The following is a 288,358-nucleotide window of genomic DNA, read 5'->3' on the forward strand; positions in this document are numbered from 1 at the left end:
AACATTTATTTGTTTAAGAAAAACGTTAATTCATATTTTTACACCACCTGTATTATTAGCATAAATGTAAAGACTATTTCAGATTTCTGTTGTTGAACTCTGAAAAAATCTTAAGTTGTACTTTTGGTACCAAATTCTCTTCTGTAAACTGCCCTTTAAATGCATGGGAATGTTAAATCAATTAAAATAAAAATTAGGTACACTATAGGTGAGTCGATATATTGATAACATAGTACATTTATCACCGTTCTAAAGATATTAAGGCTAAAAAGCATTTTTCTAGCATTTCCGACAGTACTTTAGTCCATATCTGCCCCTGGGGATATTTGTAGTTTGCGTTTAAGGATGCCCACAGGTCTAATAAAAACTTGCCCTTGGAGAGATAGTTTTAGTGTAAGGTAGCGGCATCTCACTGCATGAAGTGACCACCTGTTGAACACCTATTGACCACTTTATAAAACATTTTATTTATCGTGTTTATTGTTTATCGAATTGATAACATATCATTTTGATGTATCGAATTGATAACATATCATTTTGATGTTATGGCATGACATCATCTTCTAAAATAACTGGGCACTTTTGAGAACACAAAAAAACAGCTGGCCTTCTTAAAATATCATAGTTCAGACATGTGGTTTGGCTGTAATTAGAAAAGAAGCAAATGTCTTGTTTAATCCTTGAGTCTTTGTGTATTGTGTTAAAATTTGAATTGCAAGCCATTATACAACCATAAGCATTGCTCTTTTTTTCTTGCTTGGTTTCACAAATGTTGCACCAAATCTGGTAACAAATTTCAATAACAAGAGATCAGATTTGACAGACATGGGAAGGGAGATAACTCTTGACTCAGTCACAAAAGCTCTGTAAAAATCAAAGCAGACATTCCTTTGGCAGTGTATTCACAAATCCAATCAATATTATTACAAATAAGATAAATGTTTGTTAAAATAATATTAAATTCAATTTTCAAAAATAATTAATATTTTTAAAGTTAAACCATAATTTTAGAAATAAACATTAATAATCCAAGTAATGAAAAAGAGCCATGGTTTTCGACTGTATGAATTATTGCATGATTCCAAGCAGAATTTGGTGACTTGTCTTCGAAGAATGATTTATGCTGATGAAGACCTCAGCATGGAATCCTATAACAAACATTATGTATTTCAGAGAGCGCCTTTAGCTGATGCAACGCGGCTGTGATAATCATGATCCTCATTTCAAATGGTGTGTTTACATTTTGATTATCTTACCTTTGAGGATTTATATTCTCAATCAATGCAACAGGTGTTCATAAGGAGACCATATCTTGCTAGTTTGATAGTTCATTCCAGATTGTAAAAATTCCATATCCTAATACATCACAAAAATATGCTAAAGCATTTCAGTATTATTCTCAAACCATGTAAATAAATGGTTGTAGAATGATACTTCCTGAAAACAACTATAAAGAAAGGCAAATTAAAACTGAGAAATTACAGAAATTCAAGAGTCTTTCTTTCAAGAAAGACCTTTTCCTAAATGTTACATTATGCAATCAACTATAAAGAAAGGCAAATTAAAACTGAGAAATTACAGAAATTCAAGAGTCTTTCTTTCAAGAAAGACCTTTTCCTAAATGTTACATTATGCAATATAGTCCTTCGTTTTCTTCCTGGTATAAAAAGATGTGGTTGTCTGTGTTTATTTTTCTGTCCCCTCTCCCTGTTTTTATTTCTAAAGTTTTTGTTGATTCCTATCGAGTGTGCTCCCTACTCCCCTGAGTTGGTTCGTCACATGCATCACTGTTGTATGTCCACTGTAGCATCCTCCGATACCTGCCGTCACCATCCACGGATACCGTCACTGTTGCACCAACAGAGTTATTTGCATGATTTCTTGAACACCTGGTGTCATCAATGATTTACAATGATGCATTCATAGAATTTTCATCACTATTTTGTATGATGCACCTTCAAATTTAATTCACTCACTCACCCAATGGAATCTGTTTTGGCAGAATATCGAGACTGAATATTTTGGCTTTGAATTTTCAGCTTATACTAAGTTATAGTTCATACATATTGTGCAAAGATATATATTTGATGAATAAGTAATCATAGCTGCTGAGTTTGAAGGGAATCTATCTGGATATGATAAAATTTTGGCCACTTTTCTGTAGTGCGAAATGAGCTTAAACTTGAGTTGACATTTTTTATCACCATCAAAAATATTGCATAATAGAATTTAGAACTTGTCATCCATGAAAGTATCTTGCCTTTACTATCAGGAAAATTGCTGTTTCTAAATATTTCAATTTTGTTTTGTCTTTTCAGCAGTAATTAAATCGTTCCTCGGGATGGCTGTCAAAAACGGACAGTGTTGATTGTGGCTGGGAGTTTCACACAAATTTCACAGCCAGTCGATGCCAAACTCATCTCATCAACGCCATCAAACATTGCAAGATTTATGTCTGATCTCATCTGCTGATTGGCTGAACAAGATTCAAGCATATTTGCATATTAAAAAATGAATATTCATGAAGCTTCATCACATACTTGTATATAAACAATGATCCATTTACAATGTTTGAATATTCATCAGTCATTGTGATGTCATAGTCAGTCTTTTCCCAATGAATGTATAGATATATATATGAAACAAAAAGAATCACTGTGCGGAATTATGAATATTCATATGGTTGTTTGAACTTAAATGTTCATAACATCCAAGCCAAAGACATACAACATAATTCCACTGAACGAACGGTTGGTCACATACAGAATTAGTCATATGTAGATATTTGCATATTATCCAAACATTAACAAAAGGGTATGTTACCAATGCTATACTCTTATACTCATATTGAATTGATGGCAAGAATATTCAAAGACAATTCTATGCGTGTATGGCATTTTTTATTCAATTTCATATATATATATAGCCATAGAATTTTATATTAGCTTATGTATATTAGCTTTGTATCTATTTTTTGGTCATTTGTGGCTGAGGTTTTTATATAATATGTAGAAATTAGTTCAGTATGCACAAGTATTTGCAATGTAATCTGGTTCATCAATATGTAGCCTTTATTGGAGTGTGCTTTGAAATAATTATTAAAACACATTAAAATTGTTATGAGGCTAGATCTGTTAATTTCCGACAATAAACAAATAAACATCGCCTATTCTAATATAAATATAGTCAGTAACTAAAGTATATATATTACAGTATTTAGTTTGGTATATTACACATCCATCTTTTCAGAGCTAATCAGATTTAAATATTTTAAAATGCTCCACTTTTCCAGAGAAAAGATTTAAATCAAAGTGTCATGTTACTGAAACTTTTAACCTGACAGATTACTTAATGTTTATTACTTACCAGGATTTGTTTATACTATTTGTTAAAAGGGTTAAAGACAGAGATGGATGGGTGAAACAGATAATTATCTTCATCTTGTCTGAACTGACAAAGATGGCATTGAGGGACCTCAAGTTTCTCCATAAACATGAATAACTATGGCAAGTTTAAAAAACAAACAAAAAAACATAATAAAAAAAATCAAACTTGTGTGGTCATAATAGTTGTTTGATCATTTTAACCAAAATGGGGGTTTTAAAAAAAAAGCTAGCTTTAATTAAATAGAAAGTGATGCTGTCATTTATTATTGAAGGTAAGTGATGAAGGAGCAGGGATAAAAAACATTGGGGGCCTGGTGCAAGGAAAGGGATGTTAGAGTGCAGATTATCAGCAGGGGTACCAAAAACATGACTACAAGGTAAGTGGGGACGGGGGGTAAGAATGCTGGGTTCAGGTTGTCAGTTAAGGGCAAGAATGACTGTACACGAAGCAGGTTTATTTAGGCTGGTGGCATAATTTCATATAAATTATGTTTTATGTTTAGGTGGACTTTTGGTTGTTTTTTGGTCACTTTCTACTTTGGCATTTTTCACATTCAATTGGTGTCTCATGAAATTAATACCCGTCCTGGGAGGGTTCCCCCAAACTGTCATTTTTTCTGTGGGGGTGAAATGTCTCCATCAATTATTACTTATAAATAACAGATCGGTAATAGCAGTTGATGAACTGTCAACATACAGTAGGTCATGGTGACCTTAAGGATCTGCAAGGTTGCAAAATAACATCTCAAGTTGGAACAATGTGAAAATATATACATTTGCTTGATACTATTATGAAAGTGTGTGCATTCACTTGATATTATGGTGAAAATGTATGCATTTGCTTGATACTGTTACAAATGTATGCATTCGCTTGAAACTGTTAAGAAAATATATGCATTTTCTAGATACTGATATTGAAATGTATGCATTAACTTGATACTATTTGAAAATGCATGCATTTGCTTTATACTATCTTGAAAATGTATGAATTTGCTTGATACTGTTATGAAAATGTATGCATTTGCTCAATACTTTATGAAAACGTATGCATTTGCTTGATACTATCTTCAAAATGTATGCATTTGCTCGATACTATTTTGAAAATGTATGCATTTGCTTGATATGTACATTCCATCCTGATTGTATAAAATCCCCATGACAATGAATATGTTCTCAATTCTTGATGACAAACTGAAGCACAGAAGAAAGTATACACTCATGTTTAATGGTGGTGAAAACAAAACCAACAAATGTTTATTTACTAGTGATGTATTTTATACGGGTATCACAGTGTCTTTGTGAGTTTAAGTTTGCAGTGTCACTCAACAGTTTTCAACTACGTAATGATTTGATAATGTTAATATTTTCTTTGGCAAATCCACTTTTAAAGTGTACACTTTCTTTTGCTGAGCAGTTTGTTTCAACTACTAATATAAACTATACAAAATTACCGTCATATGATGCTTACGAGAATGATGCATGGAGTTTTCCTCAGGCCTTATATTGTTTTTTTATTTGGCTTCCTAGACTGACTGACCAAAAGGAACTGAAAAAAAAGAAGAATATAAATGTATCGATTTTTTCACCTCTGTTCTTGAAAAATAGTGAAAAATGTATTTTAATACATATTTTCTAACACAGCCAAAATAAATGATCTTTCGTGATGTTTCCATATTAAAATATGATTGGTTTTAATTTGCAGCAGTAGCAGTACTAGTTAGGAATTTTCCCAACCACTGACATTGAATTTTAGGCTAAACAGTCTTTTAAACCAAATAATAAATTATACAGCCAGCAAATATTACTTTAGTCTATTTCACTGTGCAAGTGACCTGCTTTAACCCTATAAAGGTATGCATAAGCGCAAACAAAACATTTGTTTGCCTGTACGAAAGGTCCAGTGCATTCTTTGAATGATTTTTGTACAGTTAATAACCTTTTTTGTGATATTTAAGCGGTATTTTTAATATTGAACACCTGAGCATGTGTTGCTTGTATAAAATATTTACAGTTGCAGACTAGTCAAACTGGTTTTACACAAGTGATCTCCCTAACTTGTTTTTGTATGAATACTTGAAACTATAAAATGACTATATATTAGTTTTTTTTGTAAATAGTCAGGAATTAACTCCACTATAATCTTAGCATGACTTATTAATATTCTTAAACTGAATTGGCTTTGACAAAAATTCGATCTTCATTTGAATCTTGCACCACCTCCATCAAACCATCACCCTGACCCCTATCCCCAACATTCCCCCCCTCTCACCCCATCCCCCATTTTTTAAGATAGCATGGGGTCTGTTTACTCAAAGAACACTGTTATTATGTTCATCCTATCGGGTACCCTTTTTACAACTGTTTTTCTCTGGTACCAAGATCTGGTTTCTCCTAGCTTGTGACTTATATAACCAAATACAGGCTTACCATAGTCTTGGCGCTTACATCGCATTATGGAATTAAGCTGTAGTGGATTAACGTTAGTTGTGCACATCCTATGGATGTAACCAGAGACCATCAGAGATGCCAACCCCAAAGTGTTGCAAAAAGTAGTTTCGAGGATCAAAATTAATAGTTTGATCATAAAATTAGTAGTCAACTAAATACTTAAAATCTTGATGGATTCTGAGAAAGATAATATGACACTAATCAAGAGTGAAGCTTTAATTTCACATACCTCCAACACCAGATTTCCAAATTATCAGCATTACATTTCTTCTTGTCTCTTTTTGGCAAAAACGTATTTAATCGACGAAAATTTATGTTTTTGTCTGTAGATCAGAATTGTAATGAATTTTCTAGTGCAATAGTACTGGTGTAGTTTGAGGCTAAAATTTGTGGTGACTACGATAAAATCGTAGAGGTTGGCATCTCTGGACAAGTAGGGATCAGTATTTGTATAATTAAAGAAACTTTTGTTTTGGCTACAAAACATGTATACTTGGAGTCATCTTGTTCTTTATTTGCATTACAGTCTTTGTATTGCTTACACACCCAGCTGTAGTGCTTGAGTGTTTGTCAATAGTGCTTCTACAGAATGTAGTCAGTGTTTTGTCATGTCATAAGAAAACAGTAACTGTGATTATAAATGACTTTCTCTTTTTGACAAAGACTGAGAATCTTTGTTTGGTTGGAACTGAAAACTTAAAGACAAAATATGAATACATTTCTAGTTTTCCACAGAGACCATCTACAGATGAATGTATTATTTTTGTAAGCAGAAATTTCAAGAGCAAAATCTGAAAGACTTGATCTTTTTGTCCTTGAGAACTTTCACAACATAGATAGATAGATAAATATATAGATAGATATCATAATAAAAAAGGTTGAATGGTTGTAATGAAATAAGAATGCATCTGAAGAAACCAGATCCAATTTTAGAGGTTAATTAGTTAGTCGAGGTTTAATTATAACATATTTGTTTCACATCATTGCATAAAAATACCAAAAAGTAAACATAGAAATGTCTGTTCAGTTATTAATTATTGTGTTTGCTAAATGATATTGTGATTCTTTTAGAAAATATTTGATTTTTGTAGTAATTGTTTTCATAAACTTAATTCATTTCCAGATTGCATTTAGACTTACCATCATGATGTACATATATCCTCACAACTATTCTTGTATAAAAGCATTCCATTCATTCCTTCATGGTCAAAATATGAAAATACTTAGTGTAAAATATATGCGGGGATGGAAACACTATTAAAAATACCACTTCTATGCACTTGTACAGAGTTTGAACACATAGCATGGGTCGAGAGAGTTATCCCCCTTGCTGTGTCATATATATTCATTTTACTCCGATTTCTACATCTACTAGTTATATAACCATAGAACCTTTTTTAACTATCTTTTTCATAGACAGACATATTGTTTAGTCAAATAGTTTTATTGAGGTTTATCGTAGAGGTTAGTGAGTTTCTTACTTGTGATATGGAGTTGATCAAAATGGGTACGAAGAAGAGGCTGGGGTGTGTGGAGATGTGACGAAACGTTGCATCCACTACAGAAATCTGCAAAGCCATTTAGATTAGTCATGTGTCTGCCAGGATCTGTTTCCACAAATTCGTTTTACTAAGACAGTTGAAACTTCCCCACTTCCACAAGTTCAGATCTAAATAATGAAATTTTTACATTTAATTACAATAACCTGATAATTGTAAATATATTAATATTTTATAAATATACTTTACATTCGTGAACCTTGAGGTATGACACTAGCACTGAAATTGTTTTGTGGAAACTAGTTTCAATTGTATGCTGTTTTCTTGAATATAGTGTGCACTTATTTCCAAAAATCCCCTAGATTTTTTTTTTTGGGGGGGGGAGTCATTATCCTCTAGTGCAGACTATATATCAAGGAAATACGATACTTCAAATTCATCATTTGTAAAAATTTGAATTGTACAGATTCTATATATATTTCTTTTAATTTAAGGTCTTTAAACAGCCCGAAATGAATAGGATTGTGTACAGAAACACTACACATAGAGATAGAGACTTTATAAAATTTGTGTTCGAGGATCTTTGACTGTTGTATGTATTGTATGCTGCGGTAGTGGTCACTGCCAGGCTGGGGAGTGGTCACTACCTGTCAGGGGAGTGGTCACTACTGGTCAGGGGAGTGGTCACTACTGGTCAGGGGAGTGGTCACTACCAGGCTGGCAAGTGGTCACTACCGGTCTGGGGAGTGGTCACTACCGGTGAGGGGAGTGGTCACTACCAAGCAGACGAGTGGTCACTACCAGGCTGGGGAGTGGTCACGACCGGTCAGGGGAGTGGTCACTACCGGTCAGGGGAGTGTTCACTACCGGTCAGCGGAGTGGTAACCACCGGTTAGGGGGAGTGGTCACTACTGGGCAGAGGTTTGGCTTTGCCGGTTACTGTAGTCGCTGGACTTGAACTCAGGTAGGTAAATCTTGTCGGAGTTACCGAATCATACTAGTTTTATTTTTGTATTGTTTCCGTAACAAGTTTGACAAGCATCTCCTATATCATCTGTGATGTTAATCAAGACTTTTTACATGGAATTAAAATACTTTTATAAAGTTTAGAAACGAGTTTGTCCTTTTTGGGAATCGTTTGATCAGCATTATAGAAGTTGCTTCTGTGGATAATTATGGTTGGCTGGTTGTTTGGTGTGTTGTTTAATGACGCACTCAACAATATTCCAGCTTTATGGAGACGGTCTGTAAATAATGGAGTCTGGTCCAGACAATCCAGTGATCAACAGCATGAGCATCGATCTACGCAATTGGGATACAATGACATGCATCAACCACCCGATCCTGTCAGTCACCTATTACGACAAGCATGGGTTACTGAAGATCAGGTCTAACCCGGATCTTCACTGATGCTACACAATAAAGCTACACCAGGGAATCAAGGGACAGTTGACATGGTTGTGTCCAGTCTGAAATTGGATTGTCTGGTCCCAGGGCCTAGATTTTCGAAGATCTCTTAGTGCTAAGATGGTCGTAAGTGCCATACATTAACATTAACTTACGACTATCTTTGCGCTAAGATAGCCTCGAAAATCTAGGCCCAGACTTTTATTATTTACAGAATGCTGCCATATAGCTGGAATATTGCTGAGTGAGGTGTAACACTAAACTCACTCACTCATCGTTCAGTATCATGACAGAAAGTTGATGAGTGTGACATACCATTTGTATGTGTGTGACACACAGAAAACAAACAAGGTGGTCACTTTTTTATAACCATACACATGTTATAGTGTTAGAGATCAAACTCCCGAGATCTAGCATCTATGAAAATCAAATGCAATAGTTTTGATGTCGCAGATCGAGCTATAGAAATTAAGCATCTCTGAAAATCAATACAACGGTATCTTCTGTGATACGTTTGTAACCTACAAGACAGTACAGGCTGTCATATTTAAATGTTTGAGTTTAACAAGAGGAATGTGTAAAGGTTACAGTTAGATTTAGTATACTCTTTAAAAAAGTAGAGGAACTTCATTTTTAATTGACAATTGAAAGAACTGGGAGATATATCAGAGTCAATCAAAGTTGATGTGATAATAATGAATATTTTGAGAATGCATCACCTCTTGCACTTCCTTATGACCATAGTTGTTTGTACAGTAGTCGCTCTTGAAAGATGATTGGTGAAATCATGAAATTTGCATCTGTATGATTTCCATTTTCAAACAGAACAAAAAAACTGTTAGAAACAAACACTAACAACTGTGTGATGCAAGATGACTGTCAAAATTAATTCGTGAAAACCGTCAAAATCAAGAATGACGCCCCATGCACATGTGTGGGGCTACTGTGTTGTGCATGTGCATCCCATGCGTTGTGTTTAGGGGTGGTGACAAGGAGAAATGGTGGTGGTATCCAAATTGAAAGTTCAGGTTCCCCTTTAAGGTCAGTCGAAGGAGGAACAAGGAGCACTTGTTTTGAAGAGTTAACACTTATACTCTCCCTATATGTAACAGGATGTTGAGTCAGATATGATCCAGATTTCAATGCTCAAGAGGTTAGCCAATGCACAATCAACATCTCGCAGAGGGATGTTAACCCATTTCCTCAACATCGGCTCCGAACACAATACACTTGACACAATAAAGCAAAACACTGAACCAGGCTTAATGCCCCTGATGCACATTCTTGGTAGTTTGAAATAACAACTTGCTGTAACAATGGATGTAACCTGCTCTAGTTGTGTAAGTGGCAATAGCAGGCTTTAGAGGATGAGGAGTGAGTGAGTTTAGTTTTACCGCGACTCAGCAATATTCCAGCTATATGGTGGTGGTCTGTAAATAATCGAGTCTGCACCAGACAATCCAGTGATCAACAGCATGAGCATCGATCTGCAAAATTGGGGAACCGATGACATGTGTGAAACAGGTCAGCGAAGCCTGACCACCCGATCCCGATGGAGAGCCTCCTTTACGACAAGCATGGGTTACTGAAGATCAATATTCTAACCCGGATCTTCAATGGGTAATTTTTTAGAGGATGAATTGTCCTGAACAATATATATACAATCACTGAGCTGGATGATAATATTTGTATTAATATATTCCGTGAAAGGGACGCTTCGACATATACTGTGAGAAACAAATAGTGTTCCTTTATCATTTTCCAGTGTTCATCACCAGCTTTGAAAGGTGCTGTGGTGATGAAAACTGAAAAATTATAAAGGAACACTTGAATTTAATCCTGATCCTTTATTTGTTTCTTTCCCAGTATAGATTATAATATCATCAAGCAAATGTCAGTGTCATCACTCTGCTTTAAAGACATTAAAATCTATGTAGAAACGTCAGCCTTTCACAGAATAAAGAAGTTGTATATCCATATAAAAAATAACATCATGCTTCATTACCTCAACTTCTAAAATGCCCATCAAAGACATCACTGAGCAGTTAAGGAGACCTCATATTTCTGTGAATTTTAATTTCTATAACTTTGTGTGGATTTCATATCGGACCAACTTTGCACACATGATGTTTCCTTTGTTGTGAGAGAAGTAATTCATTCATTCTGGTTGTAATTTGTTTAGTTTTGAAAAATACAAATGGCCTTGTGTATTCATGGCAGTAATCTTGACTTAAAGAAAATGTTAAAAATATCACGAAACAATAGTATGGTTGTTTATCTTGACACTGCAACCCTCAAACTTGAATCATGTATTAAAATATAAATTACTGAAATTGCACTGCTCAGGCATGTACATGAATATATATTATCTCATTAATTCTTTGTACACCTTGTTATGTTGTAGGCAAATATTACCACACACAGATCTAAGAGTGACTTCAAGTACCATGTGACATGCAAGGCATGGGCAGCATACATGTGATTTCCAAATGCCATTACTTACATGTGCTGTATGCTGCATTCTCTTTAAGTAACCACATACCCTTACGCTTGATAACTATTATTATGCTAACATTTGTATGGCACCAATATCCAACTCAGCTGCTCAAAGGCTTTGATTTTCCCTTGATCAATGGATGTCAAACTCCAAGCTGAGTGGAGGAGGGTGGAGTTGACATTGTATTAACAGTCTCAACAACTCCCTGGGGTGAATAAAACTGACAGCTCTATGACTGCTTTTAGAAGTAACAATCTTGTTTGAGTGAGGTTGCATTAAGGTTGCAAAACCGAAATATATCAACATTCCTGTATATGAAAATGCACTAGCTTAGCATTGAGGCTGATATGGCTACACAATTCTCAATAAGAAATATTGGATAAGTGTGTGAAGTTGTGCTCTTGGAAAAGTGAGCAATGGAGTTTAGTTTTACACTGCTTTTAGCAATATTCCAGCAATATCATGGCAAGAGACACCAGAGGGGGAATTGAACCCAGGCCTTCGGCATAACGAGAGAACGCTTTAACCACTAGGGCTACCCCACCACCCTCAACCGTCTTAATGGGATCAGTGAGTCAGGCTTGCTTGCCCGATGCGTCATGATGTGAAATCACTGGATTGCCTGACCAGACTTAATCATTTTAGGGACTTCCATCCTATCACTGGAATAACACTGAGTGCGTGCATCAAACAACAAAGCGGTGAGGTGAAAGGAGTCTCAGCGTCGACTTATGAATATTTCCCTCATATGGCTGACATGCTTGTGTAATGTGTATGTGGTTGCTTGGCACTAGCTCAGACTGGAAGCTGGTTTTATGAGTGCTAGCCCACTGAGATACCAGTAATGCCGCAGTGAAGCATGAATACCCCACTCAGACACATTATACTGACTCCTGAACTACCGACCAGTCCCTGTTGTAAACCAGCGGTAATGCTGAAGCGCCAGGCAGGGACCAAACAAAGTCACCATATCTTAACGTCTTTGAGTATATGGCGCGGTCCGGGGATCAAACCTGCAACCTTCCAGCTATCCGGACAGGCGGCTCTAACCCACTACACCATGGCATGGGTCACAAACAACAAAACATAACCATAGCGGTATAAGTACTAAATAAATAAAAAACAACTTTATTCATTAAAATAAATTGGGTGGCTCAACAATGTCATGCTGAACTGCAAAATGCAAGCAAGAAAGTGGAAGACATCTTGACGAATTTCATAGCGTTCTTATCAATATTGATGTGGAAGCTCGGACTGGACTAATGAACCTTTATACTGAAGTACAGGAAATTTCAAGGTCAGTGGGCCCAGCACAGTAAATGTCAGGAGAATTTCTAAAACCTAGCCATAACTCCCGCTTCTTGATATATTTTCTAAACCCCTTCCTCGTACTCTCAACAACTCCATAATGCATATATGGAGGCTATCCTTTCAAAGTGATAAACTCACAATTAACACTAAGGAGTTTCAATGTTTGTGTCAAAGAGTGGATTTCTTATTATGCACCTATCCTAAGGGAAAGTCTTTAGTTGAGCATAGGTGCTGGTCCTTGTTGAGGGATTTGGTTCATATGGCCAGTAGGAACTGAAGCTTTTGATTCTCAATTGAAGCTGGCTTAAACAGGAGTGCAAGCTTGTAGGCAGGAGGAGTCCCATGCAGTAAATCCCTACCTATGGGCGCCCCTCACCAAGGAGAATCAGTTTCTGTAAATTGACCAAAGTCAGCATCATTGGATCCAGAAGCCATAGTGGAGGTGAAAAGGTATTGGGTCCATACTATCTATCCTCAATAATTTGAGATTCTAGTTCCTCTCTTCTCCTGATTCTGATATCGGTCTCCAACCACAGTCATTCTCTTCCTTCCTAGTCTAGGTTCAGGACAAGCTTTGTATAAGAGTTCTCCACAACTTTTGGACGTTTTAAAAATCCTAATTACACCTTGAAGGAGCTGGTAAGTCCACAAGTCCACCCCAGCATTTAAGCAAACTCTGCACTCATAATTTCACTGGCTTTCTCATAATCCTCACAGAATCCTAGTAGGAGTGTTTCCCAGACGTGTGCAGGAGATGCTGGATCGCCTTGCACCTGCCTGGATGAGCAGATGGACAGCAGATGCTTTTGGACAACAGACAAGCATTGGTGAAGGGCAGTGTGAGCTTGTACTTATCCCTTGAAAGCATTGACATCTAATTAAAGCCTATCAAACTGCTGGATTATAGCAACGTTTTCTGCTTTTGAAATATCAGCTGCCACAAATGTAAAATGCAGTAATTAACATGTGAACCCTGCTGAGCAGAATCTTATCAGCCTTGCCCATGGAAAGAGAATTACAGGAAGCCCTGACTACCTCCCAAAAGGATTCCTTTACAGCTTAGCCAAATAGCTAGAGTGGGAAAACATCAAATGGATAGGAGTTGTCTTAGCTCCCACTCTCAATGCCAGACTTTATGATCTCTTTGGACCTTTAAAACACTTGAACTTGTGAAATGGGTGGTTTAAAATAACTGGCCTGTCCTTAACCCTAGTTAGTCCCAAGACCTCTCAAAGGTTAATTACTGGGGTTTTAATTCCCATACCTCAACAGGTGGATTCACTGCTCACTCTACTGGGGTGACCAGAAAAATTAATACAATCTGGTTCTTTGAACCTGAGGACGCTTTATTTATTTATTTATGGATTTGCTTCTTTCTATGTATGTAATTTACAATTCCTTCAATATATTTTAATATAACATTATGAAAGAAAGACACACAACATGTTAACTAATAGATGAGATGAGCATTCAAATGAATTCATGTAAAAGTGACAAAAATATCTCTTTGAGATTGACCCCAGCCCTTTGGCTACATGATTCTATGGTATCCTAACTGGACTCATTCTGAAACTGGAAATCCTATAAACCTGATGTTTTGGGTATTTCACGTATGGAGGTAATTTAGGGCTAGAACACTATGAAGGCCTGAAGCTGCCCTGGCATTGATGAAACAAAATTACTTATTACAGCAATATTCCCTTATTTAAAATAATTTTGTTATACTGGCATGCAACCAGCATATGTCCCCTTTTATCGAATCTTTTAGGTGGAACTCATTGCATTTATTGGGGTTTTTTACTAAGTATTGTTTGGGTATAACTTTGGTATTGAAATTGAGATATTTGAATGAAACTAGTTTGAATTTAATTTGGGGACTGTTGAAATGTGCTTAAATCCCTGATGTCGTTTTATCCTGAAATAAACCATAAACCTACACCTCCATGGCTTTGGGTGACAACCTAGGTAACTCAACTCTTTCCTATTCTGGTCCCATACCACTACCTATGTCTTCCCCTTTAAATTAGAGCAGAGTGGATTTAGCCAGTCCTTCTCATGGTCTCCAGGTCTTATGTCTCCAAGGCAATGGCTGACCTGAGAGGAAGTGGGCTTAGAGCAGTGTTGAGCATTGCCACTCTCCCACTGCTTTTCATAAACCGGTGTGTATTTGATAAAAACATCTCAACAGTCCTGGGTGTGTATCTGAGCAAAACATTCAATAGTCCTGGTGAGCCTGGCCAAGGGCTTAAGCACCTGGAAGGAGGACCAACTCACATCTATAGTCTGATCTTATTGGTTCTTGTGCAGCCACCATGCATTTTTGAGCCAATAATTTTACTTAAACATGCTTTTGTGGATATCTCATTTACAGATCCCAACTGAAATGCCCAGTTAGGTCATGTGGGTTATTTCAATATATGCTATTTTGCCATTGTGTAACCTTTTAGGGATACAAAGCAACAGCCTAAAAAGTATATTTTTTAATTTATTTTGAACTTTTAATTTGTGACTCATAGTGATTGCCAGTCTGATTTGCTTATGGTTTTGTTGTCCAACGCTTTGACTCTTAAAGTAATATTCCAAAGCTATGGTGATGGGTGTGGTCTTGTAAATAATCTGAGTTCCTGAACCAGATAACCCATGGAAAAAAACCCATTTCATTTCTGTATTTCCACATGTAGCCTGACTCATGTTGCAGGAACTTGTGAATCCTTGATAGAATTAATTTGAGGATATTAACTTTTTATTTTGAGGAGGAGGAATGCCTCACATGATTCCTTGTACTAGTTTAAGCCACATAAATGACCTTGTATTCTAAATCACACTCCAAATTTAATAAAAAGAAGCTTGTTATCCATAAAAGCTTTGTCTCTATATTTGTACCTCCTAAACTTCAAGCTAAAATACCCAAAGCTATTAACTTGTAACCTTTTTGAAGGAATAATCTTGCTGGAAACAGTGTCCTTTCTTCAACCCAGTCAACAACAAATGAACACCAATCACAGTTCCAATGAGGCTTGAACCTAAAGCAAGAAACAGGTGACATTACCACTGGATCATTTGACAAGGATTAAAAGACTCAACAAACACACAACAAACCTTGCTGTAAACAAGTTAAATGGAGGAAGGGTTTGGTTTAGTTGCCTGTTTAACGTGCCTCAGTGACCCAGCCTGAATATTCCATCCCACAAGTGGCAGTCACTGTAAAATAACTTAAGTCAATTGATAGGACTAACAGCAATGAGCACCTAATCTTACACAATTGGATATGATGACATAAAAATAAACCCCAGCTCAGGGAGCCTGACCTCCCTGATTCCCAAAGTGAAGGCTGCTGATGACAAGCATGATATGCTTAAGTAGACTTAACTCTAAACCTGTGGATCTCTACTTGGTCTTAAATGAGAAGGCACCAAGACCTTGAATAGGAACTGTAACTTGGGGAAATTTAATCTCAGTATTCAAAATAAGCCTGTATATTTGTATTTATGTGTGAATATGTAAAAAGAAACAACAATTAAACCCATTTAAGAGCTGGATACTCTAAGTACATAAAACATATAAAAATCTCTAAACCCACTACCACTAAACATCTTAGGAGCAAATTTACTCCATGCATTATTTTCAACTCCCAGGATAATGATATTTCTTTCTAATTTATCTGTATCTCATTTGACTCACATTGAAATACTCATATGTATGGAACAGCAACTGAAAATGCATAACAGAGGCACATTTTACTGAAGCATTAGAATTTAATTTTAGCAATATATTGCCACCTGTAAATTATGTCCCCATAACCCATACACTCAAGACAGCACAGGACTGCTGGAACTCTGGTTTAAACTAAGGAATTGATGATTGGTTCATTTACAAACCCACTCAACTCACTGAAAATTAAATCTCTATTTAAAGGCCATTTATTAAATCTTCCTGGTTTGTTTATGCATGCACAAAAAATAGTATGAAAAACATGTAGTTCTTTCGGTTTTTTTGGTAAACTCTCAACACTCACTCAAGCTATGGATGACTGACATGTATGGAACATGAATCTCATGGATTTCAAAATATATCCTGAATCATGAATTTGGAATATTTCTGTAGTATGAATTGAAATGTAACAGGACAAAACCAACCTTGTGAAAATATTTGTTATTGCAAAACAAGTAAGTTATGGAGAAACATGATTACTTACTGGCTCAAGCTATCACATTTATTCCCAAAGAAACCTACTTATACCACCTTAATCAATCTCACCACTCAACACAAACAGAACTAAAACTTGAACCACTCAGAAACACTCATCTCTCTACAAGCAGAAGTTTAAAAAAATCACTACCTACTAGCCATAAATTATCTGCAATGACGGGCCAAAAGAAGAAAAAACAACAAATATGGAATATGATAAAAACACTATCACTACCTTAATGAACGAGAACCCTGAAGTACATAATTTGAGGAGTGTGTGGAGAGCTGGGTTCTTATGGCTTTTAACAATATTCCAGTAATATCACAACTGACACCAGAAAATTGGGCTTCACATGATTTAAAATAAATGGGAGAATCAACTGGTCTCGGCATGCCAACACTTGAACCACTTCATTAATTCTGACCCAAATTTCCCACATGTAAATTACATGTAAATGGCCTAAAAGCCCCACAGACATTTCATCCTAGGAAAACTGACCAAAATTAAATAACTCTAATAATATATAAACTCAGGTTTCAAATATGTTTGTAAAACCACACTTAAAGTACTAAAATTATTAAATGACTCAGGCTGATGGACTTCACATAATATCTAAAACGCAAAAAGGCAAAAATTGATTATTTGATTCTGTAATACTTTACTAACTCTAAACGAACTTAGTACAAACTTGATTAGTTGCTTTGTTTATAAGCTGTTACACTCTGCATGTAGACATGGCCAGTCCCTAAGCTCTAAAATTTAGCGGGAGTGGAGTGAGTGATGGTTCTTTGATTTTATTTTAGCAATATTCCAGCAAATATCAATGCAAGTGGGGACACCCAGAATGGGCTTCAATATTAATAGCCCCATGTGGGAATTGAAACCTGGTCTTCTATGACTTGTTTAAACGCTTTAACTAATTATATTACCCCAATCAGCCTCCTCTGGACTAGGGAAAACAGGCAGGCTCTATTTGCTCTAGGGAAATTTAAAAATGGGTATTCTGTTCTAAAACTACTCACTCAAATGTTTCCTACTAATTTCATGGAATGGTCCCTTAGGGTCCCTAATGAAGTAAATTAATCACCAAACGACTTATATTTGTATGCATCTATTAATTTTAGTTTTACAGGATTCCACAGAAGTCTAACACAGGGAGCACTTCATTCTTCTAAAACACTTGGTCATCTTGAGGTCTTGAATGAGCACTCAATTATGTAATTCTGTGAAATGTACAATCAACTCAACTCAAGTTTATTCTGAAGGCCTTTAGGGCCCCAGCCTGATAAAATTTTCCATAAATAAACCTGTAATTTATAAGATAGTGGCATCATAATCAGATTCATATGCATAAAGAACCTAAATTTGACAATGCCCCTTAATGTAGGAAGAAACAATCTGTTTAGTGTTTGAAAATTGGCACAAAGATAATGTGTTCAGAAAAGCATTGCTTGACTTATGTAATTTAAGGCTTAAAAGATTTATAGCAAACTCATGGATAAGTTTTATCCCAAACAGGAAGCAAATCTCCATTTCTTAAGCAAAAAATTCATCATTTACAAATATTTACAGCCTTTGGTGCCTCTGAACCTAACTGTACAGGAAATTATAATGTAAAATTTGATGTTAGTCCTTTCTGGAGAGACTTGACAGAATTTGGCATGTGAGCCAAACTTGGAGCCAAACAAAAATTTTGATCTGTCCCTTTATTCAGTATGAGGAAATTGAAACAACGAACACTTAAACAAAGTGATGATAATGGCTTGGTAACAGGAGGATACCTAGGGACAATATTTAATATTTATCTGATGACATCTACCAGACCTTGTGATTAAAACTCCCAAAATGTAATTACCTAGATTACTACTCATTCTTGGGTACAACCTAATTATGTAAACTTAGTGGGTAACAATTTGTTTCAAATGTGTTTTGATATTTACACTGCACATGCTTGCAAAGTATAGTGTTTGGACAAGAAAACATTACAACATGGATAGAAAACATTTGAATATAGCTCTTGTTGTGGTTATAAGTTATTTGATGGCAATTAATGTCCTAATCTAAATCTTGAACAAGCATGTGATGATCTTAGTGCTGGGTAGCCCTGTCTCAAGGCTTGTAATTTGATCAGAAAATGCATTGAATTTACTAGCACTCTATCCAAGGGGCAAGTCCAGGGACGCTTTAACAGTTAGAGGGATTAAATGTGTTCTTTTTTATTCATATATTTCTAGTAAATCTACTCATTTTAAACTATTATTTAATTTCCTTGGAGACTTCTGGTGTCATAAGGGGGCAGTTTTGTGTGCTTATATTCTACTTCAGAACCCTATGTAAGACCTAGTATAAGAACACTGAAAGTGAAGAATGATCTGAAAGTGCCATGAGCTGACCCAGAACTTCACCTGCTTTTAGTTACAATCATTTTAATTAAAGTACATGGGGATAAGTTGAGTGACTCCACCTGATAAATTGTCCCATTTAGTAATGTATGAGTGTCATTCCACTATTTTACCATTGATAGCCATGGGGCCCCAGGCTGGTCCTCATGACTCAAGGTAGGAGACATGCTACAACTCCTAACTTGAGAGTCTGAGCATGGTGCAGCCATTTCATGAACTCAATTTCACTGCCTACAATGCACATGCACTTATTCCTTTACATCTTGTTCAACTTCACAAACCAAATGGGCTCGTTCTACCATGTGGATCTGCCTACTCTCTGTGAAATTGACATCTCTGCAACCTCAAACCAACTTTATCCTGTTTTAAGCAGTGGCACCTTTTCTTGGTATATGGGAGGTAACTCAGGTTTCTATCCCAAGTATAACATCCTGGAAGTGGTGCACTAAGACCTGCATTGTGAGTGAGCATCACTGCTACCCCCTGCCAAGCCTAACTGGGTAATGATGGATTTCATTGCTTAAGTATATATGGAAGCATTATCACTATCTTTACTGCTATAATCTCACTGGATCTTGCATTACATTTAATTGAACTTATGGCTGTTTCAATTTAAACCTGTACCTCTGCCATTATTCCAGAATTTGTTCCAGAGTCCCTAGCCCTGGTAATTTGCCTTGTAGTGGGAGCAGTTTCCTACATGAATTAATAAAACTCAAAGGACTGACTGACTGAGTTCTTGGTTCTTTGAATACCAGCTTTGAAGTAATATTCCAGCAACACTACGGGGATAAATCTAGAAATTGGTTTCATGACATTGTACCCATGTGGGGAATCTGAACCTGGGTTCTTGATGGATGAAAGCAAAACTTTTAATTATTGCTTTAAACCACTTAGGGCTTACCCCACCTCCTACTGTGATAAGCAAGGTTTCAAAAGTGCATCCCAAAAAGTCAACAAATAATAAACTATTTTTCAGGATGATAATAGATCAGTGTTTAAACCCCCTAAAATGCCAAGCCAGATGTTTCAACTGGTAACTTTTTGAACTTACTCTAGTCTTGATTACAAACTCTGGTTCTCGTCCGGGTTTTCTTAACAAATGAAAAAAGCTTCAGGTTCTGAACACTTTCTTTACTGTTTGTAGAATGAAATGAACAACATAGCACCTACTTAGGCAATGCACCCTCGTTTTAGGTAACTGGAAGTACGCGGTATAGTAATGGTTATTGTAAAATGAATCAACTAAATTGTGAAATAGTTTAATATTAAATTTCACCGTATAAATAATTTTGCAGCCTAATTCCCAAACTTGACTTTATTATTATGAGAAACCCTGTCTGATATTATGAAATATTTCTACTCTGTTAGGGGTACCATGACCTTACTCAGACTCCACCGGACAGGCTTACTTTGGAAATCTGGATCCCATCTCGAGGATGGAAAATAGGACCCGCTCCTCGGATAGCCGGGCATGGAATCTTAAACGCTTCTGCAATAGGATAGCTAACTCTTTTCAAAGTAGGACCAAAGCAATCCATCAATTCTAATGTTAAACATAAACTAGGGCCGCATCCATGAAATGTTTTATTTGGACTTTTGGCTTGGCTTATCCTCTTAATTCTCCGAACTTAGCGGCAATTTATTTTAAAGTTATTAATTAATTTCTTCTGTGGCAGGATTTATTAATTGATAAAGGCTCTGTTGACAGCCAAAAGATATTTGCCTGTACAAGGAAAAGAAGGGTTGATTTCTTGGTATTAACCTAATAATCTCTGCCCTGATTGCCATGGAAAACAGCAAGTTAAAATTCAACAAACCAAATCTATCAAACCATGGCATTTATAGGGTGGGAGATATATTACACTGAATTACAGGTAGCCACTCTGTCGTGGACTCTGAGGTCTCTGTAATAAGTAATAAAGTAAATGGTTGCCTAAATAAACTGGCTGATGGATACAATATAATTTACAACAATTTCTAAATACTTTTGACATTTCATGTAAGAGGAGCCTAACCAAAAAACGGAACTGAAATTCAGACTAATGATAAATGGCTTTTGAAATGTTTTTTTCCCTGAGAAACTTGAGCCATAACTTGGCAGAAATGAAGAAAACAAATTGCATATTTCAGACTTCACAGCTTTTATTTATGGATAAAGGATGAATACTATTAGATGGAAATCCAATATTCCTAAATAAACAATAAAAAGAAAAGATCAATTTGAGTATCCTGAAGATCATACCTAGATTAGAACCTTTATCATTTGGATCATTGATAGCAACTTTAATAACTTGAGGCTGAAAAAATATTCTGCTAATTTTGGCTAATTTGAATTTTAGGCAAAGGTTTTAAACCAACCTATAAAATGTTATGGTGAATTTGTGCTAAGATTTGACTAAACGCTGGATCACTTTTAGCAAGCCATTCCGAGGAATTGCTGCTGATTCCCAAGTGGGCAATTTGTTGGTTTTGTTTGAACACCCGCACTCAGCAATATTCCAGCTATGGGCGCATGGGGTCTGTAAATAATTTAACCTTGGACCAGAGCAATCCAGTGACTCAATATATGATAATTCAAATGACGTGTGGTCAAACTTAAGCCAGTGGAGTCTGACCCCACCTGGATCCCATTTAGCTTCACCCTCTCAATGGCTAAGCATGGGTTATTGAAGACTCAATTTAAACCTGATCTCTTCGGGTCAATCCTGGCTTGGATGAAGAAGGTACGGATTTAGTGATATATTTTAGATGGTGCACATTTTCTTCATGAAATGACTCAGCATGGCAAATGCTCAATGTGAATTCCTTCCGAAGTGAAACTTTTATTATTCTGACTTTACTAGGGTCCTGTTCCACCAAGCGAATTGAGTTCCGTAACTCCGCGAGGAAAGCTATGGATTTGTTTTGTGAAATGGGATCCATATCCAGTAGGAATAACATCGACGGTGTGTTCCATGTTTCAAGTATGGATATGATTTCAAACAAACAATATCATTGGTTCCAAAGGAGTAATTAATCTTGACCTGGCTAAATGGAACTACGCTTAAGAATTTGTCAAATTAAAATCTGTAAACAAGTATGCAACAAGTGAGATATGGAATGTTGACGGAGGCTAAGCTTTTGTTAGCCATCATTTCAACCATGGTAATGATTCTTAAACAACCTATAACTTTAATTAATTTTTCCTTTCTTAGCTTCCTGCTGTAACAAAACTTCTGTATGACTTAAACTTTCATTGAAATATTCATTCATATAATTGAATTCTGTATAATGTCATAATTCTTGGATGAAAATGTCTATGAAACCTTGTTAAAGGATTTCATGGATATTTCAACAGCTGAAAATCCAGTAGCTCTTTAGTCCCAGAAACCCAGTACACCCAGGAGTTATATTTCAAAACAAAAGAATGTCGGCGACTCTTAAGAGGGGTATTTGAGAGTGATCCAATCACTAAATACTTTGGTGGACGCATGCATGGATTCCAAGTGCGATCTCAACTACTTGGTGTAAATTGAGTGTGAAGTTTTCGTAGGGAGGCCAATGAAAGAACTATGAGGAATTAAGCGAAATAAAGGCATGATTCCATCCCTAAAGGGCGATCCCCTATATGGATAAATCTGCCATGGAAGAAAGGAGAGTAATTTACCTGATCCATGGATCTAAACCTAATAATTTAGGATGATGAGTTTTGGATAGCCCCATAGAATCCAGACATATATTAAAATTACATAGAAGATAAATGCATCAATTCCATTGATGGACGCTTGTTTTCTGGGTAGGATTTGTCGCGATGGTAATACCTTAAATAAGCTCCCTGAGAAGAAATTATATCTAAAATTTACTTTGACAACTCGTTTGAATCGCATTTTCGGCAAATCAAGGAAAGAACATGTTGAAATTTGCTTGGTTTTCCTTCGATAATGCTTGAAAACCGAAGTTCTGGTGAATGCTGAGTCAGCGAATCCATTGTAAACTATGGGTCAGCCAATGGGATTAGTAAATTAAAGACAATTTGACGCTTTTGGTAGAGCTTCCATAGGCCATCTTGAAACCATAGATGGCGAATCCCAAAATATCTTTCCTGAATCCAGCTCTTCTACTCAGATGGTGATACAATCTTTGCAATGATAAGGATTTTATTCAGAAATTTGGATAAAAATATGTCCTGAAAGCAATAAACTCCTGTTGAACTTGAATGAAAGATGATCAAAACAAAACACCATCACTTAATATGGCAGCCGGAAGGCATCCTTTCCATATGATAGACTTAGGTAAATAAAATATTATTCTCAAAACATTGATTGGTCTCATGGTTTCTTTAACCCGAATTTTAATCCTTAAAATTCATTATATTATTATGATTATAAATCTACTTGTCTTTTCTAGGAAGTTATTTCATTAATCTAAAACCTTAATAGGACCTTTTCTAAACTTATTCCAATTTAAAACCCCATTTGTGGACTCCATTTTGCAATCCGTCATCTTATTTAAAGATCTTATGGGGACCTTTTCGTAAATGGTCATTCACTTCAAACACCCACTGGACCTTTTCGCTGGTTCCATTGCTCCATATCGTTCCAGACCTTTTTGAAAACCATCGTTCACGAAACACCTTAATTTAGGATCTTTCGGTGAACTGGTTATTCGATTAAAACTCTACCGGGCGAGCTTTCGGCAAAACCAGCCTATTCGTTTCAAATGGCGAATTCTAAACCTTTTCGCAAAATTACTTCCAGCTGGAACACTTGACCTTGTTTTATTACCATATCCTGATCATTCCATCATATGGCATAGTATCCTTTCTTGCACCGTTTCACGGATATCCATCCAACGGATCTTTCTTTTCGCCCACCATCCTCGGATCCTTTCGAACCGCTTTTGCGTCTGTTTCGTTCTTTGCGGTTCTGTCGAAACCCCATTCATCCATTTATCCCAGTCCCACGGTTCATTTCGGTTTCGCAACGTCAGTTCGCCGCCAGTTCCGCGGACCTTTCAACCTTATCAATTGCGTACGACGTGGACTTTTCGCGAAACCATTCATTTCATTTCGGGAACTTTCGCAAACCGCCGGTATTCAAAATATTTCGTATTCTTTCGCCTTCAATCTGTTAAAATATCCGGATCTTTTCGTCCATTCAATTAAAACATGCTACAGACCCTTTTTCCCAAACCTATCATTTTTTTTATTTAAATGATCTTATGAGATCCTGCAAACCGCATCGAAAACACCACGAGGAATCCTTTTGAAGAAAACCGCTCATCGCGCACGACTCAGCGATTCTCAAACCATGCTTCGCGCTCATCTTGTCGTCCCACCGTCCAGAAGGTTGTTCGCATGCGTCTCATCTTACAAATTTAGGTAGGTTGATTTCTTTTGGTTAGTGGTTTTGAATAAATTGGCTGTTTTTGATTGTTCGGCTTTATGGTTTGTCGCGATTCATCCTGTTGTTTCAGCTTGTTTGCCGACTTTCACCATGAATCGATCCCGGCGTTCCACCGCGCCGCGTATCGATTTTTATTCCGCGTCTGCACCAGCCCGTACCATGAATCCCATACGGTCAGCTGGAATCGGAACTATAATGGTTTTGAGGCCTTAAGTTTATCCACCCATTTGTTCTATCTCTCATCCCAGCGTGACTTCGCGAAACCGTCCATAAAATGAATGGGCGTGAATCCTTCGTGCGGTTACTTTGTAGTCGAAGGGGTTCATCAGCCCTTTGATATTCCAGGAAGGCGAAGCCTCTTTTTCCTTAAATCAATTTCACCGGGAAGTGTTCCGGTTCTGCGAAACGGTATGTGGAAAATGATGAAATCATGGTATCCGCCAGTTTGGTTTCGGATACGCTGAATTGTCCTTATAATGAGTGAACCTGCGATCCCAATATACGGATAATAATGGTGCGTTCCACGTCTTCCAGTTCTGGTTCCCCTGTGCCGATAACGCAGTTTTCGAACCTTGAAAGGGCGCTGATTTCCGGTCCCGGAGCGTTATACTGGATCCGCCATATCCGTTCAGCCAGCGTTCGCGAGATGCTGGTACCGTGAAGGAAGCCAGTTCGTCGAAATTCAGTCGGCGTTGCCATGTCGCGGTTATCCCGTGAGCGAAAGAGATTTGAGTGCAATTTTGATGATCTTTCAGGGATAGTAATAACGTGGATATCCCCAGTTAGTGGTAATGCCTGGAGGCGAGAACTGGCGGCGGCGGATTTGAGTTGTTGGTTGAGTTGCTTATGGTGAGGTGCCAGCGCATTCTGGCGACCTGCTGAATAGCTGGCATTGATCATTTGAAGTTGGGATGAAGAGTGCGTACCAGCGAGCGATCTCCTGTTCCAGCGTTCGTTCTCAGCATTACAGGCCGTTGATCGTTGTTCCCTACCGATATAGATCGATGTTCGGCGCCCCAGCGATCGGAACGTTCCTGTTCCAGCCATCAATTTCATTACAGACTTCACCGTGATATTGACGGCGTAACGGTCTGGCGCAACACAAACTAACCAGCGTTAACCGGCGTGAGTTGACGATGCAGCGTTTCTCGTAAAATATTGCGGGCGCGCTCAATCCCCATAAAGCACGGCAGCCCCAACTCAGCTCGAACTTAATCAGGTTTCTTTAAATCCGACGTGGAAGAACTTTGCATCACTTAACCGGTAATCCAGTTCCACCGTCGGTAGTCCAGAGCATATCTGCCTGAGTTACCATCATCCAATGATGCGTTCTTCGTCGGCTTTTGCGGTTCTGCATAAAGCTGAGCTTCACTTTGACTGGCTTTACTTTGCACCGTAACCCTGATCTGTTGAATGCACTTCGATTTGTACCGATATTCGAGCATCTTTATCCCGGTTCCGCCTGCTTTTGTCCCCTTCCTCCCAACGGCGCATGTCCCCGAACCCCTCGAAGTTCCCGCTGATGGTGGGCCAGTACCACTGCTGAAACTTCCCTGTCCTCCCGCTATGGCAACCCAGGCGCGAAATATTCGCCCATTTGCGCCATTCCGGCGGAGGAGTGGTGACTATGAGTCGCATGTTGCGCACAATAATTTAACGACTCGGTTCAACAAACATGGTTGGCACCGTTACACCGGCGCGTTGAGTTAGCTGGCGATGCGTTGATGATCTGCTGGTTCAAGCGAATTCCTTGAATGGAACACCGAACGCTGTTAAATTAAAAACATCTTTGCCTGGCATTCCAGCGATGTTGCCAACAACCGACGATGGCAGCGTTCCGCACCACGACCGAGTGATGGTTCCAGCCATGTCGTCCATCCATTCAACTCGGCTGGTTGCATGCCAATAGCATGTTCCTGGCGTATCGATCCCACTTTTGCGATCATGTTGATACTATCATCTCGCATCCACCGAGCGTACGACATGGCGGGATCACATCTAAACCCAAAATGAGCATAGTTTCCACTCCATTGGATGAAACCCAGAAAACCTTCACATCCCATCCCCTGTCCTATGGAGTCCAGCCCAACATCTGCATGCCTGAAGTTGAGTCTTGAAACATTTTTAAAGCTTGATGTTGTCCTGACAATGAAGTGCTGAGGACCAAAATTAGGAGGCTGAGATCAGAGATGTTTCATTGATCTGTGAATGCACATGAATCAAAACAACACTGTTTGTTTGATGAACTACAAAAAGGAATATTACAGAGGGTTTTTTTCCTAAAAGTGTGAAAAGGCTTCACACCAAGTGTTCTGAAACATACATTAAGCATTTTCTTAATAATAATTTTGTTTCAGCTTGTTTCATTCTCAAACCTTTGAAAACGCTATGTGGCAAGCAGGGATTTATGCATGGAGTCTTGTATTTGAGGTCTCAGTGGACTCCCAGCATAAGCTCTAGGGGCCTTGGACAAACAAAATGGGGTCCCAGACTTTAAATATTATTACACTATATTGTATTGTGTAATTATGACTTCAATTAAGCATTGTTATAGTAACTCAAAATCTGCAAATAATACCATAAACTCCAGCAAATAACAAAACCTTAGTGATAACTTTTATTGTCACTTGATTTGGAATCTTTTACAAAACGTGATTTGGACTTTTTCCTGAGTCCTGGGGACTTAATTTCAATAAAATATTTGTAGAGGGTCCATTGTCAAGTTTTATGCATATAGGACGAGGAATTGCATGTGGGTAAATCCCTGGGGAGAATCCTAATACTGGGGCCATTGTAATTGTGCTTGTGAGTAGGATAATATATAAATAAACAACAAGTCTAGGGATAACTTTTAATAAACGATGATTTAGAGTCATGCCCTAGCATATGGGTCGAAAGCACTCCAGGAGCTGGTTAAAGTTTACATCTTATTCTAAGAGAACCATGGCTTTGGTGAAAAAGCAAAATGCTTTAAGAATCAATGTTATCAATATTAGACAATGGAAAGGAATGATAAGAATTACTGATGTAATGTTAAAAAGACATAAACAATGTAATAGTAAAAGGTCAAATTATAGGAAAGACTTGTGAGGATGGGGTGATGTAAAAATGATGTTACCTGATTTAGTGATTGGAATTCATTTTGTAAGAAATCTCTAAGAAAAGTATTATCACTGGATGTTTAGCTTTTCTAGAATAAACAGATTTCAAGTGATAATCCATATATGTTCAAAGCTGAAATTGGAACATACCAAACCAAATTGGATATTTAGCCTTTTACAAAGTTTTCATAGGAGCATGTGTCTAATGCTTGGCAGGATTTCACAAAATTTAAATGCAAACTGGATTCGCTTGATATTCCCTATGGATAAGACTCTCCTGTAAACAGCATCATCGATAATGCCACTAAAATGCACCTGAGGAACATTTTGCATTATGTTCTACTCAAAGCAGAATTGATGATCAGTAACAAAACATTTACATCAGCAATATAAAAATCCAAGTTTCTACCCATATTTTCACCTTGCATGCAAAGCTATTATCCGCTTCTGCACCTCTGCCTAGTAAAAACTTTCATCTTGGCATGTAGACCTATAAATGTCGGAGTCACAGGGGCACACAACCTGAATACTTAACCTTAACGTAACATGGTCAATGTGAATTCTAGACAAGGAGGCAACTGCCCATAGCTAAATATACTTGCAAGACCATGGACTTCTCTTTGAACAACTGTACTTATGAAATCACAGGAACTTGTTTTGTATTTATCTTTGGGCGTTATTCTTATAAAACTACACCAAGCGCCTGTGTACATAAATGAGAATCGAGTGATGACCTGAGGTGGCTTCGTGATGCATGCAATTTGTTTTACAACCCCAAAGAATTCTATGTTGTTTGATAATGGCATTTTTATAATATTCCTATGGCGGCAACCCATTGAAGGGAAGGGTAAATGAACATTAACAGGGCCAGCTCCTAGGCTTCTGTGGCATGGCCTAACGTGCAGCTGCAACTCAAGGATCTGATGATATTTTGTAGGTAACTTAGCTGAACTCGTTGATCGAACCCATGTTTAAGCACATACAAGTTAGCTGCCTGGAACCCATGGATCCTACAAAATAAGTGGCTTATTGTGGGTTTAAAAAATTTGGCGCCATGAAAATGTTGGACAGTAACGTATTTTCTTTTGAAATGTTTGTGGCCTGATTCTTAAAATCATCTTCCTGATAATGCCCGCAGTTGGATTCCATCCCTGCCTGGAATTTTGTGCAGGTTCCAAACCCTATGCCAAGCAAACATCAAGATGGCGGTTCTGGTGCATCAGCACTCCTAGGGCTGTAAATAAATATGAATTCCTGTGTTAGTAATGTGATTGGCTACTGTAAAATCATTCGTTTACGTGCTCTTATCTTATTTGTAATTGTTTCACACTCAGCTTCTGGTACTAAATATGATGTGCTGTAAAGACTTGTTATCATTGATTTTTACATGGAGCGGTGTTCCTAAAAGAAAATGGCGGCGCACGAAGGACAGCCAGTGTTTTTAGATATCAAAGTAAATGATTTGACTCTTCTGATAATGGAACATTACACTCTGTATAGAAACTACCATTGCACTTTCATGGTTTCAAATATTTAAAGATTAGTTAGGTTGTGATGGAAGTTGAATATTCTTTCCAAACTGTCTAGGTTTTGAAGTAAGTATAAATGTGGGCACTCATCCTGGTCTTGAGCCGTGGCTCTTGAGTTCAGAATCTATGTAAAATGACATAGGAGGCGGGGACACCTGCTGGATTGCATACAGCCCTGATAACCCAAACAGTAGCCAGTGGCTGGAACAGCTGTTGTAAATGGAATTTTTCTGATTGGCACACTCATAAAGTGAGGCATTTCAGAAAACTCTGCATTATTGAACCTATGTAATTAGGCCTATTTAAATATTGGAAAAGTAGGCTGCTTGAAAAGCATTGGTTTCTGGTGTTCTATTTAATCTTAATCCCAGGTTTTAAATATTTGTCACGGCAGATACCCAAAACCAAATTTTAACACATTGACAGCAGTTCCTAATGACAGATCAGTTCAACATGGATTTAGTTTCCATTCATAGAAAAGAGTGTCAATGGAATTCACTATGGAAACAGATAAATCTTTAAGTAAACAAGCTTCACTAAATAAGCCAAGAATCCCATCTTGTTTTGAATCGCCTTTTGAAGCTTGTGGATTACTTAAATTTGTTTCCATTAGAGTTTTACCACTCTGAACTCTGTATAAATTCAAAAGATCTACAGTGAACTCTATACTATTGGACTAATTTGTTATGTCCAGCCTAAATCCAGTGGTTTAGCCTGTAAGAGATATCCAATCTGGGGCTGTGCAGCTTATGGCTTTGTTTTAGGATGGGCAATAATGATACTGGTTTTTGGTAAGGTTGAGTATGGAAAAAGACCTAAATGGAATTGTAAAATGAACTGCAGTTTCAGCAGGATGGAATGAAACGGCTGAACCTACTTTAAAATGGAACTTTTTCAATGTCCCAGATTGGGGTAAACAAATCTCACCTCCAGCTGTCTCTCTCTCTTTCAGCCAGTAAACTTGGGCGTAATTCCAGTTATTTGCCCTTTGCAATAGATGAATTCTAAATTAAAACTCGTTGTTGTTTGATTTCAGTGTTAATTTCTGAATCTTTTCTACAGCTGCATAAAATATTAATTGTAATTCCATGCAATCCCATGACCTTGTTTGTGGCCTGAGCCCAGTTACTGCTCTGTGCACAGAGCTTCTTATTTTTGGATATTCCTAAGTAAATGACAGTGGAGATCCTAAAAAATAATATCTCTAGAGGAAAGCATATCATGCTGTTGCTTTGGTTGATTAATGCTTGAAGCTTTAAGGTGAAATTTGTAATCAAAGTGCTCATTCACAACAAAATATATTTTATTAGCTAGAAGTATCTGGATGCTTTTGGTGACTGATAGAAACTGTGGACAGCCTTAAAAACTAGTGTCTGGCATTGGATTTTGTAGTAAGAAAAATCTTATTCCATGTTTAAAATAGATGGTAGAACATTCTTTTTATGAGGATAAAATGTCAACCTTAACCTGTGCCCTGACATGGCTGTGATGACATTTGCTTTGCATTCTAGTTTTGAAAAGTGGAATTCAAAGATTAATTAAACCCATGAAATTATGATTGGTTGAGCCAAATGGCTCTTTCAAGTGAATCATTGTAGAATAGGATGAAACACGCTGAACTATATGTTTGAAAATTTGTAATGATGCCTATGGATCATCTTAGCAAGTTATTCACATACACCTTGGAAAAATCTTCAGGATATCTGAAACTGATCCATGCCTGGAGCTAAAACCAAACCCATCAGGATGGAAGGCTGGGATTACCAGTGACTGGGGAAATACCCTCCCTCCTCCTGGGAGGGAGTCAGACTCATGTGCTCTATATGCAGCTAAAGATGGCCCAATCAGACTGTCTCATATATGGAGGAAATTGAGCTGCAGATCCAGTGACTGTGTGGCATGATGTTGGAGAATGCTCTACATGCAGGGTACACCCAGCAAAATGCACACTCAGTGCATTTTATTTACTTACATGCCCCATTTCTGTAAAATTTTTCAATAACATCCATGGCTGAAATATAAGGAAACTCTCAAGACATTTGACCAACTCATAGATAGCCAGCCATAAAACCTGAATTGGATATTTAGTCCAATGAGCTGGTTTTATGTGGAAAATTGTTGGAATGGAAGGTCCCATTATTTCTAACTTGTGGTCTTGAAGTTTCAACTGGGTTTAAGAACTATTTTGGTGTGTGTAATTTCTCCACATGGATTTGAGCTGACCAGTGAATTTGGTGAACTTGAATGCCATCCTTTGAACATTACGAAGGACTTGTGGATCTCACAAGATGAATCCCCAGCATGGATGATATAGGTTATATTCTTAATAAATGTCCATTTATAGATAATACAGTAAATATGGACTAAACCTGTGGTCCAGGGAACTCCCCCACCTGGAGCCCATTGGCTGTTTCACAGCTATTGGAAACATGGATACGAAGTTCAGATGGGCAATTCATCAGTCATGGATCGATACAAATAAGCATGCATGAAAAAGATGGAAGTAACAAAACACACTGGCATCCCTACCTAGGTAATTGTTTGAGCATTTTAAACCCATCTTATCTCAGTGTTATGCAAACTATTCTTTGTCTTTTCACTCTGTAGAGTGGAAACGAATCTTTAAAGTTCTAGGTCTTGTCCCTGGCCTTGTTCACACCCCTGCAAGCCATTGGGATCTGGTGGTGGAAGGCTCTGGATATGGGCTGGACATGTCATCTGATCCCATTGAATGGAGGATGGATGCCTGGATATCAATCACTGGATTACTTGGTCAAGGCTCCTGACTACTTAATAGGACTCTATCATAATGGCTGCTTGGAAATCTGTCGAAATTTTAAACAACAAACCAAATAACACTGAAACCAAACTTGAAGTCACCTCTCGGTTGCCTCTGAAGTGTGACAAGTGTCGGTATACAAATGATGTCAAGATCTTATATTTAGACTAGCTTGAACAGTTAATGAGGCTAATCTGACACTCTATTTAGAACTCTAGCATTTTGTTAATATAATTCCTCCCCTAATTTCTCAGTTTATATGGCTTAAGTATTTTGTTGAAACCTGATAAATAGCTATATAATAGCTTTTACTTACTTTGAAATAATATTTCGAAGCCAAATAATAATCTATGTCTGTATAGGATCCATAAAGATCTATCATTGGTCATGAAATGTAGTTACTAACTATATGTGAGCATGAACTTACTGCTGCCTTTTGTACTACTTTGATATGGAATAGCCTTCTAGCATGAATCATTTGAACAAGGATTTATGTCTTATAGGAACATGGGAGAATGGGATGTGTTCAATCTATAGCTTGAACAAATATATAAAGATGTATAAGAACAGTACACATGGTGGAGATTTCCCTTTCTTAACAGGGAATACTGTCTCATAGATTTGATGATTTGGAGCCAGCCTTGGCTATGGAGGTGGGTTTTAATGATGCCTCCCTACGTGGCCCTGGGGCTGGGCCAGTGTGAAGGGCCACAATGCTGGGCCTATGACCTGGAGCTTGACTTAGATGGCCACTGGGAAGCCTGAACACCCAGGCTAGAAGATTTTTTGCTTGAATTTGCTTGAGGGCGAAGTTGGGTTGGTGAGGGTCTTGCTTTATTCACCCTAGCTTCAATTCTGGTATAGAAATTCAGCTCCCCTAGCCTTAGTACAGTGATGACTTTGAACGCTGAGAGTATTTTGACAGCGGTCCTAGTTACATGGAAAGCTCTCTTTAGAAGTGCTACTAATTTAGTCATACTCAACTTAGCTTAATCTCAAGTGATAATGAAACCACATGAACACAGTCTTAACCTTGCTAAAACCAGGACAAAAACAGGCTTGCACTGCCCTGCCCAGAACATTATGCATGTGGTAATGCTCTTGAACTTGTTTAATATATTTAGGATTCTAAATGACTCATTTATAGCAAAATCTATTCCCTGGCCCTGGAAGATCATTTCCAGGTTTTGTATTCCCAACTCTTGACATGAACAGTAACAGACATCCAAGAACTGTCTCACTCCATTTAATTCCCAAGACAGTTCCCCATTGTTCTCTTCAAGCTGAAGTTTGCTATTTGACAGCAAAAAATACTGTAAGGTAAAAATATGAGGTGTAGGTGTGATTATGAGGCTGTGTGAGGTGGATTTAATGAGGGCTGTAATTGGAGCTCTATAGTTCCCAAACGCTTAAACCGGAGCCCCCAAGTTGACAACCTGTCTTTTGTTTCTTTTTGTTTTATTTTGTGATGTCTCAATTTAAAGTTATTTGGTTTATAATATGAATGGTCATTTTTGCAGGTGTGCTTCCAAAGGATCTTGTGGTCCCTTTGAGACAGGTAAGCATTGGCTTCTGTAGTTATGGAAATGTATAGATAGCTTGATAGGCCAAAGGCATTGACACAGATTTGATCTGGGCATGACATTTACGAGCAGAGTTTTGGGAGCCAGCTCTTGACAGCCAGGTATAATTTAATTCTGTTTTATATATATGCAGATTTTATTTTAAATACTTAAAGCCCTAAATATAAGGGCAAGTATGATCTCTGATAATAGCAACCAAAAATGAGGTGAATTAAGTAAAGTGATTCTTTCTTTCTTCTGGTTTCTTTAAGCATCTTATTGATCTTGTTTCAATGGACCTTATCTTGCCCAGTGGAGGGGAAAGCCTAGGTGGTTGGGGTTGCCTTCGGGCCATCACCAAAAACCCGGGGTGATTCCCCACATGGGCATTTGGGTTTAGCCTATTCGAGTGGTCCCCCATTTGGATATTTTTGCTGGAATATTTAAGTTAAAAAGCAGCTGAAACTCAAACCTGCGCCTTCTGGACCCATTTTGATAAAATATTATAATCACTTGCTCTGCTTTAGACCCCAGCATCTTGTGAACTTTGATTTATGGTGAAAGCCACCAGCAACTTTATCCCCTGAGTTCAGCTTTGTAAAATGCATTAAAGTACCCAGCCACTCCTGGAAGCTCCGAGTATTTCGGTGCCAACCTCTGATGTGGCACTGCTGTAGCTGCGGTAAGTATGGATCTACCCTCCTCTACAGTTTAAGTGACCCCACTGCAGCTGTCAGCAGTGCGCTTGGGTCAAACCTCCCACCCCCATGAGCCAAGCAATTAATCTGTGGGATTGAGGTCCCCCACTGCAGGAAGACAGTGGCAGTGGCACCCATTGCTACTTCCATTATTTTGGGGCAGGGAAATCAAAAGACATTAGGCTAGAAACTGAAAGAAATTACTTTGAAAATGTTCCTAGGCGAAGATTAGTGGCAGGTGTATTGCTGGGAAAAGGCGTTATTTTCTACGATCCTGGCACTTCACTGTGCAGAGTTGCGTCTCCTTGGACATGCCAGAACCTAAGTTCATGGATTAAGTGCTTGTTCCAGCTATATTATGTTACTAGGTTTGTTTCAAGCAGTGCATACTATACTCGGTGGATTTTACCAAAGTTGTAAACATGTAACACTGCGTATCACTTCAAACTGTTCTCCCCACATAAGTCAACTCCTCTGTCTCAAAGAAGCTTTTATACCTGTGAAGGATTCCGATCTCAGCAACCCATAATGGCTTGTCGAAGGAGGCTTACTCTTAGGGGATTGGGTAGCCAGTTTTGTTGACACGCCCCAGCATATCCCAATTTGAGGCAGGATCGAGATGCTCTGGCGTTGTTTGATCACTGGTTTGTTCTGGTCCAGACCTGGCCATTCTATGACATACCATATAGTGAGGGAATTTCATTGCCGAAAGTGCAATGTTTGAAGAAACAATTAAAACCACATCTAAATGGGCTTTTAATTCATCAAAGTCACTTTAGATATATTCCTGTAATAGTAATTGAAATTACGCGGTGATGATCTCATGCAAATACCCTTGTCTGGAAGTGGAATTTGAATGTTTCAGGCAGATGTAGTTTCCCGTTGATGGCAGGATACCTAATGTAGGCTTTTAAAAACTGGAATCCTATCCCACCGCCAAGTTAAGAAACTTGAATATGAAAACTCCCTACTTAAAATATCAACAGAGATGTTGGATGGAACATTAAGTAGTCCTCTTCTCTTGTCCCTTTTTCCTGTTAAACTTTTACCATCCTGTTTGTTCATTCCTGCGTTTCGTCCCCGTTCATCCTATTCTCGGTTCACTAGTCCGAAGTTTTCCCAGCCCTGCCTGATGTCCGGTTGCCCCTGTTTCGCATTCGTTCATGCATCTTGCGACGGTTTTCTCGTCAAAACCCTGCCTGATCTGACAACCCCGCCTTATCCTGCCTTGTTCCGTTTTGAACCAGTGAGCCTGTTTTCGGTCTTTCAGCGTCCCACATACCACGGTCCGAAACATCCGGCGTTCACGAACCATAACATGTCCTTCCCTGCTGCGTCCTGTCTGGTTCGCCCCATGTTCTGTCCGGTCTTTCAGTCCCCGCCAGAGTTCTTTCGTCCCAAACGAACTGGCATCTGTCCTGCCCTGTCCCATCCACGAACTGACTATTTCTTCCTGCCGTCCGCCATCGAGTACTGCCGCGCTTCGTTCCCGGCGCCTTCATGGTTCTGCGGGAATTCCAGGGATTTATTAGCTTCTTTTTCTCGGTTAAATCCTGTTGACGATACTGTCCCAGTTCATCCCACGTCTCGTCCGCTGGCACCGCAGTTCTTTTTCCCGCTGCATTTAGTACTTCGTCCTGTCGATCCCATGCTCTTTCTTTTGTCCATGGAATCGCATTCGTCGTCTTCCCACATCCCGCAGCGATCCATGCCCATCCCATGGAAGTTTCCAGCACGTCGAAGCTTCCTTTTCTCAGCGCCAGTCCCGATCCATATTCAACCCACCATCCTGCCTGTCCATAGAACGCGACTGCTCGGAGTCTTCAACCGTCTTGACGGTCGTTCCAAACTCAGTCCCACGCCCGGTTCCAGAATTCGATCATTGGTTCCCGTTAACCTCCATTGAGTTCGGTACCACGGTTCCGTCTCGTCCATGCCTTCTTTGTCCTCCAGTCCGCGAGTTCATTTGTTCTTCGTCCTGTCGATCCATCCGCCATCCCGTCCGGAATCGTGACCGCCACCGCGAACTTTCACGTTCGGTCCATTCAAACAGCGATGCCGGTTCCGCCCCAAATCGTCCATGGTCCCATGTTACTTTATCTTGATTATTGGCGGCGCAATAACGCCCCGTTCCCGTTAATTAATGAGCGCATACCGCGAGTACGGTCTGACCGGTCGTCGCTGATCACGAACCTGGTTATGTCCCCTTCAAAGCAAAGCCTGGCGGTTTTACTTTTATCTTATCACTCTATTGCTATTTTGTCACTCCCTTATGTGCTCCCTCTTGAATTCTATTCGGCAGCCAACATGAATCACCCCTGAGCCCATTCCACCGTCGTCCCACGCTTTCCTGATCGATCCATCGTCGTCCGTCCCGGATCATCCTGTTTGCACGTCCCGGCGCCCCGATCAGCCCGTCCAGTGCTTCCCCTTATTTCAGCCCAGCCGTTCCCGGCACCGGATTTGAAGCCCACCGTCCACGCGTCCCCATCCGTCCTGTCTCCCACGTTCCTGATTCCGTCCACCATCCTTATGTGCCCCCTTGATTTATCTTGGCAGCCATCCCTAGCATGCCCCTTGATTTGACGCACAGCCATCCCTATGGCGGCCCTCTGATTTTATCTCCATAGCCATCCTAAGTATGCCCCTTGATTTTACTCTACAGTCATCCCCTTTACATGCTCCCCTGATTTATCTACTGGTCATCCCTTTACTATGCCCCTGGATTTTGATCTATTGGCTTCATCCCTACATGCCTCTGATTTACCTACTGTCATCCTTAAGGTTCCCTGGGATTATTCTTAACTGTCATCCCTACATGCCCTGATTATTATCTAGTTAATAATCCTACATGCCCCTGATTTATCTACCGTCATCCCCAATATGCCCCTGATTTATCTACTGTCAACCTTATGTGCCCCTGATTTTATCTTTGCTGCCAGTCATCCCTTTACATGCCTCCCCTGATTTATCTTACAGTCATCCCACATGCCCCTGATTTATCTACAGTCATCCCTACATGCTCCCTGATTTATCTACAGTCATCCTGCACATGCCCCTTAAGTGATTTCAATCTACTGTCATCCCTACATGCCCCTTAGATTTATCTTAGTGCTAGTCATCCCCTACATGCCCCTTGATTTATCTACAGTCATCCCCAAGCATGACCCCTGATTTATCTACTGTCATCCCATGCCCCTGATTTGATGTTTACTGTCATCCCTAACATGCCCTCTGATTTATCTAATTTCGCTCAACCTTTATGTGCTCCTGATGACGTGCATATCTACTGTCATCCCTACATGTCCCCTTGGATTTATTCTATCTGTCAACCTTATGTGCCCTTGATTGTCTAACCGTCGTCCCTACATGCCCTGATTTACTCCACTGTCAACCTTATGTGCTCCTTGATTTATCTATATACAGTCATCCCTATGCCCCTGATTTCTATCTACAGTCATCCCTACATGCCCCTGATTTGTCCTACTGTCATCCTACATGCCCCCTGATTTATCTACTGTCATCCCTACATGCCCCTGGATTTATCTACAGTGCATGTCCTATGGCCCCTGATTATCTACCTACTGTCATTCCTAGATGCCCCCTGATTTATCTACTGTCATCCCTACATTCTTGCTGATCTTATCTATTAGTCATCCCTATGTGCCCCTGAGGATCTTATCTTACTCATGTCTAGTCCTTATTGCCCCTGATTTATCTACTGGAAGTCATCCTACACATGCCCCCAGATTTACCTACTGTCAACCCCTATGTGCCTTTGTTTATTCTATCAGTCATCCTATGTGCCCTCTCTGATCTATCTATACTTTCATCCTATGCTGCCCCAATCTACTGTCAAATTTCTGTAATGGATCTATCATCCCTACGAACTGTCAGCCCTATTTATCTTGTCTCTATTATGCCCCCTCTATCTGTCTACTGTTTCATTCAATGCCTCTCTGATCTATCTCTAACTGCCTCCTTCCTCAGCCCACTGGTACCAGCAGTGAGGCTCTCGGGATGCTTAATCTTGGCTCGCCAGACTCTCACTTCCAGCCAGACAATCAGAGGTATATAGTTAGCAACGCTGCCTTCATGGCTCACCTCATTCATAGCAATAACAACAAAGCAAAAATATATTTTGGTCAAGTGTTTTGAACTATTTTGCATGAAACCATCCACGTGTAAACATTTATCAATATGATCAACACATTTATTTCCTTTTATATAGCATTTTATATTTTCATCACAAAATGCAAGAGAACAATTCGTCCAAAACAAAGACACTTTGTCACTGCATCATGGGAAAAATACTATGAAAGGACTAGTTCTGTCCCAATAAAATTAAAGTACTTTGATGCTTCGACTCAAACACTTTTGTAATAAAATTTGCAGTTTTATTTTTTACATATAACTCAAAAAAGCATGCTTCCATCTTGAGTAAAAATAATAGGATGATTTTTGATGCTTCTCATTGCTTTGTGTGCATATTGGTTTATATTCAAATGTTTTTAAAACATTTCAAATAATTAGAAGAATTCTGAATCGTGAACATTCACAGGAATGGGTTGTCTTTGTCCATGTCCAGCCTGTTGAGACTCTGTCTGTCATCTGTTCCATTGTTTCCTGTTTTCTGTTTTGTGTATGTTCAGTTTGTCCGTGTTAAAGACATGAATGTTAACTGCTTAGTTGTGTTAATTTGCAGTTTAGTTTACAGGCATGAGTTTCTAATTTGTTGCATCATGAAGGTAGATATTTGTGATTGTTCAATTTGTTGATTTAGCTTTTAGTTTTCTGGCATGTATTTTGCTTGTCTCAAATAACTGGACTGAGTAATTTTGAAATTAAAGGTTAGGTTACCTTAAAGTGATTTTCATTTTAATCTCACAAGCATAGTCTGAAAATATCCCTGGTATTGTTTTCTCAAACATTTGATAATGATATCATTCTTTTTCTATTTCACTTTTTCCTTCTCTCTTTTTTGTGGTTTAAATTGTGTTTTGATTAATTTTTATTGACACTTAGAAAGTCAGTGTCGTGTTTTTAACTTTCCTGGTCATTTTGCATATTGTTTGAGAGGACTTTCGATTTTTTTTGAGTGACTGGCTGCGCCAAAGGGTCAAGGTATTCGTCACAATCAATAACCAGTGTCTCCAGGGAATGAGGGCAGCCACTCCCAGATCATCAGCTTGGGGCAGGGACATAAAACAATAGTAACCAGTGTATGTAATTTGTTGTGTGCATTGAAATTAATCTGCAGCATCTCTGAAGTTGTTCTCTTGGATAATTGTGATTTGATAATCCTGCATTTTGGGGTGCCTTTCCAAATAATCATAACAACATTTTGAAACTTTGTAAATTTGCCAGTGAACCAATTTTTCATAAAGGATAATTTTTGATGGGACACATTTTTAACCAATGGACTAGAAGACAAATATGTATGCTGTTTTAAAAGGAGATTGCAGGCACACTGGTATAAATTGTAGTCCTGTTTTTGGTTGTGTGTTTTTAAATGCAACAAAAGACAATAGGACAAAGATGCATAAGCAAAATGTAAGACAGAGTTGCTTAAGGAAAAGTCACTGAAACACACTGTTAATGTACACTCTTTGAAGTACAAGATAAGGCAAACACTTTAAAAGTCTTATATTCGAATTTTATCCCCATCAATTATTGACGAAATATGATGTTCAGCCTAAGTGAAATATGTTTGTTCTTCAACAGCAGGGAGCTGGGGTCAGATGACTGGTATTGTTGCACTTGCTGCAGCAGCAGCATTTCAACAGAAGATACCGGCACTACCGGCTACCATACCACCGCCCATAAACCCGGAATCAAGGTTGTCACACCAACCATTGTCACACCCTCAGGGTCAAAGCGCAAGGGAAACTCCAAGGTGAGCAGAGTTTTCAATTCCAGTATTTTGTTGGTATATGTGTAGATATTGCTGGTTATCGCACATGTTATGCAGAATGATAATTGAAGTGCAGTAATTGGTCAATAATTGATTGTAATCATAAATCCAACAACAAAATTCATGTAGGCAATAACAAAACAGACACAGATTTATACCACGATTCGAACCGTATCCTACCAAAGGGACTTCTTGTAACCTTGGGGGCGGTGGGGTAGCCTTGTGGTTTAAAGCATTTGCTAGTCACTCCGAAAAACCCGGTTCGATTCCCACATGGTAAGGGTACATTGTGTTAGCGGCCATTTCTGCTGTCCCCGCCGATATTGCTGGAATATAGCTAAAGCTGCTGCGAAACTAAACTCACTCACTCATTCTTGTTACCCTGCCTGGCCTGCGGCATTATACCCTTTACACAGGATCGGCGACGTTTCTGCCTTCTTTTGCATTCTAAAATATGTAGAACACTCAATGAAGGCAAAATGACTTATTAGGGTCGTGACAGAGAAGGCACACAGACATCGCCATGGTCGGGCACAGAAGCGCCATGGTGGCGGCAACTATATTGAACATATTCAATAAACGCGCGAGCGGTCACTGAGGAGTTTGGTTGTACAAAGGACATTTGAACATGTCAGAAAGAGGGCAGAAGTGTTGCTCAAAGGATGCACAGGACACTTTCGAAGATCGCCCACGAAAATGCCAGAAACATGCATTTTGGTCAGCAGAATGATGCGCCGAGCAGTCAGTTACACAGAAACATGTTTTTCTTGAAGTTTTGATCCTGCTCAGTTTTAGAATGCACAAAGTAAGGCAGAACAGTTGCAGATCAGTGTAAAGGGACCTTATAGGGGAGGTAAGACCATGACTCGTTGATCCATTTAAGTATCCGCTGGCTTACATACAACCTGAAATAGCCTTTGTTGAACTAGTAGAAGTGGAAACACATAACACACACAGATCTACAATTTTATGGCAGCATCACCCTAATAACCAATTCTCCTGGTCAGTGGACATTGTTGTACAATGGTATTTTACTTTGGTTCAGGAACAACATTATCACCAGGAACACAGACCATCCAGCGTGTCTGTTCCAGGATCTGCCATCTTGAAGACAGCAGGGAACCACCAATATAGGCAGGCAAACAGATCATCATCTGTCCACAAGGGCGGATCAATGTCGGCAGCCAGCCACGATATTGTCACTCCCTGGTCAGCACAACACAAGGGATGACTGTTGCCACTGTAAAAGTAGGCGGCCTTTATAGTGTGCGTATATTCCAAACATGAGATGATAGTCATAGAAGAATAGAGATGGGTTTATCACAATGATATTTTCGTTTTGTATACCGTCACAAGTCCGTGGAGAGGCAAAGAATTATATTTGAGGAAAGACAAAAACAATGTATTTTTTTTTCCATGATTTTTAAAGTTATGTCGTTAGATCCTGAAATGGTGAAAAACATCCTTATCCGCCATGCTTTTGCTGGAACAATACTGGCTTCAGAATGATATATTTAAATCAATGCTGATTTTTAGTACAATGTTTCAACTACTTGGCCCATTGAGATCAGATGATACGGTCCCTTTGATAGATTGGTGCATGTCATTAATTTTGCCCCCTGCCGCAACGCGAAACGGGGGACTATGTATTCATGCGTGCGTACATCCTTATTCTTGTTAACGCGATATCTCATGAACTGTTGTACCCAATGTCTTCAAATTTGGTGACAGCCTACATTGGCAGACTACCCAGACACCAGTTGATTTTGGTGACCTTGACCTTATTTCCAAGGCCACCATGACACTTTGACCACTTTTGAAACTCTTGTTAACCTCGATATCTCATAAAACATTGCACCCAATGTCTTCCAATTATGTCGACAGCCAACATTGGGTGATTATGCAGACACCAGTCTTTTCAGACATCTTGTATTTGACCCAAAAATATAATGTAGTAAATCTGTTATAAATATTCCATTCTTAAACGGGAGGGACATTGCCATATTCCTTATATTAACGTTTAGATGTCAATCATGGGATTGTATGGTCCACACTTTATTATGTACTGGTCACCATCATATAGCTTTGGAATATTGCTGAGCACAGCATTTAACAACAAACAAAACATCCCTTTTCATTACGTCTTCAGTAGTTCAGCTTTTAACTCTCAGGTCTTATTTCATGAAATATAACTATGAAATATATATAGGCGAAACATTGTCATACAATTAAATGGATTCCACCCTCACAGACAAAGTGGAGGCCTGCCACAAGGGGCAACAATGCAGTGAAGCTGGTGACGACCCAGGCTGGCCTCCACCAAACCCACTGCCATCTTCACCAGCAACCAGTCAGGCCAGACCCCCCTCCACAATCCTTGGAATCAGCAGTGTCCAGCCTACTGTGTCATTTCTAAAGGTCATTTCCACAACTCTATTCAGGCTAATGGTTTCGGGTTCTAGAAAACTATTAACAAATGCCCATGCCCCAATCCTGACTTGAGGTACAACGCTATTTGCAGTATATCAGCATTGACACCATTCTTAAATTTGAGTATCCATGAAAATAGGGGTAGATTGTGTCTTCAGCTTACCATAGCTGGTAAGAGACACCCTAGCGGGATTGGTGGTCAACCCTGACTTGGTTGACATATATATGTTATTGTATCCCAATTATGTAGTTCAATGCTCAGCGATGTTGATCGCTGGATTTTTGGTCCAGACTTGATTATTTACAGACCACTGCCATACAGATGATTATTGCTGAGTGCAGCATTAAAAAACAAACAATACCCAAATCAAGTCATCCTCTTTCTTTAATGGAACTATGACTGTTATGACCTGTTATAGATTTTATGACAATTTTATGTCAAACTTAAATTTCCAGTACTGATAGTTGTTGAGTATGATCCAAATCTGTTAGAGTGCTCTCTATATGAAACTGCTTGTTTCCAGTCTTCCACCAAGAATGTGACCACAATAATCAAGACCATCCTTCCTCCATGATCTCATGGCCAAAGCTTCGAGGGCCGGCGTCCACGACAACTTCATGCAGGCACCCAAAACAATCGTCACATCGCTTGCAGTTTGGGGGCAGGAATACCTCAACACACCTACCAAAATAATCACATCAGTACCCAAACTAAGGCTGCCAGGGAAATCACTCAGTTCATCGTTGTCAGCCCCAAGGCTCTCAAGCTTCATCTACAGCACAGACCATCATTGGTGAGGCTTAGGAACAGTCAGCTTGGAAACTATGAACACACAATGACATTTAAAAGTAGTCAAATGTAACAGGTTATATTTTGTTTATACTTTTTCCATAAAGTAGAGATTTTTGTACTTTTGTTTGGTTGACTCCCATCTGGGAAAAATCATGATACTTTTAAACATGTGCCTAATATAATTAATTCCAAGGAATTTCAAATGGCAACCTTTTTTAGCTTCCTGCTGTAGACTAGAGGCTATGAATTGTAATCTGAGCATTTCCAGAAGAAATCCTTAGTTGGCTGGTGCTTTTAGCATGTGTTTTACAATAGAAATTGTGTTTTTGAATAATAAATGTGTTAATTGGTGGTAATGGTTGACACGCCATCGGATCATGCTGTTGAACACTGGATTGTCTGGTCCAGACTTTATTATTTACAGACTGCCGCCACATAGCTGGAATATTGCAGGGGTGTGGCATTAAACAACAAAGAAATGATTTATTGTAAACATTTTTTCTTGAAGGTAATAAGCCCATCATCAGCCACTGCTCTTCCCTCATCAACTGGGAACATCGCCAGCCACTAAGCCTGTTGTCACCATCCTGTCAGCAGGTATGTTGTTTTAGACAGTATAGAGACTGCATGCATAGTCCAGTGACTGGCATTCACAAAGGGATGATGAAATGAGAACTATCTGCTGACCATGTCTCGATTGTCACCATTACCCAGGAGTTACTGATTTGAAAACCCATGAAGATCCGGGTTAGAATTGATCTTCAGTAACCCATGCTTGTCGCAAGAGGCGTCAAGCGGGATCGGGTGGTCAGGCTCGCTGACTGGGTTGACACATGTCATTGTATCCCAATTGCGTAGATCGATGCTCATGCTGTTGATCCCTGGATTGTCTGGTCCAGACTGGATTATTTACAAACCGCTGCCATATAGCTGGAATATTGCTGAGTGCCGCGTAAAACTTACCTCAGTCACTCACTACTGATTTGAGTATGTATACAGAGGGCATTATCAAGATGGAGTATTGTTTACTGAGGTGTAGACAGTCCTTCACTATTTTACTTTTGTCTTGAAATTAGTTGTGGGGTTACCTAGTGGTCGAGTGTTTGTACATCATGCCAAAGAACTTTGTTGAATTCCCAACAGGTACAATATATGGAGCTTTTTTCCGATGTTCCTGGCCATGATATTGCTGGAATATTGCTAAAGGATGAGTCACTTCTTTATTTAAACCTCACTCCTTTGTCTCCCTACAGTATTCATTAAAAGATATAAATGTTCGTGTTTCTTCCAGCCCAAGCTGGCGTGACAGGGTCCACTACGGCTGTCCCTGCCCACATCTCCACCACAACCACTTCTGCCACCTCCATCCTCTCCAGCCCCATGGTCAAAGCATCTACAGGAGGCGGCACCTCAACCATCTCACTCCATCGCCCAGCAAACCCTGAGAGCGCTCCTACAACACTGGCCTGCCACCAGGCAGATCGCCAGCCACTTCGCCACACATACCACACTGGGCAAGCAGCCCATGCAGATCACCATCACCCCAGTGGGCCCCAAGGTCACACCCATCGCTGTCCCCTGATCACCACTGTTCCTGTTCCAGTTGCTACACCTGTAGTTACAGCAGATACTCAGGCTGGGGTGACTGTGGAAGACCTGAGGGTTGTGGGGGCCTCCTCCTGGAGACTGTGGAAGACCCGAGGGATGTGGAACCCCACCACCTAATGGAGACTGTGGAAGACCTGAAGGCTGTGGAACACCACCTCCCGGTGATTGTGGAAGACCTGAAGGATGTGGAACACCGCCTCCTGGTGACTGTGGAAGGCCAGAAGGATGTGGAACACCACCTCCCGGTGATTGTGGAAGACCTGAAGGATGTGGAACACCACCTCCTGGTGACTGTGGAAGGCCTGAGGGTTGTGGAACACCACCTCCTGGTGATTGTGGAAGACCTGAAGGATGTGGAACTCCACCTCCCGGTGATTGTGGAAGACCTGAAGGATGTGGAACTCCACCTCCCGGTGATTGTGGAAGACCTGAAGGATGTGGAACACCACCTCCCGGTGATTGTGGAAGACCTGAAGGATGTGGAACACCACCTCCCGGTGATTGTGGAAGACCTGAAGGATGTGGAACGCCACCTCCTGGTGATTGTGGAAGACCTGAAGGATGTGGAACACCACCTCCAGGTGATTGTGGAAGACCTGAAGGATGTGGAACGCCACCTCCCTACAGGTGATTAGGAAGACCTGAAGGATGTGGGAACGCCACCTCCTACAGGTGATTGTGGAAGACCTGAAGGATGTGGAACGCCACCTCCTACAGGTGATTGTGGCAGACCTGAAGGATGTGGAACGCCACCTCCAGCAGGTGATTGTGGAAGACCTGAAGGATGTGGAACACCACCTCCAGCAGGTGATTGTGGCAGACCTGAAGGATGTGGACGCCACCTCCAACAGGTGATTGTGGCAGACCAGAAGGATGTGGAACGCCACCTCCAGAAGGAAGTGATCATGTTCAAGGTGATAGTGGGCCCAGTGAAGGTCAAGGTGATAGTGGGACATCGGAAGGGGTCACAGCCCCAGGTGAAGGTCATGGTGATAATGGTGACTCTAAACCTAGTGTTGACGAAATCCAGGTGAACAGTCAGTTCAGCAGGAAGGTTCTCCCACACCAGCAGTTGAATCAACTAGTCAGCCGATGGTGAACGCTGCTCTGTTAAATAGTGCTATAAGTAGTGCAGGTGTCGGTAGCGTGGAAGCCTGTTGTGAACCCATGGACACAACCCAGCTGCAGCGGCTACTGAAGACAGTAGCATCTCCAGTGAAACCTCGAAAGCCAGGCCTCCCTCGCCCAGGCTCAGTCAGAAAGTGCTATGGACACATCTTCAACATTTACAGGTTCAGCAGCAGGTGCCGTGGTTCAGTGTTGATGTGTCAGGTAAGTACAATGGGTCAGTTGAAATGATCTGTTTTGGTGTTTCCGTTAGGCAAAAAAAACCATGTCTGTTTCTGGTAAAACTGTAATCCGACCCTATCTTAACCCACCTGACCCTAAATCATGACTGGAGTGCATTTCAACACATCATTTTCATCCAAATTGAGTATGATATTTTATGTTTTTCAGTGTACATAGGGCTAAAATAGATTGCATTGAATTGGCATAATGGGCTCTCACTGACAAAACCTGCAAATAAATAACATGAATAATGATTGCTATAGAAATCTTTCAATGTTTCACAACAAGGCATTGTCACTACACGATATAGTATCTTTGAAGACTGACCCACCTACCCTACTTTTAAAAAGCATGTAATAGGAAACGTATATATATATTTTTTGGGCCTTAAGTGTCTTGGTTTAAGACCAACAAAAAACCACAGTGCGATATCATGAGTGTTGATTGTTGTTTAACCAACCACACACACACACACACACACACACACACACACACACACACACACACACCAATATACCGGCGTGTGAGTTACCCCCCTTTATTCTTCACTGATGCATTTGTAAAGTTTTGTACATGGTTGGGCCTAACTGATTTTATGCTTAACACATTATTCATTGTGATGTATGACTATACAGATCCCCTCGCAACGTTAGCGACAGCAGCGATGTCATCGGCGCCTGTAGCAGCAGCAGTAGTGAAACAGGAGCCAGGGACGCCGGCAAATGGCGTCAAGACGGAACCAGAGATTAAACAGGTCAGTTGAGTGCATCAAGTTATTCCACATTCATTTGATGGTTCATTGATGGATCGCTTTTGGTTTGAGATCTGTGATGGCCTTTAATATTACCTTGTACGTACAGTTCCATTTTCTCTTTCCTCCATATCAAACTGACATGCTGTGATGTGATAGTACTGATCAAACCGGTGTAACAACACTCTATTTATTCCACTTAATTTAGTGCGGTGGGTTCAAGCGTTCACTTGTCACACCATAGGGGCAGTGGGTTAGCCTAGTGTTTAAAGTGTTCACTTGTCACACCAAAGGAGCGGTAGTGTAGCCTGTGGTTAAAGCGTTCACTCGCCACGCTGAAGACCCAGGTTCATTTCCACTCAGGGTACAATATTTGAAGCCCATTTCTGTGCCCGCCCTCTGGAAAATAGCTAAAAGCGTTGTAAAACCATACTCACTCGGTCACACCAAAGACCCAGGTTTGATTCCCCACATAGGTACAATGCATGAATTGCCATATTAGGTGTCCCCCTGTTTGCACGTAGAACAGCAAATGAGTATGCACTGTTTCTTGCAGGGAATAATGAGCGTTTGTGTTTCAGGAAAAGACAACTCCGTTGGCGTGATGCAAACCAGTGGTATGATGTCGAATCATCAAGGGCACGTATTGTATCTCACTACCACCTTCCTTCTGAAGGAACCCAGGGCAATGGAGATGTAAGTTCTGACAATGTTTCTAGGAGGTTTTCTCAGCAGATTCTACATTTAGTTAAAATGGGGATCCAGTGGGCAGAATGGCTGCCAAGTGTGAAGGTTTCTTTCATAATTGAAAAGGAGTAGAGCTCAGCTTATTTGTGTCAGTAATATTGTCGTGTCTATCTTCATTCTTACTGCCCACTTGTGGGTTTCACTGAAGTCGTAAAAGCCTAAGAAGTGCATTATCCATGGTTAAGGCGCCAAACAACTTGAAACACTTTTACAAGTGTTCAAAGAATTGTAAAACTCTTGATTGTGCATTATTGACCATCTGTTTGTGTAGTCCAGATACAGCCATGTTATTGATATGATCCATAATAGTAAATATGGTGTATTTTAGACAAGATTCTGATCATGATTCTACATGTTCAAAGGCAAGGAAATGGTAGCGCCAATTTTTTAGAAAACTCTCCCTCTCTTTCAGGATATTGACGTTGTTAACGTCCCCGACCACAGCGTGTTAAAACGACAAGAACTCCAGCCTGGAACAGCTTACAAGTTCCGTGTGGCAGGCATCAACGCCTGTGGCCGAGGTCCGTTCAGTGAAGTCTCAGCCTTCAAAACATGTCTGCCAGGTTTCCCAGGGGCACCCTCGGCAATAAAGATCAGTAAGGTAGGAGTTACTCCCCTTTCACCGGGTAGCCATCTTTGGGGTGGAGACGGATCTCCACTTAAATGAAAGTAAATTGACCACTCTCCGATAATGTTTTGCTACTAGAATCATTAGAAGTGGTGTGACCACTAAATCAGATACTGTTACTTATGAAATCGTTTCAAAAGACTGGAGTGAGGACACTTAAATGTATATATGAAGTGGCTCAATTTTCTCTGGATATATTGTATATTACTGTACACTGTGATGTCTGGTCGTCTCACTCAGACAAAAATAATGACATGGGCTCTATTTGCCAGTGTATCAAACTTTGTCAAGTTACAGGAAACTATAAAAAAAGTGTAAGAAATACTTTGAATGACAATGTGTGTTAATTAATTGCCATCAAGATCAAACCTTCCCAGCGTCGTGATGTAGCTAACAGTTACTTCCCTTTGTCGGCCTCACTTTTGACTAACCACGTATCTTTAAATGCTTATGTTTATATACTGGACAAATATAGTTAGGTCTCTTTATTCATTGCCACTCTGATAAAATATCAATCATAAAAATACCAATATCCCTAACTTATTTTGTCCAGTATATGTGGTTCCATAGGGCGTTAAAATTGTTGATTGGGTCTTGAAAAGGTCCTAAGGAGGCCTTAAATTTGATGACTAGTTATCTGTATGAACCCTGTACATGTTTGTGCTAATATTATTTTCAGAGTGCGGAGGGAGCACATTTATCATGGGAACCACCTCAAAACACTGCCGGAAAAATCACTGAGTATTCTGTCTATTTGGCCGTCCGAAATGCAGCGGCAGCAGAACAAAAGCCCGGAGCCCCAGCTCAGCTTGCGTTTGTGCGAGTCTACTGTGGCCCTAACCCCTCATGTGTCGTCACCACGGCCAGTCTGGCATCAGCTCACATAGACTTCACCACCAAACCAGCCATCATCTTCCGTATCGCAGCTAGGAACGAAAAGGGTTATGGCCCAGCTACGCAAGTCAGGTGGCTGCAAGGTGAGTGGATGATGATGATGATGATGATGATGATGATGTTAAAAATACAAAGGAATATATCTATGTGCTAGCCTCATTGTTGTAGATAATGTGATGATGTGATTGTAGTGATGGTGATGATTATGATGATGATGATGATGAAATATGTGAAAAGGCTTCCAGCAAATGCTAACAGACAGACGGCTTAAAGGCATTATGTTGTTTTGTGTTACTTATGGATCTATCTAAAATTGATTTTACTTTTTACAGATGCCTCCCAAACAGCAATGGCAGGTGGGAAAATAGCCGTGAAGAGAGTCAGCTCGGATGGGTAAGCCAAACACTTTGTAGTTGCAGTGTTACAGGACAGTCCAGTACTGGGTGTAAATTGTGAAAAATACCTATTCTGATATGTCTCAAATAGATTCAGCAGTTCTTTGGAAATTTGTTCAACAAAACATATCTTAACTGGTAGAATATTATCAGTCCAGTTTATGTTTTCAAGGCCATGTCACCCATATTACATGTATGTTATACACTTATGTTACATAACACATGATTCATGGTAATGCATTTCATTACATTTCCATTCTGTTTGAATTCTAACTGAATTCTTTTGAATATTTTATGCATGTCCTTTGACAGATGGAATCTGTTCTGAAGTCTTTGAGCATCAATGACAGTTACCGTTTATCGTAGGCTTGGTTTGTTGATGTGATATCGGCATACAGTGAGTGAGTTTAGTTTCACGCCGCACTCAGCAATATTCCAGCTATATGGCGGCGGTCTGTAAATAATCAAGTCTGGACCAGACAATCCAGTGATCAATAGCATGAGCATCATTCTGCGTAATTGGGAACTGATGACATGTCAACCAAGTCAGCGAGCCTGACCACCCTATCCTGTTAGTCGCCTCATACGACAAGCATGGGTTACTGAAGGCACATTCTAACCCGGACCTTCACGGGTCGCATCGGCATACAGAGGACGTACAGGTTGTACAGTGAGACCTCGGATACCCGGACCCCAGATATCTGGAAACCTCGCCTTCCGGTCAATTTTTAGAAAAAAAACATTCTCTTACGTTATAAAAGTGACTGTCTATAACGGATATTCGGTTTCCGTTTCCGGACGGTACATTTTACAAACAAACCGGCTAAATCAACACAAAATTGACTCACCTATCCGCACGAAGCTTTGATCTACCGCTAACCGTGTGAAGGGAAGTGCGAGAGTCCCACGTGTTTTGACACGAGACGTGGTGTCATATATATATTTTGTGTCTAATATAGCTTCTCTAAATATCATATTTATTGTAGCAACAAACTGGCTTGCTTATTTTACCCCATTCAACAATCACTTTAACTGATTACCGCCTCGTTTTCCATTGACTGCTAGTTGACAGTATCATCGGTAAAAATGTGTGAATTTAAATGGCCTCCGTATTTTACCCCATTCCATGTGCGTACCACATTCATGAGGGTCCGTAAACCTTAGGGTTGATTATATGTATTTTACATAAAAACTGTAAATAAAATTCTTTGGGTTAAATAATAGTATTCTGTATTATATTTTACTGACGACGCGCCAGAATTCATCCCGCTATATTATTGTGCATGTTTGAACTTTTTCGCCGGGTAACGCGTGCACAGCTGATTGCTATTTCCGGCTTTGTGTAATGCGAGAGACAAATACGACGCGGTAATCTTAATCCCTGCAAATAATACAATGCCCAGCAAAACAACTTATAACTTAAAAGGTAAATAATCTTGTCTAGTGATGTTTAATTGCAAATTTGACGTCTCTACTGACAAAGTTGTCTTCTGTTGTTTGTTCACGCGAAGTGATACGATGTTGTTTATTCAGTCAAAGCAATAAAAGTGCAGTGTGTCGATATTCAAGCCAGTTATGTTGTGATGCTGTTTTTGAATGTCTATACATGTATAATAAACGCTTGATGATCATAAATATTTTGGATTTTCCTTGAGGTGTATGAAAACCAAAAATCCAGATAACCGGATATTCAATTATCCGGACGATTTACGTAAAAACGAATGTGTCCGGATCTCCGAGGTCTCACTGTAATTATATTATAATCATTGTTATTGTATTTGCAGCAAACCCACCATCACAATCACTGGTGCAGCTATTAAGAAAATCAAAACTGAAGAGGAAGGACAGAGCTAAGGGGAATTCTCATGGCCCACTAGTGGTCAGTACTGATGCACATCTTCTACTCTCAACAAATACTAACTCAAGATATGCTGCCAAATGGGAGTCAAAGACTTCGGAAATAATGAATCTACAGGGAACCTGTCAGGAAAGTGAGCCGTCATTCAAGCCCAGCTGAGAGCTATTGTTCAAGGAAAACTAAGGAATGGACTTAAACTTGAAAAAATGGTCACATCAGTTGAGACGGTACTGTTCGGTTGAAATTCGACTAAAGTGCATTATAAATGCATGTTGGGTGTATGTGTATTTGTTAAATGTTTTCAGAAAACATTGTACATGTGAATACCAGCTGATGATGTCGGACGACGGCACCGTCACCGCCCCTAGTGACACTGTCTCTGTAGTACACCTCCCAAGGTAGCGACACGTGAACTTGTGCATCATTTTTTTTCATTTTCATATTCATTTGTAAATGATTCCACTGTCATCTTTGTTACGACTTTCATCTGTTACATACTGTTTACACACACAACACAGTGGGTATTGTAAATATCAGAGCGAAATGTACATCAGTTGAGAAACCTTTCATCCTCATCGCGATACAGACAACACCACGCCTCATCTTGAGTTGCCAGTCAGCCTGGTCTTTTGTTTACAATATTCACTAGTTGGTATGTTCACTTCTAGATAGTGCAAGCCTTGCAGCAACTAGACTTGCTTCTGCTAAGCTTTTGTTAAAGATAGTCTTTGTTAGTTCCCATTCATGTATATTGGGTCTCATTGTACATGTATTTGAAATGTTTATTACAGCTTTTTCAGAGTATTCATTTGCTTCATGGTGGAGTAAACGCCACGGAGAAACGATCTGGATTGAATGGCAGCCTTGGGGAAAAGAGTTGGGAGGATAAACTTGATAACATGAAACTTTCTAGTTGTATTTTCCATAAAATCTTTGAGCTTTGACAAGGCCATCAAGGATGACCAGCTATGTCAACTGTTCAAAGTTATGCTGATTTCTATGCTGTCTCATTTAAGATTTTTCGTCTGTCTTCATTGTTCAAGAATATCATCAGTATTTCTCACTGATGATGATTGCTTGAAAAAGTTTTACAGTATGATGATTGTCAAGATGACATATCAATATACTTTTATTAAAATATCTTGGGATTATATTTTTGAAGAGCATGGGTTTTCATAATGAAGTTATATGACAGATTAAGATTCTTCTGTTTCTTGATTTGTGCTTGTGTACTGCTGAGAATTAGGATAGTGCAGAGTTTTTCCAAAACTGGAACTAAGGAACATTCAAAAAAGAGGAATGGTGTGAAATTGTAGGAGTTTTATCTGAAATGTGGAAAGGGAATATGTTATACAGTTTAACCACTGCATGCTGAAAAAAATATGTCATATTCTTGGTTCTTTGGCAAATGTCTATTGGCAAACATTTTCAACTAGATCCTTTTGCCAGAGAATCAATTTTAAGAATATTTTTTTAAGTTCAAGAGGGATTAGTTTCATTTTGTAAATATATGATTGTAAATGAGTGCCAGAAAACTTTTAAATATTGTACAAATCTTTCATGGAACAGGATTTTTGTTGACATGGAAATGGTTTGGTTACTCATCAAAATAAACCGTGTTCAAAATTTCTCTACTTAAGTTCATCAAATTTTTAATTGAGTTTTAATCACTTCGAGTAAGTTGTATCAATATTGTAAGTATGTAAAAGAAAAAGTGAAATTTTAACACATCAATAATGCTGCATTGTTGATAATGAAATAAACCCAACTTATAGTTAGAATGCATTTCTGTAGTCTTCAACTTCTTGTATTTCTAAAGTGTTCAAATATTTGGCAGCTCAAACAACCAGTTCAAGTTTTATATTGAGTGTAAATACAACTTGGTTGTTGATGTACATGACTTCATAAGCGTGTAAAGGATTTCTGTAAATTTGCTTCTTCTGCAGTTGAAGACAGTTGACAACTTGGTACCGTAAGCAATTGTTAAGGGTTTGGAAGCTCAGTAACCCATCTTCTTGGCTTCCTCTCTCCAGTTTTCCAAAGTTCGTAGAAATGTTTCCACATGTAGTACACATTTTTCTTAGTTATGATCAAATGTTATTTATGTTTTCAAGAAAACATTAAGATATCGTGAAAGAAGTGCTACAATTAAATCCCTATGTTGAAATGGAAAAATGGTTGACATTTCATGCTTTTCTTGTTCAACCTTTAAATTGATATACAATTGCATGGTAAGTATTTGCTGATTAATTCTCCAAGAAAAGGGTAATATATTTAGAATAATGTTCAGTTTGACTTATGCAACAGGAAACATTGTGTCAGTGATTTTGCAGCTAGCATTATGGAAATGTGGATATGAGAGATGTTATAATTAGGAAACCATCCTGATATGAGCTCTCACGACTGTCATATTAAAGCCCATTTCTGATGTCCCTTGCGTGATATTGCTGAAATATTGCTAAAAGAGGCATTAGGGTAGCCTATTGGTTAAAACATTAAACTTTGTCACGCTGAAGACCTGAGTTCGATTCCCCACATGGGTACAATGCGTGAAGCCCATTCCTGGCACCCACCGCCTTAATATTGCTAAAAGTGATGTAAAACTAAACTTGCTCATGTTCAGAAAAAGTAAAAAGACCTTGAGGCTACATCGATATTATGAAGGAATATTAAACAAATTACAAACGTCATTGAGAAAATACAAAATTTGCATTTTGGTAAGTGTTGAATGATTTGTGTATTTTCTCAAGTCTTCTGACAATCCAAATTTGAGAACTTCTAAAAAGGTCATTGGCAGTTTCATGTTGAGTGGTACCGCATTGTCTGGAACTGAGGCATTAAGTTGTGTTCGGGTGAACGTATATATCAAATATGTACAGCACTTACTTACATATACGCAGTTCAGTTACTAATATGTCACTACATGTGCTGGCTAAGTTTCCACACTTTCAATTGCACCTGCAAAGCATTAGATAGTATGCCATATTTTAACAGTTGTGTTTTATTGGTGCTTAAGCTGTTTGTGGTCTCAAAATGTGTTAACTTTATCAGACCATAAAAAGAATGATTTCATTTCCTGTTAAGTCCGTGTCATCTTTTTGTCAGTTTTTCATACAATTATAGGGCATGTAACTCTGAACATATTTCCGTTGCATGACTGTATATTTCCTTTAACATGCTAACTGTGCATTACAAAGATAAAAACTGAACCTATTTTGCTCAAACTAAAACAATGAGTAACATGAGACCCTTTGTTTTGTTGCCTTATGGAGAGAATAACAGTAAACATTAGGATACGGTTAACATAGGAAACTACCGTTCTCGTAGAGGCTATCATAAGATTATTTGTACATTTGTCATCATGTGCCATTTTGTGGCATGACCATACTAGACTTTGAACATGCGACATGCAACACCATTTGTTAAACTATTGCAATGTTTATTGTTTTATATTGATACATTTTAGATTTGAAGTATACGATGCCCATCTCATTTAAGTGTACCTAAATAAATCTACTTTTAATCAGATGACTTGTTGTGATAAATTGTCAAAGAGCTGTTCCTTGTTTTGAGTTGTGCCACAGAGCTGTATGGAGAGCCAAGGACATTTGATAAATGTTTAATCATATACAAGCAGTTTCTGAATGAACACTGAAAATGAAAAAATGCAAGCAACATGGATCGGAAAATGTCAGCTTAAGGGTCTTGCAGACCATCTTTCAACTCTGACTTTACTTCTCTGAAAACAACATCAACAAAAAACACAGGAACCAAATTTCATTCAGCTGTGGCCATGTTGAAAATTGGATTCAAACCTCTGGGTCAGATTGGTACCAAACTGATGTCAGTTGAAGTAGTGCTGCATTCAGTGATTGGAGGTTGTTCATCTCATGGAAAGATTACTAACATACACTGATTTGAAGTTTTATTTACAAGACAAATAACATCTGAGCACTGACAATGCAAAATAGTTGGTTAGTTTTAGCTATGCTTTGGTAATAGTCCAGCTAAATGACAGCAGCCCATAAATAATCGAAGTCTGGACCAGACAATCCAGGGATCAACATCATGAGCATCATTCTACACAATATAGGATGTAACTATCATGTGAGCTAAACATGGAATCTTTACACAATCACTTCCATTCAACTTGAGATTATTAAAATTCTTTTAGCAAGCTTTGTATATTGGCAAAACTGGTAAATGCATTTTCTGTAAAAACAAATCTACAACCCATAAATGATTCAGCTATTACACTGTATATAAACAAACATGATACTAATTTTGATTCGTGTAAAAATATGACCCTGCATTTAAGACACAGGTGATAACATACAAGATGACACTGAACATTTGAAAAGAAAAGAGCTGAGTTTCAGTTACATGCAAACTATGGTAGTTGCACACATTATAGAAATGCCACATCCAAATTTGAAAACATTTCATTGAGGAACATCAACTGTACTGACATCACTTCCCTTTCATTCTACGAAAATAGAGATGTCAAAATCATAAAAAAAAATGTTTCTACTTGAAATGTAACAGCAATGAAGATGCTGGTGATGTCCAACATCACTGATTCATCGTCTATTCTGGAGACCAAGATAAAGTATCAAAGATAAAATTATATCCACCAGACTCCTGTATCATGAAATACAACCAGTTAAGCACAACCATAAGGTTTCCAAATTATAAAGACTGGTTGCTATGTTTTATGCAGTGAGTGAGTTTTGTTTAACGTCACACTCAGCAATATTCCAGGGGCTGTCTGTAAATAATCGAGTCTGGACCAGACAATCCAGTGATCAACAGCATGAGCATCGATCTCCGCAATTGGGAACCGATGACGTGTCAACCAAGTCAGCGAGCCTGACCACCCAATCCCATTAGTCGCCTCTTACGGTTTTATGCAGACATGGATTTTATGTTAGTAGCGCTGGTTTAAGAAAAACAAATCAATGAAACAGAAACAAAATTCATCAGTATCCAACATCATGAAAAATAACCTTTATAGCACCATCACATAAATATGATAAAAATCACCACAGACTCAAATCTCCAATTTACAAATGATTTCATTTACACACTTGTATTATTCTTAAAGACATCTGAAAAGGGTTCCAGATGTGATTTTGATAGTCGGAATTAAAACATTCTGCATATTTTTGTCTTTTCACAAAACATTTTTAAAAAAAGAAAGAGAAAAGACAAAGAAGAATATCAAATTGAATAATGACATTCAAGGCAAGTTTTACTTAAAAGGAGCAAAACTTGTATTCTTCTGAAACAATCAAATATTCATTACATCTGTCAAAGATAAACTTGAATGGCTCTGGACACTGCATGTATAATATTTAAAAACTAAATCTAAATAATTAGATATGTATATGAAACCACACAAAATCATTTGTCTGTACACTTGGTCACAATGTTGAATGAATAAAGTCTACAGATGGAGGATGGCTGTAATAAATTGTCCTCCAATAAAATCTTTTGGCAAAAAATCCTTACATTCATCATTCCCTTCATAAACATTTAGGCATCAGTGATTCATCGTCTATTCTAGAGCCCGAGATAAAGCACAAAATATCAATATCGGTGTCCAGGACCATGAAATACAACATTTAAACACAACTCATCAACTATTATATTTCTGTACACCTTTTCCCAACGTTGAATAAATAAAGCCTTAAAGCTGGAGGGTGGTTCTGAAAGATTGTCTTCCAATGAAAAGTTTGGGCGAAGAATTATATTCATCATTCCCTGTATAACTATTTTAAGCATTTACTGCTTAAACTATTCATTTTTTTTAAACCTTGCAAGAGCTCGCTGTTTCCTAAAACTAATAACAGAATATATTGTAGATATTTCAAAGTCAGTCTCCAGTATTTTACAAACAACTGACATCATAAAATATGACAAAATATAAAAATGCAAATCACAACATTAATAAGATCCTTTGAATGATTCATGAAAGACAAACAGTTACAGAAGACCAACTAAGCTTGTATTAATCTTCATCAGAAACATTTGCTATTCGATTCTTTTTGCGTAAAACAGCTCTAGCAAAGAGACTATTTTTCTTTGTGATTTGTTCAAGATGGCGGACTGTCTTGGAGAAGCTGTTCGGAGATTCCACACTAAGCGCTGGGTTAGGACTGGCGGGGACAGGTTTCCGAGCCCGAAGATAGTATCTTGGAGCTTCAAAACTAGATTCCTTGGAAAACAAATGGCACAGGAACAATGCAATTATGAACTGACAAAGACAAAAATGGATCACTGAAATTAGATATCAATATTTTTAAAGTTCTGCTGTGTCTTTAATGAAGCACTTGGAAATATTCCAGCTAAACCTATATATTAATGATTCTGGAAGAAACAATTGGCATCATGATCATTGATCTGCATCTGGGATACATTTACATCCATCAACCAAGTCAGTGAGCCTAACAACCATTGTTTTGTCTGGACTTTTAAGTACAAATACAAGTAATACACTTCAAGGTTCTTACAGAAAATAGGGGCAGTGGGGTAGCCTTGTGGTTTAAGTGTTTGCCTGTCACACCGATGGCCCTGGTTCGATTCCCCACATGGGTACAATGTGTGACTCCCATTTCTAGTGTCCCCCACCGTGATATTGCTGGAATATTGCTAAAAATCCCAGAATCCTCCAGGGCATATATACATTCAGTAACAAAACGAGACAGTCTGTGAAGTCATGAAAACAACCTTCAAAGACCCCCTACCCCATACAGTTGAGTCGAAAGTAAGGTTTTATGCCACTTTTAGCAATATTCCAGCAATATCACGGCGGGAGACAGAAATGGGCTTCCATTATTGTACCCATGTGAGAATCGAACCAGAGCCATCGTGTGACGAGCTGGCTCTGTAATATTATGCTACCCAAAGACCTCATACACACCATGCCTAACAAAATGTTGTGACCGCACGATAACACCCTCTGTCTATACATGCCCAGTGTGTATGATCTGATCATTACCTTTGCTGGGGTTGGACGACGGGCATGCCTTTGCTGGTGAAACTAGGAAAAAAAGAATTAAATAACATATTAAAAGTTTATAATGGTAACCATAGAAACGTGATGCTCTTTCATCAGAGTGAGTTGGCTGGACGTTTCCACTTGAGGTGTAATGGGGTTTGACATCAAGTTAATGATTACAGTACTTGCAAAGCGATGTGCATATATGTCTCTGTGTGTCCTCTTGGATTAAGTCAGTTTTATATGTTTAGTTCACTGAACATCAGCTGCAGTTTCACATGAACATACACTCAGACACACTATTGACTGCAAGAAGACCAATTTTTTTATTCCCCAATGCCGGACAGGGAAATTAACCTTTAACATCCTTCGGTATGCCAGTTGGTTTGGTTTGTTGTTTAATGCTGCACTCAGCAATATTCCAGCTACAGTCAAATCCCGATGAGTCGAATCGCTGGGGACCAAGTAATAAATTCGACTTATCGATGTATTCGAGACACAGGTATGTCTATGAGGGTAGAAAAAAGATGATCCAGTCCTAATTCCTCCACCTAAGCATTTGTTTATCTAATGATTTCCCTATCACTAATAGGGGCACCTTATGAGTTCCAGTTTGATTAGCACAGACAGTGATTTCCGTAAAATTACTAATCTGCCTTTTGAACTCACCCGTCAATGGCGGAAAGGTGTGAGCTGCGCGGGTTTGTTAATTTGATCAGTTTGCTACACCAATCAACTTTTCATTGACTGACTTCGGCTTATATATACAAGATTGCTGTTGTTTGAATCTCATGGGACCAAATTTCCTTCTCGAGTCATCGTGTGTATTTATGAGACGAATTCATGTAACCGGTATTCAAATGATGACAACTATAACAGGGAATGGTCGGGACCGACAGGTACTTCGAGTTATGCATAATATTCGAGACACCGGCATTCGACTCATCGGGATTTGACTGTATATGGTGGCGGTCTGTAAATAATTAAATCTGGACCAGGCAATCCAGTGATCAACAGCATGAGCATCGAACTACGCAAGTGGGATACGATAACATGTGTCAACCAAGTCCACGTGCCTGATCACCCACCCTGTTAGTTGTTAGTGACAACCCAGTGATCAACAGCATAAGCATCGTTCTTCGCAATTCGGATACAATGACGTGTCAAATAGTCAGCAAGGCTGACCACGCAATCCCGTTAGTGACCTCTTACAAGAAGCATGGGTTGCTGGAGACAAATTCTAACCCAGATCTTCACAAGTCTAATGAGAAGGGACCAAGCATCTTAAACAGATTAGAATAGAACTATGCAATTGGGATTCGATGACGTGTGTCAACGAAGTCAGCGAGCCTGACCACCGGATCCCATTAGTCACCTCTTACGACTAGCATGGGTTGCTGAAGATCTATTCTAACCCGGACACTTGATACAAGAAATCTTTACTAACAGCAAGAACTTGTTATGATACACTATTCCATCATAACTGGTGATCAAATTTTATCAAGAATTCCAATTAAACAAGTGCTTCCAAAATTTGGTAAATGCCAAAAATAACACATCAATTTATACGCCAAGACTTATAAACACTGTTACCATGGTTACCTGGATAGAATCCTGTTTTGACCCAGGTGGCCACTCGGTCCGGCAGTTGTTTGATAGGGGTGGACTGGCGGAGATCTCGCAGCTCACTGTCCAGAGTGGACATCTGGGTGTTGGCCAGACTGTCGGTCATCACGGAGAAATAGCTGTGTGACGACTCGGAGTGGCTGCTGGACTGCAGGATGAAGGTGTGGTCGGAATCTTCCCCCTCGCTGCCGGTTGACCCGCTGGACACTGCAGAGTCGGAGGAGTCCAACGTCGTGGCTGGATGAACATAACCAAACAATATAATCTTTGAATAGCATTTAGATCTGATATACATTAAGGGGGGAAATTTACGGATGTCAGCTTCTGTGATATGAGGGTCACAATGCTTAAGAATATGTTTACTCCATCAGGTAAATTATTTTGTTGTTGCTGCACTCAGCAATATTTTTACAAACCTGGAGAGGTTATGAATTCTTTGAAGAAAAGTCCTCCTTGGGGTACATATAAGCATTAAAATGTCCATTTTAAAAGCCTACGACAGTTGTAACAATATTTCAATAAAATATTTTACCAAACAAAAAACTCGTTATGTGTGGTGAGACCACCCCTACAGGGCCCCGTAGAGGGCCCCCTACAGCCAAGAGCAGGTAACTCTGGCTGTGTACCTCGTACCTCACTTTTCATGCTGAGCGTGTCAGACAGAATGAGGGGAGGTGGTGACCAGTACCCAAGGAGGACTTTTCTTCAAAGAATTCATAACCTCTCCAGGTTTGTAAAATTCTTTTTCAGAAGAAGTCCTCCTGCCAGTACATATAAGCATAAGACAGACTCCCAACGATGTTGAGTCGGGGAGCGGTATTCTGTCTGCCTAACATACCCCTCTAGTTCAGTCGAAGGCACAGCAGAAGCAGCGACAGAGAGAGAAAGTACACTCACCTAGTCACCTGACCGCTGATGTCAATCAGGCGCGTAACAAGGCGGGGAAAAGGAGCCTAGCCGATAGGCTATTGGTGGAATTTATAAAGGCGGACGCAAAGTCCCACCCCAGACCATCAAAATGGGAGGAAAGAATGGGGCGAGTCCAATATATATCCCTCAGCAACCCAAACCAGCGGCGTGGTGCAGGGATGAACACAGTGACTGTAGCGGTGATAATCGCTACATGCGGTAAAACCACCACCAATGTGATACCACCACCGATAAAAATTGAGGAATTTATTAACACCTACACCATGAGAGAAAGCAAACGTGATTTCTAAGGCTCATTCGGGCTAGAGAATCACGACACTGCCCACTGGTGAGAACTGTCTGGCCAAACCGAAGCATGCTCCGTGAGTGTTTGTCCAGCTGATAGTGGCGGATGAACGCATTCCGATTCGGCTCCAGATAGCTGCTGAGCAGATCTCCTCAATGGGCAGTGTGCCATGTATGCTTTTGATGTCGCCACTGCCCTAATCGAATGAGCCTTTAAACCCTGAGGGATGGTTAATCCTTTGTAAGAGTAACTCGAACAAATGGCAGAGACAAAGCCACCTAGATATGGTCTGCTTGTTCGGCGGAAGACCAGCCTTGCCACCGCCATAACAACAGAACAGCTGCTTATCTTTCCTGAGAGCAGCCATTCGTTTGATATAAGCCTTGAGAGTCTTACGGACATCTAAGACGTGAGCACGCACGAAGAGAGGTACGGACGATGGAGGCTGAGTGAAAGCTGGCAGTTCGATAGGCGCCGTTATATGAAAGCGCCTGCGACCTTAGGGACGGTAGGAGTCTGGCAACCGAATACTGACTCTGTCTTTGTGAAAGACAGTCAGAGCAGGATCCGCTGACATCGCATGGATATCACCTACCGCCTGCCAGGCGTTATCGCCACAAGAAAGGCAGCCTTCCAACTTAACAGCTGGAGTGGAAGAGGCGACAGATCGTGAAAGAGAGGACCGACATCCAATCAAGAACGATTGACAAGTCCCATCGGGGACTAATCCGCCCGGACAGTCGGACGGATTCTGTCCACGCCTGCTAAAAAGCTGTACGAGAGGGTGCTGCCCCAAAGAGAGCACCGTCGGCAGGGATATGGAAGGCAGAGATTGCCGTGGAGTAGCCCCGGATAGTAGATGGCGGCTAAACCGGCTTCTAACCCGAGACTGCAAGAACTCCAGTACTTCAATTACAGTTGAAGAAAAGGGATCAAGAATCCCTCTGCCGACACACCAGCGGCAAGATAACAGGCCCATCTATCCTCATACTGAGCGTTTTGTCGAATCCCTCCGAAGCCAGAATTGTGTCTGCAACTGGTGCAGGAATTCTTCAGCGTAGAGGCGATTCGGACAGAGGCCAGGCCACCCACTGAATCCTGGGATTCGGTGCGGCGCCCGTTCTGGGATAGTAAGTCCGGTCGAAAGGGTAATAGTACAGGAGGCTGAGCCAGAAACCTGAGTAGTACCGGAAACCAGCTTTGAGCCCGACCAAAAGGGGTGCAAGGAGCACAAGAAGTCGAGCTGGTTGGGTGGCAAGCTGCAAGAGGACTTTGGGAATCAGGGTAGTGGCGGGAACGCCTCACAGAACCCTGTCCGTCCAATCGAGCTGGAAAGCGTCTTGGGCGATGGCTCTCGGATCCGGTATCCAAGAGCAAAACACCGAATCTGGTTCGTCCCCCAGATGCAAACAGATCCACCTGGAGCGACCGAACAACTGGGAGATAGCCCCGAATATCCCCGATGGAGCATCCACTTTCGTGTGGGGCCAGGATACGACGAGAGAGTGCATCTGCTCGAGCGTTGTCCATGAGGGAGATAAACAGGCATTACCCGTATGTCGAACTGGTTGGCACCAGAGCAGAAACTGCCATGCCTCCTGCAGAAGAGACGGGGAAACCGTACCGCCCTGCTTCAGGATGTAGGTCATTGCCGTCTGGTTGTCCATCTCGAGACGGACCACACGGCCTTGAACCTGCTCCCGAAGTCGTTTAAACACCATCCTGACAGCTCTCAATTCTAGCACATTGATGTGCAGTTGCGCCTCGCTCTGTGACCACAGGCCTGAGACCGACAGGGCGCCCAGCACGCCCCCCCACCTTGTGAGGGAAGCGTCCGTCTGAATTGAGAGATCTGGCGATGGGATGTCCAAAGGGAGCCCCTTGGATAAATTCCCTGCCAGTGTCCACCAATGAGGAATTAGCCACCCTGGAGTGTGGAGAATCAACTCGTAACCCTGGGTGTGGACCCACATTCGAGCTAGAGCCTGCTGAATGGGCCGCATCCTCAACCGCGCTCGCCAAAAGATGTCCACCGTTGCCGCCATGTTGCCTAGCAACTGGAGCCAAGTCCGAGCTGAGGCCCTGGGGAACTCGAGAAATTGTAACACAACTCTCTGGACTTTGGTGACGCGGTCCGGAGACAGGGAGACTATCCCTCGCGCTGTCTCGAATCTCGCTCCCAAGAACACCAGATCCTGGGTGGGAACCAGTTCTGATTTCTTGAGGTTGATAATCCAGCCCAACTTGGTGAGAATACTCATCACAGCAAGTGTCGCCTTCGACTCAAGTGAGTGGCAAGCGCACGAAGGAGCCAATCGTCTAGGTACGGGTGACAGCACCTGCCCTGTGACCTGGCTACCTGAGCTGGAATTAGCATGAGTTTGGTGAACACCCTTGGCGCTGTGGAAATGCCGAAGGGGAGTACCCGAAACTGATAGCACCTCCAAGGAAAGGAAAAGGTATTTCCGAACTCGGGTGCATAGGGACATGGAAGTATCGCGTGTTTTTGAGGTCGATTGGCGTGAGCCAATCTCCCTTCTCCACAGACGAAATCACCTAACCAGTGTTTCCATCTTGAAGGGACGGTACCTCTAACATGTCGTTCAGACCTTTGAGGTTTAGAATAGGTCTGAACCCTCCGTCCTTTTTGGTGACAAGGAAATAAGTTGAGTAAAAACCCAACATTTCTTGTCCCACAGGAACCACCTCTATGGCTGCCTTGTCCAGCAACGACTGGACCTCGGCACGGTGCACTTCCGCCTTCTCCAGGGCAGCCGGCACTGGAGTGCAACGGATCCCGGAGAAGGGGGGTGGGTCTCGCTTCCAGTGTGGCATGTGGCCTTCCCTGAGTGTGGACAGGACCCAGGGATTGGACGTGACTTTTTCCCATTCCGACAGGAAGAGGGTGCGTAAACACAATCGTCAACCACTGGGGGATTGTAAAGGCAAGCCTCCCCCATGAGGTACCGACGGTCAAGTTCTGGCAAATCGAACCTGGACCTGGTACCACAGAGGAGGGGGTTGATTACCTCAGACAAGACTGAGGGTAATATACGCAGCCTTGTGTCCCCCACCTTGGTGGGAGCAAAAGCCTCCCCTGGGAGGCGAAACTCCTGAGGGTCGGGTGCGCCAGTACTGACCACTACCTGGGGCAGGACAGAAGCAATACAGCTCCGATACCTGCCTCAGGGACGCGCGCGAGCGAAACCAAAGGCGCGTCCCAACTCCTCCCGACCCTCATCCTCCTCCATAGCCTCCTCGAATCGATCCTCAATGAGTGAGGTCTCTGTATTTTCAGAGAGAGCTCTGAGGGATCATCGAGGGTCTACAGAGAGGGACAAAGGCTCGAGCAGAGCGGGTTGCCCGGCACACCTGACCCAAGACTTCGATACTGAGTCAGCGGTGCCGCGGACGAGGAAGAGCCCGTGCTGGGATTCCTCAATGGTAGACAAAATGATCCAGACACCGAATGGCCCGGCCAAGCGGTAAGCCGTGTGGGACCAACTCTTGAAGTAAGCGGCAACTACAGGGACTGAGCCTGCCAAACTACTAACTACTGGACCAGACCCGAGCCAAGGCTCGGAACGGTAGTAGTTACTACTAGCGGAGGGTGGCCAGCAACCGAGACTTAAACTTCGGAGCCGACGCACCCCGACAGAAACCCCACACCAGAGCCTAAGCTGAGGTTGGGAGCACTGCCCGCCATAGACCCGGCACACACACCCGTTCCTGGCCGACGCCAATCTCCTGACGGAGGCCAGCCATCGCGTCAGCCACGCAGAGTGTGGACCGAATCCATCTGCTTCTGCAATATATCAGAAAGTAAATCAATTGTTAGCTGGTTAGAAACAGGGACAGGAGGAGGAAGGTGCCTGTGATGTTGAGGGATAGCAGGTGAAAGAGCCGAGGCCCCGCGACCCTTCTCGCCGTTTAGGAGCATCCCCAAAGAGAGGAAGCGAAGCCTTCTTTTCTTTGCTTTTTATCTTTGTCTTTGGCTGACTCCTGACCCCAAATGTCCCGCCTGAAGTAGGGACGTGTAGAACATGTAATCAGCTGCGTCTGGACTTGATGAAGCGGGGAGAAAGCCTGACACATAGAACAACCTTGTTATTCATGGTGGGCTTCCTCCGCTAAACAACGAAGCAAACCAGGTGGCGATCCTGAGGCGACAAACTGCCGCTACAGGTGACACACCCTTGGGCTGCAAAAACAGAACCACGCTATGACAATAGCAAGGACTGTACGATATACATAATATAATATGCACACAACAAAACAGAACAAAATACAACGCCCGGGCGATATTTTAACTGTTACAGCAAAGCTATTAAATACTAGCGCAAAGCCATAATAGCGAAGCGTAATTGCGCACATAGGTGACAAAGAGCAACATGTGTGAGCGACACGTAAACGCGTCACGAAAACACTCAAGCAAAACTTACCTAAAGCCTGGAAAAAAGAGGAATTTAGGCAAGTATAATCTACAAAATGAAATATCAGCCCCTTTACGACCCGACTACAAGGCTTTTTCTAAAGCCAGGAGAAGGAAAGCAAACGGGACCCAGCGGTCCGCCATCTTGCCTGCCGCGTGGCTGGAGACAGCGAATACACGCGGTAAAGTTACAACAAATCATGAATGAAAAAGTCATACAAAGATTCCAGCTAGCCCGAGCTTAAAAAAGGAACCATACATACAGGATTTGACTCTATCTCACTCATCGCTCTCTTATTCGTAGCTTCTTGGACCATGCAATCGACCTACACGGCCGACGACAGCATGAAAAGTGAGGTACGAGGTACACAGCCAGAGTTACCTGCTCTTGGCTGTAGGGGGCCCTCTACGGGGCCCTGTAGGGGTGGTCTCACCACACATAACGAGTTTTTTGTTTGGTAAAATATTTTATTGAAATATTGTTACAACTGTCGTAGGCTTTTAAAATGGACATTTTAATGCTTATATGTACCCCAAGGAGGACTTCTTCTGAAAAAGAATCCAGCTATATGGCAGCGGTTTGTAAATGATGAAGTTTGGACTAAACAATCCAGTGATCAACATCATGAGCACCGATCTATGCAATAGGGATACGATGACATGTGTCAACCAAGTTAGCGAGCCTGTCAGCTGAGTGAGTGAGTTTAGTTTTACACTGCACTCAGCAATATTCCAGCTATATGGCGGCGCCCTGTAAATAATCGAGGCTGGACCAAACAATCCAGTGATCAACAGCATGAGCATTGATCTGCGCAATTGGGATGCAAGCACATGTAGTCAACCAAGTCGGTGAGCCTGACCACCCGATTCTGTTACATTCGTCACCACTCGCCTCTCTCCGTAACCTCCAAGAAGATTCGTCCCCCTATCGATGCTTGTTATGTGCGAAAATACGACTAACCAATCAGAAGGCATGTAAATGACTGCGGTGCTTTGGTAAAAATAATCCCAAGTACTTACATCGTTTATGGGCATTACCGGTACATATATGAGGTAACAACAAAAGTGATAAGATAACAAAGGCGGGCACTTAAGGGAAGCTGACATCCACTTTGTCCCCACACAAAAAATGTTAGTATATGAGTCATGTACTGAACAAAATGACATGTTAACCTTGTTTTATATTCACATTTAAATTCAATTTCATGTTTAATTTTTCATGAATATCAATTAGTCTCTCGAGTCCATCAGTATCGCTGATGCAATGATCAATCGATTTAACTTCCTTAAGTGGCACTTAGAAGCTGGTATGATCAAGTGGAACACTTTTTATAGATAGACAACTTCTTTGTTGCAGTAGTTGCAACGTTTCGGTGTAGATCATTTGCTTGATAATGGTGTTAGAATCTTCACCGAAACGTCGCAGCTACTGCAACAAAGAAGTTGTCTATCCATAAAAAGTGTTCCACTTGATCAATCGATTGACTGATTATTTCGATCAATCGCTCCAGCACTAGCTGTAACTATGGTAATCTCCTGACAAAGAAGTAACAGCTACTCACAGTCAGCTTCGACTCCCTCTTTACCCTGGGTTACCATAAGTTTAGTGTTGCTGCTTGATCCTGGCAATCAAAACAACCATTTAGGAGAGAAACATACGTGGTTCAGGATTTGGGGATTCTATTGGGTATTTGATACCTGCAAATTCCATTTAAAACCAACAGCATTACAGGGGCGGATCCAAGATTTTTGGAGAATGGGGGCGCATATAAATCATGAAGTCCAAAGGTTAAGTGGAAATGCTCCTCAAGTAAAAAGAATTCAGGGGTGGGTGTGGGGGTGTATCCTACCACAGCTAAGGGACACAACTCTAAACAGCAACTTACAACACTTTCGACTAGAGCCCTTTATCTGTACAACGATGTATAAGCAGTGTATGAAATAAGCCAAAACCCCAGCCAGACATCAGGGCTGGTAACTTCAAAATGTTACCAGTCCAAAATGGATTTAACCAGACCAGAAACCAAGATATGACTCAGATGTATAAAACATCTAAATTTTTACCAGACCATCGGGCTGGCTAGCTCTAAATGTGGACCGTCCATCTGAAATCCAAACCATCTCGGGCGGTCGGACAGGCCTTGTTTCATACACTGGTATAAGACCATAATCTTACTGTTAAATTATTTTCCTATTATTTCAAGCAGTAACGGTTTACCTGATATTGTTCCCATGAGAGAGTGTCGGAGTTCAGAGTTCTGTCTTCGGATCTCTATCAGAAGCTGGTTGTTGATGGTGTTCAGGTCCTTGAAGTTGTAGACGGAGAAACAGAGTATGATGAACCCAATAAGGCCTGACAACCGCCGAACTAGACGCTGGCTACCATAGATCATCTCCTGGAACAGGAAACACTATGTGCAGCTTACTAGCATATCAGATTCTATCCCAAATCACTAAGGGTAACCATTGAGGGGGAAACAACTACAGTGGAAGCTGTCTAATGAGTGAGTGAGTGTGTTTGATTTTACACCGCTTTTAGCAATATTCCAGCCATATCACGCCGGGGGACACCAGAAATGGGCTTCACACATTTTACCTATGTGGGGAATCGAACCCGGGCCTTCAGAGAGACGAGCGAACGCTTTACCCACTAGGCTACCCCACCGCCCCTGGAAGCTGTCTAAACCGGCACTCGTCGGGACTGAAGAAATAATCTGATTTAGACAGTGTGCTGGATTGTAGAGCTGACACGGTTACCTGCAACTAGAACTGAACTAGTTTTGTCACTCTCATATCCATTGCTGTATCACGTGGTTCTCGCAGTTACTGCACACATTGATTCAACCCACTAGTTAATGTACAAGTATACCCATACTGAATTAAGATTAATTATCTTTGTCGGCAACCATGTAGTTTCAACGCAAGATTAATTGGTGACAATACACATCCGGCCAACTCCTCGCCACGTCCCGGATTAGACAGCACTGATTACTGTATAAACACATATTTGGGTGTCGCATTTCATGCCAACATCCAGAATTGACAGCTGCCGGATTGCAGGGCTTTTAAATGATGATAACTGTACTAGCCTGAGACAGGACAGAGATTTCATGCCGGTGTTGATAACTTGCCGGAATGGACAGCTGCCGGTTTTGACAGCTTCCACTGTATTGCAATAGCGATAGTCTGTTGCAACTAACTATTGCAATACTATTGCACTATTTTTTTTCACCTTGCATTGTCTCATTTGAAGTCATTTCCCAAATGAATAGATAGTTTATAGAAAAAACAAGAAGACAAAGTCATCAATATCCCCCGCAATGGCAAAATACTCTTCATGATTATGTCTACGAGTTATGATTATGTCAAATATTTAGGTGTGTATATAGAAATATTTAGGTGTGTATATAGAAAAGTGGAAGGAGAGTATTGAAAGGATTTTAAAGTTCTGCTCCAGAGAGCAGCACTATCACCAATTTCAGTCAAACTTGTTGCCATGGAAATGCCAAAAATATTTTATTCAGAATTCCAAAACTACCAAAAGGCACCAGTACACCACCAGATCTATCTATGTGCCAAGTTTGGTGAAGAAATATTGAACGGTTTTAGAGTTCTGCTCCGGAAAAGAGCACTACCACCAATTTCAGTCTAAGTCGAACTTGTTGCCACGGAAACGCCAAAAATATTTTATTCAGAATTCCAAAACTACCAAAAGGCACCAGTACACCACCAGATCTATCTATGTGCCAAGTTTGGTGAAGAAATATTGAACGGTTTTAGAGTTCTGCTCCGGAAAAGAGCACTACCACCAATTTCAGTCTAAGTCGAACTTGTTGCCACGGAAACGCCAAAAATATTTTATTCAGAATTCCAAAACTACCAAAAGGCACCAGTACACCACCAGATCCATGTATGTGCAAAGTTTGGTGAAGAAATATTGAACGGTTTTAGAGTTCTGCTCCGGAAAAGACAAATATGCACGGACGGACGGACTGACGGACGGTCGGACGGACGCACGGACGGAGTCCATTTTAATACCCCCCGCAAAACGCGTTGTGGGGGATAAAAAACTAGCTGAAGTAGTTTCAGGCTCTTCTAATAACTGATAAGAAAATTCAAACCCAGATCAAGTTTGTTTAAGATTAAGAGGTAACAGGGGCAGATAACTCTAATATATCAAAGTGAATAAATCTGGTACTTTCTGCATTTTGCGCTGCGCATGTATAAAAGGAAGTCAACTACTAAACTATCGATAGCCACACATACTATCCATGCATTGATAGTTTTTCATTTCTACCACCGATTAATTGCTTTCGGAGACTCAACAATTGCAATCCATCAATAGTCGGATGAATCGTTACAGCCCTACACAATCACACTGCCCACCATCCACTCTTCAATGAAAAGGAATGGAGATGCTATTGAAACAGGAGTTCTGCTGAACTCAGCAAGCTTTCAACCCTGTAAAATATTCCATTTAATGTAACAGAATAATGAAACAATACTTGACATGCTGGACTTAATATGAGCTCTATTCTAAACAAACATGTCACATGTCAGGGATCAAAATTGTGCTTAATCAGATTTACAAACTGTTTACAAGGGTGGAAACTCAACTATAAAAGTTAACTCCCTGCTTCAGGAACATGTTAGCACATACCTCCTCATTCTCAAAGTCTTGAAACGGTACATATCTAAAAATGCCAGGCCTCACGGACACAATCATCTGTTCCACAACCATATTCCCGGCCATCAGCCCAAACAACCAGAACCTCGCACTGCTTTCGCCCTGGCCGTTGACGCCAACAGATACGACACAAGAATCGACAGGGTATAGAACACAATTGAATAAAAGCCTGAAAATTCTCCAAGAACCATGTGCTGTAGCTTAGCAACACGATCAAAACGCCAGTGATGAGTACACGCTTGTTCCTGTGTTGTCTCTTTGAAGTCTTTGAACATCTCGTGAATGTCATCAGACGATGCGTAATGATGTTACTCAAATTTGAAGCCTTGTTCATGATCGTTTCTTGATTTTTTATGCTTTCTTCCTGTTGTTTTAGTACTTCATTCTGTAGCTTGTAGGAATCTTCTAGTTTTGAGGCTACCTGAGATGAACTGTCAGAAAGTCGACCAATTGTGTTCTCAGTTTCCTCATGCCATATTTGCGCCTGAAGAAAGTAGCACATATTTTGAGTGTGTGTGAAAAAGGTTGTAAATGAGCCTCTGTCCACATCCAGCATATTTTTTGCACATTCATGAAACGGTTGATCAACGTCACACTCGTACACGTCTCGACCTTGAAATTCCAGGAAACAGTTGAGGTAGGCCAAGGACAGCCGACCCTGGACTTCGTCCGTGAGATGCTTGCAGCCATTTTGCATCGTTACCATGGCATCTTTCCAGCAAGTGCCATATCTTGGCATTTCGGACCTGTGGACCATGAGTTCATATTCTTTGCGACCTTCGTCATACCTTGATTTGTCTACATGAAACTGACTGCTGGTCAAGCCATAGTCTATCAAGACAAGAAACAAACACGTAAACAAAACAGTTGTATCCATCTTCCTGTCTTGGAATTCACTTCATGGGAATGTGTTTCTGTCAATCTGATGATGAAAAAGAAAAGAAGGTAAACAGAATCCAAAATATATTACATAACAATAGGACATAAATATCTCATGGAAGAGTAGAATGATTTTGTGTCATAATGTTCTGAGATTTGTGTGTGTGCATTTTAGGAAATAGCAATCCTGACTGGTCAGTTGACTGACTGACTGAGTTTGATTTTACGCCGCTTTTAGCAATATTCCAGCAACATCACGGCGGGGGACACCTGAAATGGGCTTCACGCATTGTGCCCATGTGGGGATTCGAACCCAGGTCTTCGGCGTGACCAGCCAACGCTTTAACCACTAGGCTACCCCACTGCCCCGGTCAGTTGAAGCCATATGAGGACAACATTATTATGCCAACAAAATTACATCACAAATTGAGCAACGACAAAGTGCACCAGAACTAGTGGTGGTCCGATTAATTGAAATAATCGAAGATTGGTCGCAATGACTAAACGACCAAGCAATCGATCATGTTTTCTCATGATCAAACACAAACAATTTTGGAACACTTGCTAGCTTTAACAATATTTTTCACAAGGTTGGTTTTATCTGTTACATTTCATAAGCACTGCAAGCTAGTTCTAAGTCATGGTTGAATTTATCCTAAAGACTCCAGGACATTTATGTTCCTAACATGCTAGTCATCCCTTAAAGATGTAAAATTTGCAAAACACTCAAAAGAACTGCATCTTTTGTCTTTATTTTTGGTATGTTAAGAAACATAACCAGGATAATTTGATAAATGACGCTGACCAATTATTGTTGATGATTTATCGGTTGTAATGAACCAGTCATCAATTATGAGATTTTAACCAATTCCCAACACTAACCAGAACCTATTCAACATTCCGGCCAAAATTAGGTTTTTTTACCCTTCACTCTTTTGTATATTTGTAACGGGATCAGGTGGTCAGGCTTGCCGACTTGGTTGACACATGTTAATTATTTCCCAATTGCGCAGATTGATGCTCATGCTGTTGATCACTGGATTGTCTGGTTAAGACTTGACTATTTACAGACCGCCACCACATAGCAGGAATATTGCTGAGTGCGGCGTAATACTAAACTCACTCACTCACTTTTGTATATTTGTACCACATGTATTGATATATGACCTCACAATCGCGACATGGAGAATCACAATGCTCCATGCTTTTAGTGCAACCAATCTATTTGTTCTAGAAGGGAGATACTATTAATATCTCAACTGGTTATGTATAGGTGACAGTGAAGACAAATTCTTTTAAAAATCTAAAAAATGTTTATGGTGAGATGACACTCAAAGTACAGGATTTGTGCTCGGATGTAATAGTGGTTTGATATTTGCAAGAATTACTTGTATTGTTGCACAGAATATTGTGGTGTACTGAATGTTTAATGAATTATTGCACACCTATTTGGCCCCAGTGCTTATTGTTGCTGAAACATACTAACGAATACTTAATGTTACCATAGACATAAGAAATGAAAGACTTTTAATAAGATTTATTCTTTAAAGTAACATAGTTAACTATTCTCTGAAAAATGTGTAAGAAAGATATTTTGATTTTATCCAAAGCACACCAAATATTTGTGGTCTGTTGATATTTTCAGTATATGAATACACAGCCTTATGGATAAAATGTCACTTGTGAATACAAATATTATACTTGATAGAAAGCTGCCTTTTTTCAAACTGTGTGTCATTTCTTGAATGACCTCTGGGTCCATTTAACAGTAGATTGCTAACCTTTACAAAACCTATATTGTCACAAATATCTAACTTACACTGGGGTAACTCGGGTACAAGCATTTTAAGTATGACTTGTGTATCCACAGGTCGACCACCAAATATGTTGTTGAAGGTCAATAACAACAAAACTCCAGGTTTTATTTCTTTCTGACTATGCAAGCATTCTTTCCAACTCTGATATGTTTGAGTAAAGATTATGTTTAAGCCAGCTTCAGTGTATGCATGATCAGATAGTTTCTAATTAGTTTTTGCATGGGTTTTAATAAAACAATTCCCCATCTGACATTTTACATGTAACTCTTGAAACCTCAGGTTATGGTGGGGGTAGGGTGGGACGTCTGGCGTCCATGTAGTAAAAATGGACTCGATACAAGATCTGGTGAAGATTATCAATAAGTCACGGAAAGAGTTCCTTCCGTTCCCCCACTTCTTTCTTCCGCAGATTAACAGAGGTAACACAACATGGTTCGACCTTATATATTGTAATTAATAATAATTTGGGCTTTTAGTTATTTTAGTGAGTTCTCTAGTAGTGGTTGTGTTAGGTTTGTCAATAATTTTAGTATATGTTAATTTATAAATAGTATTTGGGATGGGGGAACGGGAGGAACTCTTACCGTCTCATGTTTTACAAAATTACATAGGTGTCCATATCAATGATGATATAGGCCAACTTACTTGAATGTGTATGGATTTTCAGCCACTTAGAAACATTCATTGTTTTCTTTTTAATCACATGAACAACTTAAAACTGTTCACATTTAATGAAGAACTTATGGAAAAGATTTAGACTGATATGTCATTTCATATGCTTTAATCACAAATTAAGAGGCCTCCTGAAATTGCATAACAGCTAATAATAGACAAGGATATTTTTTATTGCATCTAAATCTTACAAGACGGATAAAGCATTGTGTTCATTTTGGGCAAACACATGAATAACTCTCCAGTACCCTAAGGATTGCTTCTGCTAGAAATCAGTCAAGTGTCAAAATTTGGCTCACTCAGTCATGAAAATACATATTTAAAAAAAGATCATCCAGGCCAAGTCCATATTACTTGAGACAGACGAGTGCATACCCCAGTTTCTGTAAGAATTCTGACTAATGTCGACGAAGTACCAGTAAGCAGTTCAGTTTTATGGGCACAATCACTATGAGCCCAACTGAGTGCTCATTGTTATTCCGTGCTTTCTTTTGCTCAGAGGCCACCTGCCGATACGTGGATGATCTCTGTTTTGTTTCTCTGTCACACTCTCTCCCACTTGTTTTGGAAAGACCGCTTACGACTGAAGACAAGTACTAACTACCAATCATATTAAAGTTATATCGTTTCTGCGGTAATTTTAAAAGTACGACATGTATTATTGTCCAATCACATTTCAGCAAACAATATGTGCCGCAATGCGGAAGTTTATGTTTGCATGTGACAGTGAGAATTATCGATGACACCCCTCTCTCTACGTTGGCAATTACGAACGTACTAAACAGTTTTAAACAGTACGTGAATTAGGATACGGCAATGTCAGGTGGAGGTTCGCTTCAGTTCGCCCCTTTCAGCAGCTCCCTTGATGCCGGGTTTTGGCAAAGATTGTCAGAGAACAAGCTGAATGTGTATGGTTTGGATGAAGCACCGAAAACTATTCATGGATTTTACTTCAATGGTAAGTGATAAAGTCTATGATGACAAGACGCACTTGGTCGGAAAGAAAGAGAATTGGAACCTGATTATCCTATATTTTACTTCTTTATCATCATGATCATTGTTAATAAAATGAAGATTTACAAATTCAATCACTAAGAATTTGTGCCTACTCATGTTTGTATATAAAGACACAAATAAATTCCACTCACTGTCAATGTGATAAATAAATCCAGAAGTTGTTATCCATAAGATTTGTTTTGTATCACTCACTGTCATCAACAGGGTCAGTAAATGATTGAAGTGCATGTAAAATGTCGAGGGCTGTTGGTGTGTGTTTCTTCTTACACTGAACAACATACACAGGGCATATGTTACTGTTTCATCACTGGTGTCATACTAGTATCAGGGATGGCAATTTTCCGCTGATTTTTTTTTCAAATTGTTCAATTGTGAATCGTCTAAATCCATTGAGAAACCCTCAACTCGATGACACAATATTACGTTTTCAGCTGAAAATAGATTTTCCTGTTGCCATCCCTGTAGTAGAGTGTAAAGGCAGAACCACAGCAAATATAAACATGGTCAACAAAAATAAAAAAATACAGCAGTACCAAAATATATGAATACATAATACATGTACATTAGAGAAATTGGCCAAACGGGTGGAAATAACCCATTGCCCGACACCCGAGTCCAGTGTTTTTTTCTGTCGGGCAAGCAAATTTGTATATCAAACTGAACTGGTGTCCAGTTGACTTTGCAATATTAATTATGTTGGTGTTTTTTAAATCAACAAGAAAACGGCCGGTATAGTGGACAAATTATCAGGGCAAGTGATTTTACATGTGCCACTGTACCGGAGTACACTAGCAGCTTTAAAGTTATTTCCACCCCTGCCAAATCTAACATAAGTTATAGCTGGGCTTAACACTTTCTCAGTAAAATATGGATTCTTGTACATTTTGGGGTTGAGTCCCATCCAGAATTTGAACCCACACTTTCAGAGTGAGGCATCTAATCACCAGCACACGAAGTTAATGTTGTAACCATGGCAACAAAATATATTACATGAGTTGATTTATGTTTCAGGGGATCCAGCAGGAATAGCTCCTCGACTGTCTGTGGACTTTACAGCTTTTGACAGGTATACAAGATGTGTTGTGTCCCCATTGTTATCATACTCAAGTATATATTGTTAGTTTTGTATTGACAAGAGCTACAAATATAAAAGCAATCTAGTAAAGTTTACGGGTAATCATGATAATATATTGATGGCTGACCTACACATCAGACAAAGCTGTATATTTTATGAATGCTTCATTATCTTCCCAAATTGATTTTAGAGAAAAAGGAAGGTCCTATTTTTTAAGGTCTCTCAGTATGTTTATTATTGATTATCTGTGAAGCTATGAGAGTTTGGGATACAGGGGGAAGAATAAAGGTCTTCGGCACACCTTGCTTGTCTTAAGGGATTTCTAAGATGAGGAGCCAGGATATTACTTTTTTTCTAGTGAATGGAAGACGCCACCTCGATGTCTTCCCAGCAAGGGCTCTATCCAGAACACAAATACACTGGAAAAATTCAAGGAATGCGACAAGAAAAGAGTTACTTGAAACTGCAGGGAAGCAGGTATGTTTCATTATAGGGCTCTTTAGTTACACAGGTTTTACATCTGCAAAATAGTCACTTTAGTTTTGATGAATTATTAACATTATTCTTACAAGCAAAACATGTACAAAATTCACACAGGCTTGTGAACCAAATATTATCTGATTACGATTCCTATCAGTGAATCAATGTTGATTTGTTTCAGATCTGGGATGACATAATTAGTGGCAGAGCCGTAGATGATCCTTCACTCCTGTCCAGATTCCTTCTTCTCACTCATGCTGTAAGTGATGATGTTCATGTTGTCGCTGGTGTTGTTGTTGATGATGACTCAGTGGTTATCTCCAGTGAGTGAGTGGGTGAGTTTGGTTTTATGCCGCTTTTAGCAATATTCTAGCAATATCACAGCGGGGACACCAGAAATGGGCATCACTCATTGTACCCATGTGGGGAATCGAACCTGGGTCTTCAGCGTGACAAGTGGACACCTAAACCATTAGGCTACCCCACCTGGTGTTGAAGATGAAGACTCATTATCTCCAGAGAGTGTATCAGTCCCTTATTCTACCTCACCCTGAATCCACTAAGCAGTGAATGGGTACCTGGTAGGATTAGATGCTTATGTGAAAGCAAAACCTTTCAGTACTTAACAGGCAATTATCCTCAGGCAGAGTTGTTTACTTCCACCAGAGCAGGGAATATAAAATATCTGTTAACAGAGGAGTATTATGTTCTTTGAGCATAATTCTGCCAGGAACCTAGTGCTATAAGTTTGCAATCATGTATATATTGTTAACTGCAGCAGGTTGTGCCAGGAAAGATGTTTTTATACCCCATGTCCACTGATCACTCACTACTGTATAAACTATATTTTCAGGATCTGAAGAAATACAACTACTACTACTGGTTTGCATTCCCATGTCTGACAGCACCAGAAAACACAGTCTCCTCCGCACCCAAGGCTCTGGATGGCAGGTTCTCACCAGAACAGGTACTGGCTATGCTCCCAGTGGGGATTCTTGGTTAGAATTGGTCTGTAAAATAATGTTATTATTATTATAGGATATTTATATAGCGCACATATCCACGCTTTAGTTCATGCTCAAGGTGCTGGTATTTTTTCCCTCGATCATTGGATGTGAATCTCAACGGCACATCTTATTATCAATCTCAGGTCCCTAGGGAGTATACAACTCTTGCAGCCACTAGGCGCACCGAGTTATTACAGCTTTCCCATCCTTATGAGGTACCCATTCACAGCTGGGTGGACTGGGACACATAGTCACAGTACTTTGTCAAAGTTTACTGCACGTTGCTGTACCCACAACTAGGTGTTTGCACAAATTCATGTGGCCACCATCTGGTCATTTACCAACAAATTCGTGGGTTCTTTTAAGTGCACAGGGTTGTGTACTGTACACTAAGGGTTGTGACAACACTGAAAGAGTCTGCACACAAAGTTGACTTCAGGGTTTTTACACCCGGCCACAGGTGGGCTCGATACCGGCACCACATGCTCGCTGGATCAGTAGCCTGGCACCTTAGCCAGCTCACCCACCATGCCCCTAAGACTAACTGGTTTGGGTGGTCAGGGCCCCTATTCTCGAAACGTTCGTAGACCTAAGAATTCTTAATGTTGATCGTAGCGTATGTGTTAAGAATGGGCTTAAGAAGTTCGTAGGGCTACGAACGTTTCGAGAATAGCTAGCCTGGTTCTTAGTTAAGTTTTGTTTGTTTGTTGTTTAACACCGCAATCAGTAATATTGCAGCTATATGGTGGTGGTCTGTAAATACATGTAATCAATTCTGGACCAGACAATCCAGTGATCAACAGCATGAGCATCGATCTACGCAGTTGGGATGCGATGACATGCATTACCTGAGTCAGCAAGTCTGACCACTAAGGCTGTATTGATTCACTCACATATTCGGTGAATCGAACCGTAGCCCTTCATGAATTCAATTCGTTATTTATGGTCACCAGAACCGAATATTAATGAATACTTACGATTTTTTTAAGGGAGCATGTTTTACTTGAACCCTCATGTCCTTTTTCAAAGTGAGATATTGAGTTATGGAATATGTACTAGCCTTGCAGTAGCGCAAGTCATGTTAGTTTGCCAAGGCCGCACATGGTACTGTCATCTATAACTATTACATACCAAATTTGAGTGTCATGAAATCACTGGTTATTGCTGTGACAAATTAACACTGTCAACATGGGCGTACCATATTGTACATCAATCACTTAACTACAATATTGTATTTGTGAATAATTATTCGTATTCGTTACCCAATATTCATTATATGTATCATATTCGCCAGATGGTGTGTTCGTTGCAGCCCTACTGACCACCCAATCAATTTAGTCGCCCCTTACAAAAAGCATGGGTTACTGAGGATCACTTTTAACCTAGATCTTCATAGGTTTGCATCCACGTCAGGGAGTGGTCTAATAACATAGAAATCTAACAGTATGTTATTTAGAACTGGTGAGATATTGTATGTGCACATGCATATGTTTTAAACATTTGTTAACTGTTACAAGTTGAACCAGTTATATACAGGGTGTATCAGGTGTATTTTTCCTTTACAGGTGAAGTCTTTTCTGACCTCGTACGATGCCTTCCAGGCAGGTAGAGACTGTTTTCAGGGGTTCTTCACCGTCAGGGAGTCAGGGGATGCTGTGCTGGTTCAGGAATTGAAAACACTCAGTGTCACAGACATAGGAAAGGTAAAGAATGGTAAAATATAATGAACTTCATGTACAAAGGTTGACTGATAATATTATAAGTAAAACATGGGTTCACCTCTTAGCCAAACAACAATCTGCAAGTACTTAATCATTGCATGTTTGCCCTATGTTGAAAGGTCAAAGGTTAACGGTCAATGACCCCCTGCTTCTATTACACAGCAAAACTATGCACGGTTTTTGTTGATATCCCTCTATGACGTCATGTAATGTCCACAATGAAATATTAAGCTTTATTAAATGCCTTTGTATGTTAGGCTTTAGGCTTAGAACTTTGTAAACAGCCTTTTCATCTTGCATATTCTTGCTAAAACCAGTTGACGTTCATGTACTTTTAAGAACCAGTATATAGTATACTTTTAAGAACCAGTATATAGAGTACTTTAAAGAACCAGTATATAGAGTACTTTAAAGAACCAGTATATAGAGTACTTTTAAGAACCAGTATATAGAGTACTTTAAAGAACCAGTATATAGAGTACTTTAAAGAACCAGTATATAGAGTATAAGTACTTTAAAGAACCAGTATATAGAGTACTTTTAAGAACCAGTATATAGTGTACTTTAAAGAACCAGTATATAGAGTACTTTAAAGAACCAGTATATAGAGTACTTTAAAGAACCAGTATATAGAGTACTTTAAAGAACCAGTTTATAGAGTACTTTTAAGAACCAGTATATAGTGTACTTTTAAGAACCAGTATATAGAGTACTTTTAAGAACCAGTATATAGTGTACTTTTAAGAACCAGTATATAGTATACTTTTAAGAACCAGTATATAGAGTACTTTTAAGAACCAGTTTATAGAGTACTTTAAAGAACCAGTATATAGAGTACTTTAAAGAACCAGTATATAGAGTACTTTTAAGAACCAGTTTATAGAGTACTTTAAAGAACCAGTATATAGTATACTTTAAAGAACCAGTATATAGAGTACTTTTAAGAACCAGTATATAGTATACTTTTAAGAACCAGTATATAGAGTACTTTTAAGAACCAGTTTATAGAGTACTTTAAAGAACCAGTATATAGAGTACTTTAAAGAACCAGTATATAGAGTACTTTAAAGAACCAGTATATAGAGTACTTTAAAGAACCAGTTTATAGAGTACTTTAAAGAACCAGTATATAGTGTACTTTAAAGAACCAGTATATAGAGTACTTTTAAGAACCAGTATATAGTGTACTTTTAAGAACCAGTATATAGTGTACTTTAAAGAACCAGTATATAGTGTACTTTTAAGAACCAGTATATAGAGTACTTTAAAGAACCAGTATATAGTATACTTTTAAGAACCAGTATATAGAGTACTTTAAAGAACCAGTATATAGTATACTTTAAAGAACCAGTATATAGAGTACTTTAAAGAACCAGTATATAGTATACTTTTAAGAACCAGTATATAGAGTACTTTAAAGAACCAGTATATAGAGTACTTTAAAGAACCAGTATATAGAGTACTTTAAAGAACCAGTATATAGAGTACTTTAAAGAACCAGTATATAGAGTACTTTAAAGAACCAGTATATAGAGTACTTTAAAGAACCAGTATATAGAGTACTTTAAAGAACCAGTATATAGAGTACTTTTAAGAACCAGTATATAGAGTACTTTTAATAACCAGTATATAGAGTACTTTAAAGAACCAGTATATAGTATACTTTTAAGAACCAGTATATAGAGTACTTTAAAGAACCAGTATATAGAGTACTTTTAAGAACCAGTTTATAGAGTACTTTAAAGAACCAGTATATAGAGTACTTTAAAGAACCAGTATATAGAGTACTTTAAAGAACCAGTATATAGTGTACTTTTAAGAACCAGTATATAGAGTACTTTAAAGAACCAGTATATAGTGTACTTTAAAGAACCAGTATATAGAGTACTTTAAAGAACCAGTATATAGTGTACTTTTAAGAACCAGTTTATATAGTGTACTTTTAAGAACCAGTATATAGAGTACTTTAAAGAACCAGTATATAGAGTACTTTAAAGAACCAGTATATAGTGTACTTTTAAGAACCAGTATATAGAGTACTTTTAAGAACCAGTTTATAGAGTACTTTAAAGAACCAGTATATAGAGTACTTTAAAGAACCAGTATATAGAGTACTTTAAAGAACCAGTATATAGTGTACTTTTAAGAACCAGTATATAGAGTACTTTAAAGAACCAGTATATAGTGTACTTTTAAGAACCAGTATATAGTATACTTTTAAGAACCAGTATATAGTATACTTTTAAGAACCAGTATATAGAGTACTTTTAAGAACCAGTATATAGAGTACTTTAAAGAACCAGTTTATAGAGTACTTTAAAGAACCAGTATATAGTATACTTTAAAGAACCAGTATATAGAGTACTTTAAAGAACCAGTATATAGAGTACTTTAAAGAACCAGTATATAGAGTACTTTAAAGAACCAGTTTATAGAGTACTTTAAAGAACCAGTATATAGTGTATGATGATTAACATTATACAGTTTTTGTCATATTTACTTGCTTGATCAAACTACAACCTGTACACTTTATCGTTTTGATTTTTTTTCTGTTAACTTTTTTTTCTTGTCTTATGAGTGTTTTGAGGCCTATGAATCTGTGAACAACTGATGGTGCCTCTAAGAGAATTGAAAAGTTTCAGTTAAGCATGAGAATTAGAAAGCTAAAGTTCAAGAAAAGAATTAAGTTTGTATATTCATCCTCTGCAAGTACATACTGCTGTTTGTCCAGGGCAAGGTGATGTTTGGCTTCTGTGACCCCTGTACCCTGGATAAACATCCTGGCTGGCCGCTCCGCAACTTCCTCACTGTCATAGCTCATAGATGGTGAGTAGTAATATGGAATTTATTGATGACCCCCCAGAACAAAACGAGTGATAGACACACACATGCATGCACGTAACTTCTTTCTTTTGAAGTTAGGGCACATTACCAGTGTATGAAATAAGGCCCGTCCGACAGACCGAAACTGGCTAGATTTCTGATGGACGGTCTAAATTTACAGCTAGCCAGCCCGATGGTCTGGTCAAAAGTTTAGATGTTCCATACATCTGAGCAAATTCACCATATCTTGGTGTCTGGTCTGGTTAAATCCATTTTGGGCTGGTAACATTTTGAAGTTACCAGCCCAGTTGTCTGGGTGGATTTTGGGCTTATTCCATACACTGACAGGATAGGAAAAGCAAGATTTATGGATGTCAACTTCCTTGTGAATAACACGACGTTTCGGAGTCTATGCTTGCTCCTTCCATCAGATCCACTCCAAAACCTCGTGTTGTTCACAATAAAGAACTTGACATCCATAAATGTTGCTTTTCTTATGCATTCCACTTGTTAATGCCCTTCAAAGATTTGGCACATAACACATTGTTCCTCAAGAGATTGCAATTCAAGAAGCACCAAGTTTATGGCGCATATGTGTATGATTGCATCAATGAAAAAAAAAGTCAATTTAATCTCATTTGCTGAACCAAAAGTCAAATATTTCAAAGTATGCACCATTGTTTTAAGTGATATGATAATGTCTACACAAATGTCTCTTGGTTGTGTTCATTCAGGGGAGATAAGTTGGGTGAGATCGAGGTGTTGTGTCTCCGGGACCGGACTCGTGATGGCGTGCGTGACATCAGCCACAGCCTCGTCTTCAACATTACCCTCACTTCACTGTCTGCTCAGACAGGTCAGTAGATCCAAATCTCAAGCAAGGAATTTTTATAACCATGGACTTTTATGGGAACATTTTGCAATTTGAATTTGTGTTTCGCCAAGTGTCAAGGGATACCTTTGCTTCCAGAGTGTCCGAAGTGCGTGGGTTGGGAGAAGAATGAGCGACAAAAACTGGGCCCCCGGATGGTGAACCTGTCGTCTAGCATGGACCCAACTAGGTAAGCACATATTGTATTGTTAACATATGTATTGTATTGTTAACATATTATATACTACATTTATTGTTAACATGTTATATATATACTACATGTATTGTATTGTTCACATATATACTACCTGTATTGTATTGTTAACATATACTACATGTATTGTTAACATATATACATGTATTATATTGTTAACATATTATATGCTACATGTATTGTTTACCTATTACAGGGCACTCTGTCTAATTCGGACCAGCTTGGCACCGACTAAAAAGTCTGAATTATACAGAAGTCCGAAGTACACAGATTTTAATGGAGTTATCTCCCTTTGATGAACATACGATTGTGCATGAAACACATTTGCTTCAAACTGTGATCTGTAGTCTTCCTTTTTCTTCAAAATGTCAGATACAGTTTGTTAGCTTATCTGGTATTTAACGGCCAAGTCTTTCTGTAAAATCTTTGGAATAGCTTCAGAATCATTGATTAGATTTATCTTGGTTACAAGTGACAATTCAGTACACAGGCGTTTTCGTGGTCGCTCGGACATTTTGACCTGATTGATATCACACTGTGTCTGATGGCATCTTAAATACATAGTGACATTGACACTGAGTTGACATGATCAGCTCAATTATAGTTTACAATTGGTGTTAATCGCGTTCACCGGTAGACCAAGCGGTCTTGGTCAAGCCCACTTCCTGCTAAGTAAATAAGACAAAATACACAAACCAATCAACGGATTGTTCATTCAAGGTTTATTGGCCAAGCGGACTTCCTGCTCAGTCCGAATTATATACCAATGTTTTTACATGTAACAACATTATCGGGCCGACACTTTGGTCCGAAATCCAAAATAATGAGAGTCCGAGATACAGAACTTTTTTTATTATGACAACAAAGAAGGATTACGTCAGGACCGTGAGTTTAGTCCTGTTTATACAGCAATCCGAGAAAGACAGAGTCCGAGTTTGACAGAGTGCACTGTATATGCATTGCTACATGTATTGTTAACATGTTATATACTACATGTATTGTATTGTTAACATATCATATACTACCTGTATTGTATTGTTAACATATACTACCGACAATAAGTATGGGAACACCCAAATATCAAAGTATAACAAAGTAAATTTAAAGTGGCAGGGTCGGTTTATTACAAGGGTAAATAAAACATTATTTGTTCTTAAAATGTAATGGATTTATGGGCAGATATCATTGACTGCAATGCCAGTACAAGCAGCGGAAGAGGATAGGGGTCAAAACTGAAAGTCACAGTATCAATATTGGGTGTGTCCTCCACGTTGATTGATGCATTCTGTACATCTGCGCCTCATGGACCTGACAAGGGTGCGGAGGGTAGCTTGGGGAATCAACTGCCATTCCATCTGGAGCCACTGTACAAGAACCTGAAGAGTCGGTGCCATGCCATGATTGTCTCTAACACGTCGTCCAAGAATGTCCGATAGATGTTCAATTGGAGCCAGATCCGGTGAATCAGCTGGCCACTGCATCACATTCACATTATTTTGTTGCAAGAAGTCTCTAACGACTCGAGTTTCGATGTGGTCTGGCATTGTCATCTTGCAGCTGTGCTCCGGCACCAATGGTGTTCAAAGCTGGAAGAACCAGAGGACGCAGAATCTCATCCGGTACCTCAATCCAGTCAAATTGCCCTGTACATGGTACAGAGGAGTACGCGGTGATGTAAGCTGAAGCCTCCCAAACCATCACAGAGCCACCACCAAATCTGTTCCTCTCCCTCACAGTAGCATCATCATGGTAACGCTCTCCACGCCTCCTGAAAACCCTAATCCTTCCATCGTTGTGCTCAAGACAGAATCGTGACTTCGTCAGTGAAGAGTACCCCGGACCACTGTTGCTGATTCCATCTCAAATGTGCTCTGGCCCAGGCCAGTCTTGCAGCACTATGATGTGGGTGGGGATGAGAAGACAACGTGACCGTACATTAGCAGCTCTGAGACGGTTCCTGATGGTTGAGATGCTGATGTTTGAGTTGGTTGCATGTCTGAGCTGCAGCCATAGAGCACTGGCAGTTGTGAAGCGGTTCCTAAGGGCGTGGAGTACAACATATCGATCGTCTGCCCTTGTTGTTTTTCGTGGCCTTCCTGATCAAGCTCTGTCTTGTACTCGGCCGGTGGTTTGGAACCTTTCCTCAGCCTATGAATGACGGAAGGGGACACCTGAAGACGACGACCAACGCCTCTTAAGGATTCACCATCCTCTAGCCATGCAATGGCCCTGCTCTTGTTGTGGTCGTTTAATGGTCTGCGCTGAGGCATGTTGGGGTAATTGTGAGGCTTTAACACTGTCTGCAGCTTCTTTTAAGGAAAAGTTGCCACAACATGCCTGGGAAGTCTGTCTTTCACGTGCACTAGGTTGTTGTGTTTGGGCGTTTGAATCAGACACAGTGCATGTGTGTTTTGACACCTTCGTCTTTTGCAGTTTTGGACACTTTTTTAATTTCATCAAAACTTCACGGATATTGAAGCAATTGTTTCATCTGTTGTTTTAACATGTCTTTTAAAGTGTCCACTAAGCACATGTCACAGATACATTTCACTTTTATGAATTAATGAAGCCACCACTGTCAGGTTTGTGCATGGCTATCAAATTTGAGGGTATTCCCATACTTTTTGTTTGTAGTATATTATATACTACATATGTTGTTAACATATATACTACATGTATTGTTGAATGATGATGATGATGATGATGATGATGATGATGATTAAGTAGTGCCTAGGATTGAGACAAATATATGTGTATATGTGTGTTAAGATTAGCAGAGTCAGCAGTGGACTTGAACTTGAAGCTGATGAGATGGCGTCTGCTTCCCGACCTTGACCTTGAGAAAATCTCCTCCACTAAAGTCCTGCTGCTTGGCTCTGGAACTCTGGGGTGTAATGTTGCCCCGGGGCCTCATGGTCAGTACACCACAAACTAATATATGTGTTGTTTTGTTTTTAATTCTTATTTTGAATTCCATGAATGGTGGGTAATTTTTGTGAACATCAAAATAGTCATAGAGATTTATAGAAAATAGATTTCATAGAGAAGCATTATGTGTTCTTGCTTAAACAATGCCATCTTGGTCATGGCTAATTCTTTTTAATTATTTTCTGGTCACTTGAAAGCGAAGCGGAAAGTGAAAGTCCATGTTTCTTGCAGGGTTGGGGCATCAGGAAGATAACATTTGTCGACAACTCCCGAATATCCTACTCCAACCCAGTACGACAGTCACTGTTCACTTTTGAAGACTGCTTGAACGGAGGCAGACCCAAGGCAGAAGCTGCTGCAGAATCTCTCCGGAAGATATTCCCGGGAGCTGTGAGCAGCTTTATATATATTCAAAACAATTGTTAAATGTATTAATAACAATGATGTATTAGCAGACTGTACTGCATCATGTGTTTTTGAGTCAGTGTTTTTGAATTTTAACTTTGCGGAGGAATTCATCACCTCAGGCAAATGGGCCAAACTTGACTTTAATAAAACAGTGGTGAAAATGGCCCAGTTTTCAGTGAAATAGCTCTACAAAACAAAATTAGTTGAATATATTGACAAGGATTCAGAATGTTTTAGTTCCATTCTGCAGGGGTTCAAAAATCCCATCGCCTGATGCCCGGGACAAGTCAGTTTTCATTTCGGGCAATCAAATAATGGTATCTTACTTGTCACTGGGCTACTAGATAATTTCCACTTGTGGTTTCAAACTGCAAATAAACTTGGATTTAATTTCATATCTGCTCAAAATGTTGCATTTATTGCATACCATACTGGAAAAATGGAGATATTTTTAGTAGTCTTGATTTAGTTATTTGCATTTTAATTGTATGTATGTATGTATGTATGTATGTATGTATGTATGTATGTATGTATAATAGTTTTCAAAAAGATGAGGTTACTCCTTTGCAACCCCTGCAATTCTAAATCACATAATGTTTGTCTCCCAAATAATCTCCTCATCACTCTGTTTCAGGACACCAAAGGCTTAACGTTGTCCATCCCTATGCCCGGGCACTCAGTACCAGGTCAGTACTTCAGGGCATTGATTGTTTAAGACTGCCCCGAGATTTTGTGGATAGAGAATCTGCCTGCAGAGCAGAAATTTCAATTCCCTGGCTGCATGATAATAAAAGGTGCTAAAAGAATATGCTTTATAAAATCCGAGCCTGTCTGCATAGCATTAAGGGGTTTAAATAAGGATTGGTAGGCTTGGAGTCAGAATCCATGTGAAACTAAGACATTGTGTCTCATGGGCTGGTCTATAAAACCAGGATATGTTCTGATTAGTACAAGCAGGTAGACACGCATGCAAACATATCGCCATGTATTTTTCCTTATCCTGACTCATGCTCTTTTGCTTGTCCCCTTCCTCTTGCGAACATAGTGGAACACTTGTATCTCCTTAATTGAAGCTCCCTTCAATGTAAAATCACTAATTGGTACTCACCCACGAGTTACCTCCCCTGCCGTAAGGGCGGGAACAGGTGTCGCCACCCTCTGGCCTCATGCTTCACTCTCTCCTTCTTCGCCCAGTGAGCAGGATGTGAGAGCGTCTGTGTCTCCTTACACACTATATCCTTTGGTTTTTCTTAGTTAGTTACCTTTTATAGTTTACTATAAAGGTATAGCTAGTATCCTTCAGTTATTTGCGTTAATAATTAATCGTGATTTCTACTGTTTATTCAATGAGTTAAGTGATTGTTCAGCTAGTTTTACATTGATGAAAAACTGTACCTATTTGTAGATTACGTTTTTCCGCCAAGCGGATCCGCATGTGGTATGCCCTAGTTGTACTACGCCTTTGTGCGTTTGACTCACGCTGCAGTTACTGCATAAATTTAACCAATTCTGCCTTTGATAAATACCATCTTTGCGCCTTGAGACGTGTTGCAGATAGGTCACGCAAACTAGGTGTAGACATGGCCGATACGTCGGATTGCCCATCCAGTCAACTGCTGTCGAGTGATCCCTCCCGTCTGGTGTTCTGCTTGAGACCCCATCGGAAGAGGGACGTGGGATGCAGTCCGTCACCTCTAAGAAGCGACCGCCTCTCCAGACATCCAGTCATCGCAGACAAAGTCCAAGAGGGCCTCAACGCGTCTTCAACAGCAGAACCCGACTCCCCAGGGCAGCGTCTTCCTCCAAAGGGAAATCTGAGAAGTCATCGAGAGAGCTTTCTCAGGCGAGATCGCTCCAGCAGCAGAATTGGGCCTCTACCGATGACCAGCCGATCATCATACCGACATACGCCACAAGAAGCGACCAGTGACAGCGACAGTGACGCCAGCAGAGATCAACAAGCAGCCTGATGCCTCTACACTGATGTCAGGCGAGATGGCTGAGGGCCCCACCGCTAACACAGCAGAAAGGGCACCATCTACTACGCCGCAGATCATCCCAAACGATCTTATGAAACAGATCATGATTATGATGGAAGGCCACTATAGACTGGAGAAGCAGCCATCCCAGGATCGAGCCTTAGCGAAGGCTCCAACGTGACAGCACCCCAGGGCACCATCTGTCAACGTGCAGCAGCGATGACAATGCAGCGCTCGAAGGAAGTCACAGACCACCTCGGCCGAGAAGGACTCCAGATGTACAGCAGCCGAAGGCCTTCCTTCGGCGGGGAAGAATCATCACCTTCTTTCGGTCATACTCAGATATGGAATCTGATCACCAGACCACCACGCAAGCCTTCTCGCTAAGGTCATATCATCGCTCCCCAGGACCGACGATAAGCTTGGCTTCGCTAAGGCGTTTCAAGGACACCTGAACCCAGATCGTCTTCATCTAAAAGATCAGCAAGGGACTACACAAGAGCTTCGCTGGCTATCAGGGGTCCCTCATAGATCGCCAAGAAGGTCAACCTATCGATATAGATCACCAAAGGCGATCACCTCGCGATCACCACGTCGATCACCTCACAGGTCTGCACATAAGCCTACAACTAGATCTCCACAAGCTCAAACGATATAGAGATAGAGCCACACAGCCCTACATCAGAAGAGCAACAACCTCTTATCTATGATGATGGAATGGAAGATGATGGAGGAATTATTTTCTCAGATGCAGAGATAAGATATTGGATGGTCAATAATCTAGATCTCTCATCACCTTCCAAGAGTGGCAATAAGGCATGACTTATCTGATGAAAGAAGATGACGCCAGATGCTATTACACTACCCCTAATCGAATCCGTTGCGGCGGTACCTCAGAACCTAGATACAGCATTTAACAAAGCCACAAAGGTTCAGACGCCACATCTGTTAAATTTCAGCCGCCAAGAAGTTCTCCACGCATAATATGGAACCTTCTTTCTTCAAAGCGCCAAGACATCGATGAGAACTATAAGCTGATCTCCGATGCCAAGAACAAGTACTACAAGATTGATGATCGGAAATTGGTTCAGATAGAAACCATGACGAAGCGTGATGTTCTTCGGTCTAAATAGATCTAGAACAATAAATGAGACACTTATCTCAGATTTCGAACACCACGACCTCTGAAGATGACAGAATGATTTACTTCCGGCCCTACTGATGCAAAAGAAGGACCAGCAGTTTTAACAGATCATCTGATCGCCTGTCTCAGCAGCACTGACCTTAGCTCGTCAGCCAAGGCCTCCTAGCTTCCTGCAACTGGGGTGAGAACTTTACAGCTCCACTATATACAGCCCCTGGTCTTCCCCATCCATATTTGACGGAGGAATAGACACAGTCTCCAAAGAAGTCACCAAGGATTCTAGAGAAGTCCTGATGATTAAATCGATGGACATCGCTAGCCAGTGTCATTCGACAGATTCTTCACAAAGATACTCAGGGAGATCTAAATTCACGGGCCTACAAAGAGCTAGAGACAGGAAGATTGCCAGTTCCAGGGAAGAGATTCTTTAAATTCAGCCCATATGGCAAACTATAGAGGAGGGTCAGCTGAGACGAGGCAGGACACCCAGAGGTTCCCGCAACTATAAACGCTGAAAGACAGGTTCGAACGACTGGAGTCTTCCACCCCAGCCCGCCTCCAGTACAACCGCCACAAGTGGGTGGACGCCTTCAACTACACTGGGAAAACTGGGGAATACTTCAAGACACCTATGTCTCCAACATTCTTCAACGCTGGTTTCAGATCCCACTACAGGCCAAGCCTTCCACTAACAGTCAACCCTCACAAGTTCGAGGTAGAGCACAACAACTACTAAAGTTAAGAGGCGGTTACATTACTCCCTAACCAAGCAGGCCATAGAAGTAATAGAGCAAGGAAACATCGAACCAGGTTTCTACTCCCCAGTTTTCCTAGTACCCAAGAAGAACTCCAAGGAGAAATACAGACTCATTTTACAACATGAGCTTCTTCAACAAGACTTACTTAAACAAACCACCCAGGTTCACTATGCTACATCTACCGCAGCTACGGCAGATGATTAAGCCCCATGGACTACATGGGCAGTATAGATCTACAAGATGCTTATCTGCACATCCCAATACATATCCCGAATCCAGGAAATACCTTCTCGGTTTACGCTTAGACGGGTTACATTACCAGTGGAAAGTAATTCTTACCTGAATAGCATCAGCCCCATGGTTATTCATTCGAGGATAACGAACCCGATTGTTATCTATCTACATCGCTCAAGGGCTACGCAGTGCGCTCTTTCCTCGACGACGGGATACAAGTAGATCAAGATCCACAGCATCTCAAACTACAGTTAAACTACATCATAAAGCTACTAACACAGCTGGGATGGTTAGTAAACTTACACAAGTCGGACCTAGTACCATCGCCAAGATCTGCAATTCCTAGAATCCGATTTATCACCAATCTTCAACCGTGATAAGTCGCATTCAGAAGACCGTTGGCTCAAGATCCAACAGATCATTCCACCAGCTCTACTGTCACCGCTACCACTTCTACAATGGCAGAGCTTACTAGGTCTTCTAACATCAGCCCAAGACTTGACAGTCATAGGCAGATTACAGTTACTGATGCCCCGTTACAGGTCTTCGCCAATACACATCTCGACGACCTACAACCATTCAGTCTACCGATACATCTCAGACCTCATCTATTATGGTGGACAAAGAAATCGAATGTCCAAGCGTAAGGGATTTGTTTAGCAGAGCAGGAATTCAAGACCCATCTATATGTAGGATGCGTGTTCCGCTCCAAGGTTGGGGAGCTCATCTCCAACCGACGGCATCAGGGTTATGGACTCAGCTAGAAAGCAAACTCCACATAAAACGCATTAGAGATGAAAGCTGTAATCAACGCCATAAGACATTGAGCAACATTCTACAGAATGCGCACCTGATGATACATACCGACAACTCCGACAGTGGCGTTTTATGTGAACAGACAAGGCTCAATCGAGATGGCGAACCTTTTGAATTTAACCTTTCAACTGTTCTAATTAATCCAAGATCTAAATCTACATGTCAAAGCATGCCACATTCCGGAGCCAGGAATATACTAGCAGACAGCGACTCTTCGGCCACATCTACCGTGCGGCGACAGAATGGATGCTCAATACAGAGATATTTGCACAGATAATCAAGCAAATAGGAGCCGCCTAGTAGATCTATTCGCCACAAGGTTCAACAATCAACTACCGACATTCGTGTCACCAGTGCCAGACCCACAAGCATGGGCAACAGACGATTTAAGCATTTCATGGGAAGGCCTCACGCGTCACGCTGCTTCCGCCCCAACAATAATACCTCTAGTATTACAGAAAATCAACCAAACGCAGAGCCTACAACTCACTTTGGTCGCCCTATTGGCTTCGGCCAGAACGCGGTTTCCACCTTAATACAAGATATCGGTCAACCGGCACTAGAACTACCTGCTGCATAAACCTGTTAATTACATCCTCACACCAAACAGGTGCACAGAAACCCAGAAGTATTCAAACTTCACGCGGATGGACTGTATTAAAATGTGTTTAAACAAGAGAGGATATTCTACCAGGGCGCAAAAGCCGTCACGCTTTGCCTTACGAGCATACTCAACTGGCAATGTACGATTGACAAGTGGCAAAGTTTGAAAAATTATGCAACAAACAAGGGTTTTACAGCGAGATGCCACTTTGAGATCCTCAAGTGGCAGACTATTTGTGTTACTTACGGCAAAACAAACATTTAAAAGGCTTCGACATTGTCAACATATCTTGCCGCTTGGTTCTGCGGGATTTCTATGAGAACGGGTGTTAAATTAACAAGAACACCAGAGTTACTGGCCTTACTAACGTGCTTCCCGATTGGAGGACCAAAAGCGGAAATTCCACGCCCAGCTTGGGATCTGAATGTAGTTTTACTGACACCTCACAAGTGAGGATTACGAACCATTGGAATCGAACAACGCTTTGAATTTCTCTCACAGAAAACAGTCTTCCTGTTATCAAGAAGCCACGGCAGCCAGAATATCTGAAATTCATGCTCTAGATTATGAGAGGATACAGTTTGATGAAAATCAAAAGACACAGCATCTGGGATTAAGATGGGATTTCATCGCTAAAAATCAACTACCAGGTCAACCAGACAGGTTATTTCACATCCCTTAAGGCGCTTATCCTCAATTCTTGGATCTCAAGATACATTGGACTTATCTCTATGCCCAGTACGAGCTCTCATAATCTATTTACGCCGTTTCCAAAACAAGGCTAAGATCGCTTCAGAAGATTGTTCATCCCCATATCGCCATACAAAATCAGACAGAAGTCTCTCGCACTCACCATATCAATATGGATAAGAACTGTCATTTTACGCCTCTTATAAGGCAGCAGGACTGGACCCTCCAACAGCATCAAATCCTCATGAAATCAGGGCATTGGCATCCACGCTCCTCTTCATGGTAACTCGTTCATTGAATACAATTATGGAAGGATGCTTTTGGAAATCTAATATGGTGTTTGCTAATCACTATCTCAGAGATATCACCACCGAGGGACGCCTCTGGCATTCATCATTTAGGTCCTTTGGTCCTCGCTTCAGCAAATTGATGAGTCCCTCGTGAGGCTTAATATTCATTCCCCACGAGATTATTAGATATATGATACATATATTCACTAGATTATAACTCCATGGAGTTCTAGGGCTATGTACATATTTAGCTTAGGTTATTCAACCTTAAGCTCATACTGAGTTATATTCAGTGTACAGCCACGCTAGAGTAGCAGTTTATATATATATATTGATATATCAGTATATTAGTAAGGTAATACCCCACTTATAGCAGTATATATATCTATGGCTTATTATAAGGAAATATCCTAAGTCTCAATGCCTTATGAAGTTCCCTGCAGGGGTTATTACAATATCACTTACTTAAATCACTAATTAATCCAAAGTATTCTGTTTACCCACCACCTCTCCGTGGATTCTACAACAAAGAGCATGAGTCAGGATAAGGAAAATATGTAATTTTCTGAGTAAAATTGATATTTTATACTTATCCTGACTCATGGAATAGCTCCTCCATCCTCCCAACATAACACTTTGGATTTCCTGTAAATTCAAGTGTTGGGCAAGAAAAATCAGGAGAGAGTGAAGCATGAGGCCAGAGGGTGGCGACACCTGTTCCCGCGCTTACGGCAGGGGAGGTAACTCGTGGGTGAGTACCAATTAGTGATTTTACATTGAAGGGAGCTTCAATTAAGGAGATACAAGTGTTCCACTATGTTCGCAAGAGGAAGGGGACAAGCAAAAGAGCATGAGTCAGGATAAGTATAAAATATCAATTTTACTCAGAAAATTACATTTTTGTCTACAGCTAGACATTAAACCCTGTTTTAACCCAACCTCACTCACTCATGATCAGGAGGATATATGGGCCTAGTCTGTGGCACCACAATTTACTGTGCAGAGTTATGCCCCCTTGGCATACCAGGAAACTATGCCATATTTCAAATCCTGCGTCACCTGATTATGTTTCTTGGTTGTCAGCTTCACAAAGTGGTGGACATCTTTTTGAAAGAATACCATAGGTTTGATATTGGCAAATTATTCATTATCACGTCTCCTGTTTGTGACAGAGAGTTCTGTAGAGACTGTACGACAGGACGTCGAGACGTTAGAGAAGTTGGTAGAGAGCCATGATGTGCTGTTCCTGTTGATGGACACCAGAGAGAGTCGCTGGCTGCCCACTGTCCTTGGAGGGGTCAAGCAGAAGGTAGGGATCACTGACCACACAGGACAGGGGTGTGAGAACCTTGAGACTTCGTGTAAGAGGAACAATGACCAGGGACTCTACATCCAATATTCTACTGACAGTGTCACATTGGTAAAGGGAGTGCAACTTTTCAGGATCACCCAACTGGTTAACATTTGGACATTTTCTCTAAATCTGTTATCATGGGAAATGTCAGGCCTGGTATTCAATAGATGAGGATCCATGTGTATTTCCTGGCTGAAGAATGTTACAACATCTCAGTGGTTAAGTGGGTAGAGAGTCTGGCGGAGAGTGGAATATAAGTGTTTTGATCCCCTTCTGTTTCATACCAAAAGATGTTTAAGCTTCTTGGTACAAACTCACGGATATAGCATGCTGCAGTTTAAATGGATACCCCACTATGATCCCACCAGTCTATGCATTATGCCCTTCATGCTAGACAATGGAACCATCATTCTCCTGCCAGATGTTCTATCCATGAAACTACAGCGCTCTAGCCACAGTTTAAAATGGATTCCCACTCAGGATTCCAAGTCATATTGAGCTGACCAGTCTGTGAATTATGCCTTTCACGTCAAGTACAAGGCAAGTTAACAACAAGTACATCTTTTGGCTAGGCAATGGAACCATCATTCTCCAGGCAGATGCTCTATTCATGAGTGAGTGAGTGAGTTCAGTGTTATGGAGCTTTTAGCAATATTCCAGCAATATCATGGCGGGAGACACCAGAAATAGGTTTCACACATTGTACCCGTATGGGGAATCGAACATGGGCCTTCGGCATGATGAGCGAACACTTTAAATACTAGGCTATCCCACCGCCCCTCTGTCCATGAAACCACAGATAGGTCTGGCTTGAGGAGGACTTGGAAGCTGCTGAAGAAAGGTTCCTGACAAGTTGTACACAAAGACTCAGCACTATGATTTCTCTGTGTTCTTTCTCTATGGTTGCAGTAGTTGTGTTAAATATTTAAGGACATGTCCATAACACTAAGATGAACAAGGTTTTCATGTTTCATATTTAACTGGTTGTTTCATGTTTCAGATTGTCATGAATGCAGCTCTAGGCTTTGATACATTCCTCGTCATTCGTCATGGTTACAAGACGGCTGAAAGTGCAATACCTCCTGGACCCATTTCCATGACAACCACCATTCCTGGATGTCAGCTAGGGTGCTACTTCTGCAATGATGTTGTAGCTCCAGGCAATGTGAGGAAATATGTCTTTGACTCTAGGTCTTCAGCAAAAAGTGTTTTGTTGCTATGGCAATGAGAGTTCCTTGTTCCATGCAAGAGAATAGTTCCGTCATTTGTTTGTATGGAAGGACTGAAATGGGGATTGGCTGGATACAGTGACTGCTGAGTGGTATTTAAATGAGAAAACTAGATCAATTGTCATCTAACATTTATCTGCTTAGATTTATGTTCATATTATCGACCATTAGTTTGCTGTGGGTAAATTACTCAAAAGTGGTAATATTGGTAGATTATGGTATAATAATCATAAACCAAGTTATAAATTTGGAAATTATGAATCGTGTTAGAATAATCGTTTAAAAATAAATGAACAAAATATACTGTCAAAGAACACTTGATTTCATCGTGCTATAGTAATCAGTCATGGCATGACGGGTGGCTAGTGTAAAATGAAAGATTCCGGTGTTCTTATGTTCTTTTGAGTGGTATGTCATCAATCTTTTTGACAACATACTATGCACGTCAAATATTGAATGGAAGTGATTTCTCTATGTGGATGAGATTGTGACATGGATGCTCATGTGTTTTCTTGTATTCTGGATGTAGTCCACAAGGGACCGGACGCTTGACCAACAATGTACCGTCACCAGGCCTGGCATCTCCATGATAGCCGGTGCTCTGGCCGTGGAGCTCCTGGTGTCTGTCCTGCAACATCCTAAAGGGTAGGTAACTCTGACAGTCTCTCATTCAAAGGGGAGATAACTCTGTCACCCAAAGGGTAGGTAGCTGGGAGAGTCTACCATCTCAATGTTCAAGATGTTGTAAAATTGGTTGGATTTCAAAATTAAACTGGGGGGCGTGCACACCCCACCCCCACCCCCATTGTGACCTGAAAATAACCATTGAAACTCTTGTGAAATTGAAGTGTGATAAAAAAAAAAAACAAGTATTTAGCCATAATCATAAGAATTTCTATGTATCTGATAGATATTTTGTGTATCTAATACATATTTTGAAATCAAGTTATCTGTTTGCTTGTTGCCAGACCCGAGGCCCCAGCGGACACCACCTCCAATGATGACATGTACCGAGAGTCTGACTGTTCTCTAGGACTTGTCCCTCACCAGGTAGGGCAGTTTGAGTTTTAGCAGATGCATACCAGTAACACATATTCCAGTGAGAGAATGACTGACAGGTCATTAACAGCATGTCAATGTTTTGTCAATTTAATACAAAAGTTTAGTTTTCATGGTCTCTTTCACTATTAATTCCCTGAATAAGACCAGTGATGTGCAACTTCAGTTTCTTCCAAAATGAAGAACCCCATGAACATACAGGTTAGAATGTGTCTCCTGGGCCTAGATTTTCGAAGTTCTCTTAGTGCTAAGATAGTCGTAAGTTAATGTTAATGTATGGCACTTACGACTATATTAGCGCTAAGAGAGCGTCGAAAATCTAGGCCCAGCAACCCATTCTTCATGGAAGAGAAACTTGTGAGATCAGTTGGTCAATCTTGATGAAATGGTTGACACTTGTGATTATGACCCTATTGCCAAGATCGATACTCATCATCAGGGTATGAAACTCCCAAAACTTTCAGCCAGACCACAGGGCTGGTTAGATGTAAAACCTGCCAGTCCTGACCAAAACTTACCTGCCCACAAACTATCTTTATATACATGTCAAAATTTTAACCCGACCATCGGGCAGGTGTATTTGAGAATCTGGCAGTCCGTGTTGAAAATAACCCATCCCAGGCGGTCAGGCAGGCAGGTATTTCGAACGCTGTCATGATGTCAATCAGTAACCTGTCTGGTCAAAACTTGATTATTTACTGACCATCACAAAGCTGCATTATTGCTCAGTACAATGTTTAACAACACACAGTCTGTTAACAAGCTGTGAATATATGTATACCTCTGCATCATCAAAATGTCCAGAACGGGGAAGAGTTTACTTGCAAAATTGGTCTGTTTTATAACTATCTTGCTACTGTCTTTATAATCATAAACATATACCAGCAGTTTTACCGAACCAGAAAGATGGTTACTTTGAGGACTACATCATATGACCCCTCTTGTCAGTGTTGTTTAACTGTTTGCTTTTCAATTCATGGACAGTGCATCATTTCATGGATGGGCCTGTGGAGAATGGCACGAGTTGTGTAAGAAGCCACAATTTGTAAAGCTGCATCCTTTTGGCACAATCATGTACAATCATGGCTTCAAACCCAATTGGCCTCACTTATGTCTCTGATTGTTAGCACCGTGAGCGCCATTAAAACCCAGCTCCTTCATTCATGGAGTGTCTAGTAAGAGCCTGGCAAGGTATCATCCTGATGTTGAGGTACTTGAAATATCAAGCCAACACTCACTCTTTCAATGTTTGTTATAGATACGTGGGTTCCTGTCTAGATACCATCATGTTCTTCCCGCTAGTCGGGTCTTCGACAAGTGCACTGCCTGCTCAACCATGGTGAGACTCTTCATGTTCTCATCTCATCCAACCTAACCTTTCTGTTTGCCTATAAGCCACAGTGGAACAGAACTCCCAGCTCATGAGGATTTGATAGTTACAGTACATGACCTGATGATGTGGTTTAAATCATTGCTCACAGGTGTGGAAATAACCCATTGCCCGACGTCCGAGTCCAGTGTTTTTTTCCGTCGGGCAAGCAAATTTGTATATCACGCTGTACCGGTGTCCAGTTGACTTTCCAATGTTAATAATGTTGTTTATTTTAAAAATCAGCAAGAACATGGACGGTATAGTGGAAAACTTATCAGGGCAAGTGATTTTACATGTGCCACTGTACCGGAGTACACTAGCAATTTTAAAGTTATTTCCACCCATGGCTCATATAACCAGTCACTGGTTTGCCTTGAGATTCAGTTGTTCTTAGTCACATGAAGTGCTAGAAAAATGGCAGCGTGGCTCTGTGTGTAGATACATGAAGGTTGTGTGTGCTGCTGCAGGTGCTGGAGTCCTACAAGAAGGAAGGCTTCCAGTTTCTGCTGCGTGCGTTCAATGAACCCAACTACCTGGAGGACCTGACCGGACTCACACAGATGCAGCAGGAGACTCTGGATGCTGAGGTCGGTGTCTGTGTGAGAGGGTGGGATCTGTGGTAGAGGATATATGTAGGAGAGGGAGTAAGGTTGAGATCAATATACATATAGGGGACTGGGTTACTAGTGTGGTAGTTGATATTTGTAGAAAAAGGTTGGTGTTAAAGCCAAGGTCAGTACCTAAAGTAGCACAAGAGATATGTATCTGTAAGAGGTCAAGGTCAATAGCTGTAAGAGGTCAAGGTCAGAACCTGCAAGAGGGCAAGGTCAGTACCCGGAGTATGGGACCAGGATCAGTCACTGTTGTCATGGTCCATATCTGTACAAGGTAGAGGTCAGTGTGTACGTCTGTGACAGGTCATGCTTGTTACTGTAGAAGCTTTTGTCTCTGTTTACAATAAATTAAGTGAGATATGCAACAATTATTCAGATTTTGGGTAGATGTCAGGTTTCAGAGGGGAAAGCTACCATGAAAAAGATACTGAAGACATTTAAATGTCAACACCATGCCAAAAGTTTGTTCTTTTCTGAGCAGGTCTGGGATCTGAGCGATGACGACTCTGAAAGTATGGAGATGTCTTGATGTCAAGTCACACCACTCCAGCACCCTGTGATAACCATACACCCTGACGGCATGGCGTGGTTGTCATAGAAACAAGGCCATCATTCCATGCCACATCTACACCACAGTGATGCCAATGAATTTGTTCGATACCACACAGACTCCACACCACGAACATGGTGCATTACTGTACAGTGATTACTTGTAGGTGAAACCAGCAACATTCACTGAGGACAGTGTTAAGTCCAGTGGCTAGAGTTGTCTGAAGACCAAGGGTCAAGGCCTGTTTTCATTTTTACAGTGTGAATTATTTTATTGCTAATCCATGAGGATCCAGGTTAGAATTTTTGTCAGCAACCCATGCTTGTTGTAAGAGGCGATTAACAGGATCGGGTAGTCAGACATGCAGACTCGCTTTGAGTGAGTGCGAAATGCGAAGATCGTTGTTGATTTAACAATGTATGGTATGGATTTACAACTTCTTTAATGTTTACAACATGACGTTTCTGGGCTACTTTCTTGCCCCTTCATCAGGTGAATGACAGAATATGATTACGAACAAACTATATGGTATGTACAGGAGGCCATTGAGATAGTATTACAGATTGAGATGTACAGAGATCAAGGAGATTATGTGGGCAAGAAGTAGCCATGAAGCGTTGTGTTGTAAACATTAAAGAAGTTGTAGATCCATACCATACGTTGTTATGTTATCTTCCAGCTTCTGAATACCCATCAAGCTTCTGATGGTTGTTCATGATGATATCGATCATTGGTTTGTCTGGTCCATACTCGGATTATTTACAGACTGAAGCCATGTAGCCGAAATGTTGTTGAGTGTGTTCAACAACAAACAAAAAACATATTTTATTACTCTGGTAGCACTCACAATCTTTGAAAAACAAGTCCGAACTACTGCAACAACATCACTATAGATTATTCTTGAATAATTATCACTGCATGTGATTGTTCAGTGGAACCGTATCAGACATTTCTGGACCCGGTGGACGATGGTGCTTGTAACATAGAACTTTGTGCTTAAACCCATTCTGTGTATGCTCAGTTGTAGACAGGGTACCCGGGAGACATTGAGAATTTCAGGACTACTTGTCGATTAATGCAATATGTACTTATTGTTAGCATGGCCAGGTCTATATATTGGAGATGTAATACTCCGAGACTGGTGCTGAATTTTAATCTGGAGAGATGTTGAGTATCATCCTTATGTCTCAATAAATTCCTGGGAACCATTCGTATATCATCGGTACCCGGAAGACATTGAGAATTTCAGAAGAACTACATGTTGATTAATGCATCAAGAGAGATGTTGAGAATCTCCATTGTGATAAATTCCCTGGGACCATTCCTTAACATAGTTCCTTGTGAGTGAAATATGAATTATGGACAAACAATCATGACTCAAATTAGACACCACATTGAATTTTATTGGAAGAGGGTATCTTATGTGTAAGAGTTTTTAAATGTGGACGTATGCAAGTTGAGTTCTTATACTACATAGTGTTATATATTTTAAGTTAAAATGTTCGAGAGATTATTGAAGTCGACATCAATGGCATAAATTAAAATCTCTAAAGTCCTAGATAAAAACGAATCAAAGCTGAATTGGACATTAATCCAACATGACTTGACTATTTCCTGTGTGTTTATATGTCTGTGAATCATGTACATTTGTTTATCTGTCTAGTGAATTATGCTAATGTGTTTATCTGTTCAGCAGTGAATACATGTCTTAACAATTCAAGGAACGAGACTGTTTTGTTTTATTACACCCTTGTCTTTGCTGGAATGGACCAAATCGTTGATCAAATGGGTCGAATGCCGACCCAGATTGTGGTAGGGTGATGGTTATATCCCTGGCTGTGCCACATCGAAAGACATTAAAAGATGGTATGTGTTGTTTCGCTGCTTAATACATGTCATTCCAGGGTTATGGTCAGCTCCGAGTGGTTTAAGCGTCTGCTTGTCACGCTGAAGACCCGGATTTAATTCCCCACATGTGGGAAGCCCATTTCTGGTGTCCCCCATCGTGATATTGCTGGCATAGTGCTAAAAGCGGCGTCAAACCATACTCACTCAGCTCAGTATAATTTTATTGTGTCGGATTTGGGTATCCAGTTAAATGTCATACATACATGTGACTATGACTATATGAACCTTGCATGTGAAATACTCTTGAAGGCAAAACCTCACCTATTCTGCATGGCATCTACAGAAAACTGTAATCCAAGAGTGAGTGAAGTTTAAATAGCAAGATTCCATCAATATCATGTGGGGGGCACCGAATTATCACAATGGGGGACACCCGGAATGGGCTCCACATATTGTAGCCATGTGAGAAGTCAAACCCATACCTTCAGCATGGCAAGTGATTGCTTTAATCACTATGACACCCCAATGACAGCCACCAACCCAAACCAGGGCGGTGGGGTGGCCTAGTGATTAAAGCATTCACTCGTTACGCTGAAGACCCAGGTTCGATTCCCCACATGGGTACAATGTGTGAAGCCCATTTCTGGTGTCCCCCGCCGTGATATTGCTGGAAGATTGCTATAAGCGGCGTAAAACCATACTCACTCACTCACTCCCAACCCAAATTCTAATCGGAGAAAACAAGCAAACATGAAATTATAATCACAAGACATGCACAAAGTCTTTCAATAAATTTTATTGAATGCTGTTTTATTTTGAATGAGGATGGGCACCGAAGTTGAAATGGACAGGTAAGAAGACAACTAAGGTCACATGTTAGCTTGTACACAGAAACATCAGCTTCATGATCAGGCAATGACTGGCAACTCTCATTCTAGTATTTAGAATAAGGTGATATACTTACATTACACACGAGGTTAAATGATGGAATTGATCAACGGCTGACTGAGATGCTTCTAGACAAGGAGTTCACTCCCCTTTTCATGAGAAACAAGAAGTTATCCCCCATTTCTAAGGAAATAAGGAGTTATCTCCCTTTCCCATAGAAAATGGGGAGTTATCTCCCCTTTCTTGAGGTACAAAGGACTATCTCCACCTGAGAGCTGACAGGTATTATCATCTGCACAGGTCTAAATAGGTGAAACATCCAAAGCTTGAGCTTGTACACTATTAAGATGAGCCCTGAACACTGGAAATACTGTAATCATGTTGTATGTATTCCATACACTCATATGCGATATTAGTTATGGCTATGTTGGTAAAGTCAGAAAACAATGTCATTCATCCATAACCAGGGCTGGTACACTGGAACAGGGTGCCATTAACATGAATTACGTAACAACATAATTGGCAACATCTTCTCCAAAATAGGGGCCACACAAATAAAACATACTAGTGTGTCACAGAAAACAGATGAGGTCTGTACTGAAGCAAATACATGTATAGAGACTATGTTATAACAGTAAAAATGAATTAAAGTAACATCATTATGCATATTTCTGTAACGAGACATGAGTAACATAATCAGGGACCCATTCCACAAAGTGATCTTAATGCTAAGTTCACCATATCTTCTATAAACTTTAACATATTGGGGTGCTAAGGTCACCTAGTAGATCAGGGTCCCACAAAGTGATCTTAATGCTAAGTTCACCATATCTTCTATATACTTTAACATATTGGGGTGCTAAGGTCACCTAGTAGATCAGGGTCCCACAAAGTGATCTTAATGCTAAGTTCACCATATCTTCTATATTACTTTAACATAATGGGGTGCTAAGATCACCTAGTAGGTCAGGGACCCATTCCACAAAATGATCTTAGCGCAAAGGTCACCATAACTCCTATTTACTTTAAGACATCGTGGTGCTAAGATCACCTAGTAGACCAACAATGTGGTCTTAATACTAAGTTCACCATAACTCCTATATACCGGTACTTTAACATATTGGGGTGCTAAGACCACCTAGTAGATCAGGGACCCATTCCACAAAGTGATCTTAGCGCTAAGGTCACCATAACTCCTATATACTTTAATATATCGTGGTGCTAAGATCAACGAGTAGATCAGGGTCCCACAAAGCTAAGGTGATTTTTGTAACTCTAATACCTCAACACAGGCGTACGATCATCATAGTGCTAAGATCACTTTAGGAAACATGGACCAGGGCTTTAGGGACTAATCCTAAGAGGCTGATTCAGCAGTTTCAATACTAGTAAGTTCTACAAAGCATTAAACCAAAATGAGTACTTTGATTTGCCGATTTCTGTAAATGACACAATTAGCACCCGTCCCCTGTTACCACAATACTGTAATAGGATAAACTTGTGATTGAGATGGTATGATTGGGTTAAATTCCTGCGTGGAAACAATAATTACAATAATAATAATTATGGTAAATAATATTTTACAAAGTCAATCAAAACTGTACATTTTGAAATGTAACACAATAGCAACAACATAAGCAAAAACAAGTAAATGATTATTGTCAAAAGAAAATGTGAATAGTTTCTGATTACATACATATCATGGTAATAAGTAAGATCAGTTGCAAGGAAAGCATGATGTTAATGTCTGCTGGTAACTGATATGTCGCAATGACTATTATGCCATATCATACAGTATTCTAACAACAAATAAAATTAAACTGATATTTTTTAAATATGACAGTACAACCCCAATTTCATTAAAATCTCATCTAAATAAACAATTTGATTATCGGATGGTTTGCAACTATTCCGTGGCAGTTTATATTCTACTACCCTTTCAATGGCATCCTCGGAATCATATGATATGATTGTACTACAGTATTCATGGTAACACACAAAATTCTTGTATAAATCTTTAACCAGGTACCGCTGACAGCTCTTTCTCTCAATGAGATCAATGTCACATATTACAGTCAAACAACATATATCAAACTTTGATGTGTCGAAGTAAACAGTAGGTCCATGCGTATTCATTTGTAATTCACCATTATTGTAATACATAAAGCCTCGGATACCTCAAGTATTTACATAGATCCCCTCAATTTGACACATTTTTAGTTTGATTGACATTTTTTACTTCCCAAAAATACATGGAATTTTGGGATAGAGATACGGTACGTTCTTAAGTTTTATCAAATGTTATATTGATAGATGAATGTGAATATTACAAACATACCAATCTGATAATTTGGACGCATTACACAAGCATAGTTTTACATGCATTTCAAAAGCTTATTCTCATACACACAAAACAAAATATGTTACAAAGAATAAGAATGTTATGGAATGGAGATCTTAATGAGTTTAAAATGTTGTAATAAATGTTTGTTAAAAGCAACACAAAATAGCTCCTTGAAAAATAAATTAATAAAATTATGAATTATTTATGTAAAGATTCAAAAGAGCTCAGATTCAAAATAAAACATAAATAAATATGATTTTAAGTAGGAAAGTTAAATTACAGAAGTAATACAGCTCATAGTGGTATTCTAAGAGCAGGAGAAAGGATTACCTCCCTTTGATTCTACAATGGTTACAAATTGAGAATTTGTTGCTTGACTAACAGTAATTTTTTTCTCTCTTGACTATAGGATACATGTTAAAAATACATCTTCAGATTAAGAATGCACATTTACATTTTTACAATATTTAAATTATCACTTCATAATTGTCCATATATACTATCAACTATATATAACAAGAAATATATATAACAATATTTAGAAATTACATTCCGTTTTCACAGTTCAAAAAGTATTAAATGACAATTTTTAACGTAAAATGTGCTTATACATAACAGATAGAAGGAAATATGAAGAAAAACAATCTCATCGTCATCCACAACATGCAACTTGAATCTGATTGGAACAATTTACATCTTGTCAAAACACTCTATTTCCTATTCATCGTTATATATACAGAAAAACAACATTAACATATCACTATGTATATAACAGATATTCAAAATGTTTTACACACGCATAAATACATAAAAATACTGTAAAAAACTTTTGGTTTTCTGAGTAACTACCTCAAAATTGAGGGTTTGTAAGTAGGAAGGTGGGAGTCACACATGTATAATATTCACACAGATTTAAAACTGCCCATTTTACATGACAAATATGGACATGACTATTCACCACATATCGATATGGACATTAAGTCTGTCAGCATACTTGTGAGATAAATCCTGTTTATGTTTTTAAACCTGCCAATCAGATGAGCTGATAAATGAGTATGTCTTGAGATCTCATAACTAATTACTTGCCATCTTTTAATCTTTGTTTTCTTTCGCCATTAGAATTTTTTTAATGTGACCCAGAGCTTTAAACTGAATGGAAAACTTGTTGCATTCATATTCTTCAGTAACAATATCCTGGCTTTCGATGTTAAATGTACCTTTCTGTGTGAGTTTGTCGAATTGAGGGAGTCTTCATATTTCACAATCAGGGCCACTCCAGGAACAAGCTTGCATTGCTCTCGGCATCAGCGTATGGTGAATTGTTCTGTATGACGTGACCTCTACCACTGTATTGATAATGAACATGATGTGGATCCAACTGATAGCATTGTATCAACTTGTATCTGTACATCGGTATGGTAATGTGCTGCTGGGAGCATCCTCCTCCTCTTGTGCACCCTGGGCGCTAAATATGCTGAATATGGTAGTGAATAGTGTTATACTGTGCTTTGAGTCCAGTGTTGTCCATGAATCCAGTTATCTCAGACTGAACCAATTATGCCATCATGTACTTGTGGTGAGACTTTTGTTGGACTTGCATCGTGGAATCCATTAATGAGGACTTTGTAGGGGTACGTTTCCATGACGACCAAAGGAAGCTGGTCATAAACTCCGAATTGGGGACATTTTTATACCTGTGACCTTGACCTTGACATGGATTTCACCTTGACTGCAGCACAACATGGCGGAAGGACATACCCACAGTAGAGGTTTGGTTGCACTGTAAAGTAGACACTGTCCATTGGCTGAACAGAGACTACTGACCCGATCTTTTCCTTTAATGCTGCCTCACTTAACAAGATCTTGATTTTTATGACAAATTCTTCCTTGGAAAGTGTTCATGGCACAAGATCAAGCATTGTCAGTGACATATTGTGTGTGCATTAAGCTAGTCAATAATGAAGTTGTGGGTTTTCTTGACCGAATGACTGCAATGTGAAAATGTGTAACATCGTTCACGGTCAAGTGCACCGAAACATCCCTGCTGTAACCTGTGGTATCTTGATATAGGTATGCTCCCAGTGAAGAGAATGTGGAATCTCTCCTATAAGAGTCAATAGGCACACTAAACATTCAACTTCAAACAATGTCAAAATCTCAAAAAAGCAGCCATTTTGAAAATATCTGCTTCACCGATTTTGTGAAGCCTGAATTCCTAGAATGTTCATATTTGGGAAATGACTCTTTTTAAACAATAATTAATAGATTCTAATAAAGCAACTGATTCATCCACTAGGCTGATTATCACACAATTTTATCGCAAATATTTGAATCAGTTCACAAAACCAACTTTCCATTTATGAAGCCACATAACTGTTGAACCTTCAAACAATAATATCAGACATTCAGACATGGAAGTATTTTCCTAATTAAATTGCAATGCTTTTCCGGGATTGGTTAATTCTTTCCATGTGCTTGTCTGTGATTGGTTGCTTCCTTTACTGGCTCCTGACTGGCTACATCTTCCTAGCATCTTGTCAGTGATTGGTTGAGTTAGCCCGCTGCTTCACTGGTAAAGGAGAAGTTCTTGAATACATTCTGGTTCATAGTCTTCAAGAGATCCTTATCAGGTGGGGTGAGCTGAGCTTTCTCCATTGTGAAGTCCATGTCAAAGTTGGAGCTGTCGCTAGGAGATTTCTGAAACAAGAACAAGAAATTAGCCATTTTGAAAATCAGGAAAACCAAAGGGGACATGGATATAAATGTCTTGGTCCTTAACACCTAATTTCTTTTTATGGAAAACTTATGTTTCAGACTCAAGACCCATGAAGATCGGGTTAGAATTGATCTTCAGTAACCCATGCTTGTCACAAGAGACGACTAATCTCCTAACTGTGTAGATCGATGTTCATGCTGTTGATCCCTGGATTGTCTGGTCCAAACTTGACTATTTACAGACCGCTGCCATATTGCTTGAATATTGCTCAGTGCGGCGTAAAACTAAACTCACTCACTCACTCACTTCAGACTCAATGACCCATCACACCTCATGACATGGGACAGTGTTCAGTAATATCAACCCCTGGTTTGTCTGATCCTGACTTGATTATTTACAGGAAACAGTCATATAGCAGGAATATCACTGAGTGTGCCAAAAAACAAACACAAACAAATCCAACCGAGGGCGTAATTAGTTCACATTTGATTCATCCTTCTACGTGATTGCATTGACATTTTTTTGTTTCATTCGAATGTATAATACATTTGGAATATTATTTTTAAATACTGTCATCAACAAATGGTTGACACTTTCATTTAATTTTTAATTTAATATTGTAAAAATACTTACAAGCTTTGGTTTGAATGGTGGTGGCATCTCTCGTCGCTCCAGTTTCTCCCAATCAATGCTGCGGAAGAATTGCTGTGATCTGATTGGTCCAGCTACACATCCTGGCATGCCCAGACGTTCATGAGGGTTCCGTTCAAATAGCTAAAACATAGAAAATCAATGTAAATCAAGGTTCATCAATGTCGAGATGACTACTTCTTTCTGAACATATATTCTCTGACTTCCATCCAAATGAATATCTGTTGACATCAGTATCTATATGCCTATATGTCAACTTGTTGATTTACGCATCTATTTGCCTATCTGTTGAAGTGTTGATATATGCATCTATATGCCTATCCACTGACTTATACATCTATATACCTATCTGGTGACATCAGTATCTAGATGCCTATCTGTTGACTTGTACATATCGATATGCCTAACTGCTGACATCAGTATTTATATGCCTATCTGTTGACTAATACACTATATACCTAACTGTTGACAGCAGCATCTATACGCCTATCTGTTGACTTGTTGATATATGCATCTATATGCCTATCTACTGACTTATTCATCTATATACCTAACTGTTGACATCAGTATCTATATACCTATCTACTGACCTATATATCTATATGCCTAACTGTTGACATCAGTATCTAGATGCCTATCTGCTGACTTGTTGATTTATGCATCTGCATGCCTATCTACTGACCTATATATCTATATGCCTAACTGTTGACATCAGTATCTAGATGCCTATCTGTTGACTTGTTGATTTATGCATCCATATTCCTACCTGCCGACTTATACAACTATATACCAAACTGTTGACATCAATACACTTATATGCCTATTCATGTATCCACATGCCTATCTGTTGAGATATATCTATATGCCTATCTATTGGCTCATATGTCTAAATGCATATCGATTGAATTTGTAAAACTGCATCCGGGTATTCTCATGACTGTCCACCTTGAAGACTAAAATCAGTTTAATGATGTTAATGTCAGTTTTTCCAGAGTCCTCCCTGATTCCAATCTAACACAGCCTCAAATCGAGTAGCTCAGTGGATGAAGTTCTTACCAGACTCAGCATTGTCGCTGCCTCCTTGGACATGGAGTGGGGGTAGCGAGGGGTGTCATGGAGGATGGAGTGGAACAAGTCATCTTCATCATCGCCATGGAAGGGAGACTGGCCAATCAGCATCTCGTACAACAGGACACCATATGACCACCAGTCCACTGAGGCGTTGTACTTCTGGCCTTTCAGAATCTAAGGGAGACAAACCATCTGTGGTATTTAACTGGTAATTCACAAACATACAAAAAAATAAACATAATGGCTGAACAGTAAATAACATATTGGTTTTCCTTTCAGTGTATAAAAAGCAATATGCAGTCAACAGAATCTTTTCCCTCAAGTCAGCAGAAAATGGGTACCCAGTGGGATTAGTCATGTGACTATAACCTTCTAGCGCCTAACAGGCAGCTTGGGTTATCAGATGTAATAATGTGTTAGCGCTTTGAGCATGCACAAATGTGTGGAAACAGGCACTTTGTAAATGGCCATTATTATTATTTATGTCAGTGTAGCGGCCATAAAATCCAGTGCTGGGATTTGATCTGAAGTCGGACACCTTGTCCACATGACCAAAGAGGTTAACCCCATCAGCAAGCTGACAAGGTGATGATGTCATCTATGGAATCACTCCATGCCCTGCTATATCAGCAAAAGTTCTTTTTGGTTTTGGGGCATGGAGTGATCCCAATCATCTTGTCATAGTTGACAAGAAAACAATAATATAGTTGACAAGAAATGGTATTTTATTAACTTACCTCTGGTGCAATATAATCAGGAGTTCCGCAGAACGTAGTAGCAAGTTTTTCGCCAAATATATTCTCCTTGCACATGCCAAAGTCTGCTATCTTTATGTGTCCCTCTTTGTCAAGCAGTACATTGTCCAACTTCAAGTCTCTGAAACAGCATTTTTACAAACATTAAATAAAAATTTATATAGTGAGTATGAAAGAAATGTGAAAGAAATGCCAAGATGGTCAGGCTCACTGACTTGGCTGACACATGTCATTGTACCTAGGTGCGTAGATCGATGCTCATGCTGTTGATCACTGAATTGTCTGGTCCAGACTCTAATATTTAGAGACAACCGCCATATCGCTGGAATATTGCTGAGTGTGGCGTTAACAAACATCCTTCTATCATACCTGTATATAATTCCATGGGAATGCAAGAACTGAAGGCCGCAAAGTATTTCTGCTGCATAGTATCTGCAAGTAGATTAATAATATTAAAAGACCTAGCAAAATTTATACACATAGAATGCAATGCAACTTAGACAGTCACATGTACACATCCTAACAGGATGAAACTAAGTGTAATATATTTATCTTGTACATATAATCACCTGTCGGGTACCCATTTTCTGCTGGGTGAACACAGGCAATTTTAAACAAACTCACTTGCCTAAGGTGAGACCACATGTATCACATGTGCTTCGTTGTGGGGCAGGACTACACTCATAGAAACTCTCAGGAGTCACCCATCCAAGGACTCTCTGCGCCCAATGTTGCTTAACTTCAACTGGTTTGTGGCCTGAGCCCTGTGCACAGGACCACACACTACATATACCACTCTCATCGTCCGATGTAAATGTAGAATGGGCCTGTACTACTAATATCTACTTACTGTGCTCGGGGGAACTCAAACTTCCCACTCATTTGTATATGAAACATCAGGTCTCCGCCATTCAGGTACTCCATCACAAAGAACAGGTGACTCTGAAACAGGAACATACCACACAGTGAGGAGAAAGTAGCACCATTGGTTACTCTTGTAGATGTGTGAGGTGCTGTGTAGATGTGTGAGGTTCTGTGTAGATGTGTGAGGTTCTGTGTAGATGTGTGAGGTGCTGTGTCGATGTGTGAGGTTCTGTGTTGGTGTGTGAGGTGCTGTGTAGATGTGTGAGGTGCTGTGTAGATGTGTGAGGTTCTGTGTCGATGTGTGAGGTTCTGTGTAGATGTGTGAGGTGCTGTGTAGATGTGTGAGGTGCTGTGTCGATGTGTGAGGTGCTGTGTCGATGTGTGAGGTGTTGTGTAGATGTGTGAGGTGTTGTGTAGATGTGTGAGGTGCTGTGTAGATGTGTGAGGTTCTGTGTCTATGTGTGAGGTGCTGTGTAGATGTGTGAGGTTCTGTGTAGATGTGTGAGGTTCTGTGTAGATGTGTGAGGTGCTGTGTAGATGTGTGAGGTTCTGTGTCGATGTGTGAGGTTCTGTGTAGATGTGTGAGGTTCTGTGTAGATGTGTGAGGTCCTGTGTAGATGTGTGAGGTGCTGTGTAGATGTGTGAGGTTCTGTGTTGATGTGTGAGGTTCTGTGTAGATGTGTGAGGTTCTGTGTAGATGTGTGAGGTGCTGTGTAGATGTGTGAGGTGCTGTGTAGATGTGTGAGGTGCTGTGTAGATGTGTGAGGTTCTGTGTAGATGTGCGAGGTGCTGTGTAGATATGTGAGGTGCTGTGTAGATGTGTGAGGTGCTGTGTAGATGTGTGAGGTGATGTGTGAGGTTCTGTGTTGATGTGTGAGGAGCTGTGTAGATGTGTGAGGTGCTGTGTAGATGTGTGAGGTGATGTGTAGATGCGTGAGGTGCTGTGTAGATGTGTGAGGTTCTGTGTCAATGTGTGAGGTGCTGAGTAGATGTGTGAGGTGATCTGTACATCTGTGATGGGTGTACATACCTTAGACTGGAAGGTGATGTGTCGATGTGTGAGGTGATCTGTACATGTGTGATGGGTACATACCTTAGACTGGAAGGTGCTGTGTAGATGTGTGAGGAAAGGATGCTGACAGCCCATGGCCAGGACCCGCCTCTCTATCATGGTACACTCAATATCATCATCCTCCAGTACAACATCCTTCTTCAGGGCTTTGATGGCGTAGTATTTGTCGGTACCCTTCAGTTGAGCCAGCAACACCTGCAGCAGACCAACACAGTTAGATCGGGTAGCAGACAACACCAACCCTTCTGGACTCCAAACCTAACCTTCTGGACTCATAACCTAACCTTTTGGACTCCTAACCTTCTGAACTCCTAACCTTCTGGACTCCAAACCTAACCTTCTGGACTCCTAACCTTCTGGACTCCTAACCTCCTGGACTCCTAACCTAACCTCCTGGACTCCTAACCTAACCTTCTGGACTTCTAACCTTCTGGACTTCTAACCTCCTGGACTCCTAACCTAACCTCCTGGACTCCTAACCTCCTGGACTCCTAACCTAACCTTCTGGACTTCTAACCTCCTGGACACCTAACCTAACCTTCTGGACTCCTAACCTCCTGGACTCCTTATCTAACCTCCTGGACTCCTAACGTAACCTTCTGGACTCCTAACCTCCTGGACTCCTAACCTAACCTCCTGGACTAACCTAACCCTGGACTTCTAACCTCCTGGACTCCTAACCCTCCTGGACTCCTAACCTAACCTCCTGGACTCCTAACCTAACCTTCTGGACTCCTAACCTCCTGGACTCCTAACCTAACCTTCTGGACTCCTAACCTCCTGGACTCCTAACCTAACCTTCTGGACTCCTAACCTCCTGGACTCCTAACCTAACCTCCTGGACTCCTAACCTAACCTTCTGGACTCCTAACCTCCTGGACTCCTAACCTAACCTCCTGGACTCCTAACCTAACCTTCTGGACTTCTAACCTTCTGGACTCCTAACCTCCTGGACTCCTAACCTAACCTCCTGGACTCCTAACCTAACCTTCTGGACTTCTAACCTCCTGGACTCCTAACCTAACCTTCTGGACTCCTAACCTGGACTCCTAACCTAACCTCCTGGACTCCTAACCTAACCTCCTGGACTCCTAACCTTCTGGACTCCTAACCTCCTGGACTCCTAACCTAACCTTCTGGACTCCTAACCTAACCTCCTGGACTCCTAACCTAACCTTCTGGACTTCTAACCTCCTGGACTCCTAACCTAACCTCCTGGACTCCTAACCTTCTGGCCTCTTAACCTAACCTCCTGGACTCCTAACCTCCTGGACTCCTAAACTCCCAACCTTCTGGACCTATGTTCACTACTGTACTCAGAATGCACAAATAACATTATTGCACTGTCTGTTTCCTCAAAAATTACAGCTCTTTTATTGAAAACAGACTTCATTTTTATCAGAATATAAATATATTTTCAATAGTCCTCATGAAGTTGAATGTTACGCCAAACATCCCCCATCATCTAAAAATACAGAAGGCCATTTGCAACTAATTCTGTATGTTTATGAGTCTGTTTATGACTTCCATGCATAAAATTAACTTATGCATGTAACAAACTGGTTTCTTTCCCCCTTTATATTTTAGTGTATACCAAACTATGGTCATTAGAGGTTCCTCTGAGTTTCTTATAGCTATAATTTACTTACATATATTAATTCTCAGCAATAATGTTTGTAGAACATATACATGGAACACAAGGGAGTAATTAGAGGTTCCTCTGAGTTTCTTATAGCCATAATTTACTTACAGATATTAATTCTCAGCAATAATGTACGTAGAACATATACATGAAACACAAGGGAATTTACCTTGCCAAAGCTGCCTTTGCCGAGCACCTTGAGGAAGCTGAACTCTTCTGGTGTGTACTTCCGGAGGGCGATTGGGGGTGCCTTGGTTGGGGAGGTGGCAGTGCCCATACGCCACATCTCCTGGTAGTTCTCATCGTCACTGTCTTCTTCAGCTGCTGCCTCATTAGCTATCTCCGTCATCTGTAACAATGTTTGTCACACATCAACTACTGCTCACAGCCATCAACAAGAAACATTTGGAGAGACAGACCTCACACAGTGCAAAGTTTATAGCCAGATCTAACATATTATTCAGAGAGAATTATATTAGCATTTACTTACAGGTCTCAATCCACAATGTGTTTGTAGCATTACCACCTATAGTAATTAACTATATTGTTCAACAAAGGTTAACAAATATTATAGTTATATGAATGCTTTAGGGAACACGCCCCAGATACTTTGATGCAACTCAACCTTGAGGCTCATGCATAGACAAAGTTAGTATTGTCTCTGAAACAATGACCCTGACATATACTGCTTTTTATCTGAAGTTTATTCAGCTTACATTAGACCATGAATCTTAATCTGACTAAACTCCAAAGAATATGACCTTTTTATATACGACCTTGACCATGACCTACTAACAAAATTTCAAATATCAACTCACTGTAGTATCGGTCGAAGGAGATGTTGAGGCAGGTTTGGAGCGCCCTCCAGATGGGTATACGTCAGCAAGAGCATCGGCAAGAAGCTTCTGGTTCACGCCACACAGATTTGGCATGAACTTCTCGCACTTCTTGTGGCAGTTGACTGAACACACTGTCAAGGGAACAAATCATACAATTAATGAAGATGTCATGAGTTCTGGATTCTGTGGAAATGGTTCCTTTTGATCAAGTTTTCACAACCAAGATTCCTCTTCACATAGTCCACCAACAACAGCATTACACAAAACGAATGTTACATTAGGTTTGTTTGTGCTCAGCAATATTCCAGCTAAATGACAGTGGTCTGTAAATAATCGATCGGGACCATACAATCCAGTGATCAAAATGATAACAGACCGACATGTATAACAGTTGATAGTGATATATAGTCAGTTCAGTTATTCACTGCATAAACCTCTCATTGTGACCTTCACCTTCACATTTGAGTCCCTGTCTGAAGAGGCCATACAGCAGGGTGCCGCAGTGATCACAGAAGGTCGGAGACATATAGTTGTTTACACGGAATCGATGCGGCATATCGATCTTGAACCGTTTTGTTAACATCTGAAAAAGACAGTAGTGCATCTTTTCACTTTTTTAATTTCTTTGAGTTACCAGTGTAGCTATTGAAATCCCATATGCTTACAAAAGTGCTCCATAGTAAGTGAGTGAGTTTCACGCCACACTCAGCAATATTCCAGCTATATGGCGGTGGTCTGTAAATAATCGGGTCTGCACCAGACCATCCAGTGATCAACAGCATGAGCATCGGTCTGCGTAATTGGGAACTGATGACATGTGTCAAGTCAGCGAGTCTGACCACCTGATCCTGTTAGTCGCCTCTTACCACAAGCATGGGTTACTGAAGATCAATATTCTAACCCGGATCTTCACGGAAAGAAGTGCTCCATAAGAGGTAGAAGGCGAGTATAGTATTTATCTGATTTCAACAACTCAAATCAATACAAAACAACCAATAATTACTTGTCTTCACACACTGTGTAAAAACACAATCTTTTGGGGTTCTATCGTATCATACATGATTTGAGTGCTTAAGTATTTAATATAAGTGTTCCTGATCTTGAAAACCTGAAAGTTTGAGTTCAATCCCAGGAATGACCCAAAACTTTGTCAGTTTATTAAATAAAACATTCAAACATTTCTGTGCCATACAGATCATGTAGCAGCCGTAAAATGTCCAAGTCGTGTGCAGGGATTCGAACCACGGACATTCTGATCCAAAGTGGGATGCCTTGTCCACATGACCAAAGACATGCTTCCCCTCCAGCAAGGAAATGTTGTCATCTATGGGATGACCTACGCCCTGCTACAATCACATGACAACAGCATGCGTGACACTGTCTCGCAAAGACTCCATCTCAGAGGAGCTTTGGGTTAATAAGTTACTTCAAGGGGGATAACTCTGATTACCTTTGTTTCTCTACTGTCTTTCGCGCTGCCTGGGCAGTCACAGAGCATCTTGTCATGGCATTTCTTGTGGACAGCACAGTTGCAAGCTAGCAAAATCAGAAATATAAAAAATGTAAAAAGTTATCAAATATTAAATAAAAATATTCAATATAAAATAGGAACATATTTCATATATTCTCTTAAAGTGTATGCAACAACTGATAAATGCTGCTTTACAATATCCGTGATATCATTTGCAGTTTTATTGGGTTGTGAAAATATTATGTAAAGTAACTGTACCATAAACGAATCAGTAACACAATTGTGTCATATTTCCCTGACAACTGTTTATTGATTATCAAATATAATGTTAACATTTAATTTCACCATCGTCTTTCAGTATATTTCTAAATTAAAAGCACATTACTCCATGACAAATATTTTCAATGGACTGACATTTTTTATCAGGTTTCCATGGTAACCAATGGTCATACAAAATCGTTATCTTACTTACCTTTACACTGATATCCCTGTTTATTAAGTCCCCTGAAACATATCAGTGATAGTATTGACACTGATTGACAGGTAAATGTTCAAATTTAGCACACACAAAATACACAAGGGAAAATCTAAATAGGTAAATATATTCATATGATAAACTCAGCTCAAAATACCTGTGTATCCCCAAACGCATGACTGAAACATGCTCATATACATGTGTGACCTAAGGTTTCATGATTTTGAGGAGTTTTTAGAGACCAGTCACTGGTCTCTGTGGTATCCCTATTGCAAAAAAGAATCTGTTTGTTTGTTTGTTCAGGTACACCATTACCTGAACCAACTTTGTTTGTTTGTTTGTTCAGGTACATCATGACCTGAACCAACTTTGTTTGTTTGTTCAGGTATATCATGACCTGAACCAACTTTGTTTGTTTGTTTGTTCAGGTATATCATGACCTGAACCAACTTTGTTTGTTTGTTTGTTTGTTCAGGTATATCATGACGTGAACCAACTTTGTTTGTTTGTTCAGGTATATCATGACCTGAACCAACTTTTTGGTTTGTTTGTTTGTTCAGGTATATCATGACCTGAACCAACGTTGTTTGTTTGTGCAGGTATATCATGACCAGAACCAACTTTGTTTGTTTGTTTGTTCAGGTATATCATGACCTGAACCAACTTTCTTTCTTTGTTTGTTCAGGTATATCATGACCTGAGCCAACTTTCTTTTTTTGTTTGTTCAGGTATATCATGACCTGAACCAACTTTGTTTGTTTGTTTGTTCAGGTATATCATGACCTGAACCAACTTTGTTTGTTTGTTTGTTCAGGTATATCATGACCTGAACCAACTTTGTTTGTTTGTTTGTTCAGGTATATCATGACCTGAACCAACTTTGTTTGTTTGTTTGTTTGTTTAGGTATGCTATGACATGAACCAACTTTGTTTCTTCAGGTATACCATGACATGTACCATCAAAGGGAATCAGCCACAACCACCTAATCTGTTAGTCAGCTCTCATGAGAAGCAAGGGTTGCTCAAGACTAATTTTAATAACCTAGATCATTACAGGGTTGAGAACAAAACCTCACTGCCTTTTGTTTCCACTTTGATATTAAATCAATCCATGATGTGAACCAACTGTGTTTGTTTGTTTGTTTGTTTGTTCAGTTTTACCTGAAGAATATGTCAAGCAACGTCAGGCATAATGTTCTTGAGTAAGTTTTATGCGCACTCAGCAATATTCCACCTATATGGCCGCGGTCTGTAAATAATCGAGTCTGGACCAGACAATCTAGTGATCAACAGAATGAGCATCGATCTACACGGTGCGATACAATGACATGTGTCAACCGATCCCATTAGTCGCATCTTACAACAAACATGGGTTATGGAAGATCAATTCTAACCTGGATCTTCACAGGTCATTGGGGTATAGAAATACCAGAAGAATATGTCATGCAATGTCAAGATAATATTCTTAACAGAGTACGAATGTTGAATATTAATGACAATTTGAGTGGTATGTTTTCATGTTGTCACATACCACATGAAGTCATTGCAGAAGGAGCAGAAGACTGGCTGACGGAAAAACTTGGCAATGAACTGATGACCCTTGACCTCATGAACTTTCTGCTGTTTCATGGCTCCACGCCTGATGAAGCCGCGTTTTGAACCAACTTCATCCATTGGTTTCTGTAATTCTGAAAAAAAATTAATTCATCAATATACTCACTGGTATTCTGCTTTACTTCGTACGAAAGGTTAAAATGTGTTTTACAGACATTGCTTTACATGACTGTACAACAGCTATTCTATCTATGAACAGTTGTAGCAATAACTGAAGCTGTATGACTGCAACAACCGTGGTATGACTGAAACAACAGCTTTATGAATTAACAACTTAAGCATAACTGAAATAGCAGCTGCATGACTGTAACAGCTGTGTGACTGTAACAGCTGCATCACTGTAACAGCTGCTTGACTAACAGCTGCATGACTTTAACAGCTGTATGATTGTAACAGTTGTATGACTGTAACAGCTGCATGACTTTAACAGCTGCTTGACTAACAGCTTCATGACTGTAACAGCTGTATGACTGTAACAGATGCATGACTTTAACAGATGCATGAGTAACAGCTGCATGACTGTAACAGCTGCGTGACTGTCACAGCTGTATGACTGTCACAGCTACATGACTGTAACATCTGTGAAACTGTAACACCTGTGTGACTGTAACATCTGCATGTCTGTAACAGCTGTGTGACTGTAACAGATTCATGGCTGTAACAGCTGTGTGACTGTAACAGATGCATGACTGTAACAGCTGTTTGACTGTAACAGCTCTATGACTGTAACAGCTGCATTACTGTAACAGCTGTGTGACTGTAACAGCTGTATGACTGTCACAGCTACATGACTGTAACATCTGTGAAACTGTAACATCTGTGTGACTGTAACATCTGCATGTCTGTAACAGCTGTGTGACTGTAACAGATTCATGGCTGTAACAGCTGTGTGACTGTAACAGATGCATGACTGTAACAGCTGTTTGACTGTAACAGCTCTATGACTGTAACAGCTGCATTACTGTAACAGCTGTGTGACTGTAACAGCAGTATGGTTGTAACAACTGCATGACTTTAACAGCTGCATTTCTGTAACAGTTGTATGACTGTAACAACCGTTGCAGCAGTATGATTTATGAGGGATTTAAACAAGTGTTGAAGCTTTTTGAAGGTGTTTAACATTAGTTGAAGCTTTATGAATCAAGGGAACTGCAGTTAAAGCTTAATGAAGGATTGTAACAACAGTTGAAGCTTTTTGAAGGATTGTAACAACAGTTGAAGCTTTTTTGAAGGTTTCTAGCAACATATAAAGTTTTATGAAGGATTGTAACAACAGTTGAAGCTTTTTGAAGGATTGTAACAACAGTTGAAGCTTTTTTGAAGGTTTCTAGCAACATATAAAGTTTTATGAAGGATTGTAACAACAGTTGAAAGTTTTTTGAAGGTTTCTAGCAACATATAAAGTTTTATGAAGGATTGTAACAACAGTTGAAGCTTTTTGAAGGATTGTAACAACATTTGAAGCTTTTTGAAGGATTGTAACAACAGTTGAAGCTTTTTGAAGGATTGTAACAACAGTTGAAGCTTTTTGAAGGATTGTAACAACAGTTGAAGCTTTTTGAAGGTTTCTAGCAACAGATAAAGTTTTATGAAGGATTGTAACAACAGTTGAAGCTTTTTGAAGGATTGTAAAAACAGTTGAAGCTTTTTGAAGGATTGTAACAACAGTTGAAGCTTTTTAAGGATTGTAACAACAGTTGAAGCTTTTTGAAGGTTTCTAGCAACATATAAAGTTTTATGAAGGATTGTAACAACAGTTGAAGCTTTTTGAAGGATTGTAACAGCAGTTGAAGCTTTTTGAAGGTTCAAACCACAGATGAAGCTGTACAAATGAAAACTTGATACAGTAGTAGCTCCAGAACAGATTGTAATACCATTTGGCAAATTATGAAGGATTGTAACAACAGTTTTAGCTCAGACATGGACAGTGTTAAAAACTCTAGAAAATATCAGTAAGCAAAACAAACATCTTTGTTAGCCAAGAAGATATTGTACCTTTGATCTGACTATCATTCCTGAGAACTGTAAATCAAATGTATTTGATGACCATACATTTATAACACAGTAAGAGCACTAGATACAGGGAAACTGGTGAATAAGACATAACTATTCCATTATGGCTGTTACAGTGGCGGCCATATTGGATTTACAAGAGGAACACTAAACAATCCCTCAGAAATCATAAAAGTTCCAAGTTAATTTTAAGATTTGTAAACCATAAACAAATTACATTTAAACTCAACACAAGACTAAATTAGATTAACTCATTAAAATTCTGCCCAGCATGCATATAGATATCTAATATTATCAAAACCGTTACCTTTGCCAGGCAATTTCCATGTAGTCGTGCTTTTAAATCGATTCATATTCTTGAGGTTTAACTACAGAATTAACTCACTAAACCTGTATCAGAAACAGATCCTCACAGCCACAAATCTCGAGTCTGTCGTGTTTTACTCCAGGATTCAACTATCTGTTATCTCACTTTTAATCCCTGTTTCCACTGGCATACAAAATCCCAACCTCAGTCAAGCACTGTCCACTTCCACCTTGTAACTGAATCCACTGTAATCTCTGCTGGTATTATTGGCAAAGTGCAGCTGCACAATTATTCAACTCAACAACTTTTTCCTACGTTAATGTCATGTTATATTATATATTTGACACCATTGTGCACAATTCACATCCTCCTGAACGAGGAAGTCAAACTTACAAAGGAACAAACATATTTACATATTTCTTTCCTGCCAAAGTGTCAACAACTGACAATTCACTTTGAACAACTGAACCAAATAAAACCAATTTAGGAAAATCATGAAGTCTCCATTTTGAAAAAAATATCCATATATTCTGATACTATCTAATCTGTTGATATCAGGTTATCCAATATAAAGATTAAACTGATTTTCATAGGCGTTATCTTTACAAATAGAACAATTACATGTATATTGGTTTAAAAGAACAATTACATGATTACCAGGGTTTTCTTACATCAAACAATTACCTATTTACATGGGTTTTTTAATGGAACAATTACATTAATATTCTTACTGTCTGTCCCAATGTAATCATGTAATTGTTCTATTTGAAAAAAATTGTTTGTAATCAAACCAAAGTCACTCACTCACTCATACTTCTGGAAATAAAACCACTACCCTCCCAAGACAAACGTGAATATATGTTAGTCTAAAAATAAATAGTATCCCATGTTTCTTAAAATAGATATTTTTCTTTTACTAAATTTGATCAACCAGGAACAAATGCAAACGATTTCCGGTCCTCCATAATATTTAACCACACACCCATCTTAACTGATCATATGAAATTTTAAACCATGAAACCTACAAAACATTGATCTCAATTGGAACCACTTGAAATATCGCAGCCTACCTATACCTACTTGCACTGTTGAGTACCTGACTCAATTCATTGTTTCTTTGACAGCCATATTATATAATTCTCTAAGAACTTCATAACACATCCCTTGCAGCTGCAACAAACTTTACTCTTGAATAAAACAAAAAAACACACATCTCTGAGAAATCACATGTTCTGATTGTATAAACTGACAAGATATGTTTTCTTATTTTTATGCCAATTCTGTTTACAAATGTCAGTTAAGATCAATTTGGTGCTTTTCCCTTATCTGGCCTCACCTTCTGTTCCTGAGAAGAATCTGATCTGAACTTGGAGACGTCCTGATGGTCGAAGATCCAACTGAAGAGAAATGTTTCCTATTAAATTTGACATTATTTTTATTTATTTTATTAAAACACATCTTTATACATTAAGATTACTAACAAAATAGATATAAACAAAAGTTTAAGAAAAGAATAAAATGTGTAACATCAGCATAACTTTCCATCATCTTTTTATCGGAAAAACATCTATAAAAAGGTAAAATAATGTTCTATTAACAATTTCATCCAAAATATCAAAAATAAATGTTTGCAGATGCTAATCAGTACCATAATGATTTAGGGGGCTTGATAATGATTTCCAATATAGGCGTTAACTGATGAATTTATTATCAGCATGGATGATCTTCATGATCAAGCATCCAGGAAGGTGCTTGCTCCTGATGCTGACACTGATGCAGGGAGGTGAATATGTCAACAGCATGACCTCAGAGAGTTCCAGTACCAGGAGATCGGTAATCCAGATTACTCACCCACACAGTCGTCATGTTACTGTTGCCGCATTTCTCTGCCAAGACCCTGGCACCAAGGCTCACGTCGGCAAGGAAGCGGTTCGGTCGTTCCATTACCACCATTTGGATGACGCGACCGTCGTACAGATGGGCATCAAAACATGAGTTCCATTCAGGGTACAGAGTCTTCTTCTTCTGCACAAGCTGAATTCCACGGCCTGAAGCAGAGGTCAAGGTCAAGGTCAAGGTCAATCAATTTTATGCTGCCACAGTTGTATTTTAGTCTGAGATCTAGCAATATTGGGAAAAACATCTGGTACAGACAGAGGATTATCACGGAAATTGGAAAAACACTTGTATAAATAAACAAAATGGGTAGGAAAGTAAACTATCCTGCTGACAATCATTCCCAACAATCATTCCCACTGTTTCTAAAATTATTTCTTTTTAAGGTCAAGGTTGATTTCCATGCTAATTACATGCAAAAACCTAGTGCCAATGATCCCATGTACAAACCAAACCTGAGTAAAACTTGATGGTTGGCTAGTGCACAATGGGGTCTAAAAATATGTTGTTGTTTTGTTTCTATTTTGCACCTACACTGGTTTTTGTTCGCAGCATTTCATGACAAAAACCATGCTGTGAAGGTAAGCTAACATTTAATCTCCGAAATAAACATATTTTACAGAAAAAATGGTTTCTTAATTATGTTCATAAAATACAATAAAAAGGAGCCCAGAGACTTTCTTCCTTTTCAGAAACTGTGGCAATCTAGACTTGCCACACATTCTAGACATGCATGGACAACATTGGGTATATCTGTATCAAGGTCTGTATGTCAGGTAGCTACTGTGAAGTTTGAAAATTCGTAAAATCATAGCTTAGGCCAGACCAATTTTATTTCTTGTTTTACGGATCCGCCTGTTGTATTTTTCCAAGAATAATAAAAAAATAATTAATTTCCCCTAAAAAATAAAATCCTCATGTTTTTATTTGAAAAAAAATGTAAACTTACAACAATTGTTTTTATTGTTTTTTGCCCCATATGCACTTCATAAATTGCACAAAATAAAATACTTTAGTATTCAAAAGGAAAATATCTTTGACTGGTGATTTGTATTTTGTATATTTTTCCCTCATGCCTTTAGGTTTTCTGAGGACAAAAAACATAAAACAAGAAATAAAATTGGTCTGGCCTTAGGCTCCACTACCAACCAGTTCAACACATTTTTTTATATTTCGAAGAAAGAAGGCCAATTAATAGCTACTAACTGGTTTCTAAATATGGCCATGATCATAAGTGGGTTCTGTAGCAATAATCCTTTCATGGATGTCAATCGTTTTGTCAGAAAACAATACAAGTGAACTAAGAGGAATGGTGAGACAGGGACGTCTTGAGAGATGCCCATGTTTGAATAGGTAATGATGTTTTAAACAAGTTTTGCAAGAACCAAAACATAGTGCCATAGTACAGTTTATAGAATCTGTTGTTTTTAATGTTCTTGCAACACCAGAGGTTGAATAAATAATGATGTTTTAAACAAGTTTTGCAAGAACCAAACTAAAAGGCTAGTTTACAGACAGTGCCATGGTTCATTTCAGAGAGTCTATTGTTTACAAGTGCCTTGCAACACCAGAGTATGAAAGTAATGATGTTTTAAACAAGTTTTGCAAAAAACAAAAACAAAAAACAAATGCTAGTTCACAGACAGTGCCATGCTACAGTTCAGAGAGCCTGTTGTCTATCATTTTCATGCCACACATTTTTCACTTTGCCATGTTAAAGTCAAATGAACCGATGACACTAAGGCATTCCATGTAATCAAGATTATAGTACATGTATATATCTATCAGACAGGAAAACAAGACCGTTTCCACAGAACATCAACTAGTTTTATGTGACATGCAATAAACATGCAATAAACAATGCCAATCTCAATAAGTCAACAGTCATCCAGCAATGATATTTGATCACGTCTACCAGGAATTCTTATATGTCAACTAATGTAAATAAATCTATTCTGCCCATCAACTGTGCTAATAGCAAACTCATTAATCTGTAATAAGCATTCCTGGAAAATAATCCCACTCTGCAGCCAAGATCGAAACATATGGAAGATTTCCCATGAAAAGGAAGTTTCTGTGATGGAGATGGTCACGTCCCATGGGGGATATAGGCAATATGTCACATGTCAGACATTGACCCTTCTGTGATATTGACGTGATATCTCACGGAGGAAGATACATGAACAGTTACCATTTAGGTCTCATGTCCTAGGTTGCTGACGTTGGTGTACTCTAAGGGGTTAATCTTAATGTACTTTGATCTTGTATTCTACATTATAATCTCCACTTAACAAAACTTAATATGCCTGTGCCCTACATGATAATCTCAACATACCTTGATCTTGCTGTATTTCTAAACGATGATCTCAAAATAACTTGATCTTACTATACATGATGACCTTAACATACCTTGATCTTACTGTACTCTACACGATGATCTCAACATACCTTGATCTAACTGTACTCTACACGATGATCTCAACATACCTTGATCTTGCTGTACTCTACACAATGATCTCAACATACCTTGGTCTTACTGTACTCTACACGATGATCTCAACAGAACTTGATCTTACTGTACTCTACACGATGATCTCAACAGAACTTGATCTAACTGTACTCTGCACAATCAGGACTAACAAAGAAAACTTTCCCACTGTGCAGAAAAACGCAGAAAAGCCCACATTAATCGTGGAAATAGCAACATAAACATAATACCACAGCAATCTCAACACTGGAAGCAGAAGTTTCAGACGTGTAACAATTTGGTAAAACCCATGAGTACAGGTATGGTACAGACAAACCAGGAATCTGGGTGAAATGGGAATCAAACCCATACCTTTAGTGCATACACATCAGGAAGTGGGCTAATAACACAGAAATCACAAAGGATTTGACCACCCACTATAATTTCTCCAGACGGGCACACTTGATGACCTATACAAGAAACCGAACTGACATAGATCTCCGTCAAAATAAAAAACTGACTAAAAATATTTAAATCAGAATAACTACATCGAAAATCTATGATTAAGCTGACAATCAGGAAAGACAGCATCATCCAAAATAAACAGTTGGGCAAAAATAAATCGCAGACAATCAAATTCAGGAATCAAATGCCAATCCTACAACACAAACACACCGATCAAACTCACAGAATGATGCCATCAAACAAGAAAGATGAAGAAACCTCTGAAAACAATGTCACTTACAACAAATTAAGCTCTGAGGTTATCTCAGTGAAAATCTATCTCGAGATTAAGTAATCTATCAGTCATGATTGAGGGGAAGAGAGGGGAAAGTGTGAAAAACAATTACCATTTAGACAATCCTGTTTTCGAGAAGAGTAGTAGACTTGCTGCAAGTCTCCAATTATAAGACATTTGTTTGGGCACAAGGGCTGACTCAGTAGATTTGATCAAGTTTTTCACTTGAGTAATGCTATGTACTATTCACCTAAGGATATTTAAGTATTCAGCTGACATCATGAGAATCAGTTTATCCCTTTAAAAAGTGGAGCACTGCACTTTAATCTTACTTTTTAATCCTTAATCTTATGAAATGTGAATTGTTTTTTGACATATTTTTAACTGATTTCTAATTATCTAAAGACAAAACATAAATTCATCCTGTTTTCTATTTCGAGTGAGTGAGTGAGTGAGTGAATATTTCAGATATACATCAACTGTGCTTGAGTGTGATAAAGCCCCAAGTGATGTAGGTCTTAAATGTTTACCACTTTGGTCAAATCTACCAGAAAGGGTATGTGTCAACCAAACTAAAACCATAATCAAGCCTTACTGGGATTCAAACCAGCTACCATAGAATTGTGGTACACCAAAGTGATGTACCTTTCCACAGTGATGTACAGATCCTGGGATGACTGGGCAATCTATACCCCCAAATGAGTGTTGAACCCACTCATTCACAATCTTACACTGTAAAAATCCCAATAATTTCATTTTCAAAATTCAAGGTCGAACATAAAAATCTGACAATACCACCTAGTCAACTATGATTTCATGACATTAAATGAAACTCACCTGGGGTGTCTATAGCCTCTTTGACGTTGATGGCAATATAGGGGTCGTACATATTCTCGAAGGTCATGCCCTTCTCCACTTGCAGTAGTCTCACCCGGATAAAACCGGTTCCGCCCGCACCTCCTGGCATCGTGAAGGTCTGTCTGCAGCGAGTAGTATCACAGTTGAGGTATCACAGATTATCTGAAACAGAAACATGATCTTTAATGCAAGTGTCAGTCACGATATGTTCAATTTTGTTTCCTTTGACATCTGACGACTAATGTGAGCATGTACAGGAGACTGCATGCCGAATCAGAAAACCGATATGTCTTTCAGGAAGACTCCCAAACTCAGTTCCTGATCCTCTTTGATATATTTTCCCATGCTCAACTTCACATGAAATTATATTTCTAAGCTGAAGTTATTTGGTTCTTGACAGTATCCTGCTTTGGGAAATCTCTTCAATGTGAACAAATATTCTTCAGTGGCAGTTATTCAGCATTTGAAATTCAACAAAGTCAGTCAGTTTGTGCAAATCGTTTCAGTGACTGGACATGAAAATTGAGAAAAGCATAGACAAAACTACTTTAAACTGTCAAGGTCCTGGGAAGAATATGTACCCAATATTCGATGCTTGGTGGAAGAATATATAGATGGCCTATTAGTTAGATTTGGCTGCCTATGTCTCATTGTACAACATCAGTCCGTTAGTTACAGTATACAAGTCTGTTAGTTACAGTATACAAGTCTGTTAGTTACAGTATACAAGTCTGTTAGTTACAGTATACAAGTCTGTTAGTTAAAGTATACAAGTCTGTTAGTTATAGTATACAAGTCTGTTAGTTACAGTACGTGACCTGGCAGGCCATGTGTTGTCATTACCAAACAATGTCAACTCTTTCCTAAGATCATGATGCCTGTTCTAGACAGCTTGATTGCACCACAAAGATTTTAAGAAAGTCATAGCAGTACTTGAACATCTCTCATCACAAGAAAATGCTTATAAACTTGACTAAAATCAAGATTTTCAATAACGATTCATCTCAATGTATTTTTCTTTCTCCTCAACATTCAATCAAGTGGTTATAACATTTTAGCTCATCAATCTCCACAGAAGCTGAATAAACCTCTTTATGCAGGTTTGAAATTAACTTTGGGGTTTTGTTATTAGATCATGTCATTCCCCAGTGTATCAATGTTCTCATGCCGTCAATGTTTTCCAACTCTGCACTACATCTCTATCGATATCACTGACTCAAGATTGTCCAACATATCCTTATGAAAACAAGAGTCATCAGATGACAGGTCCCTCGGGGATGGAGCAATCCAGAAATCGAGTTTGGTTACTTGAACTCCATCTTTGGTTCATTGCCATTGTATACCTCCAGTTTAGTGAGGACAAATATAATACAGTTCTGTATCTCCACTTTTTCAAGCACGATCCTCAAACATTGAATCACCATTACTCTGATTCAGTGCTAGCACTGGATCCACATTTTCCTGAGCCAATACCTCACAATGGATCCACAAGATCAAAAGTCAATACCTAACACTGGCTCCACATGGTCAAAGGTCAACACCAAACACTGGCTCCATAAGATCAAACGTCAATACCTCACACTGGCTCCACAAGATCAAAAGTCAATACCTAACATTGGCTCCACATGATTAAAGGTCAATACCTAACACTGACTCCACATGATCAAAGGTCAATACGTAACATTGGTTCGTACTGATCAAAAGTCCATACCTAACACTGGCTCCACAAGATCAAACTTCAATACCCTACACTAGCTCTACAAGATCAAATGTCAATACCTTAAACTGGCTCCACAAGATCAAACGTCAATACCATACACTGGCTCCACAAGATCAAAAGACAATACCTGACATTGGCTCCACAAAATCAAAAGTCAATACCTAACATTGGCTCCACAAGACCAAAAGTCAATACCTCACAATGGATCCACAAGATCAAAAGACAATACCTAACATTGACTTCACAAGACCAAAAGTCAATACCTAACACTGGCTCCACAAGATCAAAAGTCAATACCTAACACCGGCTTCACATGATCAATGTCAATACCCCACACTGGCTCCACAAGATCAAAAGTCAATACCTAACATTGGCTCCACATGATCAAGTTTCAATGCCAAAGACCTACTTCCTATGACCCTGACATGATACTCAAACCAGCCCTACAAGAACTAAGTACCATACCCAATACTGACAGAACCAATCTTCCCCTCTGGTCTAAAGTGAGGAACCAGTATAGTAGCATCACTGACATAGTCCGTCTCAGAGTCCCTGAACCATATTATTTCCCCTACAGCCATCCCTCACTGCAATCCTAAAGCCCTAAATTAAGCAAGTCTAGATATCCTCAGGTTAATCTCTGTTGTCCTGGGCTACTTTTCAATATAAACAGGTTTATTTGTTACAATCAAAATTATATACATTCAGAGACTAAGTGTTAGTCTACCACTGACACTACACTTCAACCAGTGATGCCAGACAATGGATGTATGACCATGCTATTCGTGTCAGATATCAGATCGGCATCAGATACCAGATTTGGATTCCCCGGACAGGTACACACAGGGTAAGCCATTACTGGTCTCCTGTCACAGGATGACATTCCAATCTCTGATCTGACAGAAAATCACTCCTCATCAACCCAGCAGAGATCATCTCACACAAACATCTCTACAGAGCTGGATCCAGAATTCCGGAGGTAGAGCAAGAACAACTAGCCAAATGTCCAGGGGCTCGTTCCACAGAGATATCTTAACACTAGGACTATTTATATTGTGTGATGGTAATGGGCCTGTCAATGTTATAGCAGTACAAAGGATTTGACCTTCCACTGTTGTTAGACCATCCCCTGTAACAACAGAATTACTTCATACTGCATAAAATCTTCACTCCCTCCTGGATTCTGCAATTCCGCGGTTGCAGAATAAATCATGGAAATTACCTTTTAATGCAGAAAAATGCATTTTCATGCAGAATACCTACAGAATTTGTCATTTTTCTGCCGCGGAATTTAGTTATATTGAAAGTTGAATCAAGATTGACTATCAAATGAAACAGAATTTTGTAGAGTTTGTAATGTCATTCCTGGAATCCAGGAGGGACTGTATAAAAACAAGGCCTGGATGTGGAGTAATATAGTTAATAATATAGTGTAAATGTCTGTAAAATCTGATACAAACTATGTGATAGTTGCCTTGAAAATATTATCTACAGAACCAAAATCAAATCCAGAACAACACCTCCCAGGTTTCTCATTCAGGACACACTCTCAACTATTGCCTTTCTCATGGTCTCTGAACTACATTATTTTCCCTTCCTCCCATTCTTACTGCTATATGAATCCCATTGCTGGTGTCCCCCGCCGTGATATTGCGAAATATTGCAAACAGCAGCGTAAAACCATACTCACTCTTACTGCTATATTCCAAAATGAAGCAAGTCTAGACCTTCCACAGGTTCTTAATCTCTCACCTCGCTGGGGCTCTTTTCCCATTTAAACATAGCCACTTATTTCTCTAAAATTATTTAGTTTCCGAAACTAATCTCATTTAGTGCTTAACACTCAATGCGTTTATTGAAACCATTCACACTTACTTTCAGTTCATTCTTCCCGCTCTTTATGTTGGCTTACGTCACTTCCAGTTATGTTAATTCCAATGACGTCATGTGTCTACTTCTGATTACGTCATCTTTTGTTCATCCATTGATTTTTTAGATTCACACAGTTAGTCTATCCTCTTTGTCTCCTGCATTAAGTTACATTTTCGCTTGCAAAAAAAGTTATATTTCCGCTTTCACGTCGAGCAGTTAGTGTTAGGATTGATATTGTTCAAGCGTGTGGATTCTTGGCGTTATTGTTTGGAAAACTACGAATTTGCGACTACACACTCGGTATGCCTCCCAAACGAGATATATTATTGTATATTATTGCCAACAGCAGCGTAAAACCATACTCACTCTTACTGTTATATTCCAAAATGAAGCAAGTCTAGACCTTCCACAGGTTCTGAATCTCTCACCTTGCTGGGGCCCATGTAAACATAGCCACTTATTTCTCTAAAATTATTTAGTTTCCGAAACTAAAAGTCAGTTACGGAACATACAACAATTAGTTCCGAAAACATGGTTACCTTCAAACCCAATCACATGAGACATGTCTGGTGGCAATCTAAGGATGATATTCTGCAATAATTAATCCACACATTAATCAGCCAATTTGTAATGAAGTTACTCCTATAGCTCCTTCCTGGCATCATATTCCCAGAAACACCATTTATCATACATGACAGTTTACAATATTGGTAACTGGCGCCATGAGACAAACCTGTTAGGCGAGTAAGGTTTGATAAACGGGCAGAGTCATAGTGTATGTACAAGTAGTGGTAAATCATGGCCTTTCTCTGAACTGATAAATCCACTTCCTTTGATGTTCCAACATTGATCAGATATTCCATATTGCATCCTTTACTTAAGCAACATTTGTTATTTGATCAAAGATCAAATAAGTCCATGAACTGACAAACAGATCAATAGAATATCATTAGACATAATTACATATCTGTATGTTCAATGGGTATGGGTTGATGCATATTCAAGTTATTGACATTCACTGTGAGACTCATGAAGATCAGGGTTAGAATTGATCTTCAGCAACCAATGCTTGTCATAAGAGGCGACTAACGGGATCGGGTGGTCAGGCTCGCTGACCTGGTTGACAAATGTCATCGTATCCCAATTGCATAGAACGATGCTCATGCTGTTGATCACTGGATTGTCTGGTCCAGATTCGTTATTTACAGACCGCCCCCATATTAAGCTGGAATATTGCTGGGTGGCGTTAAAAAAATATCAAAGCAACCAATAACTGTGAGTACTGGCCTATGACTCACACTGCACAACCTTCCTCGACAAATTTCGCTCTAATTACAAAACATCACAATAGTTAATTCATTTCTCTTATGTGGAAGTTTTTTTGTTATCAACAAATCTAATGCCGATATGTGTCATATGAAATGACTAAAAGAATTATATTATTTCATGACTGAGGGTAACAGTAAATCAAGAACTTTTACACGTTTCGTACACTAAGTATGACGGATGTGAATGTAATTTCATTAGTAACCATTATTTCTTAATCTCTTGCTCTCCTTAACAGCGAAAATGATCATGACATAACCGTCCAAAATAATGTCTACAGTTGACAAATGAAGTGCAGCATCTTCCTTGTCATGTTTCTTGTGCGACATCATTCTGACTTTGTGATAAGATAAGATTTGAATGACATCAACAATGTGATCCAGATGACCTAATCAGTAACAATGAAGTTACAATAGCACATGCAATCTTGAGTAAGTTACATGAAAAAAATGTAATATAATCTTATCTACACCTTAATACAGAGAAAAATCACCTCAACTGACTCAGATAGTTCTTCTCTTCAGTACCTAAATATGTCACAAATCAAACAAACCTAGTCCCAAAACATACATCACAGTACATGAATAGCAGTCAGGAAAATAGTTTCTGAAACAGCAACTGAGTCATACGACATTAGCAGCTTAGCGCTAAGATCACAGCAGGCTCAAGTAGAATTCGCACATCAAGTTGACTTTAAAAACATAACCAGGCCACAAACTTGTGCAAGAATGCAACATGCCAAATGTCAAGCTAGTGTAAAGTCTGGTACCAACCTCCCAGCAAGCTGCCTCTTGTTTCAGCATCTCTAGTTCATAAACAGAGCATCTGTCAATACTTTGTGTTTCTGAGCACTGTTTGAGGAAATTTTCATGAATGCATAAATCAATTGCAAGTGATTACATGACATTTCACCAATTGATTTCTTTTGTTTATTTTGTTTCCATAAACTGAAAACAAATTAGGTTAACCTACTAATGGGCTATTGTTTTTCTTAGTTTGCCTGAATATGAAATGGGCAGGGCTCCTATTGTATTATCATGGTGAACAATGTCATTCATTTTGTACTGTTGCCTACAGATTTTCATGTGTTAAATATGAAATAACTAGTCTATGAAGTTCTTCTTGACATATTTTTATTTAAGAAATGACTTATGCTTTTGTGTTTGTGGAGCTTCGCAGATTTACAGAGTAGTAACACCATTTTCATAAACACATTACTTATCAACAATCTTGTGTGTAAAGCTGCACTCAGCAATGTTCCAGCTATATGGTGGTAGTCTGTAAATAATCGAGTCTGGACCTGCCAATCCAGTGATCAATGAGCACCGATCTACACAACTGGGATACGATGAAATGTGTCAACCAAGTCAGTGAGCCTGACCACCTGATCCCGTTAGTCGCCTCTTACGACAAGTACGGGTTGCTGAAGACAAATTCTAACCCAGATCTTCACGGGTTCCCAGTTTATTGCATTAAACCATTTTCAGCAATTTTATAATTCTGACACATACAAAGTTAATTTGCTTGAATATGATATTGATTCAGGCGCGGATTTACACACATAGAACCCCATAACCCAGGAAGTACTATGTTCCTGAATACAAGACATCACTTTACAAACTCAATTTCAGTTTTTCATTGAAAACATTGTCACTTCAATAGCACAACTGAATCTTAAAATTTGTTCCTCATGGTAGTTTCTAATTCTATGAATTTATTTTAATTTGCTCTTTTGTGGTTCAATTTGACAGTCATACAATTTTGGTGTATTAATTTGAGTTTTATCGAGAAGTCCACACAACAATACTTGTTGATTCTTACAGTTATTGCACATGACTCTGAATATCAAGTTTATCATATATTAACTAATAGAACTGTCAAAAGATTTCTTACAAAATCAATGAAACAAGATACTATCAAGTCTCATTTTCATTACATAAGACTATTAATTTCAATTCATAGGTCAATCAATGAGACCGTCAGAAAATGTTTCCCGTTAAAAAATATTTTCAAACATATCGGTAATCCATATGACAATAACAAAACAATTCATCACCTTAATGTTTAAAAAAACATCTGCTTGAAAAAAGACATCCTGAACGAAATACAGTAACATTTTGCAACTATGTCATTAATATTTCAACTTGCGATATGAAACTGAACTCAAATAAACATCACGAAAAGCAAATAGTTACATACCCAATCAATATCTCTATGTTCATCTGTCCTGACAAGTAATGTTGGAACATGTCAAAGAGTTAGACTTCACCGGGATGCCAACAACACAAGGCTAATTCACAGCGCCAAGTGGCATCCAAGGCAGGGATGCCGCATCACACAACTAATCATTGATTGCCTGCGACCCATCGGCGTTTATGTAACCAACAACTTGTTGACATAAATATGCTTCATCAAACTGATATGTATGCCTGAAATGTGCAGATTGTCGCTTTAATTTCTTCATTACTTTCTTCACTTATGCTCAATTAGTTTTATAAGAAACATCTGAAATGTTAATAGATTGTGCAATGCACCATTCTCTTTTCGATGTTTAAAGACGCAATGTTATTCCCTACTTGCCAAGATTAAAATATGGAAGTTAGATCCTGGAACAAATATTTAAAATTTAAAGAATATTTGTTTGCACTCCACTTCACATGAAAAATGTTGATTTACTTTTCCCAAATATTCAACTTTCATGAATGATCCTTTGATCATGTTAAACTGCAATCACTGCTTCTGACACATCCTTCTATATCAAAACAGAGTAACTGCTTGCATGTTTACCAATAACTTGTCTCTGTGCCAGTGATAATGGACACATTATACCCTGTTTTTGTAACGTAGCTTTCGATAGTGGGAAAACGAATTTCAACACGAGAGTGTGATATTTCAGGTGTCAATATCACAGGTAAAACACGATTTTCAAATCTGAGAGCCTGTGAAGGATAATGTTCAACCTAGCTCCCCAGCAACTGGTTCACCTGATTAAATTCACCTCTAAAAGGAATAATTATGGGCCCAGAATACATCCCTGCCGTCTCACCTGACAGACAATTTCAGTCTACTCTATCCACAGGTATCTTCATTCAATGAGAAAATGACACAGTGAAATGGAACCTGATATGGAAAGTTCTGAACTCAATTCATGTTGATTCTGATTAGTGACACCAAATGGAGAAATCATTAGGCATTGAATGCATTCTCAGGATTTCAAAGGAGATTCTTTAAAGAATATTTCTAAAATACATTTAATCATTCCAATAATTCCCTTTCTGTATGTGCTCATCATCACAGCTCAAATTACATTATCTTCTGAAAATTACATTATATTTCTGAAAATTACATTCTTGCCAAAATATAATGGAACACATTTCTAAGAAGTAGGTGGATAGTGGAGATTGTGTTCCTAACCATAACAATTCACATTTAGTGGTGTATAATGGTATTAAATATCAGACTGCATTGCTGGGACACATCTAATGACACATGTTCATATATAATTTTCTAAACAAATAAACAGCTATGCAAGGTTTGTTATATTGGCTGTGGAATGTTATATCCAGTATTCTGAACCGGAATATGTTCAAAGGACTCAAAGAAATATATTTTCCAGCAACATAGTTTATCATGGCTTGGTGACATGTATAACATATCATTCAAAGAATATAAATCCTTTATATGAGTGAGTGAGTGAGTCAGTGTGAATGTGTGAGTGAGTGAGTGAGTGAGTTTAGTTTTAAGCGGCACTCAGCAATATTCCAGCTGTCTGTAAATAATCGAGTCTGGACCAGATAATCCAGTGATCAACATCAGGAGCATCGATCTCTTTATATGTTGACTTGAGTGTAACACGGAGTCCTATAACACTAAACCTGAACATGAACATGCAATATCAATAACTCATGATTGTAAAGCAAATACGGGACAATTATCATGCCAGTCGGAATAAAATGTCTCATTTTTTACCTGCGAAGACATATTCACCTTGTTCTATTTCAGTGAGGTGGAGAACAGTGAGTAAAACCTACAACTATCTATCTCCACTGATAACAAAGCCTACATTTTCATATCACATTTCAAAAGCAAAGAATCGTTTATCTTTCTTTACAACAAATAAATTACCTGAAACACTTTAATGATGTGTGGAACATATAGACCTCTTGTATTGGGGAGCTTATCAACTTGTGAAAGTTAGCTAATATAGAGTATAACCATCTTATCTCTGGACAGCCATACTTGTTTACAACAATTTCTGGACTCCTATACATAAAATAATTCAGCATGCACAAGGAAATCATGGCTTCCTCTCATCTCAGAAAGCTTTAGATGTTTTTCAGATCATTTTCACAAACAAACTGAGCATATCATCGATTCATCACATGATAACTAAAATGTTTCTTCAATCCCATAGTTGTTTTTGTACAAAAATGTTTTAGTATATGAACAAGGAAAGTAACTCTTTACTAGAAAAGGCTATTTTCGATAATTTAATTAATACTAACATGTTTCTTCAATCCTATTTTTTGTTTTGAACCAAAAAAAATTGTTGAGTATATCAACAAGGGAGGTAACTCTTTCATAAATATCCTAATTCCATAACGATTATTGTTCAACAGCCATTAACCAGAATTAACAGCTTTGTTTCCGAAGACACATCACCAGCTCCACATTGCTTATCATTAAACTCATGGATCTTCTGAATATATGTGTAGTGGTGGGATAGCCTAGTGGTTAAAGTGTTTGCTTGTCACGTCGAAGACTCGAGTTCAATTTCCCACTTGGGTACAATGTGTGAAGTCCATTTCTGGTCTACTCCGTCACAATATTGCTGGAATTAATTGCTAAAAGCGGCATAAAACCAAACTCACTCATTCACTCTGAGCATATGACTATCATATTTCCATATTTACCAATAATGGCGTCATCTAAGCAAGTCCTTGATATGTTTAATCAAATTAGATGAGAGTCTAAAATGAAATGAAATTTAATGAAATTTGCCATGGTTGGACAACCGATCCTACAAGACATTCATGCAGTATTTGAGAAATGCAAACGTTGAGTCAATTACTCTCTGTGTGTGTTTGTGGTTTAATGCCAAAACCAGCAATATTTTGTCTGTATGAGAGTGGAAAGTAAACAATCAAGTCTGGATTACACAATCCAGTGATTGCTTCCATGAACCACGATCGATACTGCTGACAATTGATGCCGCCATCAACTCAATCACCTCTCTTGATCACCTGATCCATTAGGTCATCTCTTACAACCAGCACTGGGTCCAATTCTAACCCAGAATTGTAGTAAGCAAGAGTGTGAGTTTAGTTTTACGCTGCACTCAGCAATATTCCAGCTATATGGTGGCGGTCTGTAAATTAATCTAGTCTGGACCAGACAATCCACTGATAAACAGCATGCGCATCAATCTACGCAACTGAGATACAATGACATGTGTCAACCAAGCCAGTGAGCCTGACCACCCAATCCTGTTAGTCGCCTCTTATGACAAGCATGGGTTACTGAAGATCAATTCTAGCCCGGGTCTTCATGGGTCACCAGAATTGTAATTCCAAAGGGTATAGACTAAGAAGTTAAGTCAAAAGCCATTTGTCTATTAGCATCATGACATGAAAATCCCCTGTGTCAACAACAATCCCAAGCTCTAGGTCCGGAGATCATGAGCCAGTCATCTGCAATGGTGGCAAGACTTGAGAATGGGCAATCCAAACATCCAGTCCCCTTATCAGTAACTCAACAAATCAAAACGGAAATATATTTTCTATCAAACCCTCCCAGCCAAATATCGAGTATATTTGTGACTTTTAATGTCTGCATACCTCCAATCGACAAATACTCAAACCAGCTTCCCACCAGCCACTCATCTTACAACAGATGAACAAATCTTCAAGTAGAGTTTTATCAGGAGTTAGACACAGATCGTGAGGCAGTGTACGTGTCTGTCACTGTTTGATATCACTCAGTGATCTGGCTTATGGGGCAGCTTAGTGGGCAAGCGGAACTTTCATTCATAGGATCTGAGTTTGATTCCATGACATTTTGGTACAATGAAACCAAACTAGGATAGTACTGTATAACTGCTTTAGTGTTCATACTTGGTAGCCATTGTAAGTGAGTTGGGTTTTACACTGCTTTTAGCAATATTCCAACAATATCACAGCGGTGGACACCAGAAATGGGCTTCACACATTGTACCCATGTGGGAATCGAACCAGGTCTTCGGCGTGACGAGTGAACGCTTTAACCACTAGGCTACACCACTACCCCAGGAAGCCATTGTGGTTATCTGATGCCCAAATTAGGTGCTGGCATACAAACTCTTCCATACTGTCCTAAGAAAACAATGCATATTTTTGAAAAATGAAATAATTTGCATTTCATTCTCATTTGTAGTCCTGTGGTACTCCCTGTCACAGCTCTTTGCTGAAACTACCTGTGGATTGGTCTCCTATCTGTTGATTTAATCTGAATTGTAACTTTGACATACTTTGATTCTGGATAAGAATATATATTCACAGCAACTTATGTTTGTCAGAAGCAGTAACAAGTGGTCAGAATCAGTAAGTTGGTTGGTTGCATACCTTCTATTCCACTTGTTTGCAAAATTATGTCCCACAGTGGATTATCTTGTCTTGACTCAATTATATACAGAGATTTACATCATCTAGCTCTAATATTGCTGTGTGGTGCCACCCATGAAGGTCCAGGTTAGAATTGGTCTTCAGTAACACATGCTTGTCATTAGAGGCGACCAACAGGATCGGGTGGTCAGGCTCACTGCCTTGGTAAACACTGTCATCGTATCCCAATGCGGATGATCGATGCTCATGCTGTTGATCACTGGATTGTCTGGTCCAGACTCCATTATTTACAGACCAGCACCATATAGCTGGAATATTGCTGAGTGCAGCGTAAAACTAAACTCACTCACTCACACTCACGCTGTGTGGTGCATTAGACTGTTGAACAGTTGCTATTTCAGATATTATATGTTAGAATACACTACAAGTTCCTTGAAGGATTGTATCTTTAAAATATAAATATTTAATACATTCAAGCACTAATGGACACCATAATATATAGGAACAATGCTTCACCATTAGGCACACCAAACCTTAAGTTCACCAATACCAAACAAACTGCTTCAGGTTACAAGATGAATTTTTGCTCAGTAAATAACACAACGCTTTCATTTTTGTAACAAAAACACATTTTGTGCCATGGGGTAAATATTCCCTTGATTTCACTTCAAAGAACACCATTAGACCACTTATTTTAATCTCATGCTTGAACAGTAGCCAATGGCCAGAAGATTTTTCTCAGATATGTCAGTGTTATAGTCATTATACTTTTTTGGCACGACATTTCAATATATTTTGGTACTATTTACCTCTAAGCCTCCCTCCAGCATCACCATTGATCTTACACTCACACAGTGAATTGAACAATCAGATCATTGTAATGGATTAATAGTCCGTAATTTTGATCAATTCTCACAGAAATATATTCTTAATGCAACACCCTGACCTGAGTGAGTGAGTGAGTTTAGTTTTATGCCGTAAATCTTTTAATGGCATCTAGAGTTGATACTCATAAAGAGGGGAATTTGTGGTTGTCACTACCTGACGAAGGAATAATATACTCCGAAATGTAGTGTTCCTCATAAGACAAAAGTTATCAATATCAATCCCAGTTCTCTTTAAGTGTTCAAGTTGTTCCAGGCGATGATATATCTGTGTACAGTTGGGGGCACACTCAAGAGTCGGCTGAATTAACACATTGTATTTATGGGGAGAATCAAATCCAAGTCTTTTAACATCAGGCGACGCACTGATCATCAAGCTATGTCACCACCCCTGAATAGCCTGGGGCGGTGGGGTAGCCTAGTGGTTAAGGCGTTCACTCGTCACGCCGAAGGCCAGGTTTGATGTGTGAAGCCCATTTCTGGTGTCCCCCACTGTGATATTACTGGAATATTGCTAAAAGCGGTGTAAAGCCACATTCACTCGAAAGCCTATTCACACCTCATGTAATATATATATCAGTTGATGTAAATTGATATAGTTAAAAGGAAGATATCATTCATAAAGAATTTGTTTTCACCAAAGAAACAAATTATAAAGTATTGTCAAACTTGGATGTGTCGAATTTCCAAATATCTGGACCTCATCTTCCAGTTCCTACAAATTCCTTCTATATCTATAATCATATGAACTCAGATCTGTCAAACAGCATTTGCAAATTCCCACTTATCACAAACTGATTTGGGAATCCCAAGTAACCAACATCAGCCCGAAAGTCCCCTGATAATACAAATCGTTTCAAATATAATACAATGTCAAAACCCAGACAATCTCCAAACTTTCAACTCGCTTCATGAACAAATGACTGAAGACAATAAGTTTGCCACAATGCATTTGCTAGAATTACTTCAAAGGCAGGATGCTTTCCAAATATTACAACAGAAATATTGACTTTTTCTTGAACACTGGTAACTATCAACCTGTACATCCTTTATAAAACATCCATGAAATAATTACAGCGAAACATGTCATCTCATAACTATCATTTTTTTATATTTATCATGAGTATAAGTATGTAAACAACTCTAAATTTAGTCTCTCTGTACCATATTATTTTACCTTCGACCAAGCCCTTTCTGCAATGTAAAGCAAGTCTAGATTTACCTCAGGTTCTGGTTCCAAATCTCCCTTCCCCTTCAGGCTTCTTTTCAAGTTGAATGGAGATATCTGTTTCTATACTACATATTTTCAGACACTAATCACTTACCTACTCTAAATGTATCAGGTAATTGTGACTTACTTGCAAAAATACTCAGTTTATCTGAAACTCTGCCATAATGTATCTGCCCAATACCTAATACTGGTCTATGTTCAACAGTATCGAATGACAGAGCTGAATCTCTTCCATGCGTATGTCAGAGCAGGTTCTTGTCATGGACACTGACATTATCTTCCTCTTCCCACCTGGCTCCCTGGGAGAGGTTGAACATACGTGTCTTGTTACTGATTACTGTTATACGTGATTTATGAAGTTGGACCCAAATTGACTGCCAGTCTGGTGGCCATTTCCTCCAAGTGCCGGAATCAATCAACCGAATCATCTGGAAGCTGGCAGGCACATCTCGGGCGCTGGTAATTGGGATAGTGTCCGACTACAGTGTCAACACAGACTACATCAGCAGTGTAAACACAGGCTACATCGATGAACAACAGGTCGTCAGACTGGATGGTCACATTGGACACACAGAGCCATCATAATGTTGATAGAATGTTATTTGATTTTCATATTGATAGTCGGAGTTTTAAAGGAACTGGGATAATGAAACATATGCATTCAGACATGATAAACGGATATATTTTCAGAAGCACCATACCATTTCTCTTTTCTAAAACATTTCTGCTTACATTCACTATTCAACTGCTTACAGTAATGGAGTAAGTAAACTTTTAAAGTTTGGTTAAATAACCCTGCCAGACATTCAAGGATCAAGTGATCTCAATATCTTAGCAATAGCTTATTATGGCAGTTGCACAGCTTATAAAGATGTCTTAGAGAATATAAGTGTTGCACTAAGATGTCATAGAAACTGTAACACTATACTACTCTTCCTTCCTACCAGGTACCCACCTACAGCTGGTTCAGGATACAGTCCATGCTGGCACTGTCAGGCTAACTGTAGCACTATACTACTTTCACTTCCTACCAGGTACCCACTTACAGCTTGCTGAGGATATAGTCCATGCTGGCACTGTCAAGCTAACTGAAGCACTGTACTACTTTCCCTCCCTACCAGGTACCCACCTACAACTAATTGAGGGTACAGTCCATGCAGGCGGCGGCATGAACACACTAGGCATCAGCATGTATACAGTAAATGAGACCAAATATAGTGATCGCCTCTGAGATTATTCCTGCATTACATATTTACAACAATGTCTCCAAAACCAAAACACAGTAGGTTCCTAGCTCTAACTAAACTGTGATTATCTCTTGGATGAAGAATTTCTCCTGGACTTCCACTGACCCAATGTCCGTTAGTTGAAACAAAATCATTAAATCTAGGATGACGATGTAACTGTGAACCCCCTGAGTACTGAGATCCCATTTACTGTGTAACATCGGTGAGACTAGATGTGATTATTGTCACTGTTAAGTAATCAGGTGTTCAATAATTCTAGTGCATCACTGCTGAAAGCATTCAGATAAAATAGGGTTTTAGTCAACATTTGAGAGGATGAGGTTTGAATGAACGTGCAACAAGGGATTTACCCATGAGGGATATCTTGAGGTTTATAGATCAGTTTCAATATACAGGAACTACCTCACCATTATCGTTTCCACCATCACCTCCAACATCATCACCATCATTGTATCTCAACCAGCATCACATTGACATTGTTACCACCATTGATCAACATCATCATCACCACCGGAATGTTGCCTCCATCATCACCAATATCACCACCCCATTATCACCACTATCATCGCCATTAGTAACACCCCATCATCACCACTATTAATGCCAAATCATCATCACTATCAACTCCCAATCATCATCACTATTAACGCATCCCCATCATCACCACTATCAACACCCATCATCACCACTATTAATGTCAAATCATATATCAACTCCCAATCATCACTATCATCTCCACCAATCATCATCACTATCACCACTATCATCGCCACTATTACCACTCATCACCACTATAGCAGCTCCATTATCGCCACTATTAATGCTCTATTATCACCCACTATCATCACCACTATTAACGACCATCATCAGCACTATCATCACCACTATTAACGCTCCATCATCACCACTATCATAGCCAATATTAATGCTCTATTATATCACCACTATTAACGACCATCATCACCACTATCATAACGCACTCATTATCCACTATCACCACCGCCTATTAACGGCTCCATTATCACCACTATTATAGCCAATATCATGCTCTATCATCACCACTATTAACGGCTCATCATCACCCATCACTCATCATCACCACTAATATTAACGCTCCATTATCACCACTATCATAGCCAATATCAATGCTCTATTATCACCACTATCATCACCACTATTAGCGACCATCATCACCACTATCATCACCACTGTTAGCGCTCCATTATCACCACTATATAGCCGTATTAATGCTCTATTATCACCACTATTAAGCCATCATCACCACTATCATCACCACACTATCATCACCATGGCCACCACTGTTAGCGGCTTCATTATCACCACTATCATAGCCAATATTAGCGCTTCTATTATCACCACACCATCATCACCACTATCATCAGCGGCTCCATCATCACTATTAACGCTCCATCATCACCACTATCATCGCCTCCATTATTAACGCTTCCATTATCTATTCCATTATCACGCCACTATTAGCGGCTCCATTATCACCACTATCATCAATATCAACGCTCTATTACCACTATTAACGATTAACCATCATCACCACTATCATCACCACTATTAACGCTCCATCATCACCACTATCATCGCCAATGTTAACGCCCATTATCACCACTATATCACACCGCCATCATCACCATTATCAGCGGCTCCATCATCACCACTATCATCCACCACTATTAGCGCTCCATTATCACCACTATCATCAGCCACTATTATTAGCGGCTCCATTATCACCACTATCATCACCACTATTAACGCTCATCATTATCACCACACTATTATCATCACCACTATTAACTCATCATCACCACTATCATCACCACATATTAGCGCTCCATCATCACCACTATCATCACCACTATTAACGCCATCATCCATCATCACCACTATTAACGCTCCATCATCACCACTATCATCACCACTTTTATCGCTCCATTATCACCACTATTAACGCTCCATTATCACCACTATCGTCACCACTATTAACACTCCATCATCATCACTCATCATCTCCACTATTAACGCTTCATCATCACCACTATCATCACCACTATTAACGCTCCATCATCACCACTAACATCACCACTATTAACGCTCCATTATCACCACTATCGTCGCCACTATTAACGATCATTCATTCATTCATTCATTCATGTGATCCTGCCCTAAGATCACAGAGTCCTACTTCATGCATATTCACACAGATGTAATTACTGGTCCCCTGTGGTGCCACTACAAGCATTACAGCTGTGATTCAATATCAACAGTAGTCTGATTCAATGTGAGACTGGCATCCCCCGTCACTATACAGTCAACAGCCTCCGAATTACCACAGTGCCATGTTCAGTGATATGGCTTTGAAAACATTTTCACTCCAAATCGCCAACGATTTCCCGAATTGAGGTATGGCATTTGACATTAAAATTCCAGTTCAAATCCATACAAACACTCAACCAGCGGAATATATTACTAAAATTTATAGATTTTATATTCTTTGGATATTTTACAGTTTTGAAAAGAAAAGGATCAATCATAAACTGAACATGTAATATCGCTTAATGTTTATTTGACCAAATATCAATGGTGTTGAAATAAAAGTGTATTTTTTGCATGATTCCAGGCACATTAATCTCTTCAGATGAAGATTCTGGGTTCACTCTGGTGCAAAGGTTTTATATCAAGAAAGCACATTTCTTCCAATTTACACACTAACCTTTTAATTTGCGCACATCTACAGAATAAATTTTTCCTGTGGTGTTCGGATGTCAACATGAAATTGATCCCTTAGCTATGGTTGACAACTGATTAGAGCAGTATCAAATTAAGGATCTCATGCCCAATAAAACAACAATCTAATGGAACGATGACCTTTAAATAGTGACAGATAACTTGAAAAATTCAACCCGAATTATATTTCAATTCCACAAGGTTAACCCCAACAAATCTTAGCACTTATTTAGGAGGAAAAAGGTTCTGTATCCGTGTAGGTCTGAATTACAGACATATATACAAATAATAAGTTTTGGGGAAATAGTATTGTAGCAGGGCGTGGAGTCATCCCACAGATGACATCCTTACCATGTCAGCTTGCTGACGGGGTTAACCTCTTTGGTCATGTGGACAAGGCATCCGACTTCTGATCAGAAGGTCTGTGGTTCGAATCCCAGCTCGGGACTCAGAAATTTTATGGCCGCTACAGTATGATTGATAAAACACTACATGTCTATCTCAAACATTTCTGAACAGTCTTACACCACATAGCATAAGACACAAAACTTGGAAAAAGGGTATTACTTACATAATAAGCTAGACAGACCTCAAAGTCAACAAACTTCCTTCATGTTGCCATGGTAACTCACTGACTCATCTGTAAAGAAGAAGAAAATCTATGTAAACACATTCTGTGAAGTATTTACACCAAAAATTGGTTATTGTGGTCTATAAAAGATAAATAAAGAAGTATAAGACTTCACTGCCATTTCGATCAAAGTCTCATGAATCTCCTCAATGCCAAAAACGCAAAATGTTATAAAGCTAAACAATGGAGAACACATGTGCTGTGTCAGTTCATGTTTAGCTCTTGTTCATCATATATCATACCTGCAGATGGAGGTTCAGACTTTTCTCCACAATCTAAACACTGATACTGAACTTGAGATGCAGGTATATGTCTTAAACAGTTAGAAGTCTTTGAGCATGATCCGGACATTCATATGTTTTCACACTATTGTTTGTTAGAGGTATGGCAATAACATGCCTATCAAGAGTTATCTCCCTTTGAGCTAATTTCTTAAGTCTATGATTCTGATTTCATACAGATCATTTAATAGTTTAAATTGATCAGAAAGAATTAAATAAATTTCAGCAGGAAACTAGAGCAGAAATAACTAACCTAATCTTAGATTTTACAATGGAACTGCTTTTTCACATCAAATGTAACTTGCCTGCATAAAGGCACTTATATTTTTCCAACACAAAGTAAATGATAACATCTGAATTTGTTCAAAATAAGTCTTTTCATTTGAAGATAAGCACAGTCATTTCTTCCTGGTTCGAAGAAAACACTGCTAAGACATTACACTCAAGTAAAGTATCATTCGTACTTGGAGACTCAAACGGAAGCATCTATTAGCATCCTTAATTATAATGACATGCTACAAAATGTCCTCATAGGAAAACTGTTTCTAATTGAGACATGATGAGACATTACTGTGCCATAGAAAAAGCAATGCATATTTCAGTAATATGTACAAAAAGAAAAGTTTTCATTCTTAACCATGAGTAGATAGCTTGTCCGTCTCACAATCCCTGAACCACATTATTATCCCTTCTGCTCAGCCCCTTCTGAATACACAGAGTACACTTCCCTTTAGATCCACCTTCTCATAAAACAAATAACAGGTCTAAGCCTTAGATTATGTCCACTAACTAATCATGCGCGGGGTTGAAATGTGGTTATTTCACAGTGAACATAAATACAAGCCAAGAATCTAAAGAACCCTGAACATGTGAACAAATCTAACATTTGACCTGATATCATAAAGTGTGAAAGCATCCCTGGATGATGTTTTAGCCCCTTCCATTACGGAGGTGACATCAAAGTCCATCCACATCAAAATCCCTTCGAAGCAACAGGTTGATCTCCCAGAAAACATCTGAATTAATGAATACATTATCTGCCCCAAAAGCCCTAACTTAATTAAGGATGCATTACATGGAGTGGGGAAATGATGGGAAGGAGGCAAGGAGGGGAGGGTAGTCTCTCACAGTCCCTGAACCACATTATTCTCCCTTCTGCCTAGCCTCTCTGCAATGCTAAAGCCCTAAATGAAGCAAGTCTAGACTTCCCCAGGTTCAGGATATCCCATCTCAATTGGATCCTTCTCATTTTAAATGGGTTTATTTGTTGCTATCAAATTATATATATATTCAGATATTCAGAGAATAAGTGTTAGTCTAAGGGAGGAAATGCAAGAGAAGGACAACAGGAAGTGCAGGTCAAGTCAAGGGAAACAACTCTGTCCAAAATATCCCCTCTTCACTTCCTGGTGTGAAGCTTTGCATCCATAAACTGGGTCACACATTGTGGGTTATCTGACTGTTGTAATGACCAACAAATACCATAAGTAATATGATCCTTGAACAATCCAGGGACAAAATTAAATGGTGATCTCAGCTCGTCGCCATTGGTTACTGACATAATAGCTGCACTTGGGATACAGGTGTCATGAACGTTTCCAAGGGTTCTCTTGCTCACATTTAAGTTTTATACAGCTGAACAAACATTAAAGGAATAATCTTCACCATTACCTGCTCTATAAAACCAATAAAAAACTGGATTTTGTTTATGAAGAAAAACTTTTTGTCCTTCTTTTGTAGACATTCACAAGTCTCTAATGCAATAATGATTCGATTTATCATGATTTCTACATTATATAAATAAAGAGAAACATGTTGTCCCTATAGAGGAAAGGTGTCTATCTACCAGACCTGTTTAACGGATACAATTGCTTTATAATCCATGCGGACCTCTCATTCAGTACAGCCTTGGAGCAAGGCAACTGTGTACTATACAACTATAGATGTTAAGACACTTTCAGTACAATGTGTTTAAGTGGTACTTTATATCCATGGATTTATCATTCTGTACAGCTTTGGAGCAAGGCTTCCTATATTAATGTATTAAGACACTTTTAGTACAATGTGTTTAGGTGGCATTTTAGAGTGAGTGAGTGAGAATAGTTTTACGCCGCTTTTAGCAATATCACAGCGGGGGACACCAGAAATGGGCTTCACAAATTGTACCCATGTGGGGAATCAAATCTGGGTCTTCGGCATGACGAGCGAACGCTTTAACCACTAGGCTACCCGTCCTCTCCAGCATTTAGAAGTTGGAGAATAACAACATAGGCAATATACTTTAAGGATGATAACTTTTTCATTCTGCTGTGATGAAGGTTTCAGTTTCAATCATTACAACATTGTTAAGCAAGTGTGAAGTACTTCAACACAGTGCAGACCCATGTATACACCTAATAGGGGTTACAAGAACAAGATAAGGTTATGCATGAAAGGGATTCATAGACACAATGAATATTTTGATACACTGGTGAATCTCTTCTCTGTTGCAAGTGTGCTGACAATAAATTTTCATATTTCTGGTTATTGCTAACAGTTTGCATATTAATAATCGGAACTCAGTAATCGATCAATAATCGATTGTAATCGTAAACCCACAACATAATTCATGGGGTCACAATGATCAAGATGATCACAGATACTCAGGGGTGGAAATAACCCATTGCCCAACGTCCGAGTCCAGTGATTTTTTTGTCGGGCAAGCAAATTTGTATGTCACGCTGTACCAGTGTCCAGTTGACTTTCCAATGTTAATTATGTTGTTTAATTCAAAAATCAACAAGAAAATCGTCGGTACAGAGGAAAAATTATCAGGGTAAGTGATTTTACACGTGGCACTGTACTGGAGTACACTAGCACTCTTAAAGTTATTTCCACCGCTGGATACTTCTGGTGAGACCGCACACCAGTATGTTGTTTACATTGCAGATTTACATATCAGGAAACTGCATCGTTGTTTATGTCTTGATTTAACCAACGTAACAATAAGAAACATTCATAAGTTTAACTTGATGTTTCATATTCAATGAATATCAATTAGTCTCCATAACTCATTGATAATCGCTGACACAAGCGAGATGGATAGATTGACCGATTATTTGATCGGTCATTCCAGCACTACACTTTAACAAAACAGTTTTCAGGAAGGGTTATGTTAGACAAAGGATGCCTATGCTTGTTTGTGAATCAAAAGGATACCAATTTTGGGAATCTCAGGATATATATTTCCTGAATCCTTTATCAAGCATCAGTTTGCTTTGCTGGAATATAGTTCCCTGTTTCCAGCACATGGGAAACATGATAATAGTGACAAATTACTGGCTTCACTGTCGCCAGTGTGTTGCGCTGAACTTCCTCACTGACCAGATACAGGAATACAACTTTTGCCCAATCAGTACACATCTAAACCTTGAGGGTATTGAGCCCAGAAGAGTTTTCATTATTGAAAAACAAAAACACCCGGTGACAACCTGAATTGTCTTCAGCAACCCGAGACGATTAACGGGATCAGGTTGTCAGGCTCGCTAACTTGGTTGACACATGTCATCGTATCCCAATGGCAGAGATTGATGCTCATGCTGTTGATCACTGGCTTGTCTGGTCCAGACTCAACCTTTTACAGACTGCTGCCATATAGCTGGAATATTGCTGAGTGAAATATTTAAACAACAAACAAAGGAAAAAGACAAAATACCTCTGTTTTGTTGAAATACTTGTGTACATTGTTAGAATCTTGTGAGAACCTTTAGCCCTACACTTGTACATTGTTAGAATCTTGTGAGAACCTTTAGCCCTACACTTGTACATTGTTAGAATCTTGTGAGAACCTTTAGCCCTACACTTGTACATTGTTAGAATCTTGTGAGAACCTTTAGCCCTACACTTGTACATTGTTAGAATCTTGTGAGAACCTTTAGCCCTACACTTGTACATTGTTAGAATCTTGTGAGAACCTTTAGCCCTACACTTGTACATTGTTAGAATCTTGTGAGAACCTTTAGCCCTACACTTGTACATTGTTAGAATCTTGTGAGAACCTTTAGCCCTACACTTGTACATTGTTAGAATCTTGTGAGAACCTTTAGCCCCTACACTTGTACATTGTTAGAACCTGTACATTGTTAGAATCTTGTGAGAACCTTTAGCCCTACACCTGTACATGAGAACCTTTAGCCCTACACTTGTACATTGTTAGAATCTTGTGAGAACCTTTAGCCCTACACTTGTACATTGTTAGAATCTTGTGAGAACCTTTAGCCCTACACTTGTACATTGTTAGAATCTTGTGAGAACCTTTAGCCCTACACTTGTACATTGTTAGAATCTTGTGAGAACCTTTAGCCCTACACTTTAAAATGGAGGACTGTTACATATCTTGAACAATCTTGCCACTTCATATAGACAATACAGGGTTCCAAAAGTGACATCTACAAAATTAAGATGAACCTCTCAAGCTGCCATGTCATGACATAATTGTGTCACGGACTACGGGTAACACAACTGATTTGACGGCAGACGACAAATCAAAGACAGAAGCAACAAATCTTGAACTAGGATATAAAAATATACAAATTTCCTTCTGCATGTATGGATTACCTTCATGCATTTAAGTCAATCAATGATCGTAAAACTTTCTCAAACAAATGGCTCCCTCAACTGTTCAGCTAAACAAAACAAAGAAGATCACCATGACTATGGATTGAATACATTTATTCAGGATCAATACCATGAAGAGGCTCATGACAAAATTTCAGAACATCAAACTGTATACAACTCCAGGAGAAGGAAACACTTGACTTGTATTCAAGTTTTCAATTAAACTTGTTCAACCAAGAAACATAATACTTAAATCGTGACAAATGTAGGAAGTTCTGAATAGATCATGCTTGCGGGACATTTACGGACATCAAAATAAAAGTTACTAGACTTAGTATCTTGACTTGATCTCCATTCCAGATGACAATAATGGTATAGAAACAAATGTCAGGCATTTTGCCAAAATAGCCACTGTGGTGAAATGTAAACCATTATTTCTTTCTGTATAAACAAACAGGCTGAAACTAAATATTCAGAACACATGGCTCATCTGGGACAGACCATTGATCGGTTCATTGTTAAGGAATGCTAGAGGTGTTCTATTCACAAAGCTATATAGATTTCACTATGACTGGTTATCTAACTTCACATTTCATACTGAGGCGGATACAGCTTTTTGAGAAAGGTGTGCACATTTTCACCCGTTTTCACAAAGAATTGGTCTGTTAATAAATCATCAGCACACAAGGGGGTGCGCACCCCTGCAAAGCAACCCCCATACTAGCAACAGTCATAGCTGTCTGGGTTGTTTAAATACAAACCCTCTAGACAATATTCCGGGAGCTGATCAAAGAATTTGAATGATCGCATTCATCACCTATTAGGTGTCTCTGTAATAAATAGCTTCTACTTAATTTAATAATAGGGTACATTTCATTTATCTTAACAAAATTATACTAATCATACCATAGCTACTTAGATTAGAAACACAATACCTACTTTCACAGTAGCTTCAGGTGTGAATAAATAAATAAATACCCAATAGACATATATAGTCTCTTAATCTAAGTAAGAAATATTCATTCATGACAGTTTAAGTGTATCTTCAATCAATATTTGTTATTTAATTTAATCAGAGATTCAACAGGGAAATTTTCTAATGGCTAGTCTGATGAATTGTTTGATGGGCATTCTAGAAGTTGGTGACTCAAAAATGAAACATACAACTTTATGGATGACAACTTCTTATTTATTGCACAGAGCGACGTTTCGATTTTTCATGTTTCTTTTTTTCGTCTGATGAAAGTTTGAACAGAATTACCTCCCTTGTGCTAAAACTCAAAACACAGGTCCATAACAGGTTAAACTACATCAAATCAGAATCTGTATTTTAACAAGCACTTTTTGTAGGGAGCCTGCAGTGTAGACTGAATCATCCGACAGCTGTGATTGGGTGATTTTGTGTAAGATTTTTGTGTTTTTTGAAATTGTACATCCATCCAGTAATGAAAACTGAATTGTATGGATGTCAACTTCTTTATTGTGTTGGACATGAAGTTTCGGAGTATATTCTTACTCCTTCGTCAGGTTGATGAAGTTGACATCCATAAACTTCTTGCCTTTAAAGCAAAAAATTAAATAAAGACAAAATTATCTGAATATTGTTCTTGATTCTCATTTATTGTACTCGTCACGATATAGCTGAAATATTGCCGATGTGACGTTAAATAATAACTCACTCACTCACTCACTCATTTATTGTAATTCTTATTACAATTTCGTGCATTCTTTGGGCTTGTGGCAGCGACATATAAGATAAACATTTTATATGATGAGGAGGTACGTTTTTAGGTTCGAGTTGACGGTGTTGGAATGAAAAACAAAAATTGGGGGGAGGGGGGGGGAATAAAATTAGAAGGGTCGGTCAGGTAATGAGAAACACAAAAAATAAAAATGCTGCCCTTAATTTTAAAAAAATATAACGTTACTATAGAAGCCAATGGGAAAATATTTGGTTTTGTGTTACCCTGAAAACCTGTCACACTATCAAACTGAGTGTGTGTGTGTTTCCAGGGCAGAACCGACCTTACAACATAACTGATGCAGTCTGGGCCCTACACCTATGTCGTGATATGCCATGTCTGTGTGAAGTTGTGCTACAGATTTAGAACGTTTAACATCTGGTTTGATTAGTCTCGTGTGGCCAGATCTGCCTAATGAATGGAATGAAGAGGTGCGAATGTGGTTCTTAAACTGTAGTTGGCAAGTTGACAGCTTCATCCTGGCAATCTGGAACTAATCCAGTTTGGAGCAGACAAACCAGGGCCCTAAAGAAGTTCGTAGGGCTACGAACGTTTCGAGAATAGCTAGCCAGGGGTTGATATGGTAACAAACATTTCAGGATGTGGTGACATGCAATTAGAGTGAGTGAGTGAGTGAGTGAGTGAGTGAGTGAGTGAGTGAGTGAGTGAGTGAGTGAGTGAGTGAGTGAGTGAGTGAGTGAGTGAGTGAGTGAGTGAGTGAGTGAGTGGGATTTTATGATGTTTTGAAAACTATTCCAGTTCCATAAATTCCAACTGCACTTGATGAAGGAGTAAAGATATACTCCGAAACGTTGTGTTCCTTATGATAAAGAAGTTGACATCTATATAAAACTCTTCCTTATGTGTATCACTTCTAAATGCCATTCAAAGACCTATTCCAGTTCTACAGTGAAATAAAAAGATAACAAACTTAAGGATATCAGCAGTGTTTGACATATTAACCACCACATCCTCAATAATCTATGCCCAAGATATCTTTATAGATTAAACTTCTTTTTTTTATTTCACTTACGATGTTTCGGGACCATTCCAGGTCCCTTCATCAGGTGAACTGACAGTTGAGACTATGATGTCGTCACTATAACGTCATAACTGCGTTACGCAATGCATGTGACATCACAATACACAAGGAAGAGTACTTCACATGCATTGTGACGTCATAGTCTCAACTGTCAGTTCACCTGATGAAGGGACCTGGAATGGCCCCGAAACATCGTGAAGGAAATCAAAAAAAAAAGAAAAGAAGTTTAATCCATAAATATATCATGGCCATCTATGTACAACTTCTAAATGCCACTGATAGACCTCAATATCTTAGTCAGGATGAAACAAAACAGTGGTTGATGCAATGAACAACAATCAATGCCATCAGGTCATGCTGACATTGCCATCAGGGCAGGTTGACATTGCCACCATCCAAACCAGTTAACATCTTGTCAGGCCCCAAGTATGATTGGTTTGGTTTGCTGACTTGCTTGTTGCACTCAGCAATACATGCTTACAAAAGCAGCCTGCAAATAGTCACTTCTGAACCCCTTAACCGCCTCCATGGTGTAGTGGTTAGAGCATCCGCCCGGAGAGCGGAAGGTCGCGGGTTCGATCCCCGCCGCGTCATACCAAAAGACGTTAACATATGGTACTTGTTGGTCCCTGCCTGGCGCTCCGCATTAATGGGTACAACAAGGACTGGTCGGCTCGGAGTCAGTATAATGTGTCTGAGTGGGGTATTCATGCTTCACTGCGGCATGGTATCTCAGTGGGCTAGCACTATAAAACCAGCTTAAGTCTGGGCTAGTACAAGCAGCCGCACATACACATACACACGCATGCACGTCATCATATGAGCGAAATATTCTCAAGCACGACGTAAAACCCAATTTCACCTCACCTCACCTGAACCCTTTAATCCAGTGATTGACATTAAGAATGTCAATCTATGCAGTTGGGATACAATACATCAATTCAGCCTGAGATTACCTGATCCCGTTAGTCAGCCTCTTACGACAAGCATGGGTCACTGAAGACCAGTTCTAACCCAGATGTTCATGGGATGATAAGTTTGAGATTCTAGCGAATCTACAGATGGAAATTATAAATTTTCTTTGACTCAAAACAACATTGAGATTAAACTCTTTCATGAGGTTTGAACATAAACTTGATTGAGTGAAATGTGTTTTCAGCTTCTTTTACAACATTTGAAACATCCAAACAAAACCTAACCTAACAGGTCAACGTAGTCCATGTTATTTTATCACAGACAAAGAATCAAAATGTTTGACGAGAGTTCCCACTCTACAGATTAAAATAAACAGGGCAGGCGATAGGTTACATCATATAAGAAAAACATCTATCCATTTGTCAATGTCATAGGATTCAAACTATCATGAAAAATCTCAACAAAGTCACTATTTTTCTCAGCGTAAAGAATAAAAATAACTTTTTTTCATCATTTTTACAACACAGCATCTATTTTGTCTCATCTATCAGTCTGATGACTCCTCTGGAAGATCCGAGTTCCTCCGAGAAGAGACAGATAAATGGATTCTTAAGCCCAAAAATCTTCCCATTCATCATTTTTTCAAATGTCTAAACAACTCAATAAAAATATTTCCAACTTTATTGAATAAATCCCACATAAAAATGTCTCTATATCCATCAGTGGTTGAACAAAAGAAGACAACAGAGCTGAAAGAATTACACGTTTAGAATTTGAACTAATACCAACATGCCCATACTTTACGTCAAACAATTTCGTGTTTTATCATCGCATTTTCTTCTTTCACAGCATTCTTTCCTACTTCCAACATAATGGCTGCCTGTAAATCACTTTGGGTGAAAATGTTACATTTTCCAAATGTAGTGACTTTCTGTATAGCATATGTGAGACAAATTTATCCACTTGAGCAAAGTGGTAATAATAATAATAATAATAATTATAATAATAATGTGTCCATTTATATAGCGCCAAACTCCATACTAGGTATGCTCATAGAGCTAACAATCAAGGCACAGCACATTATTACCCCGGATAACCCAAGCTGCCTGTTAGGCGCTAGAAGGTTATAGTCATATGACTTTTTCCACCGGGTACCCATTTTCCTGCTGGGTGAACAGAGACAATTTTGAACAAACTCACTTGCCTAAGGTGTAGTGAGGGTAAACAGTTAGAAACCAACCCAATTCTCATCCATGTCATTCAGGGGACATGCGTTTCCACCACCTGCCTGAGATTACATTCCCCTTTCATGTACATTCAAGACATCCTTGCTATAATTTCACATTATGTTTTAGATTATTGCACTAGTGTGTTGTGAGGTTGTTTTGTTTCGAGCAACACATGTACTCACACACTAGCTTGAGTCACACATATACTCATGGAAACAAATAAGGGAACACATGAAAGTACAAGAGTTCCTTTATTCTTTTCCAGGTTTCTTCACAAGGTATGTATTGCACTGTGAGTGAAATTCTGGAAATAAATAAAGGAACACTTGTACTTTCATGTGTTCCCTTTATTCTTTCTATAAGTATATAATCACACACAGGCTTGTATGTCTCACATTCCTCCATCACAACCTGTGTAATCTATCCGTAATCACCATTATCTATTTCTGTCTCTTATCTAGTTATCACAGTAGTGATACCTACACTATGGGTGCATATACTGGCAGAAAGTCAACATGCTTCCTTCATACTTCCTATACCAGTAAACTTTGGTGCAACATCCCAAATACTATAAATACTAAATAAACTATGATGCTTATGCCATACTGTAGTCTCATGCTAGACTTACACATATTGTCCCTCTAACAGACTGGCATCCTAGACCTGCCTCTTTAAAGGACAGAATTATTATACATCCATCGGCTTCGCATTCAGAACAGCCTTGGAGCAAGGCTATTGCCATGCCTTCACGCTAGGGTAGACTTGCACAAGTCTCTAAGGTAAAAATTAATTGTTTAAATGATAATTTCTAAAGAATATACATACATGTAACAGACTGATGAACTGCCCGCTATCTAGACTTGCCTCTTTGAAAGACAGAATTACTACACATCCATGGTCTCAGCATTCAGTACAGCCTTGGAGCAGGGATAGAGGGTGAGATGCTGATCGTAGCAGTCCAATCAAATGCTGGTTTCATAGTGCCGGCCCACTGAAGTACCATGAATCAGATACCCCACTCGGACACACTACACTGACTCCAAGCAACCATTCCTGGTTATATCCCTCTAACACTGAGTGCCCGCCAGGGTTACAACTAGTACTGTCTTCTACATCTTTTAGAGGATATCAAACCGCCTATCTGCCGCTCTTCGGGCAGATACTCCAGCCACTAAATCAACAAGGAAGAGGAAATTGTGAATAATGTGCCCCAAGCAGTGAGCTATTAGTTCTAATGACAATTTCCATAGGAAGGAGGCAGCTTTGAAGGTGCATTGAAGATAGCACTACGGTACTAAGATAGAATATCTTATAGCAGTAGTACTAAGGAAAACTAAGGAACACAAAAATACATCAGAAACTGCAACTGGAGCAGAATTAAGATTCTGCAATAGTGGTAATAGGAAGAGTAGGAGAGAAACTGCAAAGGGTGGATTGTCAACATTAGGAGAAATATGGTGTCACGCAAAGATATTGAGAATCTGCAAATGGTGTCATACAAAGAAAAGAAGAAACTGCAGAGGGTGTCATACCAAGATTAGAAGAAACTGCCACTTTTATAATACCAAGATCAGTTGAAAATACAATATATCCTTCCTTTCAAAAGTTTAGACTCACTTAAAACACTCACTATATGTTATGTATCTATATATGGTTACATCGAAGATTGATTTCTCCACTAACTTGGGGGAACCAACTGCAAACTTTATGCAGCTGAATTGCACAAGGATCATGTATCAAATTGCTCAAAAGCATGTGCAAAATATTGTGCATGTGAACAGCTGCATTGTGGTGTAAAGTTTTGTTAAGAATTGGCCAATTTTCACTGATTTTCATCATTTACTGAACTCATGACAATAATCTTTTCAACGTTACGAATTTGTTTTACAATACATCAGTTCATGTGTAAACAGTACCTTTAAACAGTATAGAATATTTTGCAAAATTTAGTTCAGAACAGCTGCCTGAAGTAAGTGGCTACATTCATTCATTTATTTCAGTAATAAGGCCTCAGACCCACGTACATATTACATGCAACTATTTACAATTGGTGCTGCATTTAATAAATTTTAAAGATATGATGATCGTAGAGTGACAGCGTCTTTCACAAAATTTGCCAGGTTTTTTAACAGAAAGACATCAGAGAACTGTAGCATTCTTACAAGAGTCTCTCTGTGACTGATAGTGCCCACGTGTATATAAGGAAAATGTTTAAGACGTAGATCATGATAGGTGAGGTGAGGTGAAATTGAGTTTAACGTCGTGCTTGAGAATATTTCGCTCATATGACGATGGGCATGCGTGTGTATATGTATGTGCGGCTGCTTGTACTAGCCCAGGCTTAAGCTGGTTTTATAGTTTTAGCCCACTGAGATACCATGTTGCAGTGAAGCATGAATACCCCACTCAGACACATTATACTGACTCCTAGCCGACCAGTCCTTGTTGTACCCATTAATGCCGAGCGCCAGGCAGGGACCAACAAGTACCATATTTTAACGTCTTTTTTGGTATGACGCGGTCGGGGATCGAACCCGCGACCTTGATAAACAGGACAAACAGAAAGAAAATGAATTTACACTAGTGAGTCTAAACTATTGATGAGAAGTATATTTAGAGACTAAGAAATGAAGAGACTACTAATGATTGTCCTAAGGTGAATACAACATTCACAATAACCTTCAGCATAGCCTAGAGTGAAGAGTAAGCAGAACGTTTTAAATACCAAGGCAGAACAACACTGTATCCATCAAAATACCACACTGCACGAGGTGTTGTTGTTCTACAGCAGTAGCAAGCAGTCACATGACTCTATGGAGGAACACCCGTCATGAACATTCCAGATTCTGTAGCCATATCTGAATGCCGTCTGCTCCCAGATAGGCAAGCCTGTTGATACAACAGAGATAGTCCCCAGGTGGGCCTCCAAATGCTGTTGTGCTCTCTGAACTGATAAAACCTCCCCATCCTCTCTGGTAGCTATAGCTACTCCATCCCCTAACCCCTTTTCCTCATCCAGGGATCTAGCTTAGATAATGCACAGGAAACATCCCTATTCACACCCACGATGTACAAGATACAAAGACTATTGACTCATCTCAGATCTCCATTTCAAATTAGATGCTTCAAAATTTTTATCACTGTGGTATATTTTGACATTTTCCTATTGCAAGCGTCAAAAAAATAATTCAGGAACCCAAATTATTAGACATCTTTCATTTTCAACTGAAAAGATATCTGTCGGCTCAACATGTGGTGGGTATGTATGCTTTTCTTGTTTGCATGCTGTTACCAGTGTATGAAGTCTGGCATAAGTGCTGGTAACTTCAAAATGTTACCAGCCCAAAATGGATTTAACCAGACCAGACAATCCAAAGAAAAGAACTCAATTTTTAGTTACAATGAATAATTTAATGAACCTGAGACATGTATTTATTGTCTAACAGTCTATGCACAACAGTCATTTTCAAAGAAATCTGACTAAAATTTTATCTAAAATTTTTACCAGACCATCGGGCTGGCCTAAGCTGTAAATTTAGACTGTCCGTCAGAAATCTAGTCCATCTCGGGCAGTCGGATGGGCCTTATTTCAAACACTGCTGTTACACTTGTCCAGGAAGTAGGATGTTTTTGTGCTAACCATTCTAAAAGGAACAACCTGTCCAGAAACATACACAACACATTCTCTGAGAATCCAATACCATTCAAAAGAATTTAAGAACACCTAATTTTTACAAAAAACTTGGCATGACAAATATACAGGAGGCATATGAGTGGGTCGGTTTTGTTTTACGCCGCTTTTAGAGCAGGCATTTGAAAAATTAGTTCTTTAATGATTTTTAGCATATCAAATTTGTAATCAGGATTTCCTCCATGCAAGATATACTCATAGGAACAAATAAGGGAACACATGAAAATACAAGTGTTCCTTTATCTATTTCCAGAATTTCACTCACAGTGCAATACATACATGTACCTTGTGAAGAAACCTGGAAAAGAATAAAGGAACACTTGTACATGTGTTCCGTTATTTGTTTCCATGAGTATATATCACTTTCTGTGGAGCTTACATTCATAGTGAGAGATCAAACATGGAGAACATCTCTGACGTCACTTATACAAGAGTGAGTGAGTGAGTGGGTATGGTTTTACTCCGCTTTTAGCAATATTCAAGCAATATCACGGTGGGAAACACCCCGGAAATGGGTTTGACACGTTGTACCCATGTGGGGAATTGAACCCGGGTCTTCGGCGTGACAAGTGAACGCTTTAACCACTAGGCTACCCTACTGCCTCACTTATACAAGAGGAAAGCCTGTAATGTTTTGATGTTTACCACTCTGGCGAAAACCATGAACACAGGTTTGGTGCTGTCAAATCTAGAAACATAATTATGATGAACCAGGATTCAAACCCATAATGATAGGTTCCTGTTGTGCACACATGTATAATTCCGTTCTGTAGATTGTGGTGCCATAGACAAAGTACATTCCTGCACCCATGAATAAAACTTAACAAATTAACAGGATCACATGAAAATGTGACACCAAATTAGATCAAATCAAAAAGTAGGAGAATCTTTTATATATGACTCCTCACAGCCAATATTCCCAAATTTTCAATAGGATAAAACATATGATTAACCAAATCTTTATAAATAAATTGGTCCACATTTTTCTGCGAATTTATTCTTGCGTCATTACCACAATTAACAACCTCTGACATCGGTGAAGTGTTAACAGCACCAAAAACAGTAAAGGAGCTCATAAGTCTTGAAAAATCTGAGATTTTCAGGAACCATGAAAAAAGAAAACATCACTGCTGGGTATCTGAGACAGAGCAGTATCGCAGATCTCATGGCGCCTTGGACTAATTGAATTAGAAAAAGGTACTCGGAAATATCATTACAAAAGGTCATCTTATTTTGTTTTAGAAACTCAGATATTCCAAATGAGAAGTCGTAAAATACAGAAATAGCTACGTGGTAGCCATGGCAACAGAATAAATCAACTGGAATATTAGAAAATCCTTTGATTTGAGATTGTATAATACTCAAAAGAAATTTAAAAAACAAACATGACAAATGGAAGGAAGTGTTTTGACATAAACACCAGCCAGATTAATTACAGTATGAAAACAGTGGGTGATCATCGTCTTTTATAAAAACATATCTCATTTAAAAGAATGTTCATAACTTACTCAAAGTTAACATTAGGCATAAAAATGTTCCACAAGCAATAAATAACAATTTACAGACATGAATATACTATCATAAACACCAAAAACATTTAATCTATACAATAAACCCACAAATTCCAAATCTTGCAGAAAAGTCTGTAAAAATCACTTACAATGCATGGCACTAACTGAACGGTAAAACCTGCTCGATCATGCTTGCACCCACAGCGGCAGTGATACTGACAATATCTGTCCACGCTGCCTCCAAGAAAATGTCTGTACAAGCACCATCCCGATGTTTAGAAACACAAAGTAATCAAGGATAAATGTTAGAAGCTGTGGAAAGGAAATTAGTGCCACTGACAAGCCATTAATACCACCAGCGTGTATTATCATCAACTAAACAGCTCTCTGTGTTCATTATACTATTACTTCCTTAAACATGGCAAGAAGTTTTTGACATCAAACAGTTCTCAATAGTTTTTGAAGTGTGACTTATGTTTTACAGCTTTCGACACACATTTCTTCAGTGCAACATTTTGCTCAGTATCCTCTGATTTTTCTCACTGTGCTCAGGTACATTCGGAAACAGCAGAGTTTAGCAAAAGGAGCAAAGTTAATACACATCAGCTGTAGTCAGGAACAGTCAATAAGTGAGTGAGTATGGTTTTGTGCTGCTTTTAGCAATCTTCCAGCAATATCATGCCCGGTGACGCCAGGAATGGGCTTCACACATTGTAACTATGTGGGGAATTGAACCCGGATCTTCAGCATGATGCAACCACGCCTCAAGAAACAGTAGTTTCAGACACATTATAAGTATTCAGGAAAACCCAGTATTCAGACACATTAGCAGTATTCAGGAAAACAGTATTTAGACACATTAGAAATATTAGGAAAAACATTACTCAGACACATTAGCAGTATTCAGGAAAACAGTATTTAGACACATTAGAAATATTAGGAAAACAGTATTTAGACACATTAGCAGTATTCAGGAAAATAGTATTTAGACTGTATAGCAGTATTCAGGAAAACAGTATTTAGACACATTAGCAGTATTCAGGAAAATCAGTATTTAGACACATTTGCAGTATTCAAGAAAAAAACCCAGTATTCAGACACAATAGTATTACCCACAAACAGCATTATACACAAAGCAGTATTCAGAAACAGCAAGACAAACTATAGTCATCTCATTTATGAAATTATCAACCTCCTGAATTTGGAATCATTAAACAAGGATCCAAAGTGTCCATATGTCCGGCTACATGATGTCTAAACAGCAGTGTGAAACACCACAAAACTGCTTCCCCTACAACTGTCTATATCTCTCCAGCAACACAATGTATAAAGAGCAATGGGAAACACCCTTAAACTGCTTCCCCTACAACTGTCTATATTTCCAGCAACACATTGTGTCAAAAGCAATGGGAAACACGAATAAACTGCTTCCCCTACAACTGTCTTCTCCAGACACATCCTTCATTACTTTCGAACTCAGTGACTCGGGACCAGCCTCCAACTTTAAACGCAGCTGGTAGCTGCTAATTTGTGTCTTAATCACACAAGACATAAACCGATTTACCACAGACATTCTGTTTACTGTTGAAGACACATGATCATCCATTTCATCTTTAAAGAATTTACACTGTGAATAAACTAAACTTGAAGAAGCAAAGCATATGTTCCAAACAATTTATTCGATCGAAAACCATTCCTAACAAGTTTTAACTGTGGAAAAAACTGATTAACTACTGTTCTTTTTTTTTAAAACCGTTAAATTTTTTAAAATGCTTAACTTGTCATGTTTCTTTACAGACTATTGATAAATACTTTCTGTTTCAAATTAGTTTTGTAATTATTCTTTGGAGAAGAAAAATGAGCAAATGGTTCATGATAAGTACCCAACGGTTGGGGTTTCACAGTGCATGCAGAATGATTGGAGTCCAGATGAATCATAATGGTGTCTGGCTTTCTTGATCGCATCCCATCTAACACTATTCACAGTCAGTCACGTCGACCCCCATCCCTGCTGCTGATGTAAGCCTGACATAATGAGGATTAGGAACATAATTTGGTTAACTAACCATGTAGGGAAAAGGAGGAAATTAATTCTGATGGGAAAGGGAAAAAAAGAGGAGGTATGAATGAAAGAGTGAGTGAGTGAGTCTTGAGTGAGTATGGTTTTCTGCCACTTTTAGCAATATCCTGGCGGGACACCCCAGAAATGGGTTTCACACATTGTATGAATGTGGGGAATAGAATCCGGTGAGCGAATCATGATGAGCGAATGCTTTAACCACTAGGCTACCCCAATGCTCCATGAATGAAAGAAGAATGAATAAATAATGAAGGCAGAGAGGGATACAAAGTGGTGGTTAAGTGATGGAAGAACTGAAAACTGTTGTGAAGGAAGAATGAAGGAGTGATTAAGAGAAGGAAGAAAGGATATAGTGAAGGAAGAATGAAACTGATGAAGTGAGGGAAATACTAACAAAATGGTATGGGAATAAAGAAGTGACTGAGTGAGAGAAAACAGAAGACAGTGTTGAAGTGAGGGAAGAATGTAGTAAGGGCAGAAAGATGATAAATGAAGTGAGGAAAGAATGAACAAAGAAGGTAGTGTTAGAATGAATGAATAAAGGAAGTAGAGATAAAGGCGACAGTGATGTATTCAAGGAGGCATAATGTCGGCAGTTTACGACACACCAAGTTTTATCATTACATGGTAACAGACACTTCAAATATCTGTCCCTTGCTCTCAAACAATGCCTGTCATCCTATCTGATGTTTACGCACAGATTGCATGTAGTCTACATGTAGGTCAAATTTGATGATATTACTGATAAAACTATCATGCACATAGAGTAAATTAAACCCTTATCATGTAAGTAATTTATTACATGTTAAATTCCATGTAAATTACCCATTCCAATTAAAATCAATACATTTACGAGGCCTTCAGATATCTGAGTAGCTTAAGTACTTGGCATAACATCAAATGGGTGCGAGTGATGTGGTTTTACACCACTTTTAGCAATATTTCAGCAATATCATGGCAGGGTACACCAGAAATGGGCTTCACACATTGTACTCATGTGGGAAAGAGAACCTGGGTCTTTGGTGTGACAAGCGAACACTTTAACCACTAGGCTACCCCACCACCCTACATTCAATGGGAAAAGATGAGAAGTCACCAGCTTCATAACACTCCTTTTCACCATGAGACCGCCCCTCCGTGGTGTAGTGGTTAGAGCGTCCGCCCAGAGAGCGGAAGGTCGCGGGTTCGATCCCCGACGAGTCATACCAAAAGACGTTAAAATATGGTACTTGTTGGTCTCTGTCTGGCGCTCGACATTAATGGGTACAACAAGGACTGGTCAGCTCGGAGTCAGTATAATGTGTCTGAGTGGGGTATTCATGCTTCACTGCGGCATGGTATCTCAGTGAGCTAGCACTATAAAACCAGCTTAAGTCTGGGCTAGTACAAGCAGCCGCACATACACATACACACGCATGCACGTTGTCAAATGAGCGAAATATTCTCAAGTATGACGTTAAACCCAATTTCACCTCACCTCACCCTTTTCACCAACACTGAATAACATGCCTGATGCAGAAGTGTACATCCTAAGATTTTATAATAAGACCTTGTTTTCATTCAACAATTAAAGTCATATTCTACAGCAGAACTGAGGGAAAAGTGGAGTTTGACTGCTGTTCCCAAGTCCATTTATAGCAATCACATTGTACTATTAAGTAGGGCATATTGTCTGCTCATGCATTGCTACATACATTGCTATCGGTCATAGTACACTATCATACTTTCCGATACTTTGCAACTCCATTGTGAGGGGATCATATGCTAAGCCATGCTGCCAGAGGGAATAAACACTCACATTACGCCAGCACATCCTCAGCGGGTACCCATCTTACAGCAGGGTGAACGCTAGACAATGTGGATCTATGTATCTTGTCCAAGGATATAAATGTGCCCACCTACCTAGGTAATACCAACAAAAGTATCTAAGGATATCTACTTTAGAGGGATATTTATATTCTTTAGTGCAAATCTGTTAGAGGATATTTATATTCGAAATCATCATTTAAACTATTAATTATTACTCGTCACGATATGGCTGAGATATTGCCGATGTGACGTTGTATATTAACTCACTCAGTTAATTATTACCTTAGAGACTTGTACAAGTCTAACCACTGGGCCACCATACCAGAACAAGAAAATTTTTCTATCAGTATGGGAGAAGTGTGATAGCCTAGTGGTTAAAGCATCTCATCATGACCAAGATCCGGGTTCAGAGCCCCACAAACTTTGAATCCTATTTTAGTGTTTGTCACCATGATATTACAGGAATATTGCTAAAAGATGCATGAAGTCAGCCACACACTCCTATCAGCATGGAATCTAGAAGGATCTTGTTTTTTAATAAAAGTGTCAGCAGGTAAGTAACCCCAGGTGAACCGACATTCCAGAGTTCCTCATCCATGGCTGATCGTGACACATGACCCTATCATGTATCTGTAAACAAACATATCTGGTCTCTAGCTGCATGCAACAGCACTAAACATATCATACATAGACTCACGCTTAGTCTCAGAATAGATATAATTTTGATAGTAACAAATAAACCCATTTAAATTGAAAAGGACCCCAGTGAGTTGAGAGATTAAGAACCTGAGGAAATCTAGAGTTGCTTCATTTAGGTGAGGTGAGGTGAGGTGAGGTGAAATTGAGTTTAACGTCGTGCTTGAGAATATTTCGCTCATATGACGACGTGCATGCGTGTGTATGTGTATGTGCGACTGCTTGTACTAGCCCAGACTGAAGCTGGTTTTATAGTGCTAGCCCACTGAGATACCATGCCGCAGTGAAGCATGAATACCCCACTCAGACACAGTATACTGACTCCGAGCCGACCAGTCCTTGTTGTACCCATTATTGCCGAGCGCCAGGCAGGGACCAACAAGTACCATATTTTAACGTCTTTTGGTATGACGCGGTCGGGGATCAAACCCGCGACCTTCCGCTCTCCGGGCGGACGCTCTAACCACTACACCACGGAGGCGGTCGCTTCATTTAGGGCTTTAGCATTGCAGTAGGGGAAATAATGTGGTTCACGGACTGTGAGACTGACTAATATCATACCTTGTATTCCCTTGAAAAATCTACAGACTGGCATTAGATTACTAATTTTTGCATGGACCCATTTCTGTGATTTTCACAGGAGTAATTAGGAATAAATCAACATTACCAAAACTAGAACAATAATTTATACACCATACTTTAGTCTACCATACCATTTAACATCAACAGTAAATTATCATCGCATCCCAATTGCATGGATCGATCACTGGATTGTATAGTCCAGACTTATTTATTTACAGACTGATGCCCTACAGGTGGAATATTGCTGAGTGCAGCGATAAACAAGAAACAAGCAAGCAAAACAAGATTGATATTGAATGATTTTTCTTATCACATCTATCGCTGGACGTACTTGCTGGCCCAAGGCCACACTCATTTTTAGTTTTGACCTGCTTTTACAGTTATGCTGACTGTAAATATTTTTAAATGAAAAAAGATCTACCAACATTATATTATTTTGTCTCACACAAAAGCTTATTGCATAATGCACAAAAAAAACACATTAAGCATGGACCTAATATTATCTCTTTTTTTTATACCAACCTATTTGTAGTTAATGAGAAAATTATTTAAAAATGCATTTTTTAAATTTACCTACTAATGTTAAGGGCAATTCATTCCACATGGACATATTTTTGGATTGGAAAACTACACACCAGGTGTACGATTCCTCTGCAAATAGAAAAACTCCAGTTAGGAATCAATCTTATGTCAAACTGGTTCAGGTGAATATTTCCACCTAAGTGAATGGCTGACTTGGGATTGTTTCCAGCTGCTTTTATCTTGCAACTGTGTAGCACTAACTGGTATTTTCTTGTAAAAATAGTCAGTAAAACAAGTAAAAAAGCTTGAGGAGCAATGTATTCAAACAGAAAATATATCTTTGTTTAAACACAGTTTTACACAAATATGTACCAGGGTGCCATTGTACAAAGCAAACTTAGCGCTAAGGAGACCGTAACTCACATACCATAACATAGACTTAAGGTAGTCTTAGCGCTAAGGTGACCGTAACTCACATACCTTAACATAGACTTAAGGTAGTCTTAGCGCTAAGGTGACCGTAACTCACATACCTTAACATAGACTTAAGGTAGTCTTAGCGCTAAGGTGACCGTAACTCACATACCTTAACATAGACTTAAGACAGTCGTAGCTAAGGTGGTCGTAACTCACATACCTTAACATAGACTTACACAGTCGTAGCTAAGGTGACCGTAACTCACATACCTTAACATAGACTTAAGGTAGTCTTAGCTAAGGTGATCGTAACTCACATACCTTAACATAGACTTAAGACAGTCGTAGCTTAAGGTGATCGTAACTCACATACCTTAACATAGACTTTACACAGTCGTAGCTTAAGGTGATCGTAACTCACATACCTTAACATAGACTTTACACAGTCGTAGCTAAGGTGATCGTAACTCACATACCTTAACATAGACTTACACAGTCTTAGCGCTAAGGTGACCGTAACTCACATACCATAACATAGACTTAAGGTAGTCTTAGCGCTAAGGTGGTTTTGTACAACAGCACTCTGTCCAGTAAACGACAAACGCATTACAAATTATTACCAGTAACTTCAAATCACCAGGTGTAAGATAACTTTGGGTGGACAATGATTCTTGTTATGTACCTTTAGAACATTTGATGAAACAAAAGAGAAGGTGCTGCAAGGTGCTGACAAAACTCTGGAATGTTGTATTCAGTGGAAATCTAGACTTCGAACACATGGTCAATGCAGATTCCTGTGTGGAACTGGCTCCAAGAAAGAAATGCCAAAATGGGGCAGCAGTTACCCAAACACCCGATTCAAACTGAGTGAGGATACGTGGAACCTTCCTGTGACTTAAAACCAGGTTTCCAGCCACTGGCTTTGCTGGTTCAAAATTCAAAGGTTTGAACAAGAAGTGAGATTCGATATCAGGTACAAACCTTCCTGTGACTTAAAACAACATACTGTTTTAAACTCCATGTACATCAGCTGTGATATTGTTTGGATTCCTGCACATGTTGGTGTAGCTGGAAACGAAGTAGTTGACACACTTGCTAAGATGGCTTGCAACAAACCACAGCCAGATATTCAATCAGTTAAGCTCATTCCAAGAGATTACTGGTTTGTCATTTCATCTTCAATAACTGCATCTTAGCAAAATAAATGGGACAATGAAACTACAGGTAGACATATGTACTCTACTTGTCCTGTAGTAAATAAACATTTTAAAATTCGTCGGCGTTGTCGCAGAGATGAAGTTGTTTTAACTTGCCTCAGGCTAGGACATTGTGGATTAAAGGTATATAGAAGTATTTTAGATAAAGACCTATCTCCTCTGTGTGAATGCTGTAACTTACACTGCCCAGAAACAGTTCAGCACTACCTCATTGAATGTCCAGCTCATGAAAACCCACGTAAGGCTCTTCAAGAAACTGTGCTTAATAATAACAAAGAATACTTTTACAATGACCGCAATACTTGGCGATAATTTAATGTATGGTTGCATACAAAGAGCTGCTTTAGACTTCCTCGTTAAAATGGGTAAGTACGACGTAATTTAACTGAACAAAAATATAACAGTTTGTTAAGTGTTCGGATATAGGCCTTTTAAGGCCCAAGGTTGCCCTAAAACCGTATCTACCTACCTACCTTATGACCAACTGGACAGACCTCATCAGAATCTGAACTGATGCTAATTACCATCACACAGAACATTTATAACCAATGCTGTCCATTATCAACATTGATTCTACACTGCAGCTCACCCAATAAATATTACTGTCAAATCAAACACTGTTAATCTGAATTACTAAACCACATCATAAGCCAAACCAGCCTACCTCACAATGATGAGGAACTCCTGTCGATGAGGTAAATCCAATTATTCTGTCGTTATGTTGCTGCTTCAGCCGAACAAATTCTATCTGAAATACACAAATATCCGGTAATTAGAAACAGAATGACCCCACTGTCATGAGCAGTTGTGTCTTTATATTTCAGCATAATGGCCAACAAAGCCTCTGTCGGAACAAGCCTCCCAGCATGGTCCATCTCCAGGTGGCTCACTGCAGCAGGAGGCTTGTACACTAGGAAAACAATAAACCAGCATATTTCCTGCTAATAGCCTTCGTCTGTTTTCTACAAATCACTCATATTAGACCTGTAGTGTGTGCATGTGACAGTTTCATTCAGGGTCAATGCAGAGTAAACAGCGAGTCGTCTCCTAGACCCTTGAGGATATATCAAAAAGGAGTCTAACTCAAGTCTATATGATTTGGCAAGTCTAATCTATGCCACGGCTCTGAATTAAGAATTGTTCTAATCTCCTTTTGGACTTTATTTTTTTAGGTTAATTTTTGAAAGAGAGAACTTTATTTCTGTGACAAAATGTCTATCTCAGAATAGAGACTTAATCTGTCGAGTTTTAGGAGAAGGTTTTTGTGCATTGTGTAGTGACTTTTACTGTTAAGCACATGTCTTGCACTATCTGCCAGTAGACTGGCACGGTTAACCTCGGTAGACAATATCAATAGTTTCCTTCCTGGGTTTCATAAAATCAATTTACATTTCTCTTTTAAACTAGTCTGTCTCAAAGACCCTAGAGAATAAAATAAAAAGATAATCCAGCTGAAGTCTAGGATGATTTGCAAGTCTAGCTTCCCTAAGCTCTGGCCTGAAATCATGCATTGTTCAATCATATAAGTCCGTTTGGATTTTATTATTCATTTTGTAGACATATAGTTTCATGCAATGGGACCAATTTTATCAATTGAAATAACTGCTTCAGTTCTTCCCCAGAATATAGGTTCTACATCCACCCAATCTGAAGACACGAAACATCAGATATTCAGAAATCTGCAGTAGCATATGATTTCATCCTTTTGGAAATGACAATAAATCATAAGGTTCCTTGTACAAAAAGGTATTAAATGACAATTTCAACAAACCTACTGATAACCAGGAAGCTGAAATATGCACACATTCAATGAACAACATTTTTTTTTTTTTTTTTTTTTTAAAAAAATTCTTATTTATTTGAAAAATATTAGTGGCACCAGCTGTTTCTGGGTAAATGGTAAATGGTAAATGGTATAAAAGTGCTTGCAATATTCATGACTGCTGCTGGTAATATGCCCCATACAGTGGCTCTAGATGGCAATCACTCCAAGAAACAGTTAACTTACATCAGAAACATATATCTAACTGAGTGAGTGAGTTGGGTTTTACTCCGCTTTTAGCAATATTCCTGCAAAATCACGTTGGGGGGACACCAGAAATTGGCTTCACGCATTGTGCCCATGTGAGGAATCAAACCCAGGTCTTCGGAGTGACAGGCAAACACTTTAACCACTAGGCTACCCCACGCCCCTGAAAACACATGATGTTTATGTCTCAAATATATTGCGTTGAGTAACACCTATATCTGAAAAAGTTATATCTAAACGATATAAAAATATAATGTAAAAGGAACCTAGAGCAATATGTAATTTCTAAGTCAGTCTAGACTTGCCAGTCACACTAGACTTGTGCTGCACTCTGTGTATCGCTTGATGTCTTCAAGACAGACTACAATGGCAAGCCAGGTTCTGGTTGGGAGTGTTTTGCATTTCCAACAGGGTCAGGTACACTTCTATTGCAGCATATGGTCGGTGTTTCCGGGGAAACTTTGGGTGTTGGTAAACCATGACTTGACTTGCTCCATACGATGTTTGACTTTACTCAACATGTTGAGTCTGTTGCTTGTCAGTGATTGGTAGCTGTTTTAAAACATTGATTAAGTTTCTAATCTTTTTGTTTTGAAGATGGTGTATTTAGAAATATATATACCATATTATCATTATCATTTGTGAAATTCTTTTCTCCGAGTTATAAATCTTTATATTCACTATTACATCATCATCATGACCATCTTCACCTTACCATTCTCACCATCAGCATCATCATCATCATCGAATGAAATTTTTAAATCTCTGCTAAAGACCCATCTGTTTAACTGATGCATTTCTGTAAAACTTACATGAACTATTTCCTTCCCCAATATTGCCACAGCACCACTGAGCATCTCTAAGGTGGATATTAGGCGCTTTATAATTAATTATGATTACTATTATTATTTTCATTATCATTGTCATTCTTGCATCATAATCATCATCATTGTCATTGTTGCATCATCATCATCATCATCATCATCATCATAATCATCATCATCATGCCATATTAATCGTGTTAGACATCTAATTCAAGTTTTAGATTTTCATGTTTGTTTTGTGAACAGATAGCACCATGATATAAGAATGGAATAACTACATACTCCTCAATATCAGAAATCTACCAATAGCACATAAAATTACTCTAGATATTAGCTATGTTGAAATCAACACTGAAAAGTACCTGCCACCAGAACAAATACTGCTTATGCTAAATACTGACCTTTACTGGAGAAGAAAAGCACTAGATATAGATCAAACCTATTTGTGTACACAATACCCAGTTTAATGAGCTCATTATGTCAACTGCTCTCTGTAATTTGAGCTGGTTGATAGCTGGAGGCTTGTCTTCAGTTATTAAGGTCAATGGCCTGGAATTTGAGACTTACAGATTCAGTGGCATTTAGGAACCTTTATCTTATTAAATACACATATGTGGGCTGAATAAAACAGTCATCAGTGAAGGAAATGGTTAATGATAGTGTGAATTATAACCTGTGATTGAGTACGGGAGATGTCATAAAAGTCATTCAGTGATCAAATCTCTGGCTCCTTCATGATCAAACCTCTCACTCCTTTACTGATCATATCACTCAGTGATCAAATCATTCAGTCAGTGATGTAATCACTTTCACTCACTCACTGATCAAATCACTCACTCTCTCACGGACTCAATCACTCACACAACGATGAAGTCACTGTCACTCACTCAACTGAATCAAATCACTCACTGATCTCAGTCACCGACTCAAATCACTGTCACTCACTCAATGATGAAATCACTGTCACTCACTCACTGATCAAATCACTCACTCTCTCACGGACTCAATCACTCACACAACGATGAAATCACTGTCACTCACACAACGATGAAATCACTGTCACTCATTCACTGATCAAATCACTCACCAATTAAATCACTAACTTGCATATTCACTCACTCATTCAACTATTCATTCACACGTTTAAACTAATGCCCCACACATTTCATCATTCCAGCTCCTTCATCACTTACTAACCCATCCAACTCACTGATACACTCACTGGAAGGATGTGGGGTAGCCTAGTGGTTCAAGCATTTGCTTCGTCATGCCGAAGGCCTGAGTTTGATTTCCCACATGGGTACAATGTGTAACGCCTATTTCTGGTGTTCCCCCGACGTGATATTGCTGGAATATTGCTAAAAGCAGCATAGAAACTGAACTCAACCACAGACTCACAAACCCACAGAATTACCTCTTGCCCCCTCCCCAACTCCCCATTCCAATGCAATCAGAAAACCTGACAAGCCATCACTCATTATTACACTGTCATTTCGCCATGAACACCAATACTGCAGATACGTGCACACAAAAAGGAAACACCCAGGACTTTCTTCATCAATTGCAGCTAGCATGCATCATCAACTAAATATCACTCTGAAATAAACTTTGGCGCTCATCCAAATTCGACTTGCCCTGTGCCATCAATCCATTCCTCTGAATCGCTTCCTCGTCCCAAAGGAGCATGATGATATTGATAACCATAGAAACTGGTTAATATCTGACATAATGAGCCATGTTTATTTCACGTCAACTGAATGTCATTGGATGCTGTTTAGCTTGTCAATACACTGTTAATCCTTTTGTGACAGGATAAATTGGAAACTCCAAGACAGATTTTGTTATTACTTTGAACAAATTTGATTTAATGGGGAGTTAATGATACAATGACAGAACTGTAAAGTGATATCAATAATACCTTATCCAATCCACAAGTAGCTTTAAATGTTCAGGAAATAATCTGAAACGTATAAAATCTAAATGTATCATTGAGAAATAATAACCTGTCAGCAATTTTGATCCATGTCACTTGATATGATAGCCAGCGATTGGACATCTTGTCACCTAATCTCCATTTTGGCCATTATTGTCACCTAATCTCCATTTTGGCCATTTGTGCCACCTAATCTCCATTTTGGCCATTTTGTCACCTAATCTCCATTTTGGCCATTATTGTCACCTAAATCTCCATTTTGGACATTTGTGCCACCTTGCTGGCACCTAATCTCCATTTTGGCCATTTTTGTCACCTAATCTCCATTTGGGACATTTTTGTCACCTAATCTCCATTTGGGACATTTTTGTCACCTAATCTCCATTTGGGACATTTGTGCCACCTAATCTTCGTTTTGGACATTTGTGCCATCTAATCTCCATTTGGATATTTTTGTCACCTAATCTCCATTTTGGACATTTGTGCCACCTAATCTCCATTTTGGACATTTGTGCCATCTAATCTCCATTTTGGACATTTTTGTCACCTTATCTCCATTTTGGAAATTTGTGCCACCTAATCTCCATTTTGGACATTTGTGCCACCTTGCTGGCACCTAATCTCCATTTTGGACACTGTTGCCACCTAATCTCCATTCTGGACACCGTTGCCACCTAATCTCCATTCTGGACACTGTTGCCACCTTATCTCCATTTTGGCGCTGTTGCCACCTAATCGCCATTTTGGCTCACCATTCTGCCACGTTGCCACCTACTGTTGCCACCTATTCGCCATTTTTGACACTGTTGACACCTAATCTCCATTTTGTATGTAATTGTCTACCAAAAATTCAGCACTACAGTACGAGTATTTTTTATTTCCAGGATCTCCAGGTTATTACATAGGTACCTGGCTAGTTATTCTCGAAACGAACTTCTTAAGACCATTCTTAACACATTGGCTACGATCAAACTTAAGAATTCTTAAGGCTATGAACGTTTCGAGAATAAGGATCCTGAACACAGCTTATCTACACACAAAAACTAAAACATATTGGCACTGGGTTGTTTTCTTTCTCTTCTGAAATTGTACACACTTCCTGATTATATTTCCATAAATATTGGCATAAATATCAATTTAGCACATCATTTGTATTTCATATGGAAATATGAAACCTCAATTAGGGGTTGTTTTGATAGAAAATTACAGTGGGGAGATTTATGTCCCTTCTTGTGTTAATATTTAGATAAAAAATAAGTCAAGTCATGAAATTAACATGCCGTGCAAATGATAAATGAACTGATGAGATTTTAATTGAAATGATTACTTCTACAAGTCAGGAATTCTAAATTTTGTGCCCTGTTAACTGACCCGGAAAATACCATAAACACTTGATTACATGCCTGTAATGAATAACTGCCTAAGTATATCAAGGCATAATCAGATTTAGCAAGGAAAAAGACAACATTACCCAGTAATTATATACGAAACAGGTGACCAATGACTGTCCACACGACTTCGGCTATTGTTTTCTGTCGTGTTATCTCCCCTGTTTTCCTATTCCGCATTCAAACAAAATACTACACGCATGTCAGTATACATATAACTTCTTTGAGTGGCATTTAGAAGCTGGTATGATGAAGAGTGAGTGAGTAAGTGAGTTTGGTTTTATGCCGCTTTTAGCAATATTCCAGCAATATCACGGCGGGGGACACCAGAAATGGGCTTCACACACTGTACCCATGTGGGAATCGAACTCGGGTCTACGGCGTGACGAGCGAACGCTTTAACCACTAGGCTACCCCACCGCCCCTGTATGATAAAGGAGAACAATATATCAGATAGACAACTTCTTCAATGCATTAGATGGGATGTTTTCGTGTAGATGCGAACACTGTTATCAAGCAAGTACAAATATATCTCATCAACCATGTCATCATTTTATGAGCATTAGTATTTTTTGTAAAAAATAAATATTTCATTCTCACCAGCCATTCTGTCTGAAGCTGAACATGGTATGACAAACACATTAACATATCAATAACCTCAATCTGGATATCTCATTGTCACTTTTTCCAAATCCTCATCCCTACAGAGAGTAAAACACTGATAATAACACAAAACAGACAACACACTTCAAAGTCAAACATCCATGAAACAGAAATCATCAGGTGGCAAGATATTCTGGATACAACTGAATGTATGCTAGCTCTCCTGGGAGGTGTTGCATACTTATACCAGGAATCAGAGTTCTTGTCGATGATGGAGGGGGGATGGTGCTCTACATGTCCATCTGCCAAATTTCGGATTCACCAGAAAGTCTATAGTTGGCACATTCAAGAATAAACTTTATTTTGTGAGTTGGTTTGAAATTTGGAAACTCATAATTGTTTGAAAAAATATTCTGGAAACATCGGAAAATGCTAGCATCCATGAACAATCCAATACTGTCCAAAATTGTGTCCTAACCTAAAAATATGAAAATATGAAAAATATGAGTATTAGCACATTAAAATGACTGTCCAGGGTTTAGATAACGCTATATCAACCACCCCCTAAAAAATAAAATGAAGGATTCGACCACATACACCCAATCAGTTGATGTTAAACACAGGGATACTTGGTTGACTGATTATTAGTCTCTGAATATATACAGTTTTGATAGAAAAAAATAATTCCATTTACCGTAAACTGAAGAGGAACCCCAGTGAGTTGGGAGATTCTGAACCTGAGGAAATCTAGACTAGCTTCATTTTGGGTTTTAGCATTGTAGAAGAGCTGGGAGGACGTGAAAATATTGTGGTTCAGGGTAGTGGTGGTCCGATTAATTGAAATAATCGAAGATTGGTCGTAGTGACTAAACGACCAAGCAATCGATCATAATTTCTCATAATCGAACACAACCAATTTTGGGACACTTGTTTTCATTAACAATATTTTTCACATGGTTGGTTTTGTCAGTTACATTTTGTAAGCACTACAAGCTTGTTTCAAGTCATGATTGAATTTATCTTTAAGGCTCCAAGAAATTTATGTTCCTAACATACTAGTCATCCTTTAAAGATGTGAAATTTTGCCAAAAAGCCCCCCAAAGAACATGGTTTTTTCCCTTATTTTTATGTACATTAACAAATTTATTAAAAGACGCTAACCAATTATTTTCGATGATTGATCGGTTGTAATGAACCAATCATCAATTATGAGATTTTAACCAATTCCCAACACTAGTTCAGGGACCGTGAGACAGACAAGGTTGGAGGGTACATTCAGCCATGGAGTTCAACAGCTTGCCTTGCTGCAAGACTGTACTGAACAATAAATCTGTGATCTGAATTAATTCTATCCAGTAAAAAGGCAAATCTTGATAGGCAAGTGTCATTCCTTTTTATAAAGGGACAACCTGTTCTTATTATTTATATCATCCTGACACAATGATATAAAAATATAATGATAGAGAATTTACAATGAAAGCAGTGTCTTCTTTCTTCGACTTTAATACCACTTAAAATGTCTTTATCTAACAAAGGTAAACAGGCCACAGCAATGCATGTAGATAATGAATAACAGTGACATCGCTCCTAGTGTCATTATCAGTTGAACAGATAGATGGTTGTGAGGAGAGTATAACAACTCCAAATGCTTTTATCGCATGAGTGATCAAGTGCAATGACAATAAAAAGTCACAAAATGTAACACAGTGAGTGTGTGAGAATGGTGTTACGCCGCTTTTAGCAATATAACAACAATATCACGACGGGGGACACCAGAAATGGGCTTCACACATTGTGCCCATGTGGGGAATTGAACCCGGGCCTTCGGCATGACGGGCGAACACTTTAACCACTAGGCTACCCCATAGTCTCTGAATATATATAATTTTGATAGTAACAAACAAGCCCATTTATATTGAAAAGGAGCCCCAGGGAGACAAGAGATTCAGAACCTGAGGAAATCTAGACTTGCTTTATTTAGGGCTTCAGCACTGCAGAGAGGGCCAGGCAGTAGGGAAAAATAATACGGTTCAGGGAGATTAGCTACCCCACTGCCCCAAATGTAACATAGAAACTGAAAATAACTAAGGTAGGAAGTACATATATTCACAGACCTATTGGTGATTCACAAATCATTGTTATAAATGTCCGCCATCTTAACAATTACTGAGTCATGGCCTTGATCTTAGTGGGATAATTAATGTAGGCCTAATATCTTACTGACTGAAGGTCCAATATATACTAAGTAAAACAAATAAAGGAACACAGGAAAATTCAAGTCTTCCTTTAATATTTTCAAGTTTTCATCACAAGTTTTGAATAGTGCTGTGAGAGGAAAGCTGAGAATGAATACAGGAAGTGGTGTTCCCTTACTTGTTTCAGTCAGTATATTACTACTTAAAGAATTTAAGGCCTAAGTGTTACTCGCTACAACTGACTGACTGAGTTTGGTTTTACGCAGATTTTAGCAATATTCCAGCAACATCACGGCGGTACTCGCTACAAACAAAGGTCTTTCAATATTTACTGATTACTATCCAAAAGTCATATAATTTACCACCAACTTTGTCAAGGCCATATATGTTACTGCCTACTTACTGATGACCTTATATCTTACATATAAGTGCTTTCGAAATTATGCCATGACTTTCTCTGCCTACGATCCAAATGTCCTTTATCTTAATGCCTACTGATTAAAGGTCCAACATCATGTAGCCTACAAACTAGATTTTCTATGGGTAAAGGCCTTAAATTTCATTGCGTGTTGTTTAATAATGACAAATGACAAATAAGGATGATGACCTGTGAAGATCCGGGTTAGAATTGGTCTTCAGCAACCCATGCTTGTCGTAAGAGGTGACCAACAATATCGGGTGGTCAGACTCGCTGACTTGGTTGACAGATGTCACCATATCCCAATTGTGTAGATCGAGCAGCCCATGCTGTTGATCACTGGATTGTCTGATCTAGACTCGATTATTTACAGACCGCCGCCATATATAGCTCGAATATTGCTGAGTGCGGCGTTAAACAACAAACAAACCAACCCAATAAGGATGCCACTTCCTCCAGGCCATTGAGTCCAACCTATTTTTGAAGTTCAAAATATACCTAGCCTGACAATTTAGAAATATCACAGTCTGTGAGAAGTCTGTGAAGAGGAAATAAACATGATTTTGACACATTCATTTAGAGGAAGATACAAAGGTCTCTCATACAGACAGTGAAACTGAAATAACTGGAAAGCAAGCTCCCAAGCAGGTCTATACTACTTCGGCAAGTCACGATTTCTTTAGTATATGCGAGAATATTATCTTGGTGTATTATATTATAAAACCACAACAAAACCAAGAATATCCTAAAATATTTTCATTTCAGACACAAAATGTTAGTCTACCCTCTACTTTACTGCTTCAGGGCTGAACAGAGAGAAAAAATGATGACATGGCATCAAAACATCACCATGGAAGAATGTAAAATCCATTTCCAGTCTGGAATGTTATCGGTATTCCCTTGTGATGTACAGCTGAAAACGTGAGATAAGCAAAACAAATTTTATAACTTCTTGCAAAACATAACTTAAATATTTCATACACCCTCAATTGCCAACACTTCTTGCTAGAGATTGCAAGTTAATGGATAATGCACCATTTGTAAACATGCACCCAATAAAAACATGCACGAAAACATTGCTGTATTTTTATCTGAATTGGAATCATGTAGTCTTTGAAAGTCATAGTGAAGGCCAGTATACCTTGTCATGTTGGGTAATAAAATAGTGGGTACCATGATCACATAAGGTATTGGGTACCCTGGTTGTAAATTGGACACAGTCCCGCCCTAGTCAATGGATTTTCAGTCACTTCACATTAAGCCTTGTTGTGATCTAACAATAGGTCCCATATGATGATCTAACAATAGGTCCCATATGCTGATCTAATAATAGTTCCCATATGCTGATCTAATAATAGTTCCTATATGCTGTAATAAATACATGTGGAACAGATTCTGATTCTGTAACACTGATAACTGACATGTCGCCTGGCGAGATAAACGATGCAATTAGCATTTACCTCATCCTAACAGCCTTGGTATTCTACATATCTCCGTTTATCACAGTACCACAGTGTTGGTTTCAAGTAGCGATCTTTTAAGAAGGATAATGTATGAATTTGGACCCAATTACTCCATTCTGATTGGTCAATCTGAGGTTATCAAATCACAATACACCCATCTTGATAGCCACATCACCCTGGAAGCTAATATATATATAGAACAGTACTTCTTTTTCAGTCATATGTTATTAAGCCTGAAACAATCATGCCCAACTCTATGTACAATCATAATGAAAGGTATGGGTTACTGGAAAGAATGTGTGGGATGCAAAATTGATTTTAATGCACCTAAATTTACAGTTAACCTTTCTTTACAATGAAAACATAGATTGACTATCTCCTAAATGAGTTGAAGTTATGGTGTTTGTTTCTTGCAATACATTTTGTTTGTTTCTTGCAATACATTTTGTTTGTTTCTTGCAATACACATTTTGTTTGTTTCTTGCAATACATTTTGTTTGTTTCTTGCCATACATTTTGTTTGTTTCTTGCCATATGTTTTGTTTGTTTCTTGCAAGTACAATTTTTTTGTTTCTTGCCATACATTTTGTTTGTTTCTTGCAATACATTTTGTTTGTTTCTTGCCATACATTTTGTGTTTCTTGCAATACATTTTGTTTGTTTCTTGCAATACATTTTGTTTGTTTCTCGCTATATGTTTGTTTCTTGCTATACGCTTTGTTTGTTTCTTGCTATATGCTACAGTCAGTGGTATTCAGGCTTTAACATACACAAACAATCAACCAACCCTTGCCCTCAGCCTTCAACCCCCGACCTTCACATTAATACCTGTTGGTGGAATATCCCGTGTTTTCCTACCACACAGTAGTAGGTGCTACATCACCATACTGCATTCTCTGAGGATGACATTATCCCTGAACCATAAACCATTCCCAGGAACATGCAGAGTACCGCCAGTAGGAATGGTAAACCCATAGAAACACCATACATAAAGCTAGTCCAGATCTTCAGAACATAGAATAACACCACTGAATGATATTCTGGTATGTTTTTGCAAGATTTTAAGCTTTATCATTTTTTTTATCTATTACAGTTTCTTCAAAAGTAAAAGTATTTTTGTGACAATGTGTAGATTGTCTTTTTGTTAAAACTTCAAAAATTCTTAAAACAGAAACGATTGTCTTATCTTGGTTCTGGGAACAAAATAAGTGAAGATATCCCTGGTGTTCTGTTACATGGACTGAACATCGGAACATTATATTTTACACAAGGCATCAATAGTATGTTTGGCTAATTATCTGTGCTTCAATTCTTTAAGTGCTTCTCATGTGACAAGCAAAACATTTTCTTGAAATCATTCATTGTGTACAATGAATCATGACTCCATGGAAAAATTCAAAGTATTGATTTCATTTGAAATTAAGATGCAATACAATACCACTAATGAGTGTAAACTTCCTAAATCAGTTTTACCACTTTAACAGACAGATTAGCAGACAAATGGATGGATGAACCACTTCAGTAAGTCACCTGCAAGATAATAGTAAACATGGTAAACCTGACTGACTGACTGAGTTTGGTTTCACGCTGCTTTTAGCAATATTCCAGCAACATCACGGCAGGGGACACCACAAATGGGCTTCACACAATGTACCCAAGTGGGGATTCGAACCCGGTCTTCGGCGTGATGAGCCAACGCTTTAACCACTAGGCTACCCCACCGCCCCTGGTTAACCTCACCTCACTGAGGCCATAACAATTGAATTAGTTTCCTCCTTACCACCTAAACCTCCCTTAACATTATTTCATAGCCTTGCTCCAAGGCTGCTATAGCAAGTACATGGACGTAAAGTAATACTATCCTTGTAACAGGTAAGTCTACCTAAGTGGACAACACTATCTAATAACCCAAGCCTTTTCCTGGGAGAACTTGTTCTTATTATTCATACATCTAGAAATATTGATTTAAACCAATTTTTTAAAGAACTTGTTCTTATTATTCATACATCTAGAAATATTGATTTAAACCAATATTTTAAAGAACTTGTTCTTATTATTCATACATCTAAAATTATTGATTTGAACCAATAAGTATTGCCTCAGAAACTCATGCAAGTCTAATTATTACATTGTTCCCAACAATCACAGTACCACGGACCAGGCACATTGTTATGTACCTTTCTCTTTCCTCTGAATTACCCTTCCTTAATAAACAACCTTCCTCATTTCTTTGGAATATGTGGATGAGCATCTGCACTGAATATTGACCAAGTTTTCCTCGGTGTCAAAATACTCACAAATCAATCAGGACATATCTTTTCAATCGCTTCACTTATAACCTCCGAACTGTTATATGTGGTGAGGAAAACATTGATCAAGACATTGCAACCAGTCTTAGGACAGTAGCATTTACAAATTATTATTCATTGTGTACAATGAATCCTGATTCCATAGAAAAAAAATATTAATTATGAATTAATTTGAAATTAACAGGTAAACCGTTACCATTTCATAGTGTTTGTACAATTCTTGAATCAGTTTGACCAGTTTCAGAGCAATGACCTGGAATCTAAAGACAACAGTATGTTTGTTGTAGTTACAAATGAGGTGCATCCCATTCTGTCGGGTATCTCCACGTGTTTCTTCTCACTGTTTTCCCCCTGAGGAGTGCAGGAGGGATATTTATTTTCACTGTCTTGTCTTGTAAACAACATAAGGAAAACTAAAGAGGAAGTGTTTGGAGATTCTGGCACAAGTGACCAACCTAGAGAATTGCGTTGGACGAGATATAATAGAAAGAGTGAGAATCAAGTTTGTAGCGAGCGAGCCAGGTGCGTGAGTGTGTGATTCGAATCTCTACGTTGGATTGTTGTTTAATGTCACACTCAGCAATATCCCAGCTATATAGCGGTGGTCTGAAGATAATCGAGTCTGGACAAGACAATCCAGTGATCAGCAGCATGATCTACGCAATTAGGATACGATGACATGTGTCAACCAAGTCAGTGAGCCTGACCACCCGATCCTGTAAGTCACCTCTTACAAGCATGGGTTTCTGAAGACCAATTCTAACCCGGATCTTCTCAGGTACAAAATAAGCAGTGAAGGGAAAATCTAAGGGAAAGAGTTCTATCAGCAAGTTTCTCAGACACAGAATCTCTACATTGGAACCAGACGCTCCAACTAATACTTATAAAAGAAGGGAGTAAACCGTGTTCCCTGAGTGACCGTTGCTCATGCAATCAGCCATCAAGTTAGTCTTTCAAATTTTAGGTGTAATATCTCAGGCACTGTCATTGAAGATGGTGACTCAATCAGAGTGAGTATGTGAGTATATTATAGATGAAATATCTAAGCCTGTGTTGTACAAGATGGTGTCTCCATCAGAGTGAGTGAGTTGAGGCAGCCATTATACAGCAGATAATTAACAACTAAACTCACTCACTCACTCACTTTCAGAGGTCTGCAGTAAAATTCGTCAAAAAATCCCCAAATCGACTAAAATAGATTGAAAACTTATGTTAACAAATACAGATAACATGTTATTTTATAGCTTTGTAAAGATAACTTTAACTTCACAGGTCCAATCAATGGGAATTGGTTTAAATGCTTGGTTTAATATTACTGCACTGAAATTCAGTCTTAATATACAATCTTCAAATGTCTATGAATTTACATTTACAAGAAAGTTAAAACCAAGTTTAAAAAAAAAAAAATTGACCAAATTACCTTACAGGAAAACTTAGTTTATATTCCTAAATAAATCCCAGCACACACTACAAATAACTTGTAATATTTCTGATGGCATACAAGATTTATACAAGTGATATAATCTATCTTTCCGCAATTCATATTTTCCTATTTTCCTATCTATTGTGCACTCACAATATAAACTGTGCTCTATCCCACTTAACTTTGTCTGCCATTGAACAAAAGTCTCGCAACATCATATCACTTCCCTGTACTCTCTCTGAAAACCTTGTTTAATAAGCATCCTGACTGTATCAATTCAAACCATTTATGACAATTCCGTCTCTTCCAGTTAATGCACCTGGACAAAACGAGGCACTAATCACTAAATGGCAGCCATCACGACAAAAGAACCAGCAATACTGCAAATCTATTTCTCTGTTAGTTTACAGGCACGATTGGCTAAACCCACTAAGAGGCTGTAATTGAGGCATAAATGTTGGTATTATATTGGATGACCATCAGCGCCGTCAGCCATTATGTCATCAATCCGCCAGACATATTATGTTCTGTAATTCTGCAGCTACGAGCTGAATATGGCTACAAATACACTGCATGGCTAGACGTGCTTTCACCGAGACTAGACAATCCCTGAGCTATCACTAGATATCAGTAGTTCTAACCTTGCTTCTAGGCTATATGGTATATTTGTAAACTGAACAGAATTGAAACAGAGATTAATTGAAATGATACCAAAATCTCAAAAATATAGCAGACATACGTCTACAGGCATCTTTAAGATGTTATTGTTAAATGTTGAACATTTTAAGAAATTTTTAAAAGGTTGAAAAAGCTACAAGTTGCAATGTATCTAAGGCTTACGATGAGAGATCATTTCATAATGTTTTAAATCTGTGTCTACTACTTTAAAGGGCCTGGATAAGGATATACAATAATTGAACGTTCATTTTGAAACATTAACTTATTAAAACAACTGGTATGGTTTAACATCCCTAAGAGGCGGTGGGGTAGCCTAATGGTTAAAGTGTTGGCTCATCACCCCGAAGACCCGGGTTCGAATCCCAACATGGGTACAATGTGTGAAGCCCATTTGTGGTGTCCCCTGCCGTGATGTTGCTGGAATATTGCTAAAAGCGGCGTAAAACCAAACTCAGTCAGTCAGTAACATTCCTAAAACTTAGGATCATTATTTTAACACATTTTTTGTTTAACACCATGCTCAGCAATATTCCAGCAATATGATGGCAGATTGCTGCTATATAGCTGGAATATTGCTGAGTGCAGTGTTAAACAACAAACAAACAAATAAACAAACCCTTCGTTTATGAGATCACCGTGCTGAGATCACTTTGAGAAATAGAGCACTGTTACCATGGACACCTCATCCAATCACTAATCGATATCGTATGCATGTGGGTGAGGATTCGTGCTCATGCTGTTAACCACTTGTTTGCAGATGAGATGTGAATAGTAAGAGGATATTCTGCTATGTCTGGAATATTGGTGATGAAGGATAGAATTACCTCTACTGACTTACCTCCTAAGCCAACCTATTTCAGCCCACAACCAGATAAAATTACAAAGAATTCCACTAATTAATACTTTAGATATTCTAGACCATATGGAATCTCCTTCAGTCACAGCCGATATAGACTAACATCTAGTCTCTGAAATCATAAAATATAATGAAAAGGAGCCCAGAGACTTAGTATAGAATTACCTCTACTTATTCACCTCATAAGCCAACCTATTTCAGCCCACACTCAGATGATATTACAAGAATTCAACCAATTTAATTTTAGGTATTCTACAGACTATCATAAAATAAAATAAAAAGGAGCCCAGAGACTTGCTTCATTTTCAGAAACAGTGGAAATCTCGACTTGCCACATATTCTAGACTTGCAAGGGCATTCTTGGATATATTTGTTTCAGTGAGTGAGTGGCTTCAGTTTTAAGCCGCACTCAGCAATATTCCAGCTATATGGCGGCGGTCTGTAAATAATCCAGTCTGGACCAGACAATCCAGTGATCAACAGTATCGACCTGCACAATTGGGAACCGATGACATGTGTCAACCACATCAGCGAGCCTGCCCACCCGATCCTGTTAGTCACCTCTTACGACAAGCATAGGTTACTGAAGGTTCATTCTAACCCGGACCTTCACGGGTCTATTTGTTTCAGGGTCTGTATGACAGACTAGAGCAGATACAGCTTCCTTTGTTACCAACAGCGCCTCTGTAGTTCCATTTCTGGAATGGGCGTTTCTGTCGGTAATGATAGAGTAGAAATGAAGCATCAATGGTTGTCATTTACAACTTCCTGATAATAACACCTTTCGATAATCAAGTCAGTTCTAAATCAATATTGCCAAACAATCTTTCCACTCTAGCTCAGCTGCACTTATTCGTGGATTGTCTGTACCACAAACATGACTTTCATAGGTTCAATATGAATTCAGCACTCATGGAGTTGAACCAAAGATTTGTCACAGTTCATTCGTCGAGATTTGCGGAGATGGGGTCTTTTAACGATTTGGTGATCAATGATATTGTTGTCATTGATCTTGTTGGACATAATGGCTTATTACATCATGTGCAGTCACTAATGACTGATTATATTGGCATATTATGTATGGCTCCAATTGCCTGGAACAGAGAATTCTCACCAGCACTGACAATACCGATTTGTGGGACCCAGGGGTCTGAGTTGTGCTGAAAAGTACTGTGGAGAGTTTCTAAGTTGGGCATGTAAGAAAAGTATGAATCTGGGTTTGAATCCTGTTGAATTCTTCAAAGTGGTAACTGTCTGAAACCTGCATAACCTCTGTGTGTGTGTGTGTGCATGCGTGAGTGCATGTTTTCTTCCGATAATTAGCTGACACTTCATGACATGGAACTTGAATACTGTGGCATTAATCTCTACTCACTCATTCATATATATTCTAGCTAGTCAAAGTACTTCATCATCGTTCCAGTACTGCAGTTACCACTACTTCATACTATTTCCAGTACTATAGTCATCAATACTTCATACTGTTTCTGATACTGCAGCCACCACTACTTCATATTATTTCCAGTACTATAGTCACCAATACTTCATACTGTTTCTCAGTGGCAGTGGGGTAGCCTAGTGGTTAAAGCGTTGGCTCGTCACGCCGAAGACCCGGGTTCGAATCCCCACATGGGTACAATGTGTGAAGCCCATTTCTGGTGTCCCCCGCCGTGATGTTGCTGGAATATTGCTAAAAGCGGCGTAAAACCAAACTCAGTCAGTCATTCAGTCATACTGTTTCTGATAATGCAGCCACCACTACTTCATACTATTACCAGTACTATAGTCAACAGTACTTCATACTATTACCAGTACTACAGTCATTGTTACTTCATACTATTACCAGTACTATAGTCAACAGTTACTTCATACTATTACCAGTACTGGGTAGCCTAATGGTTAAAGCGTTGGTCAACGTACTTCATACTATTACCCGTCAAAGACTTCGAGTTCGAATCCCCAGATGGGTACAATGTGTGAAGCCCATTTCTGGTGTCCCCCGCCGTGATGTTGCTGAAATATTGCTAAAAGCGGCGTTAAACCAAACTCAGTCAGTCAGTCAGTCATATTTTACCCAGTTCTTCAACCACTGATACATACAACCAACACACAGTCATCATCATCCAGATGTCTCCCATCTGTACAGCTAAACCCTCAGTGACAATGACACAAAACTCCCCCTCTCTCCCTGTCCCCCCTGGAGGACATAAGTATAATCTACTGAGCTCCAGTTACTCAGACTAATAGTCTGTCTCACACCCTCTGATAATGCTATAGTCCCTTGTTTAGATTCACCACAGATTCCAAATTTGTAATCTCACTCAGGGGATCATTTTCAATTTAAATGCAGACTTTGATTTCTATCAAATTACATATTTTCAAATCTATCATTAATCATAAGCATCACAGCCTTGTCTGGAAGGCCAAAACTTGGGGTCACGCTGGGAATTATTTTCAATTTAAATGCAAATGTTGATTCCTATCAAATTACATATTTTCAGATCTATCATTAATCATGACCTCACAGTTATTTCCTGTAGGCCAACACCTGAAGATATCGACATCTTAGTCGTCAGTTTCACTGCAACCAGTTGCCAAGTTGCCCATAACAAAGTCATCAAGGTTGCACATATTTTCAAATCTATCATTAATCATGAGATGAGCCCCACAGCCTTGTCTTATAAACCAACACATGAAGATATTGACATCTGGGTCGTCAGTTTCACTGCAACCTGAGTTGCCAAGTCGCCCATAACAAAGTCATCAAGGTCGCTGGCCACTGTTCCTCCACTGTGGTATCCCCTGCTGGCCACATACACTTCCTTATCACCGCTATACACATGTGTTCATTACAGCCAGTAATTTCTACATTTCTTTAACAACTGTACCATGTGGAGTCTGACAGATCGACAGCTGGCGTCAATTTCACATCAATGACAGCATACAATGTTCCTTGCAGGTTTCTACTCTGCAGTTACTCACATGTGCTTTTGATCTTTAGTGGTTTTGTTCTTGTTGAATTTGTTTTTTTCTGTTTTAGTTTCTTTTCTTTACCTGGATGGTCATATTCGGTTACTTTGAAATTAACTCTCACTGATTGAGCAATACCTCATCAAAGTCTGATGTATGTAAGTTGCCATCAAGCATTCAGGGTTTTTGTCGGATTTGGATACTGTATGCTGTCATTATGATTTTGCAAGTAAGAGATAGAGTGAGTAGGTTTGATTTAACATCAAACAGAATTACAGTTAGGTTAACTTCATGTGGGAAATTCAGTAGTGATGCAGGTACAAAACATACTATCCCAAATTCATCATCATCATCATCATCATCATCATCATCATCATCATCATCATCATCATCGGTGTTGCTGCATCATCATCATCATCATCATCATCATCATCATGGGTTAAGGATGCCATCATCAGCAACATCATCATCAACATCAACATCAGCATCATCAGCATCATCAGCATCACCGGTGTTGCTGCCATCATCATCATCATCGGTGTTGCTGTCATCATCATCATCATCATCATCATCATCATCATCATCATCATCAATAATGAAGTACATTAAATCATCATCTCTAACATCATGAAGCAAGTATATTTAAACATTTACTTAACATACACTGGTAACATCTCAAATATCAGCAAACCAAAAACTGACATACATCAAAATTTTGAAAGTCAAGTTTTGAAATACCATCAATTCCCTGCAACCAGGTCGTTCACCTGCTCTCACAAAGTCTCCATGATTTCACCATATATATAAAATCACAAACAAGAAATGGTACACCTTCTACAGACACCAAGCTTCATCACTTACCTACACCGGCTCAGACTCAGCAGAAGATAGAAATAGTTCCAAACTTTGGCCCTCCAAGAAAAGGAAAACCCATCAACCCTTTGAAGGTAAAAAGGGCAAGAGAATCTGTAGAATTGGTTGCCTGGAGAATATTGTGTTATGAGAGAGGACTTGAGGAAAAACTGATTCAGTCTACCGGCATCGTATCTTGCCTGCAGCGAGGTGAGACTCTACATCAGATCTGGTGATTGACAATGTGCCTTGCCTAGACTTGCCCCTGTCGCCTTCAGTCTATTTTGATCATGTGTATATTTTTAGCCAGTACAGTGCATGTTGGACAGATTTTCAAGTAGAACTTGATCTGAATTACACAGTTCCCTGGCTTGCCGAGACTTGCTCCAGTCTCTTGGATTTATATCATCATGTTTATATTGTGAACATGTTTTGGGCACACTGGAAATATTTTCAAGCAGAAATTGATCTGAATTATCCTGAATTGGTTCCCTGTAGGCTGACAATGTACCATGCCTAGACTTGCTCCAGTCTCTTGAATCTATATGAGCATGTTAAGATTTTGAACTTGTTCAGTGCATACTGGAAACAATTTTAAACAGAAAATTGACTTGAATTATATAAATATCCTGTAAGCTGACAATGTTCCTTGTCAAGACCTGATTCAGTCTCCTTAGATTTATCTATATTCTTAACATTTGTAATACATATTGGAAATATTGAATATTTACTCATAAATTTTTTGCTAATCCTGAAAACTATATTACTGACAACTTATTAACTCAATAGTTTTTAAAAATAATTTTTCATAATATATTTGTCATCCTCAATGTCAAGTTAAATCACTCAAATACAAATACTAATTTAGTGCAAGCATCACGCTAGGATGTTGCCACACATCTTTCATTTAAAGCTTTTTCTTCATCTGCCATCATGTTCCTAAGACCTAATACACTTAGTCATACCTTCTGATGGTGTCGTAATTCAGTAACCAGCTCAGACACAACTAAATTTGTACTCACTAAATATGTCTGCCTTCAACAGTCTTACTTAGCTTTGTAACATGCTGAGAACCCAAGAAACTCAACACATAGTAAGGAAGTCATCAATCAGAGTTCCTGAAATGATCCCTTGGTTGGAACCAGAAATCTACCAGTCATCACTGGAATTGTTTTTTTACACCCTTGCTTGTACTGATATCACTGGGAGATTAGGGGCGCAAGATCAGACAATGTCTTTCTCCAGAAGTATTTGTTATGAAACCAGTAATTGATCATCATCATCATCATTGTAATCATCATCATAATAATCATCACCATTGTAATCATCATCATGATCATCATAATCATCATAATAATCATCCATTGTAATCATCATCATCATAATAATCATCACCATTGTAAATCATCACCATTATCAATCATCATCATCACCATTGTAATCATCATCATACTCATCATCATCACCATTGTAATCATCATCATAATAATCACCATTGTAATCATCATTATAACAATCATCATCATAATAATCATCATCACCATTGTAATCATCATCATCATACTCATCATCATCACCATTGTAATCATCATTATAATAATCATCATCACCATTGTAATCATCATCATCATCATCTCATCATCATCACCATTGTAATCATCATCATAATAATCATCATCACCATTGTAATCATCATCATCATTCATAATCATCATCATCATCATCATCATAATCATCATCATCACCATTGTAATCATCATCACCATTGTCATCATCATCATCACCATCATCATCATAATCATCATTATCACCACCATTGTAATCATCATCATAATCATCACCATCATCATCATGTTCATCATCATTTGTTACCATGAGGTACATCATGTCATCTCTTGCATCGTGTATTAAACAACACTGGTAGCATCATTGTTGTGCTCACTGTCATAACCACTATCATCATCTAAGTTAAGAATTCTTCAAGATTTGGAATATTTTCTGCCATTCCCCTAGCGTTGTAAATCAGCCAATGAGAACACCTCCATCAAACTCTGTCCAAAGTCAGGGCACATTTACCATTGTTGCTGGCACCAGGTCAAAGAGATGAGTCTGTTGAATGTTCCTCCCTCCCCTGGAGGGCGCTGGCCCAGTTCGAAGCGCTTCCTGATGACTGTTGTTGTGTAAACACTAGAACTATGAGCTACCCACCTCGCCAGATAGCTGAAGACATCCTTGGGCTAACAGCATGACTGCATCAACATTGGTGCTGCCACCTCAGATGTATGGCCATGGATAGCAATCTGTGGAAGTCAATACCAATGCTGGATACTGAAAGCCCCAATGAGCTGTTTTCCCTTGATTGAACATACCTTCACAAAAGAAAAGAGGGGTCTGTTCTTACCACCTTTTGAAAAGTAGATGCAAGGTCTGTCTGAAGAAAACGAGATGGTATACCATGGAAATGCTCAGTTATCCAATTCTTATGCAGCTATCTTATCTTATCATGGCTCATCTAAACATCATAAGCATCTGCTTAAAGGCTAGATGAGTCAAAAAGTCAGGAAATCAATCATTGTGATGATGATGATGATGATGATGATGATGATGATGATGATGATGATGATGATGATGATGATGATGATGATGATGATGATGATGATGATGATGATGATGATGACTGCATAGACTGATGATGATCTCAGTGCTGGAACATACACCATCCGACGAAGAATATACACAGGTTCATCAACTGAAATGACTCATTATGAAACTGCCAATCTAATTATGATCATAATTCCATAATCAGAAAATAATGCACATCAGACTTACATAATTTAGTAATTAACACACTCAACATCTTCTATTTTAAAACTCATGTTTTCCTTTGATGATAAAGATCACAAACTATGAATCCTGACATAGAGAATTCCAGCTAAAGACCGACCATGACCTCATTCCGATGATATTCATTCCACTCTGTATCAACACAGTCAACAGAAATGCCAATATAGTTCATACCATTGTGTGGTTATATCACTTGCATATATAGTTGCAAACCATCTCTTTAAACACTGCCATGGTAATTAAAAATAAATGTCAAGTCAGAATTCCAACTAAAGACCGACCTTGACCTCATTCCAATGACATTCATTCAAATCTGTATCTACACAGTGAACAGAAATGCAACTACTGCCTAGCCTTGTACAGCTATATTACTTACAAACCATCTCTTTAAACACTGCCACATAATTTAAAATAAATGTCAAGTTGTCGAAAAGGCTTCAGATTATTCTCATGTTTAATGAAGCATTAATTCACCATTGCAACAGGCAAGAATAAATCTTGCACATTGTGTGGAAATTTCCATAAGACCGTTAGTCCCCTGTGCCATTATATTCCACTTGGTTCTATCGCATCTATAGAATTGCTGATACAACGTGCTGCCATTGAAATCTAGAAAGCCCCATTGTGATGTGTTCAACTGTAATACTGTCCGAACGCAGGAACAACATGGGAATATATTGTCAGTTTCAGAAGCATTATCACAAGCAGTATTTCCAGTGACCTTCATTGAAGCTGGTACTATTTCCCTAACTGCCATGCTAAACTCTCATGGATATTTAGCATAACTAAAAGTGTTGGTGATAATTAATGCAGGTTAGAATTGGTGTTCTGCATGCCATGCTTGTCTTAGTGGTGACCAATGGGATTTTGCGGTCATTCTTGCTGACTTGCGATTGGCTGACGTGTGGATTGTCTGGTCCTGACTCAATCATTTAAAGACAATTTCAATACAGCTGGAATATCGACAACTGTGGCGTTAAACAAAAAGAAGAGACAACTTTATGATGTAGTCAGCAGTATCAAACTATATACACTGATATGCACCAAATTATAACTACCCAAAGAACATTAACACTATGCGGCCATTTTGATCACCCAATCCCCATCTCAGTGACTTTGAGTGGTTCTGACTGATAACCAATGCTTTCAGAATGAGTGAGCGAGTTCAGTTTTACGCCGCACTCAGCAATATTCCAACTATATGGCAGCAGTCTGTAAATAATCGAGTCTGGACCAGACAATCCAGTGATCAACAGCATGAGCATCGATCTACACAACTGGAATACGATGAAATGTGTCAACTAAGTCAGCGAGCCTGACAACCCGACCCCGTTAGTCGCCTCTTACGACAAGCATGGGTTACCGAAGGCCAATACTGACCCAGATCTTCACGGGTCCAATGCTTTTAGAGAATTCCCACTAATACTGACCCAGATCTTCACGGGTCCAATGCTTTTAGAGAATTCCCACTACTGACTAGTACCAAACACCAAAGGCACAAACTTCATCATGATATATTCCTGCTGCTAGTTCCAACATGACATAAACACTGGGGTAATTAAGTTAGGGTCAAGAATGAGGTTAATCAAATATCAGAGACGAGGAAATAGCTCTGTCTGTTCACTGTAATTACCAACTCCAGTCAAAGAGGTCAACGGGTAATGAGAGGTCAAAGTAATTAGAGGTCAACTGCTACATTGATACAGGAACATTCTGTCACTGTGTCTAGTCGTCAGCAAAACTGTCAGACAGTAATTACTAAATCAAACTTTTATTTTCACTGCACCACCAACCTTCGTTCATCTTCTCGTCAGGAGCAGTCATCGAAAATAGTGTGCCAACAAATACGTATTGGATTACGCAAGAAAATCCTGTTGTTACACAATCTCACAAATAAAACATGTTCCTTGCATATCTGGACTTCTATTTGCAATCCTGGAGTTTATTAATTTTTCTCAAAATGTCATTCAAGAATATTCATATTAACTGCAGTGAAATCATGTGACCCTCCGATACTTAAAACTTTGGTCCTCAAAATTTGGCTTATCTACAGTCATATACCGTGACTGTATATCCTTATTAATAAATTTTGAACATATATAACTGTAAGTATACATAACGAATCGAGACCCGTGAAGGTCTGGGTTAGAACATTGATCTTCAGTAACCCATGCTTGTTGTAAGAAGCGGCTAACAGGATTGAGGTATTCAAATGTTCATTTCGTTGTTTTGTTCGAGGAAGACAAAGTGGGTGCCGTTTCAGAACAACAACAGAAACATCAATCAAACCTGTTCTTTTACTTGTTAATAAACCTGTGAAGGTCCGGGTTAGAATTGATCTTCAGTAACCTATGCTTGTCGTAAGAGGAGACTAACGGGATAGGGTGGTCAGGCTTGCTGACTTGGTTGACACATGTCATTGGTTCCGAATTGCGCAGATCGATGCTCATGCTGTTGATCACTGGATAGTCTGGTCCAGACTCAATGATTTACAGACCGCCGCCATATAGCTGGAATATTGCTGAGTGTGGTGTAAAACTAAACTCACTCACTCCTTGTGTAGTTTGTGTTGAGTCCAGTAGCTGAAGGTCATCGAAAACATGTCTAACTCTAAACTCTTCCGGGAAATATCTTTTGACGACCCTTGTCCTTGACACCATCCCTATGCTTGTGAAAACAGTAGCATGGTTCCACTACCGTTAAATAAATACAGTCACAGTGATAAAAAAATACATGAGCATCGCCATTGCCAATAACGGCCCATGTATCAACTGAATTCAATAACAAGAATTAAGTAATTTGTATAAAAGACTCTACTCAAATGTCTGCATATATAAGTAAAATGACCATTGTACAGATTGGAAAGTTTCTTTGTCGCTTACACCATTTGAAAAAACCTGTGATTGACATCATGAGCATCGTTCTAGGCAATGGGATACACCGTGCGTCAACAACGTCAGCGAGCCTAACTACCCACTACCTGACCTCAAGACACGCATGGTTTGCTGAAGACCAATTCTAACCCTTATCTTCAGGTGTGAATGAAAAAAAGTCATGACTGAAAAGACGTCAATGTTGTGCATGACTTCGGGATATTTATAGTGCTATCTTTAATCTCCTTGTGAACAGGAAGTCACGTTTATTTGGGACTGGTTTTATGTGCCGACACAAGACATACCTGGCTGACAACGCCACCTTGAGACAGTAGTCTCATTTAATGTTCAGACTAGGATGTTGATTTCCATATCAATTGAAAAAGGTTACAAGTGACTTCACAAAGTCAAAAACAGTCGTTAAATGTTTAAAATGTTTTGAAAATAACAAAGCTGAAGAAATCTATGTTTTTCTGCACATGAAATAATCTGTCAAGTAAAGTTGATCATTCAGGTCAGTAAGTCAAGGGGCAGTGAGGTAGCCTAGTGGTTAAAGCGTTCACTTGTCATGCTGAAGGCCTGGGTTCGATTTCCCACAAGGGTACAATGTTAAAAGCCCATTTCTGGTGTCCCCTGCAGTAATATTGCTGGAATATTACTAAAAGCGGAATAAAACCCAACTCACTCACTCACTTAAGCCAGTCAAATTGACCCAAAGTACTCCCTTAGCATTCAGTAACTGTAATGGGGGCAAGAAAAGACTATGGTAGTGCAATTTCATTGTGCAGGGTTATCTCCCTTGGGCACAGAAGGATCGTAAGTTTGAGGGGTTCAGTTTTGGTTGATCCCGATTATGTTTCTAGGTTTGTTGGGGCGGTGGGGTAGCCTAGAGGTTAAATCGTTCGCTCGTCACGCCGAAGAACCAGGTTCGAATCCCAACACGGGTACAGTGTGTGAAGCCCATTTCTGGTGTCCCCCGCCGTGATATTGCTGGAATATTGCTAAAAGCGGCGTAAAACTATGCTAAAAGCGGCGTAAAACTAAACTCACTCACTCATTCTAGATTTGTCAGCACCAGGCCTTCACTCATGGATTACCTCATGGCCCACATCACTTCAAGACCTCCTCCTAAACTAAGCGATGTGCAGTGACATATCTGGAATGCTATTGGGTGTAAGCAGCATTACACCCAAACCACTCGCTCATAATATATTTTTCAAATATGAATAGTTCAGGGACCCCAGGAAGATAAGATGTTCGTGTCTCATGCTTGACATGAGAGCCAGCTTAAGATTTGTTTGTAGTTAATGCCTCACTCAACAATACTCCAGCTATATCATGTCAGTCTGTAAATAATCGAGTCTGGACCAGATAATCCAGGGATCAACAGCATGAGCATCAATATTAGCATTTGGGATATGATAAATTGTGTCAACAAAGTCGGCGAGCCTTGCCACCTGTTCCCGTCAGTCGCCTCTTACATGGTAGGTCTGGACTAGACAATCCAGTGATTGATATCATGATCTACACAAATGGGACATAATGACATGCATCAACCAAGGCAGTATGTCTGACCATGTAATCATTTTGGTCGACCCTTACGACAAACATTCACAGATCAGATGAGGAGACAAGCATAGGTTGGTAAAGACCAAATCTAATCCGGTTCTTCTCAGATTGCCGACTTAAGAAAACTGGAAGGTTAGACTCTTTAACTCGAGCTTACTACCAGCACACTGTGTACCATACATTAGACTGACATTTAGTCCCAGAAATAATCCAGATATCTTTTGAAAAAATGGTATATCTAAAACAAAATATATAAATAAAAACCAAAGGGAGACAGGATAATTCTTAATTTCAGAGCGGACACAATCAGGACCTGTGTAATCAAACTTGACTAGAGTTAGTTCACCTATATCTATTCTCCAGGGTTTAGGGCACACGATAAGTCTGACAGACATCTGATCATGCTTTCATCCACCGGTCTTCCTGGCCTCGACCAGTTGGTTACAGGACGACCTTGAAACATGCACTCATTCAAATCTCATTAAAACATTATGAAATCCCATAATGTGTAATGAGTATATAAGCCTTTTCACAATCTAGACATTCTTGTTTCACATAGCGACTTGTGGGTAAAATTTCTCACTTAAATCTATGACAAACAAGTAATGACCTTTCGAGATAACATTGTACGGTCCATCAATTGCTTGGGCTCAAGTTTCTTATGAATAAAAGGATACATGAAATGTCTGAACTTGAGAGTAAGAATGTGATTAAAGATTGTCGTGGAGTTGGCTGACATTAGGTGTCCACTGTTCTCTGTGATACCTTCCTACAGATGCTGTGCAACAGATTTTCACTGTACAATGTGATACCTTCCTACAGATGCTGTCCAATGGGTGTTCACTGTTCTCTGTGATACCTTCCTACAGATGCTGTGGAATGGGTGTTCACTGTTCAGTGTGATACCTTCCTACAGATGTTGTCCAATGGGTGTTCACTGTTCAGTGTGATACCTTCCTACAGATGCTGTGCAGGTCTAAAACTCCACAGTCAAACAGTGCCACAGCCTTTAACAACAGCTGTCTTCCATCTCAAACAGCTTATGATTTCCATATCAGTTAAATGTCAGCTATACAAGATCCTATCACTGACAATAGAACATCTCCCAATAAATGTCAGACTGTTAATTACACTGATACTACACCATGCCTCATTATAAATAACCACATATATTGTGACAAGTTTCTGTAGGACGACTATCGAATTAATGCCTCAAACGTTAGAATGAATTTTATATTGTCACCACGCTTGCAGATCTTCCCACAAATTAACATAATTCCCACAGTGAGCTATAGGTGTCACTAGCGACATGTGGGGTGCATCAGCTTTATTAGCTTGTATCTTTGAGGGGGAGTACACAAACGTCCAGCTAAAAAAACTGTATAACCGCTTGTGACACATGTAAGAAATGTATCATTGCAATCAGTTATTTCAGTGAAACAGCAAAATGTGAAATATCTCAGAGTGGAAACTCACTGAGAAATGAGTGATGACAATACATGAGATGTCATATCAAACCTTCCCAGCCGACTACAATCCAGTGATCAACAGCATGAGCATCGATCTACACAATTGGCATATGATGACATGAGTCAACCAAGTCAGCGAGCTTGACCACCCGATCCCGTTAGTCGCCTCTTACGCAGTTGCGAAAAAGTTTCAAAATTTTGCTAGACAGTCGGGCTAGCTATGCCTGAAAGTTACTAGCCCACAAAATAAAACACGGGTTTCAGCATTATAATGAACATCAGGCCATAATTTTGGATGATTTAAAGATGTATTATAACTTAACAAGTCGGAGAGTGATATATTTACAAATTGACCCCTTGAAAATTCACCAGTCAGTCGGGCCAGTGACTGGGGAGATTTACTGGCCCGAATGGATTTTTACAGGCTAGTGGGCCAGTGGCTATTTCGCACACTGCTCTTACGACAAGCATGGGTTGCTGAAGACCAATTCTAACCGTATCTTCACAGGTAGGGACCAACTATGTCGCTTTACTGACACACGGTAAACATTCAGGTTCTACTGACCCTCATTTTTACTTCCTTAATGTTTAATGATTTTGTACCTACCAACAATAAGCATATTTAGAAAAACAGTGATGAACAATGTCCTTCCACTTCCCTGTTACTGAATCACAAGCATCTCGTCTCATTATAGCATAAAAACTTATGGCTGCAAAATTAGGTAATCCACGTGAATAAAAGAAACGTATGTACTTAATTTGTCCAAAAGAATAAATAATTCAACCCAATACAGACTGAACAAGGATGTTCGGATACAGAGACAGTAATGGTTCTGAGTGAATAATTAGGTTCTACAGACCCTTGTTTTTACTTCCTTATTTTTTAATGATTTTGTAATTGCCTACATTCAGAAAAGAAATAAGTAATAAACAATGTCCTTTCACTTCCTGGTTAGTGCGTCTCGATCCTTGTCTCATAGCAGAAAAAATGTATTGCTAGGAACTAACAAGACTGACTGACTGAGTTTGGTTTTACGCCGCTTTTAGCAATATTCCAGCAACATCACGGCGGGGGACACCAGAAATGGGCTTCACACATTGTACCCATGTGGGGATTCGAACACGGGTCTTCGGCGTGACGAGCCAACGCTTTAACCACTAGGCTACCCCACCGCCCCAGGAACTAACAAGAAAAGAGGGAGTCATGTTAACTTGTCACAAAGAAATGCTAAAAACAACATAAACCTTCAGCTACTGGACCCAACACAAACTAGACAAGGAGTGAGTGAGTTTAGTTTTACGCCGCACTCAAACAATATTCCAGCTATATGGTGGCAGTCCGTAAATAATCGAGTCTGGACCAGATAATCCAGTATCAACAGCATGAGCATCGATCTACGTCATCGGGATACGATGACGTGTGTCAACCAAGTCAGCGAGCCTGACCACCCAATCCCGTTAGTCTCCTCTTACGACAAGCATGGGTTCCTGAAGACCAATTCTAACCCGGATGTTCAAGGGTCAAACTAGACAAGGTCTTCTGATATAAACAAAGTAATGGTTCAGTGATAGCAGACATGAATTATACACATCAAGATATGTATCAAACAGCATCCTCCCCAGGGAGTTGAGACTAAGATTGGATCCAATGACCAGTGGTCAGTTATTGATTATTGTTTACTGGAGTGAAGATATTCACAGATTGAAAGCTTTGCCATGCACAATACTGGACATTTACCACTGTGTGAAACACAAGGGTATTTGGGCTGATTAAGGTTTATTGTTGGTTTTAACTGGGATTCAAACATATGACTAATATATCCAGGAAGGATATTTATATTTATCTTTATTGAGTGAGTGAGTGAGTGAGTTTGGTTTTATGTCGCTTTTAGCAATATTCCAGCAATATCATGGTATGGGACAATAGAAATTGGTTTCACACATTGTACCCATGTGGGGAATCAAACCCGGGTCTTTGTTGTGACGGGCAAATGCTTTAACCACTAGGCTACCCCACCGCCCCATGTCTTTATTGGGGTCTTCAAATCTTGCTATATGATAATATTGTTAATACAAAATCAGTTTTACTGTCATCAGCTGTAATGACTGAACTCAGTTTCCTGAGTTGAAATATATTATTTACAAGCAGACAAAGGTAGCATTATATTTTCTCTACGATATTGTTCTATAACTGGTTCCAAGAACATCATCAGGGATGGTGGGGCAGCCTAGTGGTTAAAGCATTAGAACTTCAAGTATTGAAGTATTCACAGAATTAGACTTCGACAACATATGCTTATAAAGAGGAAACTTGTTTTTGTTCCACTGAATTTAATGAATATACTTCAACCGCTGACTTGTTATTCGTTACCCAATATTCATGATATACATTTGTATATCATATTCGCTCAGAGGAGATTCGTTTCAGCCCCAGTAATCATATCACCTTTTAGCATTAACTTCATTTCTGTATCAATTTCATGAATAAAGGTATTGTGTGCTTGCATGTTCTCAGAAAACACTCTCCTTTAGGAAAATGTATTCTTGCTACATAGTTCACTGTCTATTTCAATAGCCCCCACGAAATCCATCAACCGAGGGGTGGTTAAATCCAGTGTTCACGTGAACTGCACAGTCCCCGTTCTCTTTGTGATGCTAATGTCTTAAACGGACTTCACCGACATACCTTCTCAGGAGTCTGTGGGTATACTCTATCAACAAGGAACTTAGACTTCTCGAGTACTTTGAATACATTCTTTTACCGAAAAGGTATTCAAATGTTCATTTCGTTGTTTTGTTCGAGGAAAACAAAGTGGGTGCCGTTTCAGAACAACAACAGAAACATCAATCAAACCTGTTCTTTTACTTGTTAATAAACCTGTGAAGGTCCGGGTTAGAATTGATCTTCAGTAACCCATGCTTGTCGTAAGAGGCGACTAACGGGATAGGGTGGTCAGGTTCACTGATTTTGTTGACACATGTCATTGGTTCCGAATTGCGCAGATCGATGGTCATGCTGTTGATCACTGGATTGTCTGGTCCAGGCTTGATTATTTACAGACCGCCGTCATATAGCTGGAATATTGCTGAGTGCAGCATAAAACTAAACTCACTCACTCGTTAATACAGTTCTTGTTTTATGCAGAACAAGAGTACACGACTTACCAAATTATCAATGTTCCTGATTTCATTTCAAATTTATTCAACTGTTTGCTCTAAGACAGAGTTAAGAGAGCCAATTTTATCATTAGTACATATGACATGTAATATACAAGAAATTGACAACCCTTGTCAATTTCAACGTCGTCATATGAGCGAAATATTCTCAAGCACGACGTTAAACCCAATTTCACCTCACCTCACCTTGTCAATTTCAACTGATGAAATATGCATTCACCACGTAAAGGTCACTTAACAAAGGCTCTTTATTCTCAACGTTCTGTGATAAAAAGTCCTATAAACATAAAGGTCAGTTAGACCATGATGAATTAATTATTAGATTTACCTTGCATTTCATTCTATAAGTGTGGACACAGAAAATTGCAATATGTGTCTGTTTTCTAAGCAGTATAAGATACATCTGTATACCATACACCTAGTCTGTCATACTAGGTCATGGGCCAAACTGTTTAATTAGAAAACTTACCTCCAAGTTTGAGGTGAAGTGTTTTTCATCATAATTGTGGCACAAAGTGAAATATATTTCTAAATAAACAATGTTTTCCTTATACAGACCGTTAAACATATATTACTAAAAAAGCCCATACAAGTTATATTATGTGGCAAGTCTAGAATATTATGTGGCAAGTCTAGAATATTATGTGGCAAGTCCAGAATATTATGTGGCAAGTCTAGAATATTATGTGGCAAGTCCAGAATATTATGTGGCAAGTCTAGAATATTATGTGGCAAGTCCAGAATATTATGTGGCAAGTCTAGAATATTATGTGGCAAGTCTAGAATATTGCATTGAAACAGTTTAGACTCACTTGTCTAAATGTAGCCACTTACGTCAGTCAACTGTTTTAAACTAGATTTTGCAAAATATTGTTTGAAGGTACTGTTTACACATGAACTGATGTAATGTCAAACAAATTCGAAACGTTGAAAAGATGATTGTCAAGAGTTTAATAAATGATGAAATTCATTGGCAAATTGGCAAATCCTTAACCAAACGCTGCTGTTCACATGCACGATATTTGCACATGCTTTTCAGCAATTTGATGCATGATCCTCGTGCAATTCATCTGCATAAGGTTTGCAGTTGGTTCCCCAAAGTTAGTGGAGAAATCAATCCTCGTTATTATATATATAACCTATAGTGAGTGTTTTAAGTGAGTCTAAACTTTTTGATGGGTAGAGTATGATCCTTTTAGAGACCATATGTGAGTCTAAGGACTTCGTAACAGAATCCTCATTCATTCAGCATGTCAGGTGCCACGGCAGTGCTTCAGAGTTTCAGCAAAGTGAGTGAGTGAGTATGGTTTTACGCCGCTTTTAGCAATATTCCAGCAATATCACGGCGGGGGACAACAGAAATGGCCTTCACACATTGTACGCCAGTGGGGAATCAAACCCGGGTCTTTGGCGTGACGAGCAAACGCTTTAACCACTAGGCTACCCCACCGCCCCTTCAGCAAAGTGGAAAATGTTACTTAAAAATGTGTAAAGTAACATGCTACTATATAACTGAAATGCTGACCCAAATCGTATAAATTGATTCAGGTAGAAGGTTAATACTGAGAAAAAGTCAAGAAATATCTTTACCAACCTGAGATTGTTTTTCAAACACTGACGCTGACTGCAAGACTTTGGGTTTCTTCTCCAGTCTTTGTATGTCTTAAGTCATCCAAGTCGTACCTGAATCGTGATACAAAAGTTTATCCACAAGTACAGAGTCAGGTAATATGAGAATCACATGCCGTCACAAACCATCTGTTAAGTCCCCCTCTACTCATCAAACAGACTCACATGTAATGCATATCATTGTTGTCATGGAGAGCATGCCTCACCTACTAAACCTCGACCTCGTTAATATCTGTCATTTATACTACTGAATTCAACCAACTACGTATGCTTAAATGTTGGGAAACCCAAGCCTGCATGAGTAACACTGTGATATTGCTTTCCTGAATAGACATCGTGCCTGACCTCATTCCAGGTACCTGTACAGCTTGACAGTCTTGACATGACGGGACTCGCCAGTTTCATGATTGACAGTGTATATTAACAATTCCAACTTACATTTTGCTCAATAAAGTCGTGAATTTCGCAAGCAGTTTACATTACCTTGTGTGTTTGTAGGAGGTGTGGTATCTGGGGTAAGGACTGACAGGATCTAACTCGGTAGGTCCATGTGAGTGTACCCGGATATACGCCCCAGCGGATATTTACAATTGACTGTTTGAAGCTGACGCCATGGCTCTCTAACCAGGAAGTAAATATCATTGTGATTGCATGTACTGTTGTTAATATAGACTTGATTCAGTGTCATCAGTGTGATGGTGGTGGTAGTGGGAGTGACAGGGTAGTGGGTGAGATAGGGGTGGTGGGTAGTGTTGAGGGTTAGTGTTGAGGGTTGGTGTTGGGGGTTAGATTTAATGTGTGATTGGGTGGTGGTTGTTAGGGTGCAGAGTTGGTAGATCTGGGGTGGGGTAGTGGGGGTCATTGATTTGGGTGGTAGATCTTGGATGGGGTAGTGATGGTAGATCTGGCATGAGGCTGAGAGAATCAATGATTTGGGTGGGAGATCTAGGGTGGGGTAGTGGGGGTCATTGATTTGGGTGGTAGATCTAGGGTGGGGTAGTGATGGTAGATCTGGCATGAGGCTGAGAGAATCAATGATTTGGGTGGTAGATCTAGGGTGGGATAGTGATGGTAGATCTGGCATGAGGCTGAGAGAATCAATGATTTGGGTGGTAGATCTAGGGTGGGGTAGTGATGGTAAATCTGGCATGAGGCTGAGAGAATCAATGATTGGGTGGGTGGGAGATCTAGGGTGGGATAGTGATGGTAGATCTGGCATGAGGCTGAGAGAATCAATGATTTGGGTGGTAGATCTAGGGTGGGGTAGTGGGGGTCATTGATTAGAGTGGTAGATGTGTAGACTAACACTTAGTCTCTAAATATATAAAATTTTGAAGTAACAAATAAATCCATTTAAATTTAAAAGGAGCCCCAGTGAGATGGGAGATTCAGAACCTGAGGAAGTCTAGACTTGCTTCATTTAGGGCTTTAGTATGGTAGGGAGGGCTGGGCAGTAGGGGAAATAATGTGGTTCAGGGACTGTTAGACAGACTAATAGATGTGGCATTAGGCTGAGAGAGTCATTGATTTGGGTGGTAGATTTAGGGTGGGGAAGTTGAGGTAATTGATTAGGGTGTTTGATCTCAGTTGAGGTAGTAAGTCATTGATTAGGTGGTAGATCTAGAAAGCATGAGGTGGTTGTTTTAGGGGTTAAGGGGTGTGTGTGTGCAAGAACTATGCCAAGGGTGGGTGGTTGTGGTGTGGGTCTGGGTCGGGGTGGTGTGTGGGTGTCGATCTCAAGCAGGCTAACAAGATTCAGAAAGGACGGTAAGAAAGAAAAGCATGACAATCTGCATGATTCAAAGACTCACAGCTTAATAATTACATGACTGATCAAGATTTGATCAACACTTCCTAAAACCTGTCCAGAGAGATTTAACCTTTTATGACATGGATCGCGATCAAGCCATTCAGATAACATGCCCACGTCCATATCTGGTCAAGCAGTGCATATACTCATCAAGTTCCTTAACCTTTCCACACTGACCGATCAATCAGAGGCACTGACCAGCTGACCACCATTGTTTTCCAGTGGATGCATGACACATATAAAAGTGATGCATCATCAGAAACTGCATCCCTATCAGTGTGATACTTCCTGAAACGCTTCTCCGTCAATACTGTTTGTATTGGGCCAGCACTAACAACCCCAGTAGTGTCATGTGTGAAGTACATTTAGCTGTGAATGATACTACCGGTAATCATGTAATCAACACACCGATCACATTACAAGCAGTAAGTGACTGACAAGCATGTGATGTGTGCACTGAATACGCTTGATCTGAATGAAGCTAAACAACAGCAGCTGCACACATGATTTACACACAGGGACAGACTCAAATATATCACATTTATTGCTCAGTACTAAATGCCTATATATCAGGCTTGTCACCACTGTTGTATAAATTTATTACTCCAGGTAAATCACCCTCATCCCAGTGCAGTTTAAAAAACTCCATCATTGTCAGGTAACTCTGACAGTCACGACTATAGGTGCTTGAAACACAGAAACAAAACTTAGCTACAAAATGAGACATAGATGACGAATATTGAAGCAATACTTTGCAAACTAGCATCTTCCGTGAACTTTGGGAATCACTGTAGTCTGTCATACAGACCCTGAAACAAATATATTCAAGAATGCCCATGGAAGTCTAGAATAAGTGGCAAGTCTAGATATCATGGCTGGGGACACCAGAAATGCGCACACATTGTACCCATGTGGGGAATCGAACCCTGGTCTTCGACGTGACGAGTGGACGCTTTCACCACTACCCCACCACCACCGTTTTTACAGAACAAGTCCCTGTGGTCACTACTCCATCCTGTGATGTAACATCAACTCCTCGCTGCACTGGTTCTCCCTCAGCCATCGCTGCAGCACAGATTTCAGTCTCCTTACTGTCTCTGGTGCCTCATGTGTTGGATGACATACGATCAACAAGATCTGACCACCCAACCTCCATACTCTACCCATGGACCTTGTTACAAATATTCTATAACAAACTCACAGTCTTTGGTCTGTTCTTTGGCTTCCAAATAGTTACATGGTCTCACATGTTTTCAATGACATACAAGCAACAGGATCTGACCACCCAATCCACATAGTCATCACCACACAAACAGAGGTTGCTCGGAGTCTGGTATATGTCTCTACCCATGGACCTTGTTACAAATATTCTATACCAAACTCGCAGTCTTTGGTCTGTTCTTTGACTGTTCTTTGACTTAGAATTAGTTACATGGATTCACATGTTTTAAATGACATACAATAAACAAGATCTGACCACCCAATCCACATTAGCACATCCTACAACAAACAGAAGTTGCTCAGAGCCTGGTATATGTCTCTTAAATCCACAGACCTTGTCACAAATATTCAAAAACAAACTCGCAGCCTTTGGCCACGTCTTCAGCTTAGAAATAGTTACATGATCCTGTGGCCTACCTAAAAGGTAACCAGAGGCTAAAACTGAAATTATACAACACTTCACCATGGGTTGTATACATATAGATATTCATGAGGAACATTAATTCAGAATAATAACACACACATTCTTTGCCATTTCTCAATGCATGCACATACTTCATTCACACTGTGTTTCATAAAGATTTTCATATTCACCACAGCATTACAAATCCCTTGAGGGAAGCTGGCCGACGCGTGGTTGTGAGTGATCACCTTATACATAATGTATACAGCTACTGTCTGTCACTGCCTGTATGAAGACATACCTGACATATCACTGGTATGAAACTCTGCCTCAATATTGTGTGAAACTCAAGCCAAACATTGTATGAAATTCAATCTCAATATTTAACACTCATTATAAGAAAGCCTTATCATGGTAGACTGACCAGCTGTACACACTACACAGCTCTATAGAAAGGCGGGTCAAATTGAATACCCTCATTGTCCCATACAATATTTGAAAATTATGTTTCAAAGGGTTATAGTTAAAGATTGATGTACCTTAATGTAGACATTTCCACATGAAAAACTTCCAAAAGATATCCTGGATAGTATACATTTTTGGGTGTAGAGAATGGAATTCTCAATTCATTTATTTTTACAAAAAATTCCAAAAAGAGTTTCCAGTTTCATCAATGATAAGGGTAAAGTTGAAGTTTTTCTTACAAACATGACTCAATACCAAATACACACATTTGGCATTATAACAGTGTCTTTGATCAAACTTGTACATTACTATTGACGTGGCAGTGGGGTAGCCAAGTGGTTAAAGCATTCGCTCACCACGCTGAAGACCCGGGTTCAATTCCCCACATGGGTACAATGTGTGAAGCCCATTTCTGGTGTCCCCTGCAGTAATATTGGTGGAATATTGCTAACAGAGGTGTACAACAAAACTCACTCAAAGTCGCTCATTACTATTGACACATGTCCTGAATGAGTGAAATTGACAGGCACGTATATTTCAACCGTCATTAATTTCATGTACAATGCTCATGCATGTCCGCAGCTGGACCCAGGGCTACAGATATAATGATTTATGAAACCTGAGGCAGCACTGATGAACTGCCCAGACAAGGATAATACCAAAGTAATGAAGACTGGCGTTGTACGTTAATTTCGTGTACATTTCATAAATTGTGTCAACACTGACTGACAGGCAGAGCAGGAAGCCATTCACATTTCACATACTTTTGTTTGGAGATACAATTGAGTGAGTGAGTGAGTTTAGTTTTATACCACACTCAGCAATATTCAAGCTATATGGCGGCGGTCTGTAAGTAATTGATTCTGGACCAGACAATCCAGTGATGAACAGAAATACATTTGACAGTGAGGTGGGTTAATATAATTTGAACATTATTTTAGTGATATAATAGTGCATCAGTTTAAAGTTTAAATGTTTTAAAGTTTAAACTGATGCAGGTCGATGTAGGTTGAAGATGACAGTAGACATGGATTCAAACCCATGACCACCAGCTCCAGATACAGGAAAGGGAGACAACTTTGTAAATGATATTTTAACACTTGTGCTCCTAAGCCTCTCACAGACATATAACATATCGTATTGTACAATATTATTCATCAAGCATGCATACAATGTTAAAATTATTTTAATCTTTACAGAAACAATAATAATCATGTTAATTGGTTCACATTCATTTCACAGTCAAAACCAATGAAATCATTATGATTAACAGTATCAAAACATGAGGTTGAAATCCTTATAACCAGTTCTTTGAAAATACCAAACAAACAAGTTACATAGATACAGCATGATTTCATGAATTATTTATTTTTGTACACAACATCTATTTAAATAGATCATACAATTCATGAAAATCATTCACAATACCAATTTTCTTTCTTCTAAAAAACATTCAAGCAAAACAAATCAATAAATCTTTGTTTTACATTATTGGGCTTATTCAAGCAGCATGAATAAATATTTCCCCAGCATTTTCTTACATTTTCCGTCTGGGGGGATTTTCCCCTCAAATGACAACCATATACATGATGAATCAAAACCAAAACCACATACCGGGTACACATTTCCTGCAGAAATCAGTTTGTTCAACTGAAACGTTACAAATGTGTGGGTTAAAGAATTCAGGGCTAATTTTCCAATACATTTTCTGTTTATGTTCCAGACAGCCCTAGAAAGATGAATGCCAAACTACAACTCTATTATGTGGTCATATCCTTGGAGGGTTGTCATGAAATTGGTGCGTCTCGCTCCCATTGCACATGGTCACTTTCGCTGTAACAAGCAATTGACCACTACGAGTTAATACTGAGTAGATTGGTGCTTGTAATTTTCTACGATCGATCTAAACTCTCCTGTGTGTTAACCCAAGTCGTTAATGTGTAGCAAACTTCAGTTTCCTGGAAAGAGGGCGGTGGGGTAGCCTAGTGGTTAAAGTGTTCACTCTTCACACCCAAGGCACGGGTTCGATTCCCCACATGGGTACAATGTGTAAAGCCCATTTCTGGTATCCTCCGCCATGATATTCCTGGAATACTGCTAAAAGTAACCATAATAGTTCAGGGCGAAAGTGTGCTTTATTACACTATACATGGTGGTAGAGCGAACTGTATTTCTTAAAGAACAAATAAACTTTGTTTTTTTTTTACTCTGTTAACCATTACATATGAAAGATTTGTGGTTAGTCTTATGTGGAACACCAAATTTATTCTTAAAAAACTTGTGGTTAATTAAAACCGAGCGATTAAAAGTGGCCAAAAGGTCGCCTGCTTCACTCTCGCCCGCCAACGAAACCACAGACAGGTTACGTAACTCTGTCGCCAGAGCACTGCAGTGATGTCATGTGAGGAAGGATTTTCAGTTAGTTGTATATAAAGTGTGTAACAAGCTCGTCATTTTGATGATTTCTCGACATCAACGAAGACATGCCAAATCGTTGCGTTGTTGTCAATTGCTCCTAGGGGTCGGGCGATGGTGTCACCATGCACAGATTTCCACAGGACCTCGCAGTTCATGCTAAATGGGTTATGTTTGTGAGTGCGAAGCGAGCGTTATCTTACTTGTGTTGTGTCAGATCGCTTCACGGAAGTTAAAGAATCAAAACTACTTACTAGTCGTAGTTAAATATGTATATGATTGATGACCATAAAGATTTTCCATGACACAACTTGTAACGTAACGATTCCTTCCTCGGAAGCGAGGTTGTGGTCGAAGTGACAATAATATTGTAAGTAGTATTATATTGACACCCACCTTGCTTCCACGAGAGAAATTGTTATGTTATAAGCTATGTCATGCAAATTCCTATCGGCCATCAATCATATACATATTTTACTACCAGTAGAAAGTAGTTTTGATTTTGTAACTCGGTGAAAACAAACCTAAATAGCATTTATCCTCAGACTGGCGGATGTTCGCGACAGGGCGCTGCCATTTTTGAAAATCGTGAAGTCACGGGCTACAGTCTGTTAGAATTAATGCGATTATGGTTTGTTTTCATCAAGTTAGAAAATCAAAACTACTTTCTACTTGTAGTTAAATATGTATTTGAATCATGACCAAAAGGATTTTGCATGACACAACTTGTAACATAACGATGTCTTCCACGGAAGCGAAGTGGGGGTCGAAGGGACAATACTGCGATAAATTTCTTGTTACATTCACGTGGTTAATGTCCACTCACCAGTATGTAGATACTAGTCAATGTGCGTCTTTATATTTGGTCTTATAATCCTAATTAGTTTATTATCATACTTGTATGCATTTTGAAACTTAATAAAAAGCAGGCGATCTGCTGATAATCATAGTGAATTTATAACAGGACTGTAATATCTAGACATTTTATAGTTTGCCAATGTGAATCATAATTCGCACACACGCCCTAGTGTATGTTGTCTGTCTCATTACACTTCATGGCGAAAACAATGATTATGTTGAATGCTACGACAAATGAATAAAACAAAACGCAAATATTAAAATTAAAACAGATTAAAGTTAAAGAAACAATGTCAGGCTATTACCTTGTTCGAGGATTGTATCCATCAATATCCACAAAAACGAGTTATATGCCATTAATCTGCAGATGTTCCAAGAGATGTGTCTTTTAACAGTCTAATATACGAAAAAGTGATATATCGTTTCAGGTATTTCACATTGGTGTATAGTCTCATTGGTCACCCAAGATAGCACACCTGGCAACTAATTGCATAATGTCCGCCATTCTTTAAAAAAAAAGTAATTTAGTTAGCCAATAAAGAGCAATCAATCAATGTATTGGCAGTTAATCCTTTGAAAGAAGGAAGTTGTTTTTACACAGACACGACAGAGTGTATTCAGTACAGATTAGTAAATCTACATACATAAACACTACCTTTTGACAAATCCGCTGTGCAAGATAAAAGTAATTTATCAATCAGCGTGTTATCGGTTAATCCTTTGATCGATGTTTATAATGTTGAGTATTTACTCCAGACACAAAAAATGCCAAATGGGAACCTTTGTCGGGTAATCTAACGTGTTACCACTAATTATACCTGTTATAAATTCATTAACTGACCATCAAGTGAATGATGACAAATAACATGTGTAGGTTTATACCACCTAACACGGGTTACAACAAGGCAGTATTAATTGCTGTATTGCATGTGAAAACTTATCGCCGACACTGTTTTGAGAATACGAACAGAACTTCATTGTTGCATAAGAAATACATATTATCATTTGCTGTGTGCTAAAACTGTATGTACCTATTTACCTAAGTAAATTTTCAGATTCTTCTAGCAATGGCAAAGTAGGGTTGTTTAGTTTACGGATTCAAATACATCAAATGTCAATTTTTAATATCATACGTAATAGACGTCATATTTTTACATGACATGAATAAATATCGATGTAAAATAAAACAGAAATGGGATCAATTTGGATCAGTCATACCATCCAGGCATTAGAAAACTTGAAAAAGCCCACACTGCTTTGATACTTTATTACAATCAGACCAGAACTACCGGGGATATTTTCAAATAACTGCATCTGATGGGCATCCACCCTTCTTAATGTCGCACTGTTTAGGTTGAAGAAATTAACCGTAACCGTGATGAGCAAGGCTGATCATCGTTTTCACTATCACAAGCGTCTGGCTCAAACAAATAAGGCCTAGGGACACCAAGCGATTTTGACAGAATCGTCTATGAAAACAAGTTGTAACTCGGAAACTAGGCAAAGCAGGAGACAAAACTAAATGACAGTAGATTGTGAGAACATATATCTTTCATTTTCCACAACAATTGTCACAATTTCAGGTTTATACAAACCTGTAAACAACATAATTTACCCCCTGAAATGTACATGAATTCTGCATCTGCCCTCATATCTATTCCTCACATGACGTCACAGAGATGCGCTGCTCTGATTGGTTGAAATTTCGTTCGCGGGTGAGAATTGTGCACTGTTGTCAAAAAGGTCGATTTAAGTTACTTAAAGATCGAAATGAGTTTTAATGATGGGGTTTCATTTATAACGATGCCAATTAGTGATTTATGTATTTGTACCCCCCTAGAGTACATGTGATCTTTAAGTAAAATGATTGACTGACCAATCAAAACAGCTCTGTGATTGTCACCACCCAATGACATCAGTGAGGGTTAACGTTAACTACTCATCATTTCTTGCTAAAGTTTCAAGTCCAACATACACAGTAGTGTTGGGAATTGGTTTATTTCTGATAATTGATGATTGGTTCTTTACAACCGATCAATCATCGAAAATAATTGGTTAGCGTCATTCATCAAAATTTCCTGTTTATGTTTTTAATCCACAAAAAATAAAAAAAAGACGTGTAGTTCTTTTCGTGTTTTTTTTCAAATTTCACATTTTAAAAGGATGTCTAGTAAGTGAGGAACATAAATTTCCTGGAGTATTTAACATAAATTCAATTATGACTTGGAACGAGCCTGTAGTGTTTATGAAATGTAACAGACAAAACCAACCTTGTGATAAATATTGTTAATGCAAGCAAGTGTTCCAAAATTGTTTGTGTTCGATTATGAGAAAACATGATCGATTGCTTGGTCGTCTAGTCATTGCGACCAATCTTCGATTATTTCAATTAATCGGACCACCACTAACACACAAAGGACAATAGCGATAACGTAACTATAGCAACAAAGTTAACAAGAAGATAAAAAGACATTTTTCTATGATACTGTATTGAACTTTAAACAATTACTTTTTTAAGCATGGTCCAATTTACCAACATACTCATCACCGACATAAAACCAATAAACTGTAATGCCTTTAATATTCTAGAGAGAGAAAACAAAATTGATGGAAATATTGAATGAAATAAATAGGATCCAATAGATTACAAACATAAGTCCAGATATACAATAAATACTTTTATAATCAGTGTGAAAGCAGGATTAAGTTGGGTCATTCAGTCTGGATTTGTTGTGTTACATGACATGGCGTTCCAACATTACACATTCAGAGGTTATAATCAGAACTCATTGCATTCGTGTATTGTGCACAAGCATCTCTGTATTTTTTAGAAAAGAGTCCACATTACACAACGTTGTGAAAATACTGTTTTTTCTACATGACATATTGAACCACCTCTGTGGTGTAGTGGTTAGAACGTCCGCCCGAGAGAGAGGAAGGTTGCGGGTTCGATCCCTGACCGCGTCATACCAAAAGACGTTAAAATATGGTACTTGTTAGTCCCTGCCTGGTGCTCGGCATTAATGGGAACAACAAGGACTGGTCGGCTCGGAGTCAGTATAATGTGCCTGAGTGGGGTATTCATGCTTCACTGCGGCATGGTATCACAGTGGGCTAGCACTATAAAACCAGCTTCAGTCTGGGCTAGTACAAGTAGCCGCACATACACACCCATGCACATCATCATATGAGCGAAATATTCTCCAGCGTGACGTTAAACCCACTTTCACCTCACCTCACACGACATATTGATTAGCTACATTATTGTTGACCCTTTTTGCAACAAATATTCTACACCTATAATATACCATACTGTCAAATACATGTACTTCTCAAATCACAAATGATCTTTCAGGACAAAATCAAACACTTAAATATTGTTCATCATATTAATTTAAGGTACAAACATAACCGGCATACATTTCATTTACAAGATCGTACACACTTAAGAGGGAATTTTTTTCACAATTTCAGTGGATGAGTAACATCTGAACTGATAATTACTTTTAAACTTGCATTATTAATGTTATTAATTTATTTGATAAAGAAATTATTCCCTTAACTGCAAAAGACACTACAAATAGTCAGAAAAATTCCTATCTCACTCAACAAATCCTCACATTGGATAAGGAAATTCCCTAAACTGCAAACTACAATGATTCCTTGAATTCAAGATGTGTAGAAGATTCTTGTTAAAAATAAAAAGATAAATCCTGAAACTAAAAGCAACTGGTGTATACACAACATATCAGAAAATTGTAAAATTAGAAAAGAAAAAAGATTATCATCCCAAATTTCACTATGTTTGATGCTACTGCAAAAACTATATTTCCAGAAAAATGTGTCCAATCAAAATATCCCAAATCTAGAATATCAACATGTTCAAGTACTAAAAATGTAGGTCACCACTATCTTTCATTCTAACCCATTCTGTTCAGTGTAATCCTCTGAAGTCAAGGTATTGTTTCTCAAGGAGTATATACCTTATGTACATAGACCTGTTAACCCTTTCTATCTGTACAATGTCTTTACCACACTACCGGAACCTGTTCTACCAGTGAAGGTGTTAACTGGACCAAATGACCTCCACGAATGACCATCCCTACCTGTGCCCACTCTGTTTTGTAGGTAAATGTTATCTGCACGATTTAAACCAGGACTGACCCCACATTTACGTACACAAGTCAAACCAATGAATACTGAAGTTTACACATTTTCACGTAAACTGTCCACTTATCTGATTTCAACAAAATTAATGGAAATATTGAATGAAATTATAAATAGGATCAAAATTGATTAAAATCATGAGTCCAGATATGCAATGAATATTGATGTTTACACATTTTCAAGTAAACAGTCCACACATATGATTTCAACAAAATTAATGGAAACATTGAATGAAATAAATAGGATCCAATAGATTACAAACATAAGTCCAGATATACAATAAATACTTTTAGAATCAGTGTGAAAGCAGGATTAAGTTGGGTCATTCAGTCTGGATTTGTTGTGTTACATGATATGGCGTTCCAACATTACATATTCAGAGGTAATAATCAGAACTCATTGTCTTCGTGTATAATGCACAAGCATCTCTGTATTTTTTACCCTTTGTTGACCCTTTTTGCAACAAATATTCTACACTATAATATAATATACTGTCAAATACATATACTTCTCGAATCACAAATGATCTTTCAGGACAAAATCAAACACTTAAATATTGTTCATCATATTAATTTGAGGTACAAACATAACCGGTATACATTCATTTACAAGATTTTACACATTTAAGAGGGAATTCCTTTCACAATTTCAGTGGATGAGTAACATCTGAACTGATAACTACTTTTAAACTTGCATTATTAATGTTTTTAAATTCCTAAATAGAACCTAAACAAAGTATTTTGAGGAAACACTGAGAACTATTGAAGTTTACAATCTGTTCATAAAGATGAATCTTACATTGTAACAACTCGGTTACATGATCACCCGGTAATGGCTTGGTGTTGATGTGAGAATTGAAACTCACTGGCTTCATGCATTATACACAAGCATTTCTACACATCTGGGTTTTATTTTAAAAGTGCACACTACACAGTGTTGTGAAATACTGTTTATGCTACACATGAGTCTGACATATTGACTAAACACATATCTTAACCGTTTTTGCGAGAAATGCAAACATGAAAGTTGTACTTTTCATTTTCAAGTTCTGTCAAAGTCACATATTTAAGAGGGAATCGTCCTCACAATTTCACAGGATGAGGAATAACTGAACTGATAATTACTCTGAAATTTGTGTTATTTATTTCCTAAACAAAACCTTATAACTAATGAATTTTACAATCAGTTCACGGAGAAGAATCTTCATTGTAATAACTCTGTTAAATATTTTACACCACCCTCAGGAATGTTCATTTGGCAAACACCTAATAGAGGTGATGTAAAACTTTAAAATACACATGGCACTATCATCACAATATTGTGACATCGTGACATAAATGTTCGATGAATATAAATTCCTGTGGCATATATTTGGCCCCTACTCACCACACCTCTTAACAAGGTATGGGTGTTCTAACAGTTAACTGTGATGTTCCTACTTTGTATAACCCTCTCAAATAACACTCAGTCATCAACAGATCAGTTAACCCTTAGTACATTAAGTTTTTAAATCACTGAATCGAATCACAGTTATGAGATAAACTCAGCAATCTATTATGCATTTTTAAATATAAATGAACACAAGGTAACCTGTCTTCCACAATATGAACTGAGAGAAGCTACCATCTATCCAGGCATAAGAATAAAAATGAGCTACTTTGTATTCAGCAATAAGAGTAAAAGCAAGATACAGTGAATATCACAATATTGTGCATACTACAAACGTACAGTGATATGAAACTTGCTGGATAACGGTGTTAGTACCTACACTGAAACGTCGTACTCATTGCAATAAAGAAGTTGACTATCCACAGAACTTGGTTTTCCTTCATCTATACAACTTCTAAAAAGTCTCTCAAAGCAGATATGAAACTAGTGCTTATTTACTCACTCATACAGAGTTTCAGGTAAAGTACGTCCTCCTACCAAGCTGGTTCAGTCCACACTAAATTATTGGTACATCAACAAGAACATTTCCTCAATACCTGTTATACAACATATAGTCGTTGTTACCACTATGTGTGTCTGAAGACAATTGACACGGTCCACTTACATTCTGTATGGGCTATAAATAAATATAACATAAATGCCCCAGGTCACGGCCTTGATGTATCGCCAGGTCATGGTTGACTGAGGTCAAGGATCAAGCTGTTGTGCCTGTCATTCTCAGCCTGGGTATTTGATGGTTGGTGAAGATAAAGTACATCAAAAAGATCATGTTCGGGTGAAATTGATGTTGACTTTGTCATTAAGCAAATACTGATAAGGTTTAATTTAGGCACATAAGTCTCATTGTCTTGCTGGTCGATCAATATATGTGTGAGATCTATTTTGTACTTATTATGCAAATATACTGCCATGGGAACAGGGGTTAAGGTGACCATACCCTCTCAAGTACTGAACTTCACTGATAAGAGTTCCCTCACGTTTGGTAAACTACCGGAATACTGTTCAAACTCAAGTCACTCACTCACCATAATTCTTTGGGGAATAGGGAAACGGTATACTGCAGTAAAAGTTGAACCGAGGTATTTTGCCTTCGGTTCGGTATACCGAAATGAAATACAAAAATTCGGTATTCTCAGTTTTCATACCGTCATTTTATTAACCTTTCAAAACCATCTTCTAAAATGTCTGTTTTTCTATCTAGTCATGAAATAACAGTTTTGTTCATTCAAAATAACAAAGATTATGGTTATTTTTTTCCATGTTATTAAACAATGTAAGGTTTGGCTCTTGTCAATTTTCTGCATTATAATCAGTATCTCATATATCCGAACCGCAACAGACTGAACCGAAGGCCTTGTACCACAATACATACCGTACCGTGGTAAGAGAGTACCGTTTCACCCATATTGGGGACATACATCTTTCTAATAATTTTCCAACCAACAAAATCAATTTTTAGGATGATACAGTTCAGAAATAATTTCTCTTCTTCTTGAGGATTATTTCTGAGGAAGGGAGGCATGTGTCTGAAACCTGAAACATCCTATATCAAGTCACTTCCTAAAGCAGGAAATCTGGTGCTCCAATGCCACAGCCAATCCCACAGACTCCCCTCCCCCAACATTGTGTACATCGTACCTGATGGCGTGGATCATAGCTCAGGTTGTCTACAAGTGTCTTGCCTGTCCACCACTTGATTACATACAGGCTGCCATGCTATACCATATTTACCATATTCAAGACCCAACTGTAGATGTCTTCATAAGTTCTGATTGCTAAGCCACAAATTGACCTAATATTCCATATTTTCTTGCGAATATTATAGATCTCTTTATAGTTAACACATTAATACTAAGGTTAGTTGCAGCTGATGAGTATTATTACAACATTGCTTTAGTTTGACTTTGGATATGTTCTGTTCTCTACCAAATCAATCAAGAGATCAATCTCAAGTTGGACTAGTCTGTCTCACAGTCCCTGAACCACATTATTTCCCCTACTGCCAGCCCTCCCTGCAATACTAAAGCCCTAAATGAAGCAAGTCTAGATTTCCTCAGGTTCTGAATCTCCCATCTCACTGGGCTCCTTTTCAATTTAAATGGGTTTATTTGTTACTATCACAATTACACAATTATCACAATTATATATATTCGGAGACTAGCTTAGTCTAAAGTTTGACTAGTGTATGGTCTTATTAAGTGTCCAACACCAACTCATTAACAAATATTCCAAGCACTTAGCATTTACTATGACGAATACGGTAGCCATATAACATCAGCTTAACACAACAGACCCATACTGGCAGTAAAACAACCCAGGAAACTGTGCCACTGACATTCCTGGTAAAGGTAAACTTACTGTCTGAGTATTTAGTCAAAGGGAGTAAAAAATCCTTGATAAATGAAACAGGAAGAAAACAGTTGAGAGCTGGTGATTCATGCCCAAGCAGTGATCCATTAGGACCTCGACATCACACTTCATATTCTGTCACTGCTGCAGATGTGCATACACAGAATTCTTTCAAATTTGTGCAACTGTCATACATATTTTACGCATATACTCAACTACAGAGTAAATATAGTAAAATATTTATCTGTGTTTCAAATTGGCACTAAAGGTGAGCAAAACTGGGTTTTCAAACATTACATTTAAGATAATTGTTTATAGTATCAGCCCATTGAGATAGCATGACACAGTTTAAGACACATACCACACTCAGACACAGACTACCAGCTCTGAGTCACCAGTCTTCATTGTATCTCTTTAAATTTTAATGCCAGGGGTCAGACAGGGTTTTCATTTTACAAGTATTTCATTAATATATTATTGTATATTACCGCAGATAAGCCGAATTCTGAGGGAAAAAAAACAGCCTGTAGAAGGGGGTCGGCCTATCTACAGGTTAAACTTTCATTAAACTGTTTTTCCTGGTGGTAAGAAAACAACATTGTATCACTTCGCGTGAATGAACAAGAGAAAAAGACTTTGTCAGTGAAGACGTCATATTTACAATTAAACATCATTAGACGAGATTATGTACCTTTTCAGTTTTAATTTGTTTTTGGTAGGCATTGTATTATATGCAGGGATTAAGATTACCGTGGTAGTCTGAATGAAAAACCCACATAAGAATAGTAAAGAAGTAACAAAACATCAAAAATAATTTTATTGATAATTGAAATATATCATATTTAAAACACAATGTTCAAAATACAACACTATAAAATAAATTCAACCATATTATACAAATGAATATTTTTTATAATAACCTGTTACCTATGTTAAGTCTGTAAAAGCATATGGTTATTTGTAAGAACAAACGCCATGCTGCTCTGGTCATGAAACATTGTCAGACATAATGATCTGACAGAAAGTAAACTAGGCTTGTAAACAGTTGTCAGTCATACCACAGCTATGTCAACATGCTTGAATTCCGACATTATGTTTCATCTGTTGTTGGTCTTTGCTCATAATTTCTTTTGCATCATTCAACATTATCAGAGCATGAAATAACCAGAGCATATTACAGTCTACCAAGTCCTGACATAGTAATTATGACCAGAGGATATAATTTTGTTTCTCAATCACCCCATTTTGTAATTTCTGAAAACGTAGGTTTTTTTGTATATACAATTGACAAAAATAATGTTATTAGGATAAAACAACTTCAGACAAACAGGGGTGGTGGGGTAGCCTAACGGTCTAAATGTAAATGTCAATCACTCACTCACTCACTCACTCAACTTCAACAACATAAAATGATTTCCTGACTTTAAAAATAATCTCCACCACTGCTTGACCCGTGAAGATCCGGGTTAGAATTGATCTTCAGTAACCCATGCTTGTTGTAAGAGGCGACTAGCGGGGTCTGGTGGTCAGGCTCCCTAACTTGGTTGACACATGTCATCGTATCCCAATTGCGTAGATCGATGCTCATGCTGTTGATCACTGAATTGTCTGGTCCAGACTTGTTTATTTACAGACCGCCGCCATGTAGCTGGAATATTGCTGAGTGCGGCGTAAAACTAAACTCACTCACTCTACCACCGCTCCTGTATTTCAATGCTTACGATGGATCTTTAAAGTAATAATTGCAGGCTTTACTGTTATTATAGTGTTTTGACTTAGAGTATGCACTCACACAAAGGAGACGACGTATCTTACTGCTCTGCACTAGAATCATGATCTGCGTCACTGACCCCAGCAAAACGACTCACCCTTATGTGTACATACATACATACACCAGTTGTTAAACACTTGAATATAAGTGGGGTGTGTACTCCTAAATCTGTACACATCTATTTTCCTAGAATGAAATGAGATCACATGGTTATATATAATCATCCCTCACGATCCTGTCATTTACAATCCTTCAATTTTACCTACTTTTTACCATTTTTAGCAATTTGTTTAAATTAATTATAATCCATACTTTAGAAATCTTGAAATTACAATCCACACCCCCATTTGTAGGAACTTAAATAGACTAACGTTTAATCTCTGAAGTAATAAAATTTTGATATAAACAAATTAAATTGAAAAGGACCTCAGTGAGATGGGAGATGCTGTACCTGAATCTGAGGAAAATCTTTATTTGTTTCATGTTTGGCTGTTGCATTACAGCAAGGGCTGGGTGGATGGGAAACTAATGTGGTTCAGTGACTGTGACCTATAGAACATTTGTGAAGTCTTACATACTGGACTTCCTTGTTTAAAATAGAAATGTGACTAATTGAAGAAAACCAGACAAGGGTGGTAATGAAATTGAGCCTGCAACCATCACATTAACTGAATTGGTTTAAATGATTCAAACTGGTATATTACTTTGGATCCCTTGACACTTGAAGTGTAAATTATTCATTTATTCACAATTTTTCTCATTTAAAGTATGAATAGAAGAGGTTTGAAACTTAAGAAAGCCTGTTAGTTCTATTATAGACCTTAGTCATAAACAAATCCTTTACTTTCTCCCAAAACAAACAAAGCATTATTTGATCATTAAAACAAAAGGTCACACCAAACATCTATGACTGAAAAAGCCATGACTTGCATGAGAATCTGGTATATGTCCTGCAGGTATTTTCGTATACATGGAGGACCTATCATCTATCTGCCATTTTCGACAGGTATATCTCGTTAAGGACAGGTAAAGACATTTCCCAGTAATCTGTGTCCCTCAGGGGAAACTTGGATCAGTCAATTATGACTGTCAAGAGAAAAAGTAAACAAGATATCAACTTCAAAACATTCACATTTGGTTTCAGGAATTTGTGGCTGATTTTATGTAATAAAACTGTTTTCCATTAGGACTGCATGGTATTACCGGTAAACCGCAATACGCTTTTCAAAGGATATGTATTGTAATATTTTTCTGAGAACTGGTATATTGGGTAAAAAACATATGATTTTCTTGTGATTATCTTTAAGATATAAGATCTTCATTCACATCAGATGTTTTCCTTTGTTATAACCGCCTCCGTGGTGTAGTGGTTAGAGTGTCTGCCCGGAGAGCGGAAGGTCGCGGGTTCGATCCCCAACCGCGTCATACCAAAAGATGTTAAAATATGGTACATACATACATACATACATACATACATACATACATACTAACATACATTTGTATACATACATACATACATACGATATCCAGCTACAGCTGCTCAAAGGCTTTGCTTTTTCCCTCGTTCACTGGATGTCATTCTCAACGGCACATCGTATTGTCAATCTCAACTCCCTGGGGAGCATACAAAGGTGATGGAAAATGTTGTTGGTCCCTGCCTGGCGCTTGGCATTAATGGGTATAACAAGGACTGGTTGGCTCGGAGTCAGTATACTGTGTCTGAGTGGGGTATTCATGCTTCACTGTGGCATGGTATCTCAGTGGGCTAGCACTATAAAACCAGCTTCAGTCTGGGCTAGTACAAGCAGCCGCACATACACACGCATGCACGTCGTCATATGAGCGAAATATTCTCAAGCACGACGTTAAACCCAATGTCACCTCACCTCCTTCGTTATTCAATGACAAAACGGCACACTGCAATACTATAAATTGTATAAAAACGAAAATAGAATCCCTGACTGTGCAACCTAATTTTGAACCATAACATACAGTGGAAACCGCCTAAGTAAAGACCGCTTAACTAAACAGACCTGATAAGTAAACACTTTTCTTTGGTCCCGGCAACTTTCTTCATTAATTATCACTATTAGAGTCCGGTTAACTAAACTCGGATAAGTAAACAATACCGCTTAACTAAACGTCTTCTCACGGTCCATGGAAGTAAATTACTTAACAAAAGAGATAACTGAATTAGCGATCACCACATAATCCGACATGAGGGGCAGTCGTGTCAGTTTCCAGTTAAACAAACATCCTACTTACAGCTCGCTGGCGTCAAGCAGTTGACAATACACTGACAACTGGAGGCCAGCCCTGATAAGTGGTTCATTGTTACATATGCATACATATACATGCATATGGTTGTCATTTGCAGATTTTTATAAGTTTGGATAAGTAAAATACCTGATAAGTAAACAATTTTGGCGAGTCCCTTGAAATGTTACTTATCAGGTTTCCACTGAGTATATTTTTTAGGGATTTATAATGTAGAAAATAGCATCGACATGTACAATTAGTGTGACCTACTGTCAGACACTTAAGTTCCCAGTATATTGCAATACGTATCACAATACGGGTACTTGAATCGCAAAATATTGCAATGCAATTCATTTGCCAATACACAGCCCTATTTTCCATGGCCAACATCATAGGTATTTAGTTTTGATCTACTTACTGTTGTTGATAATATCACTGTATAAGAGACTTTCATATAGTGATATACACTATATAGTTGTATATTCCCCAGGGAGTTGAGATTGACAATACGATGTGCCATTGAGATTGACATCCAATGAATGATGGAAAAAATAGTGCGCCTTGAGCAAGCTCTAGTTGCCTGGATATGTGCGCTATATCCTATGATAATAATAATAATATACATTGTAATCATGTAGAGAACAGGATTACTTGCACAAAGATCTTAGTGCTAAGATGATCATAACTCTCACATGTTAACGTACACTACAAGGACATTCATAGGATTATGATCACTTTGTACGAATTGGCCTCAGAAACCACACAAGCCACTAGCCTTCTAACTGCCCCCAGTTATATCAGAGACATCCTTCGTGGTGGGTTCCAAGGCACAGTACCTCATATTTGTCATGTCTAAAGTTCAAGTGGTCAAATGACCTTGCCATCCGTGTGTCTTCTTGCTCTTATCACGTGGATTCTAGATAGCTCATTCTATCAACCACTAGATAGTCTGGGCCCCGCTCCGCAAAGCAATCTTATCATTATGATGAGTGAGTGCGTGGGTTTGGTTTTACGCCGCACGCAGCAATATTCCAGCTATATGGCAGCGGTCTGTAAATAATCAAGTCTGGACCAGATCATCCAGTGATCAACAGCATAAGTATCGATCTATGCAACTGGGATATGATGACATGTGTCAACAAAGTCAGCGAGCTTGACCACCCGATCCCGTTAGTCGCCTCTTACAACAAGCATGGGTTACTGAAGATCAGTTCTAACCCGGATCTTCATGGGTCAAACAGTGGTGGAGATTATTTTTAAAATCAAGAAATCATTTTATGTTGTTGGGTGATCAAATTTACATTTAGACCGCTTGGCTACCCCATCACCCCAACATGGTTGAAGTTGTTTTAGCCAAATAACATTGTTTATCAATTGCTTATAAAAAAAATAAAAACCACTTTTTCAGAAATCAAAAAGGGGGGTGGTCGCGAAACAAAATTATTTCCTCCAGTCATATTACCATGTTAGGGGCGGTGGGGTAGCCTTGTGGTTAAAGCCTTCGCTCGTCATGCCGAAGACCCTGGTTCAATTCCCCACATGGGTACAATGTGTGAAGCCCATTTCTGGCGACCCCCGCCGTGATGTTGCTGGAATATTGCTAAAAGCGGCTTAAAGCTAAACTCCCTCACTCACTATTACCATGTTAGGACTTCATAGAATGTAATAGGCTCTGGTTATTTCATGCTCTGATCCCTGAATAATATTGCCGACTGTATAAAAAAAAACTACACGCATCTAGGGACGTTGTGGTAGCCTGATGGTTAAGCGTTTGCTTGTCATGCAGAGACCTGGGTTCTATTCCCAACACAGGTACAATGTGTGAAGCCCATTTCTGGTGTCCCCATGATATTGCTTGAATATTGCTAAAAGCAGCGTAAAACTAAACTCACTCACATTCATGATGATATTCATCCTCGTCATTTAATGTGATTAGTTATTAAGAGGTTGCATCTAAACTCAGTAACTTACTGGAAACTGCTTTCAGCAATAAACCTGGCATGGTTCCATTTTCCATCACCATGGTAAAAATGGTAAAGACATTAACTGTATGAAAAAAATGTCCCACCTTTTATCTCCAGTCTAGAATCCATGCCATAACACTGAGCTGGCCTGTTTGAGAGAATGACTCAATGCATACCTTCAACAGAGCTTCTAGTATGATGCACTTCGGTTATCCTGTCATAATCCTGTCTGTATCATGTTGATATCGTGGGTAAACATGTTTTAATAATTATGATCTTAACATTTTTTCTCTTACATGTTACAATCTGCTAGTCTGCATTTCACGCGAATATTCCATTGCCGTCATAGTGCATTAAAGGGACACTATACTTTATGGTCTGGCGCTCATACGCAGTCAAAGTCCAGACTCTGTATTAGGTGTAACCATGAAGCAATGTCAAAAGGCATGCAGATTTAAAGTTACATGTGACTGGGTTTTTTATCCCATGGTAGGGAAGAAAAAATTGCTATTTCAATCAAATTGGTCAGTGCAATAGTGAGTGAGTGGGTTACTGAAGATCAATTCTAACCCAGATCTTCATGGGTTGGTCAGTGCAATACATGTCACTCCTACAGCGTGATGACAAAAGTATTCGCGACTTTTCAAAATGGCGGAAGTAAACACAAGACTGTATGAAAACTTTAAACAGCGATATTTCAAAAAAAGAATTATGTCATACCTCAGTACTTGGTCAAGTTCCCCTTGGAGAGTATGCAGGCCATAATCCGTCGTGGAATTGATTCATATAAGTTTCTATCATAGTGTAGAGTGATATTTGTCCAGACATCATGGATGGCGTCATACAGTTCGTCAGTGGTCAGGATAGATTGTGATTGTCACTGTAGTGTTGTTTTGATGTGTAGCCATACATTTTCAATAATATTGAGACCGGGAGACTGTGCAGGCCAAGTCATGCAATTTACAGCATTGTTACGCTTGTATTCCTGAATAATTCGTGCCCGATGCACTGGGGCATTGTCATCTTGAAACCGATATGGTTTGTTGTTGAAGTGCCGAGCTATAACGGGCCAGAGGTTGTCTTCAAGCATTTCACGATACTTGACAGCATTAACATTACCATCAACACGACACAAGGTGCCAACACCGTACCAAGTTAAAGAACCCCAGATCATAACTGATAACCTGGCCTGTTTAAGTGAATCATGCATTCGGGACGATAGGCTTCATGCGCACTTCTCCAAATGAAAACTCTTCCATTCTGACCAATAACTACCTGCGATTCATCACTGAATATCACCTGTTTCCACTGATTTTGTAATGCCCAAATTCTCTTTTCCAAACACCAGTGAAGTCGTTTCCTTCTGTTCACTTCCTTCACAAGGCGCTTTCTAATAACCCGACGAAAAACACCATTCCGATGCAAAACTCTTTGAATTGTTCTACTGTTTACTTGTTGATGTTGACCAACATTATAATCACGGGTAATGTCTCTTAGAATGTTAAATCTATTCTTGCGGACACTCCTCAACAAAACATGTTCACTACGAATACTCACTTTTCTCGGCCTACCACTGCGTCGGCTGTTTTCAACATTACCACAATTCAAATATTTTTTCCAAACATACCGAATTGTTGATTCAGGTACACCTAATCATTTCACAATGTCAGAAGTTTTCTTTCCATTCTGTTTCAAATCCACAATTAGTTCTTTCGTACTGATGTTGAGTTCCTTTGATTTTCGGCCCATTGTTTACAGCAGACGATTTCTGCATTCCAAGCAGACGACATACAACGTCATTGCACATGCGAACTAATCGTATATCAAGCTCACAAGCGACGTATCAAACATGAAAATCTGAGACGTTTCAATCAAAGACAAACGGCCATATTTGCCAAATCGCGAATACTTTTGTCACGATGCTGTATGAAGAACCCGTGAAGATCTGGGTTAGTACTGATATTCAGTATCCCATGCTTGTCGTAAGAGGCGACTAACGGGATCGGCTGGTCAGGCTCGCTGACTTTTTTGACACATGTCATCGTATCCCATTTGTGTAGATCAATGCTCATGCCGTTGATCACTGGATTGTCTATCCAGACTCGATTATTTACAGACCGCTGCCATATAGCGGGAATATTGCTGAGTGCAGCGTAAAACTAAACTCACTCATTGGTGCTCATATGCAGTCAAAATCTAGGCCTTGTATTAAAGGTTACCATCATTGGCATCAGGCACTGTCCAAAGAGATGCAGACTTATAGTACTAGTATCATGTGACAGGGTTTTTCATCCAGGACTTCAAATGAACAGCTCTGAGGAAGTAAAATACTGCTATGTTGACCAAATTGGTCAGCACAATTCCTGTCACTCCTGTGATGAAGTTCTAACTATAAAACCTGGATATTTTAATATGAAATTTTGGAATTATTCAACATTTGAACTTGTTGATAAATTCCTGTGTTCATCTTTCTCTATGTCACATTCACTCTTTCACTTACATTATACTGCCCTATAGACCATCTTTGCTGTATTGCACTATTCTCACAAACCAGTTAGTTGACTATCTGTCAAGGTTACTTTTTTTACTGTAATAAAAACAATCAACATGCAGGATAAAGACTTGATAGGCATAGTAAATTGATAATTGATAGGCATAGTAAAAAGGGAATTTAACACACAATGTAGACTGTTCATTAAAAATTCATTGAAATCCACTTATTTAAATGGCTCATGATATAGGAAAAGTTAAAACATGTATTTCCTGTTGACTGTCAAAGTCTTGCGTAACAAATTGGCAGGAGAGATAAACGAGTGTTTAATTCTGTATCTTTAAGGTGCAGAGTTTTTGAAATTCTGTAAGTGAGATAAATTAAGATAACACCATCACGTCACACACAATCACATGATCACAGAGGAGCCTAAACGTTATCATGAGGTCACCTCAAAATAAATAAAAATATGTTATTTTGGTAAAAAAGGAAATAGAAAATAGATCATGCTTATGCAGCAAATACACCACTTCATGTGACATCTAATTTATTGATCGTAAACAGAAACAAAGACAAACTCGGGATAATACGGAAGTAGAGTTGATGACCTCTCCGTGCTCCATTTATCCTGTATCTGCAGTGAAACACAACCACTGTGGAAGGAGGAAGAAACTCTCCCTCAACGGCAGTCGAGATGTCTCATGACAATGTACGCTTAGCTTACGCTAAGTCTCTAAATATACATAATTTTGATAGAATCATATAATTCATTTGAATTTAAAGAGGGACCCCATTGAGAACCTGCGGAAAAACTAGACTTGTTCATTTAGAGGTTTTACAAAGTAAAGAGGGGTGGGAGGAAGGGGAAATAATGTGGAACAGGGACTGTGAGACAGACTAGTGACAATATCACTGACTGTTTGTGAAACCTGTCTCTATGTCAGATACTTCATGCTTGTTGTTCTCATGGTGGAGTTCTCTCTTGTTTTATCATGGGTGGGAGAGCCTAATGATTAAAGTGTTTGCTCGTCATGCTGAAAAGCCTGGGTTTGATTCTCGCATGGGTACAATATGTGAAGCCTAAATATCGCTAGAAGCTTGTTCAAAGTGGCATCAAATTCAACTCACTCACTCACTCTTGTTTTATCACATTTACACATCACGTGACATGAGTCAGCTCAAGTTATTTGTAAAATTGCTTGTTAAAGGAAGATAAATAAAAACTGCGCTTTTTACAAATTATATCTTTTTTCAAAATAGCCCTTCAATATAGTTAGTTATTTTACAAATATTCATGATATCTTTGATACTCTTAGATCAATTGTGATAGGATAAGACTTAAATGCATTCAAAGACTCAATATCATTTGGGCATATTGGAATATTTTATCATTATACTTTAAAACGGAAGAAACTATATGTCACTTGAATCATTACATCTCTTTTTGTGTGTCTGTAGCTTATAGATTGGACCATCAATCTTGACAGCTCACAGATGTGTGTAATAACCTAACAGATGCACTGGAGGTGAGGTGAGGTGAGGTGAGGTGAAATTGGGTTTAACGTCGTGCTGGAGAATATTTCGCCCATATGACGACGTGCATGCGTGTGTATGTGTATGTGCGGCTGCTTGTACGAGCCCAGACTTAAGCTGGTTTTATAGTGCTAGCCCACTGAAATACCATGCCGCAGTGAAGCATGAATACCCCACCCGACCAGTCCTTGTTGTACCCATTAATGCCGAGCGCCAGGCAGGGACCAACAAGTACCATATTTTAACGTCTTTTGGTATGATGCAGTCGGGGATCGAACCCGCGACCTTCCGCTCTCTGGGCGGACGCTCTAACCACTACACCACGGAGGCGGTCAGATGCACTGGATCATATCCAGATATATGCATCACATACTACTGATAGAAATCACATATATCCTTCAATATACATGCAATATACATGTATAGTTTGTGATAAACTCATTCATCATATTAATGTGTTATTGTATGGGAGTGTAATATACATGGAATAAACATATTTAGTGTATGATGAAACTCATTAATCTTATTAACACGTTATTGTCTGAGTGCAATATACATGTCCTATGGTAGGTTGTATAGTCTTCATGGGCAATAACATTAATCAATGAATAATAAACATATTATCACATTCATCAAACACCTACTTAGCACAATGTATATAACACAAAACCGACAATGGCCACATCGTAGGTGATGTGAAACATTGTTTATTTAGGCTGAGGCTGATATTGACAATAACTAGATCTGCATGTAGGTAGACTATTCAAGTATTTGTCACTCAATTTAGCATCAGTGTGACTGAGATTAAACGCAAAGTGTTATTTCACAATTAACAAACAAATACTTTGGGCTTTACATTGTACAGAGACGGTAAACCAGCATACGGTCTCTGCACTCTAGTGGAAGAAAACTATTACTGTGTTATTGTCCCTGAGTGCAATATACATGTGGTACTAGAGGTTTATAAACTTCCTGGATAATAACACTGAACAATGAATAATTAACCCTTTATCACATAGAACAAACACATACTGTTAAAAATGTATATAAAACAAAACTGACTATGGTACAATGTATGTCAAACAATGCAAATTCTGGTTAATGTTGATGTTTACGATAAACAGATATTTATATATAAGTATAGATTAATGCTTAGCATCTGGAAAAATATAATTTTAATTGTAACAAATAAATCCAATTTAAATTGAAACGGAGCCCCAGGTAGAACAGGGATGCCTGGGGAAATATAGACTTGCTTCATTTAGGGCTTTTGCATTGGAATGAGGGCTGGGCTGTAGGGAAAATAATATGGTCCCGGGACGGTGAGACAAGTCTAATGTAAGTACGCTATAGTCACTATTGAAGCATTTGTCAGTCAGTTTAACATCGCACAACTGAGATCAAACAACACACGCTGTTCATTTCATAATTTGAAAAAAAACTGTTTTGGAGGCCTTACATTACAGAAGAAGACTTACCTCTGATGAACACACACAGCGGTCCAATCCTAGCCGGTCGCTATCTGGCTAGATCACAATCACCAACTGCTTACTCGAACCAGCTTGTAACAGTAAAGCGAAAACTCCACTGTAGTCCTCTTCACGACTTCCCAACTTTCGTTGAGCTGCACCACTCCACACACACAGCAACAAGTTGAAAGCTACGATCCACAGTCTAATCAATAACAAATACGTCCTGCGTTCTGTTTGGGTACTTCGCAGGTGCAAATACGATTGAACTTGTGACGAGCGAGGAAACACCCTTCGACGCTCGTTCATGGGCCTTGTCGCCAAAAATAGATTTACGCATGTGACGTCACCCCAACTACAAAACAGTACAAGGGTCGCGTTGTCCTTATATGGAACAACGTGACGCGGTCTAATCTATGTCGTATTTTATGAATGGATCTTACAGGACTTGATACCTGTCTTACAATGACTAAAGACAAATGACTAAACGTGACGAGGCTCAAAGACGTAAGCAGTTTGAATGACTGGCGAGCCTTTTATTGTTCACAGTGACGCTGAACATATTGTTACTAATAAAGTTTAACCGCAAATGTGATATAAATAGTAAATATATAAATATAAACATAAATATAAATAGCTAATAGGGAGACAGAAATGTATGAATATTTTTAAGTGTGAATCATATTATTAGATTTCACAACCATTTTGAATGATAATATGTAAGTATATATTTTCAAGTTTCATTTACAAAAATATTTTAAGACAGTTTCTCTAAAACTGAGCTGGTATCGTAACAGTTAAATATACTGACTGACTGACTGAGTTTAGTTTTACGCCGCTTTTAGCAATATTCCAGCAACATCACGGCGGGGGAACACCAGAAATGGGCTTCACACATTGTACCCATGTGGGGATTCGAACCCGGGTCTTCGGCGTGACGAGCCAACGCTTTAACCACTAGGCTACCCCACCGCCCCCCCACAGTTAAATATAACATGTACACAAAGTAATTGATTGATAAAACACATTGCGCCTTATAAACCAATATTAATTAATTGACTAATTAGTTATCGCTTAGTTACATATTACGACTACGAAACGTACATATTATTGATTTCACGAATACATTTGACAATAATAAATCACACTCGACAAATGGGCAAGATAATTAAGTTTACTTTTCGTTTGAAAACCAGGGAGTTGAGTGAGGGTCTATGAGCGTGGCTCAGTAAGGCAAGATGAGAAAAACAAATCGTTAAATGAATTAGCATTTGAAACGCATCAAATACTTGCAACTGACGTGATACAAATTTCCCCCGCCCGACAAAGCTATATCCAATTATAAACGAATATAATGACATCGTATATGGCACAAAGTGCACACATGCCATTTTCTTCCCTCTTGTCGGAGCAGAAGTATTGAGTACTATCCAACTTGGCCTGGGTCGTTAAAATCAACATAAAAAAACAATTGTATAAAAACAGTACTTAATCTACCTCATTTCTTTTTTTTAAATACCGTTTTATTTAAGAAACCCCTGTTACAAATTGGGCCTGATCAGCCCAGGGAAGCAGAAACCCCATTGAAATAAAAAGAGATTGAAGCAGCAGGCTACTGGTTTTGGGGTGTTTTTTAAAGACATTAGACAAGCACATTGCATTCACTCACACATTCACACTGACAGAATAGGAAGCAAATAACATGAAGTATATATAGTATATAAGGAAAAATTACTAGCACATAATGGATGAAATGACATTTTGATGTTATGTACTGTGATATAGATTTGGGTGAGAAGTTTAATATGGGGTTATACCGATGGCTGGGAGTGTACTACTAGTCTACAAGAGCATGATACAACATCCATTTTTGCTACCACATTTCTTAGTTAAAAGACCACAGCAAAACGAATTGGAAAGATATTCTCTCTCTCTCTCTCTCTCTCTCTCTCTCTCTCTCTCTCTCTCTCTCTCTCTCTCTCTCTCTCTCTCTCTCTCTCTCTCTCACACACACACACACACACACACACACACACACATACATACACCACTTAATTATGTCACCCATAGCGTATCTCTCAAATGAACTCTCAATTGTCTAACCAAACTCATTGTTGATATAAGATCGTCTCGTGATATGGTGAGCGACATTAAACACGTCACAGAGTCTGGTCACGCCTCTTATACAACCAACTTCTTGGGACCTATTCTAACAAGACTATACTTAGCCTTGCATGATGGATTCAACGTAACTATCAAGTCGAAATTCAGCTTACACTTCCACTATGTTTAACAAACCGTGATCCGACATGACTCCACCGAAGCCGTGAAGTCGTTAAACATATTGTTCACACTCGATGCTTAGCAACACTGAAAACTTAAGCAATAACAAGGAACGGACACTCAGTGTGGAAGACTTGTTTTTGTTTATAATATTCCGAAGAGTAAATCAGAATTCCAGGTGTACTGAAGACTTAATTAATTATCTCCACAGATTATTCTTGATACATAGATGTCATCGATAGATCGAACATGAGTGATATTTCTGTCCATGATCACGAAAAGCACTAAATTGACGTCATAGTGTGATGCTTTAGTGATCTTGACGAAAATCCGCGCACATTAATGTAAATAAAATAGGCTTGAGACTATCACCCTGGGGCCTGCCTATTTCGGTGTCTGCGTATGTCAAGTGTACACTCGTCACGGATACACCGTGTTAAAGGGGTCGGGAAGCGCCTCACTAATTGAACACAGACGTTCTGGCCGCACACGCTTCTCTTAATGATGAACACGTAAATTACCTCATTTCGCTCTGGAGATAGTTTAAGAGGGATGCAGCATATAAACCGTAACACTCCAACAGCCATGTGTTGATGGAGTACACACATAGGATATTTATGCATGTATTTTTTTAGGTCTCTTATTACATCTGTGTACGGAAATGTAATCCCAAATTACGTAAGTTTGGAATAAACATACAGGTTTGCTAATTGTTTTGGTTCGTTTCGAATCTTTTCGTTCTTGAAATTGAAATTATTTTACTCGATCGAAAATTCACTATGAAGTCTCGTAGAAAGAAGATAAAACAAAAAAAACAATATTGTTTGTACCTTCTCCAACCAAAAGGTGCCACTGAAGACCAATTCTAACCTGGATTTTCAGGTTTTAGCAAAACGGAAAGGAAGTGATGATGAAAAAGAGACACGGTGTTTAAGAATGATTGATTTTAAGTCAATTGCAGAGCAGTAAGACAGGGTGTCTCCTTTGTGTCTCCTTTGAGTGTATCGTCAAAGTTAAACCTTGTAAAACAGTAAGACCTGCTCTAAGAGAACCATCATAAGCACTGCAATATAGGAGCAGTGGTAGGGATTATTTAGAAAATCATGAAATCATTTTTATGTTGAGTGAGTGAGTGAGTGAGTGAGTGAGTGATTTTACATCTTTTGGTAAGTACAATTGTAAAACACATTTACGTGTATCAGCCATGTTTCCAATAATCTCTGTTGTAGAGCACGTTTATACTAAGATGTTTGACGTCACTTTGACATCGAGGCAGGTGTCTGAATGTAATCTTATTGTGAAGGGATTTTATTCCAAATTAAATACAACCAGGGGAGGAAATTAGATTACGAATGTCATAAACTGCGGCAGATAATGGGATTTCAAGGGAGTTGACGTAGGTCTAGAACCATCCAGAAATATTTGAACGATACAGGCGCCCGTTATAAACGCTGCAGTCGTGATTCGTTATAAAATGCTGCTTTTTAAACAAATATATGTACCATCGTCAGTAGACTAACGCTTAGTCTCTGAAACTATGTAAATCAGAGAGAAACAAAGAGAGCCATGTACATTGAAAAGGAGCCCCACTGAGATGGGAGATTGAACCTGAGGAAATCTAGACTTACTTCATTTTAGATCGTTTGCATTACAAGCAATGCAAGGTCGTGGGGATAATAATATGGTTCAGGGACCGCGAAGCAGAATATGCCGTCAGTTTATTTCGTATATATAATACAGTGATTGAATGAAGGTACTTCGTTTTTAAAGCATAATCAGCGTGAGGGCATCGAGCATGAGACTCCTTGTTGGGAATCAAAACCGTGTCGTCTGTGTAATGGGCGAACGCATTATCCATAAGGCTACCCCAGATGGAATCTAGTGGAGGGTAAGATTTGTTTTGTTGTTTAACGCCGCACTCAGCAATATTCCAGCTATATGGCGGCGGTCTGTAAATAATCGAGTCTGGACAAGACAATCCAGTGATCAACACCATGAGCATCAATATACGCAACAGAGATACAATGGCATGTTGGTTGGTTGTTGGATGATGGTTGGTTGTTTAACGCCACACTCAGCAATATTCCAGCTATATGGCGGCGGTCTGTAAATAACCGGGTTTGTACCCGATCCCGTTAGTCGCCTCTTACGACAAGCATGGGTTACTGAAGACCAATTCTAAACGGATCTCTTCACGGATCTTGAGAGTAAGGGTTAGTGGGGAAGCATAATGGTTAAAGCGTTTGCTCATCACGCTAAAGGCTCGGGTTCGATTCCTCATATGGTACAAGGTAAATACCACACTCAATCTTAATTGTACGGCTAGGTGGTTCAAGCTGTCTTGCTTTTTGTCTTCAGAAGCAACATGAACACGCAGCTTTAAGAAGGATATTTCTAGATTCAATTGCATTTAGTCAAACCGGCTGCCAGGTTCGTGCAAACACACGGTGCTGGGTCCCACGTGATGATAAACGTTCAAATTACAGCTGAAATTTCGATTCTGGGCTTCGTTAACTGCAGGTAAGGATATTGTTTCAACAAAGAACGAGCGCCACATTGTTGCTCTATCCGTAAATAGAGACTACAAACCGACTTGTTTCCACACAAACGGATACACCTTTATTAAACTGCTTGGTCGCGAAAAATCGCCAGTCAGGATGAAAATATCACTTGAACAAAACGAGTTGATTATTGTTAACATGAAACCGTCTAAAGTCAATATTCTAACCAAACAGTCCTTTCATTACTGGTTTTCTTAAATCAACGTTAACCACGCTTAACAACCAACCTGTGTGCTGTACCAATGATTTATCGAGAGCAAGGATACGATAGGCGTACGCCTAGCGCTCGTCGTCTCTCCACGAACTTCGTGAGTGAGTGAGTGACATGTGGGTTGGAGTGAGTGAGTGACATGTGGGTTGAGTGAGTGAGTGACATGTGAGTTGAGCGAGTGAGTGACATATGAGTTGAGAGAATGTGTGACATGTGGGTGGAGTGAGTGAATGACATGTGAGTTGAGTGAAGGTGTGACATGTGGGTTGAGTGAGTGAGTGACATGTTGGTTGAGTGAGTGAGTGACATGTGGGTTGAGTGAGTGAGTGACATGTGGGTTGAGTGAGTGAGTGACATGTGGGTTGAGCGAGTGAGTGACATGTCTGACTGACTGAGTTTGGTTTTACGCCGCTTTTAGCAATATTCCAGCAACATCACGGCGGGGGACACCAGCAATGGGCTTCACACATTGTGCCCATGTGGGGATTCGAACCCGGGTCTTCGGCGTGACGAGCCAACGCGTTAACCATTAGGCTACCCCACCGCCCCGTGAGTGACATGTGGGTTGAGTGAGTGAGTGACAAGTGGGTTGAGTGAGTGACATGTGAGTTGAGCGAGTGTGTGACATGTGGGTTGAGTGAGTGACATGTGGGTTGAGCGAGTGTGTAACATGTGGGTTGAGTGAGTGACATGTGGGTTGAGTGAGTGAGTGACATGTGGGTTGCGTGAGGGAGTGACATGTGGGTTGAGTGAGTGAGTGACATGTGGGTTGAGTGCGTGTGTGACATGTGGGTTGAGCGAGTGAGTGACATGTGGGTTGAGTGAGTGACATGTGGGTTGAGTGAGTGACATGTGGGTTGAGTGAGTGAGTGACATGTGGGTTGAGCGAGTGAGTGACATGTGGGTTGAGTGAGTGAGTGACATGTGGGTTAGGTAAAATTTCATTTGGCATTAGTCCCGTGAAGATCCGGGTTAGAATTGATCTTCAGTAGCCCATGCCTGTGGTAAGAGGCGACTAACGGGATCGGGTGGTCAGGCTCGCTGGCTTGGTTGACACATGTCACCGTAAATCGGCAGTCTGTAAATAATCGAGTCTGCACCACACAATCCAGTGATCAACATCATGAGCATCGATCTACGCAACTTGCTGAAAAGGAGCCCCAGTGAGATGAACCTGAGGAAATCTAGACTTGCTTCAATTAGGGCTTTAGCATTGCAGGGAGGGCTAGGCAGTAGGGAAAATAATATGGTTCAGGGACTGTGAGACAGACTATGTGATACCCCAGGCCTCAGCTCGGTCCCACTGCACGTATATGGCATACTGTAAAACCTTACCCAAACCCAGACCCCACCCCACCCCAGGTTTTACAGTATGTCACGTATATAGAAGGAAACGAAGTGACTCCATTGATGACATGATAAGCCAGTACAAGCTGTGGAAGGTCAACACGTGGATTACACAGACGTCACAATATAGCCACAATATTAACAAAGATGTGTATCTGAACCTGTTTTCGTACAAAGCAAAAAGAAATTTATATAACATATAAATTGTTTGGATAATTATTTTATTCCCTTTCTTTAGTTTCGGACAATGTAAACAGCGAACGAGACAAAACCCAGGCACTGTTACGTCTAGTTCCGAAGATCGGTCAAATAAAAACAAATATGTCTGTATTTGAAATGCAAGGTATTACATCGTGAGAAATTCTCTGTTTCCGTACATAGCTTTGTAAACGTGCATGCATTAGACAAGTGCCCTTCAAAGAGACATGCTAAAGGGCAGATTGGTATCAAAGGAAATGGTGAATTGAGACGGATCCTAGTCTGACTCACAGTCCCTAAACCACATTATTTTCCCTACAGCCTATAGCCCCGTCTGCAATGATAAAGCCCTCAATGAAGCAAGTCGATATTTACTCAGGTTCTCAATCTCCCTTCTTATTTTCAATTTAAAAGGAATTGTTCGTTTCTATCAAAATTATATATATTCAGAGACTAAAGGTTAGTGTAGACGGAAACATGCAAGTCCCAAGATAACAGTACCTAGTTTAATGTCAGCGGTGGAAAATGTGATTTCTGTGAAAGCTAAACCCCGTGTTTTCGGGGAAGGTCGGGAAGTACATCCAACATGGAAATACTTGGCGAACAGACTGCTCCCCACATTACAACTGACGATGCAAATCATTACAGACACTATATACTTCTCTATTTCCTCAACATATAAAAAGAAATAAACCCCTAATTAATGATTACACACAGTTTTACTAGCATATTTTTGAGTACAAACTGCAAAGATTGCCAACACTACACATTATTCCGGGTGAACTATTTGACAACTATAAGTTGCACCAGCATTAACATAGGCGGATCAAAGGTGTGTGTGTGTGTGTGTGTGTGTGTGTGTGTGTGTGTGTGTGTGTGTGTGTGTGTGTGGTATGTGTGTGTGTGTGTGTGTGTGTGTGTGTGTGTGTGTGTGTGTGTGTGTGTGTGTGTGTGTGTGTGTGTGTGTGTGTGTGTGCAGGGATGCGCACCCCACCCCCCTTGTCCTGAAAGTATATTAAATGACCCATGAAAACCGGTGAAATGAAGTGTGCAGCCTCCCTTTCTCAAGAGTGTGCACCCCCACTTTCTCAAAAGCTGTATCCGCCCCTGATTAACAAGGGACCCTATCCACAAAGCGCTCGTAGCACTCCAAACAATTTAAACAAATTACGATGCAATGAAATATAACGACTTTTTCCACTTTTACACAGGATTTTCTGTAAGTCTAGTTTCGCGCCCCAATAAGAAGGTGTATGTCCAGGGTTGCGATGATATCATATTCTGGCACATGTGTGAGAAAGGATGAAATTAACAGATTACTTAATCCTGGTGTATATGTGAATAGTGTGCTATGAAGAGGGTGCTATGAAACGTTTAACTACCTGACATAATTTGATGTTTTAGAAATAAGCACAATCAATGCATTTCAAGTGATATCATATTCTGGCACCTCAATCCTGGTGTTTATGTGAATAGTGTGCTATGAAGAGGGTGCTATGAAACGTTTAACTACCTGACATAATTTGATGTTTTAGAAATAAGCACAATCAATGCATTTCAAGTGCCTCAACATAAAAAAAATGTCAACGTAAAGTCTTATGCACAACACATGCAGCATGGCGGATTAACTGCTCTGAATTAGTTGGTTGGTTGGTTGGTTGGTTGGTTGGTTGGTTGGCTAGTTGTTTAACGCAGCAGGTATATTCCAGCTATATGGCAGCGGTCTGTAAATAATCAAGTCTGGACCAGATCATCGAGTGATCAACAGCATGAGCATCAATCTACGCAACTGGGATACGATGACATGTGTCAACCAAGTCAGCGAGCCTGACCACCCGATCCGGTCAGTCGCCTCTTAAACAAGCATGGGTTACTGAAGATCAGTTCTAACCCGGATCTTCACGGGTATGCTCTGAATTAAATATTGCCGATAATGATAGTCCTCACAAAACGAGCACATGTGCGAAAAACAAAAAGAGTAAAATTTTCGTAAATGTTTGGATCAGTTTTCGTTTGTGTTTAATAATATCGTTTATTTCGTTTCACTCTGTTGTGTTAGAACACGACTGAGCCCTTCCACTCTCGGGTTAGTGTAAAAGTTGACACCGCTCAGAGAAGACAGATTGTCGCGAGATGAAGATTGGCAGTATGCTACAAGGAGATATTACGGCAGACACGCCATTTGGGAATAAATCTCAACATTGACGATAATCCGATTGCTTTAGAGGAACTCTGACGCTCTTTTAAAAATGTACTGGAAATGAAGTTCACCCGTTGTGTTATTAGAAAATATTCTTTGGATGGATAAAATCTCAACGTTTTACGAATTTAAACTAATGTAATGTGTTTCGTTTGGAAAAAATGTGACAAAGATGAAATAGATGTGACATTTCCAGTTGCTGGGTTAATGAAATGAAAACAACATCGCTGAATTGTATCTGTGAGGTCGTATACTTTCTGGATGGGGTCGGTGGGGTAGCCTAGTGGTTATAGCGTTCGCTCGTTACGCTGAAGACCTGGGTTCTATTCTCCACTTGGGTACAATGTGTGAAGCCCATTTCTGGTGTCCTTCCCGCAGTGATGTTGCTGGAATATTGCTAAAGGTGGCATAAAACCATACTCAGTCACTCACGTTGTGGATGTCTCGCAAATACCTGAAAGGTAAAAGATTCATGCATTTCTCTTAAAAATGTATAATTTGAAAAACGAAATTTAAGTCCAAGGTATTATTCAGAGAACTATCAATCAGGAGTACATGAATCAGAATTTAGGATGATGTTTACATGTGATCTGTACGAAGTTATGAAACACAGTATCTGGAGATAATGTCACAGTTTTAGACATGAATTAAACATGACAGGCGATGACGCACGGTGCGTTATTATCTTACACAGGCGACTCCATAAGCCGCGTCCCTTGAGTCAGTGACGGCCGTGTCAGATTAACTTCCGTTGAGTGCTGTTTGTTATCTGGGATTTAGTCGAGTCGAGGGGGAGGTGATCTTTGGTGGTCAGGGTGAAAGGACTTGATGGTGTGCACCTATAATCACGTAATCTGCTACAGGAATGTTATTTGAAGTGAAGGAGTGAAGTGTAGCGTCGCCATTGATTCAAGATGTGGAATTACACAACATGTCAGAATTTATATTTTACAGGAATTTGTTGAACATAGTGAGTGAGTTTAGTTTTACGCCGCGCTCAGCGATATTCCACATATATGGCGGTGGTCTGTATATAATCCAGTCTGGACCAGACAATCCAGTGATCAACAGCATGAGCACTGATCTACGCGAGTGGGAACCGATGACATGTGTCAGCCAAGTCAGCAAGCCTGACCACCCGATCCCGTTAGTCACCTCTGGGGTCTTCTCAAATTTTTGTATATATTTTATATAATCTTTAATCCTCGCAAAGACACGAGGGCCTGTGAGTGGTACCCATTGAAAGCGACTTCAACAAGCTGTGCGGTCTCTGTGACATCAGTATCAACAAACTTTGCATCGGAATATATCGTCGGTTATAATGGCTGCTACGCATCAGTATGATACTCATAAAACATTTTTTACTGCTCTAAATATACCATTCTATACACGACAGTTGTTAAAGATGTCCATCCGATTTACATTTGAAATCCATAAAGCCAGTTGTAGCAATATTTTGTTCTGGAAATAAGCTTTGTGGTATAACGATTGGAATGAGTGAGTGAGTGAGTTAGTTTAGTTTTACGCCGCACTCAGCAATATTCCAGCTATATGGCACCGGTCTGTAAATAATCCAGTCTGGACCAGATAATCCAGTTAACAACAGCATGAGCCTCGATCTGCGCAATTGGGAACCGATGACATGCCAAGTCAGCGAGCCTGACCACCCGATCCCGTTAGTCGCCTCTTACGACAAGCATGGGTTACTGAAGATCATAGTATAGTGCCATACATTAGCATTAACTTACGACTATCTTAGCGCGAAGAGAGCTTCGAAAATCTAGGCCCAGTATTTTAACCCGGACCTTCACGGGTATATAACGATTTGAAACAGAAGCCTGCATGTGAAGAAGGATTCGCGTGATGAAAAATTATCTTTCAGTATTTTCACTTTACCTTTCGTATTATTCGATATTGCACTCAAGAACCGCCCTTTCACCATGGGGGCGGTGGTGCAGCCCAGTCATTAAGGCGCCCATTCGTCACGCCGAAGACCCCGGGTTCGATTCCCCACATGGTACAATGTGTGACATCCATTTCTGGTGTCCCCTGCAGTGATATTGCTGGAATATTGCTAAAAGCGGCGTAAAACCAAACACACTCACTCACTCACTTTTACCATAGTATGTGTGTGCCTGGAACTGGCGTTTGTCGTGGTGTCGATGAAGAGAGCAGGCGTGTTAATTCTCAGTTCGCGGTTCCAGCATAATATTAATGTGCCGTGGTTAATAACATGTCCAAGGCTTATCACTGTCAATAGCAATACAACAGGTGTATCATTACAACAGCGTCCAGGTACACCTGAGTTTGTTTAGATTGAGGATCACAGGTTGTCAAATCGTTATTACTGCCTTCAACACTGCCATCACATGTTTAGAATTACACTGGAGCAAAACACAGCTACATGGAAAACACGAGGGGCTGTTAGTTTCCAGGAGCTGATCCGCCCACATATACTCTTAAAAAAGGGGGCCGGTGGGGTAGCCTAGTGGTTAAGGCGTTCCCTCGTCGCGCCGATGACCCGGGTTCGATTCCCCACATGGGCACATTGTGTGAAGCCCATTTCTGGTGTCCCCCGCCGTGATATTGCTGGAATATTGCTAAAAGCGGCGTCAAACTAAACTCACTCACTTAAAAAAAGAGGGAACTTCATTTTTCATTTACGATTGAAAAAACCCGGGAGATATATCGGAGTCAATCAGTGTTGATATGATAATAATGAATGTTTTGAAAGTGCATCACCACTTGCAGTTATGACCATAGTTGTTTGAACAGTAATCGCTCTTGAAAGATGATTGGTGTATGACGTGAAATTTGCATATGTACGATTATCAAAAACCCCGGCTAGAAACAAACACTACCAACTGTGTGATGCCAGATGATTGTCAAAATTAATGGTCTACTGTCTTCTTGAAAACCGTAAAAATCAAGAATGACACCCCATGCACGTGCATCCCATGCGTTGTGTTTAGGGGTGGTGATAAAGAGAAATGCTGGTGCGTTCATAAAATGTTTGTCTTTGAAAAGTTTTTTAACGCTTATACTTCCTATACAAATTGTAAGTTCATGTTCGACTACTTTTTTAAAGTGTATACATGCATGTACATTAACACTACGCAACCTCTTGGGAAAACGTCATCGCGGCTGTCAACTGTTGGCAATATCACACGTGCCTGGTAACAGTGTCCACGTTTACCACAATTACACAGGGAGTAAGCCCTGTCTATGCTCAACCGGAAGTTGATCATCATCAACTATCATTTCTTCGATAGACAGTCGATCCCGGTAGAGTGAAAGTCCCTAAGGGACCGCCAATAATTTATGGCTAGGGGGGTGATGATGATTTTTATGGAGAAGCATGTACAATGTGAATCCCCCCAAAAATAAATAAATAAAAAAATAATGCACAAAATAAATGACCCCCACCCTGCATGTCATATACAAAATCAATGACCCCCTCCCCTTCCCATGATTTCTAAGCATAATTTAAACATATTTTTATGTACAAAATTGCTGCCCTACCCAGTACGTGTGTACAAAATTGCTGACCCCCCCAGCTCCCCAGAACAAAATGGGTGACCCCCCCTTAAAATCATCATCACTTCCCCTCGCCATAAATTATGAACGGTCCCTAACTTCGTCAGATTTTGATGTTTCCAAGTAGTAAATGTTTATGAAATCGACTTGTCATATAAGCTGAATAATCATGAATTATAACCCCTATAAATGATATAGGGGTTATAATTCATGATTATTCAGCTTATATGACATGTATTTTGTTTACATTTGAAACATTTCTTGACACGTCTTTTGGCGCGAATCAGAAAAGCCGAGAAATCGACCACTTTCGACGTCTTTACAACATAATCAATTGAATTCATTTCACGTAATATGCATTTTTAGCCTAAATGAGGTTATGTAGCAGCTGTGTCAAAACTTTAGCTTCTGTCAAAACATACAAACGAGATATTAACGAAAAATAACTGTACGCATCGATGGTAGTTGCTTCATCACTGCACGGGTTGTTGGTTTCTTCCCACACAAACTGTCTTGGTAGTTGCAGCTATCGAATTCTGATTCGTTCTATTGTAGGTCACTATTACAACGAAAGGATATTCTGAGATGATCTGTTTGTTTGCTTTCAATCAAGGGTGGAAGTTTCCATTGTTATTATTGCGCAGAGAAATCAGAATTTTGAGACATTATTAAACATTTGTGTAAGCACCATCCACATAATGCCATCAAAGTTTGCCAAAGGATGTCTGATATTGACAGTAAAAAACACAATAAAACTTCAAACCAAAAAATTAAAAATATAATTCCCTTAGAAATACAAAAATGTGACAAGTGGTGTACACAGACCCATTTACACTGACCTTGAGGGTTGAAGATATAGGGTCCCCGTCAAAAAAGAAACAGAAGGTTGATGAACATAACACTGACCACGACGTTGCGTGCAGCAACACCAGCAGTCGCTGTGAAACAGCTGTTGATTCAGATGAGGAGGCCACGTCCAAGGTCACTGAACTTCTTCCAGGTGTCCTTTCAGCATTGAAAGAATCGAGGGCACCTTCCCAGTTGGAGATTGGTAACGTCATGACGCAAAGTTGTCACAACGTTAGTTTTTCTCCATTTTTTAACGTTATGTCACAACGTAATAACAAATTTACGTTGAAGAAACGTTATGCCTTGGGCTCCCCACAACGTTATAACGTTTTTTTATAAGTTGGTGTCACAGAGTTTTCTGTAAAACCTTTCAGAGATTCTTTCTTCACTATTCAGCTACAGCTTCAGAAAACACACGACCAAAACAACATGCACATTGACGAATACACATTGACGTGAATTTCTGTTTTGTTTCGTTTGTACCCACGTTCGAATCCCCACATGGTTACAATGTGTGAAGCCCATTCCTGGTGTACCCCGCAGTGATGTTGCTGGAATATTGCTAAAAGCGGCGTAAAACCAAACTCAGTCAGTCAGTCAGTTGTTTCGTTTGTACTGTTAATTACTGGGAAAATTATTTAACTATTAGCGTTAAATAGAACGTAAGACAACGTAAAATACTTTAGCATCAAATAATTTTAACCTTGCGGCGACGTAAAAATGACGTGTCACAACGTTGTGGCCTGACGTTGTGTTATGTCATTTTATGTCCACAGAATAACGCTGTAACAACGAAAGCCTTACGTTGTGACAACGTGAATTTGTTAGTTGGGTTGACACCTGGATGAAGTTCAACCGTTTGTTACACCATGGAAAACTCTGTTTGGTTAACATCGCTTTCCTATTGTTAGAAGACCTAGTAGAGTGGTGTTCACTTGAAGCAACAACTCAAATGAGATACAGAGATGAGATTAAACAATTCTGGAGAATCGGTCAAACGTTATTTCACCGAAAATTCCTCCGTTTTATGAGTGGGATTAAAAACAGGTCACTTGGAAGAATAAGATTAAGTTGACTTAAAGCCAAGGGATTCGAAGATAAACTGGGGGTTTAGCCTAATGGTTAAAGCGTCGCTCGTCACGCCGAAGACCCGGGTTTGATTCCCCCATAAGGGTAAAATGTGCGAAGCCCATTTCTGGTGTCCCTCGCCGTGATATTGCTGAAATATTGCTAAAAGGGGCGTAAAACAATACTCACTCACTCACTCCAAACCATAGAAAATATGTTGATTCAGCTCAAGTCTATAATGATTGTACAACCCTCGATTGCCTCAGCTCTAGTGTATGTCCAGATTAAAAATCAATAGGTTCCTTTTCGATATATCTATTCTATTTATTCTACATATAAATATTTTAAAACACGAAAATTTATATTTCTAGAATACATGTACATATTTTAACACACGAAAACATTGTCACTATTTCTGTCCCGCTCAAAGCATGCAGCAGAATTGGAGACCAGTATTTAACTAAGGTTGATAAGGGATTTATCGCATTTTGTCCCAAACTCCACAGCTGTGGGGAACCCGTGGTAATTAGAACCAGATTCTCTTTTAGGTCATTAGCTGCGAGAGTTTAAACCCACCCACAAACAATCATCCTGTCTATTAAGCATTACTGCACCCTAGGGGCGTACCGCCTCAACACTGTCGACACGGCCACAACTATCGGCTATAACTCATATCTGAGTGAGTGAGTGAGTGTGTATGGTTTTGTGGTTAGCAATATTCCAGCAATATCACGGCGGGGGACACCGGAAATGAGCTTCACACATTCTACCCATGTGGGGAATCGAACCCGGGTCTTTGGCGTGACGAGCGAACGCTTTAACCACTAGGCTACCCCACCGCCCCGGTTATATCTGAAAGTCACATACATGATTCGTTTTACCCTTACACGAATCGAAACGGCAAGTATGAATTCGGTGCTTCGTCTCAGGTATCCATGCAGTTTTCAAGGTACTGTTACAATAAATATTTGGTTGACAGCTGCGTTCTAACACTGATACCTGTGTTATAGGAGTGGCAGGGGCAAAGGTTTAGGACTTTAGATATTCTCAAGATTTAAATTGAACCCAATATGTTCTGGAAAACATTTTGAGTGAGTGAATCAGTGAGTGAGTTTAGTTTTACGCCGCTTTTAGCAATATTCCAGCAATATCACGGCGGGTGACACCAGAAATGGGTTTCACACATTGTACCCATCTGTGGAATCGAACTCGGGTCTTCGGCGTGACGAGCTACTTGTTATCACTGTCGTTCGTTATACGTATTTTGATAGTCTGTCATACAGACCCTGAAGCAAATATATCCAAGAAAGCCCACGCAATCAGAAAATTCGGCAAGTCTAGATTTCCACAGCTTCATGAAGAAAGCCTCAGGGCTCCTTTTCATTATAGTCTTGTATTTTGACAGTAAACCACGTTTATTGCAAACTGTTTTCTTGCCACGAAAGTTTAGTGATTTTAGTCGAAATGCGTTACACGAACTACGGTTATAACGAACTGAACAGTGGTCCTTTGAGTTCGTTATAACCATAGTGAACTGTATTGAGCAAGTTGCTGGGGAAAAAGACCAGGTACCGTTGTAGAAAACAACCTTAGCGCTACGCCAGTCGTAAGTGGCCCGTGAAGGTCCCGGTTTGAATTGATCTTCAGTAGCCCATGCTTGTCGTAAGAGGCGACTAGCGGGATCGGGTGGTCAGGCTCGCTGACCTGGTTGACACATGTCATCGGTTCCCAATTGCGCAGATCGATGCTCATGCTGATGATCACTGGATTGTCTGGTCCAGACTCGATTATTTACAGACCGCTTCCATATACCGTAGCTGGAATATTGCTGAGTGCGACGTAAAGCTAAACTCACTCACTCACTCACTCATTCATTCAAATCGTTATACCACAAAGCTTATTTCCAGAACAAAATATTGCTACATTGGCTTTTATGGATTTCAAATGTAAATCACCTGAAAGGTTTGGCGACTAACGGGATCGAGTGGTCAGGCTCGCTGACTGGGTTGACACATGTCATCGTATCCCAATTGCGTGGATCGATGTTCATGCTGTTGATTCCTGGATTGTCTGGTCCAAACTCGATTATTTACAAACCGCCGCCATATAGCTGGAATATTGCTGAGTGCGGCGTAAAACTAAACCCACTCACTCAGTCGTAAGTCTATGTTATGGTTTGGGAGTTACGATCACCTTAGCGTTTTGTACAACTGCACCCTGTTCGTTATATCCACAAGTTCGTTCTAACCGTTCTGAGGAAATCTAAACTTGCTTCATATAGGGCTTTAGGGAGGGCTAGGTAGTAGGGAACATAATGCGGTTCAGATCCTGGGAGACAGACTAGGGGTTATGTGTTGAAAATGAATGAACCATCTCCCCTATCCGTAAACGGCTAGGAGACGGCTTGTCGCAAAATAACAATTAGTCACGAAAGCATCGCTGCGTTTGGATTGCGTGGATCGTTGTTAATGTTTTTCATTCACATGTTGATTTGTTTTACTGATTTTTAAAGGTTGTGGCGGTACGTATGGAATATTGGTGAAAGTGGACTGAACACTCAGGAACAAGAAGGAACAGAGAACGTTTCATCAACATACCAGATTCATGAACGATCAACAAGACAAGATATCTGTCGCACCTCTCTTGACGCAACAATGTACTGGAACTCGTTGTTCATACTGACATATAGAACTGTCTATATTTAATCTTATGATTACAAATGTTATTGATCATGGGGATGCAGCGTACGAAACTCTCCCTTGCTGAAACTTTCCGTCCAACATGTAGGCAAAATATACGCCAAGTTATCGCGTTCTGAACTTGCCAGTGCACTCGTTTGACTCAACTTGGATAAAGGAAATCAATGTAACCTTTCACGGTTATTTTAAGAACTACCCAATCGTAGGTACATTAATCCATTGCCTAGACAGGACTTGGTGCAAGATAACGGTCACTGCCACCAACGTACTGTGAGAGATGGACATTCACGGCCACTCCTTCTTGTAGAATCTTTGAAGTAACATGTCGCGTTGTTGCATTGAAGCCCTTTTGTGGAATAGACAAAATATATTCAATGCGCAACAGTACCGCGTATGTGACAAATAGCAAAAATATCTCTTTATCACGCTTTGGTAACTTTTGACACTCTTTTGCTTACTATTGTATTGGCGACCACGCGCAAATGTCTCTTCTGGGACTCCATACTTTCTTAGTATTGGAAATGACATTTAAGAATCAATAGAATATTTGAACCTATTTTTTAAAATTATACACCGGAAGTCAAGTTTGACGAAAACATGAATCGTGGTCGTATAGCCTGTTTTGCCCAATCAAGTATTGTTTGAAATTGAGGTTAGAAATGTTTTTGTTCGTGGAAAGGGAAGAGTTCGCACAAACACAACATTGAAATCGAAATGCACGTGCATCATGCATGCATTCAGACATAAATTGCCGGCTTAACTGGCAACCGTTCACTTGTTTTCTGAACACAGCAGCTATTCGACCCAGGTTGTCACGATGTAATCGTTGAAGTCGACTGCTCTTGGGACGTCTGGAGTGTCGTCCATGGCTTCTACCCACGTGTCCTGGACCGTGTCTTGAGGGAGTAGAGGTAGCCCAGCTGCTCTCCTGATCCACTTGGTGTCTTCGGAGTTTTCTTTGTAGGCAAGAGCCAGTCCAAGATCCTGAACCTTCCTCCAAATGGCTTGACAGAAATGGAAGAAACAACCCTTCACGACAGCAGTTGGAAATTCAGTCTCTAAGGCATGGATTGCTGCTAACTCGAAGTCTGTCTGGATACAGGATGGGACAAGCGGCCTGTTGAGTCTCCGCTGAACTTCATCCTTGAGGAGTCAACATTTAACAACCTACACATTATCCAATTTGTAAAATTGTTCTACTCACTAGAGGTTTATCTTTCATCATGAAACTAAAACAACTTTTAGCTAATCCCAAATTTCCTTGACACAAAACACTAAAGAACAGTTTAATCCCTCCCTTGATCTCATCTGTATACTCTATGCACTAATCTCTCTTTGGGTCAGTTCATTATGCCAGACAGGTAAATGCCGTGTGTTGTTTTAACTAATTGTAGGGGTACTGGGCTGTAGGGGTAGTGGCATGTAGGGGTTATGGGATACAACCGCTATGGCTAAGTTAACGAGAGGTGTTGATGGACGATATGACGGTCCTGGTGACGTGTTGTTATACGGGGTCGACCACTACGTGGACGGTCATCAGTGCTGTTGGTGGCGTTGTATGGCTGTCTAAGACGTTCTATCATTCGTACGCTGCAAGTGAAGTCAGTAGCAATGGCTCGAACACGTTGACCAGCGTCTAGACATCCAATGGTTTGTTGTCGTTGATCTCTCGTTAACCCAGCCATAGCTGCTGTGTTCAGAAAACAAGTGAACGATTGACATTCAAGTCGGCAATTTATGCCTGATTGCATACATGATGCACGTTCGAATATTACGACGTTTCTTTTGCCTTTCAGTATATATTTACCATTAAAAGCCTATAAGTTTACAATTAACTTGGCTATTAATAAATACATTATTGTCAAATAAACCTACATTTATTTTGTAAAGACGATAGCGTAAAGGTGTTGCCATGTTTCGGTCGTCACGTCGAGAAATTATTATATATAGCTGGAATATTGCTGAGTGCGGCGTTAAACAACAAACCTACTAAGAAGAAACTACTAAGGACCTTATGTGGAGGTATACAGGTTATATTTTCCTTCATTGTGTTTCTAGGTTTCTCAGAATCATAATGGTATTGGAGGGTTTTACCAAGTTGTAACGCACAAGACCTTCATTATTTTGGAGATAAACATACCGTCTGTATGGCTGTGTTACCTCTAGATTTAAACGCACTAAATAGACTTTAGAATCGAACGCGAAGCCACCGGAATGACGGAAAAGTACTATGATATATATATTAACCTCGGCTGTGATGCGGTCGTCAAATTGACTGTTTCAATCAAAAGAGGTAACTCTGATTAATAACCTGTAATCTAGATCGACGTTTTCCTAATTCATTGTAGAATTTTTATTGATATCCTCGCTCAGCAGAAATACTGCAGTCCCAAGCGGTGGTGAAATAGAATCCCTTTCAAAAAGGTCGAACTTCTTCGACTTTGATATTTTATAGAGAGTGAGTGAGTGAGTGAATTTGTTTTACATCTAAGTCACAATTATAAATCATAATATGATGACGATCTGTAAACGATCAGCGTTTGATAGAATGAACACTCACAATGATGTGAGTGAGTGAGGTTTTACGCCGCTTTTAGCAATATTCCAGCAATATCACGGCGGGGGACACCAGAAATGGGCTTCACACATTGTACCCATGTGGGGAATCGAACCCGGGTCTTCGGCGTAAGTAGCTAACGCTTTAACCACTGGGCTATCCCACCGCCCCAACAATAGTCACGGACGCATTGGGCCAGGTGAGTAGAAAGATTTATAAGCCTAATATGGCATAAGGGTAAGCACGACGTAGCTCTGAGATAGATCGCCCGCCGGGTCTTTTCTCCATGTGACTGACTGACTGAGTTTGGTTTTACGCCGCTTTTAGCAATATTCCAGCAACATCACGGCGGGGGACATCAGAAATGGGCTTCACACATTGTACCCATGTGGGGATTGGAACCCGGGTCTTCGGCGTGACGAGCCAACGCTTTAACCACTAGGCTACCCCCGCCCCTTTTCTCCATGTGAACTATAAAGAGAACTGTCACTTATACTAAACAAAATATTTATCAGTAGATAGAATTCGACCTGGACAGAAGAACTGCCCATTTAATACATATTAACGTGCTTTGTTTGTTGTTTAACGTCGCACTCAGCAATATTCCAGCTGTATCACAGGGGGTAAGCCCTGTCCATGCTCAACCGGAAGTTGGTCGTCATCAACTACCATTTCCCCGATTGACAGCCGATCCCGGTAGAGAGTGAGTCCCAAACTTTGTAAGAGTTTTATGTTTCCAAGTAGTAAATGTTTATGAAATAGACATGTCTTATAAGCTGAATGGTCATGGATTATAACCCCTATATCATTTGGTCATTCTAAACCGGATCTTTACGGGTACCTATTAGTGGTGGTCCAATTAATTGAAATAATCGAAGATTGGTCGCAGGGACTAACGGCCAAGCAATCGATCATGTTTTTTCATAATCGAACACAAACAATTCTGGAACACTTGTTTTCATCAACAATATTTTTCACAGGGTTGGTTTTGTCTGTTACATTTCATAAGCATTACAAGCTCGTTCCAAGTCATGATTAAATTTATCTTAAAGACACCAAGAAATTTATGTTCCTAACATACTAGTCATCCTTTAAAGATGTGAAATTTAGCCAAAACACCCAAAAATAACTACATGTTTTTTCCTTATGTTTTTTGTGCATTAACAAATTTCATAAATGACGCTAACCAATTATTTTCGATGATTGATCGGTGGTAATGAACTAATCATCAATTATGAGATTTTAACCAATTCCCAACACTATTAACCTATTAACCATTAGATGCATCGGGGAGCATGGCTATTGTGATAGTGAGTGTGAGAGTTCTCGTCTCGGTGAACACAACTGATGACTAGACTCACGTAGGGACATCTGGGTTTCACGTAACCTGTGATGTTCGTAAGTGGTGACTGTATTGCATCGGGTGGTTCAGCGAGTTGGTAGATTGCATGCCACCATGCCCCTGCTGCGTGGACAATTCCTCATCATTGCAAGCGCTGGTTTCTTGGGTTTGGTTCCATTGTTTACAGAGCCCCTTTCTATAGATGGAATAACAAGGAAACAACAGTGCCGGCTTGAAATGTTGCTCACATTGTCGACCATTGGTTTGCCTGGCGTAGCCTAGTGGTTAAGGCGTTGGCTCGTCACGCCGAAGTCCCGGGTTCGATTCCCCACATGGGTACAATATGTGAAGCCCATTTCTGATGTCCCCCGCCGTGATACTGCTGGAATATTGCTGGAATATTGCTAAAAGCTCACCCACGCAGCAGTCATCAAAACCCCTGGCAACAGTTTCCTGATCTAACTTCATCATTTCAGGTGTCCATATGATTAATTACTTAGTTATAAAGTACAGTATGCACCCCAAGTTTGGATGGTGTCTAAACTGAGACGAAGAATTCTTGTTTTTTCTGTGTATTTGAAACGGGCACAGTTGTATAGAGTTGTGGACCTTAGGTTTGCATTGTTACTGCGACTGTTTTAGGGTTAGCAGCGTTTGTTTGACGTGTTTGGAATGTTTTGGTCAAAATCAATTTTGAAATGCAATCTCTATTTGCCAAATCGTTAATAAAATATTGCTCGGATTTCACGAGTTTTTACGAGGGATTTTACGGCATCTTCATGAAATGGCGTTCCTAAACTTCACCATTTGTGAGTCGGAATGGGTATTTCATGTGCGCTTCTTGTAATAGTATTTGCTTCATTTGCATATTTCAGGCGTGTAAGGACGTACGCAGTCACATGGTATATAGTTTAGGTATTAGAATGATAAAAATTATGGTGGTAAGTTGCTGTAAAAATAACCCCCGCAGTTCCCACTGTATATCACATGCAGTATACAGTATATCAAGTGCAATGTGCTGTTTATCAAGTGAAATATGCTGTATATCACGTGCAGCACACAGTATGTTAAGTGCAGTATACAGTATGTGAAGAGCAATATACTGTACATCACGTGCAGTATACAGTATGTGAAGAGCAATATATACTGTACACCACATGCAGTACACAGTATGTTAAGTGCAATATAGTGTACGTCACGTGCAGTATACAGTATGTGAAGAGTAATATACTGTATATCACATGCAGTACACAGTATGTTAAGTGCAATATACTGTACATCACGTGCAGTATACAGTATGTGAACAGCAATATACTGTACACCACATGCAGTACACAGTATGTGAAGAGCAATATACTGTACATCACGTGCAGTACACAGTATGTGAAGAGCAATATACTGTACATCACGTGCAGTACACAGTATGTGAGTAGAGGAGGTCCAGAAACACATCACCTTCGATTAGCCATTTCATTCATTTATTCCTCTTTCATCGCCACCCAAGATTGGTGTATAATTTCTTTTCCGGGCAGATAATAACAGCTCGGTGTATAAATTAACGTTTATAGTCTCTGAATATATATATTTTTTAAAGTAACAAATAAACCCATTTAAATTGAAAAGGAGCCCCAGTGCGATGGGAGATTCAGAATCTGAGTAAATATCGACTTGCTTCATTTAGGGGTTTAGCATTGCAGGGATGGCTAGGCAGTAGGGAAAATAATGTGGTTCAGGGATTGAGTGAGTTTAGTTTTATGTCAGCAATATTCCAGCTATATGGCGGCGGTCTGTAAATAATCCAGTCTGGACCAGACAATCCAGTGATCAACAGCATGAGCATCGATCTGTGCAATTGGGAACCGATGACATGTGTCAACCAAGTCAGCGAGCCTGACCACCCGATCCCGTTAATCGCCTCTTACGACAAGCATAGTCGCCTTTTGTGGCAAGCATGGGTTGCTGAAGACCTATTCTACCCCGGATCTTCACGGGTCTGTTCAGGGACTGTGAGACAGACTGCTCAGTGTATTGTAATATATTATATCCACGGTGTTGGTGCATACAAATAGCCTGTGAATACACCAGTAGACAATCGCTGTCAGCCACTATTAAGTACAAGTAGAACATTGAATAAACTGTATTTAGATAGTTCCAACTGAACCATATCAACAGTTTGTTATAGGATTCGGATGTTACACACAGTGTAAACGTTTGATATATTTTAAGACGCTTCTTCTAGCTGCACTATTAGTTCAGATACACTCGGATATACTGAAAGTTAAATGGATCTTTTGATCAATTTACGTGACAAACCTGCATGCAACGTGTGTGGGTTTATATACTCTCCCAAAAAAAGAAACGCATATAGGAATTTCAACTGTATTTTTATGTTTATTTTGAAACATCTTGTAGGCTTTATGAGTCAATGAAATACAGCGAAATTGCACACTGGGAATGCAGACTTATCCGTCTTTGGCACCAACTCGAGGAAAGTCAGTTTGAGTGTCACATGGAGACGTGTGGTGGCGCTGAAGTCAATACCTCGTGTGCATCCAGAACTGCACGGCATCGCCTCGGCATCGAACGAATACGTCTCAGAATCTCGTGTTGCCCAATCGCAGCCCACTCTGCCTGTAGTGCCTGTGCGAGTTGCTGAAGTGTCTGGGGCTGACGGTTACGGCGTCGCACCCGTCTGTCTAGGGCATCCCACAGATGTTCGATCGGGTTTAAGTCCGGTAAAATTGAGGGCCAGGGGAGCACATTGATGTTGTGGTTCTGGAGGAAGTCTCTGTCCTGTTGAAACAACTCCCTCTGGCGATCAATGATTGGAAGGAGGTGTGGGCGTAGGATTTCGTCACAGTACCGTTGAGCTGTCAGGTTGCCCTGGATCATCACCAAATCACTTCTCCTACGGCAGGTGATCGCTCCCCACATCATAACACTGACCCGGCCGAATCTGTCCACCTGGGGAACGCAAGCGTCGGCGAAACTTTCACGTCGACGTCTGTACACCCGCATTTTTCCATCGCGTCGTTCCAATAGAAATCGTGATTCATCACTGAACCAGTTTCTACGCCAATTCGGTAGGTTCCAGGCCTGAACGTTGGTGCACCATTGAACTCGATGTCGACGATGTTGTTGTCGAAGCACAGGGCCAAAATAAGGTCTTCTGGCACGTAAACCAGCCTCTCTCAACCTGTTCCTGACAGTCTGTGCAGAAAGCCTCCTCAATCCGGGTATTTGTCGAGCGGTACTGGTCGCAGTAGCTGTTCGATGACGCAGGTGATGTACCCGGATGTAGCGATCCTGCGCCGCAGTGGTCGCTCGAGGTCGCCCACTACGAGGGGCATCTGCTACCGCATTCTGCCAGCGATATCTCTCCCAGAGCCGTGAAATGGTGCTTTGGTGAACATTCATGCGTCGGGCAACTGCACGTTGAGACTGGCCAGCTTCAAGCAAACCAATGGCGACATGACGGTTGGCTTCACTTAGACGTGGCATTTTGCGTTCGTCAACAATATTCCAAATACAGTGAATAATCGACAGACAGCGATCAACCTTTTATACCCATCACTGAGACTATCTGATTCCCAACTTTCACGTGCATTGCATGTGAATTGTGTATTCTGTGACACTACACGCCGAAATTGAAAATCATGCTGTTAAATACGGATATTTTACGGATGGTGCGTTTTGTTGTGATGTTTCAAAGCATAAACACCATAGGACTAATAAACAGAGCAAAACCTTTTGTAAAATGAATCACGTTTTAATTAATTGCTACATGAAATTGCTATTTTCATGATGCGTTTCTTTTTTGGGAGAGTATATATTGAAAGCTTAAAAGGCTTTAGCAAATACGTTGACAGGTCGATGTTGTATTATTGTTTGATAATGCCGATGCGATGTTAAATTTTAACGCACTCACTATTGTTTTCAGATTATTTTCCAAAGCGCTGTATCACTTGGGTGGGTTTTTGTGCGCCTGATTAAAGACGTACATTCAGACAGTGCACAGAGCAGGATTATTTCTTTTGAGCTAATACCAACCAAATGACTTGATGAATAATAAATCGATGTCAATGGTGGTGCATTGTTGTCTTTGTACTGAAAGCAAGCGTTGTTTTTACCGAGCTGAAAGGATGCATGGTCGTTCAACCCAAGGTCAAGATTTCAACCTCAACCGTAAGATTATATCTCAAAAGAAATGCTTAACATATAATTTAAAATCCATTTATATGCCGCTAAACTCCACTGGGGTGTGCTCATAGGGCATACGGAAAGGTAAAAACTTGGTAGTAAAAGGTCACTTTAAAAGTAAAAATGAACTGGGCGTCTTTGAGAGAGTCTGGGCGTCTTTGAGAGAGTCTTGCAGTGAGTTCCATTTAGTGGCAGCTTGTAATCAAAGGACGTTTCCTTCCATGGTGTCACTATGAGTCTCTGTTGATTCTCAGACCTGGGAGATCGTGTTGGAATGTACAAACACACAAGTTCACACAGGTATGATGGGGCCGTGAACGCACTGATATGCAAGAGTGACGATTTTAAAATCCACTCTTCACATATTCAGAAATGGTTGACGTTTCACAGCAGGCCTCGGAATTTCCGTTTTTAATTATGTGGTACTTGTGTACTTTTCCAAGAGCATTGTTTCTGCAAGTTTAATTCCACTAAGAATTGTTGCTGACCACACCGTATTCATGTTTACAGAACATACTTGTTTCACTTAAGGATACAAATCTTCTTTCACTGAGGGGCGGCATGGTAGCCTAATAGTTACAGTGTTCGTTCGTCACGCTGCAAACCCGAGTTCGATTCCTTACATGGGTACAATGTGTGAAGCCCATTTCTGGTGTCCCCCGCCGGGGTATTGCTGGAATGTAGCTAAAAGCGGCGCAAAACCATACCCACTCACTGCATTGCATCCCATCAGGCCCAAACACCAAAAAGAAATTCACGTTTTAGAATTGTCCCGCTATTCGTTCAGTTTAAGCACAACCAGTTCCAAAGATCGGTACACAAAGGGAATCATTTAAACACATCCTCTAACACGTTGACAAAGCCCACGCGCCAATTTAATTCAAACGAAACCTCTAAGGAAGCTATAGCTATTGATTGGCACCATGCCCTACTGACGATATCGCCGGATCCTCGCCCGCCATGGATCCTGGGCACCACGAGTGGGGTCGTATCAGTATCTGTCTGTACGACGCAATGCATCCATGTGTGCTAATTCCACAATAGTCCTAGCATGACTCGCTTACATGGCGGGGGCCACCTTAAAGAGATACCGACCCTGCACTCCTATCATAAACCCGGCTTTGCTGTTAAGTGGGAATTGCTTTTAAATTCAATTAGCTTTTCTCCTTTCTAACTCGGAGCTTTATTTTAATTTGATTGTGCCTGCGGAACACTCTCCTGCAATGTGTTTTGGGATCTGCAAGCATTTAAAGAAGAATTATTGCGGTGTTTGGAATTCCTACGAGGGGCATAAACTGTGTTCCGCCTTCCGCGAAGGGAACAATGTAATTGGAAGTACTGTGTTTATTACGTTTTCTCTGCAACCCTGTGCATCTTTATTCACGATTGGTTCAAATAAGTCGTCCTCCAAATAGTTTTTCCCCACCTTCACCCGTGAAGGAAACAGTATAAGGGAAGCTTGTGTTCTTCTGGGAACCATCTTGGCAGGCCATGTCCATTGTGTAAGGTACTGGAGCAGCCGGTTTGACGTACGTCTTCCTTGTCTGTCTCGACGAGGGTGTTAATTGCGTTAAGTGATTTGTCGCTGTCGATTGGATGTGTCACTTTTATTGGGGGGTCTTGTCAAACGTTACAGTCGGCTCTCACGTTTTTAAATGACAATGCCGACGTTTTTTGAAAGTTCGCAGTCTTACAACATGGGAAGCTGTTTAAAGCCTTCTGATAACATAGCGACTCTGTAGCTTCTTCAAATCAAATAGTATGATCCTTCTTGTTTGTTTTGTTGTTCAACGCCACATTCAGCAATTTTCCAGTTATATGGCGGGAATGCTTCATTGTAACACTGAAGGTGAGGAGTGAATGAGTATGGTTTGACGCCGCTTTCAGCAATATTCCAGCAATATCACGGCGGGGAACACCAGAAATGGGCTTCACTCACTGTACCCATGTGGGGAATCGAACCCGGGTCTTCAGCGTGACGAGCGGACGCTGTAACGACTAGGCTACCCCACCGCCCCCTAAAGGTGAGGAATAGGGCAGATAAATGAGCGCGTTTCCAGTTATTCAAACTTTACCAGTACCTACTGACATACTGTCGGTGACACTTCTATCGCTGGTATAGGTCACCTTTATAACACTATGTCACGGCTGCTGATGCCGACTTAATGGTAACCGTTAACGTCTTGGTTGTCACAACGGTAGACTAACGCTTAGTCTCTGGATATATATATAATTTTCATTGCAACACATGATCTCATTTGAACTGAAAAGGAGCCCCAGTGAGATATTGGAGATTCAGACCTGAACCTGGGGAAGTCTAGACTTGCCTCATTTAAGGCTTTAGCATTGCAAGGAGGACACGGCAGCAGGGAAAATAATGTGGTTCAGGGACTAAGAATGAGTGAGTGAGTTTAGTTTACGCCGCTCTTGGCAATATTCCAACAATATCACGGCGGGGGACACCGGAAATGGGTTTCACACATTGTGTCCATGTGGGTAATCGAACCGGTCTATGGCATGACGAGAGAACGCTTTAACCACTAGGCTACCCCACCGCCCCTTCAGGGACGGTGAGACAGACTACCACAACGGTTGTGCTCGTCTCTAGCACCACTGCAGTCGTCGCCGTCGGGGTCGTGTTCACCTCTCACCACTGTGGGCGTCACCAACGCGGTCGAGCTTATCACTGACACAACCAGTGACTTAAAATCATGATCGTATTCTCATCAGCGCCAACTGTTTAAAACAGTTTATTGCCGATGTGACGATATATTTAAACTCGCTCACTTAAATCAGTAAACGAATTCATCCGTCATCTGCTCATCTCTCACCACTGTCAACGTGGTCCTCAGCAACGCGATCGACGTCAACACTAACACCACAAATGATTGAAAATCGTGATCGTATTCTCATCAGCGCCAACCATTGCTTAGTTTGAATCAGCAAACTCATTCATCTGTAGTCAACGGTATATAACCGTCATTGTTCTAGCAGAACGTTTGTAATTAACGTGTTGTCAGTCTCTGTTTAACGACGGGGCGGTGGGGTAGCCTAGTAGTCTAAGCGTTCGCTCGTCAAGCCAAAGACCCGGGTTCGATTCCCCACATGGGTACAATGTGTGAAGCCCATTTCTGGTGTCTCCCGCCGTGATATTGCTGGAAGATTGCTCAAAGCGGCGTGAAACAATACTCACTCATTGTTTAATGAGTGAGTGAGTGAGTGAGTTTGATTTTACGCCTCTTTTAGCAATATTCCAGCAGCATCACGGCGGGGGACACCAGAATTGGGCTTCACACATTTTACCCATGTGGGGAATCGACATTGTTTATTGACAAGGTTTAATTTTGTAAATGGAGTTCATTCTAAAAATACCCCTCAATACGAAAACCCTTTCTGTATAAAACACTGCAGCAACAATAGTCTTCAAAACGAGACCAGCCAGGTTTTCATTTCATATGTTCAGCAGATATTATGGTGCCAAAAATCGATGTCGGTGTTATGTTTATGACGTCCAGAAACGCAAGCATATTCAGGACGGAGGCATAGCGTGGTTCAGTAGATTCTTGTACACAAGATTTGAATAGATTTCCCATCACATGCCAGCCGCCCCGTCGACTATAACAGCTGACTCACCAACTTTATAATACGATCTACTCCAAACCGCATGTGGAAGAATTTCGAAGGCCAAGTTTTTCCAAGCTCTGGCTTCCGTCAATGTGCACATTAGACCATGAAATTTGACTCCATATTTCTTTCTCCCCTTTAACAAAGCAATACAACCCCATATTGATTATTGTAAGTTTTCATTCTCTGTAATTCTGCGTTGTATTTTACATGTAGCTATTTTGAAGAAGGTTTGTACTTTCTCTCTGAGAAAGTCACCAAAACTATCATTTGTCATTCCGAATTGATGTATATTGAACAAAATGCTTAACAATGACAAAAACGTACCTGCCTTATAAAGATGACCTTTTAAACAGAGGATATTGTATCGGGTGTAAGGAGATATGGATTTGGATGGGCATGTGCGACCAAAACGAGAGGGAAGTGGACAGAGTAATTCAGAAATTCGTATGAATTAAAGGCACAATGTCACACATTTTCGACAATATTTTGGCCTATATTCTATATATTGGGGGCATTTGCACTCACTTTAGCTTCCTATTGATGCAATAATAGGCTTATTATCCCTTAAGACTTGTTTGAAATCGATACCTGAAACTTCGAGACGAACATCTTCCAATTGATTTGCATGTATAGTGAGTAAGTGAGTGAGTGAGTTTAGTTTTACGCCGCACTCAGCAATATTCCAGCTGTATGGCGGCGGTCTATAAATAATCGAGTCTGGACCAGACAATCCAGTGATCAACAGCATGTCAACCAATTCAGCGAGCCTAACCACCCGATCCCGTTAGTCGCCTCTTACGACAAGCAAGGGTAACTGAAGACCAATACTAACCCAGATCTTCACGAGTCGATTTGTATGTATAATTACCCTTTGTAACATGGGGCAAATATGTGAGGCGAATGTGAAAAACGACTATTACTCCCGTGACACCCGGTGTCAAGCTCTGGATGAGGTAGGATCTGGAACAACACCGCCTGCTTAGCTGTAAAGAGTACCTTGGGTACGTAGCTGGGGTACAGGCGCCGGGGCGGCGACAGATGAGTGAGTGAGTGAGTTTAGTTTTACGCCGCTTTTAGGAATATTCCAACAATACCACGGCGGGGGACATCAGAAATGGGTTTCACACATTGTATCTAAGTGGAGAATCGAACACGGGTCTTCAACGTGACGAGCGACCACTTTGTTTGTTTGTTTGAACATATTTTATTCAATGTTGAAATGGATTGGGCACATGTTATGTAACTTATTACCGCCCGCTCCCATCAGAAACATGAACAATAATGAATGGACGTAATGAATGAACATAATAATATTAAGATATATTATTCATTAATCGAAGCGCTTACTTCGTACAATATATTTATGCACATGTCTAAAGATATTTTCATTAATAGTATTTGGCAGAGCAGGGTTGCCGTAAAGGGTGTGCGACCACTTTAACCATTAGGCTACCGACAAATGAAAATCGAGAGGGACTTAGTTGTTCTGTCCAAGAATCTTGGTATGTTACCAGAGCACGGATTAATTTTGAAAAGTCACTGGCCAGTAGGGCTAGTTAAGTAACAATGTTGCTAGCCCGCATGATACTTCACTGCATGACCCTACGAAATATCATTATCAGTCGGGATAGCTTTAACAATATATTACTGGTCCGATTCACAATCAGCTAGTATTTGGCTAGCGGGCCAGTAGCTAGTTCGAACGCTGTTAATAATGTCAGGGACGGATACAGCTTTTTGAGAAAGGGGTGGGGGGTGCACACTATTGAGAAAGGAGGGGTGCACACTTCATTTTCACGAGAGTTTCAATGGTCATTTAATATACTTTCAGGACAAAGCAACAATGGGGTGCGCACCCTCTCTGGATCCGCCTATGAATGTTACACAAATCACTAGAACTAGTACTTGAGCTGTGGTGTCTGTTCCTAGGAACACATTAGCATCGTTCTCGTACATTATACACAGATGTTTAGGGACTACAGTCCGTTTGTCTCCAAATGAGAACGATGAATTGACTCTAAATCGGTAATAGTCGAATAAATGAACATGACAATTAATTCCAACGTAATCTGCCGCTTATGGTTATTACCTCTCACTGGAAAGTTACTAAAGAAACAGGTTGTCATCTTGAAACGGGAGGGGGGGAGGACAAGTGGGACAAGGGTAGGTGGAACAACATCGACACACTGATTGGGAGGATGTACACTTTTCACGATATACTTGGATGTGTCTCAATCAGACAATTGTCACGCTTTAGATGAATATACAAGTAGTATTCAAAGCGCCACAATGCGTCATAGCGACAATGCAACAATTTGCCAAAATGTCGCACTGTAGTTAATTTCCACACTTTTTGCATGTTTTTGTGAGGGTGACAACGCGACAATGTCCCTGCTAGGATTCCATACCATACAGCATGAGGAATTCGTAACTTTTAGTTTATGTCCAGAAGTGCCGAATAAATGTCGGGTGATAAAAGCAGAGGTAATAATTACGATTTAACAGCTAGAGTCACGTAACATCGATGACATGCTATCTAATCCCACTGACAATTAAATATGTTTCTAAACTATCCACCAGAGTAGACGGCTTCAGCACGGGCGACCGTCAACCCACCTTCGAGGCGTGTTGCAGGGAAGAGCGCTTTCACTGGTTGACAAACTTCAGATCAAACAGTTTATCCAAAAAGTGCACATGGTGATGAGGTGTTGTCGCGTTGATCGGGGCCTTGTCGGTACTGCAGCACGATTCGTGACCACTCAGGATATTCCCGGACGAGCGTATTACACGAGTGGAAACAAAACTATTCTGAACACACGCAGCCCCGGAGCTTTACTGTTTTCACGGATTCTTAATCAATATTTGTTTCCTTTATGACTTCAATCAGTATCGATTTTGTTTATAGTGAGGGAGTGTGCGAGCGAGTGAGTGAGTGAGTGAGTATGGTTTTACGCCGCTTTTAGCAATATTGCAGAATATCACGGCGGGGGACACCAGAAATGGACTGCATACATTGTACCCATGTGGGGAAACGAACCGGGTCTTCGGCGTGACGAGCGAACGGTTTAACCACTAGGCTACCCCCGCCCCTTTTCTCCATGTGAACTATAAAGAGAACTGTCACTTATACTAAACAAAATATTTATCAGTAGGCTACCCCATCCCCGATTTCGTTTATAAGTTAAGTCAATTGTTTCCTTGAAGGATGATGTTAATATTTACTCAGACTTTACTTACAACGATATACCAAGGGATTTTCTTATATGTTTTCATTATCATGGACAACACTGGCGGTACGGAGAGTTGGGTCGGAATATCAAGGTGGTGCCTATTCTGTCATTTCATCATTGCCATGATTTGCATTAGCCATTAATTTTTCCTGTAATTCAACATATTATCCATGTAATGTGTGAGTGAGTAACCCCACGGCGGGGGACACCAGAAATGGGCTTCACACCTTTTATCCATATGGAACATATATATGTGGAACCTTGTGTATTTTTCAGAGTTTTACATGTTAAATCGAGCGCTCTGTCTGCGCGTGAACAATCACCAGTCACACGACCCGTAAAGATCCGGGTTACAATTGATCTTCAGCAACCGCAACCCATGCTTGTTGAAAGATTCAACTGACTGGACCGGGTGATCGATCGTAGATCAATGCTCATGCTGTTGATCATGGGATTGTCTGGTCCAACTCGATTATTTGCAGACCGCCGCCATATAGCTGCAATATTGCTGAGTGCAGCGTTAAACAACAAACAAACTATGTATTGCCTGACAGACTAAATAACAACGTACGTGTTGCATCCACATGTAGCCAAGACCTCCACTGGAACGGAATACAAGTTAACTTGGTGACAGCGGGTAAAGAACAGTAACAGACTCGCTTGAGAGTGGAGACGGGCATCTGGAATCTAGAGTTTCACATGCATGTAACTAGAAAACATCAAAGAAAATGTCACAATACCCTTAATAACAAATTACAAGGACTTACAGGTCTTTGCGTAAAAACTAATTTCATGCAAGGGCCTCGAGAGACGAGTGGATATAATTTATCTGAGTTACTTTTGAAAAATACAACTGTAATGGTGACCTTTCTTTTTACCAAAAGTAACAAAAAGAACTTGATCAATTTGCTTTGACTATGGCATACCTATTTTGGGGTAAAAAACATTGGCTATCCAATTTCCACGAAAATCGAGTATTTTTTTCACAGGGACTCTGATGAAAACACACTTTTGTAATCCATTTTCTTTCTTTGTAGACTTAGGCGTTCGCAAAAATACCAGTCTTATGGATTACAAGTTTCCTTAAAAAATCTTTGAGCTCTTTGAACCGTCTCTGAAACATATCAACCTTGGCCCTGGGCCCTTCTTACCGCTGAAGAGGCGGACTGAAGATTTGATTGAGATTGGGCAAGATTGTTCCTCAAATGAGTCCGTCCTTTTAAGTTTTAGATATCGACATGTAAGCACAGTTTTGAATGAGGGTTATACCCTTGGACAAATCCGTTTGATTTGTTAAAGCGAGATTTTCAGATTAGATTTTGTTTGGTCAAGGAACAAGTGGTACCGGGGCAGTGGGGTATCTCAGGCGCACCACCGTGTATTCCACAGGACACGACTAATTTCTTCTTGTGTATGAAACGTGGTTCGACGTTCATGCTATCGGCCAATGGTCCAATTTATCGAATTGTCTTGCAAGCCGACATTAAAAACTGGCATTTGAAATATTTCATTTGAATATTAGAAATATCCATATGAACGATGAGACATGATTATATTCCACACACATTTGTCGGCTAACAAGTTGGACAAGATTTGAGTATATTTTCGGCTCAAAGCATGGACAATATTTAGCGTTAAAGCGTTGGCTCGTCACGCCGAACACCCGGGTTCGATTCCCCACATGGGTACAATGTGTGAAGCCTATTTCTGGTGTCCCCCATCGTGATTTAGCTGGAATATTGCGAAAAACTAAACTCACACACTCACTCGAATGGGACTCGTGTGACGTAGGTAATTGCAGTTCCTTCATGTAGCAAAGTGAACATGCGAATACTTCCATCGATCAATGCAGTCTGTTTTTATAGTCCTAGTCCACACTAATAATATGGACACCCTCTTGACACCTGCGATCTGTGACCTAAGATGTGAAAAGGCAGAGTGCAGAGGGATATCTTTGTTTAAAACAAATTCTTTATTATGAAGCTACCTTTAGTAATAGTAATAGTCCGCTTATATGGCGCTCATATCCAGGCACATTGCCTGCTCACGGCGCTACGTACATTACTATCCCCGTTCATAGGACACTATCGTACTTTCCGATACTTTTTCAACTCCCTGGGGATCATACAGCCATGATGTCTGTTAGGCACAATGAACTAAACACTCACATTGCCAGCACATCCTCACGGGTACCCATTTTACAGCTGGGTAAACTGAGACAGTGTGGATTTAAGTATCTTGTCGAAGGATACTACGCAAATGAACCCACCTCGGGACGTGAAACAAGGTGCCTCCACCGGGGACCTTTCTGTATAGATTCCTATGCTGTAATAAGATTATAAGAATATAAAATAAAGAAATTGTTATCCATAAAGTATCATACCTTTCGTCACAGAGCCTGGCAAGCCGAATGACATTTCTGTACGGACATGTGGCATTATGCTTTGTTTGTTTGTCGTTTAACGCCGGCTGTTTGTAACTGCTGGAATCTGGACCAGACAATTCAGTCACTGACAGCATGAGCATCGATTCACAAAGAGTTGGTATACGATGATATGCATCGGTCAAGCCACAGAACCTTGACCACCCTATCGAAGTTACGTTCTAACCCTGATCTTCACCGGGTGCATTGTGCTGCTGTTGCTGGTTGTTACTCATGAGTGAGTGAGTGAGTGAGTGAGTTTAGTTTTACGCCGCTTTTACCAATAGTCCAGCAATATCACGGCGGTGGACACCAGAAATGGGCTTCATACATTGTACCCATGTGGGAAATCGAACCTAGGTCTTCGGTGTGACGAGCAAACGCTTTAACCACTAGGCTATCCCACCGCCCCATATCATGTGTATGTCGACCACTACGGCTACGTGATTATTTTCAACTAATAGCAGAGATTCCTTGCAAGGATCCTGTACAGGGTTTAAATCTGAGAACTCCAATGATTTCCATTGTGTCAGCATTTTGCAGATGCTCAGTGTCTTCACACTTATGTTCTAATTTATAGTCGTCCATAACTTGGGATACGATGACATCTATCTACCAAGTCACCTGACCACCCGATTCCGTAAACCGCCTCTTACGACAAGCATGGGTTGCTGAAGATCAACTTTAACTCAGATCTTCACGGTTCTGAAGCAGCAGTAATCTCAACTCACTCACCAATGATCAGATTGCAGCATAATGTTTTGTATCCAGCACTCCGAGATACTTTTATCAGTCTCAATAAACCATAAACAATGTGTAACAAAAACAAGAAAAGAAAAAAAGAAAAAAAGAAAACCCGAACCGGATACTTAAGTGAATGCAACATCTTTCAACACAATGCGTCTAAAACCATCAGCGATCGCTAATGACACCATCAACCTGTTCTCGACAGTCTCGCGGGAAATGGTTCAGATTTACAGTGCCTTTGAACGTAACCTGATACTGCCTTTTAAAGAAAAAGTTAACGCTGAAGAGATCTCTACAAAATTAAAATATGTTGTGTTTTTCCAACATGTATCATTTTTCGATGTTGCAAGGATCGAATTTTAATCGTTCAAACGTGACTGTGAACCACAATGGCCGCAGTGCAGGTCTTTAAATTAGAGCCGGACTTTGGATAAAATACTGCGGATAAAAAGTTAATTACAAGCGGAACCTGAAGCACTTTGATTTGAATTTGTTTTCAATTAACTAGGGATCCTGGTGACATCACATTTGGATGAGAGATCTGCCTACTGATTGTGTTCTTGGCACAGTAAGTAGGGCTCAATATTGTATAATAGCCACTCTAATGCTGTCTTTCTGAGATGATATGGAGGAGAGATTTGCAAACCAGAATCTCACCTAGTGGTGAAACCCCCGAAGATCCTGGTTAGAATTGATCTTCAGCAACCTCTGCTTGTCGTAAGAGGCGACTAACGGGATCGGTGGTCAGACTCGCTGACTTGGTTGACATATGTCATCGTATCCCAATTGCATAAAACGATGTTCATGATGTTGATCACTGGATTGTCTGGTCTAGACTCGATTATTTACAGACTTCCGACATGTAGCTGGAGTATTGTTGAGTGCAATAAAACTAAACTCACTCACTCACTTAGTGGTGAAATATGCAGCATGAACACGTAATCGGCCGTTTACATGTGATTGAGGTCCGCCTCTGGGCAAAATATTGAAGCAGAATCATACCACCATGTATCGTCTCTAAAATGTAACATGAGATCGAAACTGTAACATCGCTTATACAGTTCGTTGACCCCATAAAGGTCAATGCACAAGCTGATCCTTGATGCCCCTTCCATTTCATGGTTCGAATCCCAACATGGGTACATTGTGAGAAGCCCATTTCTGGTGTCCCCCGCCGTGATGTTGCTGGAATATTGCTAAAAGCGGCGTAAAACCAAAGTCAGTCCATTTCATGGAAATCAGGGCGGGTGGGGTAGCCTAGTGGGTAAGCGTTTGCTCGTCAAGCCAATAACCTGGGTTCGATTCCCCACATGGGTACATTGTGTGAAACCCATTTCTGGTATCCCCAGCCATGATATTGCTGGAATATTGTTAAACGCAGGGTAAAACTTAATGTGTATGTGTGTGTAGGCAACTGTAAAGGGAGGGGCACCAGATCATGGCAGGTGTATGCAACTGTAAATGGTTGTGCACCAGAACATCACAGCAGTAAAGGGAGGGCACCAGATCATGGCAGGTGTATGCAACTGTAAATGGTTGTGCACCAGAACATCACAGCAGTAAAGGGAGGGGCACCAGATCATGGCATGTGTCTGCAACTGTAAATGATTGGGCACCAGAACATCACATCAGTAAAGGGAGGGGCACCAGATCATGGCAGGTGTATGCAACTGTAAATGGTTGGGCACCAGAACATCACAGCAGTAAAGGGAGGGGCACCAGATCATGGCATGTGTCTGCAACTGTAAATGATTGGGCACCAGAACATCACATCAGTAAAGGGAGGGGCACCAGATCATGGCAGGTGGTGTAAATGCAGAACTGTAGAATGGTTGCAACTGTAAAATGATTGGGCACCAGAACATCACAGCAGTAAAGGGAGGGGCACCAGATCATGGCATGTGTCTGCAACTGTAAATGATTGGGCACCAGAACATCACATCAGTAAAGGGAGGGGCACCAGATCATGGCAGGTGTATGCAACTGTAAATGGTTGGGCACCAGAACATCACATCAGTAAAGGGAGGGGCACCAGATCATGGCAGGTGTATGCAACTGTAAATGGTTGGGCACCAGAACATCACAGCAGTAAAGGGAGGGGCACCAGATCATGGCAGGTGTATACAACTGTAAATGGTTGGGCACCAGAACATCACAGCAGTAAAGGGAGGGGCACCACCTCAGGGGTACAATTTGTGAAGCCCATTTTCTGGTGTCCCCTGCCGTGATATTGCTGCAATATTGTAAAAAGCGGCTTAAAACTAAACTCACTCACTCATGAATGTTGACTTACTTGACTTGACTTAATCCTCTTTACTCCTTGAGGAGCCAGGGCCTCGACAGTTGTTCTCCACGCTTGCCGGTCAGTGGCTATGCTCTTGGTAGCCACCCAGGTTAAGCCGGTTTCCCTCAATTCCTCATCCAGGCTTCGTCTCCAGGTCTGTTTTGGACGTCCTCTTTTCCACTTGCCTTCTGGGTTCCAGTCTAGTGCTTGTCTGGTGATATTTGTTTTGTGCTTCCTTTGCGTATGTCAAATCCAACGTCACTTTTGTCGCTTGATCTGAGCAGAGACTGGGTCGTGGTTTGCTGCTCCCCACAAGTCAAAGTTGGAGACTTTAACACACCACTTAATGCGGAGGATCTGTCGGAGACACTTGTTGATGAAAGTCTGTATTTTGATGGTGCTAATCTTGGATACTCTCCACGTTTCCGATCCATAAAGCAGGACAGAACAAACATTTCAGTTTGGTTTTCAGGGACAGGACAGTGCTTTTCCAGATCTGTTTTATGTGATGAAAGCAAATTGGGCTTTTCTGATCCTGGCCTTGATGTCCTTGTCTGTGCCACCAGTTGTGCCGACTTTGCTGCCCAGGTAGGTGAAGTCGGTGACGTCTGCAACCATTCGTTAAAGAGTGTTAGTACACCTATAATAGTCTGCAACACAAAAGAATGGCATGGAGGAAAGAATGAAATAATAACTTTAACAATGACACCATGACCTTGCACAGGGCATGACAGCTACAAATATTGTATCATAACAAAATTTATGGTACATAAGCTGAAATAATGACACCAAATGATGTGTCAACCAGAACATGACATCTGGAGAAAATCAGTGATATCTCTTTGATGACCTAATGCCTAGCAATAACTAGATCATCTGAAGACTGGCCACAGCTAGATTACCAAAAGCTGATCCATAGCTAGATAACCTGAAGCAAGGCAATAGCTAGAAAAATAAAACTTGGCAATAGCTACATAATCTGAGGCCTGGCCACAGCTAGATTACCTAAAGCTAGGCCATAGCTAGATAACCTAAATCTAGGCAATAGCTAGATAACCTAAATCTAGACAATAGCCAGATAACCTAAAGCTTGGCAATAGCTAGATAGGCTAAACCAGTAGCTTGAGAACCCAAATAAAGGCAATGGCTTGATAACATAAAGTTGGGTCATAGCTAGGCAACATAAAGCTGGATCATAACTAGATAATCTAAAGGTTGGCAACAGCTAGATAACCTAAAGCTTGGCAATAGCTAGATGACCCAAAGCTAGGCAATAGCCAGATAACCTAAAGCTGGGCAATAGCAAGATAACCTAAAGCTTGGCAATAGCTAGATAACCTAAAGCTAGGCAATAGCTAGATAGCCTAAAGCTTGGCAATAGCTAGATAACCTAAAGCTGGGCAATAGCTAGATAACCTAAAGATGGGCAATAGCCAGATAACCTAAAACCTGGGCAAAGCTAGGCAATAGCTAAGATGACCCAAACCTAGGCAATAGCTAGATAACCTAAAGCTTGGCAATAGCTAGATAACCTAAAGCTAGGCAATAGCTAGATAACCTAAAGCGAGGGCAATAGCTAGATAACCATATCTATACTTACCAAAATGCTAGGCAATAGCTAGATAACCTAAAGCTTGGCAATAGCCAGATAACCAATTAGCCTAAAAAAGCTGGACAATAGCTAGATAACCTAAAAGCTAGGCAATAGCTAGATAACCTAAAGCCTGGCCACAGCTAAGAAAACCTAAAAGCTGCCTGGCAATAGCTAGATAACCTAAAAAAGCTGGGCAATAGCTAGATAACCTAAAAGCTGGGCAATAGCTAGATAACCTAAAGCTAGGCAATAGCTAGATAACCTAAAAAGCTAGGCAATAGCTAGATAACCTAAAGCTAGGCAATAGCTAGATAACCCAAAGCTATGGGCAATAGCTAGATAACCTGGGCAAAGCTGGGCAATAGCTAGATAACCTAAAGCTGTAGGGCAATAGCTAGATAACCTAAAAGCTGGGCAATAGCTAGATAACCTAAAGCTGGGCAATAGCTAGATAACCTAAAGCTAGCCAATAGCTAGATAACCTAAAGCTTGGCAATAGCTAGATAACCTAAAGCCTGGGCAATAGCTAGATAACCTAAAGCTAGGCAATAGCTAAGATAACCTAAAGCTAGGCAATAGCTAGATAACCTAAAGCTAGGCAATAGCTAGATAACCTAAAGCTAGGGCAATAGCTAGATAACCTAAAAAGCAATGCTAGATAACCTAAAGCTGGGCAATAGCCAGATAACCTAAGGCTGGGCAATAGCTAGATAACCTAAAGCTAGGCAATAGCTAGATAACTAGATAAAAGCCTGGCAATAGCCAGATAACCTAAAGCTGGGCAATAGCAAGATAACCTAAAGCTGGGCAATAGCTAGATAACCTAAAGCTAGGCAATAGCTAGATAACCTAAAGCTAGGCAATAGCTAGATAACCTAAAGCTGGGCAATAGCTAGATAACCTAAAGCTAGGCAATAGCTAGATAACCTAAAGCTGGGCAATAGCTAGATAACCTAAAGCTAGGCAATAGCTAGATAACCTAAAGCTGGGCAATAGCTAGATAACCTAAAGCTAGGCAATAGCCAGATAACCTAAAGCTTGGCAATAGCTAGATGACCCAAACCTAGGCAATAGCTAGATAACCTAAAGCTTGGCAATAGCTAGATAACCTAAAGCTAGGCAATAGCCAGATAACCTAAAGCTGGGCAATAGCCAGATAACCTAAAGCTGGGCAATAGCCAGATAACCTAAAGCTGGGCAATAGCTAGATAACCTAAAGCTGGGCAATAGCTAGATAACCTAAAGCTGGGCAATAGCTAGATAACCTAAAGCCTGGGCAATAGCTAGATAACCTAAAGCTAGGCAATAGCTAGATAACCTAAAGCTGGGCAATAGCTAGATAACCTAAAGCTGGGCAATAGCTAGATAACCTTAAGCTGGGGCAATAAGCTAGATAACCTAAAGCTAGGCAATAGCTAGATAACCAGATAACCTAAAGCTAAGCAATAGCTAGAGGCAAATGGCAATAGATAACCCAAAGCTGGGCAATAGCTAGATAACCTTAAAGCTGGGCAATAGCTAGATAACCTAAAGCTGGGCAATAGCTAGATAACCTAAAGCTGGGCAATAGCTAGATAACCCAAAGCTAGGCAATAGCTAGATAACCTAAAGCTAGGCAATAGCTAGATAACCTAAAGCTGGGCAATAGGGCAATAGCTAGATAACCTAAAGCTGGGCAATAGCTAGATAACCTAAAGCTAGGGCAATAGCTAGATAACCTAAAGCTGGGCAATAGCTAGATAACCCAAAGCTGGGCAATAGCTAGATAACCTAAAGCCAGGCAATAGCTAGATAACCTAAAGCTGGGCAATAGCAAGATAACCTAAAGCTAGGCAATAGCTAGATAACCTAAGGCTAGGCAATAGCTAGATAACCCAAAGCTAGGCAATAGCTAGATAACCTAAAGCTGGGCAATAGCTAGATAACCTTAAGCTGGGCAATAGCTAGATAACCTAACGCTAGGCAATAGCTAGATAACCTAACGCTAGGCAATAGCTAGATAACCTAAAGCCGGGCAACAGCAAGATAACCTAAAGCTAGACAATAGCTAGATAACCTAAGGCTAGGCAAAAGCTAGATAACGTAAAGCTAGGCAATAGCTAGATAACCTAAAGCTAGACAATAGCTAGATAACCTAAGGCTAGACAATAGCTAGATAACCTAAGGCTAGACAATAGCTAGATAACCTAAAGCTAGACAATAGCTAGATAACCTAAGGCTAGGCAATAGCTAGATAACCTAAAGCCTGGCCACAGCTAGATAACCTAAAGATGGGCAATAGCCAGATAACCTAAAGATGGGCAATAGCCAGATAACCTAAAGATGGGCAATAATCAGATAACCTATAGCTGGGCAATAGACAAATAACCTTCCGTTACTCGAAGGTTAAATAACTGGGTCCATATCTATACTTACCACAAATGCTTTTGGGTTGGGATCGGGGGATGAAATATATCTAGATATATATAATGTGTATATTATGGACTGACTGTTTCAATTTATGCCAGATAGTATATACTATACATATGTTTTATTGGCATTTTAGAAGTTGATGGAAACAAATGCAAGGTTCCCACAAAGGAATCCATAAAGCATCTTGCCTTTACAGCTTGTGTAGATAAATACATTGTGAGAAGGAATACTGTATAACCCTACAGCTTACAGAATCACGGCTGCCTGTCAATACTCCAGTCCAGACCATTGGTACCTATTTGGAGGAACACCACGAGTCATGTGACCTACCGCCATTCCATTTTAGTGGGCTTATATGAAAAACACAGCTTTCTGAAAACCATCTTAATCTTGCACCATAAGAGGGGCAAAAAATACAGTGCAAATATTATCATTAGTTTGCTTCCACTCATATACCTTGACCTCGTTGTATCGCGGCATTCATCGTATCGCGGCACGTCAAAACATCGGAGAACTCCGAGAAGCAGAAACACCACGCCCCGCATCGGCTGTTTACATATGCAATTTACGTCAAGAAACAACACCTCGTTGTTTTGAAAAAGTCACTTATTTCATTGGAATGTCACGTTTAATCGTAGGAATATTAAAATATTCATTTATGCAGTAACATCTGGAACATTTTGAAACTAGTTTGACCCCTACTGCATCTTGCAGGAATTATTACTAACTTCGTCAAGAATGATCCTGGGACAGCCTTATACTATAACAAGAAGTGACGTATTGTGCAACTTCACCCTGCACACGGCAGCAAATTGTATGGCACGTTTAAGGAGGCAAAAAATTATTTTGTTACGTTATTATTACCTTGTATCCAACTGAATAGAAGTTTCAGATGTTTTGGTTAAAAACATGATGATATTACTAATCTTAATAAAGTTCCTAAATAATACTTTTTTTAACATTAATACAGGGATAATCTACAACATAATATATATTTTATTATTATATATTAACGTTATATAGTCTCCCTGATTAAAACTACTTAGATTCGTACCATAGTAAGGAAATAGCAATATACCGCGAAACGATGGAGTTCTCTCTATTTTTCTTCAAAAATCTGTTGATTGTCACATTAATCAGATTTCATAATAAAATAGGCCTTACAAGTTCACAATTTTATTTCCCATAATGGATATATCAAGTACCGCGATACGAGGTCGCTGGCTACTTCGCCATACAGTGTATCCACCGAAGAGGGATGGGGTAGCCTTGTGGTTAAATCGTTTGCTTGTCAGACTTAGAATACGGGTACGATTGGCTACATGAGTACAATGGGCAAAGCCCATTTCTGGTGTCCCCCCGCCGTGATATCGCGGGAAAATTGCTAAAAGCGGCGTAAAACTAAAGTCACTCACTCCACCGAGAGACAGGTAGCCTTTCATATTCGCTTGCCGTGCAACATAATTCATATTCGTATGTGGCAGAAGCATTGATAAACGTAAACAGTGTTACAAAGATTTTTTTATTTTCTTTCCGAGAGAATTTATCCTTACAGAACCAAGCCAAATAAAACTAAATATAGGCAGTTGTACAGTTTATTTCGATGTCAGCTCTTATTACGCACGAGCTTTCTGACAGTGATACTTATCGCGCAATACTTTTGAAAACAAAGTCAAGGTTACTTTGGTTAGGGATCTGAGGGGAACTAACAATGCAAGTGAAGATACACCTCTTTGGAAAGAGTGAGTGAGTGAGTTTAGTTCTACGTCGCACTCAGCAATATTCCAGCTACAGACCCGTGCCAGTTATATTCGGACACTTGACGTAATTTCCATAGACTTGCATGTTAATTTAGTGTAGCATAAATAATTTTCATGAATTTAATTTTCGTAAGATCCAAGTCAAATTTTTCACACTTGTGAGGACTCATCTTACCTACAATCACATAATTTCTGTTTAATTTTCCGTTGCATATTTATCGAATGGCAACAATTTAATCAACATGTGTACAGTGCCGCGAACTCCTTTAACAGGGCGGCCAATGGGATTGTGCATTGTTGCTGATAAATGTGATGTCATTAGTTAAATAGTGATCGGAGAATTGTACTGAATTATGTGCGCAGAGCAGAGATAATTTCACATTTGCCTGACAAATTTGAGAAAGATTCATCCTAAACTCACTTCATGAAAATTATTTAAGCTACACTGAAATAACATGTCAGTTTATGGAAATTATGCCAAGTGTCCGAATATATCTGGCACGGGTCTGTATATGGCTGCGGTCTGTAAATAATCGAGTCTGGACCAGACAATCCAGTGATCAACAGCAGAAGCATCGATCTGCGCAATTGGGAACCGATGACATGTGTCAACCAAGTCAGCGAGCCTGACCACCCGATCCCGTTAGTCGCCTCTTACGACAAGCATGGGTTACTGAAGATCAATATTCTAACCCGGACCTTCACGGGTCTCTTTGGAAAGAACGGTGCACTTAGTCAATATGTCAGATGAGTTGAAATTTTTCGCAAAACAAACGATTCGTAGAGGTACTTTTTAAAAAAAATAGTTCACCAAATGTTATTTAGGTCATAAAATACGTTAACCTTTTCCTAAATCATGCATTCATCGTTAAACTTAACATAATGTTAAAACCAATGACGAATATATAATATGTTATACATTAAATGCCCACAAACCTATTGTTTAATCATATATTCCTACACTTACCTTACACTATTTCAACATTCCTTCTAAAGTCATAGCAGGGCAAAAATGAAGTCGAAAACAGTTCATGTCAAACTTACTAATGCATTTGAGAAGCACATATTTTCAAAGTAACTTTCAGTGTTTCGCTAAAATAGTTGAAACATTATAAATCCATGTCTAAAGTCGAATAAATGAATTAATTGTAATGAATTCTCACCTGCGTATGTGAAATTTTGATTTCGTTTTCGTTTTCTCAATAAATGTGTCGTCTGCTTCCCTTCGAACTGTCTGGAAGTAACGTGCACGCAAAACTCGTGCACCGGAAGTGAGCTGCGATTGGCTTAATTTGTGACACCACTATGACACCACGTGACAAACACCTGCATGAAATATACAACGCTTCAAGTTTGATTTGACATTTGTTTATATCAACAGTACGCGGATCTTGGATACACCTTTAAATATCGAGTTGGACAATATTTTGGACAGTACATCTTATATTATTAACAGCCACGAGAAAAACTGCATGTGTGTCATAACTATGTAACTATATTGCCGTTCCGGGTAAAATTTGAAAAAAATGAATAGGCCTAAGTCCTTCATACATGTTTAGTACAGTATTTCCTAACGTCTTGGGGCCCGTGAAGATCCACAGGCCCTCGTGTCTTTGCGAAGATTAAAGATTTAAAAAAAGTTTTGAGATGACCCCAGACTCGAAAAATGCTACACAGGACAATACATTATTACAAGGGCCTTGTCATAAAGTATTGTACTGTGAAGCATTTCGAGTCGGGGGTCATCTCAAATGTTTTATGTTTTTCTTAACATCTTTAATCCTCGCAAACACACGAGGGCCTGTGTGAAGATCCGGGTTAGAATTGATCTTCAGTAACCTATGCTTGTCGTAAGAGGCGACTAACGGGATCCGGTGGTCAGGCTCGCTGACTTGGTTGACACATGTCATCGTATCCCAACTGCGTAGATCGATGCTCACTGTTGATAAATGGATTGTCTGGTCCAGACTCGATTATTTACATACCGACGTCATATAGCTGGAATATTGCTGAGTGCGGCGTAAAACTAAAGTCACTCACTCGTAACGTCCTAACGTCTTGTATTACCATAATTAGACCCAGGGCCCCGTTTCACAAAGCTGTCGTAGCGCTACGACTGTCGTAACTCCTATACGGAAACATTGACTTACGGTAGTCGTAGCGCTACGATAGCTTTGTGAAACTAGTCTGACTAGTCTAAACGCCAGTGTCATGACATGTGCATTTTCAGGTTGAATATAGTGCTTAAAACAAAAGAGAATGCCAAATTTTAGATTTAAAAACTTTATAAAGACGTTTTTGAAAACTCATCTGACATGTACAAAATGTTGACAACCCACATTCTTACACTCGCGTGTGTCTATGAACTAAAACCTTTTTACCAATTTAAAAAACAAACAAACATACAGACATGATCAAGCCCACGACTCACTCTTGTCGATTTGACACACGTGTAAACTGTCAAAAATAAGTTCAACAAAAAGCAACGTTTCTCCTTATCGGAACGGCAAATCCGGTCAGAGACTTCTCTGTGTTCAGATATAAAAATATTGTTTGTTTTTTTCAAAACATCTTATGTCACCTTTCTCGGACAAAAAAGATGTTTTTTTGAGTTTACACACAAAGCATTGTTCGGTAGACTTTGGAAGACATGACAAAAAAGGACAAGCATGGGTTACTAAGACCAATTCTAACCCGGAACTTCACGGGTTGCAGGTTACGGAAAAGGGGCGAATGGTGACGAATGTATTTTGGTATATCACGACATTCGTCACTACTGTTTTCGTGGGTGAGTGAGTATAGTTTTACGTCGCCTTTACACTATTCAAGCAATATCATGACGAGTGTGGGGGTAGGGGGTGTTACCAGAAATAGGTTTCCCATATTGTACCAATGCCGGAAATAGAACCTGCGTTATGCTAGTCACTAAAGAACAGTGCATTCTCTAATTAGGGAGTGGTGACCCGAGTTTGGGCTAATTAGGACTCATCGGACTGATCTATTATACTGTAGTGGGGAGCCTTCTCCACCCACACTCTAGTGTCTGACAGCCGTCTACCCAGGAAGACGACCTTTGTGATTTCTGTAAAATAAATTTTGAAGTGCACCGCATGTTGTAATAAGGGATGAAAGTGGTGGTTAGTTTAAAAAGTCGAACTCGACTGCGGAAAGAGTTTAAACGTAAGAAAAATTGGTATTACCAATGACATTGATTACTTTATTGCTTATTTTTGATTGGAGTGAGTGAGTTGGGTTTTACGCCGCTTTTAGCAATATTCCAGCAATATCACGGCGGGGGACACCATAAATGGGTTTCACAAATTGTGCCCATGTGGGTTTCGAACCCGGGTCGTCAGCGTGACGAGCCGACGCTTTCACCATTGGGCTACCCCACCGCCCCATTTTTGATTGGAAGTACCAGTGGGTTTTTAATTATCTAATTGATTTGACGTTGATTACTTGTGATTGGAAGTACCAGTGAGTTAACTCATACACTGGGTATAAATGCTGTACAATGTTAGTGGACAGTACTTTTCCATTTACGTATTTACACTTGCCCAGATCACAAGAAACATCTTTTGTTCTCCAACTTCGACCACAGTGATAAGCATTGCACGCATCACTAGCTGTGTTTTTACGAGTCGCCTTCCTGGGAATAAACCGTCTGACAACTGGGGTATCGCCGGGTCTTCGGCGTGACGAGAGAAGGCTTTAACCACGTGACGATAGAACCCTTTAACCATAAGGCTACCTCACCGCCCCGAATCAGACCAGAAGGTTTGTCGTCCCGGTATGAAGGAAGGGCAAATACACTTAGTAGTGATCACAAATTAATATAAATCCAATGCTCAATGTAGCCACAGATCCATGTCCCAAAATTCATACATGAATTTTTTTTGTTTTAAATTTAGTGATCACATCCGATGTTCGCATTAAGGGTAGGCATGTCAAGCCCGACGTAGATAAAACAACCCCCACATTATCCTACCTACGCATAACACAACTTGTAGTAAGAGGCGACTAACAGGATCGGAATGTCATCCTAAGTGAGTGATGGACAAGAAATGGAGTCACAAGGAAGAATCATTTACTGATTTTGTTGGAATTAAACGCAAATTTCTGTTAATTTGTAATTACATATGTAAGTGAAGAGATTCTGCCGCTTGTCACAAGTAAAGAAAACAAGAAACAAATCGTTTCACTGTGCGTGTGTGTTTGTTTGTTTGTGGAGGGGTTGAAGGGACGGGGGTATGTAATTCTAACGGCACCAGTAACGGCAGATTTGCTACACGACTGCACTAATGATATATCACCTTCTAATGACCATTCACGCCGTGGTTGGCATCAACGACATCACAGCGACACCATTTATATAACCCCATAGTCTAGGTAACGTCATCAACACAAACCAGCTATATTATAAGGAAACACCAACGGTTGTATAATAGCCAAGACAGAACCACGTAAGCCAAACCCACACCATCTCTTAATTAACGGGAACATTCTAATCACCGCTCCCACACCATGTTGATCTGACTTGTGTTTCTACACATTGCGTGTGGTAGACTGGTTCGCCTGCCCTGGATCTTGCGCTTCTCGCAGGACTTGAATCTTAGCGTCGAAGGGCAGGTGCCAGTCCAAATGCGTGGGTGGTAGAGACGATTAACGCAGTTGACAATCTCTTGGGATTTGACTTCATTAGTTCAACCTGGTTGTCCCATTTGAACGTTGGCCATGCAGTTAAGAGTGACGGATGACGCTTGCTGTGGTGAGGGGAACTTGGCGTTGCCATCTCCTTGGGGGGAACCTTGTATGAGATGACGACATTTCGTCCTCTGTTACAGTCAGTGTCTCAATGTGTCAGTGTTGCCGATGGGCGTTTTACACATGATTACAGACAGCGATCGAGAGAGACATTTGGGGTGAACAGTGAAAGAGTTGAATTGGCATGGGGAACTCTTACTTTTATTTCCTGAATTACCCGCTTCCAAGAAATTTAGGTTGTTTAAAGAGGGCATTGGGTGTCCTGGTATCTAAAGCGTTAGCTCGTCACACCGAATGCTAGGTTTGACTTTGCAAATAGGTACAATGTGTGAAGCCCATTCTTGATGTAAATATACTCGTATATAATGTCGAAGCCAGGCAGTAAATAGTCTCGAATATCCTGCGAAACAGATTCGAGGCTTAGAAGGTAGATAGCTTTTATAAATTATATAAATGACATAATATTCAGGAAAATCGACCGGAAGCGGAAGGTCGCGGGTTCGATTTTTTTAGAAAGCCAATACGGTATTTATTTCATTGAATTTTCTATCCCTTTTGACAGCAATATAACTAACACGATTCAGGAAAATCGTGGCAAATATGCGGACCTCGCCTTTGAAATGTGTCGCTTGCATCCCAAGTACACTGTCGTCACGCTCCCCATTGTTCTCGGTGCCTTGGTTTGGTACCTCCTGATCTCTTGGCGCAGATCAGGAGAGTGCCCGGGTTCTCCACCGGGAGTACAACCATTCTGACGCTTTGGGTAATGCAGAAGGCTGCAGTGGTGGGGAGCCTTCATATTCTCTGGAAAGTTCTTTGTGGGTTCGACTAGACAGCGCTTCCTGGCAGAAGGCCTATTTGTTGCGTGTAGAGGGGGTAAGGACCCTTAGCTGATGATGAGCCTTACCAGCCTGACTGTGCGAGGATCACCCGAACCCTCTCTGCTGCACTGTTCATCTTAATATGTAAGATATTATGATAATAAAATGATCAGATTTATGAAGGGATCAGTGAAAATTAATGGTGACACCCGGTGTTCACGAAAAGGGAAGCATACCCAACCAGAAGCACCCACCATACGTACAGTTTACATAAAGATGTGTGTTTGAAACGACTGCCATGCGAAAACGAGTAAACAAACCAGTCAATCATGTGACAGGACGGAAATGAAGCCACACTATAGCGTATTTAGTGATTTTGTTCATACCACTGCTCATGAGGAAAACCTGAGTGTGAATGACTATAGTTTTAGGCCGCTTTTAGCAATATTACAGCAATATCACAGCGGTTGATGGGCTTCACACATTGCAACCATATGGGGAATCGAACCCGGGCCTTCGGCATGACGAGCGAACGCTTTAACCACTAGGCTACCCCACTGTCCCTGTTATAAGTAGACTAACCGTTAGTCTTTGAGGTTATACAATTTTGACAGAAACATTAGCTACAATTAAATATGAAAATATGAAGCCAGAAGGGAGCACGTGAAGCTATTTACAGTTGTATAGCATCACAGTTAGAGCTGAGTGGGTTCTCCAAGGGAGAATAATATATGGTTCAGTGATTGTGAGGGAGTTCAGTTTTCCGCCGCTCTCAGCAATATTCCAGCTATATGGCGGAGACGTGTAAATAATCGAGTCTGGACCAGACAATCCAGTGATCAACAACATGAGCATCGATTTAGGCAGTTGGGATACAATGGCATGTGTCAACCAAGTCAGCGAACCTGACCACCCGATCCCGTTAGTCGCCTCTTACGACAAGCATGGGTTACTGATCATTTCTAACCCCGATCTTCACAGGTCTTCAGTGATTTTGAGACAAGAGGGCAGGACATGCTCACCTTTTCGCGAATTATCCCGGGTTTTTTTCATGGATAGAATAGTCACATGAAATTAAGGGTGAAAACCTTGAGTGTAAACATATACACTAAAACTACAATGTATACAATGATTGTGGACGTATTCCCAAAACAATATTCATTATGCGATATGAAGGATTATTTTATCATCCGCTTTGACTTGTCAAACATATATCTATTGTTTCATAATGAATCTGAAATCTTATGCCCACGCAACTGATTATACTTGGAACTATGACAAAACACTTCGGGTTTTTTCTGCACCAAAATCTACTACACTACAGCTGTAAGCGGCATTCGCGACTGTCTCCTGACATTCCGATACATGCCGAATGTAAGGTCCGGAAAGGCGCGATTAGTGACGAACGTGATAAGCAAGTTGCAAACTGGAAGGCATCCTTCCAGATATTGTATTTAAGAAGCATTTGTACGGTTCTGCAGAAAAAAGCACGCTTTCCCGATATAAGCAAACCTGATATAAGCCAAAGCGTGTGTTCAAGTCTCATCAATGCTGTGATCTAACAGTAACATCTGCTCTTGCTACTAAGGTACGTTGTAGAGAAGTATGTAAGGCCACATAAAACAATATCCTTGTTTCTTATGCCATTTTAAAAAAAATATCGGTCGGTGGATTTTATTTTTACATTTTATTTCATTTCATGTCTCAAACCCTTGATTTCTGTGGAAATTTACACCTTTTCTCCAATAGAAATATCAAAGTGTGAAAATTCATGCATATTTTGAGAGTCTAAGTTTCATTTCCTCTTGTGTAAAAAGTAAAAAAATCTTAGGGTAGGGTCGAATTTTTGGGTCAGGCGGTAATGAAAAAAAAGAATATTTTCATATATGTAACAATGTAATAGTTACAGCTTTTGATTGGACACTACCGTAAATCCTTCATTAAGTGAGTGGCTTAAAATGAATGATCCACTTTAGGATTAATGGGTCGATTACATGTTGCACCCTTTTCAATACTCACCATGTAAAGGAAGGGACTTTTGATGTATGGAATTTTTGTATCAGGAAAGTTGAACTTCAGAGGTTAACCTTTAGCAACAGCCAATTGAAATAGAACAACCAGCATACATTGCTATGATCAGATTCCCGATGAGCACTAATTTAGCCATCAACATAATGAGATTGGTTACCATGGTTTTCATCTCAAAGAACTAAAATAATCCCCTGTAGTTTACATTTTGCCTAGAGGGGTGGTGGGGTAGCCTAATGGTTAAAGTGTCAGCTTGTCACGCCGAAGACCTGGTTTTGATTCCCCACATGAGTATCATGTGTGAAGCCCATTTCTGGTGTCCCCCCCCCCACAGTGATATTGCTGGAATATTGCTAAAGCAGTGTACAACATGTGATACTTTGAGCTTTCTTTCCTAATGCAGGGGATGGTAGGGTAGCCTAGTGGTTAAAGCGTTTGTTCATCACACCAAAGTCCTGGGTTCAATTTCCTACTTGGGCACAATGTGTGAAGCCCTTTTCTGGTGTCCCTGCCATGATATTGCTGGAATATAGCTAAAAATGGGATAAAACTAAACTCACTCACTCACTCCTAATGCAGCATCTAAAATACTGCTAAACCAATATCCTCATTCAGTGACAGTTCCAGTTTGAGGGGACCTGTGAAGATCCGGGTTAGAATACTGATCTTCAGTAACCCATGCTTGTTGTAAGAGGCGACTAACAGGATCAGGTGGTCAGGCTCGCTGACTTGGTTGACACATGTCATCAGTTCCTAGTTGCGTAGATTGATGCTCATGCTGTTGATCACTGGATTGTCTGGTATGGAATATTGCTGAGTGTGGCGTAAAACTAACTCACTCCAGTTTGAGGGGTTAATGTCTTTTTATGAATCTTTTTTTAGACTACAGCCATATGCATGTTGACGTTTTCTTTCGTAGAGGAATAAATAAGATTTTTGTTTTGTATCTCTTCCTCTCTCTCTCTCTCTCTAGAGAGAGTCTCTCTCTCTCTCTCTCTCTCTCTCCTCTCTCTCTCTCTCTCTCTCTCTCTCTCTCTCTCTCTCTCTCTCTCTCTCTCTCTCTCTCTCTCTCTCTCTCTCTCTCTCTCTCTCTCTGTCTCTCTCTCTCTCTCTCTCTCTCTCTCTCTCTCTCTCTCTCTCTCTCTCTCTCTCTCTCTCTCTCTCTCTCTCTCTCTCTCTCTCTCTCTCTCTCTCTCTCAGGCATACAACAGGGATATTCAACTGAATATATGTCACATAAATAACTCAAACTTTTGTTTCGTTAAATCTTTGTAAAGATTTTTTTATGCATAAAAAGCATTGCTCAGTTATCCAAGTTCTTTTTCTATTTCTGAGAACACCAGCATAAATCCTCATGAATAACAGCCTCATTGCCACGTTTTATGTGCGAAAGCTGTCGACATGTTTTATTCGAAGCCGGAGAATGCGGTAAAGAAGTGCTATGACATCAAGATGGTTGCTGTGATTTGCCCTGATGGCGTTCGTGACATTTCACATGACACACAACTTGAAACCCGAAACCTTTCTTCCTCTGTGGGGACTTGGAATAGTGGCCTGTTTTAGGACTGTCATTTGCAGAAGTCTCTCAGGACTGTTACTGTGTCAGATGCAGTCAGATGGAGTCAGAAATCGGCAAGCAGATCTTTAATCTTGTCAAGCTGGAATCACTTGTGCAAGAATTTATGATGTGATTTGGGATGTCTTGATGGAATTATTTCTAAGATTTCATTTTTGTTGGGTCTGTAATTTTAGTATAATTGTGTTTTTGGTTTATTCTAGGACATGATTGAGAGACTCTGTATGTAATATGTAGACCACTATCAATTCCTAAGTATGTTGCTGATGTAGAATTGTTAACATGGGAACGAGCATGCCCACTGCATTGAAGATGAAGAAGAAAAAAACAAAAAAATAGTCGCCTCTTGTGACAAGCATGGATTGCTAAAGACCAGGACCTGGTTGTATCAAACTTTAATGAAGCATTAACGTGCCATTAAACGTTCATTAACTAATGTATCATTAAATTCTGTTGTACTAACGTTTTAATGATGCTCTGTTGTCATTAGTGCGTCATTAACTTAAAGGTCCTGGAGTATCATTAGAGCGTCATTAAACTTCCTGAAAAAGTGAACATTGAGCCAGAATTTCGTTTGCGCCGCACTGGATCTACCTACAGCTATAAAATTACACAGAAATGTAGAGTATTAAATGTCGTATCTCATGAAGTAAACTCAGTTTGAAAAGTAGACACTGCTGAATGTTACTCCTAATTTTGTTATGCGTTAAAAACAGTAAATTTCTCTGCTTTTTATCCTGCACTGATAAAAGTACTGTGCTACTATATTTTCAATTTGGCATACGTTATACACTCAATCTTAAAAGTGACTCGCAATATGTGTTGAAAATGGATTTTCCCCTATGACGTCAAATGGCTACATAAAGGTCACACGCTTATAAAGATAAAGGGGCCTCACTCCGGTATGCTTCATACTAAGTCCTTGTAACTCAGATCACTTGGGGAGAAGTTGCTGTGAATAAGGATACAATATTTTCGTGATGTATTGTTCACGGAATTATCGAAAACAATGATACTCAAAACATTTGTGACAAACGCGCACCTGGCCAATGATTATACGCCATTGTTTTGTCTATATAACAAAACGTAAACAAATTCAATGAACAAGACATATCCTTTAAAAAAGTGTGCATATATACATTTCATAAAGTAAATATATCATTTTTATTTATTATGTCAGTTTTACTTAGGTTTAAAATACTAAATGTTGATAATGAAATTAGTTTCATGAAACCATATGTGAACGATACGCAAAGTATACATTAATAATACAAGTGTAATCCGCAGGACAGTGTGATTGTGTTTACTCTTATTCAACCGACCTTCACCTCAAAGAAATTGCCACATATGTCCAACAATGTTGATGTATGACATCACTACCGATGACCGATTTCCCATGAAATGGCGGCGTGGATATGGGTGCCACGATTTTGCGAGGGAACCTTTGTCCATAAATGTATGATGTAAGTAATCGGAAACATTCTGACTATCTGCGTATGGTTGTTTGTTTTTATTGGGTTTTTTTAAAAAGTCAGAAATGCCGATAATTGCCTATGTCGCATGGCGTCACGCTGCACAGAACTTTCGTATGAATATATCAAATGTCAGTATTGTATCTGTTTTAAGTTTTCTAGTTCTTGCTACGATACTCTTTCCGTGCATATTCTAAAAATATTGAGCTCATGCATGCTACGAATAGACGAACTGATGTCTATAAATTGAGAAAATGCTGCACAGTATAAAATCTGATTTTTGTTTATATTTCTAGCAAGCGCTGTGTAATGAGCACAACGTCCCGTTTTCACACCCAATATGTTTCGTTTTTTCTTAGACACTTGGTTTTAGTGACAAAGACCATTTGGAATTTGATTCTAAAATGTATGAGGAATTCAGCGATGCATTTGTCACAACTGAATATGAAATATACATGATGTAATAGGCGTCCTATGACTGGCCTTAGCGAAACTTGATTTTGTAAACACTATCAATATGGCGGAAAGCTCACTTCGGCGTTAGATGTTCGTGTATTTTCCAAAACATCCCAACCCGATTCTAGGATTATCGGCGACGTTTCAGAATTATTTAGGCGTGTTTCTTCACAGCAGTCGAAATGTTTGTTTTTGTTCCGAGGGGTTTAGCCCTAAAGATGCCATTTTGACAGATGACCGAGAGTAACACTTACATGTTTACAGCGCGGAATTGTGTAAAAAAATTAGGGGAATCCCCGGATTTAATGAAAATATTTACATTAGGACGTCATTAGATAATGATACGCTAATAAGTGTTTGATACAACCGTTTTTAATGATGCCATTAACTAATGATGCATTAAGGATATAATGTATCATTAGGGTTTAATGTTGACATTAGTTAATGAAGCAATGATACAACCGGATCCAGTTCTAACCCGGATCTTCATGGTTGATGATGATGATGATGGTAGGGGTGGTGGTGGTGGTAGTGGTGAAAATGATGATGTTGTTTAAGATGATGATGATGATGATGATGATGATGATGTGATGACTGGCTGCTTGGTGAGAATCAGAGACATGTTGTATGACATCAAGGATGTGATAATAACCAACCTATGCTGAAAGAAACAATTAAAAGTGAAGCCGATAGCAAACACATAAGACTCTTTTATTCTGTAACTTTCACCTCAACAGATGTGAACAGAAGACATCCCTCTCTTTTCCTTCTTACTCTGTCTCTCCCTTTTTCTCTCCCTACCTCCTACCCTCTCGGTCTCCCTCCCTCTTTGTCACTCATTTTCTCCTTCCCTCCCATTCTCCTTTATTCTCGCTTTCACTCCCACGTGCAGTCTCTCTCCCTCTCTTTCATTCTCTCCCTACCTCCCACCTTCTCGGTCTCCCTTTCTCCCTCCTTTGTCACTCATTTTCTCCTTCCCTCCCATTCTCCTTTATTCTCTCTTTCACTCCCTCCCACTCTCCTCCTTCATTCTGTCCCTACCCATCCTCTTGGTCTCCTTCCCTCCCTCTATCACAATCATTTTGTCCTTCCCTCCCTTTCTCCTAGACGATTCTCTCTTTCACTCCCTCCCACTCTCTCTCCTCCTTCATACTGTTACGTGCACGGGTTTGAGGTTTCGGACCACAACAAGACACGTTGACTTCCAAAGACACGACGTTTTAATCAACGACCTTCAAAAGCACAAACAAGGGAGATCACTCCCAACTCATCATGTGGTAGAGCGTACCACTAGAGAATCAAGATCACGTAACATCCTTCCTCTTACAGAAGAAAGCTAAAACACGTAATTTAAAGAGTGTAACTCTATTCATACGTAATTCTGAAATTATCTTAAACCATAGAATGAAATATGTCACTTTAACTTGAACTGCTTTAACTTGAACATTAAACAATTAAATGACCTAATTAATTATTACTGTCTCTTTTCTCATTATGACTTGGTAACAGAGATCACTGGTACGATTAGAGTCTCTTTACAGATTTAACTTTTCTGCAGTCTTCACAGCTCGTCCAGACCGCGTTTTGTAGACATTAGTTTGCACTGTTTTGGTCTCAGGTACATTTTCACTGTTCATTAATGCTTCAGTCACATCTTGTTTTAGTGATGGTTGGTTGTTTTCTCGTATTCCTTGATTGTGTTGTCCCCCATTGGGACAGGGATGATGTGTTTCTGTCAAAGGAACTTCTTTTCTTGATGGTTTTGAATACTTGAGATGCTGTCTGTTCCTCCTGAACGTTTTGCCTTCATCTGTCTTCACTTCATAGGTTCTACTGTTGAGTTGTTTCGTAACCTCTGCCTGTCTCCATTCTTTCACACCATTCTGAATTGGCTGCATCCGTACAGTGTCTCCTTCGTTGAGAGGTTTCAGGTCATTGTAAGACTGCGAGTAGTGCTGGGCGACTTTCCATTTTTTGTCTTCCATCTTCTCTCTTTCCGTTTCAAGTGGGTAGGTAGAAGGATTCAATGCAGCAAGCGTTGTTGGTAGTTGAGTCTTCGTCATTCTGCCAAACAGTCTCTGTACAGGACTAGTGTTGAGTCCTTCAGTTGGTGTGTTGCGTAAGTTGAGGAGCCCAATATATGGGTCTTCCCCAGCTGCTCTGCACTTTCGCATGATGCTCTTTGCACTTTTCACTGCAGATTCGGCGGCCCCATTCGCTCGGCTATTCCCTGGACTTGATGTTTTGTGGTCAAATCCCCATTTTCTGCTGAAGGATTTAAAAGTGTCTGATGTATACTGCGGGCCCCCATCACTCATAACGGTGTCAGGAATACCATGTCGTGCGAAATGGTGTTTCAACTTGGTCACAACCATCTCAGCAGTTGTGTCAGGGAGATAGTCCAACTCGAAAAAGTTACTGTAATAGTCCACAGTGACCATATAGTTGCGTCCCTTGAAACTGAGTAGATCGGTCCCCACTTTTTCCCATGGTCGATTTGGGACTTTGTGCATTTGGAGTGTCTGTGGGCCCTGTTTGTCACTGAAGGTAGCACACGTGTCACACGTTTCGACAAACTGTCTAATTTCTGATGACATGTGAGGCCAATACAGTAGCTCCCGGGCTCTTCTTAGGCATGAGTTTATGCCCATGTGTCCAGAGTGTAAGTTGTTGAGGATTTCACGTCTCATCGTTGCTGGTATTACCACTCTGTTTCCTCGAAGGATGATTCCGTCTTGTACTGTGAGTTCATCCTGAAAGTTGAAATAATGAGTTAGACATGACGTCACCAAAGATTTGTGATCAGGCCACCGTATCATGATTGTTCTTTTCAACTGAGACAGACTATCATCTTTTTCAGTTGCTTTTCGAATTTCTTCGAGTCGATGCTCATTGATTGGAGAAAAGGTCAAATTGTTGACGTGAACTGTCTCTGTTTCAGGTTTGTCAGGTAAGTGTGCTCTAGATAGGGTGTCCGCTAGAGGTAGATCTTTTCCTGGCCTGTATGAAAGTTCAAAATTGTACTTTTGTGCACGAAGGAGTAAACTCTGTAATCTCTTTGGCGCTTTTGATAGAGGTTTCAACACAATGCTCACAAGGGGCTTGTGATCAGTTACCACCTTGAAAGGTCTTCCATAAGTGTAGTGATGAAACTTCTCAAGGCCAAAAGTCAGGGCAAGCATTTCTTTCTCAATTTGAGCATATCCTTGCTCTGTAGCCGTCAGTGCTCGGCTTGCAAATGCCACTGGTTTTCCACCTTGAAGTAGAGCAGATCCCAATCCATGTTCACATGCGTCATTTTCCAGTGTTAGTTCCTTTTGAGGATCGTAGAAGGTCAGAACAGGTGTGTTTGTGACTTTAGTCTTGACTTGCTCAAAGGCTGTTTTCTGGGTTTCAGACCAGTTCCATGGAACATCTTTCTTTGTGAGGTTTCGTAGTGGCTGTGTGACATCGGTCAAATTTGGTAGAAATTTTGCAAGGTAATTTACAACTCCAAGGAACCTTCTCAGGTCTTCTAGATTCTGAGGTTGCGGCATGTCTACTATGGCCCTAATTTTCTCTGGGTCAGACTGTAGACCCTCTTGAGTGATGCGGTGTCCCATGTAGGTTACCTCAGACATTCCTAATTCAAGCTTGTCTTTGTTCAGTTTTATGTTCCTCTCATCACACCGTGCAAGGAAGGTTTTCAGACGAACCTCATGTTCAGCAGTGTCCTTTCCATGTATCAGAACATCATCAGCTATGGATATAACACCTTCAAGATCAGATATGTTTTCTGACAGTTTCTTCTGAAATATTTCAGATGCAACTGATATCCCAAATGGCAATCTCAGCCAACGATATCTTCCAAAGCATGTTTGAAATGTGGTCAGTTCACTGGACTCTCTGTCCAACTGCACATGCCAGTAGCCGGACGAAAGATCTGTCTTGGAGAACACACGTGACTGGCCCAGTTCATGTAGAGTTTCTTCAAGGATAGGAAGTGTGAGGTGTTCTCTTTGTAACGCCTTGTTGAGTTCTCTTGGATCTAAACAGATCCTGATTTCCCCTGATTTCTTCTCTGTGATCGTGAGTTGACTGACCCATGGTGTAGGTTCATTTACTGGCGTTATAACACCTAAGGACATCAGTCGATCAAGTTCTGATTTCAGTCTTGGACGGAGTGCCAATGGCACTCTTTTGTCAGGCATTACGACTGGCTTCACATTTTCTTTCACTTTCAGGTTTACCAGTCCTGCGAAAGCTCCAAGTGTTCCGTCCACAACAGAAGGAAAGTCATTTGTTACAGAAGAACAATCTTTTTCAACAGAAGAGCCGCACTTCTTCTCTGGAGAACCTACAGTCTTCCTAGGAGAGCAGTTCCTTTTTAGATTGGAGCAGTTGTATGTGACAGAGCAAACAAGGTCCATGTTTTCAGGATGCACAGTAACCAAGTCCATTTGTTCAGCTGCTCGAAGACCAATTAAAGGTGTCAGCTGTTGTTCAACAATAACGAACTCAACAGAATATCTTCTCTTATTCTTTGGGTTCTTCACCGACAATCGAGATGTTCCAAGAGGAATAATTTCAGTGTTATTCCACATTTTCAGTTTCTTAACAGAAGGCTTAATGTTTGCATCTGGCACGTAATTTTTGGGTAGAATGTTTACTGAGGCACCTGTGTCTACTTGTAACACTTGATCTTTTCCATTGATGACCATGTGACACTTGATTTGTTCGGATGTGTTCACTGAGTTGATATTTTCTTCATCAAAGTTTATTGTACTGATCCAGTCATGTTCATTTTCAACACTGTGTATGGTATGTATCCATTCTTCTTCCTCGTCATCTGAGGAATCTTCAGTGACTTGATGCACTTTACCATATTTCTTCTTTGTGTTAGCACACATGATTGAGAAGTGATTCCTATTTCCACATGTGGAGCAAGTTTTTCCCCAGGCTGGGCATTCATATTTGAAGAGAACATGTTTTCGTCCACAGAATTTACAGTCTTTCAGATCAGATTTGTCAGTACTTTGCTTGTACTCCCCATGCAGTGATTTTGTGGAACTTCTTTCTTTGTTCAGACTCTTCCTATCTCTGCGTACAGATACAATTTTATTCACACTTTCTGGCTTAAAAGCTTCATATCGAGCAGAGGCATTCTCAGCTGCTCTACAAATATCAATTGCCTTTGTCAAATTAAGCTGCCTTTCTCTCAGTAATGTTTGCTGAGTTGTTTTATCACTCACACCCAGCACTATACGGTCCCTGAGAATTGAGTCAACACAGTTTCCACAGTAATTGCAAGTCTTTACCAACGATCTGATGTTTGAATGGAAACTCTCAAAAGATTCACCCTCATTTTGTGATTGCTTGTTGAACACATACCTTTCATAGGTTTCGTTGATTTCTCCAATGGCAAATGTATCAAATTTCTCAATGATATCGTTCAGAGTAATATCATTTTCATCTTTGTTGAAGTGAAATCCGTTGTACACACGTAGAGCCCCATCACCGAGCGAGTGCAAGAATGATGCAACCTGATAAGGTCTCTCATATGTTGAAAGTTGCGTCAATATATCGTAGTTTTTCCACTTCTGTTTGAAAAGTTTCCAATTCTCCGCTGTATTGCCATCAAGCAATAAGGGTCCGGGTGCCTTGATGCCTTGTAACCTTGGCAAAGGTCGTTCGTTTTCCCCGCCTTCCGCCATCTTGAGCGAGTCACGAGGTTTCAGATATGTGGTAATTAGAACAGTCAGAACAGGAAAATTCGGGATTAAATTCCTTCAAAGTTCAGATCAGATTCGTCTATGGAATGGGCTTACTCGTTTCCACTCCGCTGCCACCATGTTACGTGCACGGGTTTGAGGTTTCGGACCACAACAAGACACGTTGACTTCCAAAGACACGACGTTTTTAATCAACGACCTTCAAAAGCACAAACAAGGGAGATCACTCCCAACTCATCATGTGGTAGAGCGTACCACTAGAGAATCAAAATCACGTAACAATACTGTCCCTACCCATGCTCTTGGTCTCCTTCCCTCTTTCTCAATCGTTTTCTCCTTCCCTCCCTTTCTCCTTTCTCTCTTTACTCCCTACAGCTCCTCCCTACCCTACCCCCCCCCCCCCTCTCTCTGTGTCTCTCCCTCTCTCTTTCTCTTTCTGTTTCTCTCTCCCTCTCTCTCTCTCTCTCTTTCTTCACTCCTTCATTCACTCCCTCCCTGGCACTCCCTGAATATACATCGAGCCAAGATGGGTGTTACTATTGATCCCTCCCGTGCTGAACATGGTTCCGGGTATCAACCGCCAGGCCTTCAATACTGGGAACTCCACTTCCAAACACCAGACAAATATTGACCTTCCGAGATGAAGCACAGTTTTCCCATATCGACTTGAAGATATTTTGACATTTCTATTGCAGGCTGAAAAATATAATTTTTCAAAAAGGTTTCAAATCAGATAATTGATTTCACTAAAGACAGTTTTTAGAGCAGAAATTTGTCTCTCCTGAAAATTTGACAAGTTTAATCCAGGAGTCCGATATTAAACAAGAATACATCACTTGTGTTGGCAGGTGCGTATTAGTCATGAAGCATATCAGGGCAATGAATCTGTCTCCTTGTTGATTGGTTTTCATTTTGTTAGTAATTGATATGTAGCTATTCTGGGAATGAAGGCACCCTGACATAAACACCACATCATTTATAGCCGGAGATGCAGGCAGGGAAACTAATTGTTTCAGCATCAAACTTTTATACCTATACATCCCTGTCGAAATATGGGGACAGAAAGGGTTGTTTGTTTGTTTGTTTGTTTGTTCTTTAGTGCCACACTCAGCAATATTCCAGATATATGACGACAGTCTGTAAATAACCAAGACTGGATCAGACAATCCAGTGATCAACATCACGAGCATCTACACAACTGAGATACGATGAGATGTGTCAGCCAAGTCAGCGAGCCTGACCCCCCAATCCCATTAGTCACCTCTTATGACAAACATGGGTGGCTGATCTTTACAGGTAGACAGAAAAGGTCCTCTGAATCCAATGATTGTTGCACAGAGAGTAGCATTTAAAATAGTTATATCATCAATCATACATCAGATTTAAGGAGACAGTAATTTTGACTTTTACAATGGTGATAGGTTTGTAGAGAAAACTTCATACATAGTCTTTGAATGGCTTTTGTGAAACACATAAAAAGGTGAAATTTATGGATGTTAGTTTCTGAAGAACATGATGGTTCAGAGTACCGGTATATACTTTATCAGCATTCCCATCAGCGCCACAATCAGGCATTCCCATCAGCGCCACCATCAAGCATTCCCATCAGTGCCACAATCAGGCATTCCCATCAGTGCCACAATCAAGCATTCCCACCAGTGCCACAATCAGGCATTCCCATCAGTGCCACAATCAAGCATTCCCATCATTGCTACAATCAAGCATTCCTATCAGCACCAGTCAAGCATTCCCATCAGTGCCACTACCAAGCATTCCCACCAACGCCATAATCAAGCATTCCCATCAGCGCAAAAATCAAGCATTCCCATCAATACCACAATCAAGCATTCCCATCAGTGCCACTACCAAGCATTCCCACCAATGCCACAATCAAGCATTCCCATCAGCACCACAATCAAGCATTCCCATCAGCACCACAATCACGCATTCCCACCAACGCCACCATCAAGCATTCACATCATTGCTACAATCAAGCATTCCCATCAGTGCCACAATCAAG

The 288,358-nt window shown here is 39.6% G+C and overlaps 5 protein-coding genes and 2 long non-coding RNA genes across 11 annotated transcripts in view; 5 read left to right on the forward strand and 2 right to left on the reverse strand.

Annotated features, from left to right (window-relative positions):
- The first annotated feature begins 40,023 nt into the window (after positions 1 to 40,023).
- Positions 40,024 to 42,484, forward strand: LOC124287826. The gene is made up of 3 exons (XR_006901321.1): positions 40,024 to 40,091; positions 41,155 to 41,351; positions 42,361 to 42,484. It is a non-coding gene; the product is annotated as an uncharacterized LOC124287826 (long non-coding RNA).
- A 4,441-nt stretch (positions 42,485 to 46,925) lies between these two features.
- LOC124287818 (host cell factor 1-like) lies at positions 46,926 to 51,742 on the forward strand. The gene is made up of 6 exons (XM_046724280.1): positions 46,926 to 47,044; positions 47,623 to 47,737; positions 48,201 to 48,389; positions 49,096 to 49,393; positions 49,643 to 49,703; positions 51,490 to 51,742. The coding sequence occupies exons 1-6, from the start codon at positions 47,013 to 47,015 to the stop codon at positions 51,557 to 51,559; spliced, it is 765 nt and encodes a 254-aa protein (XP_046580236.1). The 5' UTR covers positions 46,926 to 47,012; the 3' UTR covers positions 51,560 to 51,742.
- A 5,831-nt stretch (positions 51,743 to 57,573) lies between these two features.
- On the reverse strand, positions 57,574 to 74,375 carry LOC124287813. Its single transcript, XM_046724274.1, is given in 9 exon segments — positions 57,574 to 57,842; positions 58,564 to 58,605; positions 60,166 to 60,426; positions 67,400 to 67,459; positions 68,056 to 68,233; positions 70,498 to 70,620; positions 70,623 to 70,825; positions 70,828 to 71,446; positions 74,268 to 74,375. Coding segments are annotated over 8 exon segments (1,710 nt in total). The 5' UTR covers positions 71,402 to 71,446; positions 74,268 to 74,375.
- A 228-nt stretch (positions 74,376 to 74,603) lies between these two features.
- LOC124287830 (ubiquitin-like modifier-activating enzyme ATG7) lies at positions 74,604 to 100,849 on the forward strand. Its single transcript, XM_046724295.1, is given in 19 exon segments — positions 74,604 to 74,850; positions 75,921 to 75,975; positions 76,343 to 76,436; positions 76,622 to 76,723; positions 77,318 to 77,431; positions 79,037 to 79,174; positions 81,924 to 82,018; positions 82,750 to 82,871; positions 82,986 to 83,076; positions 85,870 to 86,003; positions 86,249 to 86,418; positions 87,071 to 87,122; positions 94,124 to 94,260; positions 95,306 to 95,470; positions 96,064 to 96,179; positions 96,503 to 96,584; positions 97,852 to 97,932; positions 98,433 to 98,552; positions 99,061 to 100,849. Coding segments are annotated over 19 exon segments (2,058 nt in total). The 5' UTR covers positions 74,604 to 74,708; the 3' UTR covers positions 99,109 to 100,849.
- Positions 100,850 to 101,755: 906 nt separating this feature from the next.
- LOC124287829 (protein kinase C delta type-like) lies at positions 101,756 to 226,703 on the reverse strand. 5 transcript variants are annotated; one of them, XM_046724290.1, is made up of 21 exons: positions 226,392 to 226,703; positions 199,724 to 199,812; positions 166,921 to 167,004; positions 143,867 to 143,935; positions 125,639 to 125,821; positions 121,551 to 121,747; positions 121,036 to 121,096; positions 119,375 to 119,401; positions 117,297 to 117,453; positions 115,763 to 115,794; positions 115,270 to 115,355; positions 114,273 to 114,402; positions 113,799 to 113,950; positions 113,150 to 113,329; positions 111,360 to 111,533; positions 110,253 to 110,344; positions 109,772 to 109,834; positions 109,385 to 109,523; positions 108,633 to 108,821; positions 107,559 to 107,699; positions 101,756 to 106,906 (listed from the first exon to the last, which is right to left on the reverse strand). In XM_046724290.1, the coding sequence occupies exons 5-21, from the start codon at positions 125,766 to 125,768 to the stop codon at positions 106,763 to 106,765; spliced, it is 2,094 nt and encodes a 697-aa protein (XP_046580246.1). In that variant the 5' UTR covers positions 125,769 to 125,821; positions 143,867 to 143,935; positions 166,921 to 167,004; positions 199,724 to 199,812; positions 226,392 to 226,703; the 3' UTR covers positions 101,756 to 106,762. The 5 variants fall into 5 exon arrangements, with proteins under 5 accessions (XP_046580246.1, XP_046580247.1, XP_046580248.1 ...); XM_046724291.1 differs by lacking the exon at positions 226,392 to 226,703 and adding an exon at positions 200,242 to 200,376; XM_046724292.1 differs by lacking the exon at positions 199,724 to 199,812.
- Positions 117,462 to 119,368, forward strand: LOC124287832. Its single transcript, XR_006901322.1, has 3 exons — positions 117,462 to 118,943; positions 118,974 to 119,092; positions 119,183 to 119,368. It is a non-coding gene; the product is annotated as an uncharacterized LOC124287832 (long non-coding RNA).
- Positions 226,704 to 287,853: 61,150 nt separating the features above from the next.
- LOC124287814 (alpha-amylase 4-like) overlaps positions 287,854 to 288,358 on the forward strand; it is a 699-nt gene continuing 194 nt past the window's right edge. The window contains exon 1 of the mRNA XM_046724275.1: positions 287,854 to 288,358. This exon is cut by the window's right edge and continues 194 nt beyond it. Within this exon, the coding sequence (XP_046580231.1) occupies positions 287,854 to 288,358 (505 nt within the window).

The sequence above is a fragment of the Haliotis rubra genome, unplaced genomic scaffold (assembly GCF_003918875.1).
Source record: "Haliotis rubra isolate DU_JTF1 unplaced genomic scaffold, ASM391887v1 Scf406, whole genome shotgun sequence".
NCBI classification, from domain to species: Eukaryota; Metazoa; Mollusca; class Gastropoda; order Lepetellida; family Haliotidae; genus Haliotis; species Haliotis rubra.

Bases quoted from the DNA above. Each gene is read 5' to 3' on its own strand.
- LOC124287818 (XM_046724280.1), top strand. From the start codon at position 47,013: ATGGCGTCAAGACGGAACCAGAGATTAAACAG. The intron at 47,045-47,622 runs GTCAGTTGAGTG...TTTGTGTTTCAG, and splicing joins CGGAACCAGAGATTAAACAG to GAAAAGACAACTCCGTTGGC. The intron at 49,704-51,489 runs GTAAGCCAAACA...TTGTATTTGCAG, and splicing joins AAGAGAGTCAGCTCGGATGG to CAAACCCACCATCACAATCA.
- LOC124287829 (XM_046724292.1), bottom strand. From the start codon at position 125,768: ATGCCAGGAGGTGCGGGCGGAACCGGTTTTATCCGGGTGAGACTACTG. The intron at 121,748-125,638 runs GTGAGTTTCATT...CCTCTGCTTCAG, and splicing joins AGAGGCTATAGACACCCCAG to GCCGTGGAATTCAGCTTGTG. The intron at 119,402-121,035 runs GTGAGGCCAGAT...TTTGATTTACAG, and splicing joins ATTCTTCTCAGGAACAGAAG to TTCTCAGGAATGATAGTCAG.